Source organism: Theobroma cacao, chromosome 1, assembly GCF_053813885.1.
Source record: "Theobroma cacao isolate CCN51 chromosome 1, ASM5381388v1, whole genome shotgun sequence".
Lineage (NCBI taxonomy): Eukaryota > Viridiplantae > Streptophyta > Magnoliopsida > Malvales > Malvaceae > Theobroma > Theobroma cacao.
Genome location: NC_142639.1, coordinates 178509 through 424227, shown reverse-complemented (window position 1 = coordinate 424227; position 245719 = coordinate 178509). Strand labels below are relative to the sequence as shown.

General features: G+C 37.3%; 42 protein-coding genes and 3 pseudogenes across 70 annotated transcripts; 21 read left to right on the top strand and 24 right to left on the bottom strand.

Moving 5' to 3' along the window:
- Positions 1–3284: 3284 nt before the first annotated feature.
- Positions 3285–4602, bottom strand: LOC18610673 (endochitinase B-like). Its single transcript, XM_007046486.3, has 3 exons — positions 4154–4602; positions 3916–4066; positions 3285–3833 (listed from the first exon to the last, which is right to left on the bottom strand). Exons 1-3 carry the CDS (start codon positions 4566–4568, stop codon positions 3464–3466), a joined length of 936 nt encoding a protein of 311 aa, XP_007046548.2. The 5' UTR covers positions 4569–4602; the 3' UTR covers positions 3285–3463.
- Positions 4603–5577: 975 nt separating this feature from the next.
- LOC18610672 (protein NOI4 pseudogene) lies at positions 5578–6069 on the bottom strand (annotated as a pseudogene).
- A 7324-nt stretch (positions 6070–13393) lies between these two features.
- LOC18610671 (butanoate--CoA ligase AAE1-like) lies at positions 13394–17306 on the top strand. Its single transcript, XM_007046484.3, has 2 exons — positions 13394–13848; positions 15632–17306. Exons 1-2 carry the CDS (start codon positions 13654–13656, stop codon positions 17096–17098), a joined length of 1662 nt encoding a protein of 553 aa, XP_007046546.3. The 5' UTR covers positions 13394–13653; the 3' UTR covers positions 17099–17306.
- Positions 17307–21034: 3728 nt separating this feature from the next.
- On the bottom strand, positions 21035–22879 carry LOC148764403 (uncharacterized; annotated as a pseudogene).
- Positions 22880–23140: 261 nt separating this feature from the next.
- Positions 23141–24601, bottom strand: LOC148764402 (uncharacterized; annotated as a pseudogene).
- Positions 24602–29977: 5376 nt separating this feature from the next.
- LOC18610670 (protein DETOXIFICATION 45, chloroplastic-like) lies at positions 29978–36249 on the top strand. 5 transcript variants are annotated; one of them, XR_001929182.2, is made up of 16 exons: positions 29978–30851; positions 31421–31743; positions 31954–32099; positions 32209–32244; positions 32515–32655; positions 32762–32895; positions 33033–33168; positions 33395–33491; positions 33585–33685; positions 34109–34272; positions 34655–34726; positions 34861–34977; positions 35081–35176; positions 35256–35377; positions 35492–35679; positions 35767–36249. XR_001929182.2 is itself a non-coding variant. In XM_018126619.2 (16 exons), the coding sequence occupies exons 2-15, from the start codon at positions 31475–31477 to the stop codon at positions 35673–35675; spliced, it is 1680 nt and encodes a 559-aa protein (XP_017982108.2). In that variant the 5' UTR covers positions 29978–30851; positions 31421–31474; the 3' UTR covers positions 35676–35679; positions 35767–36249. The 5 variants fall into 5 exon arrangements, 2 of the variants coding, with proteins under 2 accessions (XP_017982108.2, XP_007046545.3); XR_001929183.2 differs by having other exon boundaries at positions 35256–35442; positions 35627–35679; XM_018126619.2 differs by having other exon boundaries at positions 35627–35679.
- A 215-nt stretch (positions 36250–36464) lies between these two features.
- On the top strand, positions 36465–39051 carry LOC18610668 (protein STRICTOSIDINE SYNTHASE-LIKE 5-like). The gene is made up of 4 exons (XM_018126632.2): positions 36465–37222; positions 37820–38127; positions 38208–38340; positions 38509–39051. The coding sequence occupies exons 1-4, from the start codon at positions 36782–36784 to the stop codon at positions 38785–38787; spliced, it is 1161 nt and encodes a 386-aa protein (XP_017982121.2). The 5' UTR covers positions 36465–36781; the 3' UTR covers positions 38788–39051.
- Positions 39052–40705: 1654 nt separating this feature from the next.
- LOC18610667 (protein STRICTOSIDINE SYNTHASE-LIKE 5-like) lies at positions 40706–42896 on the top strand. Its single transcript, XM_007046480.3, is given in 5 exon segments — positions 40706–41609; positions 41692–41907; positions 41909–42000; positions 42100–42232; positions 42443–42896. Coding segments are annotated over 5 exon segments (1062 nt in total). The 5' UTR covers positions 40706–41267; the 3' UTR covers positions 42722–42896.
- On the bottom strand, positions 42860–45510 carry LOC18610666 (isovalerate--CoA ligase AAE2). Its single transcript, XM_018124803.2, has 2 exons — positions 45026–45510; positions 42860–44368 (listed from the first exon to the last, which is right to left on the bottom strand). The coding sequence occupies exons 1-2, from the start codon at positions 45350–45352 to the stop codon at positions 42929–42931; spliced, it is 1767 nt and encodes a 588-aa protein (XP_017980292.2). The 5' UTR covers positions 45353–45510; the 3' UTR covers positions 42860–42928.
- An 807-nt stretch (positions 45511–46317) lies between these two features.
- On the top strand, positions 46318–48854 carry LOC18610665 (uncharacterized). The gene is made up of 3 exons (XM_007046478.3): positions 46318–46571; positions 46659–47880; positions 48498–48854. Exons 2-3 carry the CDS (start codon positions 47519–47521, stop codon positions 48730–48732), a joined length of 597 nt encoding a protein of 198 aa, XP_007046540.2. The 5' UTR covers positions 46318–46571; positions 46659–47518; the 3' UTR covers positions 48733–48854.
- A 138-nt stretch (positions 48855–48992) lies between these two features.
- Positions 48993–51832, bottom strand: LOC18610664 (isocitrate dehydrogenase [NAD] regulatory subunit 1, mitochondrial). Its single transcript, XM_007046476.3, has 4 exons — positions 51148–51832; positions 50803–51042; positions 50273–50351; positions 48993–49590 (listed from the first exon to the last, which is right to left on the bottom strand). Exons 1-4 carry the CDS (start codon positions 51655–51657, stop codon positions 49316–49318), a joined length of 1104 nt encoding a protein of 367 aa, XP_007046538.1. The 5' UTR covers positions 51658–51832; the 3' UTR covers positions 48993–49315.
- A 1442-nt stretch (positions 51833–53274) lies between these two features.
- On the top strand, positions 53275–58207 carry LOC18610663 (serine acetyltransferase 2). Its single transcript, XM_007046473.3, has 10 exons — positions 53275–53841; positions 54480–54677; positions 54790–54849; positions 55144–55239; positions 55323–55347; positions 55620–55714; positions 56370–56536; positions 56636–56709; positions 57367–57426; positions 57614–58207. Exons 1-10 carry the CDS (start codon positions 53605–53607, stop codon positions 57649–57651), a joined length of 1050 nt encoding a protein of 349 aa, XP_007046535.3. The 5' UTR covers positions 53275–53604; the 3' UTR covers positions 57652–58207.
- A 205-nt stretch (positions 58208–58412) lies between these two features.
- ATGRIP (Golgi-localized GRIP domain-containing protein) lies at positions 58413–65320 on the top strand. Its single transcript, XM_007046468.3, has 22 exons — positions 58413–58667; positions 59014–59503; positions 59748–59863; positions 60345–60514; positions 60681–60774; positions 61196–61282; positions 61409–61489; positions 61668–61793; positions 61918–62026; positions 62114–62193; positions 62388–62516; positions 62611–62711; positions 62933–63066; positions 63185–63282; positions 63370–63489; positions 63603–63630; positions 63767–63825; positions 63991–64062; positions 64133–64180; positions 64521–64626; positions 64739–64797; positions 64981–65320. Exons 2-22 carry the CDS (start codon positions 59047–59049, stop codon positions 65089–65091), a joined length of 2385 nt encoding a protein of 794 aa, XP_007046530.3. The 5' UTR covers positions 58413–58667; positions 59014–59046; the 3' UTR covers positions 65092–65320.
- Positions 65321–65485: 165 nt separating this feature from the next.
- On the bottom strand, positions 65486–67351 carry LOC18610661 (phosphoserine aminotransferase 2, chloroplastic). The gene has a single exon (XM_007046467.3). It carries the CDS (start codon positions 67069–67071, stop codon positions 65782–65784), a length of 1290 nt encoding a protein of 429 aa, XP_007046529.3. The 5' UTR covers positions 67072–67351; the 3' UTR covers positions 65486–65781.
- A 526-nt stretch (positions 67352–67877) lies between these two features.
- Positions 67878–71079, bottom strand: LOC18610660 (G2/mitotic-specific cyclin-2-like). 4 transcript variants are annotated; one of them, XM_007046464.3, is made up of 11 exons: positions 70856–71079; positions 70606–70741; positions 70456–70512; positions 69966–70011; positions 69708–69860; positions 69486–69611; positions 69216–69305; positions 68856–69077; positions 68672–68770; positions 68394–68575; positions 67878–68302 (listed from the first exon to the last, which is right to left on the bottom strand). In XM_007046464.3, exons 1-11 carry the CDS (start codon positions 70914–70916, stop codon positions 68158–68160), a joined length of 1317 nt encoding a protein of 438 aa, XP_007046526.3. In that variant the 5' UTR covers positions 70917–71079; the 3' UTR covers positions 67878–68157. The 4 variants fall into 4 exon arrangements, with proteins under 4 accessions (XP_007046526.3, XP_017969571.2, XP_017969588.2 ...); XM_018114082.2 differs by having other exon boundaries at positions 68394–68572; XM_018114099.2 differs by having other exon boundaries at positions 68394–68572; positions 70606–70738; positions 70856–71053.
- An 889-nt stretch (positions 71080–71968) lies between these two features.
- LOC18610659 (uncharacterized) lies at positions 71969–77118 on the bottom strand. The gene is made up of 14 exons (XM_007046462.3): positions 76972–77118; positions 76787–76874; positions 76585–76689; positions 76293–76390; positions 76094–76177; positions 75838–75974; positions 75597–75669; positions 75456–75501; positions 75237–75346; positions 74798–74905; positions 74656–74706; positions 73975–74036; positions 73274–73586; positions 71969–73043 (listed from the first exon to the last, which is right to left on the bottom strand). The coding sequence occupies exons 1-14, from the start codon at positions 77035–77037 to the stop codon at positions 72240–72242; spliced, it is 2145 nt and encodes a 714-aa protein (XP_007046524.3). The 5' UTR covers positions 77038–77118; the 3' UTR covers positions 71969–72239.
- A 1143-nt stretch (positions 77119–78261) lies between these two features.
- On the top strand, positions 78262–82633 carry LOC18610658 (ubiquitin domain-containing protein DSK2b-like). Its single transcript, XM_007046460.3, has 8 exons — positions 78262–78707; positions 79164–79949; positions 80141–80352; positions 80432–80545; positions 80821–80879; positions 81439–81467; positions 82056–82145; positions 82225–82633. Exons 1-8 carry the CDS (start codon positions 78467–78469, stop codon positions 82371–82373), a joined length of 1680 nt encoding a protein of 559 aa, XP_007046522.3. The 5' UTR covers positions 78262–78466; the 3' UTR covers positions 82374–82633.
- Positions 82634–91812: 9179 nt separating this feature from the next.
- On the top strand, positions 91813–95380 carry LOC18610656 (catalase isozyme 2). Its single transcript, XM_007046458.3, has 8 exons — positions 91813–91959; positions 92406–92502; positions 92983–93260; positions 93350–94126; positions 94382–94471; positions 94700–94767; positions 94868–94961; positions 95087–95380. Exons 1-8 carry the CDS (start codon positions 91945–91947, stop codon positions 95144–95146), a joined length of 1479 nt encoding a protein of 492 aa, XP_007046520.1. The 5' UTR covers positions 91813–91944; the 3' UTR covers positions 95147–95380.
- A 761-nt stretch (positions 95381–96141) lies between these two features.
- ATSAC1B (Phosphoinositide phosphatase family protein) lies at positions 96142–104404 on the top strand. 2 transcript variants are annotated; one of them, XM_018122474.2, is made up of 22 exons: positions 96142–96409; positions 96507–96580; positions 96731–96896; positions 97010–97093; positions 97452–97579; positions 97665–97756; positions 98219–98276; positions 98501–98557; positions 98668–98701; positions 98834–98914; positions 99442–99548; positions 100181–100267; positions 100359–100436; positions 100686–100756; positions 100848–100946; positions 101123–101222; positions 101755–101863; positions 101991–102063; positions 102291–102384; positions 102862–102954; positions 103820–103886; positions 103969–104404. In XM_018122474.2, exons 3-22 carry the CDS (start codon positions 96749–96751, stop codon positions 104097–104099), a joined length of 1791 nt encoding a protein of 596 aa, XP_017977963.2. In that variant the 5' UTR covers positions 96142–96409; positions 96507–96580; positions 96731–96748; the 3' UTR covers positions 104100–104404. The 2 variants fall into 2 exon arrangements, with proteins under 2 accessions (XP_017977963.2, XP_017977956.2); XM_018122467.2 differs by lacking the exon at positions 96507–96580.
- Positions 104405–104535: 131 nt separating this feature from the next.
- On the bottom strand, positions 104536–105515 carry LOC108662375 (dirigent protein 19-like). The gene has a single exon (XM_018122497.2). The coding sequence runs from the start codon at positions 105220–105222 to the stop codon at positions 104635–104637; it is 588 nt and encodes a 195-aa protein (XP_017977986.2). The 5' UTR covers positions 105223–105515; the 3' UTR covers positions 104536–104634.
- Positions 105516–105661: 146 nt separating this feature from the next.
- LOC18610654 (dehydrodolichyl diphosphate synthase 6) lies at positions 105662–108223 on the bottom strand. Of its 2 annotated transcripts, none has more exons than XM_018122480.2 (2): positions 107763–108223; positions 105662–107120 (listed from the first exon to the last, which is right to left on the bottom strand). In XM_018122480.2, the coding sequence occupies exon 2, from the start codon at positions 107099–107101 to the stop codon at positions 105986–105988; it is 1116 nt and encodes a 371-aa protein (XP_017977969.2). In that variant the 5' UTR covers positions 107102–107120; positions 107763–108223; the 3' UTR covers positions 105662–105985. The 2 variants fall into 2 exon arrangements, with proteins under 2 accessions (XP_017977969.2, XP_007046514.3); XM_007046452.3 differs by having other exon boundaries at positions 107845–108223.
- A 152-nt stretch (positions 108224–108375) lies between these two features.
- CST (Protein kinase superfamily protein) lies at positions 108376–111366 on the bottom strand. Its single transcript, XM_018122479.2, has 6 exons — positions 111074–111366; positions 110539–110882; positions 109937–110072; positions 109703–109842; positions 109251–109374; positions 108376–109126 (listed from the first exon to the last, which is right to left on the bottom strand). The coding sequence occupies exons 1-6, from the start codon at positions 111150–111152 to the stop codon at positions 108696–108698; spliced, it is 1254 nt and encodes a 417-aa protein (XP_017977968.2). The 5' UTR covers positions 111153–111366; the 3' UTR covers positions 108376–108695.
- A 1717-nt stretch (positions 111367–113083) lies between these two features.
- Positions 113084–116814, bottom strand: RKD5 (RWP-RK domain-containing protein). Its single transcript, XM_018122484.2, has 5 exons — positions 116056–116814; positions 115681–115930; positions 114437–114684; positions 113730–113947; positions 113084–113527 (listed from the first exon to the last, which is right to left on the bottom strand). The coding sequence occupies exons 1-5, from the start codon at positions 116144–116146 to the stop codon at positions 113288–113290; spliced, it is 1047 nt and encodes a 348-aa protein (XP_017977973.2). The 5' UTR covers positions 116147–116814; the 3' UTR covers positions 113084–113287.
- A 130-nt stretch (positions 116815–116944) lies between these two features.
- Positions 116945–121401, bottom strand: REP (Rab escort protein). The gene is made up of 9 exons (XM_018122478.2): positions 120347–121401; positions 120114–120236; positions 119878–119977; positions 119222–119260; positions 118869–119115; positions 118710–118785; positions 118091–118349; positions 117734–117814; positions 116945–117465 (listed from the first exon to the last, which is right to left on the bottom strand). The coding sequence occupies exons 1-9, from the start codon at positions 121021–121023 to the stop codon at positions 117370–117372; spliced, it is 1698 nt and encodes a 565-aa protein (XP_017977967.2). The 5' UTR covers positions 121024–121401; the 3' UTR covers positions 116945–117369.
- A 448-nt stretch (positions 121402–121849) lies between these two features.
- LOC18610651 (tail-anchored protein insertion receptor WRB-like protein) lies at positions 121850–124725 on the bottom strand. 2 transcript variants are annotated; one of them, XM_007046448.3, is made up of 8 exons: positions 124485–124722; positions 123875–123999; positions 123687–123766; positions 123531–123601; positions 122912–122982; positions 122740–122821; positions 122373–122422; positions 121850–122080 (listed from the first exon to the last, which is right to left on the bottom strand). In XM_007046448.3, exons 2-8 carry the CDS (start codon positions 123983–123985, stop codon positions 122012–122014), a joined length of 534 nt encoding a protein of 177 aa, XP_007046510.3. In that variant the 5' UTR covers positions 123986–123999; positions 124485–124722; the 3' UTR covers positions 121850–122011. The 2 variants fall into 2 exon arrangements, with proteins under 2 accessions (XP_007046510.3, XP_017970279.2); XM_018114790.2 differs by lacking the exon at positions 122912–122982 and having other exon boundaries at positions 124485–124725.
- Positions 124726–127669: 2944 nt separating this feature from the next.
- On the top strand, positions 127670–129229 carry HMGB5 (high mobility group B5). Its single transcript, XM_007046447.3, has 8 exons — positions 127670–127826; positions 127917–127971; positions 128108–128206; positions 128305–128362; positions 128469–128513; positions 128613–128693; positions 128793–128882; positions 128990–129229. Exons 2-8 carry the CDS (start codon positions 127925–127927, stop codon positions 129005–129007), a joined length of 438 nt encoding a protein of 145 aa, XP_007046509.1. The 5' UTR covers positions 127670–127826; positions 127917–127924; the 3' UTR covers positions 129008–129229.
- A 1288-nt stretch (positions 129230–130517) lies between these two features.
- Positions 130518–132797, top strand: LOC18610649 (uncharacterized). The gene is made up of 6 exons (XM_018125210.2): positions 130518–130686; positions 130775–130953; positions 131046–131130; positions 131358–131514; positions 131755–131854; positions 132713–132797. The coding sequence occupies exons 1-6, from the start codon at positions 130645–130647 to the stop codon at positions 132780–132782; spliced, it is 633 nt and encodes a 210-aa protein (XP_017980699.1). The 5' UTR covers positions 130518–130644; the 3' UTR covers positions 132783–132797.
- Positions 132282–141041, bottom strand: DAW1 (Transducin/WD40 repeat-like superfamily protein). 4 transcript variants are annotated; one of them, XM_007046441.3, is made up of 24 exons: positions 140849–141041; positions 138852–138982; positions 138576–138660; positions 138375–138428; positions 138101–138192; positions 137887–137990; positions 137352–137424; positions 136801–137191; positions 136298–136618; positions 135997–136200; positions 135722–135817; positions 135570–135633; positions 135175–135302; positions 134807–135053; positions 134518–134672; positions 134290–134414; positions 133979–134102; positions 133798–133856; positions 133614–133710; positions 133333–133519; positions 133091–133189; positions 132887–133005; positions 132736–132795; positions 132282–132613 (listed from the first exon to the last, which is right to left on the bottom strand). In XM_007046441.3, exons 1-24 carry the CDS (start codon positions 140885–140887, stop codon positions 132509–132511), a joined length of 3159 nt encoding a protein of 1052 aa, XP_007046503.3. In that variant the 5' UTR covers positions 140888–141041; the 3' UTR covers positions 132282–132508. The 4 variants fall into 4 exon arrangements, with proteins under 4 accessions (XP_007046503.3, XP_017980665.2, XP_017980672.2 ...); XM_018125176.2 differs by lacking the exon at positions 140849–141041 and adding an exon at positions 139122–139253; XM_018125183.2 differs by lacking the exon at positions 140849–141041 and adding an exon at positions 139122–139253 and having other exon boundaries at positions 134807–134945.
- A 2954-nt stretch (positions 141042–143995) lies between these two features.
- Positions 143996–150559, top strand: TRM26 (RB1-inducible coiled-coil protein). 2 transcript variants are annotated; one of them, XM_018125192.2, is made up of 6 exons: positions 143996–144237; positions 145736–145926; positions 146456–146532; positions 146955–148661; positions 148764–148932; positions 149556–150559. In XM_018125192.2, the coding sequence occupies exons 2-6, from the start codon at positions 145845–145847 to the stop codon at positions 150185–150187; spliced, it is 2667 nt and encodes an 888-aa protein (XP_017980681.2). In that variant the 5' UTR covers positions 143996–144237; positions 145736–145844; the 3' UTR covers positions 150188–150559. The 2 variants fall into 2 exon arrangements, with proteins under 2 accessions (XP_017980681.2, XP_007046501.3); XM_007046439.3 differs by lacking the exon at positions 146456–146532 and having other exon boundaries at positions 143998–144237.
- Positions 150560–154667: 4108 nt separating this feature from the next.
- Positions 154668–157593, top strand: WOX13 (WUSCHEL related homeobox 13). Its single transcript, XM_018125979.2, has 3 exons — positions 154668–155109; positions 156351–156803; positions 157216–157593. The coding sequence occupies exons 1-3, from the start codon at positions 154884–154886 to the stop codon at positions 157299–157301; spliced, it is 765 nt and encodes a 254-aa protein (XP_017981468.1). The 5' UTR covers positions 154668–154883; the 3' UTR covers positions 157302–157593.
- Positions 157594–158185: 592 nt separating this feature from the next.
- Positions 158186–160429, top strand: LOC18610644 (phosphatidylinositolglycan-like protein). Of its 2 annotated transcripts, XM_007046434.3 has the most exons (6): positions 158186–158373; positions 158456–158632; positions 158861–158945; positions 159095–159149; positions 159625–159763; positions 160016–160429. In XM_007046434.3, the coding sequence occupies exons 2-6, from the start codon at positions 158462–158464 to the stop codon at positions 160115–160117; spliced, it is 552 nt and encodes a 183-aa protein (XP_007046496.3). In that variant the 5' UTR covers positions 158186–158373; positions 158456–158461; the 3' UTR covers positions 160118–160429. The 2 variants fall into 2 exon arrangements, with proteins under 2 accessions (XP_007046496.3, XP_017981474.2); XM_018125985.2 differs by having other exon boundaries at positions 158187–158632.
- Positions 160430–160527: 98 nt separating this feature from the next.
- On the bottom strand, positions 160528–169148 carry MLH3 (MUTL protein homolog 3). Of its 7 annotated transcripts, none has more exons than XM_007046429.3 (25): positions 168660–169144; positions 168510–168561; positions 168370–168417; positions 168109–168263; positions 167954–168011; positions 167393–167450; positions 167147–167239; positions 166896–167061; positions 166789–166804; positions 166477–166697; positions 165859–165928; positions 165704–165766; positions 164132–165553; positions 163977–164055; positions 163764–163873; positions 163451–163524; positions 163147–163344; positions 162566–162610; positions 162439–162492; positions 162236–162342; positions 161938–161986; positions 161781–161840; positions 161592–161664; positions 161167–161252; positions 160528–161025 (listed from the first exon to the last, which is right to left on the bottom strand). In XM_007046429.3, the coding sequence occupies exons 1-25, from the start codon at positions 168783–168785 to the stop codon at positions 160852–160854; spliced, it is 3657 nt and encodes a 1218-aa protein (XP_007046491.3). In that variant the 5' UTR covers positions 168786–169144; the 3' UTR covers positions 160528–160851. The 7 variants fall into 7 exon arrangements, 5 of the variants coding, with proteins under 5 accessions (XP_007046491.3, XP_088659717.1, XP_017981463.2 ...); XM_018125974.2 differs by having other exon boundaries at positions 160884–161025; positions 161156–161252; positions 161592–161651; positions 168660–169148; XM_018125967.2 differs by having other exon boundaries at positions 160884–161025; positions 161156–161252; positions 168660–169147.
- Positions 169149–169671: 523 nt separating this feature from the next.
- LOC18610642 (PHD finger-like protein) lies at positions 169672–172093 on the top strand. The gene is made up of 2 exons (XM_007046427.3): positions 169672–169908; positions 170490–172093. The coding sequence occupies exon 2, from the start codon at positions 170576–170578 to the stop codon at positions 171725–171727; it is 1152 nt and encodes a 383-aa protein (XP_007046489.3). The 5' UTR covers positions 169672–169908; positions 170490–170575; the 3' UTR covers positions 171728–172093.
- Positions 172094–174534: 2441 nt separating this feature from the next.
- LOC18610640 (uncharacterized) lies at positions 174535–178066 on the bottom strand. The gene is made up of 4 exons (XM_007046424.3): positions 177500–178066; positions 175858–176649; positions 175219–175266; positions 174535–175135 (listed from the first exon to the last, which is right to left on the bottom strand). Exons 1-4 carry the CDS (start codon positions 177680–177682, stop codon positions 174836–174838), a joined length of 1323 nt encoding a protein of 440 aa, XP_007046486.3. The 5' UTR covers positions 177683–178066; the 3' UTR covers positions 174535–174835.
- Positions 178067–180228: 2162 nt separating this feature from the next.
- LOC18610639 (Calcium-binding EF hand family protein) lies at positions 180229–189005 on the top strand. The gene is made up of 13 exons (XM_018125230.2): positions 180229–180556; positions 181343–182519; positions 183960–184178; positions 184272–184498; positions 184906–184980; positions 185246–185317; positions 185409–185507; positions 185647–185718; positions 185810–185924; positions 186286–186354; positions 186545–186935; positions 187104–187224; positions 187745–189005. Exons 1-13 carry the CDS (start codon positions 180407–180409, stop codon positions 188579–188581), a joined length of 3624 nt encoding a protein of 1207 aa, XP_017980719.2. The 5' UTR covers positions 180229–180406; the 3' UTR covers positions 188582–189005.
- Positions 189006–190241: 1236 nt separating this feature from the next.
- LOC18610637 (Transmembrane amino acid transporter family protein) lies at positions 190242–192147 on the bottom strand. The gene has a single exon (XM_007046420.3). The coding sequence runs from the start codon at positions 191758–191760 to the stop codon at positions 190486–190488; it is 1275 nt and encodes a 424-aa protein (XP_007046482.3). The 5' UTR covers positions 191761–192147; the 3' UTR covers positions 190242–190485.
- A 772-nt stretch (positions 192148–192919) lies between these two features.
- On the bottom strand, positions 192920–195192 carry LOC18610636 (Pentatricopeptide repeat (PPR) superfamily protein). Its single transcript, XM_018114114.2, has one exon. It carries the CDS (start codon positions 195021–195023, stop codon positions 193143–193145), a length of 1881 nt encoding a protein of 626 aa, XP_017969603.2. The 5' UTR covers positions 195024–195192; the 3' UTR covers positions 192920–193142.
- A 321-nt stretch (positions 195193–195513) lies between these two features.
- On the bottom strand, positions 195514–196896 carry MRPL11 (mitochondrial ribosomal protein L11). Its single transcript, XM_007046418.3, has one exon. The coding sequence runs from the start codon at positions 196179–196181 to the stop codon at positions 195714–195716; it is 468 nt and encodes a 155-aa protein (XP_007046480.1). The 5' UTR covers positions 196182–196896; the 3' UTR covers positions 195514–195713.
- Positions 196897–196938: 42 nt separating this feature from the next.
- On the bottom strand, positions 196939–199128 carry LOC18610634 (putative protein phosphatase 2C 47). Its single transcript, XM_018114112.2, has 5 exons — positions 199100–199128; positions 198471–198950; positions 198187–198375; positions 197688–197893; positions 196939–197542 (listed from the first exon to the last, which is right to left on the bottom strand). Exons 2-5 carry the CDS (start codon positions 198660–198662, stop codon positions 196987–196989), a joined length of 1143 nt encoding a protein of 380 aa, XP_017969601.1. The 5' UTR covers positions 198663–198950; positions 199100–199128; the 3' UTR covers positions 196939–196986.
- Positions 199129–201894: 2766 nt separating this feature from the next.
- Positions 201895–207443, top strand: LOC18610633 (glutamate receptor 3.6-like). 4 transcript variants are annotated; one of them, XM_088806050.1, is made up of 8 exons: positions 201895–202215; positions 203616–203904; positions 203991–205348; positions 205441–205718; positions 205948–205979; positions 206090–206496; positions 206743–206880; positions 206971–207443. In XM_088806050.1, the coding sequence occupies exons 2-8, from the start codon at positions 203640–203642 to the stop codon at positions 207199–207201; spliced, it is 2709 nt and encodes a 902-aa protein (XP_088662176.1). In that variant the 5' UTR covers positions 201895–202215; positions 203616–203639; the 3' UTR covers positions 207202–207443. The 4 variants fall into 4 exon arrangements, with proteins under 4 accessions (XP_088662176.1, XP_088662175.1, XP_017984123.2 ...); XM_088806049.1 differs by having other exon boundaries at positions 201897–202215; positions 204018–205348; positions 206743–207443; XM_018128634.2 differs by having other exon boundaries at positions 201899–202215; positions 206743–207443.
- Positions 207444–208755: 1312 nt separating this feature from the next.
- LOC18610632 (glutamate receptor 3.6-like) lies at positions 208756–213246 on the top strand. 2 transcript variants are annotated; one of them, XM_018126361.2, is made up of 7 exons: positions 208756–209105; positions 209558–209850; positions 209977–211313; positions 211401–211678; positions 211903–211934; positions 212048–212454; positions 212563–213246. In XM_018126361.2, exons 2-7 carry the CDS (start codon positions 209568–209570, stop codon positions 213043–213045), a joined length of 2820 nt encoding a protein of 939 aa, XP_017981850.2. In that variant the 5' UTR covers positions 208756–209105; positions 209558–209567; the 3' UTR covers positions 213046–213246. The 2 variants fall into 2 exon arrangements, with proteins under 2 accessions (XP_017981850.2, XP_017981856.2); XM_018126367.2 differs by lacking the exon at positions 208756–209105 and adding an exon at positions 209300–209443.
- An 82-nt stretch (positions 213247–213328) lies between these two features.
- IRE1A (Endoribonuclease/protein kinase IRE1-like protein) lies at positions 213329–218422 on the bottom strand. 2 transcript variants are annotated; one of them, XM_018126369.2, is made up of 7 exons: positions 218066–218422; positions 217594–217828; positions 215876–217395; positions 215511–215683; positions 214936–215182; positions 214476–214779; positions 213329–213802 (listed from the first exon to the last, which is right to left on the bottom strand). In XM_018126369.2, the coding sequence occupies exons 1-7, from the start codon at positions 218212–218214 to the stop codon at positions 213656–213658; spliced, it is 2775 nt and encodes a 924-aa protein (XP_017981858.2). In that variant the 5' UTR covers positions 218215–218422; the 3' UTR covers positions 213329–213655. The 2 variants fall into 2 exon arrangements, with proteins under 2 accessions (XP_017981858.2, XP_088660806.1); XM_088804680.1 differs by having other exon boundaries at positions 217594–217847; positions 218066–218206.
- Positions 218423–222021: 3599 nt separating this feature from the next.
- On the top strand, positions 222022–231065 carry EMB2763 (ribonuclease II family protein). The gene is made up of 24 exons (XM_007046408.3): positions 222022–222414; positions 222503–222634; positions 222755–222912; positions 223067–223122; positions 223220–223342; positions 223487–223623; positions 223739–223979; positions 224228–224384; positions 224881–225121; positions 225196–225352; positions 225432–225500; positions 225914–226039; positions 226179–226231; positions 226323–226429; positions 227388–227442; positions 227553–227652; positions 228232–228343; positions 228842–228962; positions 229172–229231; positions 229325–229430; positions 229631–229726; positions 229910–229991; positions 230101–230166; positions 230710–231065. The coding sequence occupies exons 1-24, from the start codon at positions 222361–222363 to the stop codon at positions 230906–230908; spliced, it is 2808 nt and encodes a 935-aa protein (XP_007046470.3). The 5' UTR covers positions 222022–222360; the 3' UTR covers positions 230909–231065.
- Positions 231066–231785: 720 nt separating this feature from the next.
- Positions 231786–235417, top strand: LOC18610629 (uncharacterized). 2 transcript variants are annotated; one of them, XM_007046406.3, is made up of 4 exons: positions 231787–232447; positions 232749–232863; positions 232972–233829; positions 234955–235417. In XM_007046406.3, the coding sequence occupies exons 1-4, from the start codon at positions 232044–232046 to the stop codon at positions 235249–235251; spliced, it is 1674 nt and encodes a 557-aa protein (XP_007046468.3). In that variant the 5' UTR covers positions 231787–232043; the 3' UTR covers positions 235252–235417. The 2 variants fall into 2 exon arrangements, with proteins under 2 accessions (XP_007046467.3, XP_007046468.3); XM_007046405.3 differs by having other exon boundaries at positions 231786–232447; positions 232749–233829.
- A 2627-nt stretch (positions 235418–238044) lies between these two features.
- On the bottom strand, positions 238045–241349 carry LOC18610628 (Auxin efflux carrier family protein). 2 transcript variants are annotated; one of them, XM_007046404.3, is made up of 10 exons: positions 240739–241349; positions 240518–240597; positions 240091–240215; positions 239867–239988; positions 239519–239737; positions 239272–239391; positions 239087–239187; positions 238893–238945; positions 238627–238812; positions 238045–238539 (listed from the first exon to the last, which is right to left on the bottom strand). In XM_007046404.3, exons 1-10 carry the CDS (start codon positions 240871–240873, stop codon positions 238415–238417), a joined length of 1266 nt encoding a protein of 421 aa, XP_007046466.3. In that variant the 5' UTR covers positions 240874–241349; the 3' UTR covers positions 238045–238414. The 2 variants fall into 2 exon arrangements, with proteins under 2 accessions (XP_007046466.3, XP_017979229.2); XM_018123740.2 differs by having other exon boundaries at positions 239272–239388.
- Between the last annotated feature and the right edge of the window lie 4370 nt (positions 241350–245719).

Below are 245719 nucleotides of genomic sequence, written 5' to 3'. Positions count from 1 at the left end.
TTTGTCCAGGCATGAAGGAAACAGAATGCCGAAGGGCCTCGTTGAGGCGTCATTGAACAATTAACAAGAAGCGGGCAGTGGTAGAACCCATCTCGAATGAGATGTTGAACTTTAGTGGAGGAGAAAAGCTCTGCCCATTCCCGATTGTACAACACCTTATCCAATCTTTGTAGCATACGGTTGTTTGTCCAAGTAAAACTGTTACCTTTGAAACTAGCATCCAACAACCCACAATCCAACAAAGTGTTAGCAAAATCCTGCATGGAACTATGATGTGGGGCAGCACCACATAGACTTTCATCTCTACTCAAGATGGAATTAAATCTCCATTTGCTAACTATGGGCCCTGCATGTCTAAAGACAAAGATCTAAGGCAAGTCCATAGGTCTTTTTGTTCTAGTCTAGTGCACTTTGCATATACAATGGTGACAAAGAGCAAGTTAGAAAACCAAGGCAAATTAATTTTTACAAGCAGGCATTGAACATGGTCTACCAGAACTTTGCAATATACTTTATAGGAATGAAAAAGCCATATCTTTTGAGAGCAGTTACTGACTACTCTTTCAAAGGCAAGCTTTTTTCTAAAAAACTCCATTCTGTCCTCTTTAACCATAGGTTCTAAAATAGCCAGCACCTTAATATTATGCATCTGTTTCAATCTTTTTAATCTACGTTGTACTACCTTACCAGCTACGCCCCTAACATTCCAAATAAGTGAGCTAATCATGGATATGTTTAGACAGATAGACTTACAGAGGTGAAATCTTTTGAGAATCCATCTTTTTCCTCTACGACATCTTCTTCATCAGAGGCAGTATTTGAAGCTGAAAAATGAGAAATATAACTCCTTATCCAAGAAACTTTAGGATGTACCTTCAAGCTATGATCACCAGATGTTGCATGGGAGAAATCAAACAATTGTTTACTAGTGGCCATTGTATTTTTCTGATCTGCCGAGTTCCCTACCTCTACTTCAACTGCTTTTTACACCATTAGATCAACGGATGCTCTTGTTGGGTTATTGTCTTTAAACTGGATGTTAACTTCATTACCATCAACTGGTTCCATTTGTATCCTTTGGTTGTTTTGATCGCTGCTTTCAACTTCTACGTCAACAGTAACGACTTCCTGAGCCCTAATCTCGTCATTATCATCATTACGTGGAGTCATTACATGCTATCGGTTCTCACCACCCTTGACAATCGATTCCTTCACTTGTTCACCATGCTTTTGTGGTTTTTTTTTTCTTTTGTTTCCTGACCATAACGTTTTGGGCATTTTCGATCGCCCATTGACTATAGTCATGGTCCCCCATATTTTGGATACTACTAGGACTTTCAATACCCGCCTTCGAACTATATCTTTCCTTTGTGTTTATTGAAGCCAATTGTTTACTAGGTGTTGTCGATGGTTGTCCCATCTGTACCATTGCTTCGTTAACCTTTAATGCTAGACAAACACTGCTAGAATTGTCATTACCATTCGAATCGTTGTGCTGGCCATTAAGCGGTTGAAAAATTTTTTTGGTTAATACCAAGTCATTGTTCACCCTCTCTATTTGCCTTTGTTTGACAATTTGCATATTTCCTTCTTCCTCCATTGATTTGATCGCTGCAAAAGTATTAGAACCTCACCTGCATGTTTCTTGATTCCTTAGGAGTGATTTTCGCCCTTTTGGATTTCTTCATTCCACTTTTACTCGGTTGCCTCACCACCTGCCATTCTTTCCCCTGTTTTGGTGGTTCCTCTAGAACAACTGATTTCCATTCGTCTCTTTTGCTCATCGGTTCCTTGTTGCTTGGGTTTTGATCATTCAATGCTGCAGTCAATTCTCGAATCTGAACCCTAGTGCCCTTATCAGCCAGCTTGGACTATCTCGATGGTGGTGCATTGTTTTTTCCCGATTTTACCTGTTTATTCCCCATTACCAAACAAATTGATTCACTGTGACCTACATGGCAACAGTGACTACAATAATCGGGGCATCCTCGAAAACTCCACACGTTGTGAATATCTTCTTATCACAGCACCAGTTTCTCTAATCTGGACAACAATCCACACTTGATCTACCAGTGGTCGTCTGCAATTGTATTCTACGCACACACGAGTCACGCTCGATGAAGAGCCATTGACCGTGGCCTCATCCATAAATAGTGGCCTACCAACAAACAATAATAATGTTGATTTCTCATGCAAATGAGCCTTTAAGTTTGGAAACGAAATCCAAACGGGGACTACAGAGGACTCTTTCTCGGCTTCAAATTTCAGGGACCATTTAAAAACCATCATTTTTTGATTCGCAATAAACCAGTTTTGCCTGACCCAAATCCGATTAAAATCTTGCTCATTGAACATGTTAATTAAAACATGCTTTTAGTCTAACCACTTAATCTCATATGCACCTGAAAGTCCAATCCCTTTAAACGACATACGGATATCTTGTAACTTTGGCATCCGAGTGAATTTCCCAACAAGAGAATGTTGAAACGGCTTGGCTAAACTCTGGATCTCATCTTCAAAAAAGGTTGCGGAAAGCCAATCTTTATATATCATGGTATCGATTTAGGGAATCATGCACGGGGGTTTTCCTCCTGTAGTGATGGTTAAAAAAGATTTCTTTTGAAATCGTGGAGAGGTTGGCGGATGGTTGGCCTACATGGCTTGCCAGAAGCCATGTGATAGTGGCGGCTGAATGGTTTTTTCTGCAGTAAAGTTTGGGGATGATGCCGGGAGCCTTGGGGTAAATGAGGTTACCGGCGGGGGTTGGTTTGGTGGGTCCTACGGTCGGCCAGCCACCATGCAGTGATGGGTGGGGAGTGGGGGAAAGGCATTAAAGTTGAGAGCGTTATCCATTCTTCTTCTTCTTTTTCAAAAAACCCAATTATCTTCATCCAATGATCTTTCAATTAGTAGTTGTTTCATAACATCAGGGACAAGTTGGAAGCAATAACCATACAAAATAAGAAACCTTCAATTGTGAAGTTGAAACAGAGAATATGGAAATTTACAAGAATTCAAACTCCAGGGTTCAGGAAAACATTTTTCCAATGATAATTTTGTTCACCAAAAAGGTTGGCAACTGTAGCAGGCTGACTAATTATAGACATACCAATTATCTATGCATACATACATAAAAATTTATAAATATATTTGTCAGACACTCCACATATATTTTTCCTTTTTATTGGACTATAAATTTTTCACTAAATATGTGTAATTAAAGACTCCTGTTTTTCAAATAAGGGATTATGTATCAATAATTGAATCAAGTATTTAAGTACACATTTTGAAAAATATGAAAATTTTTTATTGGAGAAGAAATTAATCTCCTACAAAATATGTAAAATTACAGGCCAAAAGAAAGAAATTACATTGATTTCCCACTAAATTGGTTATCAATTTTTTTATTTTCTTCAGCTAAATAAAGACTGGTACATTATTCTCTTGGAGCGTCCGGGTCGATTTAGCCAAAAGGCCTTTGGTTATAGCAATCCAAGTTGTTTCCGTAGCTTACACCCAATAAGTCACAGTACCTCCTGTAGAAACCAATCCTACTAGCCACCCTATTATCAGGACCACGACCGCACTCCAGGCCACCGTTGATTATGTTTGTGATGACACCATAGCCAGGGAGCCGGTTTGCTGCCGTGTCCGCAGCAGACGGTGTCCATTGCCCGATTATTACTCTATGGCTTGATGGCTTGTTTCCCTGCGGGGTCATCCAGAACCATATGGCTGTCTTGAAGGATATGATTGCATCCGTGGCTACAAGGTCAGGATTGTTTATGAGGTCTTCTCTAACGGCGTTTCCAGCTGGCCCATAGTTGTAGTTGCTGAGGAAAGTCATGAAGTTTGGGTCAACAACAGTGATTCATTTGGACAAATCATATTCCGATTAACGACAGAGGAACTTACTGAGTCAGTTGGATGGGTCCTCGGCCAAAATATTGTCTACCAGGGGCACATGGCCAGGCGCCGGGAGTACAATAAGGTCCAGGGGGGGACTGTTCCCTTATAAAGCAATATCCCCATGCATACGGGCCATCTGGTGCAGTTGGCCATCCACCTGTACTCGAAATAATTACTCTATTTCAGTTAATTTAATATAATAATCCTCACAGCAATAAATCTTTAGCAAAGAGCTGTTGCTAACCTGTTGTTTCATGAGAGGTTTGACCGAAGAAAGCCGCGAGTTCCCTCTTTCGGGTAGTAAGGTCACCGGTTGTGCCAAATCCACCAAAAGATCGAGCAGCAGTAATGAAAGAATCGTAAGTATAGAACCCATTACTGGGGCATCTTCCATCATTTCGATATTTAAGCATTTGATCAAAGAGAGATCGAGTGATTATGCTGCTAACATCATTGCCACCACTAGGGGTTGGGCCACCACACTGGCTCTGGCAGCCAGTTCCACAGTACTCAGGCGTGTTGCCACACCACCCAAACTGGCTGCAGCACAGCCCATTCGCACATAGAGCACCTCCTGCTTGGCTTCCGCACTGTTGTGCAGAAACCCCTAGCAAGAAAATTGCTAGAGTACTCACCGTCAGAAGAGCATACAACTTCATTTTCTGTATCTCAAGTCTTGGCAGTGTGGGTTCTGGACTGAAAATGGAGCCTTTTATAGATTACTGTCCTCGGTTTTCCTTTGACTATTCTATTCAAAAAGGGCTGCTAACGCTTACATAGTAGAACCCTTATCCTAATAATTGTTGTCTAATTCCACGTCTCATCTCTCACTTTCAAGTGTCACGTGTTTATTGTTTTTATTATTAATTAATACATGTTCATGCTCGGTGCTGGAAAGATTTCAAGAGCTTGGATCTTTCTGGGTTGCGAAGCTGTTTGTTGCCTTGTTTTATGGTAGGAAGTTCCGTTAGAATTCGTTTTCTTCCAGTTACATTGGATCTTGGCCTCCATCTCCACTAAAATTTTCGCCTTATGCATGGAAAAGGGTCACCGAAATCAGGTGAAAAAGTGCTTTTTTTTTAAAAGATATCCTAACAAAATTAATAACAAACAAACAAGCAAACAAAAATCTTTGCTATGATCTTATGCATAAATTAATTTGGTTAATCTCGCATCCAAATTAATCAAAAAATTAATATGCTTAGGTTAAGAAGAACCTAACTTATCCTTTTTTTGAAAAGCAAGAACCTAACTTATCTTAAAAGTTGGTTTTAGCTATCATCTAGTTCAGATATTGTTTTAGATTAAAAATTGTTAATCAAGTTGGCATCCATTTTAGAGAAGTAAACGTTATTTCAATCGATTAAGATATTATTAATATAGAAGAAAATTCAACAAAATAATTGCAAGTAAATAGTAGTACATATAGTGACTCTTTTGTAATCTATTCCAAAAAACGAGAAACAAGTTGGGAAGTTGAAATCAGAATTGTGCAGTAGGTTGATCGATTGAGCCTAACCCCCAGCAGGACCAGGAATTTGCCTAACTCAAATTTAATTCCCTTGTAACGATTGTCAAAAGTAAAGGAGAAAATTGCAACGGCAGCATTTCACCTCTGGCGGAGATTGTTCTGTAATCTAAGCATGTTCGTATCTGTTTTCACATTCCTTCTTTGTTCTTTCCATAATCTTTAGATTTCATTTCTGAAGAATTCTGGGTTTTTCATGAGCTTAGGAGTTGATCGTCTCTCCGCTCTCTAAAAAGAAAACACTTCAAAATTTTTATATATATAGAATTAATACACTTGCCGTAAACAGAGACAGAGAGGAAAAAAAAGTCATGCAGAAATGCAACAAAGCCATTTCCTCTTATCACTTTGCTTGTCAGAATCCTTGTACCGCTTCTTGGAGGGTGTATTCCCAGACGCCTTGGCAGCCTTCTTGTCATTACTAGCCTTTGCGAAAATCACCGTAAATCCTTCAGCTGTAGCAGGATCGTTCACATCCCATTCCCCGAATCTTGGTAGAGGCCTCTCCCTATCATCTGATGCCATGATTAAACAGTACGAATTGATCTCAAGATGATCAGACGAACTTATTAACTAGTTCGATGTAGGCAAAATTGACAAGTTTTTTGTTATTGAATTAAGGGAATTAATCCTTTATAAAGGTAGGGATGGAAATCAAGACTCTGGGTTTCTGTTTTTCCTATGCACCGTACTCGTAACCAACACGGAGCTTACACCATACATTAACATGAAGCCGCGTGAAACGATTTCTTTTGTTATGTAAATCCTGGCGGATTATGCGGATAACAAAGGAATTAAATGTTTCTAGCTCTAATTTTGGGTTTTTTTTTTTTAATTTTTCCCTGATGAATGGGAAGTTTTCTAGTTTAATTCGTTAGAAATTGTTATTAATTACTGTTATTTCTTCCAGAACATAACCCAAACTCGACATGTTAAATTATTTAAAAATAAGAAAAAAAATGAAAACTTTGTTATCATGTTAACTTTGGACGACCAAAAAAAAAAAAAAAAGAAGGAAAAATTAGCATGTTACTAGCATTATGCTCTCCATGTTAGATAGATGTCCTATTGTTTGTTGCTTGCTGATGATGTTATTACATTATTTTTTGTCCTTAATTACCTTATTTTAATCTTGATTAGAACCAACACTGACCACAATCAGTATATATGTAAGTATTTATACAAAAAGATAAAATTTGGAGATTTTTTTTTAGCCCTTATAAATAACGTATTTTTGTACATAACCGTCGAGATAATTTTAACTGTTTTTAGTCATCAGAAAAGATTTTGAGACAAAAATATCCTTAATGAGCCGTCTTCGTTAACATGCACTCTCAAACAAGCGAAAAATTGAAGAAAAAAATAAATATGCAAAGATTGGTTGTGCAAAATACCTAATTTTTTTTTCGAAGATTGTGTAAAACAAAATAATGTTGCATGAGATGGGTTTTCAGATATTTGGGACATGACATTCAGATAATAGGAGAAGAGAGATATTAAATCGAACGAGGAACTGATGGTCATGAATGGAAAGCTTGGCTAATGATGTGAAACCAGAAATTCTTGATACGGTGGTGAATTGAAAGGAGAAAGATGTGAATCCAAAGCAGGAAATGGTCCTGCTATAGCAGGCCATATGTTAGATGGCTGTTGCAAGGTAGGGTTTAGAGTTTGTGAAACGTCATGTTGGGAATGTGTGACACGGCACCGCTCAAAGTTGGTGAGACATCGTGGAGGGAATCTGTGAGACACCAGAATTAAGAGTTGGTGATACGCCATGGTGGGAATCTGTGACACGGCAACGTTCAGAGTTGGTGAGACGCCATGGAGGGAATCTGTGACACGCCAGATTAAGAGTTGGTGACACGACATGGAGGGAATCTGTGACACGCCAACGTTCAGAGTTGGTGAGACGTCATGGATGGAATCTGTGAAACGCTAGAGTTAAGAGTTGGTGACACACCATGGAGGGAATCTATGACACGCTAGCGTTCAGAGTTGGTGAGACACCATGGAGGGAATCTGTGACACATTAGAGTTTAGAGTTGGTGACACACCATGGAGGGAAGCTGTGACACGCCAGAGTTCATAGTTGGTGACACGCCATGGTCATGTTTAGAGTGTGTGACATGGCATTACTTGAAAAGCTGACACGCCATGGTCATGGTTTAGAGTGTGTGACACGACAGTACTTGAGCAGCTGACACGTCATGGTTTGAAATAGAGAGAGGAAAAAAATGGGCAGTTAACGTGGTAATCGTTTGGATTTCCATTGAATTAATTTCCCTTTTCAGAATAAACAAGAATATTAGAAGGCCATTTTTCATTTTAAACAGTTATTATTCAGAATTCGTAATGTCTGTGTGATTCATTTCTCATTCCCGTTGGTATCGGAGTGTTCAAGAAGGCTCTTTGCAAGCGGAACGAAACCACAACACCAGCAAAAATGTCGGCCATGAATGAAGAGGTCAGTGAGTCTCAAATTCGCAGCATTATTCTGTTCGTTAATTTTTTGATTTTTTTCTGGGTTTGTTTTATATGTTCGGATTTTTTGTTTTGTTTTGCAAATGTTTAGACTAAGTTTTCTTGCTGGTTTGATGGTTGTTGTGGTTAAGCCATAGTGGTTTTAAGGGTTTTAGGTGTTTACCGTGTGACGCCATTGTTATTATAGTTAGTTATTGACGTGTGACAGCATTTTACTTGATATACATAGCGTGTGACAGCATTTTACTTGATATGCATGGCGTGTCATAACGATTAACTTGTTATGCATGGCGTGTCATAACGATTAACTTGTTATGCATGGCGTGTCATACTATTTTGATTGCAATGCATGGCGTGTCACAACATTTATTCCTTATTTATGTCTTCAGTGTACCTTATTGCACATGACTGCTTAACTCACTAGTGTATGTGTGCCATGTTTTGCAGATCCAGCGCAAACAGTATGAGGATCTTGACAATTTACTGATCGTGCCGAGGGAGAAGTGGGCGTTCAACGCCGCAATTAACACCCATTGTAAGTGGTCGCAGCTGCATTACATTACAAAGACTCTTCAACAGAAGGGGGAGTACGATCTAGTTAAGCGTACCTGCTTTGGAATGCTCATGGACGTCTATCCACAGAGGTACTTTTGCATTAGTCTCTTGTACAGCATCATGATTCGTCGGATCACTGAGAGCTAGTCAATGGACCATGAGCTATGGTTTGCCATTGGCAAGAGCAAGGCGCGACTATCAAAGCATGAGTTCTACCTCATCATCGAGCTGAAGTTTGGTCTAATGCACGATGTGTTCAGACGACCGTACGAGGTTCCTGCGGAGGGAATTCATGCAAGATACTGGAACAGGCAGGATAGCGTTAAGCTGCAGGCTTTGCTTGATACTTTCCGCGGGGGCAACTTCCAACGACCAGGAGACGTTACCAAGATGGCACTCGTCTTGATCGTGAATAACATTTTATTTGGTCAAGACTACCGTAGACGGGTGACGCCTTAGTTGCTGTCATTGGTGGAGGACATCGACGCTTGGAATGTCTTCTCATGGGGGCACTATGTTTGGAAGCTGACCTTGGACTACCTTTTGAAGGGGTCTGAAGTGCCTGACTCAAGAGTGACAAAGGAAATTCGATTACGCTACAACATTTATGAATTCGCATGGGTGATATAGGTACTATCACGTAACATTTTTCAGTTTCCTTTTGAACAAAAAATTTATGAATGCACTCGTTTATGATTTACAGTCTGATAATGGTTACATTTGACATGCAGGTCTAGGCAATGGAGGCAATTCCGGCCCTTCAAAAAATAATTACCCCCTCTAGTCCGAAGGACAACGTCCACCCAAGAATGTGCAGATAGGATTGCAATCAGAAGCCAAAAGACTTCTACAAGGCAATTCAAAAGTTAGAGTCATCTAACCATGTGAGTGAACAGCTGCTAATTTTTACGTTATATTTGTATAATAATTTTTCCTATTCGATAATGACAACATTTTATTTGTTTATTTACAGTTGTGGGCACTGGAGATGTTGGAATCCACCGCGGATGAGGCCTTTTATGAGTATTTTGTGGACCTTGATGTCCCGTTATCGAAGGGCCACGAGTACGTGCCAATAGGGCACATGGAGGATCAGTCGAATTGGGGCTTAGGTGCGAGGCAAAAAAAGAGAAGCTTAAAGGAAAAAAGAGTCTCTGGTGGCACGAAACAGATGCGTACCATCGCTGCTTTAGTTGATGAGTTGATGGACGAAAGGGACAACCATGGTCAAGGCAGTGAACAGCTGGTAAGGACAAATGTAACGGTTTTGTGTTCTTCAATTCCATTTGTGATTATCGAATAACATTTCTGTGTTTGCAGTTGGACCATGGGCAGGCAGCTCCAGAACCACCCACTGGTCCTCCTCAAAAGCAGAGTGGAAACAACCCATCGGTAAGATCGGTTCTAACGGTTTATGTTATACATTCCCGCATATGTTTATCGAGTGACACAGTAATTTCTGTAATTGCAGTTTATAGAAGCGACGACAGGTTCTCAAGCACCGATCGATCCGGCTAAACCGCAGACAACTAACAAGTTGGCGGTAAGGATATTAAAGTTGTAACGGTTAATGTTCAACAATTTCGTACATGATTATTGAATAACACAGTTATATATGTAATTACAATTTGCGAAAGCGACGACAGGTCCTCAAGCACCAATCGATCCGACTCCACCGTAGACTGCTAACGAGCCGCCAGTTAGGATATTAAAGTTGTAATGGTTAATGTTCAACAATTTCATATATGATTATTGAATAACACAGTTATATATGTTATTGTAGTTGACCCAGTCAAGAACAGTCAATGATGGAGTAGTCACAACTCGCTAGCTTCGACGAATCATGCGCAAGCATGAAAAAGAGATGTTAGAGCTAAAGGCTTCAATTCAGTCATTGAGTGTAGCAATGCAGACACTTGAGGACCGTATCGTTGGTCGGATTCTTGACGGCCTTAAATCATAAGTACGTTATTCTATCTTCACTTGTATTTTGATGGTTTACTTTTAGCAACTGTTTATACTGTATTTTCTTGCTGGTTTGATGGTTTTTAGGGTTAAGTGGTAGTGGTTTAACTAGTTTTTGGTAATTAACGGGTTAAGACATTTGTATTATAGTTAGTTATTGCCGTGTCAACCTTAGCGTGTCACAATATTTCACTTGTTATTCATGGCATGTCACAACGTTTGATTTGATATGCATAGCGTGTCACAACATTTTGCTTGTTATCCTTGGCGTGTCACCAAGTTTATCTTATTATGCATGGCGTGTCACAACATTTTACTTGTTTTGTATGGCGTGTCACAACATTTTGCTCGTTATCCTTGACGTGTCACCGAGTTTATCTTGTTATGCATGGCATGTCACGACATTTTACTTGTTTTGCATGGCGTGTGACAACATTTTACTTGGTATGCACTGCGTGTCAGAACATTTTACTGTTTATGATTTGTGGTATTTTATGAGCTAACTAACGGTTTTTCCAATTTTGTAAGGCGATCCATCTCACGGTGCTGGTCTAGAGCACGATGATGCTGATGATGGACAACATCATGAACCTGGTGTTGACATTGACGATGACGTTCTTGGTGCTGACGGAGAGCACGTAACTCATGTCGATGACGTCGTCGAAGAAGCTGTGGCAGTGGATGTCACTATTCAGTCAGATGATGTTGAAGGAGAGCATCTTCCTCCGACTGATGCATTTGTCGACCCAGCAGCAGGAGCTATCATTCTTTATCATGGGAGCACTCTTGATGCAATTGAGATACGGTCGTCGTCACCAAAGTCATCTACTGTCCATCATGGTGCAGCAAAAATTTCAGACCCAGCTGAGTGAGCACGGTTGAAAATGGCGAGCAAATACATGGCAAGCCCATTCGTCGACCCCTTAGTGACCCATGAAGATGTGAGAGATAAAATCGTAGAAGACTATGAAGTTTTCAAGAAAGAGGAGTCCACGAGGTAAGCTCGTAAATAAAATTACAAATATTGTTTTTTAATGAAACAATTATCCTCCAAGACTTATGAAATTCATTATGTTACATATGCAGGCATAACGTCGGCGTCTTAGGGGATCAAGGGGCTGACTTTTTCATAACCTTAGAGGATCCCAATAAGGAAATGACAAGTGAACATATCGACGCATGCCTCAGCCTACTCTACAAGCGAATGACAAGGCCGAAGTCGAAGTTGTACACTACCCGTGCATGCATGGTTGACATGATATTCTTCGTAAGTTTATTTGAAAATTGTTCAATTCTATAAATACTAAGTTTTTGATTGCATGAAGTGTAAGCTAATGTTTACATGTTTCACAGGACACCATCCGTATGCTACACATCGAATTTCCAACAAAAGATGCCCGGGCCACAATACAAATTCCAGATGAGTTGCGGGGCTATGTGGAGGGTGAAAGGCCAATGTACTCTAAAAAATGGAACTCAATCGTCCTTGATAATTGGCAGTGATAACTCTCCGGGTGTATTGATCAATGCATGCAACTCAATCTCGTCAATTTCTGAGTTTACCCCAACAACATCTTCAACCAGTTTCATCAAGCCCACGAACGACAAATCACTCCTAACCCCCCGCATTCGTGACTCACCACCCTTGTAAATGCCATCCACCCACTAACCATCGTGTCTTATCACAAGTCACACAATTGGAACCCCACTGAAATTTTGAAAAAAAAATATTGTCAATCATTTTACACAATACATGCCGTGATCAAAAATTTATCAATCGTGTTGTTACACACTATGCATATAACGTAAAATGTTGTAACACGCCATGCATATCAAGTCAAATGTCGTGGCACGCCATGCATCAGTATTGTTACACGCCATGCATCACTGTTGTGACACGTCATGCATCACTGTCGTGACACGCCAATCATTGTAATTATTGACTGGTTACACCAACAATCATGACATGCTAAAAACTCAAAAAACCAGTTAACCCATGACACTTCAGGAACAGTCGTGACATGCCAAAAACCCATAAATTCAGTTAACCCACCACACCCCAAGAACAACCGTGACACGCTAACAACCCAAAAAACTAGTTAACTCATAACTCGCCAGGAACAGCCGTGACACACTAACATAACTATAACTCATGTTATATATGCATGGTGTGTAACAACTTTGGGCAATGTTTCTAATCCATCTTATCATTTACACCAAATGTTTCAGAAATTTAAGTGTGTTGCAGAAATAAACCCAATAACAGGTACCTTGATGTCATCTCTGCTATAGGGTGAGTTAATCTATGACAATGTGGCCAGATGCCGAGAGATAGACCATAGCCTGATGACGATGGTGCTCAATAGAGAGTTGACAAAGCTCATACAGTTCAAAGATCTGAGAGAGCTGATAACGATGGTGCTCAACAGAGACTTGCCAGAGTTAAGACAGAGAAAGATGACCGAGCCTAAACAGTTGCGCGCATTTTTTTTTATTTTTTTATTTTCTCTCTAGCGGGAGGCATATAGCTCAAACAGCTGAGTATTTATTTGAAACGATGTTTTTAAGGGCATTTTGGTCTACTTATGTTTATTTTTGGCTAGAAACAGATAACTTTATATGGGTGATTATTTTTGAAATCATCTTATTACGAGGTCCTTTTCTCACAATTTCCTCATAAAATTTCATACCAAAATTTGGATAAACTTACACAATAAAACATGTTCAAGATGTGGTGACTTATGAAAATGAAAATTGATTAATCTAAAAAGGAAAACCATGTTGAAGTGAAAATATATAAAAAGCAATATGACAATATATCTTCCCTTTAATGCACAAATTCATCTTCCCTTTCTTGGCATATCGATTTCCTTAATTAAGAAAGTTAAGATGAGAAGAAATTTGTATTTACTCTGACACAAATGAATTTTCTCTCAATAAAGACTTTCTGCAGTGATAGTCTTTGATCAAACAATTATGCAATCAAAGTGCTGTGTGGTGGGAGATGACAGATGAATTAATTCTAGCCCATTTGCGGGGGGAAAAGAAAGAGATTAACCCATTGACGACGTGCCGCCCTTATCGCACGATAGTTTGCTACATTTTATATACGTTTTAATGGTCTGAGTCAGACATAAGCATCAAATCCCACTCTCCGGCCCTCACCTATCTAACATCCCGTTGAAGACCCGAGTTAGACATAATTAACCCCCATGGAGGATCTTCTGCTTCATTGCTCTGCGCCCCGATCGCCTGTGACCTTCCTGGAGCGAGCTGCCGATGTTTATGGAGATCAGGTTTCCATCGTTTATGGTACCCTTTGCTTCTCCTGGAGAGAAACTCATCAAAGATGTCTCAGACTTGCTTCGGCTTTGGCTCAGCTGGAGAATATTTCTCGGGGTGATACTGTAAGTTTGCCTTTCTTCTTTGATTCTTTTAGCACTATTTCAATGCATCGAATCACAGATAGTTTCCTTTGAAAAAAAGTAGCTTAATTTATTATCGAATCATTTCTGATTCTGATGACTTGTATTAATTTGCATGGAAACTTAGCAATGTCAATATGTCATAGAGAAAGGAGCCTGTAAATTTAAAAGAACTTAGTTTGAAGAAGAAGGGAAGGAAACAGGAATTTTATTTTTTACCTACAAAAGAAAAAAAGAGAGAATTAAAAGAATTGGTAAATGCTTCGAATTAAATCGACTCTAATTACCCTAAAAAAAGGATTGAAAAACGTAATTATTCAGTTTCTAATCTTTGGTTTTCTTAATTAGCTAGAATTTGCGATGATGGAAATGAAAAATGTATTCTGGAAGGTCCATGGCTCGTAATTATTACAAAATTCATAGGCTTAGGTTAGGAATCCCCGTATGATTAAAATATTTTTATCTTTTTAATTATTAAAAATAAATAGAAGCATTTATGTGTTTACTATAAAAGAACACCAAGCGTCAAAGTCAACAAGCCCAAGCTACGATAGATTCATGCATGAAGGTGATGCACGAGATAAACGACAATCTTATCAAATTTATTTTGTTCTTTGTCCTGGCTTTAATTATCTAGAAGCTAGATTTTTTAAAAAATTTTAAAAATCATTTTACATGTATTAAAATTTTAAGACAGTGAAATTTTTATTATATTTATATACTTAAAAAAAATTATCATTTTAATACTTCTACTAAAATTATAAATCAGTCGAAATGAATCACAAATAATCAATAAATAAATGTAACGTGGTCCCGTAAGCCTAGTTAGTCTTTTTTTTATGTAATTATTTTTTCAGTCAATCAGGATGCAAAGTCAAGTTGCAACATGTACAGTGCAAGTCTTTTCTCGAATAGGAATTTTAATGAAAGCCTTCCCCAGTATAAACTCTAAAGTCAACTTAAATTAGGTTAAAACAATCAAACTTAGGTTCATTCATTGAATAAAAAAAAAGATTTGCTAAGACTATCATGAATAGCGATGGATCCACATAATTTACTTATATCTGATTGTGCAATCAATGGGTTTCATGTGATTTTTTTGAAAACGAACCTGAGATTAGTGAGATATTTTATTCTGATCAATTGCTTATTGGATGGAACAAATCACCCCAAATTAAATACTACTTGGGTGCAATTTTTTTTTTTTGCTCTCTATGTTTTTTAATTAGGGCCGGCATGCTTTCACATATAGCTTTGTGTTTAGGAGGGAGGTGGCTCGATATGGTTAATTTAATCCGGCTGAGCATTGACTATACGTTAGTGAAAATGATTTGGGAAAGATTAAAAATGAAAATTTGTCACAATCGTCTCTTGTTTCCAGGAAGATTCGTGTCTGCAATCTGTAAATTAAGAAAGAAAAAACAAATAGTCTGTCATGACAAAACAAATGGCTGCTCATCAGCTTAAGGGAAAACCTAAAAATGGTGCTGAGTGTGGTTACATCTAATATACTAGTAATTAATTTGCTAAATATTCTTAATTACAAGTAGTTCCTCGACGAGAAAGTCGAGTCAGTAAAAAACCAAAATACAAGATCTTCTCCAATCACGTCGCATACAAATATACATGTTGCTCTAATTAGCTCGGAGCCTTGTTTTCGAAACATTGAATTTTGTTATGTGATAGCACCGAATTGTCTCTAAGTATTGCATTTGTCAATGAACAAACATAGTTGACATCTCCATTGTTACTATCAAATGAGTAGGTTGCAGCTTTGGCGCCAAATATTCCAGCATTATATGAGCTGCATTTTGCTGTTCCAATGGCTGGTGCAGTTCTCTCTGCACTTAACGTTAGGTTGGATGCAGCTACTTTAGCAGTAATACTGGAAAACCTGGAGGCCAAATTTATTTTTGTTGACTATCAATTTGTTCACGTTGTTCACAAAGCACTTGAAACACTATCACAAAAGAAGGGCAAGCAACCTCTCCTCGTGTTAATCCAAGAATATGACCAGGAAGCAGCTCCAGTGGCAGATGAGTTCTGCCCTGTTGGTATCAAGTATAATGATCTTCTTGGAATGGGAAGGACAGATTTTGAAATAGTGAAACCAAAGGATGAAGGTGATCCAATTTCAGTTAATTTTACCTCGGGCTCAACGGGAGAACCAAAAGGAGTATTATACAGCCATAGAGCTGCCTATCTCAATTCATTAGCATCAATTCTTCGGTATGACATGGGGGTTGCCCCAGTGTTTTTATGGACAGTGGACATGTTCCGGTGCAACGGATGGTGTTGCACTTGGGCCATGGCTGCTCTCGGTGGCACCAGCATCTGCTTAAGAAATGTCTCAGCAAAAGTCATATTCGATTCCATTCTTCTTCACAGTGTAACTCACTTGTGCGGTGCACCTGCCGTTTTGAAAATGATCGCGGACGCACCATCCCGCGAGCAAAGGCCGCTTCCTTGTAAGGTTCATGTCATTATCGCCGGTGTATTGCCAATGACCCAAGCGCTCAAGGTTGAAGGATTAGGATTTTCTGTTAGCTATGCGTATGGAATGACGGAGGTCCTCGGCCCGGCGATCGTCAGGCCATGGAGAGCTGAACCGGATTCTTGTCTCTCCAATGAACATAGAAAGGATAAGTTCCACGAAGCACTTCGCAGACTTCTGATTGAAGAGATTGATGTGAAAGATCCGGACACGATGAAGAGCGTGCCACGCAATGGAAAAACAATTGGGGAGGTAATGTTCAGAGGCAACACGTTGATGTCGGGGTACCTTAAAAATCCTAAAGCAACTCAAGAAGCATTTAAGGAAGGATGGTACAGGACCAGGGACCTCGGGCTTATCCATCCGAATGGTGTCATACAACTTAAGGACCGCGCAATGGATATTATAGTTTCAGGGGGAGAGATTGTAAGCACGTTGGAGGTGGAGGCAGTGCTGTTAAGCCACCCAAAGCTCCTGGAGGCTGCAGTGGTTGGAAAGCATGATGATTGTTTGAAAGAGAAGCCCTGTGCTTTTGTGAGATTGAAGGAAGGGTACGGTGCAAGTTGTGAAGAGATTGTCAAATTTTGCGAGGAACAACTGCCAAATTCCATGGTTCCTCGAACTATAGTTTTTGGGGAATTACCAGTCAATTCGACTGGCAAGGTGCAAAAATTTACTCTTAGGGAGAAGGCTAATACCATCCACAGTGTCATGAGCCAACCTTGTATAGAGCCATGAAAAGATAGAATTCTCTAGGAGTTTAAGTCTTTTGTGCTTTTAAAGGAGATGTTCCCCTTTTCAAACATTGTAATGACACTTGATGACATTTGTAGAAATTATTGTTAAGTCTTAAGAGGAATACCTTTTAGGAATGAGATGTCCTCATTTTAAGCATTGTAATGGTTATTGGTAAAATACTTATAAAATCTCGTAAACTCTTTATAAAGGGTGAGCAGTCGACAGATTGTTGAGTTGCCTCACTGATAAAGGTATATTTATAACGAATCATCTAATGTTGTCCTTATGGCTCGACGATGATGTGTCTTAGCTTTTTTGTATTTATTTTCATATTAATAAAATATTTTCCTTTATTTGGTCTCAGTGGTTGCGTATATGACATTTGATATGTTCTATGATTTTGATGTGCATTGTCTTAGTTTGATTTGTTGTTATTGTTGATGTTTAATCAGATATAAACAAGTTATTAGCTGGCTTGTGTGGAAGCATTCACTCAAACACCGCATGGATTATCGCATACTTTAACAAAGGAGCATAGTTCATGACACATAACATTAGTTTAACAATGGGTGCCAGAGATCGTCGAAGGCTTTTAATTTGTTAATTAATATAAACAAGCTCTTAATTAAACAAACAATTATCTTCTCAATTCACCTGCATGTGTCTTTGTTATATCACTGAAGTTATTGCTAGCAATCAGATAATAGTAGCAGTCGTTCAAAGACTTGCTGCTTTCCCTTTTTTATTTCTTTATCTCTTTGAAGTCTTCTTTTGGATATCAATTAAGAAGATCAAATGACTTAAAAACCTGATTAATATATATACATATATATATATATATATATATATATATATATATATATTTGAAGTTAAAATTTATTCACTTCAGAGGAAACCAATGGTTCGCCTCTGGAAGGAGTACAAAACAGTTCAGATTGGTCACTCCCAAAAAAAAAGAGTGACTAGTCTGAATCGTTCTCAAAAGCTTTGAGCACTACAAGAAATTTGGCTATTTTCAACGAAAATTTTCGTTGGAAATAAGCCATTTTTTGTTGGAAATGTTTATTTTCAACGAAAAAATCCATTGAAAATTTCGTCGGTACAAGCCTTGTGGGTAATACTTTTCGTTGAAAATCCGTTGGAAATTTCCAATAGAAATTTCGTTGGAAATCCGTTGAAAATTTGAATTTCTGCCCCTTTTTTTTAGAAATCCGTTGGAAAAAAATTCCGTTGGAAAGTATATTTCCAACGGAAAATCTGTTGGAAATTTCCAACAGAATTTCTGTTGAAAATTCTATTTCCAACTGAAAATTCGATTGGCATTTCCAACGAAAATTTCTGTAGGAAAAATATTACCGACGGAATTTCCGTTGGTAATATTTTGACCTATTATTTTTATAATAAATTTTCAGAAAAAATTACCATTTTTGTTTTCGATACTAAATTTAATTCCGCATTCAACTGTAAAATATATAAAAGAAACACACATTACAAAATTGAGATTCAAGTCCTAACATTTAATTAGAAATTATCCTTAACACACAATATATAATATAGTTTGATACATATGAATATTAAACATAACATCCTTAAAAAGTATCCAAGTGTTTGCTTTGAAAATTATACATCATGTGAGGGAATTTTTTTTCTTACTTGTCAAGTCTTGAAGGTCCCGCATCGCCAAGGGTTGAACGCACATTACTCATGAACATGGTTTCCATACATGCCATAAATTGACTCATGCCTTCCGCCATCACATTTCTCATTTCTTCACGTATTTCTTCACGTATCTTATTCAAGTTTTGTGCAAGATTTTCCACTTTTTCTTCCAATGCATTCACGAGACAGTTAAAGTTTGAGTTGATAGGGCCATACACAGACTCAGATGTTGCTACATTGGATTGTGTTTCAGTTAGTAAAGCTGTCGCAGGGACACGAGTGCCAAACCCATACACGTGAGTGCGTGTAGTCTCCTTCCCTCCAATTGTTTCAGTCCAAGCCTGTGGATCGAATTCCGGCTGAGAAGATGATTCATCGCCATACTTCTGCGATAGTACAGAATTATACATTTCCTATATAAAAACCATCATTAATGATTAATATTGAAGTAGAACATCAACTTAGAAGAAATAGTCAAAATTAATGAATTTTTACTTACACTCGTAGACTTGGACTTGTTATCAATAAAATCACCATGACCCTCTGAGCGCTTGTGAGTATGATTGAAAACTTCCAAGAAGGTAACATCTTGTTTTAGCTCAATTGCCTGAATTTATTAACAATTATATTTAGTCAATCATAATCGATATATATATATATATATAACATGTATAGCAAAACCAAAATCCAACTACGGTTGAACAATTTAAATGAAATTCATGGGAAAACATACATATTAATTCTGAGTAACATTAATTCATACCATCCTTTTTGCATGAACCACAAATAGAACTGAACCGTCAGTGTGCTTTGGAATGCTTCATTCTTTTGGGGTTAAACGATTTTGCCTTACTTTTCGCGATTTGTTTTGCCACTCTTCTGTACCCCATACTGTATCGATCAGGGTGTCCCATATTTCATTTGTGATCCATTCCCTTGACATGCCTCTGCATTTCTGTAATGTTATTAGTTTTGGCTTCAGTCATTGCTTTATGCCTTTCTTCTGAAAGCATGTCTATTAATCGATTGGAACAAATTTTTTCCTATATGCGTCGAGCTAAAACATCTTTATTTGCAGACCAAACACATTTTTCCTACAACATAATGTAATACAATAATTTAACAAAGTTATACAAATTAATGGAAAAGAAAATGCTTAATAAATATATAACAAACATAATACCTGAAATTTTCTAAACATTAACTCTTTGATATCATTATGGATTTTCCTCCAAGTGATTTTTGATGATCCTTGTTATTGTAGATGTGACCCCTCTCTCAAAAAAAGTGCTTGTAAAATATTTCAAATAATTGTATATATTAAAATTAAAAAAATTAAAAATTGAGTTGAAAAATATAACAAGTTTAACAAGATAACATACTTATCCCCAATAGGAGTTATATGCAGTCTGTCCGATGGATCTACAAGAGTCTATAGTCCTACACTGGGTCCCCTACCTATTGATCTTGACGATTCCTCATTTGCATTTCCACCTAAATCAATAGATGGGGATCTTGTAATATCATGTGTAGATATCTCATTTTCTACTTGCTTTGCAAATGCATCGTACAAAGACTGTGTCTCAAATGGTGCATCATTATTCTCCTGCTGTACCTGTTGTGGAATGGATATATCATCACACGCTTGGGAACTTGTAGGCACAACCATACTCCTCGATGCATATGAAGACCTAGGTTTCGATTTTAATTGCTTCCCTTTAACCATCGTTCCTGCAATATTGTATTGTTAAAATCCCATTAGTAATTATTATTAATATGATTATTATTATAACAGAATAAAAAACTTAAATTCACAGCAATGACACGTATAATTCTTAATTAATAGAAGCAAAGCAGCAATTATATATTAACTAATTTCAACATTTAAATCTTGATTTTAACTCAAACGTTCTAATTTTACATCATGTCAAAATACTTTAATATTATAAAATTTAAGTTCAACAATACCGTAAAAAGAAAATATTAAACCAATATCGTACGTGCCTACAGTCATTATTCATTTCCTTAATAATCAAACTCATGTTTTGCATTATTATCACTATCATCATTATAAGTTTCACAATCGTAGTGCTCCACATGATCGTCATCTTCATCTTCATCTTCATATTCATCTTCATCTTCATCTTCATATTCATCTTCATCATCATCTTCATTATCTTCTCCTTCCATGTCATCTTCTTCATCTTCATCTTTATCGATATCATCTTCTTCATCCTCAATCGATAGATTAACCTCTTCATAATCACTACTCGCTAACTATGTTAAATCAACTTCCTCTATTTGAGTACTAGTAATTGAATTGGACACATCTTCTTGGTATACTGCTTCATTCAAATCACTTTCATTTTCTCTATCACCACTAATAGGAATTTGAAATCTACTCCTAGCTTTTGTTTTAAATACTGCCCACCAATCACGTCGATCTCTTCTTCTTGATGGATAACTACTATAATAAACTTGGTGAGCTTGAGCAGTTAAAACAAATGGTTCATTACTGGCCAGTATTGAGTTGTAATTGACATCAACAAGACCATGCAATCGATCCACCTTTATTCCTTTTTCAGTATCAAACTAATGACACTTGAATAGAACAACTCTATTCCCTATACCAAAATACTCCAACTCGATTATATCCACTAAGATGGCATAAAAGTCACACTCATGATCATTGCAAACCTCATTATTCATTATCTTACGATTTTGGCCGTAATCTAAGGTGTGAAACTTGAAACCATTTACAAAATATCTACTGTAACACCTTATCATACATCTAGGACCATAAGAGATTTCAATTATACGTTGGTCTATTTCCTCATTATGCTTTGCAACCTACAAACATGAGATACAAGAGAATAAAATAATAAATTACATAATAAAAAATAAAATGATTAATTAAAAGTTCACTTCTATGTTAAGGAAACTTACATAATTTTTAAACTATTTTACGAATCTCGCGTCACGTACTTTCTCCAATTCCTCTTCCGAAATTTCCACAACATCTCCTTTCACAATTTCATCAAATATCCTATCATAATATCCACGACTACGTGATTAACTTCAATCTTATTATAGGGTATTAACAAGTTAAAAAAGTAATGGTACTTACTTTATATATGAGAGCATCTCTTCATAATTCATTAAAACATATAACTCAGTAGCATAAAACTCATCCTCATCTAAAAATCGAGATTTATCACATGAACCAAAAGCTCACCCCGGGTGAGTGAAAATTGAAAGACGACCCATAGAGTCCACCTCTCCCCCATCATCATTACGTGACACTCTATTTACTCTTGTTCGCACAGCATGTTCAAAATACCATGAGCAGAATAAGAAAACTTCCTCGATAATATAAGCCTCACATATAGATCTTTCAACAGAGGCACGATTTTTTACTTCTTCAACTGTTGCAAAAACCTAACAACCACAATATTCATCAATCTTATGATGTACTTTAAACTCTTCAAAATAAATATATGAAAACAAATAACAATTATTTTACCTCTCAAATGGATACATCCATCGATACTGGATGGGTCCACCAACCTTGGCCTCGTAAGGTAAATGAATCGGCAAATGCTCCATAGAGTCAAAGAAACCTGGAGGAAATATCTTCTCTAATTTGCATATAGTTTCACATATTTTTCCTTGCAACGTTTCCATATGATCAATAAGTATTTCAGTTACGCACAAATCCCTAAAAAATTGAGATATCTCAGTAATTGCATCCCAAATTGTTTGAGGCAGCATATCACGAAATATAATTGGGAGCAATCGTTGCATAAAAACATGACAATCATGACTTTTCATCCCATAAAATTTTTCAATAATCTCATTAACACATCAAGAAATGTTTGACACAAAACCATATGGTAATCTCAATTGTTTAACCCAAGCACAGACATTTCTTATTTCCTCCTTATTTAATGTGTACGCAGCCTTAGGCTTGTACAGTTTTTCATTATTTTCCACCAATTCCAATTCTGGCCACTTGCAATACACTTTCAAATCTTGTCGTGCCTTTATGTTGTCCTTTGTCCTTCCTTTAACATCCATCACTGTGTTAAGTATATTCTCAAAAAAATTACGTTCAATATGCATAACATCTAAATTATGACGAATAAGAAGCGTATGCCAATAAGGTAGAGACTAAAATATACTCTTCTTCACCCAATTATGATAAACACCATAGCTTGAACTCTTTCGCTCACCACATTTTGTTCCGAATGGGAGATGAGGAAGCGAATTCAAACGTGTCAATATTTCTTCGCCTGATAATCGAGGAAATGGTAAGTCATGTTCAACTCTTTTTTTAATAAATTTGTCTCTCTGCCTCGTAAAAGGATGATTAGTTGGCAAAAATTACCGATGGCAATCAAAGAAATAAGGTTTCCTACCATGTTCCAATATGAAAGATTTAGAATGTTCCATGCAATATGGACATGATAATCGTCCATGTGTACTCCACCCTGACAACATACCATAAGCAAAAAAATCATTAATTGTCCACAATAATGCTACTTTCATATGAAAATTTTGTTTTTTATATGCATCATAGGTCACAACACCTTCTCTCCACAATAAAGTCAACTCATCTATCAAAGGCCTCAAGAAAATATCTATATTTTGACTTGGACTTTTCTTACTCGGAATAACCATGTTAAGAAATATATATTGTTGTTTCATACACATCCAAAGAGGTAAATTATACACACAAAGCATTACTGGCCAAACAGAATAAGGCTTGACAGTCGATCCAAAAGGGTTGAAACCGTCAGCACATACCTCGAGTCTTACATTTTGAGGTTCCATTGCAAAGAATTCATGTGTGCGGTTGAAGTGTTGCCAAGCCTCACCATCAACAGGGTGTCTAAGGAGTCCATCATCACTGTGGTGTTGTGCATACCACGTCATATGTTTAACAGTTTTACATGACATATAAAGCCTTTAAAGCCTCGGTATAAGTGGCAAGTAACGCAAAATCTTGTAAGGAATTTTCTTATGCCTTCTCACACTTGAATTCCTCTATTTATACCGAGGATGTCCACATACCTGACAATGCTCAAATGTAGCAAATCGCTCATAAAATAACATGCAATTGTTATTGCAAGCATCAATTTTGATATATCCCAAACCAAGCTTTGCTACCTTCTTCTTCATCTTATAAAAATTGATAGGTAAATTCTCATCAGATGGCAACATATTCTTTATTATCTCCAACAGTCGATCAAAACATGATTCACTCAAATTGTACTCCGCCTTAACACTTAAAAGTTGCGACACATTTGAAAGTGTTGTGTGCTTTGTGCAACCTACCCACAAAGGTTCCTCTGCATTGCTTAACAAAGAGTAAAAAGAAGATGCATTTGGATTGGGATCTTCTTCTACAAAGCTCGACTCATTTTCAGAACCATGGTTGAAAGCAACTTCGAGACGCATAGCATCCCTAACCATTCTAGTATATGGATTTTCTATTTCATCTTCATATGTAAGTTCTCGAAAAGTAGCATCTCCCTCAAATCTAAAGCATGGTTCAACTCTAGATCTATTTCTTGATGATTGTCCAACATGATTTTCCCCATGTAAACTCCAAATTGTGTAAGCCCCAGTAAAACCACGGTTTAGGATGTGTTCTGTGACTTTATCTTTATCTAAGAACTTGTTGTTACTACATCGTGTGCAAAGGCATCTAATTTTATTCTTCCACATAAATGTAGTCTTCGAACATGCGAAATTAATAAATTCAGTAACTCCGTTTACAAATTCAGCTATAATGAATCCATTCTGTAATCGACGGTACATCCAAGAGCGATCTCCTGACATTTATTATTATCCTAAGTATCATAGAATATCATTATTAAGACTAATTTGTATTGATGGAAACAAAACAATTTGTTAAACCCTACATTCCAATATGTATTATATTTATATATATATATATATATATATATATATATATATATATATATGTATATATTCAAAATTACATTATAAGATGCAAAGTAGCCCTTATAGTATAAATTATTGCATACATGAATTATAAAAAAACCTAGAAAAATTATTTATATTTATTAGGATAGTATCAGATTGAACAGCATGAGTATTGTGGACGGGTCAAAATATATGTACTATTATCCGTTGAAAAGGCTAGTATCATTATTTACAAAATTGAAGTTTAACAGGGGTGGTCAGTTCTCAAATACCAACATTTAATTGCTTTTGTGTTTATCTTACTCACCTGCAAAATTAGACCAAAACCCGAACTCGTTTTGAAGCAGATTGAACACTGGTTTGATGCTTTCAGAGCCGACTTTAGCCTTTGACTGAATTTAAAGTAATGAAACGTTTAGGCTTGTAACCGTAAATCAAATAATTAAAACACAATAACATCATTGAAAATACCTAGGGTGCATTAATTGATAAACAAATCTTGATAAACATCAAATAAACAAGATATACAAAATTAACCCCTAGGGCTAAGAATGTCGACGGCTAATGTACCTTATAATTTCTCTAAACCCGAACTCTAACCCTGTAAAAAATTAACTACCCTAACCCTATTAACTACCCGAATAATTTTAAAATTAATACCCCAACTTTAACCCTATTACATTTTTACTACCCTATAATTATCCTAACCCGTTTAAAAATCTGATTATATTAAAAAATTATTAAAATCTTCTTCATACAATTTCTCAGTGTATACCCGAATCCATATACATATACAATAATATTTCTCTACGTATTTCATAAAATTAACTACACATTAAATTTTCTTCCACAAAAATATTAAAATTTAAATTTAAATAATAAAAAATAAATATCTTAAACATAAAATTAAATAACTAAAAACAAATATATGGGGAACCAGACAACAGAATTATCACCAAAAATCAAGTCTAAAAGTACTAATTGCAATCTAGGGTAATGAAAAACTCTCTCATAAACTAATGACAACATCGACATTGGCATGTTCCATTAATTCTTAGGGTATCATTTTTCAGTAACATACAATACTAATATCATTAAGATATTAACAGACAACAATAGCAACACATTAACTCCAAAAAATTGTCTGAAACAATCAATAAACTAGCATCATTTTGCAATAGCAGACAGCCCTAATTGAAGCATCAAATCTTGTTTGCATAACAATTATTAAGAATGAACCTAGTTTAACAAAATCCTATACCAAAATCTCAGCTGGGGAATAACAATGGTGTGGGGCTTGAGGCGACACAGAGGCAGCCGAGCGTGGAGTGGTAGGCTTGTAGCTAGGGAAGAACAAGGGCGTGGAGCTTGGGGAGACACCCACGCACCCGGCAGACCCTGGCTGTGGCTGGGCTGTTGGAGAGAAAAGGCTGATCAACGGATGAAGGACCCAAGCTTGGCGTGGTAGGCCCGCAGCTAGCTGTAGACACCATATTTTTTGTGTTAAAAAAATTAATAATAATAATACTTAACTAATAAAAAATTTTAAAAAAAAAGTACTAGTTGGGCGTGGACTTTTTTTTTTTTTAGTTTAAAGTTCCAACGAATTTTCAACGGAATTTTCCGTTGGAAATCCGTTGGAAATATTAAACAGTAATATGTGTGTGTTGTACAAGTCAAATTTCCAACGAAAAATTCCGTTGGAAAATTTTCAGTATAAATCCATTAAAAATTCGTCGGAACAAGCATTTAAAAATTTTAATTAAACTCCGTTGGAAATCCGTTGCAAATTCATTGGAAATTTTCCAACGAAAATTTCCAATAGAATATTTTCCGTTGGAAATACAATGAATTTTTGTAGTAGAGCAAAAAAGGGAAAACATCCCTGGGCATTTTATGTTTTGCCCAAAGCAATCAACAACAAAAGCCTTTATGCACATTTTCAGTAGATTTACACCATTATACAGGAAATGCACAAGACCTATAACCAACACATCAAGTGCTTGATCATAGGAATCAAAGCATCTTCTATACACACAAAAGATACTACACAAAGACAGACCCCAAACATCCAACCTTCATTCATCTGCCTAAGCTCATCATTATGTAAATCATCTTGATCCCCAAGAACCCGTCATAAGAGACACAAAACAAAATCATCTTCGCCCATGGATGTGGCAAAAAACATAAACATCTCTTCTATTCAGCATCTGAAAGCAATCACATGGGGACCAACACTTTACACGCAGGTGAATCACATACCAGAGTTAATCTAGCACAGTCATAAGATCTTGAGCACATTAAACCTTTACTTTGGCAAGCCTATCAGCCAGCTAATTATTCTCTCTAAAAGTGTGCTTGACCTCCCAACGTATAACATCTCACTTCAATATCTCAATATGCAATAGCCATTTCTTTAGTCTCCATGGTCCTTCCGATGGCTGATGAACCCACTTGATCGCATTCCTTGAGTTACTCTCAATGAGCAAAAAATGGGTGGACACCCATTTTGAAACAATAAATAAAATAAAAGCCTCCCTTATTGCTCTTGTTTCAACCAGATTTGCATCTCTCACCCCAATTGACTTCGAGAATAAGATCTTTACGTGCCCTTTGTCATCTCTTAGGGCTCCCTTTATCGCCGCCTCACCTGGATAGCCTTGGACTACTTCATCAACATTGAGTTTCATCGTCCCCCCACTGGTTTGATCCAACCTTCCACCTCTCTATTCTTCCTGCTCTACCTCGTATCTGCACCCAGTGAGGGATTTCGGTATGTATCAAGGACCACCCCATAGTATTTTGGCCATTTAGCATTTGCCCAAACAAATATATAAGATCACTCGTACTAACGTTTTATTTTATTTAAATAGGTCGTAAATTGTATCCATTTTTTCACATATCAATAAAAAACAATTATGATATAATGATATTATTAAAATATACATCTTCAACTGTATTTATCATGAAACTTGTCTAACTTGTTTTCCAATTTTAATTATAGTATATATATGTTAGTATTACTATTTATTATGAGTAACATTTGTTTTTGAAATATTATGAGCAAGATCTTTTCCTCAATGAGCATACCCCACTAAACAAATTGTGTAGATTCATTAATTATTTTGAGGTTGATTCACTGAATGTATACTTTAATATAAATATCTTCTTCCTTGATATTATAATAAAAACAATTTTCCATATATGAGTCAACTATATTAATAGGATTAGTTGGTAGAACAATAGGTCAGGTAAAGACAATATTGATTGCAAATGAAGTGATTGAGCTAAATACTAAAAAGAAACCTCTTAATTTAGTTGATTTTTGTTAACTTTGTTCTAATTTGTTACATATGAATCATAAAAAAAAAAAAAATTGTTAGTATAAATTAACATATGGAAAACTATATCTTAGGCAAGCAGAGGTCAATGAAATTACATGTAGGGTCCAAGTATGGACTAGGATGCTAACTTGGGCAAGGGCAAATAGCAACATCACGTTTCTCTTGACTCGATCCCTTCCAAAGCCTTCCTTTTTTTGAAGGGGGTGGACTTTAGCTCGAAACAACTATGCTACACTTGGTGTGGTTATGAGTTGGAGACATCTTCAACAGTGAGGGAAGTCATGGTCTTCACCTTGTACTTTATCATCCTTTTTACAATCTTGGGCTGATTGTGCTTTGTGTTTTGGCAAACGACACACACAAGCGGTGGATGATAGTTTGTGGTGCCATGTTTTGGTTTTTGTGGTTGACTCGTAATGAGTCGGTTTTTAACAGCATAGTATGGGATGGGTTTGAAATATTTTTTCTTATTAAAATGAATTATATGCTTTGGGTGCGCACATATGAAGGCATTGATGCAGTTGATGATATCGGCTGATGGTCAGAACCCCGAAATACATCTATTAGACGATCCCTCATTCACTCACAACTAGGGGTCTCTTGGATACCCTTATCTAAAGGTGAGTTTAAATTCAATGTAGCTGGCTCAGCAAGGGGTAAACCGAGCCCCAGCAAGATGTGGTGGAATCCTACACAACTTTGATGATGTGGTGGGTGTTTTCTTTGGCCCACTTAGCATCCAAGACTCTAACTTTGCAAAGCTTATGGCCATTCTTCATGCACTGCGTCTTTTCTCCGGCACCTGTTTTGCAAGTTCTAAGTTAATTATTGAGTCTAACTCCAAGAATTCTTTATCGTAGGTGAACAACATTGATACAAGGCCTTGGGACAAGTGGTATATATTTAATGAAATCAATGCACTTGTCCTTTCACTAGGCATGGTATCTTTTTTCCATACATTACGAGAAAGTAATTATTTTGCAGATTCCCTAATAAAGTTTGGAGTTGACAGAAATACGATGTTCTCAACATAGTGGTAACTTTTGATGCTTTAATCAAGGGCGACTCAATAAGTTCAAAGACCTAAAACAAAATATTCAATGAGGCATTCTTTTATTGAAATTAAAAAATTATTAAATTTTTATTCTTCTAACTTTTTGAGATGTGAAATTTTTATATTTTTTAAATGGCTAATAAAAAATCAACAATAAGAATTTTTAATTTAAATAAATCAACTATAACATAAAATAAAAGTAATATAATAATATAATATAAATTCTAAATTAAAGTAAAAAAATCTGTAAATATTATAACAATAGTATCTAATTGTTGAATGCTTATTGCAAACCATAAATGAGACTCACGATTTTATGAAGATAATAATATAACAGACTTCTTGTGCATGCTTTGGAGAAAAATTGAAGTTAAAAAAAGAATGAAGAAAGAGCAAATGAGAAAAGAAGAATTCAAAAGTAGATATTATACATTGAGTAAAAATAATTAGTTTTATATATAGAAAAAAAATAGTTATTAGAAATCATTAAATATGTTAATTGAAAATAAGAGAAATAAGTGAGAAAAAAATAATTGTTAAAGATTATTAAATACATATAACCGTTAGTTGATTAAAAATAATATAACATTTTATAAATTAAAAAGTGATAGAAAATTAAAATTTATTAAATATATAATTAAAAAAATAAAAAAATAATTTTATTAATTATTTTTTATATATTTTTAATATAATAAATTATATTATAAAATTATATATATTTTCAAAATGGAGGCCTAAAGCCTTCACTTGCTTGGTGGCTTCACCCAAGGGCCGGCCCTGGCTTTAGTTGGGCTGAGCTGCTGCCTTTTGTCTTATGTTAATATTTTGATTTATTTATGACTTTTGCATTGTGTTACGGTACTAAGCACCAATGGAGGAATCTTTTGTTTAATGGCACTGACGACCACTAGGCTTGCACCTTGATTACATATCCTTATCTTGATATGGGATGATCTTTACACTGTAGTTTCAGTGATTTTAATACAAATTTCTTTTGACTGAGAAAAAAAAGAAGATAGCACGTCACCTATGAAAACAGAGAAGAAAACAACAAATCATCAATCTCTGTAGGACCCTGTATGGAGAAAGTATGGAGATTTCAAGGGCGATAAGTTAAAGGCAAAACAATCTGAAAGGATGCCAGCCTTCGTATGAGTTTCTGAAACTGTGGGTCTTTCCATTGAGAGCAGGGCTCCAGTCTTCCTCAGGCTTCAGGTTGTTGGATTCTATTCGTTAATTTCCTGAAAGCATCTCTCTTGCCAGGGCTTTAAATTTCTTGCATAATTAACATTATGTTCTTATTCATCCTCACAATTTACATAAATAAAATTAAGTTCATTTCAATCGGCTGCATGGATTATGACCTGGTCCAAAGCACCAGCATTGCGACAAAGTGGTAATTCGAGTTGGAATATTCGTCACAGAAATCTTTGGAAGTTTCCATGTCTTTTTTTTTTCTTTGGACAAATGGGTGGTTAGACAGAGGCGGTGAAACTCAGCATCCATGTGATCCCGTGTACTTCGTTGACACTGAATAACATCACATGAGATGTTTGTGTTCAAATTTTAGATATTAGAAAGACAGATCAATCAAGTCGAACAAAGCTAATTATTGCCGTCAGAATCTCCACCAGCCGTTGCATGTCGTGCAGCAGACTGCAGATTCTTTGCTCCTCTTAGTGAGCCTACTAAGCTATAGCTACCCAATTCTGTTTCTGCCTTTCATCTCCTCAGGCACCCTCAGGTAAGCATTGCGTCCTGCTGCCTTGTTGAATTCTCAGCAAATTGTCTCTTTGTTTGCTTAGAAAACGGAGGATAGCAAAGTGGGAAAAACAAACAGAAAACGATGCTTTCTTGTTGCATTATTTCCAGTGCCTTGGGTCTTGTCAAATATGCCTAATCTAAATTTTTACTCAAGCCAGAAATTGGAACTCTTCTTGTTACTGGGTTTTTGTCATCAAATTATGATATATCTGCTTGCCAGGAAACAGGATGGAGTACATATCTGCTATATAGCTTTCAAGTTTTAATGAAATTTCTGCTAAATTAAGTTACAATTTTTTATAGCTGATTCAGTTGAGCTATTTTTTAGCATTTTGCAAACCGTTGCAATTACAATTAATCCTTTGGCTAGTGTTATCTCCTCTCTTTAGAGAGTTTTATCTGCAATGAAAGCAAGTGTTGACAAATTTGAAATGCATTGGTCATAATGATGCTACTAAGAAACCAACTTTACCTTGGATGAAGCAGAATGTTATCTGAATTATGGTGGGAATCTTGAATTACTGTTTGTCATTATAATCAATATCACAGATTGCTTGGGATCTTACACCGAAATTCATTCTAAAAGAGTCATTCACCATCAACATGACAATTAGTCAGTTCAAGGGTAGACTCCCCTGTAGAATTACTGAAAGAAACTTTGGAAGAGGGGAAAGTAAAAATGCTATGAAAGCACGCTGGAGTTGTTCTTTTCTGCTAACATATAGGAGGAGGAGACTGAGCTTCAACAATGCTATCAAGTGTTGTGGCTCAACAGGTGATCAGCATACTTCAGATCATATTAGCTTGAGTTCCTCTAGTATTCGCAAGAGATCAGATTCCAATGATGCAAGTGTGGTAACTGATGGAATCCTGTAAGATAAACTACTCTTCTTGTCAATTCACCTTCCTTTTCTTCCATTGTACACTTTCCATTTGTATAATATATCAAGAAGATAAGTTTGGTAGGGCAACTTATTTGTAGGTGATTCAACTTAATTAATGCAACTATTTCAATTTTGGTTCTGTTTCTTAAAGGACAAAATTTTGCATTTCATTTATTGAAAATCTGATTCATGTCTCAGAGACTCAACCAGGACACCCTTGACCAGTCAATCAAGCCTTCAAAGTGTCCAAACCGAACTTATAATGCTTGCATTACCAGCCATTGTAGGACAAGCTATTGAGCCTTTAGCGCAACTAATGGAAACAGCTTTCATTGGAAGATTGGGTATGATATATCCTTAACTTTTGTTTCTTTTTCATCCTCCAAAATTTTACCATGCCTTATTATGGTTTGCTGAAATTTGTTGTGGTGTATCTCACTCACATTTATGCAGAGCTTCTGGAGGATCTGCATCCTTATCTGTTTAACTGTTAGTATGATCCTGCTATTCTTTGCTTACGTTGTTGACTGTAAACACCGGTTTTGAGTTCAGAACAGCTTATTTACTGTGAGAAAATGAGCTTTTTTTAGGTGATGCTTGCTGTCCGGTCAACAAGAATTTAGGATACTTTATTCCCTTTGTTTATTTCCCGTTTCCTTCTGTCAATGTTTATTTCCTTGTAATACAAATTTAATATTGCATATACTGTCTTCTTGTTCTAACATTCCATAAAGTCTTATGATTCTGATTAATGCAAAGGTGCTTACCAGTTAGCATCAGCGGCTGTTTCCATAACAATATTCAACATCATCTCAAAGGTTTTCAATATTCCTCTTCTTAGTGTTGCAACATCATTTGTGGCTGAAGACATCTCAAAAACCAGGAAGGAATTTGCTTCAGGTGAAACTATACTGATATTGAGAAAAAAAAGCATGTTCCTATCAAACTCAATCAAAACATACTGATCATTTTGCATGTAATCATCCTTTTGGCCATGAACTTTCAGATGAATCAGCCGAAAGACAGTTTCTTCCCTCTGTGTCTACGGCTTTACTTTTGGCGTTAGCCATAGGTATTTTTGAGGCTTCAGCTATGTACATGGGATCTGCAGTGTTCGTTAATATAATGGGCCTATCATCAGTAAGCTATACTAATTAGTTATGGCATACCTAATAGATTGGACAGGCTTCATTAGTAATCTTAAATTTTATTTTACTTCATTTTCTATGTGCATCATTTTCCATTTAAGAAAGCATTCAAACCCAATTTCTGGACAGGCTTCACCCATGTACATTCCGGCACAAAAATTCTTGTCAGTTAGGGCAATTGGAGCACCTGCAGTTGTGGTTTCTCTGGCAATTCAGGGCATCTTCCGTGGTTTTAAGGATACCAAAACTCCAGTTTTATGTCTAGGCAAGCTTTCAATCTACCTTCTGCAAATGTCTTGGAGATAAGAATATTATTCAGGTTTCTTATCACTACGACAGCATGTTCATGTCATCATTAGGAAATACTAAAACAACAAATAATTAGAAAGAGGTGGCTATTCCATCTTCACTAGTCTATACTTCAGTTACTAACCAACCCTGATCCACTCAAAAGAAGAAAATAATTATGCATCTTGATGATTAATTTGCAGGACTTGGAAATTTGTCAGCTATTTTCTTATTTCCCATACTCATGTATTCTTATGGGCTTGGTGTAACTGGTGCTGCCATTTCTACTGTTTTGTCTCAGTATGTCTTTTTCTTCCCTGTTTGCATTTTCCCTTCTATGGCTTCGATGCTTCCCACATGAACAAATAATCACAATCTTCTTCAAATTTTCAGATATATTGTTGCTATTTTGATGATTTGGCATCTTAATAAGAGGACTGTTTTATTGCTTCCTGGCATCAAGAATTTGCAATTTGGTGGTTACCTAAAATCTGGTGAGTGTTTCTCCTATCTAGTCTAGAGAACACTTTAATGTTGATTCCCATGATCAACAATCTGCTGGATCGTGTTTTACAATTCCTGCCATGTTCCAGTCAATTTTAATCTGTCATACACAGATACAAGCTTTAAAAACCACTTTCCACAATGAGCTCACATCCGTGGATTTTTTAATAAACGCAGGAAGTTGGGTACATAAAACAGCTATATAAACCAAGCCCTGCTACTGTTTACTTTTTATATTTTTTTTTCCTGTTAAAATCTAAAATCAAACAGCTACCCATCATGTTTTCTCTGGGTGTGGATACTTTCTGACATTGGCAAGATGAATGTCAAAGCTCAACAAACAAAAGACGCTTTGCCACTTTTGAACAATTTTTTTGTGTTACTATGTTTTAATATGAATACTCTACTTTTAGGTGGTTTTCTTCTGGGAAGAACTCTTGTTTCTGTCATGACTATAACTTTAAGCACATCAATGGCTGCTCGTCTAGGACCATTAGCCTTGGCAGCCCATCAAATATGTTTGCAAGTGTGGTTATCTGTTTCTTTGCTTTTTGATGCACAAGCCGCTTCCGGTCAGGTGATAAAAAATTTGAAATCTTGCTACCTTTCTTTCTCTATTTAATTTGTTATTACTATTATGATTATCATTATGCATGGCCAAGCACCTATAACATTCATATCTGCAGAAAATAACGTTTTCTGAATTATGCAATGTTATTTTTCTGGTAATATCATTGGTGTTTTATGCACAGCATTTTTCAAGGAATGGATCAATGTTCTAACAAATTATATGGTTTGCCTGACATTAGGATTTATGTTATTTGGGGATTAAACCAGGAGTCTTCTTAGTTTTATCATTTGACTTTTCTTTCCTAGTAGTTTTTGTTTATATCTTCTTCTGTTGTGATGCAAGTACATAATCTAACACTATGTGGTTTACTTTGATTCTTCTTTCATAGGCTCTTATTGCAAGTTCTTTAGCTAAAGGGGACTATGCCAGAGTGAAAGAGATTACTTATTGTACCTTGAAGGTGACAAACATTTAATGATCTTACAATATCTTTAATTAGTTAATGATCATTCAGACTTAAAAGTAATTTCTGTTTTCCCGTTGTCTCTGTGGGCTTGATTTTGTCTCCTTAATCTGTCACATATGTTCCTTCAGACAGGACTGTTTACTGGTATTTCCCTAGCAGTCATACTTGGAGCTTCTTTCGGGTCGCTAGCCACATTGTTCACCAGGGACAAAGAAGTTCTCAGAATTATTAGATCTGTGCTGTTGGTATTTCTCTAGAATTGCTTAGGTTGCTTTTGCTCTTATACATTCCTGCTTCTGTTGGGCCCATCATGCTTGTCTTACTGGCATCCATCTGAATTTTCTGCAGTTGGTCAGTTCTAGTCTACCTATAACTGCTCTGGCTTATACTTTTGATGGCCTGCATTACGGTATATCAGACTTCTCATACGCTGCCTTCTCTATGGTAAGCTGACTTCTATGATCTCTTACATTTTTTTGGCATTTTCTTTGGCCACTCATATGATCTATAACAAAATGTGCAGATGGTAGTCGGTGCAGTTTCTTCTGCATTTTTGCTCTTTGCTTCTTCTGTCATGGGTCTTTCAGGGGTTTGGACAGGTTTGGCTCTTTTCATGGGCTTGCGCACAGGAGCTGGATTGCTCAGGTAAATTTTGACTGGAACTGAGTTGATGTTTGAAAAAGACATGCAAATTTATCCAGGTAATACAGGTAAGTATAACTTTTATAAGAATCTGATCAAATTGTTGTGAATCACCAGGGATGAAAAATGATACTGACTTTGTTGCAAAAACTCCAAAAGAATAACGTTGCTTCTGAGATGAACACGTTGATGGACTCTCTGCATGCATGCCAATCTTTTGATAAACACCACTTGCATTTTGTTCTTTTCCAGGATATCATCAAAGAATGGTCCATGGTTTTTCTTGCAGGAAAGACATTAAAAAGGTAAATGTAAATGGATGTATCATATCAATTTCTGAGTCAAGTACTTTTCCCGAATTTCAAATATGTGCAAAACTTTTGTTTTGTCAGGGATGTCGGCTTGAAGTGTCAAAAACTTGACATTGAAGAAACTGCAGATGCTCCCTCTAAGAGATGTATTTCAAGCTGGAAAACTACTTTGATTGTGGAGAACTGAAGCTGAGAACCTCCTCGTTGATTCCATCTGCTGAAGGAAATTACAGCAAATGAATGTTACTATCTAAAAAAAAAGAGAAAAGAAGGCTTCTGTTACATATTGTGAGTTGGGCCACGGCGTGCCATGGATTTAAGGATTAGAGTTTTTGATTGCTAGAATAAGATCAGAAACATGATACAAAATTATGAAAAAGACATCCAAGTGGGTAGCTAGGGAGTTTATCCGAACCCGCTTGAACTGGACATGACGCAAAACTCCTCCCACAGAACTCTAGGCTCGAGGAGATTCTGAAGTCGGCTTTCTTTTTTTTTTTAATTCTATTTGTCAGGATAAAAATATAATAAATATTTTTCAATTATAGTTTGATGTTAACAATCCATTTCTATGTACTTTACAATCTTTTCCAAAAATGGACTAGAATTTACTACGGATAATTCCCCCAATCCACATGCGATTCCTTCAAAACTTCAGCCTACATCTTTCTTGGCCTAGTCGATTGAAAAACAAATTAACGTGTTGTTGCGGAAAATGACCCTGTGCAGAAGCGGTATATTGATAAAAGTAAAACCCTCTCATCTAGAAATCTTTCTAAGGAAGGACAAAAAACATCGACGTCTGCAACTTGATTAGCTAGTTACTGATGCGTGGGAAGAAAAATACTGATCCTAATCTCGACAGCCAACCAGCAACAATTCCAGATTGCCAACGCCATCGACAATCCCTATCCAAACCCACACTGCTCAGCACGAAAAAAGTATCTGCAACTTTCTCGAGTGTTTTGTCTTCTTTATTTGGAGTTTGTTCCTGTCGGGGTCCTGAGCAACCGGCCCCTGACGAAAGCTTCGAAAAGATCAGAGTTAACAAACCCATATTTTGCTTAGTCATAGTAACACTTTTCATACAATATTAATGCCTGATACAAATTACTCTGCTTCCTTAGCCGAAGTCCCCGAGGGTCCAAAGCGGTCATGGCCCTTGGCTCTTTTCTTAACCGCAATGCTTGCTGTAGTTGCAGCTATAGTTGTCTACCACCTTGACTCGTTCGACGTGGCTACTATGCCCCTCCACGAGCTGAGTCCGCCCCCCGAGCCGGCCTTGCTGCGTAATGGTCGGTTGCTGCAAGGGGCGGAGTTATTGGGGGTGGGGAAGTTTCAGGGACCGGAAGATATTGCCTATGACTCCAGGTCGGAGATCATCTACACGGGCTCTGGAGATGGATGGATCAAGCGAGTCTGGCTGAACGAGTCCGCCAGTGACACGGTGGTCAAGAACTGGGTCAGGACCGGTGGCAGACCCCTTGGAATCGCTCTGGGACGCAACAATGAAGTCATCGTCGCCGATGCTTATAAGGTTTGACAGTCATAGACGATGGAAATCAAATTTCAAAAGCAGAAACAATTTCCATATTTCCATGTTGTTTTGAAGATCTACTTACAAGTTGCAATTACTTTTCTTTCTGCATAAACAATCAAGCACTCTTCAAGATGAATTTTAATAGTAACTGGTACTGTGTATATTGTTTTACAGAAATTTTTAATGTTTAAAGTTATCTTTTTAATGCATAGGATTAATAAACGAATCTCGCAATATCATCATATATGCATCACATGTTCATTGGAATTTGATGTGACTTATCTTTCTATTAATAAACTCTTTCAATTAATCTTAAAAAAAAAATGAACTCTTTCAATTTGCTTAGCTGTAACCATTTAAATAATTTGTCGTATTATATTGACCATAAAACGGGGATTTATCTTGTCCACATTTAGGGAATTGACACAGATTGAATACTACTAGTAATAAATTTCAGAACAATTATTGTTCGTTGGAAAGATAAAAAAAAGGTTAGCAAGAGTCACAAACATGAATTAATTCTGGTATACCAATGCTCCTCCTCCCGTTTATTGGAGTTGTGAGTTCAAATTATTCTTGGAGTTATACATACAGGGGCTGTTGAATATAAGTAAAGATGGTGCGATGGAACTGCTAGCGGATGAAGCCGAGGAACTGAAGTTCAAGATTACGGATGGTGTAGATGTAGCAGAGGATGGCATGATCTATTTCACAGACGCTTCCCACAAGTATAGCCTGCACGAATTCGCCCGGGACATTTTGGAGGGCAGGCCCTATGGTCGACTTCTAAGCTTTGATCCTGCTTCCAGACGAACCAAAGTGCTGCTCAGGGACCTCTACTTTCCTAATGGAATTGCGGTGTCATCTGATCAAGATTCTGTAGTCTTCTGTGAAACCTCGATGTATGGCTATCGCTCTAAGTATTTATCCCCAAAAAATTGTTCTCAGCATTCAAACCTTAATGATTCAGCTCTTTTTGCAGGAGGAGGTGCAGAAAGTATTACATCCAGGGCAAGAAAAAGGGACGTGTGGAAAAATTTATTGATAATTTACCGGGGATGCCTGATAACGTTAGATATGATGGAGAAGGCCATTACTGGATTGCATTGGTCACGGTAACGCTGCTTTTTTCTCTATGGTCATCTCATTTCATCACCCTTTTTTTTTCTTTATTAGCAAAAGTTTAAGATTACTCTATGTTTAAATTACCAACCTGAATCATAGCACATGGTTTAGAATGAAATAATTGCACCCTGATTGGCTCGCTCGTGCATTGGTGTCAGGAAAATACAATTCTCTGGGATTTAGCATTCAGATATCCTTTGGTCCGGAAGGCAGCGTTAATCATGGAGAGGTTGGTTGGGCGAGTTAGTACGGGGAAAAATGGTGGGGCGTTGGCCGTTGATTTGGAAGGAAAACCAGTTGCTCATTATCAAGATGTTGAATTAAACATGGTTTCAACTGGGATTAAGATAAAAAATCATCTCTACTGTGGTTCCTTCGTCAGACCCTACATCATCCGCCTCGATCTGGACCAACACCCGGCGCAAGCCAAGTCCTGACCATGAAGCAACAAGGGTCGTTCTAATTGTACTTTTCCTGCAGCAAAATGCAACTAGATACAGTGTAAGGGCCCCGAGGGGTGTTCTCTTTTTCTGTCTCAAGTCTCTTTCACTAGGGCTGAGTCTCTGTTCTGTATAATAAATGCATCACGTGACTGCAATAATCCAAAACCTGCAACGTGAGTGAAAGAATCAGGGTTCAGAGAGGAATTGTATGGAAACTTTCCAAGAATATCAAGTTGCAATTGTTAAACTTTTTTATTATGTCAGCTTCTATTAATCGATAATTTTATTTTTACAAAATAAATTGATAATTTAATCTTATTATAAGATAAATTATGAAAGTTTAATTAATATTAAAGTGATCAATTAATGATAGATTTTGCACGTATAATTGAATTAGTGTGATTTGGTAGTTGTGTAGGTTTTGACCTAGCATACTTTTACTGAGGAGATTTATATTAGGGTTTTGATTATTATATATATATATGGTTAGATCCTTCTCTCCTTCTAACCTAACGGTATATGCACATTGAGAATCATCACATCAATAAAATTTTTATCTTTTTGCTACGAGCAATGACTATCTCTGTAAATCAAATAGGTATGTAATAAATAATTCATTCTTTTGATGTTTTAATATTCACAAATAGATCTAGGGATTGGACTTACAGCAATGACATTTGTAGCTCCAGAAACAGTGGTTGAAGGCCCTGGCTTTTGACTGTCATCATGCATTGCACCAATCATAGGAAAACTCGATGATTTTAATTATTTTTCCTTTGTTATTTATTTTTGTTTTTTATCCAAAATAAAAATAAAAATCATATATTTAATCAATGTTGGTCAAAGGACAAAAATCGAAATACTTGAACACAATAACAACAGTTATATGCAGCATTAGCGCAAAGCAAAATCGTATATAATAGTCAAATTTTCAATTTTTAATTTCTTTTGCATTTACATCATAAAAAAAAAAAATACTCTTTCATGATTTGGCTTTCAGAAACAAAAAATTAAGCAATAAAAATATTGTTTAATTTCTCTCACTTTTTATCCCATGTATATGCTCAATCTAATCATGGTCTAATTAACATGGAAATCTTAGTTATGAACCTGTAAACTAACTTATTATAGACATATAAATTTAATTTTTAAAATTTATTTTTTTATAAATTAAAATATTATTAAGAACAAATCATTCTAATGATGCACATCCCTAACATATCATTCACTAATAACCTCTTTGCCCCAATTGAAAGACTTTTATAAATTAAACTATCCTCCTCTAAAGTAAACCTTTTATTTGGTATGCAGTCCTCTACCGTATTACCTTTTTCATAAATAATTTTTAAAATTTATTAAATAACAACATGTCACGTCAAAAAATAGAAGTTAGGATAATGTGTACGAAGAGCCAAATAAACATCAACATTACTTGTCAGAAATTGTTTACGTGCCTCATCGAATATCACCAAGGGGATGGCCAAATTAATCTGGCCAAATTAATCTGGCCTTAATAAAACAACGATTCCAAAGGGTGACAGCCGCCATAGGCAGCAACTTCTTTAGGAAACAGGGAAATGATTTGGTCACGAATGGTGGCTATCCAACCATTTCTTTGCTACGTCGATCACTCAGCTTCACCCATATATACTTCACATTTGGTACCAAACCCCGCAAAACTCTATCTTGTTCCGGCCAATGGTATCCATTCACTTCTCAACTTGATAAAGATTACTAGTTTTAAGCCACAAAACTCAACATTGAATTCAAACCAATGATGCCAGAGCTGTTTCTAATCAAACTTTCATCGGTTGCCGATTACGATTGATTGAATGTAGTTTGGACATTAGTTATAGTAAATAAACATTTTTGTTTAATCTTTCAACTGTACAGACCTCAAGGCAACCAAATGACTTGAATAATCAAAATCAAAATCATTGGTGGTCACTGTTGAGATAGAAACTAGCTAGAGTGTTGTTTTTGTTTAACTAAGAATGGGACAAGTGTCCATTTTGCTTCGTTGTACTGATTTAATAGCCTAGATTGCTTGCTGCTGATACCTGTCCTTTGAACGTGTAAGCATTGTATGCTTACCTTAATATTATGTTAAGCACTTGGTGATCTTGTACAAGTGTTAATCCTGCATTTTATGTATATATGAATGTATCTTTCCTCAGTTAATGGATGATCGATATTAACCAAGTTCCTCTGTTTTTTCCATTGTCTTTTACTTTTCTTCTCTGCATATATGATACTTCAGTTGTGAATTAACAAATAACAGTCACCACGTGCGTAGAGGGTAGGAAACCCAATGTTTCCAATCTTTTGACCCTTCCGAGTTCTGATGTTTCCAAAGGATAAGAAGAATCTGTCAAGAAACCTGCAACGCTGCGATGCCTGACTCAACCTCTGAATGAATTTCTGCTCCTCATCCAAGAAAGCGGCTATGGCCCTTCACTCTTGTTTTGTCAACGATGGTTCCTGTACTTGCAGCTGTGCTTGCCTACCAGCTTGACTCATTCGATCCAGCTCCTATACCCATCCACGAATTGGCTCAGGCCCCCATCGCTGCCTCATTGCGCAACGATGGCATGCTACAAGGAGCAGAGTTCGTGGGTGCAGGGAAGTTGCAGGGACCAGAGGATATCGCATATGATTCCAAGTCAAGGCTCATCTACACGGGTTGCTTAGATGGGTGGATCAAGCGAGTCAGGTTGAACGATTCGACCGTGGAAACTTTGGTCAACACCTACGGCAGACCGCTAGGAGTCGCTCTTGGACACAATGATGAAATAATCGTAGCTGATGCTTTGAAGGTAAGTTACCTTTCCTAAGACAGCACGTGACCTGGGAGCAATCAAAATCAAATTTTGAAAAAGATATTGATAATGTTGACAGGGACTGCTGAATATAAGCAGAGATGGTGAGGTGGAGCTGCTAACAGATGAGGCTGATGGCCTGAAATTCAAAATTACAGACGGTGTAGATATAGCAGATAATGGTATGATATATTTTACAGACGCTTCATACAAATATGACTCGAATGATCACTTACTGGACATGCTGGAGGGTAAGCCTCATGGTCGATTTATGAGCTTCGATCCAGTTACCAGAAAAAACCAGAGTGTTGGTCAGCAATCTTTACTTTGCTAATGGAGTTGCAGTATCACCACGTCAAGATTCTGTAATCTTCTGTGAAACAACAATGTATGTTGCATTGGTGGCTAATCTTGTAATCTTTATTACCAACGGTTCCTGCTGCCATTCTGATGATTTAATTGCCCGAAATTGACAACTTAATTGCAGGAGAAGGTGTAGAAAGTATTACATACAGGGCAACCAACAGGGACAGCTGGAGAAATTTGTTGATCAATTACCAGGCTTCCCTGATAATATCAGATATGATGGAGATGGCCACTATTGGATTGGATTGCCCTTGGTAATACTAATTCTTTTTAATTTTGGATGAAATTTGTGAAATTTGGGTGGTGCTATAATTTCTTGTGTAAGAACAACAATGAAAGATACTTAGCAGCAGTTTGAGTCTTGAATTGGTTGAGCCATTATTTACTACCATATTGCATACGAACTACTATTTTTTTTCTTAATAATTACTGATAATTTAAACATTGTTGTACATATTGGCCAGGAGACTTCGGCTACTCTTGATTTAGCATTCAGGTATCCTTTCATCCGAAAGGTTATGGCGATCATGGAGAAGTACATTGGACCTCTATCTATGGGGAAAAATGCAGGTGTCTTTGTAGTTGATTTGGAAGGAAAACCAGTTGCTCACTACCATGATCACAAATTATCTATGGTTACAAGCGGAATGAAGATAGAAAATCGTCTATACTGTGGCTCTGTCATCTATCCTTACATTGTCAGTCTCAATCTGGATCAACATCCTGCTCGAGCCACTGTGTGAGCAAGTAATTCTGCAAAGTAGTATGCTCTGCTGCAAATTTGCAAATGGCAGGGATAAATCGTGGCTTGTGCTGTCAGTATATGGCTTTGTTTAGCTATCTGTGAATGGTAAATACATTACAGTTAACGAGCCAGAGAATTACAATGAGCAACTTTGAGAAATTTTTTTTTTGCCAGTTTTGGAGGAAACTGTACATTATCATTTTGCTCAAAACAGGCTGCCCAGGGCCTTTGCTTTTTCTCTCAATATAAACTTCTGTATCTTTCCAGTTGAAGTTCTTGGCAATTCCGCAAAGATCACTGTTCTGGGAGCCATATAATGTGGCAAGTGATCTCGGCAAAACCTGATTAGTTCTTGAGCATTGACAGCAAATCCCTCTTTTAACTTCACAAATGCACAAGGTGTCTGCCCCCAATGATTATCTGGCCGCGCAACAACTGCAGCCTCAAGAACTGCTGGATGACCATACAAAACTGTTTCAACCTCCACCGTGCTTATATTCTCTCCCCCTGAAATTATGATGTCCTTCAGCCGGTCCTTTACTTCTATATAACCATCTGGATGCTTCACAGCAAGATCCCCACTCCGAAACCATCCACCACTAAATGCCTTCTCTGTTGCTTGCAAGTCTTTAAGGTATCCACTCATTACAGTGTTTCCTCTGAACATAATCTCACCCATGGTTTTACCATCAGCTGGTACACTTTCCATGGTGACAGGATCTCTTATATCAACCTCCTCCAAACCAAGATGTTGCATTCCTTGCCGGGCTTTCAACTTTGATTGCTCATCAGGAAGCAAGGAATCCCACTCAGGTTTCCATGCGCAGTATGTACCTGGACCATAAGTTTCTGTGAGGCCATACAAGTGATTTACACTAAAACCCAACTCTTCCATCTTAAATAGGATCTGTGGAGGTGGTGGTGAGCCACCTGTCATTATTTCAACCTTGTGGGAAAGTGGCTTTTGATCACTGACACGTGAATTCACAATCATGTTGAGGACTGTAGGAGCTCCTCCCATGTGTGTCACGTTGTGCAGGACTATATTTTCAAATATCTCCTTTGGGGAAACGCTCCTCAGGCATATGTTTGTGCCACCCTGCGCTGCAACCCCCCAAGTGAGGCACCAGCCATTGCAGTGAAACATAGGCACAGTCCATAGATAAACAGGCATTGAGTGCATTCCATGTAGGAAAACAGTTGCAAGGGAGTTGAGATAGGCTCCCCTGTGACTGTAAACAACTCCTTTGGGCCTAGATGTTGTACCAGAGGTATAATTCACAGTAATGGGATCCCATTCACTTTTCGGTCTTCTAATCTCAAATCCAATATGCCCAGTCTCTAAAAAACTTTCATACTCATAAGCACCTGGCTCAAAGCTGGTTGGAGATGAATCATCCCATTTCCAAATCAAGATCAAGATAGGTGGTTTTGTGTTTGTTTTAGCAAGAAGATCAAGTGCTTCACGAGCAATGTCAAGTAACTTGTAGTCCACAAATACGATCTTAGCTTCTGAATGTGTCAGTAGAACTGATACCATGGCTGAGTCAAGGCGTGCATTAAGTGTACAAAGGACTGCTCCAGCCATTGGAACAGCAAAATGCAGCTCATACATTGCTGGGATATTGGGAGCCAGGGTCGCAACCTGCTTAAACAATTTAGAGCTGAAAATGAAGATCCCAATTGATTATGTAGTTCAAAAAGGCACCTCCATGAGGCATTATATATTCTTAAACAACATATATAAAAGTTTGCTTTCCAACTTCCTTCCCCACATCCCCAACTTTCTTTCCCAACCATACGTCAATTAATGAAATTTTTTGTTTGATCAATCAAATTCTCATTAGCACAGACAGCATCAATGTGACAGAATACCTAACTTAAAAAAAAAGAAGAAGAAAGAACCAAAAGAACAATGATTAAGTTGTAAAATGAACCAAAACACTTGTTTTTTCTTTTGAAAAAGCTAAGGTTAATCATCTTAGTGAGCCGAAAATGTATATTAGCCAGCTTGGTTCTGCATGTTGATACTGTATAAATTATGTATGGAATTACATAGAATTGAAAATCTTTTCAATATATACCAATTGATTATCATACTCTTCAATAAATCAGCCAGTACCCAACTTTGAATTACGATCCAAAAGCACTGAAACTCGACCAGGATCTAAAAAATAATACAAAAATAAATTATGGGAGCAATTGCAGATTGGTGGTCGACAGATTTGGAGCTGTAGGGAAGATAAAGAGGAACCAAAAACAAAAAGAAAGAAAGAAAGATGTTAGATAAAGAGCAACGCACCACATCACCACGGGAAATCCCCAGCTGGGACAGAGCAGAAGCGAGCTTGAGACAACGTTCATGAGTTTGACTCCAGGTGTACTTATAAGAACCATAAACAACCGATGTTGTGTCCCTGTAAACCTTGGCTGCTCTCTCCAAGAAGCTTATGGGAGACAGAGGCACGCAATTGGCGGGGCAACGGACAAGACCCTCCATTAATTTCCATGAGTCGGGTTCAGAATCCCCTTCAAAGCGAGAGAAGTGGCGATAACTTTGAGCAGAGGAGGGGAGGCGGTTGACACCGGGGAGCAATCGGGACCATGAAGATCTTAAGAAGCGGTTCATGGTCGTCGGGTCGGGAAGAGAAGAGCCAGCTGACAGACTCGAGAGTGAAGTTACCAGGTGAAACTGAACTCAAAACCGATTCGCCTTGTCTTTATGTTGCAGAGAGATACTCGGACAGGCTGTGAGACGTGGGAGTCGTTCACGTGTGGTCCAAAAGAACAAGGTTCAATCTTTTTCACATTAATTAAACTGTGTAAATGAATGCAATTACCCAATGCCATAGTAATTAAAGCTTACAAAATTATTCTTCCATGATTGCAAGTCCGGGTATTGGTGTGGTTTTCCTTCTCTTCTCCGAAATGTTGGCCGCTTCAACGTTGCAAAGTCAATTTATTTGAAAAAAATTGTGAGAAATAATTTTTATTATAATTTTAATTATTCTTAGTTAATTTTTAACATATGATAACAATACTTTCTAAATAATTTTAATTTTTTTTATTTTTAAAAATTTTAAAATTAAACCTCGATTTTTCATTTTTATAAAATATTATTTATTTAAAAATACGAGCCAGTTTACGATATGAACCTATAAACATATGAATTGATTTTATTAAAAATAATTTTATTGAAAATTAATTTTTTTTAATTAAAAATAATTAAAATTATAAAAAATATTATATTTATAAATATTTTATGCATAAAAAGTGTTTTTTTAAAAAAAAACTTATTTATTTGTCTACTTTCAGGTTTTTAAGTCTGTCTTTTTAAGAAAGCCATTTCACATCAAATCCAATTAATCTAAGGAAAAAAAAAACAAATGTTCAACTGTTTCTTTGAACGTTTCCGAAGTTACGTCAAGTCCAAGCAACCAATCCAAAAATCTCAAGTCTTTTGACTCTCCATCCAAAGATCGGTTCATCTTTATCCTTTCCTAATGAAATTTTCGCACACAAAAATCATTTAAAGATGTATAGATCGCTACATCCGAGATCAAGCTAATAATTTGATAAAAATTAAGCTTTTCTGTGTAAAACATATCAAGTTTGCTTAAGTTTATCGCCAAGGAACTATAGGGAGAGATGATTGAACACTAGATCGGATCAATATGTGTTTGCTTATGGAACAGTATGCCTGAAGAGCTAGCTGAGGCATGACCAGGATCGATCAACCAGCTGAAAATTGTATATGCTGCAGAAGAAACTAACCTGTCCCTTCCACTGGCTCCTGCTTACTAGCATGAGTGTTCAACCTACTACTGCAACTTATGATCATGACTCAGGTTTTTGAGTTCTGAAACTTCTGATTCAGTTTGGGTTTGGACTGCAAAATGCAATTGTTTTTTTCTTTTTTATCGATTCATTAACAGGAACTGGGTCCTTGGCCCATTAGAAACCGAAAAAAAGAGAGAAGAATCTGGACAAGTCCACGACCCGAAAAACAAGTCAGTCAAAAACGAAGTCCATCTCAATACGGGGAGCCCAAATACGTCGACGTGTTGTATCCGATTCCGCTATCGCCTCCGGGACAAGATCCCAGATACAGCAGAGAATTTTCCGGGAAAGTTGAATGTTGTCAAATCCAACTTTGTCATGGAACAAACGCGAAAATGCTTACGTGTCTAGGATCTCTACCGTTTAAACGCTCATGTTTTGCCATCAACCCTTGGCGGTAGACCTTCTTGACATGCTCCCTCACCACACCATCTCACTACTTGATTACTCCTAATAGTTCTTGTTTTCTTTCTATATGAAAATGGTGGAGAGTAGAGAGGGGAAATCTTGTTATTTCCTCTGAGAGAAACGCTGATGGCGGTTGGCAGGAGAGAAAAAGCGAAAATTTTTGACTAGATAAAGACGAAGGAGAAAAACATTCATTCAAGTATTGTCCTCCCGAAAGGCAAACTTTTTATGTTGATGACCACGACATTTTGCGTCTCGTGGTGGGTCACTCTCTCTCACACTAACCTCTGTCTCTGCTCCTTCTCTCTCTCTCTCTCTCTCTCTCTCTCTCTCTGATATTATTAATCCCATTGTCCTTTTTCTCTCTTTTCTTACCTTACTTTGGAGCTCTTGTTGGTTCCTTTCTTTCGCATCCACTCACATTTACAAACCCTAAAGATTCCCACACAGTCTCAGCAAATCTAATCGTAATCTAGTCCTTCCTTAAAACCCCAAAAAGGGTAAACACAAAGAGAACCGCTTTTCACTTTTAGTGCTCTTTTCTTTAATGGCAAAAGGGTCGTTTAAAACACTAGGAGGGATAGAGGATGAGTCCGGAACAGAGCAAGAGTCAGAGGCTGAGAGTGAAGATGAGGAAAAGCAAGAGCAAGGAGAGGAGAGGAGGGTTATGATAAGGGTGGTGCCTCGGGAGAGGTTTGAGAGGAGGAGTTTGATACAGTCGCACTCTGCAAGCTGCCGCCGTGGTGATGGTGGTGGTAGTCTTTTGTGTTGTCAAGCTGATGAATGTGATACGGATTTGAGAGATGCAAAGCAATATCATCGGCGCCACAAAGTCTGCGAGCGACACGCGAAGGCTGCTTTTGTTTCGGTTAAGGGCATTCGGCAGAGGTTCTGCCAGCAGTGTAGCAGGTTACTCCTTGCTCATTTTTTTGCTGATTACTTTAATGGTCATTTACATTTTTCTCATTTGGAGTTTTCCAGAGCTTGATGTCCATGTGAAAGTGTTTCATCTGTTTTATTTGTAACTTTGGGTAGTTTGTTCATACTTTTATACATTAGATAGGAACCTGCAGGTCTAGTTTTCACCATTTGATAAAGAGACATCAATGGTGGAAATCATTTCTGCTGAGGTGATTGCTTTGTTATATCAAACAATCCGACCTCCTTATATTGTTGTTGAAGATTGAAACTGAGAGTTTTATTGGAGAATCGATGCCAATGTCTTGAATATCTATAGTGTGAAGAAAGATTATCGTCAACGATCAATTGCGGCGTATAGATGTAAACCCCTGCGTAGGAAGATCAAGCCCAAAGACAATTGTGAGTTGTCTGTCACTATTGCTGTGTGTAAGCTGATAAGTCAATCTCAGAGACAAATATTTGTAGTTCAGGTTTCTACTGATTGGGAGCTTGATTCAGCATAACCTGAGGGACATTTCAATGAGAAGGAACAGTAGCTTGTAGTATCAAAAGCAATCTAGTGTGTTATCTGTACAATTTGGTGATTTTTGGACTGTAAAATGCAGGTTTCATGAAATTTCAGAGTTCGATGGTACCAAAAGAAGTTGTCGGGATCGGTTGGCTGGGCATAATGAGCGTCGGAGAAAGGTCCAGTCAGACCAGCAAGCCGAGGATGTTGAAAGATCACCAGCCTCCGAGATGAATACTAGCATGGTGAAAATGCAAGCTGCAAGGCATCCAAAGCCTGGGGAACTGACACTCCAAGGTTGCACCGATCCTAAACGTTTTCGAATTAGATAACTGCAAAATTTTATCAATCTAGATCACTTGTTTAGTACTAGAATCAGTTAGCATAATATATTATCCTAATTATATAAATTTATCCAAAAATTGTTTATATATTATCATTGTTTTCTTCTTTTTAGCCATGTGGATGCCCAGTGAGCTTCGTTATGAGAGTATTTATTTAGTTTTTGCCATAGCCGATAGGTGCCTGCCAAGTCCACGTGAATAATTGAACAGCCAAGGGTTTTCATATAGTTTAATAAAAAGAGGCTTAATTTGAACATGACAAAAGTACAAGGATTTATTTGCCCAATCATAAAATCAAAGATGGTTTCTTCTGGCTTTTAGCCTAGACTTACATTTCTCCTGTCAAAACAGAGATACCATGTTAGCATTGTGACAGGAGTTTGATCGCATAACAAAGTTTATCTCAGAAACCAATTCCACCTTTCATTTGGGATTGCGATTATTTAGACATAATTTCAATTGTGAATGTGAATGAAATCAACCGTAATTGATCCAAGCTCAAAATGTGGAATTTGGGTGGGAAGTTCCCAATATAGATGACAAAGTACTGACTACTCAACTATCTTCTCTCTCAGTCTAGTGCGTCTATGACTGCATCAACAACCTCTTGACTGGTACTGGTTCCTCCAAGATCCTTCGTTCGGTACTTGCCCTCTGATATAACCCGTTTCACAGCAGTTTCCAACCGATCGGCAAAAGAGGGGAACTGCAGATGTCTCAACATCATTGCAGATGAGAGAAGCAGGGCCACTGGGTTTGCCTTCTTCTGTTCAACCAGTTTCTCATTGCCCACATTTCCTGCAGAGGCTCCTTGCTCAAAAACAGCATGGTCAGCCCCGACATTGCCTGCAAAAACAGCACGCCCCACGTTGGGATGAGATTTTAGTCATACATATATAATTTATTGAGAGTCCAACACTACAACTGGAGGCACCTCAGTCTTTTCTGCCGATATCTTATTATAACCTAACCCTTGAAAAAGGGAATAAAGGGGAGGAGATGAATACTCACTAGGTTTTCAATATAATCTCAAATCTTCAATGTCAAACTATTCGAGGAAACAAGAGTACTAGAACAGAAAGCAGGCTAAAGGCTTTAAATTCCTCTCATGGGCAATACATAAATCTTCATTATATGGTTTACAGTGAGCATAATAAAAATTCAAACTTTAGTCCTACAGCTAATATACAAGCACTTGCTATTGAGTCTAGATGCACGTGCATACACAGTCTCATCACTTTCATTGAAAGGACAAACAAAAGAATCAATCGATAGGCATGAACAGAGAACCATTGATTTTCCTTTGTTTTTTGACAGGTGAGAACTATTGATATTAATGAGTTAATTGGCACCGATTTCTTTTTTTGGCCTCTATCACCAAGGTGCTGAGGCTGTCTTGTCATATATGCATCAATGGTTCAACAATACGGATGTAACCCATTCTACAACTAGTTAGGGTGCCAAACATTTAAGAAACAGAAGAAAACATTAGAAAAGAACATCAGTTGATGTGTGTTAGTGGATGTACCTCCAGGCATAACTCCAGTGCCCCCAGCAATACCAGCAGCTGTATTTGCAACTAAATTTCCATAAAGATTGGGTGTCACCTGAGAAAAAAAAAAAAAAAACCAATCAGCATCAGTTAGAGTATCATTAATTAAATAACGGGGAAGAAAAATGACGGCGAAGACAGAAAAAGGAAAAGTTAACATGTACAACAATATGTAGAACTTCATACTCAAGTTGAAGGGCTCGAAGATAGAGAAAGAAAAAGAGTCTCTTAAAACATACTACTTTCATTGACATTAGCAGGATTATGTACTTTCCAAGAGAGTGACGCAATTTATATGGCTTTCTTGATAGTGTCTAATTCCATCATTGTCAACACATCATATCAAGTGTCTAATTCCGTCATTGTCAACACAATTTATTCTAGGTTGTTTGTCCTGAACACAAAATTAACAATCAAATTTCTAATTTTGAAACCATTGCATACTAAATTCTCCAATCAACATAACATAGCAAACATCAACAGCAGAGAGAAGGATATGATAATACCATGACATCAAACTGCTCAGGCTTCGAAACAAGCTGCATACAGCAATTGTCCACGATTATTTCATTGTACTTAATCCCCGGATACTTGGTAGCAACCTCTCGGCATGATTCCAAGAACAAGCCATCAGCAAGCTTCATAATGTTGGCCTTATGCACAGCAGTCACTTTCTTTCTATTATTTAAATAAGCATATTCGAATGCATATTTTGCAATTCGTTCCGAACAGAACTTTGTTATCACCTAGCAATTGAGTAGTATGAGACACGAAAAATGAAATAAAATAAAATAATCCTACACTCAATTCAAATTTAAACATAAAGGTAAAGCGTAAATTAAACGGAGTACCTTAAGGCTCTCAACGACTCCAGGGACGACCTCGTGCTCGAGGCCAGAGTATTCGCCTTCCGTGTTCTCTCTAATCACCACAATATCGACATTCTCGTGCCTCGTAGGCAAGCCTGGCAAATTGAAGCAATTGACGAGCGAAGCGTACAAATCGAGCTCTCTTCTCAGCTGGACGTTAAGCGAGCTGACACCACCTCCCATCGGCGTCGCTAATCCTCCTTTCAGACAAACTTTGTTCTTCTTGATCGACTCGATCACTTCTTGAGGCACGCGATTCATGTCGCCGTGAACATCGTATCGCTCGAAATACACCGGCGCGTGCATCGCCTCCATCACTTGCTCCACGGCGCCCGTCACCAGAGGGCCGATCCCGTCGCCCGGGATCAAGGTAACCCCTCGCGGTGCGCCGTCGCCCGGTCGTGGCATGTAGGTGACGGATCGGCTCGGTGTGAGGTTAGAGCATCGAGAGCTCAAGAGCTGTTTGAGGATCGTACCGGATCTTCGGGCCATGGGGCTCTGAGATAGAGTCGGTCGGGTTTAGGCTTCCAGAGAGCGTGTACAGAAAAAGGGAATTTTGGTTTTTTGTTTTTGTTTGGGCCTTCAAGTGAAGCAAGAAGCCATGGAAGGAGCCGAGAATGGGAGGCACAGAGGGAGGGAGTCAATAGAATAACAAAATCAATTAATTAAAAATAAATATAATTTGAAGAAAGAAAAGGAAAATAATGCTAGGTGGCATTGCTGAGGAAGAATAAAGATCATGTGCAGACAAGACTATGCTCCCACTGCCCTTTCCCAGTTGTATCCAATAGGGACGCAGAGAAGAGTCAAGTCGCAATGGCAAGGCGCCGCGTGTGAAATTGTTATTGTCTCTTACTTGTCAAAAGCTCAAATTAATTTGATTATTTGATTATTTTATAATTTAGTTGGTTTCAATTATGAATTTTTTATTAAATTAATCAATTTGTACATAATCATTTATAAATTATAATATATAATAATATAGATATAATATAACATTATGTCTATATAACATTACAAACATATTTATTATTATAACACATCTAATGAATGTTATAAAAATTGATTAATTTGATTATTACCGGATTAAGCAATTAAAATCTTATATCCATTTTTTTGATTAACTTTTACAGTTTATTCGCTTAAAATAAATTTTTAATTAAATTAATGGAATTAACTATTATGTATTCTAATTTTATGAGTAAATATATTATGAGATGAATTTTTTAATGTATAAATTAAAAATAAAAATTTTATATTGAAACCAATTAACAATAAGTAGATGAATGTTTTTATCATTAAAATCCCATAGTATTCTATTTTACATTATAAGCAAGGAACAAACATCAATATACCTTTTTGTCAAATTATTTTGGCATTAATTCATTGGAAGGAACAATGAATATATTAATCCCATACTACTCTCATTTGGTTTTAAACTAGTACTATAAGACAAAATTCCTTTTACCATACTAGTATACTTAACATGCAGAGGCACAGCAAATCTTGCCAGAAAAAAAAATGGAGAATGGTGGGTGCCTCGGGGACAAACAAACACAAGCATGAGTCAGACTCAGGTGTAGAGGGAATCCCTCTGGCTAAGCCTATTTTGTGTGATTTTTTATAATTAAAATGCAGATGCATTGATCTCTGGGTGCAATCATCATTGTCAGCTGCAAAAACTCTGTTCATAAAGTAACGCAGAATGTCTCTGGTCGTTTACATGGCCACATACAAAATCTCCTTGATGCAACATGTGGACAAATGGAAATGCCTCCATCTCCATCCCAATGATTTTGCCACTTGTTTTCCATTGGGATTGGACTGCTCTGCCCCTCATTGCTGTCGTTTCTATCGACTTTGCAGCGGTAATCCCGGGCAGTCTGCTTCCAATACTTCCTCTTATTCCTTAAATTGCAAGAACAGAAATTAGTTTAGATGGAAGTAAAATCAAGCTTCCATCCTGTAGATAAGCCCATAGGTAAGACAGTTTTTTTTTTTTGCATGCATATATATTTCTTGATGGCATTTTTTTATGTGTATTGAGTGAGAAGAAGTGTTTTTTTCCCATAAAAATTCAAGCAGGAAAAAGCCAAAAAAATAAATAAATAAGAAGTAACTCAACCCACCATGGTGAAAACAGAGACATGTGAACCATTCGTTCATAAAAAATAAGGCCAAACCCTCCAAAAGGGTGAGAGAGACAACCCGTTGTGCAGCAATCTGCGTTACCCCAAACTGCCTCCAGAAGGAACACGAAACAAAAGTCAATTAACGGAGAAACGAGAACAACGAGGTCACTTCCACTAGACCACTTGTCTCTCTCTCTCTCGAGTGTTTTTCTCTTAGAGATTCCGCTCTTTTTTTCTCATTCATGAATATTGCTGTTCCATTGCAAACGATCCCTATCTTTTCTTCTTTCTTTCTGTCTTTATTTGCATGGCCTATGCCAGTGATAAGCTGCGCTGGGAGTCGATTCCCGAGATGCTCTCAAGTGGGCTATCTCTCAAAGAAAGAGAAGATGGAGAGGAAGCTAAAGTCAAGTATGTGGAGTTCCCGTTCGAGAAGGTGTTTCCAGTGTATGCAATGGGCTTTTCCAAGCCTGACACTGACTCTGTTGCCAATTCGGGTCATGACCAGATTTGGGATGCTGTGCGAGAAGAGGCCAAGTTGGAGGTACCCATTTTCATAGTTGCTTGCCCTTCTTCTTTTTTTTTTTATTTAAAAAAAGAAGAAACTTTTTTTGGGTGCTGCTTGAATGTCTGTTTGATCTGTGACTGATGCGATTTTGATAATTGGAGATTTTGCTTTGTGTTGCTTGTGACTTGTTTTATGAAGGGATGTGGAATTTATAGTCGGAAGTTGATAGTTTCTGGGTTTTTGTGGTGTAAGGCTGTATATTGGTCTCATAATTATTTGATTCTCTGCGGAGATATTTTATTATCGGCTGAGTTTGTTGGTAATTACATGGTCTTGACTCTTAACATGGCTTCAGTTTTTCTATTATCACATGCATGTTAAATTGAAATATTGGCTGTTTATTCATCACTCGTCAGAAAGTGGAAGTAATATATATATCAATGGCTTAAAAGGAAGGAGAAATTAGTGTGTTTGATGATCAATTCTTAATGTGGTTCTCTAAATTGTTCTGGCCTTTTTTTCTATTTCTTTTTTTTGGAAAAGCATTTTTTCTATTTCTTATAATAGGAGGTTGTTTATGAAGCTGTCTTGCATGATTGTCACAATGGTTTTAATAGTTTTCTTTGCTTCTTGGTGTTGTGTGAGATAAATTGATAGAATACTACTTGCTGCAGGCAGAAAAGGAGCCTATTCTAAGTAGCTTCTTGTATGCAAGTATCTTGGCGCATGATTGTTTAGAACAAGCATTGGGTTTTGTTCTTGCCAATCGTCTACGAAATCCAACACTCTTGGCAACTCAACTGATGGATATATTTTCTGATGTTATGATGCATGATAAAGGTATTCAACGATCAATACGCCTGGATGTGCAGGTAAATTTGTTGGTTTTTAAAAGATAATGCAGAAGTGATTTCTGTTTTGTAGAAGTCTTTGCTTGAACAATCATTTTATCTGTGCTTATGTTTGGTAATATTTCTTTTGCAGGCATTCATAGACAGAGATCCTGCCTGTTTGTCATATAGTTCAGCTTTGTTATATCTTAAGGTACTATATATTTTTTTGAGCTACTTGCTAATATTATGCACTATGTCATGGCTTTTAGGCAGATCAGTTACTTTGCTGCCCTTGTTTTTTAACCTTGGTTGGTGTATTCCTAATGGTGAAAAGGTTGTTTATTAATTATGACTTCCAGATAGAAAGAGAAGAAATTTTAAGAGATTAGGAATACAAAGGCTATCAACTACTGTTGCACATTCTATTTTATCACTCACAGTCCTTCGTTTTTAGGAACACAATTCTCTGTGATCATATCCAATATGTTACATGTTCCTTTTTCAGGGATACCATTCTCTGCAATCATATCGAGTAGCACATGCTTTATGGAAGCAAGGGCGAAAAGTGTTAGCACTGGCATTGCAAAGCAGGATTAGTGAGGTAGAGTTTTGCTTCTGGTTCCTTGATTAGGTTCATGCCTTTTTGGTTTGTCATTTCAACACATCTTTTGCATACTTTTTCAGGTTTTTGGAGTTGACATACATCCAGGTATATTTGTTTAATACTTTAAATTTATCATGTCTTTCATGCTGTTCGCAATATATAATCTCTGGTTATGAAGTTTTAGCGGGAATTATATGACATCTTCTGAGTCTGTGGTTTTATTGTGTGAAGCAGATTATAAGATCTCTCTTTCTTTTTGAGGGTTTACATAGTGATTGTTCCTATCCAGTTTGGTGTCCATGAGGATAATAAAGGTTTTCTAGTTCCCATGTAAGAATATATCTGAACTTCATTTCTTATGTCATGATTTGATGCAGCTGCAAAGATTGGCGATGGCATATTATTGGATCATGGGACCGGTGTTGTTATTGGTGAAACAGCAGTTGTAGGAAACCGTGTCTCATTGATGCATGTAAGCCACTTTTTTGTCATTCTTTTATGATTATCTCATGAAAAGATATGTTTAAATATGTCTGAAACTACCTAGTTGTTTAAAACATCTGATTTTTGTTTTTTTTTATTTCTTTATCACACTCCATCGACTTCTTGTTAATGATTTGAAAGATAAAGAAGAAAACAGAATTTAAAGTAACTCTTTGGAATTTTAGAAAAAATCCTGGTTGATTTTAAAGCATGTGGCTGAAAGCCAAACTGTTCAATACGTCAGAAGAGTTGGGTTTAGAGATTAATTCTGGTTAAACTTTAGTTGATGTTGCTATTATGAATACCATTTCTTCTGACTCTTCTGCCATTCATCAACTTCTTATCCATTTGTCTATTCACAAGAGGTCTTATGATACCTTTCCTTTCCCATATCTACATATCTGGAGCAGTAGCTCAAGTGTCCATGTTGTGTGAATGTTCAGAAATATAGATTCTTTTCATTTCTGTATAAAGATAGAGTTTGCCCTTTTGATTCCCTTATTATAAGATTATTCTTTATGCTTCCCGAATCACTTGAAATCTCAACTCTCAATGTGTTTTAGTCTCCTAGTTCAAAAGAACTGCCTGCACCAGTTGTATGGAAGAACCTGCTGATCAGTTACATATATAATGCTCTTTTTCAGGGTGTGACCTTGGGAGGGACAGGGAAAGAGATTGGTGATCGCCATCCAAAAGTTGGTGATGGTGCACTACTTGGTGCCTGTGTGACTATACTTGGGAATATAAATATAGGTGAAGGTGCAATGATTGCTGCTGGTTCCCTTGTATTAAAACATGTTCCTCCACACAGGTAGATTTGTACTTTCCTAAATATTAATGGTTGCACTTATTTTGAAATTTATTGACTGTATCATATATGTTTGATGTACCTTCTTGGGGTGTTTTCAAGTATGGTGGCAGGTACACCAGCGCAGGTAATTGGATCCATAGATGAGCAAGATCCATCTCTGACAATGAATCATGGTAGGTCTTGTGCATTAGTATTGAACATTATAAAAGAATATTTTACCCCTGCAACACAATATTGGACTCATTTAGAAAGGAACTTGCACTAGTTTTTTGCATTTGAATAGTAAATTTGGAAATGTTTTCTCTCCCAACTGGTTCAGCTATAACTTTAATCATCATCATGACTGGGTCATATCTTTTGGAATCTTTGTTAAATGGAAATTAGTTCCATTAGAATATGTACAAATGATTTATGAAAACTACCTTATCTTCAATTGATAATAATCTGCTTGACTAATGACTTGATTAAATATATTTAATTGTCTGTGTTGTGGTATTTGGAACTCATGGCTGGAATCTTGTTAGAACTTTAATGGTATAACTGGGTTACTGCCCAAGGTACATAAATTTAGGTCATAAAAAGAAAATTTCCTGATGATTTTTTATGATTGCTGCAAATGTTCTGCTGTCATTACTTAATCTCTCCACCAATGCTCTCATGATGTCAATTTATGAACTCTATTTGCTGTACTTTCACTATTTTGGTACAAGAGGAATGCAATATGGTTCAAACTTTGCTTCTTGAACCAAAGCCCCATCCTCCCTCGCTTTAGTTTCATTACCGGTTACATCTCTGTCCTGACTGCAATGCTTGTTATGATGAACATGCAGATGCTACCAAAGAATTTTTCAAACATGTAGCCGTTAATTTTAGAGAGGGAAGATCCAACAGTAAGTATTTTTTATGTCCCTTTCATCTTTTTGAGAAAATATTACCACGTTGTTTCAGCAATTATGGTTTCTGTGCTGTTGTTTCTCCAATGTTTTTGATCGGTGGAACTATCATTTTGGCTTCTCTTTCTTATGGATGCTGGAATTTGCTTCCCAAAGCTCTAAATCAGTTTACATTACTTTTCAGAGCCATTGGATAAGGGAAACAAGGATGGTGGTACTTGAGGGTGCAGTTGATTGTTCCTGTCATTAGGGGAGAATGGTTGTAGTTTGTACTGTATGCAGACATGTTACGCATTAGGCAATAAGAACAGAATCTTTGTAATAGCCATGAGTCATTCGAGATCAATTGTCCCCTGAAATCATGCCCCAGTCGTTCATGATCTCAGACAGGAAAATTTGATTGAAATCAACGAAGGACTTCCTTTCTGTGCCTTGCGGCTGTGATGCAAGAGCTAAACTAGATTTGGAGTGCAGCAAATTGAAGTGGGTGTTCTTCAAGGCAATCCAAGCTTGATGGTTCTTCTGCCTCTGTGGTGCTGGGTGGACTAACTGCCATGTTAGGCTGTAACCATGGCTCAAGGCCAACAATTTTGAGAGATGTCTTGGCTCTAATCACTAACTAGAGTAGTTAGGGTCATGAAAAACTTCTTTCGTTGCTCTTGAAAGAAGGAAAATGACAAATGCAATTGGAAGTATGAAACCTTTTTCTGTTTCGATTCTAATAGTTGAGATATGTAATCTGTTTTCTTGTTTTCCTGTTGAACGTTGTATCTCAATAGCTAGATGGAGTAATCTTACCTTCCAAATCTCATTAATTTTGCCAAATAAAGGTATACTTGATGAGTCTGAGTCTCCCTTCAGTAAAATAAACTCGGAAAAGGGCAAAACGGGCAAAACGGGCAAAAAAGGGTTAATAATGATAATTACTGAAACACCCTTTTAGTCGAATCGTGGAATTCATGTGCTCGAGGACGTCTTCCGCTGTTGCAAAACTTACGTAAGGGGACAAAAGAGCAGTATAACGAATAAGCAGGTGCAGGGCGGCAATAGAAAACGGCGACGTTTCCTGTTCTGCCCTTTGCCTTGAGATCCCATCTCTTCCCAATTTCCTTTCCTCAACGATCTCGCCCTCTAAAATTGAAAAGTTCCAATCTTTGCACCTTTCTTCCTACGGATTAATTTTTATGTAATTCTGAAAGTTTCAGTCTTTTCACGAATCGATCTATCTCCCGGCGAAGGTACATGATTCTCTAAGTCTTTGCTTCAATCTTCATTCCGTAATTGTTCTTGAATTCGGATCTAATGCATGTTGTTTTTTTGGAATTTTGCGACGAAAAATGTGATTTCCTGGCTTCAGTGTCCACAATTCAATTACAAGTTTTAAACTAATTGATGTTGTCGTTAGCGTTTCTGGTTTCTTCTTTGATGATTTGCGAAACCCTTAAGGGAAGAATGTAGATTCTGGAGAGACCAAAACTAAGTTTCTCATCTTTTATTTTGAATCAAAGAGCTACATTCAGCTTCTCATAGCTCGTATCAATAACATATGCTACTAAATGCTAATCTTTGATTTACAATCTTCAGATTGCATCTGAGTGGTGCTGTTAGAGTGTTATAATGTCTGGGGAGGGCGGTGAGGTTACTCAAGTGCCTGAAACTCAGGTAGATGATTCTTTGAAGCCTGAGAAAGTATTGTCTGAAACAAATGGAGATCTTTCCAAGGAAAATGGTGTGATTGATGGCAATGTGAGTTCGGATGACACTCATGATCAGCTTTTACAAACAGTTACTGAACTCCAATTTGAGAACGAATTCCTGAAGTCTCAGCTAAAGAGCTTGAAAAATTTTCAATCAGAACATGATGGTCCTTCCCAACAAACTGAAGCAAGCAGTGAGGAAACTTCGGTATCAGCAGATGTGAAAGAGCTACATGAAAGGATAGAATCTTTGAGCAGAGAACTTAATGAAGAAAAACAAACACGAGTTGCAGCAGAGCAGGCTTTGAAGCATCTTCGAGAAGTCTACTCAGAAGCAGATGCCAAAGCTCAAGAACTCTCTGGCAAGCTTGCTGAAGGTCAAATAAGTCCATGCTTAAAACTTTCTTCTTTTCTTTAATTTTTAAATGGAGATAGGATATTATAGGAAATTGCTCTGGAAATTTGGCCCTCTGCAAACTCATTTTTCTGGCTTGACAGCTTGATTGCTTTAAAATCATCTTAAATAACAAGAGAAGGAAAACTCTGTTTTTAGTGTAATACGTGTCTTAGTTCTGCAAACTCTGTTTTGACTCTGAGTATATACCATTTGTCATGGTGTAGCTCAACAAAAGTTGGATCAAGAAATAAAAGAGCGAGAGGAGAAGTACAGTGAACTTGACTCAAAATTTAACCGGCTTCACAAGCGTGCAAAACAGCGGATTCAAGAGGTTCAGAAGGTGAATCTTGTCCCTTCATTCTTTTCACCTAAGCTTGATGCTTTATAATACTATTTGCACGTTTCCTTTATTGTACCCTGATCAGGATAGATTTGAAGATTATTTTTTTTTTATGGTTGAAGTGAATATTTATGTCAGTCATATGGCTTTCTCAACTTCGTTTATTGACTCCCCTCTATTTTTATGATGGGAGCAGTCAGCTCTGAACTGTGAAGTATATTTTGTTTTGTTCAAGTATGAGAAGTTTCTTCCTATATTGCGTATTTCTGGGTAATGTTTTCCAATAAAAGTCAATAGGGTCAATTTAGTGAACAGATAACTAGGGCAAAAGCATATCTATCACTCTTGAATACTCACAAATATTCAGTTTCACTGCATCGCTTTTCCTCATGTTAATATAATTGTATATCAAGAAAAATAACAGGCTTCATATTTGCATGGGAACTAAGTTAAATTGTTGCTTGGAGATTGTTATTTTTAGGAAAAAGATGATCTTGAGGCCAGGCTTCGTGAAGTTAATGAAACAGCTGAGCGAGCATTATCCCAACAGTCAGGAACGCAGCAAGAGCTCGAGCGCACACGACAACAAGCAAATGAAGCATTGAAAGCAATGGATGCAGAGAGACAGCAATTGAGAAGTGCAAACAATAAGTAAATCATTGTTGAACTGCTTAACTAACAATGAAGTTGAACCAAAAAAATGCACTTATCCTTCATTATGAATCTCAATATCTCTACATTGACTGATAAGGCTGAATAAGAGTTTTGTTCCTTATTTGTCACTTCTTTTCGTAATTGTGATGCCATTAATCTCCAGACTCCGAGATAATATTGAGGAATTGCGCCGTTCAATGCAACCTAAAGAAGATGCACTTGAGGCATTGCAGCAGTCACTTTTGGAGAAAGAACAGGTACTGTAGACTTATATGTATGCTCAATGAGGCTGATTTTCTCTTTATGATGTATGTTTAATATGTTTGGTTCTGACCAAGACTTCACCTTTAAGAGAATTTGTATATGTTTGTGTGCTTTTCAGCAAACTATTAAACCTCTAGTTCCCTTTTGTGTTCGTCTTCTCATGAATGTTCCAAGCATATCATAGGTCTATAAAAGCTTAAATGATTTCTCCTTACATCTCAAAACTTATTGTATCATCGATTTGATGATCAAGTACTCAGTTCTTGGTGCCTTCAAGTGTGAACCTCTGATAATGAAACTGAGTTATAATAACAACACTTTTTATGAATACATTTTATGTTTTGCTGCTTGTTTCCCAGTGTATTTTACTACTGAAATTCTTGACAGAATCTATTTTATACTCTTACATCTTAGATGTTGGAAGATTTGCAAGGGTTACTAGAAGCTGCAGATGAAAGAAAGCAAGCTTCACTGGCTGAGCTAGCTGCTAAACAGCAGAAGGTAAATTGGAGTTCGGATGTACAATGTGCTAATTGTGGTTAAAAGGCTAAGGGTTTTCTTTTCTTTCTGGTATACCTTGCAAGAATGGTGATTTAGTTTTCGTGATGCCTCTTTTTTCTCCATCAGAATATGGAGAGCTTGGAAGCACAACTTGCTGATGCTTTATCGGATAGAACCAAAGCCACTGAAACAATTTCCTCCCTCCAGGTGAGATTTATTATCACTGTTAAGATGAAAGACAAGGCAACTTTACACTGGACAGAGATTGAATACCTTTTTCAAGTCCTTCACTTAAACTTTTAACTGTGTGTGGGTTACAGAGGGGGGGTTCTGGGGTTTGTTTTTCTCACTGTGCACCAAGCGTTATGGAAAGATACTTTTGTAGGTGCTACTGGCAGAAAAAGAGTCTAAGATTGCTGAGATGGATGCGGCATCAACTGGTGAAGCTGCACGATTAAGAGCTGCTGTGGAATCTATTAAAGGAGAGCTTGCACACCTGAAACATGAGCATGTATGAATAAACTTTTGGAATGAGTAAATGCCGTTAATGAGAACAATATTGTCATTATTCATAAATATTACAGGTTATAATGTTTTTTCTTGTTATCATGAAACAAACATTCTGACATGTTCAGGAGAAGGAAAAGGAAAGCTGGGAAGCTGCCTCTAAGGCGTTCAAAACAAAACTGGAAATTGCTGAGAGTAACTGCATTCGTGCTGAAATAGAAGCTGCTAAAATGAGAAGTATAAACCATTCCAGAGACAACCTTCGTAACTTTAAATTTGTTACTATGCGCAAGAAAATAAAAATTTATTTTTCTTCTTGGATAGGTCAGCTGGAATTAGAGGCATCTGTGCAAACCCAGATGCTAAGTACCAGAGAAGCTGAGCTAGCAGCTGCAAAAGAAGAGGTATTAAATTATACATGCAAATGCAACTCGCTTATTCAATTAGTTTTTTCCTTCAATTTATATGTTACTTCTGCTGGACCTGATACAAATGTTAACATTGTTTAAGATGTAAATTTATTACTTTAGCTGAATACATATGCAGATACATAAATATATAGCAGACCTTGATAATTTCTTCTGGTTTTTGGTTGCAGATTAGCCGCCTTGAAAGGGAATTTTCCTCTTACAAAATTCGTGCTCATGCACTTCTCCAGAAAAAGGATGCAGAGCTTGCAGCAGCCAAAGATTCTGAACAAATAAAAGAACTTGAAGAAGCACTAAAAGTATAATTTGTAGTTTAAGATAATGGTAACTGTGTATTGACAGTTTTTCCTTGTTTGAAGATAAAAGAAAACCATTTATTTTTGGTTGCTGCAGGAGACAGAAAGGGAAGTATCATTCATATCTGCAGAAAGGGATGAGGCCCGTCAAGATCTTCAGAATGTTTTATCTAATCATGACAAAGAACTTGCCGAAAGGTAGCATTATAAGTTAACATCTATGATGAGATTGCAATATGTTTTGAAGTTATGTTCTCAAGGACATTATGCATAAAAAATTTAAAAAAAAAAAGGAAAGAATTCTAAAAGTATAGTATTGTTGGATGCTACATTAATTTTGGGCTACAAAACCTGGATGCGACATTAATTTTTTATGTTTTGAATTCTACACTGAAGTTTCGCTCTGCTTTTTATACTAGAGATGCAGCACTTGACAATGCCAAACAGCAGATCAAGAGTTTAGAGGTGAATCTTGATTCTGCTAAGGCTCGCCACCAATCGGAGAAAGTTGCATGGGAAATAGACCTTAAAAATTTGGAAGAAACTTGGCGAAGTAGTGTCCCCACACTTTGCTAATTTCTGTCATTTTCTTCCTTTCTTTTCCTTTCTCCAAGACTATGTTTCTAGATTGAACTTTGAATAAAGTTATATTTATAAATTTGATTTTACAGTCAGATGCGAAGCACTTACTGCTGAAAATGAAGCATCTTCTAGTGAAGATATACAAAAAGAATTAGAGGAGACAAAACAACGGTGTAAGCGGTTGAAGGTACCTAGAATTTGCTTTCCCCTTGGGCTCAGATGATCCCTAATAACTTTTACTTTCTGCTTTTATTGATTGGTTCTTTTCTTGCAGGATGAGCATGCATCATTCCGTGATCTTGCTGATAGAATGATCGAGGAGAAGGATAAAGAAATTTCTAGGCTTTTGGATGACAACAAGAATCTTCAACGATCTTTAGAATCAAGACCCCTGGTATATTTCCGTTTCTCTTGTATAGTTGTAGACCTTGACCTCAAACTTAAACACCCCTGATAGGTGTTTTACATTTTGCTAATTTTGGGCTGTTAATGTGGTAAAATTTTCAGGCTGACCACGCTGGGAATTACAACACAGGTATGATGAATGTTTCTGGCACCAGTTACAAATATTTATTCTACTTTTAGATAGAAAAGTTTCTTGTGGATTTAACCTATTCTTGTAGTCGAGCTGTCTGTCTAATGCTTTTTTTCTTTCAAACTGGTCTTATCAGCCACACAAAAACAAGATGCTCCAAATTTAAGCACCTCTGCAGCAGAACAGCAGATTCTGGTAGCTTCACATTTCCTTTTCTTTTTCCCTTAGGGGTGGGGGTGTCTTTGTGACTTTGGAATTTATGTTTTTGACAAATATCTTTTCCATTGCTTTGAACATAAATAGAAGCATGTGTCATAAATTATCAAAATGAGTTTGCATTAACTTGCCTTTCAAATTTAGCTTTTGGCAAGGCAGCAGGCTCAGAGGGAGGAAGAGCTGGCACAATCGCAGCGACACATTTTAGCCCTTCAGGTTAGTAAAATTCATTCTATACTAATTACTTTTCAGCCAGTTTGCTTTCTTGATGGTTGATTCAATGCAGGAAGAAATTGAGGAGCTTGAACGTGAAAATCGCCTCCACAGTCAACAGGTATGAAGAAGTCTAGGCTTACATTGCTTTGTTATGTGTTGTACCTCTGATCAGTCCTCATAGTGGAGACTATTGGTGTGGGAAATTCTCTTATAGTAAGGTCCCCGTGAGGCTGAAAGTGTGCTTATATGGGATGAGATGGGCATTCTTGCATCACATCAAACTTATAATTTCTTCATTTGGAAATTATTTTGTTTTTTCAACCAAGAAAATACCATACTTTTACAATCTGCTTTATTCAGTGAAAAGAGAACTTTTATTTGGGTGGGTGGCTATATTGGATAGGTTGTACCATGATTCAGTGTTAATTCATATGCATTTTCATGCATCACAAATGTAGGAAGCTATGCTGAAGGAGGAACTTCGCAACATGGAAAGATCAAAAAGGAGAGAAGGTGTTGATATGACATATCTGAAGAATGTTATCCTGAAGCTTCTTGAAACAGGTACCTAACTTTCACAATCACACTAGCAGAAGTTGTGTTAATTTCACCTGCTTAATACCCTTCAAGAATCAGCGCTTATAATGTTTTGGAACCTTGCTAATTCCTTGAATAGGTGAAGTGGAAGCTCTACTACCAGTTGTGGGAATGCTTCTTCAATTCAGTCCAGAAGAGGTGATTCTCTCTTTCGCTGCTTGATACTTAATGTTGTGGGTTATGCTTATGATATTAGGCAAATGTGTAAATACGAGGAAGAATATATGTGTGCATTATTTAGATGAAAGAATGTGTGTGCAAATACGTGGAACTTGTAAACGTACTGAAGAATCCATGGCTGTTTCCTATATGCAAACACAGATGCAGAAGTGTCAACAAGCCTACCGAACCTCTATAGATGTTCCGGCAAGCCCAGCAAATGAAGCTTCAGGATCAACCCTTTCTCTTTTCTCAAGATTTTCGTTTTCGTAATATAGAATTTCTTCGGCTGGATGACAAAATCTTGGATATCTGCTTTCCAGCCGCAGCCACAGTAGCCGTAAGCCATGGCCACAGTGAGAAAATATTGTATTTTCTTTTCTTGTAACATTGAAGTCATTAATTTACATAATGATTCATCAGTTGTAAAGAACACTCACGTCACCAAGGAGAATATTGGTATACAAACATCAAATGTCAAAGCAAACTTCTTTCGGCTCCATTTTTTTCTTCTCAATTCAATGTGGAAGAAGCTATAAAATAAAGAATTATATATATATATATAGCATTGATAATTCATTTCTTTCCCCCTGTTTTCATTTCCATCTGGTTGCTCAAATAGAGTAGTATAATCGGAATCGGAAACAAACAAAGCCAAAAACCGAAATTGGCAGAATTCAAGCAACTTCTTATTAAGATTATTTAACATTGCGCAACCAAGAATTTTAATAAAATCAGACCAATAAAAAAAAAAGCATGTAATTCTATTACAAAAATCCTGCTAAGCTTATCCTTGTTGGAACTTTCAGCATTTCTCGAAGAATAGCTTGCAATTTTATCAGAGTACTTAAAAACCTACCCAGCATAAAATCTAAGCAAAACATACAAAGAGAACACAAACTTGAGACAAGAAAGCAACCGCCATTATGTGATAATACTACTAAAAAGGGAAAAGGGCATGAATCAAGCATGCCTTGCCTGGAAATCCTTCATGAAAGCAACCAACCTCTCCACTCCAGCCATCGGCATAGCATTGTAAATAGATGCTCGCATGCCTCCCACCGACCTATGTCCCTTGAGCTGCACCATCTTCTCCTTGGCAGCTTCCTTCAAAAACTCAGCCTCCAACTCTGACTTCTCCAATGTGAACGGCACATTCATCAGCGACCTCACTGATTTCTCAACAGGACACCTGTAGAATCCCTTGCTTTCATCAATGGCATTGTACAATATAGCGGCTTTCTTTTGATTCTTCTTCTCTACCTCCTCCAGCCCTCCCTGCTTCAAAAGATCTTCAAACACCAACCCACACATGTAAATCCCAAAACAAGGAGGTGTATTGTACAAGGAGTTGTTCTCAGCGTGGATCTTGTAATCAAGCATCACGGGGGTAACCCCTTGTGCATTTCCTAGGAGATCCTTCCTGACGATCACGATGCAAACCCCAGACGGCCCCACATTCTTCTGGGCACCAGCATAAATCAGACCAAACTTGGTTACATCAACTGGCTTGGAACAAAAATTGGAAGACATATCAGCTACAAGCACCCCATTTGGATCGCTGGGCATTGGATAATCCTTGAACTCAACCCCATAAATAGTCTCATTAGCGCATATATGCAAATACTTGGCATTTGGGCTTTGCTCTAGACCATCAAATGAGGGGACCCTGACGTAATTCTCCGCTTTGCCAGACCAAATGACCTTCGGCTTGCAATACTTCTGGGCTTCCTTGAAAGCCTTATCTCCCCACGACCCCGTAACCAGATAATCGACACTGTCATCGGGCTGACAGAGATTCAAAGGGAGGGCAGCGAACTGGGTGGTGGCCCCACCTTGGAGGAACAAAACGGCGTAGTTCTCGGGGATGTTGAGAAGAGCACGGAGATCGGCCTCGGCTTTTTCGATAATAGAACGGAACTCTTTGCCACGGTGGCTCATTTCCATGACACTCATGCCGGATCCGTGCCAGTTGTAAAGCTCGGATTGGGCCTTGAGGAGGACGTTCTCGGGCAAGGTGGCGGGTCCGGCGGCGAAGTTAAAGATCCGATCTTGAGATTGGGTTTGGACGGAGGGACGATCTTGGATTGGGATAGTCGCTGAACATGAGATTGAGAGGCGTTTGGCAGGCCTCTGATTGGTGAGAGTGAAGGTGGCCGAGTTGGGTTTGAGAAAGGCATGATTGTGAGTGGTCTTCTGGAGGAGAAGAGAATGAGGCGTGGTTGAGGCTGCTGCTGCTGCTGCTGCTGCCATGGCGGTAGGTTTCAGGGAGGGAGAGAATCAGAGAGAAAGCAAAAATCTTTTCGGGGGGGGTTTGGTGGAAAGATCTGAACTCAAGTGGGAGTCTATAAAGAAAGACTTTTGACACTTCTACTGGTTTCCAAGGAACTGGTGCGGCTGTTGCTTATTGGGTTGGTGAGAAGTGAACAAACGCAGCGGCGTCGTTTTGGAGTGACTTGAACAACTCCAAAACCAAACCAAGACTAATCTTTTAAGGAGAACAAATTCAGAAGAGGAAAAAATAATCTAATGCTTTGTTGTTTGCCTAAGGTGATTTTCATTTTTCTTTGTATGTTCAACAGGAAAGGCACATAGCATACAAATAGCAATAGTCCATACCCCAGGATCAAGTGGATTTTTGACTTTCTCTGTCTCAGTCTGAGTGAATCATAACTGTGGTTCGAGAATTCAGTGATCTTTAATCAGATGGGTTTCAGGGTATCTGTGTGTATGTTCAGCCAAAGCCAACCATTGTCTTAGTAAATAAGTAGCAAAAGACAAAAGAAATGAGTTAGGTAATGTACCACCCATGGTTCTGCAATTCATTTTTAAATGTTCCCAACTATTTTCTCTTGAGGAATGAAAATGGGGTTCTGCCAGATTAATAGTATTTAATATTTTTGTTTGGTAAGCATCATAGGTCATAGGGTATGGAGGTACATTTCATTTGAATTTGGCACTTATAAATTTCACACACCTAACACAGACAGCAGCAAAGTTTAAAATTTAAGTATGATGTCACATTAAAGCAAAAGTTACTATCAAAAGCAGAAGAAACATACAGGGAAAAGAATATTGTTGTCATCATTGTCAAATTATTGTGTCAAGGAAATACAGAAGATTGTAGTGAGAAATGGTGTTCAATTTTGAACATACACAGAAATCAACCATGGATGTAAAAAAGACATTTTTGTTTAACAACCCAGGCTGCTGCAGGCTTAAAAATTTTCAAAAATTTCTAACTCCTAAGCGCAACCCAAAGTTGCTTTCATTATTCTTTGTCCTGCTCTCTTCATTAAATCAGGTATAGTCAGTAGCTGCTATACATTCCCCTCTCTACTACGGTAAGGTCTCTACTAAAAATTTTGCAGGTTCACATTTTGCTGTGTAGTCAAACTTGGATGTACAGTACTTTCTATGTACCCCTGTTAGTTTCCCTGTTGCTGCCTTCTGATGGAAACCAACCATCAGTCTTGAACATTCTCTGCAAGAAAGAATAAATGAAAAATCATTAATAACATTCCTATACCCTGTATGTTTGTTGAGAAGAAAGTAAAAGGAAGTGAAAAACTCACAACAGCTGATCTTCTGAGTAGCTGCTATGCCACTCGCATGTCTTACTCCATTGCTTGAACCCGTAAAGACTGCATTGAGCAGTGTAGATTGCAGCAGCGGCTAGCAGTGATGGTTGGAACTTAAGCATCTCATACTCCACTAGGGCAAGCTCAATCAAGAAGAAGGACAGAAGCTCAAACTGCTTTAAATTCAATTAAAATTTTAGTTTATGTTGGGCAATAATATGATCAAGAGCTGCACTTAATTAGTTGCTACGTGGAAAAAACTTTAAACTGACCTTCTTGTCGGACTGAGCAGCCTTGAGGAACCTCCTCATGAAAACATATGGTGTTGGAAATGACATGTTAAACTGCATTGTGTTAAGCATCAATCTCTCCTGCACCATTTGGAAAGGGGAATGTTAGCTTTCCTTTGCTTCGCAGTTCAACATGATTGGCAGAAAGGGATAACAATTTAACTACCATTTCGAGAACTTCTTTCCTAGAGTAAGCTTTATCTGATATAAGGATTAGATCTCCAACAACAGGAACAGAAACCTCCTCGTATTTGCATGCTAAGAGCATAGCAACCAGTCCTACCAACTGAAGCTTCTTTCTTACCACTGTTTGCTGGGACAAAAATCTGTCTATGAGATTAACAGTAAGAAACAATGTCTCGCCCATGAGGTCAAATTTATCGTGCACCTGTTTGATTTGCACAAACCAATAGGACCCTTAGCGTTGATGCATTTTGAACAGCATTCATTTGTATCACTAAAGTTTGAACCAGAACCCAATTATTTACCATTTAAGGCATTGGTTCAGTAGGGAACATTTGTATACCTCAATAAGCCAGTCGATCAGAATAGCCCTCATTTTCTCATTAATGTCAGACTGCTGCGCCATGTAGTTTGGTGAAACACAGCTAAACGTCTGTATAGAATGAGCTGGTTTTAGTCATTTTTCCAGCTGCTTAAATATGGTTAACTAAATCTTGGGCATATCTAAAATTTTGCTTAACTAGGAAACAGAAAAAATTTGCAAGGAAACCTAATATCTTAAGCATATCAAATTTCCATATTAAGTATATACATACAAGAAAGTTTGGTTTACCTCCATCTTTCTATAGTAGGCATACATATCTTCAACATAGTCGACAACCGCCAATGGATTCTTTGCATCAGAGCCATCAATTTCAACAACTGGCTCTTCAACTATATCCTCCATTTCAATTTCCTCCTACCCAATTTCACCAAACCCAATTTAATGGAATTGCCGACAAAGAATACATTCCAAGAGTTCAAAAAAAGGGATAGAAACGATGTTAGTAGATACCATCTCTTGAGGTTCACTGAGCCTAGTTTCTGTTTCTTCTAGGAACATGGGTACTGGGTGGTCTACAGATGCCTTGTGCTCCTCCACATCTATGAATATGCAATCTCCAAACTCATTTGAGCTTGGAACTGATGGTTTCAGCTTCTTAGTTTCCTGTTGAAGGGACGATTGCCATCAGAAACAATGTTCTTGTCCTGGATTAATAAGATTATAACACTGTTAACTTAATCCCTAAAGAAAGATGGAGTTGCGTTGTACCTCGGGGCAATGCCGTTGACTACTAAAAATTTGGGCAGCAAACTTCCTGAATTTTAACATATAAAATTTAAAATAACTCTCAGAATGCATTTACCATTAAAGAAATGAAAATTAGTAAAACTAGAAGTCTTGAATCTGTAATGTTTTGTGCTTTGTTCTTTTTTTTTTTTTATAATTGAGGAAGAGGGATTTGAACTCTACTTTTAAGGCAGGCATCATATATCAATCAATGAATAAAATGTTCGATAAGTGTTTTGTGCTGTGTTGATTTGTATAAGATGTAAAACAGTCACTTCCAGCTTTGTTACTCAGTTGACTGGAAGGTTTTGTCTTCTGTCTCAGACAATTGTCTGAGATCCAAGATCCAGAATTTGAACTTTCTTTTCTTTTTGTACCTTTACTCATTAGCCAAGCAACTGAAAAGCAAAAGTGAAACATGAAAATAAAAAAAAAAAAAAGAAAAAGGAAGGGTGGGGTGTCAAACTCTAACCTGGTAATAGGTCTGTGCACTGGATCAAGCTGGTTGTTTTCAAAATTTTCATTTCGTCTGTGCAAGAAAACATCCTTAAGTGATTTTCAAGAAAAAAGAAAGCAAGGAAGCAAAGAATTCAAGACACGGTAGGAGTATTGAGAGATATACTCTGACAAGCCTCTCTTATTAACAACACAAGGATATGCTTTAGCTCCTACTAAATTCTGATTAATGACACTCAAAGCTCTTCTGTTGTGCCTAGTCTCCTGCCCAAACTTTCTGCTACCCATAACTGCACCTCCTTCTTTATTTAAAAGAAAGAAAAAAAAAAAAAACCCAATGTTAGATTCTGGGGATTAACACCCATCTTCAATCTTGAACTGAAAAGAGAACTCAAACCAAAGTGATACGTATATACCTTGAAAATTTGTGGGTTTTACAAAATTAGTTTGGTTGTTCTCATCAGATATATGATCCATATTCGTTGAGTATCTGAAGGAACAAACTACCACCCCAAAAGAAGAGGAAGAAGGAAATAAAACAAGCCCAAGGTAGCCTTTAAATCACTAAAAGAAAGAGCATTTAAAGAAGTAAAGGCCCCCCAGAATGCAGAAATCTACAAATAGAGATACAGAATGAGCTTGTCCGAAAGGGAGTGAGAGAGAGAAACAAAAAAGGGAAGGGGGGGGGGAGTATTTTCAAAAGCAACGGCTAGCTCGTGAAAAGTGACCGTTGGATCATGGGGAGAGGGATACGAGTTTCCTTGTTTGTCCTAACAACGGTCACCCAGGTTGTCATGTGGCCTGCCGCATCTGATTTCAAAATTACAACTGATTGAGCGCTTGATTTGCTTTGCTTCTCAACAAACACAAATACTACTTTAATCAAATATAAAATACAAAAAGTTCGATCTTTGGGTTTGGTCACGCCGGTAGACTCAGATTAGATCAGAGCGTGGGATGCGCTCTCCCTTCTCCCATTTTGGGCTTTTTTTGGGGATTGGTACGGACTGCTCCAACCCATCATTAACTTATTGCTTACATTGAATAACTTATTAGAATCAGTAATTTCAGGTTTAAGTCATTGCTTTTGGACATTATTTATGATTAAATTGCATGGATAAACAAGTCTTCACGAACTTTTTTACTTATAAATTTTATCAAATTCGTATTAATCTCCGTAAAATTTTAAAACAACAAAAAAAAAACACTTTAAATAGATAAGGATTTATTTTTAAATTGAGAAAAAAAACTCAAACCTTACTTTATAAATATCGAGATTATACACCAATCAATAAGTTAAATGTTCGAATGCATTTGAATAGATAAAATTGATTAAGAAGATACACTCAAAAGAGACAATGGCTCACCATTCACCTGTCAATGTCATTAAGTACTACCATTGTTCACTGAGACCAACAGTTTGGATTGAGCGATTGATCAAAATAGAAGAGGGATTGAATACAAACATCACTCCCTGGCACAGACTAATGATTTAGAGCTACCAAACAATTTATAAGAACAGACCATGGTGAAAAGAACCTTATCTCGACACTCAACTCTTTATTTCCGGAAGAAAAGTGAACCATATATCAATGCTTATAACCATATCAACCCATTCACCTGTCAAAATTTTGTTAAGAAATGACAATAGCATACAATTAATCACGAAAAAGCTACATCTGCCTCTGGGATTTTCATTTTATTATACAACTTTCGTAGGAGAGAGATAATTTACTGGCCAGTTGTTGCCTCTGCCTAAATAGCTGTTCTAAAAAGTGTAGCATGCAAAGAATGAAGTGATCACTTGAAGAGACTCGAAAGTAAAGTTCGACTGCCTTTCCTTTTTACTGCTTTAGGTTCATGTTTCCCAGTTTTTTCCTTCACCTCTTCCTTGCAACCTTCATTCCCGTACAGCTTTTGCCAATTAACTACAGTATCCTGGCTCAAATTATACTTGCCAACTACCTTTCTTTGTTTATTACTTATCTTCATATCCTTCTTAGCTTTCTTTTTACCATCATCCTTATGAGTATCTTCCTTCACCACTGTCCTTTCCTGATTCATTAAATGACTTTTCTCCTCTTCCAAGATGTTTCCTTGCATCAAGCTCGTCTCCTGTTCAGAAAACTTATATGCCTCTACTAACTTCTGGTGCTTCTTAGCCAAGTCCTGCAACTCCTCTTTAGCAAGTTGGTTCTTTATAGCAGCATATAGTTCAGAAATATTGTGGTTACTGTCAACTGATTTTTGCTTCTTTGGCAGCCCTTGCTTGGCTTCAGGATTCAATAATGATGGAACACGTTTTTTATCCTTCTTCAATGGAAGTTGATTATTTGCCAGATTTTTCTCAATCACCTTTGGTTGCAGGTGGTCTTTCTCACCATTGGCTATCTGTGTTCCTTCTCCAAGGCGACCATCCTTCATTGTTTCTAAAATAATTTTGCCAAGCACATATCTTGTCTCACGTGGGTCTCCTTTCCCAAGCAAGTGGTAGTTAATCCCAGGGCTCTCTCTCTGTCTTCCATTTACGAAAGATTCAATATCATCTACCATCAGGTAAAAAATTTTAGCAGCATCTCTTGCAGTTTTCTTCGGTACAAATACCTGGAAAAACACTTAATTTACTTAAAAAGGATACATATACAAACACGTAGGTTTTGCAGAATAATGCAAATTTTTTGGTAACAAACCAAAATAGTCCATTCACAAGCAAATCAAGGCATGATTGAGGGGCATTCTCTGATGGCAGGCTAAATTTACCTCACAAATGGAAAACATGAAATGCATCGCACTGGTAAGAAACACTAAAAATTTCAATGAAATAAGGCACTTACCAAACCAGAGCATGGGGAAAATGAATATCTGGACATTGATTCAAATAGACTGCTTGTCTCGGTTAAGGCACATACAGAATCTTGCACCAGAGATGCAAACTGAGAAACTTCTTTGGCGAGGTCTTCGTCTGATTTAGTCTCAGAAAACCCTGAGATTTCAGGTACAAATTTAACCCCCACTTTAGTATGTTCTCTTGAAAATTCAACACCTTCCTTCCACTTTCCATGATACAGGACAGAAGCAAATGTCCAGACTACAAGTGCATCTTGAGGGTTGTTTACCAATGCCAGGTGAAAAATCAACAATCCAATCCTGTCCTATGCAGAAAAAATGATCAGCATGAACATCCCAAATATTGAAATACATAATAACATTCAAATCCACTGCCTCAATAGCCCATTCACCAATTCCTTGGATTTACATATTAATAATAATTTCCACCCTTTTTTTAATGTGAACCATCATATGCTGTACTAAAATATTTCCACAGACATTTAAGCTCAATCCTCTCAGCAATAATATTGTCGATTCAATCTGCAGACAGGTTGTAAATTTTAACATGTACAAACTTCCTCAAATTCAACAAAATACAAGTCTTAACCGCTCTTTACAATAGCCAAGTTTTTGTTGATAATGACAATAACAAAGTTGAAGTCTTATGATGTTCTATGCTTGAGAAGAAAAAATACAGGTAACTCACCATAGACTGCTATCAGCAGGATGATCACAAGAAACCAACTTATCCAAATTGAAGAATAATTTCTGCCAGAAAGAAAACGACAAAAGTATCAGGAAGTAAAACTGTCAAAGCCAAAATTGTCATGTTTGAAAGAACTTATGCAAGTTCATAGACATGCAAGCCAGTGGAAAGCATCTGACTCCTTTGAAAATTGCCATATTGAATCCTCAGCTTCATTATGGACAGGAATTATCACTTTAAAAAAATTTCCCGAAATTATATCAAATTTTTATGTTAAGCATTCCAAACCAGCTAAGCATATATTTATTATCTAATAATTTAAAATTTTATTTTGCAGATAACAAATAATTCTCAAATTGTTAGCAGAACTCACAAAAGCATTCAGATTTATCATTCTATAAGAAGATAAATCTTATCTTTCTAGACAGGTATCAATATAAACTTACTCAGACTATCCAGACAAATCCACCAACATCTCCAAATAACTTTGAATTCAGAATATTTTTAACATTGAGTATTTATATTGTCCCAAAAATAGGTAGACAGGCTTGATAAAGCATACTTGGATTGCATAGTGACCAAAACCCACATAAATCCCTCCAAGTTACATAAAAGGAGTTTCTTCATCAATAAAGTTATAAATACAAAAACAACTTGCTTTTTATATGAAGCCAAGCTCACCATCAGCATCATGGAATTCTGGGTGGATTTCTGGTGATTAATGTATGCTGCCTGTGAAGAAAACAAATCTCAGATAACCTCTCTGATGAGTAAAAGCAAGAAATTAAATTATGTACAACAAGAAGCTAAAAAATGGGTGAACCTGAAATGGAAGTAAAATATTCAGCAGGTTAAATCTCTGGAGCAAGTAGATGGAAGACTCAGCAGCTCCATAAGACAGCATGTAGTTCAGTTCCAACATTAATCTGAACTGGATAAATGAAGAACGTTATCGTGGTAAGTAGCAAGAAATATATTAATAGCATCACCTTAATTTCACAAAAAAAAAAATGATCCAAAGGCAAAGGGTTGTAAATTAGCCTCCGTGCATAACAACATATGCTATGGAATAAGGAAGAAACCAGTGAAGAGGATAACAACATCTGTCCCATGAATGAGAAAATGTGAATGGTACAAGAAAGGGACAAGAAGACTCACTAAGGAAAAGATGGAGAGAGAGAGAGAGACAGACAGACAGACAGAGAGCTAGTGGAGACGAAAGATTAACAGCAGGATAGTGTCAACTAATATTTCTAAAGTACCTTATCTAAACCCTCAATGGAGGATGAAATATTGTGCATTGCACTCTCAGTATCCTTTGAAAATGACAAGCCTAGACGAGCCGCAATTCTTAAGCCCCGAAGAATTCTTGCTGCATAAGAAAAATTGCTGTAATTTTCAACTAGGGTCCCATAATGGAGCAGTCATTCCATCCAAATGTCTGATAAGAGATTGCAGACAGGAAAGCTAGAATCACCTACCACAGTCCTCTTGAAACGACAGATGAGCAGGGATTATTGTCTGTAGCTGAGTCAACAACACCAAACAGATGAGGAAAAGGGGAGATATTAGTTTAGGTTATGAAACAAATAAATTTGTTATCAGCAAGGCTGGAGAATCACCTTTAACGACTTCAGGTCTGACATTCCACTGTTGTAATCATAAATCTTAAATGTAAAAGGATCAAAAAATAAGCTGCATCCACAATTTCAAATAAAACCCTTATGAATTAGATGGTTTCAAACTCAACCTCGTTTGTAAAGAAATGGTGGAGGCAGGTCCTTCACAAGCTAGCAGTAATATATGGATTATAATGATTTTTCATGAATAAGCATGAATATATATATATATGGAAACTAATACCTGTTGATAGTGAAGTCTCGATTCATGCTATTTCTCCAACGGATTAAGTCTTTTTCATCACATCCATTTGGGATTAAAGATGATAAAGCTTTTGCTTTGTCTTCATCATGTTTTGCCACTGTCTCAAAACTCGATACCTATTAGTACATACAAATTCAAACTTGCATATCAAGAAACTCCACAGACTATCAAGGAAGTTGTAATTCAGAAGAAATATCATGGAAAGTTTCTTATAGTACCAAACCAAGAAACTGACCTCAATTACAAAACCTTTAATATGCACTCTGCATATTGGAAATCTTCGTCCAACAATCTCTGCACGATGAAATTTCTTCTTAATCTGTACCAAGATATTACAAAAGCAACAGAAAAATTTGTATATCAATCCACATTTCCCTAGAAATTAAGGCTAAAGAATGGGGAATGAGAAGAAAACAAAAATATTGAGACCAAACCTGTTTAAGATTAGCAGTGGTAATTACGTCAAAATCTTTAGGTATTCTTTTTAGTAGTAAATCTCTAACACAGCCGCCAACTAAGTAGGCCTCAAAACCTGAAATATGTAAGACAAGAGAACTATTGAGCACAATCAAGTATTGATTTTGATACAAAAATGTGACCAAGTGAGTAAACTAGACGTGCAAAACAAACTAAGTTGAAAGACCCACTTGCGTTTTAAGCTAAGAAACGTACATTAACTAGGCTGAATCTTGTTAGTAAGACAAATGGGCGGTTAAAGATGATCACCTTCTTTGCGGAGAGTGTTCAAAACAATCCAGGAGGGAAGCGAAATCATAGAACCAGTTATTCCCACCTTGCTTGCTTGAATCTTCTTCCATTTTGACGTGTCAACTACAACATTATTAATAAGAACCCAGGGTTAAGTTCTGATATAATGATGGAAGAAAGAAATGCTAAACAGAAACTTAAATTAGACAAAGAGTGGTACTCGGATGAAGAGCAGGATTAGGCGCCGGAGCCATTTCAGAATACAATTCAGCTTGGAAACCTCTTTCACCTAATGTTTGCTTGCACCTCTAAGCCAAAAATAAAAACCAAGTAAGATTCGATTTTGTTGAAAAGATATTCGACGAATTGCCTTAAACAAAGAAACAAACAAGAACATGGGGCAACCTCAAAGCGAGGTAATGATTTGAGACAAGAGGAAAGGAAGGTTTTGCTTCTCAACAAAATCGCCATGGATAGCTGAGAAACATGGCGCGCGGCGTTATGTGCCTGCTCTGCTCCAGCTCCTGCCGGACTCTTTCTTGTTTAAGGAGGGGTTCTCGTAGTAATTTGCGAAAGCCGTATTTCATTTTACATTTTCATTTGATAATGATTGGGCTAAGGCCCATGGCTTCGGATCTGGGAAACTAGTATAAGTGAGCCTGGACTAGCCCAATAGGCCCAACTAATTTAATTGTTGTTGTTAATTTATGAATTTGAATTTTTTCATATACTTTATTAAATAAAAATATTTATTTATTAAGTGATTTTATGAGTATATCAACATAGACCAATATATATATATATATATATATATATATATATATATATATATAATTGATCAATATTTAAATTATAGCTCAATTAGTTGGGCCAAAATTTTAATGAATTGAAATGTGTTGATTAATTGAAGGTTAGGTAATATTTATTTTGAATAAGTTGAATTTATCTTTCTAGCTTAGATTACTTTTGTAGCATTTATTGTTTACCTTATTGCAATTAAATTCGAGTTAGTACTATCATTTTTGAAACTAGAATGATATGACTTTTCGAGCTAACTATGTATTATTTCTAAACTATAAAAATAAGCTAACTTTTAAATAAAATCTCCAATTAACCTCGTAAATAATTTTAATTATTTTCTAATACTTTTCATCGAACGTCTCTTAATACATTCACTTATCACCATTATTTACATATAAATTTCATAATTAATAATTAAAATTTATTAATGCAATCGATTATTATAAAATAAAGAGATGAAATCAACCTCAGATAATTAAATTTCAAAGTCTTGTTCTGATACTTTATAATATATTTGTTTATCATTATTATTTAGGTATAAAATTTATAATTTTTAATGAAATTTTATTAATTCGAAGGATGATAAATAAATATATAGTATTATAAATAAATGGATGAGGGTTAGGAGGAACTAGACCTAAGCATTTCTCTTACAATGTGAGACAAAGAAGCCCAGCTTGTAAAGTTTTGTCTCTAAACTTGTAATTTGTGTTTGGAATTAAGATTACTTAGCAGAATTATTTTTATTAGACTATTATTCAGACAGATACCTCGACCACATCAGCTCACAACTTAATACTTTCCCTGCTTAGGTGGGCAAAGTCACCTCCTCCCCGGGCCCCTCCTTTGTTTTTATTATTTTATTCATTATAAACAAATGCTTGTTCATCTTTCTCTTTCTTTCTCTTTCTTCAGCAAGACAAACACAATCCCTGCTCAATCTCTCCGTTTGATCCACTTTTTTTTTTTTTATTTCCAGATTTGGGTTTTGTTTATAGTAGTTCTTTGATCGATTGAGAATTTTTTTCCCTTTTTTTTTTTTTTTTTTATTAAAGAGTGTCGAAGGGGGCCTCCCAAGTTGGGAGGGGTGAGAAAGACTATGGGAGGAGGTGATAATAGTGCTGCTACGGAAGAGGGGAGTCAAGCCAACGACGGAGATGGAGTCACCGTCAACGTTAGATGCTCAAACGGCTCCAAATTCTCCGTTCAGATCAAGCTGGATTCCACCGTCCAGTCCTTCAAGGCACTTCTGGCCAGCAAGTGCGATATCCCCGCCGATCAGCAGCGTTTGATTTACAAAGGCCGGATCTTAAAGGACGATCAAACTCTTCAAAGCTACGGTACGTCAATCCATCCCTTGTTTTCCTATTTTAACCATTTGTATTCATTCATTTGTTACTTCGTTAGAATTCATTATAGTTTTGTTAATTTCCAACTTTCATTTGGGAGCTAAAAACTTTACCTGCTTTTAGGATTATTGATGTATTGGATGCATAAGTGGATAAAGTTACTGAATTCATTGTTGATCCCCCTAATATTTGATAAAGCAAAAGCATTTTAACCCAGTATTCTGAATTGAATGTTTGGAAACTAATTCCCTCGGAAGTTTTGTTATAGTTTATGTGGTTGAATAATCCTTTATTAAGTTAGGTTCACTTTGGTCGGGGGTTGCTTGCCCTTTTATCTCTGCACCAAGGTTTGAGTAGATGGGAGATTGATTGACTGACATCCAATATGTTACTCCCTCTAGTTATGCCTTCATAAAGGTTGATGGTATTTTCAATTTTATAATTTAGGTTTGGAGGCAGATCACACTGTCCATTTGGTTTGTGGTTTTGCACCAACACCAGCACCACCACCAACAACAACAACCAATGCAGCTGGATTGAACGCATCTGGGGCTTCAAACACCACTCAAACAAATGCAAGGACTGTTGGTTCAAATGAAGCTGATGCACTAGGAGGGGCTGGTCTTGGGGCTTCACTTTTTCCTGGTCTTGGTCTTGGTGGCTTAGGTGGCAGTGCTGGTCTCTTCGGAGCTGGGCTTCCAGATTTTGAACAAGTACAACAACAATTGACTCAAAACCCCAACATCATGAGAGAAATAATGAACATGCCTGCTGTTCAGAATTTAATGAATAACCCTGAGATAATGCGAAGCTTGATCATGAACAATCCTCAAATGCGAGACATCATTGACCGAAATCCTGAGCTTGCACACATACTTAATGATCCAAGCACTCTCCGTCAAACACTTGAAGCTGCAAGAAACCCTGAGCTCATGCGTGAAATGATGCGGAATACAGACAGAGCGATGAGCAACATTGAATCATCACCTGAAGGGTTTAACATGCTCCGCCGTATGTATGAAACTGTTCAAGAGCCTTTTCTGAATGCAACCACAATGGCTGGGAATACTGGAAATGATAGCGCAAACCCATTTGCAGCCCTCTTGGGAACTCAAGGAGGAAACCAAGCCAGAGATGGATCAACCAACCAGTCCACACCCACTTCTGGAACTAATGCCAATTCTCCTGCTCCCAATACTAATCCACTACCAAACCCTTGGTCTTCTGCTGCTAGTAAGCTCTTGCTTTCTTGCAACTTCTTGCCTTTCCATTCTTCAGAATGTTCTACTTTTGAAGCAGTTATCTGTGCTATAGTTCTGCTGATTTGCTTTCAGATGATGATTTATGAGTTATAGTTCCCAGTTTGAAAAAATGACTTAGAGAACTATTACCAATAAGCTATTGATTGACTAAAAATCTGGCAGCCGGAGGTGCCCAAACTAATACAACAAGGTCAAATGCTAGTGCGGATGCTAGGCCACAGGCACCTGTTGGGTTAGGTGGTCTTGGTCTCCCAGAGTTCGAAGGCATGTTTGGTGCTATGCAGGATGGTAATATACTGAATCAGTTGATGCAAAATCCAGCTATTTCACAGATGATGCAAAGCCTCTTGTCCAACCCTCAGTACATGAACCAGGTGTTAGTTTATCTTGTATACTCCTTTTATTAGGGCTTCAGGGTAAAGTTTTCTGTTTCCTGACATTGCCACTGTCCAGGTTCTTGGTCTTAATCCTCAACTTCGGAGCAGTCTTGATTCTAATTCTCAACTAAGAGAAATGATGCAAAACCCTGAATTTCTTCGTCAGTTGACTTCTCCTGAGACGATGCAGGTAATTTTATCCAGTCTGCAGTTTATATCCTCTCATTCACATGCATGAAAACATATAGAAGTGTGTTTCTATTTACCAGCAAGTTCTTCTGCATGCAAAAGTAAATTTGAACTATTAAGTTGTTGTTGCATAACCTGATTTGATTTTTCTATTTGACCTTAGTTACCTTTTCACTTGAAATGTTCCTTTTAAGAATGTTGTTAAATTTAGGATATAACGTAAATGTTTGCACTAGGAAGGTTGACATGTCATCGTTCTGGTTTTTTCTCTTGCAGCAACTATTGACTTTGCAGCAGTCTCTTCTTTCACAACTTAGTCGGCCACAATCAACCCAGTGAGTGGAATGATTGTTTTCCTTGTTTCCTTTTGAATTAATTTTTCTGCTGAATAAATCAAAATTTCATATCCTACAATTCTATGTAGTTTGCACCACTCATTTGTTTTTTTGAGAAAACATTGGTATTTTTGTATATAGTTTTATAAACTTTTTGGACCATGCCCAGTTTTTTTTTTCCCAAAAGGTGTGATATTGGCACATTTTATTTTGAAAAGCAATTTTAGATTACTATTTACAAGATGAAATATTCGGAAACCTGATTGTAGACATGATATGAATATCATTTTCTTGTAAGCATTTATGCACTATTTTGAAACTACTAAATAATAAACAAATAAAGTATTTGAGTGCTAGAACGGGAAGAAAGAAAATGCTTGAGAACGAAATGAAATATTTTCAAAGCAATGGGAGTCTTAGTTTAAAAAATTTGCTAACAGATGAGGGATTCTGAAAATGCTGGTATCCTTGCATTAGTAACCAAATTATACCTGGATTTGTGTGAAGCATTGATTTTTGCTAATGGTTTTTTTTCCCTAAATCTGCTCTTCCCTTGCAGGGAACCTGCTCAGACTGGTGGAGGTGCAGGTATAGAATTCATTTTATCTGAAATCATTTTGCATTTTGTCATGAGAACTGTGGTTTCTCTGTCACTCTTACTGGTTTAGGAGTTCTTTGCATATGCAAATCAGGCTTGTTCTGATTAGCAATAGCTAATACTGTATTGTTTATTGAAATCAACACCATCATATAATGAGTGATATGGTTTTGTCTAATCTTTTTTCCATCTATAAGTTTTTAGGCGCTCAATTTTATTTCTTTGTTATTAAAGAGTTTAACTGCGATTTGGTTCATAACTAATAGTGAATTAAGAATTCAAAATGTGGAAGTTGGATGATGTGAGTTTATAATCTTATAAAGATTTTGCAGGGTGATTGTCATCTCATCTCATCTGATGCAGGAGCATCTACGATTCTATTTAATTTTAAATAAAATCGTAAATCAACTATGCTCCTGCATCATCATCCATCATAGTGGATGTCTTCCAGATTTTAGTAGCACCATCTATGCTCACTGTGCTTGTTCCAATTCAACAAAATGGGGGAGAGACAAGAAGTAGTTAAAAATTATTTAGATTACTGGGTACTAATTTTATAATCTTAATTTTTTTTTCAGGAACGCTCAACAACATGGGGTTGGAGGCACTGATGACCATGTTTGGTGGACTTGGGGCTGGCAGCTTGGCTGTTCCTAATAGATCTGATGGTTAGTGTTGTCAGTTTTTTATTTGGCCATTTCACTTTATATGTTGCCCCACTAATTAGCAAATATTCCTTCATATCAGTACCTCCAGAGCAACTATATGCCACCCAGTTGTCACAGCTTCAAGAAATGGGTTTCATCGACACTCAAGAGAATATTCAAGCATTAATTGCCACTGCAGGGAATGTTCATGCTGCAGTGGAGCGGTTATTGGGAAATTCTGCTCAGTAGTCTATTATCAATAGTTATTTATGTCAAAATTTGTCGGTTTAAACATGAGTTGTATTCAAGCCCAATTTCTGGAAGGAATAAGTTTTAGATGACGATAGAAGGGCTTGGAATTAACCGGTGTATTTCTCTTCCTAGAGAGGCCAGTCAGGCGTTTAAGTGCCTTGTACATACTCAGACATTAAGATGGGTCGTATGAATTGGCTGTTAAATTTGTTTAGCACCTAAAATTCATATCAATGGTCCATTTTACCTCGAAAGAAGTAGTTGATGAGTCAATGAGTTGTAGCATATGTTCACTCTGTAAAGTGGAAATTGCCCCAGCATCTGTTCCCTCCGCATGAGCTGTAGCTGATGAGTCAATCTGCAAATATTCATATCAATGAGTTGATGCTTAAAGAGAGGAAGAAAAGCCTCATAAATATTTGCAAATTCCGGGGGAAGAAAGGATGCTGGCTTTTAGTTGAGATCCTTCTGGCAATGAAGTCCTCAAAGACAAACATTAAGCTCCAGGCTTTGGGTTCCTCAATCTCTGCATTGCTCATATAAAAAGTCAACTCATAGGCTATAGCACGCCACCAATAACAAAGATACGCAAGGTATTAGCATTTCATGTTATTAGTAGTAGTACCTCCTTCGGTCTTCTTTTCTTTCTCTCCAAGTTTTACGGAAATGAATATAAAAATATTAATTTTGATTTTTTTTATATTAAATTTTGAAAATGTTTTATAATATAATTGTTTGATACTTTTTAATATTAAAAAGTTAAAAAAAAATCACGACGAATAAATTTATGAAAAAAAACTGAGTGAAGGTCCATAAAAGAAAAGCCCAGAAAAGAAAGGCCCAATAAGCTTTGCATTCTATATATATATATATATATATATATATATATATATATATATATAATGTAAAGGAGAAAACAAGTCGAAATTCGTTTGGGACTAATGCGCCAAGAAAGCCTCAAAATGAACGGTTTGAGTTGAATCATTGAAACACATCCCAATTTGAACTAAAACGGAAGAAGAAGATGACTTACAAGGACACCCCAATGTTGTACAATGATAATATCCAATATACATATTTACCCTATTTTAATAGAATCCTCTTTAATCCGTATATTTATACATATATTAAAAGAAAAAGATCTATTTGTCGTTGACTTAAATAGATTGTGTATTTGATTTGAGGTACAATAATTTTGAAAATTATATATGCTATCTAGTTTTATACTTATTCTTTACTCGAGTTAATTAAATGATTCTATAAAGAGAAAAAAAACGATCCAAACAAAGTTACGTGTATAACGAAATCAAAATCTAGAATAAAAAAAGTGATCGATCATATTGTAAACATTATAGTAATCTATATAATCACTGTCGTCATCTCATATCAAATTTGCATTAAATGATTTAATCCTTTTAACGATCAGATGTTATTAGCTAAGATTGTTTGCAGTTAAGGTTATGATACTAACTTCTTTCCTTCCAGTAAAATCATAGCATCATCACCATTGAGCTTTTCTCTCCTATTGTATGTAAATCTGACATTCTTGATCAAATGCTTAAACAATGGAGTAAATAATATTTTTAATCATGTAAATGGTGAAAACAATATTCAATATACATATTTATCCTATTTTAGTAATCTCGTCCAATGTGTATATTTATACATATTTACAGAAACAAATAGATTTGTTTCTCATTAACTTGAATAGATTAAGTTTTAGCATAATGCTTAGAAAAACTATTGAATTATTCAAGAAAATTCATGATTAGTTATCATTAATCATGTTATATCTACGTAACGTTGATGTAGAAAGTAATAAACACCACATAACTATGTTACTTCCTTACAAAGGAAAGAGTTTGTTATGACTAATAACCTTCTTTTTTTTTTTTTTTCTCAGTCAAATATGTAGCTTGCATTAATGATAAAATCTTTAAACATAACAAATGAAATGAGGTATAGTTTTCAAAAAAAAAAAAAAAGGAATTTCAAAATGACAAAGGTAATCATATATGTCATTATAAGTTGCATAAAATATGAGATGACGATGATAATTATATATGCTACTGTATCATTTATGGTATAATTATACCAAATTAGTATCATAACTTCTAAAAATGTATGTATGTTCGAAGATAGATTAATGTCACTTTGCGTAATCAATCTACATCATATATATATCTAACCTTTTTTTTTTTTTTTGCTAAAAACGGATTCTAATTCTAAATTTTGATTTCTTTATATGCATAACTTTGTTTGTATAAATTTGTTTCTTCTCGAGTAAAAAATTAAGTATAAAAAACTAAAAAACATATATAGTTTTCAAAAATTATAATACATCAAATTATAAACATAATCTATTCAAGTTAATGACAAATAAATCATCTTTTTTCCGTACATATGTTGATGTGTATAAATATACACATTCGACACGATATTACTAAAATAGGGTAAATTGTTTTCGTCATGTACATGATTAAAAGTATTGTTTACTCCCTTGTTTAAGCATGCGATCAAGAATGTCAAATTTACATGCATTAGGAGAGAAAAAGTCAATGGTGATGATGCTATGATTTTACTGAATTTACATTCTTTCAAGGAAAGATTTTGACATCCATAACTTTAACGAATAACAAATAACGATCTTAACGAATAACGATCTTAACTAATAGCTTCTGATCATTAAAAAGATTTTATTATTTATTATAGACTTAATATGACATGATGGCGGTAATCATATATATTACTGTAAGGTTTACAGTACAATTATTATACCAAATTTATATGTTAAGTTTCAAAAGCTTATTTTTGTTTGACGTAAATTAATACTACTTTTTTTAAATAATCTACATCAACTATTTAACTAATTTTTTCTTAAAATGGGTTAAGTAATTAATTGATAAGCTTAGTATTTTGATTAAGTCAACCGTTAGTAATAAAAATTTATTTTACTCAAAATAAAAATATAAAAACTTAATTTAACAGAATAAAAGAATAATGACTTATTAAAATTAAAGCCTAATAAAAATAAGATCCAAGAAGCTTTCAACTATATCTAAAATGTTAAGGAGAAAACAACTCAAAGGCCCAATAAGCTTTCGCTGAGTCTAGCATACTATTGTTTTCTTGCAATTTAATGTACCAACAAGAAGAAATATTATTGCCGTGGTACTTAAATTTTTAAAGAAATTCATATATTTATCTTATTTTAATAATATCCTGTTCAAAATGTACATTTATACGTATACAAAAAGAAAAATATTTTTTTCGTCGTTGACTTGAATAGATTGTGTATTTAATTTGATGTACAATAATTTTTCAAAAGTATATATGTTATCTAGTTTTATACTTAATTATTTGCCCGAGTTAATTATATTGTTCAATGATATTTGTTTAAAGAAAAAAATTTATCAAAACAAAGTTACGTATATAAGGAAATAGAAAAATTATTAGTTAATTATTTAACCCCGTGTTAAGAAAAAAAGTTAGATACATACTTAATGTAGATTAAATAAGAAAAGTAACATTAATTTATCTTTGATCAAGTATAAGTTTCTGAAACTTAAGATACAAATTTTGTACAATAATTATATTGTAAACATTATAGTAATATATATGATTATCATTGTCATCTCATAAATTTCATGGAACTCATTTTGAGTTTATATTAAATGATAAAATCCTTTTGACGATCGAATGTTATTATAATTAACGTTATGATACCAATTTTTTTTTTTGAAAAAAAAATGAATTCAGTAAAATTATGACATGATTATGTTATCATGTCATATTATCATATTAAATCAACATGCTACATCATCATTTATTATAACATCTCAACATACCACGTCATCAATGTTATGCTATATAAAATTATTAATGGTATTTTGATTAAGTCAATAATTAGTCACAATAACTTATTTTACTTAAAATAAAAATACAAGAGTTTATTTAATTCAAAATAAAAGTAAAACTGCTTGATTGAATGAAATTAAAGAATAATAATTTATTTAAAATTTTTTAAATAATTTAAAAACTTTAGATATATATATATATATATATGTATATTATACCTTAAAGAAGTTATCAAAATCAAGTTACGTATATAAGGAAATCAAAATCTAGAAAAAAAGTGATCAATTTATTGTTTGACTTAGTTTATATTAAGAAAAAAAAAAAGATATATGTTCAAGTATAAGTTTTCGAAACTTATGATACAAGTTTAGTATAATAATTATATTGTAAATATTATAATAATATATAATTACCGCCGTCATCTCATATTGAATCTACATTAAATGATAAAATCTTTTTAATGATCAGACGTTATTAGTTGAGGTTATCATACCATAACGTAAATCCGGTAAAATCATGGCATCATCACCATTCCATTTAGCTTTTCTCCCCTAATGCATGCAAATCTCAACATTCTTGTTCACATGCTTTGATTAAGTCAATAATTAGTCATAATAACTTATTTTACTTAAAATAAAAATACAAGAGTTTATTTAATTCAAAATAAAAGTAAAACTGCTTGATTGAACGGAATTAAAGAATAATAATTTATTTAAAATTTTTTAAATAATTTAAAAACTTTATATATATATATATATATATGTATATTATACCTTAAAGAAGTTATCAAAATCAAGTTACGTATATGAGGAAATCAAAATCTAGAAAAAAAAGTGATCAATTTATTGTTTGACTTAGTTTATATTAAGAAAAAAAGAAGATATATGTTCAAGTATAAGTTTTCGAAACTTATGATACAAGTTTAGTATAATAATTATATTGTAAATATTATAATAATATATAATTACCGCCGTCATCGCATATTGAATCTACATTAAATGATAAAATCTTTTTGATGATCAGACGTTATTAGTTAAGATCGTTATTAGTTGAGGTTATCATACCATAACGTAAATCCGGTAAAATCATGGCATCATCACCATTCCATTTAGCTTTTCTCCCCTAATGCATGCAAATCTCAACATTCTTGTTCACATGCTTAAACAAGTGAGCAAATAATATTTTTAGTCATGTACATGACAAAAATAATATCCAATAAACATATATACTCTAGTTTAATGATATCCTATCCAGTGTATACATTTATACATATATACGGAAAGAGAAAGACCTATTTGTTATTAATTTGAATAGATTATATTTTTGATTTGATGTATTATAATTTTTGAAAACCATATATTTTATCTAGTTTTATACTTAATTTTTCACTCGATCTCAATTGTTGTATAGAGAGACGAAAAAAATCCATCAAAAACAAGTTACACATATAAGAAAATAAAAATTTAGAATCACATCTTGTTGTAAGGGAAAAAAGTTAGATATACATCATATAGATTGATTAAGAAAAGTAACATTAATTTATCTCCAAAACATATACAAATTTTCAGAAATTAAGATACAAATTTGATATAATAATTATATTGTAAATGATCTATATAGTAGTATATATAATCACCGTCGAAGTTATCTCATATTTTGAAACTCGAACTTTTCCTAAACTCATTGAATGTACATTAATTAAGTGATAAAATGCTTTTTAGTGGTATGAGGCTGTTAGTCAAGGGTCATGATAACAAAATCCTTGCTTGAAAGGAAGTAAATCCAGTAAAATCATAAACAGCATCATCACTATTGAGCTTTCGTTCTCCCAATGCATTGTACATATGAGCTTTGTAACAAACTTTTCCCTGTGTTCATTGTGAAATCCCCTTGCCTTACTTGGCACCGTGGGCATTAAATGCATGTAAATGCCTCTGGATGATATACATTATGCATGCAGAGTGGCAAGGGAGTTTTTACTTTTTTCCGGATAGACTCTCCATTAAAGCAACTTATATACATGGAAAGGTGAGAAAGGTTTGATATCTGCCTGCTGAATTTTGAAATACCGCATCCTGTCCAAATGCTTCATATTCCCTTGGCCAAGAAAATATATGGCAACAGCTAGCTCATCAGTGTTTTATAATATAAAGAAAATCTGCCAAAAATGCTTAGTGAGCTTAACCTCATCCGGGGCCAACTTGTCATTCCATAGTCATCAAACGCCATATTGTAACGTTTAGTTTTGCGTCTGCAAGAAACGGGAAGAAACTCCACGAGACCTCAGCTTTTGATATGTGAAAAGGGCTACGTGTACGGTTCAAGATGAACAGTCACACCTCTACTCGAGTGTAGAAGAATTAACAGCCAGCGCATTTCCAAACCTTTATATAAATGCACCACAGGGCTTACTCTTCCTACACCCAGTGGTTTGCCAGAAAGAGCGAAACATTTCATTTCTCTTTCAAAGTTAGCATGACCAAACCCACAGGAACCACCCAAGAGGAATTCTCCGCAGAGGAGGAGGAGCAGCAAGAATCGTCTGAGGAGGTAGACAGCCTTCAAGTGGCGCAGGGTGCCCGAGAGAGGAGTGCAGGGCAGATCAATGAGACCTACGTGACTCAATCCGAGAAAGGTGATGACGGAGACAATGTGAAGATTCAGGGTGGTGGTGATCAACACCCAATGGGCCAGAGTGAAACCGAGAGTTGTGATGAGACGGAGGGAAGTAAACGAGACGATGTGAAGGGCCAGGGCGGTGATGATCAGGATCAGGGTGGTGCTGGGGCGAGTAGATTTTTACTTATTGGCCAAAAAAGAGGAAGAGCCGGTGATCCTACTCATGTTGCCTCCAGCAGTGAGTTGAAACCAAGGAAGAAAGGGGAACTGGAACTTCCCGGTTGCCCCCCTATGTGTTACGTATGCCAAAAAACTTTTCCAACGTGGAGGGGAGTGTTTGGACATCTCAGATCCCACAACAGGCAGACCCCTGGGGCATTCCCCCCACCAACATTTACTCCCGTGGGCTCTCCGGAAGGGAAAAATGGTGACAACCCCTTGACGCATGAACTGGCCCCCATGATGTTGAACTTGGCTCGTGAAACCCTGGGAAAGATGCATCAAGATCATCTGTCAAGGAGTGCTACTGTTTCAGCAGGGGGTGCTTCTTCGTCAATGAGAATCTTTGGCATGGATCTCAGTGAGTCTAGAAATAGAACTACTCCTTTCCTGTTTGATCTAAATGAGCCAGCACCAGAGGAAGAGGATGATGCTGATGATGGCAAAAATTAATGCATGATTCCTAGTACATCTCGTGGTGCGTTGCAAAAGAAAATAAAGTAGTGATTGTCTTCACAATCTATACTAAGGATTATGTTATTGTTGCAGGTGATTGTTGTTGTTGTTTTTTACTTTAAACTTTAAGTATTGTGTTAAGATTCCATAAGGTACAAAATCAAGTCCTCCTATCGTGTCTTAAGTATGAACTAATCATATGTATGTTATATAGTTTATCTTATTCTGTGACAATATTGTTCTTCTTTTTCTCCTTGTTAATGCATCTAGGAGAGAATTTTTTCCCGTATGGATCTGGTTATGTCTTTATCGTAGATATTCTCAAAGTCGCTATCCTTGTTCTGGCAATCTCTATGATTGCAGCCATAAGACTGTTGACTACCATGAGTGACTTGAAATGAAATTAATAAGACAGCATCCAAACATCATTTCCAGTGATAACAAACTGGAAAACTAATGTAAATTTACTAAGAAATCAAAGCCGAAGATTTATCCCACAGAATCTATTTCGGAATAAAAATGAAAATTTTGATAACAAATCCGAAAGCCATATATGTATATATGTGTTTGTGTGTTTTGGATTTGTCGTCTAGAAGAGTCTACAAATCACTTTTTGAGGCCCCAAAGATCTGTCGTTTAGGTTGACGAGGGCTTGCTGAAAGTTACATGCTCGATGATTCATTGATTCTATTACCCTTACACTTCTCATTGTTCCACTTTGCATTTAGCTGTAGGCCATATTCATTCAAAAATGAGATAAGAATTTATTAACTTATCCTTCTTGCTCTGTGATTGTATGAGTTTCAAAAGGAAGAATCATTTTGTTTTAACCTGGAAATTTGAGAAGGAAGAGAAGGATCATTATGCTTGCTGCTATGATGATTGCTTTTGAGTTGATGAGCTGATTTAGGTGGAAGTTTGGGAAGGAATGTCAGGCTAAAGCGATCATCTGGGCTGATGAGTGGTAATGCTTCTTGTTTGAACTGGGAGAAATTATGAGTTTACTGGGGTATATGAACTGCTTTGTTGGGACTTATATAGTTTCTAAAGGATTGATGCTGTGAATTTATTCCGGTTACAGAATCATGATTATATTTTAGATGTTATAGGGTTAGGTGATATAACTATGTGTTTAGTATCACGGATCCTACATAAACAAGAGGAGTGTCTTGATTATATAAGTAACAACTGATGTGAGACCCCGTGAGAAATATCAGGGTCCAAGTAGACCTGGTTTGTGTTAGTGATACTGCAGTGGTTTAGGTGCTGTTAGGCGTTACCCTCAGGCTGTTGAAGGGTGCTATGTTCATTATCTACTGTTAAGGAGTAATACTCCTTTAAGTGTAATGCTTATAACTTATTAGTAAAAAGGTTGGCTTATTTATAAAAAAAAAAAAAAAAAAATATATATATATATATATATATATATATAATCAAAAGAATGGCAAAATACATCAGATAAAAAGAGAATTATCATTGCTTTGTTTCAGGCCATGCAACTCAAGTGTTGTGCTGCATGGGCTTCAACTGGTACTTTGGTTGCAAAAGCTTTCGAGTAGTTTTTATTAAAATGGCAGAAGGATATATATATGAAGGAAAAGACAAGAAACCCCACCAAACCAGTGACCAGAGGGCTGCGTTTGAATCAATAATATAATGTTTAAAATGGACCAGCAAAGGCAAGAGGCATTCGAAGGAAGCCTGCGGCTCTACCACAATTATTCCATTCCACCCTTTGGCGAGTGTCCTTGGTCAGCCAGAAATGGGCATGTGCAAAAACGGGGAGGATGGGGTTTTTGCTCACCACTGGATCTATTGGTTCTGCTTCTCCTCAACTTTTTGGTTAAACACCAAAATACTAGTAGTATCCAAATCCAAAACTCACTTTTCAAGGAACCTCAACTCATTTTCTGCCACCGGTGAGCAGAGGGTTTGCAAAGCCACAAAAACAGGATAAGGAGGGGGGTCTTGAAGCTGAATCCCTGACGTCCTCACATTTTGTTTTTCTAACTTATCCTTAATCACATTATTACTTAATTTCCATTGTTTTGTTCTCATCTCAACCCATGCATCCACATGGATTCCAACTATACCAACACATTAAAAATTCATTGCGTGCACATCTGCACATGACTTAATAATCTATTAAAATTCATTTAATTGACTCTGCTGTTCAATTACCATACATTTGTTTAAACTTCACGATTTCTGCTGCAGATTAACTGTATATATCGTAATCAAATTAGCATAAATTTTACCTGGAAAAGAAACTACTGCTTGAATAAGTTATTAGTATAAAACTCCACAATTTCATTTTTGCCAATTAGAGTGGCAAGGGGATATATAAATCAGAACAGAAACATAGAGCTCCCATCACTCTTGGCTCTCCTATCCAGATTACCTTCTCTCTCTTATCATGGACCCTTACAAGGTACCGAGCACCAAGTGTTTATTTTTTTTTTTTAAGCTTCAATTTCTACTCCAGTTTCATTTATTTGGGTTGTTTACATCAACTCAGCCAGAAGCAAAAGTAGTGCTTCTTGATTGCTGGATTTGGTCATCGTTTGTTTTGGTGTGATCTTTTGATTGTTTACTAGTAAACTTTATAAAAGTATGTTAATGGTTGAAACTCTATATTAAATTCAGAAAGATATCTCACTTGCTGTAAGGAATGAATAACTCAGCCGCATGAATTTTGAGTGACTTACATGTATTCTTTCCTCTAGTTCTGGTTTTCAGCTCTTTCAGAGTTTTGGTCGTCCAACTCTTATATTCTCTTCTGATAAAATTAACACCACCATTTATATTGTAGAATCTTCAATTAGTCTGCCTGCATCTGCTTATTTTTCTTCTTATTCGAGCTGTTTTTTAATGCAGTATCGTCCCTCAAGTGCCTTTAATTCTCCATTCTGGACCACCAATTCTGGGGCTCCAGTTTATAACAACAACTCATCACTCAGTGTCGGGGCAAGAGGTAATCATATAATTCTCGGTGTGCCTATATCACGTTCATTCATGGTAGCATTTTCCCAGATGATGGAGTTCCTAATCATCAACTACTAATTCTTTTGGTCAATTTGGATGCCCTTCTCATACTACTTTTAACCTTTGTTAAGGTTTTGATTTGTCAATATTCCCTTTCAAGGTTGATTATTAACATCAATTGATTTGAACCATGTTTCATATGAGTCAATGCTTCTTGAATAGTTGAATACAGTCCCAGATTTCAAAGACCAGACTTTTTTTTGCTTCGTTATTGAGCAAGGGGAAAGCTAAAAGCATCAGAATTTAGTGCATTGAAATCTGAAATTGTTTTGATAAATTTTGACATATGAAATGAATTTGAAGAAGAACACTTTTGACATGGGATTGGAAAGGGCTAGCCCCCGGCCAATTGGCCAACTAAAGAAAAACATGAAATAAAATCAGACAGTGATGAACACTTTTTTGACAGGTCCAATTCTCCTCGAGGATTATCATTTGGTGGAAAAGCTTGCTAACTTCGATAGAGAACGCATTCCAGAACGTGTTGTTCATGCTAGAGGAGCTAGTGCCAAAGGGTTCTTTGAGGTCACTCATGATATATCTCATCTCACCTGTGCTGATTTCCTTCGGGCACCTGGAGTTCAGACCCCTGTCATTGTTAGATTTTCCACTGTTATTCATGAACGTGGTAGTCCTGAAACTTTGAGAGACCCTCGGGGTTTTGCTGTGAAATTTTACACTCGAGAGGTAACAACATTTGCTTGAACATCTAAAATTCCCTAGCTTTCAGGTGGTAATTTCACTGTTTGCTCTTTTTGATTCCTTGCTCGAACCAGGGTAACTTCGATCTAGTGGGGAACAATTTCCCTGTCTTTTTCATCCGTGACGGAATGAAGTTCCCTGATATGGTCCATGCACTCAAACCGAACCCAAAGTCCCACATTCAGGAAAACTGGAGGATTCTGGACTTCTTTTCGCACCACCCAGAAAGCTTGCACATGTTCACCTTCCTCTTTGATGATGTGGGTGTTCCACAGGATTACAGGCACATGGATGGCTCTGGTGTTCACACCTACACTCTAATCAATAAGGCTGGGAAGGCACAGTACGTGAAATTCCACTGGAGACCAACTTGTGGGGTGAAATGTCTGTTGGACGATGAGGCCATAAGAGTTGGTGGATCCAATCACAGTCATGCCACACAAGATCTCTATGACTCAATTGCAGCTGGAAACTACCCTGAGTGGAAGCTCTTCATTCAGACAATGGATCCTGCTCACGAGGACAGGTTTGATTTTGACCCACTTGATGTAACCAAGACCTGGCCAGAGGACATCTTCCCATTGCAGCCAGTGGGTCGCTTGGTGTTAAACAAGAACATTGATAACTTCTTTGCGGAGAACGAGCAGTTAGCCTTCTGCCCTTCCATCATTGTCCCGGGTCTCTATTATTCAGATGATAAGCTGCTCCAAACTAGAATCTTCTCCTATTCCGACACTCAGAGGCACCGTCTTGGACCGAATTATCTGCAGCTTCCAGCAAATGCTCCTAAATGTGCTCATCACAATAATCACCATGAGGGTTTTATGAATTTCATGCATAGGGACGAGGAGGTATCATCTCTCTTTCATTCTCTGATGCACATAGGCATGCATGCAGATGCGCATGCTCCTAGCATATATAGAAATACATGCATACATCTTAACTCTTACGTTAGCCATTAACAAAGGAAAATACGAAAGAAAACTTAGGCAAACATTCTGTCATCTACCCTTAGTTATACAAAGATCTTATTAACTGAATCCCCTGCAATACCCTTGATATTACTGTTGAATTATTGTTTGATCTCTGATGAATGTTTTTTTCAGGTGAACTACTTCCCTTCGAGGTTTGATCCTGTGCGCCATGCTGAGAAGTACCCTATTCCTACTGCCATTTGCAGCGGCAAGAGAGAAAAGGTTTTTCACCCCTTGCATTTTATTTCAACGTTTAATTGTGAAAGCCTGAGTGGAACTTGAATCTGGTGCCAACTTAGACAATGATTTGATTTCTAGTTCCAAGACGTGGTCCCAATGTCTGAAAATCTTGATTTTGAGACAAACTGTTTAATTTGTTTGGCGAATCAGAATGAGAGTGTTTTCTGTCAGTGCCGATATCTGTTTATGACTTCTTAACTACTGTCACAGTGCATTATCGACAAGGAGAACAACTTTCAGCAGCCTGGGGAGAGATACCGCTCCTTTGCACCTGACAGGTATCTTGTCTGTATTTTCTTTTTCTTGTTGGAGGTATAAGATATTGCTTCATTCTTTACACATTTATTTACATAATTCCTTTTTGGTTGTCTGTCTCAGGCAAGAACGCTTTATTTACCGCTGGGTTGATGCCTTGTCTGATCCAAGGGTCACATATGAGATCCGCAGCATTTGGATCTCATACTGGTCTAAGGTAGGATTCTCAATCTTGGAAAGATGACACTTTTCAGCGATTTTTCATTTTTGTCACTCACGTTCTACTTGGTATGATAAGCTTGTGGTTGCCGCTAGTAATGTAATTGTCTCGTGTGGCTACAGGCCGACAAATCTTTGGGTCAGAAGCTTGCATCTCGCCTCAGCGTCAGACCAAGCATTTGATGATGGAGCAGTACCATGGTTTTTAAGATGAAGCCAGGGAAACTGTTTCCTTGTGCCGAGAGGAAGTCGAGAAGCATATGAAAGCAGTGAATTCACAATGGAATAAGCAATTCTATGACAAGAATCTCTGTAATAACTAATACAATGTATTATATGGTTTTGTTGTATGCAAGTTTTACAGGATTCAGATCTTATTGGTCACAGCTAATTTACTGCCAATATTTTGCTCTTTCACTTTTTCTGTATTAGCAGTTAAGCACCACTTGCAAGGCCAGCAGCTGCTACCAAGCATCTCAAAAATAAAAAATTCAGAACCTTTATGTCAAATTTCCCCTTCAATTTTACATAATTCAATTATGAGGATAAAGGTCTCCCTGTTCTTTCCTGATTTATGTTGCAAACCCACATTAAATGTCATGCAAAGATTTTAATTTTTCTTTAGATTCAAAGACATACCCTATCATCTGCTTGCACTGGAGCTTTGCTGTCTGTGGGCCATGGCTCTCGCGTTTAACACCTTTCCTCTTACAGCTAATGATGTGGTTCTGTTCTAATAGTCCCATGGGTTGTCTTTAAGTGTTTATTTTAAAAATTGGAACAGTCTGCTAAAATCTTGCCAGGATTGTCAAAGGTTTCTTCAGACTTGAAGAAGATATAAAACCGTAGCACAACTTTTTTTAAAGTTTTGAACTTTGAAGATGGAATGGTGCCAAGCATGTTAACTTCACTCATTTAGAACCAAAATCCAACAAAATTGCGATTAAAATGGAAAAAAGATGTAGCATTTAGAAACCTAAGACATCAAGCTAGTCGTAAATGCACGAAACAAACTTTGTTTGATGATGGAATGGAAGGATAGAATGTTGGCATTTGACCGTGTCATTGGTGAGTAGTGAACGAAATCCACGTCGGCAGAGTCAGTTGATGTAAACCAGGGACATGGGCAAAGTCGTCCGGCTATCTTTTATTGGCCAAAGACTGTTAAAAAGAGAAAATTCCGCCCAAAATCCTACGTAGAACAGAACAGAACAAGCCACACACAAGCGTTCATTCAAACAACGTTGATCACCCAGGCTTCCGCTTGCCTCTCGTTATCGCTTCTTACTCTTTGCAAGACACGCTACTCTTCAAAAAGGGTGTCTTTCCTTTTAGCTACTTTCGACCCCAAAACAAAGCGGCCACCAATACCTTCTTTCTTGCCTAGTAAACTTGGATCTCACTGTCGACACGTACAAAATTTTGCCTTTTTCCATCTTTTACCAGGTACCCTCTTCATTTTCCTATCTCTTTCCTCTTTTTGGCTGCATACAAACTGCAATTATATTACTAGCGGTTTTTACTTTTCCGTTTTTCCCTTAAGCTTGATCCAACTCCACCTTCATAGATCATAATTGAGTCGAAAGGTTTACTCTTTTTTGCATCGGATTGATTTTTGTGAGTAAATTTTTAATTTGTGCTTACCGGAACTAATTTTCATTAGCTTTCCTCCTTTGGACAGAATCAGAGTTTGATTTGCTTAGTTTGCTGTCTTTGATGACTGAATATGAACGTTAATGGGGCTGTCCTTTTGTTATGATTTTGTAGTGAAATAGAATCCCAATAATGATGGAGAGGGCAGAGTCATGCCAAAAGCTATATACAAGAATGCGGTTATGGGAATTCCCTGATGAGTATGTGATCGAACCCACAGATGGCTCTTCTGCTTCCTCTCTGTCAATTAGTCGTGTTGATGCCTCAATAAAGCTCATTGGTAGGTTGCTTTATCTTGTTACTCATTTGCTATGCTTCTCTATTCAGTATTGGTCTTTAATTGGTAAAATGCTAGATGTTTTACTGGATGTATATGTCTGTTCTGTTCTCCAGATGGTGTTCCAGAATGCAGCTCTGTCCGTGTTCCTAAGATTCAGACGATTTTTGGAGTAGTTGGAATGCTAAAGCTTGTTGCAGGTATGATAGTCTTCTACCCAATTTCTGATTATTTTTTATTATCCTTATTCTGTTGGTTAATTCAGACAAACGAATGTAGCTTCTGTTCATCATGGTACTTCTTGAAGGCAGCATCATAAAATCAAAAAACTTTAACATGGAATGTAATGCTATATGATTGACTAGCTTCATAAATGCCAGCAGAATTGAACAGTAAAACTATCTATAGTGCTTGATTAGATCAGTAGGGCATATGGATTTACAGGATCTATTGAGATGAAAATTGGTTTGCTTTTAATTTCTTATTTTGATTCTTTTCTCAGAATTAGCCATTTGGCTTCTTCAATCATTTTAATGGGTTAAATTTTCATGTGTTCAGGGTCATATTTAATTGTTATAGCAGAGCGTGAATGTGTTGGAACTTACTTGGGGCATCCTATCTTCAAAGTCATATCCTTGAAGGTTCTCCCCTGTGATCATTCTGTTAAAAACTCTCCTGCAGAACAGGTAAATTGGCTGTTTCGTCACTTTTTCTTCTAGCATGCGTGAGTTGATTGATTAACACAAGAAAATTTTATGCCGACTTTGGCAGAAAAAGGTGGAGAATGAATTTTATGGGCTGCTAAAAATTGCAGAGAGGACTTCTGGTCTGTATTTCTCTTATGACACCAATTTAACACTGAGGTGAACTGCTCTCTCAAGTTAGGCCTTGTATTTACGCATACTTAGTACATTATTCTTTTAAAAGAAGAAATACATATGTCAACCAAGAAAGGTTTACATATATATAATAGCCTCTTTTTAATTGACATCTTCTTACAACAAAGCTTTCATCCAAAGCGGTTTACTTAATGTCTCCACGCTACTAAATCAAGCCTTATATATGCACATGCAAATTACAAAGAATAAGTTTGTTATGTGGCTATCCTAGAAGAATATAGTCATCAATATCCTAAATTGCTAATGAAAGACAACAGTATATGATCAATCAACTTGCAAACTTCCAATATTTATCCAATAGGCATAGGCACTTTGGAATTATTAACAATTGTGTAATTTTGTTCATTTTTCAAGTCTTTTTTCTATATTTTCTTTAAATATTATATTTATGGTGAAAGAATTATTTTACAATTTGGTGCACAACAGTGCTCAGCGATTATATGATCTGGGAGATGAATCTAAATTGCTTCCTCTTTGGAGACAGGTAAATTGTTCATGTTTTGAGTCATGAATACATATATTGCTCCCTTGTTTTTCTATGTTATGACATTATTAGAGATGTGCCACTGTCTACAAACAGCTTTTTCTTTTATGGTAATCTTTATGAGGCAGTTTTTAATATTCATCAAAACTTCCATGTAATTCTTTATTGCCACTAAGTAACTAAGTGAAGAGGCCTTTCCTTATGTCATCAAATGATTGCCACAGGCAGAACCCAGATTTCTTTGGAACAATTATATGATGGAAGTACTTATAGACTACAAGGTGAGTCTTATTCCCAATTAGCTATCCAGTTCATGCACCACCTCCATCATTTACATTTCTACTTGGTAACTACTTTTAATTTTATTTTTCTTTGGGTCATGTGGCTGCAGCTTGATCCATATTTGCTTCCAGTTGTGCAAGGGAGTATCCTTTACGAAAATTTTAATTTCAGCATTTTGTGGCTTGAGAAACTCTTTTCCCATTTTTTAACGACTGCTTTATTGGTGTTGGCTTCTTTGTCTTTCTGTTTGAAGCATCTCCTTAACTTCTAATCAGGTTTTCATCACTTCCAAGCAGCCATTGGAAAAGAAATTGTTGATGTTACTCTGATTGCTAGGAGATGTACACGGAGAAATGGTACTCAAAGCTAGAAATGCCTCTTCAATATATTTTTAGCCTGGTTTATCTAGATGCTAACTATTGTTTCTTAAGAAATAAGGTTTTCCACTAAAATTTTTTTAGATTTCGTTTTGGTGGGAGGGACAGGGATTGATTTTTCAATGATGTGTAAAACAATGAAAATCTAGTATTATTACAAATTCTCCTTTCTATTATGCACAAATATAATCTTGTTTGCTGAATGCAAGATTTTCTCCCACTTGAAATGAAATCTTACTTTTCAAGAGAAAAAAATTTATGCACAAATATATAACTTTTGCAAGTTTGGTATCTTGCATGTATTGGTTAAATTTTCATCATTTGTATGAAGCATTATGTGGGCAAAATCATTCCACGCACATTGAGCTTGGAGGGGAAAAGGAAATGGAATTACCAAATAGACAGATAAATAATTTTTGAAAGCCATTGCATCTTAGTAATTCAAATATTTAGGGCCTTATACGGACATGCTAGTCTCATTGATTAGAATTTGCATCCTTTGAAAGGAACCCGAATGTGGAGAAGAGGAGCTGATCCTGATGGGTATGTTGCAAATTTTGTGGAAACAGAGCAAATTGTGCAGATGAATGGGTTTACTTCATCATTTGTTCAGGTAACAGTCACTGTTATTCTATTCTTTTTGTATAAAATGCAAATATATTATGAATTGTGGTCTCGTTTTCAGTCCTTACATTTAATAGAAGTACCAAGCACATATATATGGTCCTTAATGCTAAAGGAAAAGAGTACTAGTAAAAGTTCAGACTTGTTCCATATTCCCAGCCTTATATATTTGGAAGGCACTGTGGGATATTGAATATTATGATTAGTGTAACAGTGATGTAAGATGCTTACTGGATCTTACTTGAGAAATATTAACGCGTACAACACTAACATCCTGATGAAGGGGGATAGGAAAGAGGGGCCACCCAGGGGGGGTGGAGGGGTGTTGAGGTTACTTGAAAGAGGAACAACTGAGAAACATCAGTGACTTGAAAAGTTCAATGCATGAAAGTGGTTTTAAACAATATTATGGTGTGAAGTGAATACGAGTAGTCGAACAAAAGGCAAATGACCTAAAGAAACTGCATTTATGAATTCATGGAAGGCTTAAATAAGGGTGTATGCAAATATTTAGCATCCCTGTTATGAGATCCATATTTTTCATATTTTATGAGTTATTGACCAGATTGTTTTTCGAGCTTAAGTAGTTATTTTTCCTTTTCCTTATTTTGCCTCTTGCAGGTTCGGGGGTCAATACCATTTCTTTGGGAGCAAATTGTTGATTTGACTTATAAGCCTAAGTTTGAGATTGTGAGATCTGAAGAAGCTGTAAGTGTGTTCATCTATAGCCATCATCTCATTGTGTACTTGAATGCTTTCTGCCTTCACTAACTTTGCTGGTATACGACATGTTATGCAGCCCAGAGTAGCTGAGCGGCATTTTCTGGATCTAAGAAAAAAGTATGGATCTGTACTAGCTGTTGATCTTGTCAACAAGGTGAGCATTGGTTAAATATGATGGGCAGTATGCAATTATACTTTCTTATAGTAAGCAATACTCAAGTCCTCTTATGAAATGCATGGAGAGCACCTTTTGATAATATACAGACTTAATCCATGCAAACAATGAGTTGTTTACATATGCACAGAATGTGCATATGGACAGGTATAGGGTTGTGTAATGGATCTGAACAAGCACTTATTATTATTTCAAATGCTCAATCATGTGCACTTTATCTCTCACCAGCATGGAGGTGAGGGCCGCTTAAGTGAAAAGTTTACAAATGCAATGCAGCCCATAGTTGGTGACGGTTTAAGGTGAAGTTTCTGTTTATCTAAATCATTTTTGTTACTTTGTTTTTGGTTTTGAACGCGGTTATGTTTTATGCAAAGAACTGTGATCTTGCAGATATCTGCACTTTGATTTCCATAAGATCTGTGGGCATGTTCATTTTGAGCGCCTTTCCTTCCTCTATGATCAAATTGCAGATTTTCTTGAGAAAAATGGGTATGTTCTAGTAATTGCATTTTTCTGTGATGTACAATTTGATAATTGTTCCTAAAGTACTCTTGATTCCATTGCTTTTGCAAGGACAGGTTTTAAAGAACTGTTCCCTTAGTAGAAGTTTATAAGCAATGAAATATAGCTGCTAATGTTGGCTTCTCTTTGTCTGAAACTGATAGGTACCTCTTGTTGAATGAAAAGGGTGAGAAAATGAAGGAGCAACTTGGAGTTGTAAGAACCAATTGTATTGATTGCTTAGACCGAACAAATGTTACACAGGTAAGTTGACTTACATTGCAACATGCTTCTTGTCTTGGCTTTGTCTATAGTGGCACAATGAGTATGCAGCCGACATTTTTGTTTGGGGTAGCAAACTTGTGGTTGATGTTGCTTACCTGCTGTGACAATTTTAACTCCCCTGTTCTAACCTCAATAGATTACCTTCATTCACTGAAAGCTGTTCTTTCTGTATGGTTGTTACACCTTAGAGTAATACAAGAAATTTCAGAAGAGGTGTATTATGAAAGCTAACTATTGTAGTATACTAGATGAATGAATTTGACCTTGAAAGTTCCTCCACTCGCTAAATCAATGACTTGAAGTTTTGAATTTGATGTGTGAGGACTACATTTTTGCATCCATGTTGCTTATGTCGTTAAAGTTGCAATTTCCTCCCTCTCAGAGACAAAGGCACATACTTCCCTCTCTCAAGGAGAGGTGTGTGCACGCATGCATGTAGTTATCTGTAATTCTTGTTTGCCACACTTTTAGTGCTCTTCACTTCAGTAACCATGCTAACTTATGTCTGCAGAGCATGATAGGTAGGAAAATGTTGGAACTTCAGCTTAGGAGGATTGGTGTTTTTGCTGCTGAAGAAACCATTAGCTCACATGCAAATCTTGATGAAAGCTTTAAAATACGTGAGTATTTCCATTTTGCTTCAGAGGATGTTCATTCGTAACATATTGGTCTTCAGTCTGTTGTATATCAATTTTGATTTCCTAGCATGTTAACTAAAATTACTTTTAAATGTTTGCACATCTTCAGTGTGGGCTAATCATGGTGATGACATAAGCATACAATATTCTGGCACTCATGCACTCAAAGGAGATTTTGTCAGGTACATGTGTATCTTGATTTTACAAATGGAGAGTAAATTTATATATCTGGCTTATGATATTCTTAAGCTATTTTGGTGCATCTTGGTGCAAAAGCGGTGTGCTCAAATTTCTCTGCTACAATGTTCATTGCTATATCCATGATTGCATTAGAATACTGTCATTAATTTTAAATTACAATGGACCTAATTTTCAACTCTACTATGAATTTGTTCTTTTTGGATTGTAGATTTGGCCAGCGAACGGTTCAAGGGATCCTTAAAGATGGATATAATTCCCTTGTACGCTATTATTTGAATAACTTTCGTGATGGAACAAAACAGGTACAAGTACTTTGTTTCTTTTAAGTTATACTTGCAATAATTAGAAAATAGGTTAATATTTCAAACCTTTTGCACTTATTATCACCATTTTATGGTTGTGTGTTGTTTGGTGGGAATGAGGGTAGGTAAATCTAATGTTGTAGTTCTTCCGGTACCCTAATTACAATGTTAAAAGAAAATATCTTTTTTATGCATAAATGCCCATCAGGCAGGAACAATCTTTCACATCAAACTTTTGTTTCAGTAGTCTTACCATTAACATAGTTGTCATATTTCTGAAGAATCATCCATACTTTGACTGGTCAATTATTTATTGACTTGTAATTGAAGCAGTAGCTCTTTGCACACCTGATGTCCTGCCTTTTTTTTCTATAATAACTTTGTTAGACACCATTTATGAAAGGATGACCATCTCTTCTGTAATTGTTTTCAATATAGTTTTTGACATCCTCCATTTTTATGGTCATGTGCATGAAGGATGCGATTGATCTCCTGCAAGGACATTACATTGTCTCTGTCAGCCGGGATATGACACCTCCATCTCAAACAGGAGGCCTGGAGGCTATAGCTGTAAGTATAAATTGAACAATATTTGACTTTTAAGATTTCATGCTTCATCATGATGTTGCTAAAGCTCAATGCTCTACACTATTTCTTTATTTTTGAAGCAATTGCTGTCTTGTTTTCTAAGATTATACAAGCTTTAAAGTCAGGCTAGGTCCCTCAACAGAAAATTACAGTTTATTGTTCATTGATTTATCCTTGTCCAAGACAGTTTATCAACACTTTTGCTGCTGGTTTGAAGCCTGCAGAGAGAAAGAGCATTGCATTTGTACAAAGTGCAAAACCTTTTGTTGGAACTTTATAAATGTATATGTTAACTGAAAAATAACATGCAGCGACAATAAGTTGTTGGGATTACGGCTTGACTAGGCAGGGTTGGGAGCAAAAGGAATTCAGTTTTTAAAACATTTGTCTCGATGATTCACACTGGTACCATATTTCAAAGTGATTTTTGCAAGAATATTGCAGTTGACCTTTGCAATCCCAGTAGAATAGTAGCACTTTCTAGCCTTTTATTAATCTACACTTAATAAGGTGAATGTATTACTCTTATGTTACCTTCCTGGCTAAAATATTAAATAAGCTCTTGAGCTTTTCCACTTTACCTAAATTAGCCCCTATTTTTTAATTGTACCTAGATAAGCTCATATTCTATGATTTGTACCTAGATAGTCCCTTATATTGACAGAAAGATGAGATGTTTATCATGTGACCTTAATGGCTATTAGGCCCATGACATCTTTTGCAGACGTGGACACTGATGTGGCTTTTCTCACATAACGAGATTGGTTGGTCTTGATTAATGGCTATTAGGCCCATGACATCTTTTTAGCTGTTTTAGACCTTAAGCTCATATTTTCTCTTTATGCAGTCCTTTCCACTAGCTTTATGTTTGGTCTCGATAGGGTTGTTGTTCACAGCCATGTCACTGAGGCAAGGTGAGTTCACTTCTGCTTATGTTATCATCAAGTATAGGCACAAAACAGTCCTTGACATAAGCTTTATCTTCGTTCTCTGCAGCTCGATACGATCTTCGAAACTTAATTTTTTCAGTTTTTTGGGCAAGCATCAGTGTTGCCATTGCGGCTTTTGTGAGGGCTAACGGCAGGATTTTCTGCAATCGGCCTCGTTTGCACAAACCCCGGTGTTGATATTGCATTTTCGAGTGTGCTGGCAAATACAAACTTGTTCAACAGTTTTCCATGTTGCTGAGTCATACTTATTCTTTCGCACCAGTTTTTGAAGTTCATTTAGATTTACATTCATCTATTTCTCTCATCAACATAAACTACAGTATTCTTTCTTTTCTTTTCCCATTGTTTTTTTATAAATGTTATTGCACCTTGTGCCTTGTTTAATGCTGGAAGTGTACTATAGCAGTGGTTGCAACTAGAATCTCCTTCACCTTACCTACCATTGGTAACTTATGTTCAATTTAAATTATGATTTTAGAGTATGACTTCTTCTTCTTTTTTTATGTATTGACTGTAACCTGCGAATCTACCAGTGGTATTATTGGTTGATTGTATCTGCTCATTCAGGAGCCTGACAGCGACGACGAAGACAACAACAAAAGGGAGAGTAATGTTGAGCTAAAAGGAAGAGCAATTGCTTTAGCCAAGAAAAGAAAGTTTGAGAACCCAGAGCATGAGCTACAGGTATACAATTACTTAGCAAGCCCGTCGATCAAGAAGTTTTAGCTGCAAATGGAGGCCAGTAGAGGTGAAACTCGATTTTGTAGGTAACTGTAAGGCCCTTGAGGTTCACTGGAGATGATCTCACGTAGCCTTGCACAAACAGGAAGTCACCCGTACCTCCCACAACCGGATGATCGGAGGGCTTAACATTATGTGTACCTCCCACGATGGAAATGGATCCCATGTGCTGCTTCAAACGCAGGGTGATCTTGGCAACTGATATGCTCCGCAGCCCATCAAAACCAGAGGTGATGGAACTTCCTTCCGCAATGCCTACAACTTTCGAAGATCGGTTTGCTGTAACAGTCATGGGATCTTGGAAAACAAATATGGTCCCAAAAGGTGTGGTGGTTTCACTGATCCCTGGTCCTGCCACACCATTGACTACTATGTAACCTGTTTTATTTATGGTCTCATGTTGAAAGAGAGCAAAGTGAAGTGACTTGATTCCATAATGATGGCGGGGGTCAGTGGAGATGGCCATGAACGGGAAAGCAAAGAATAGAACAGCAAGCGCATAGCTGTGCAGAGTAGGACCCATGGCAGCGTAAGAAGACAGGAACATGTGAAAGTTCATCGAAAAACATCAACTTTTATAGACCTTACAAAGACTGTTCACAGCTGGGGCCATGCAGCTTGGGTCTTTTGACTTGTAGTCCCCATACAGTTAGTCACAATATGAAAGCCCTTTTCACATTAACCAAAAGTTTTAGTCTTAGCCACAGCTGTCCAGGAGGCAAGTAGATACTGATGGAGACAGGTGCAAAGAAGTCTTTAGCTTTCTATTGGGTGCAGGGGTCATGCAGACGCCTTGTTTGAAAAGGAGAATTTAGGTGAACCCTCATTTCAAGCCATAGCCGATGATTGTTCATTGGTGGATGACAAAGCACATCGGCGCAGTCAAAAGCGACCCGATACCTCTTTCAATTCATCTGGACAATTGGGTGGAGAACCAACAGAGTACATCATTCTTAAAAACAATTAAAGTGAACAAATAAAGCGAAATGTGCAGTAAATAACCAAAGATCATGCTCCTGGCATTGGCAAATTCCATTTCTTTATCTGCAAACCAGAAGACACAACTGGTATGTGCTTAATCAAATGCATAAATTCATAGTCACTTCTTATTTCTTATCATAAGATCCATTGTACATAAGGTTACTTACAGTAAATAACCAAAGATCATGCTATTCGATATTCCATCCAAAATTTGAATGCCAAGGCACGGCAATATAAATTATAAGAAGGCCAAAGTAAGCACAGAAGAGCAAGTGGTATCATGGTCCAGGGAGCAGTGCAGTGCACTAGAACAAGACGATCTTCTTTTAGTGTTGTACGGGCTATAACTGTTTCTTCTTTTTCTCCAAATAAGAATGGGTTCGTTGGAAGCTTAATATCGCCCACACCAACTGCCACAAACCTATCTCTGGCCACAACACAGCGGGAGAATACAATGGGCAGTGACTGGTTTGCCAAAGTAGAAAATTACTCAGGCGGGTCTCACCAGAGCTTCGAATTAGTATGTCAGGATCAGGTGCTACCGCCATATACATGTGCTTCTCAACATCTACCAGCTTTATTGCAGGATGCTCCTCTCGCATATTCTCACAACCTTCAACCTCCACAGCAGAAAATTCGCCTGCTTTGGTTGCCTTGGTTGTTAGAACTTCATCCCACTTAGACTCAAAAGATTCATGGGCATGATATGTAGTGACACCATTTTCTGTCTGAAATCCTCCAATCACCCCATTGCAACCTCTGCTGGCCTTTAAAACGATAGATTCATCAGACCTATCATTACACAAATTTTGAACATCATGCACACCATTAATCTTCTCACACTCTTTTTCTATTACGCTATTGTAAGCTTCGTCTGAGTTCCACAGTCGAATTTTACCACTTTTATCTTTACAGGATTCATCGACAGCATGCACAATTTCATCGGATGAAGTATAGGCCACACACACTAAAAGCACAGCCTTATCATTGTTAGCAGTGACCTGCATCACGTTTTCAGCTGCAGCCCTGACAGGCTCACTCAAGAGTTGCAAATTACCTATAAAATACACCCTGATGCCATACTGATTCACAATGCTTTCTTCCATAAGCAAACCCTCAATCTTCTCTAGCATTAGATCCATTAAGCTTCGAACCTCATCCGGCTGCCTCTTAAAATTTTCAATGCTGAAGGCATAGACAGTAACATACTTGATTCCTAATTCATAGCAGTAATGAAGCAAAGACATTAGAGCTTGATAGCCAGCCTTGTGGCCATCCCCTTCGTCCAGATTGTTCTTCTTTGCATACCTTCGGTTTCCATCCATGATAAAGGCGAGGTGAGCAGGCAAGGGACCCACAGATAGAACTCGAAATAAACATCTCCTCAGGAAACTAGCTATGCCGCCAAAGAGCTTATTCACACCATTGCCACCATATTTTCCCACTTTATTTCCCATTTGGCAATTGCGTATTCACCTGCTCAACAGAGAAGATAAATCATTACTTATAAAGAAGCAAAATTTCAATTGAGTATGCATTGTTAATGCCAAAAGGAAAAAGAAAACAGGAAATTGGTCAAAGCAAATGCTTCGAGTTCCAAGAACAGAGAAGAGGGTAAGACTAGGAGTGGCGTGGCAGCACAAGAAGGGAAACACAGAGAAATTCAGCAAAAATGGTTAGTTGCAGCATTTCTACAAACAGCTACGGAGCATATTATGGAGCCACAATTGGAATATAGTCTAGAGTTTGTTCCTTTACTCGGCAACCACAAAGTGTTAGAATCAAATGAGACCAAAGGATCTGCAGCCAAATCAACCGTCAAATAAAGAAAGCGAAAGAAGAGGAAAATTTAAATTCTTGCAGATGCGAGAACAAAAAATAGAGCATTTAGATGGAAATGATTAAGAATTCTTTCAAAAAGAAAATTCGACATTCAGATGGATATATAAAGCATGATTACGATCGGAGCAACAATTGAATGCTGGAAAACAACGAAAATCTGAATTGATTGCTCGAAATCAAGAAGCAGAGGATCGAAAACATAAAAGAGAATCCACAGACATTACAAGACTAATGATAACCAGTCTATAAACAGATACAAGAAAGAGCCAAACAAACCTCAGTTTCTTACAAGAACGACTGAAGCGAGACCAAGAAGAAGAAGCAAGAAAAGAAACGCTAACTAAAAGTCTACACTCACCAGGAAACAAAACAAATTAGATACCCTCGGAGACGACAAGAGACGGATGTAGAACGTGACCAATCAAATCAACGGGAAAAGACTACACAAATCATTAAGAACAGCCAACAAAACAAACCACACAATTTTGTCGATTGTAATCTCTCTCAACTGCTAGTGCCACCGATTGCTTGTTTTGCCTCGATCACCGAGGCGGGAAAGTACGGAAAAATAGTCAAAACACCATCCAAATTGGGTTTGGGCCTTCTCCATATATGTTTAAACAATCATTTTTGTTGTTTGTAGAAATTAATAATTTTCAAGTTAAATTTTTATGTATATTATTTAACATCACGCTTTAGGGTAACATGTAAACTTATTATTTAATAATTGTTTTTTAACGTATATCTGACTATATACGTTATCTTTGTTGGAAATGAAAATAGAGTAGAACTCCTGATTCTCTTCATCCTTGTTATCATTGATCTTATCTGTTCTTTCAGTTGCAGAAAGAGGGAAACAAGAACACCCAATGCAGCAAGTGAAACCAGATACAACAAGGCAACTCAACACTCTTCTTCACTCTATTTCAACATTTACATTACAAAAATACTCCTCTCTAGACCACATATATATATATATATATATATATGGTGATGATCATCTTTAATTTAATGACCAAATTGAAGACTCTGATTACAAAAATTTGTGAAAGATGTGGATCTTAAAAAGAATCATGATCATTTGATCATATTAAAAAAAAAATCACCAATATATCAAAAAAAAAGAAGAGACACACAACGCATGCTGTTGAGCCCAAGTTTTATTACTTGAAGCTTGCCCCCGGAGGTTGATTAGCTTGGACTTGGAGCTCATGTTGAAGCGCCACGTCGCCTTGACTGAAGCGGGGAACGATGAGGAGTAGAATGTTGGCCATGCCGAGGAGTTGTAGAATGATTAGAGCCGGATTTAGAGGAGTCCTTTGATTTTTCCTTGTTAAGTGATTCGATCCGTTCCAATGCTTCCCCAACTTCTTTCATGGAGGGACGGTTCTTGGGGTCGTGCTCCAGACATTTCAGGGTGAGCTCGGCTGATAGTATGGCAGCCTTGGACGAATACTGGCCCTCAATCCGCACATCCATTATGGTTTTCACCTTTTTTTTCAGAGACAAAGTTGGTCTGAGCCAATCCACCAAATTCTGCTGCCCGCTAAGTCGCTTTGTGTCCAATGCTCGCAAGCCTGTCATCAGCTCAAGCAACACCACTCCGAACCCATACACATCGCTCTTCACGTACAAATGGCCTGTTGGGTACACAATGCCGGCTATAATGTTAGCATCAGCAAATTGCTGAAGGAATCAGGAAAACATTCCAAAAGCAAAGTTGTTTCGTATAGAAAAGTAAGCAGTGGTTGAACAAATTATCACCTGTGGCGATGTATTCAGGCGCAGCATAACCATATGTTCCCATCACCCTGGTCGTTACGTGTGATTCTCCACCGGCAGGCCCCAATTTGGCCAAGCCAAAATCTGATATTTTTGCATTGTAATTCTGCCGAAGAAAACAACAACCGAAATGGTCACATCAGTTGCTGTCGGACTATACTTTATAATTGCACAGTAAAGCCCTGCGGATGACTAAACGTGGAAAGCCAACCCTTGACATATGGCAAGACAGGCACACCTGCCTTCAATCTATCGGGTGGTCAATGGTCATTGAATTTCAATTGAGATCAGTCCACTTGAAAATGACATCTTAAACCAGTCTTCAAGGTAGTGGCTCCATTAATTTCATTTTGCAAAATGCCTTCCAAGATTAATCAAAATTTTCTTAACAAAATAAAAAGGTTTGGAGGGAAAAAGTAATTAAGGAGACTAACCCCATCAAGCAGTATATTGGAGGCCTTGAAATCTCTATAAATAACCTTCTCTGAAGTATGTAAAAAAGCTAGGCCTCGAGCTGCTCCAATGGCAATTTTAAGCCTCAATTCCCAAGATAATGGTTCAATTGCTGGATTTCCTGCGTAACCAAATAATCAAAGCAATCAAAACATGGTCTATCCATGGACGTGAAATTTCTTTCTTTTTTGTCTTGTTTATTTTCAATTTCTTACGTCTAAACAGATGGTTTTCCAAGCTTCCTTTCTGCAAGAACTCGTACACGAGGAGCAGCTCTTTATCTTCCCAGCAGTATCCCAACAGCTTAACCAAATTCGGATGATATAACCTTCCCAGAAAGTTCACTTCTGACTGCAGAGAAAGGGGGGACAAATGACAAAGAATCAAACTGCCTGGCACTGACAGAGAGACGTCTAGAATAAAATACTGACAATTCAATATTGTTAAAATCAAGACAGTTTCCTAACTACAGCTAGCAATGTCTGTTTTTTATTGCTGAATGCGATGGCATTGAATATTTATTGATCCTTATAACTGTGAAGGTGCCATCAGAAATAAAATAGTCATGCAATATGGAACCCACATTCTGCACATACTCCCCATAAACAGTTGGAAAATGATTAAAGGCTTAAAGTTTTTCTTTCTTTCTTTTTTTTTTTTTCCTTTTTATGGATAAGGATTAAAGGGTTAATAAAGCTAACAGCATCTTGCCCTTTTTCTTTTTTCCCTTTATTTTTGGATGGATCCGCCTGTCGTCTACTGAATAACCAGTGTTAATCAACAGAAACAAAGATAAAATGAATAGTAACAGCAATACCTGCCATTCTTCAAAACCTTGCATACTTTCATGGTTCAGTTTCTTTATGGCGACAATCATTCCTGAGCCGACTTTGGAGGGTGTTAAAGTTTTCTCATCCACCCATCCCTTGTAAACTCTCCCAAAGCCCCCTTCACCCAACAGGGTATCACCTTTGAAGTTCTTGGTTGCAGTCTTGAGCTCTGCAAAGGTGAAGACTTTCAAATTTGGTGTTTCCAGGATCCGCCCATCAGGGCTTTCCTCCTCCACAATTTCACTCACTGTCTCCGAAAATTGACTCCTGCAAGCGCTAGCACTGCTGGTTGCTGAGAACTCTATGTTGTTGCTGCAGCTGTTTGATGTACCTATAGCAGATTAAAAAACGGTTAACTAAAGTAACAGCCTTTTCTATGATTACTCTTTTCTCTCCATGATCCAGGGCGATAACAAGAAAAAAAGAAACTACTTGTAAACCAAATTAATTAACAACCTCAAATATTATTGAAGGGAAAACTTTTGAAATTAGAGAAGAGTACTGTATGGCAATTAGAATTACCTGGGGTAGTAGGAATGTTGGTGGAGCTGTAGCAGTGACTAGTATCTCGATCAGAAGAAGATCCCCAGCAATTACCCATATCAACAACGACTCTATCTCTCTTACCAAGCCTGCCTGGAGAGCAAGAACAGCATTCTTTGCAGTAGAACTAGTTAAAGTTGCAACAAGGGAGGGCAAGATATATAAATAAAGAAAGATAGTGGAAAAAGGGTGGGGTTCCAAGCTTTTCTTGTTTCTATGCTTTTTGAGCGGCCCCCTTTTTTTCCTGGCTGTTGCAAGGAACCAACTTTCCTGCTTCGTTCTCTTGCTTGTGCAAATATATGTATATAGAAAAAGTGGGTCAGTGACTTTATGTGAGCTTAAATATTTAAGTGCCGCCATCGTCCCTGTTACTATAGCTCGTTTGACGGGGTTGACCAAACTGCAAGTGCAAGCGATGCGCAGGTCAACAAGGCCGCGTGAGTTGGAACAGTGACAGACCACAGGAGACAGCTGTGTGTGTGAACAAATTTTAAACTGACTTAGACATGTTTTGAAATTCAATGTACTTTGATCCTTAGACTTGACTTTTTAATCAGAAACCACTACACCTGCACTTCATTCTTTAATCTGTCCAGACAGTGGAGAAGAGTCTGAGCCATTTTTGCTTCACCATAAGTAGACTCTCTTTCTCAATTGCAGAAAACAAACATGTCTTCCATCAATTTTTATTTTATATATTCTGTTGGGTTGAAAAGTTTTAAAAACATGAATTCTCCTATTGACTATTGTTTATTTTAGGTGAAATAATAATTCATATTGTCTTTTAGGGGCATAAATTATCCGTACCTAACTGAATTGGGCAATGAACAGTGCCATCCAATTAAATTGACAGATTTGTTTGTCAACGGCGTTCATTTTTGGGCTACAATGTTGAACCATCATCATCTCATCATCAATGAATGATTCAAATTAGTTACTCATCTATGTCCAATCCAAATATGCCAATACTTTTGGGAGGCAGAAACAGGAAAGCAGACAGTGGAGAGAATGACTACGAAATGATTAATTGGTTGAGAAATGTGATGGCAGTGTTGGGATTAATGGGGTGCGTGTAGCCAAAGTGGAAACGTGGGGAGCACTTTTAACAATGACCCAACCTCCCTTGGACACCCCAAAACCCAAAGAATGATGGTATCCTCCCTTCACACCACCTCGGAACTTCTTCTTCTTCTTCTCCTCCCCAAGTCCCAACCCCAAAACCCTTGAATTCTTTCATGGCTTCTAATTTCTTTGTCGACTCTGTCATTGTTCTCCGACATCTACGGTTTCATCATTGCGTGGCAACTAATTACCTTTTCCAATATTGATCTTGAAGAAAACGGGACACAAAAGGAATTTGGAGCAAGTAAATCTTCCACACCAGCGAACAGAATTTTCCAACTTCAATTAATGAATGACTTCTGCTCTCTCATTGGTCATTTCCTTCCTCTTTTCCCTTGTCCTTTCTCTTCCCAGACCAGGCCCACCTAGAGTCACGGGGTAGCGTATCTGTATGTATATTATCTCTCAATAATTTTAACTCAAACCATTCCATGAAACCCATGTTGGCATTATAATATACTCGAGGAGACACGGAAGAGAAAAAGTTGAGGGATTATTTAATTGGAGTAATGTCCAATTGAATCGTCATCGCCATCGTCATGAACAAACAGAACAGTTGACCTCGTATCCTATGTCGGTACGCCCATTTCCTAGTCGTCATTTCAACAACGGATTCGATTATACAGAAATGTGACATAGTGCTAAAATTCAATAAAAGTGATTCTTCTTTTTCACTTTCAAGGAAGAAACTAGCCCACAAAGTCAATGGATCACAATGGGATCAAACAGACACTAGGCTTCTTTCCTTACAGAGCCGCAAAATATATTTGTCAAACCCCCAGATGTAAGGTTCTTTCCTCGTATATATAGCACCAAAGGTAATTATTCAAGCCAACATGATACCCAGGCACCAATAACCACCAGCAATGGATGAAGGTAAAGTGACTAATTAAGGGGAGCAGTACCTAAGACACATCACTGAACCTTGATGTAACAGCAACTTTATAATGAATTTACTCCTAGTGCTAGTGCATTACAACAACATCGGGCAAAAGTGCACATATGGAAGTGTTGATCTTACTGCAGTCTTTAAGTTAAAAGGTCTGGGTCAAGTAAGCAATATATATAGTCCTATGTATTACCATCTAATTCCGTCACTGGATTGTGCAAAACTGATAGGCACTGGTTTTTAAGAGCTTTAGCTTTGTGTCTTCGCTTGAAAATATCCTGCCTGAACCGCTTCGTCTCACTCTTTAATTCAATAAAAGGTTCTCTTTCTATACTTTCCTTCTCAGTCTCTAACATCATTCGCCTCTTTGCTACAGCAAAGGCTGCAGCCTCATCCTCTTGCTGCCGCTGCTCTGCCTCTTCCTGCATAGTTTTTGTTTTCAGTTGGCTCAAAAAGAAAAAAAAAAAAAAAAAGCAGACATCCATATAACTGAGTATAATTTTCTGTAAGCAAGTAAGTATATAAATGTACATGGATAACAGCAGATTGGTTGCATGCTAGCACCATATGCGATATGCGGTGTGTATGGAGACAATTTGACAGCAAAAGGGAAAGAGAAAGGACCTGGAGATCACGAATTAGACCATCAAGGGATTTGATCTTCCTGTGAGGCCAGCGAGGAATACCAAATTCTCTGCACTTTCTTTTCAGAACAGTGAGTCCAACATTCAAATTTCTAGAAGCTTCCACTATCGGAAGATCAAAGTATTTTGCAAGATCTTCAAGAGCAATTCTGGCTATGTCCTTAGAGTCTGCTCTCTTTTTCTTTTTCACTGCAACACCTGCAGTTTTTTCCCAGTTTCTAAGACATTATGTTTAATAGACGCAGACAGATTTAAATCTGAAAGAGGAATGCATGCAAAAACAAATCCTTAGAATAATCTGTATCTTGAAAACCTAATAGATTAGCTATGTTCTATAGCATCAAATAATCTCCCATGTATTTTTCTATACAGCTAGTAAATTGCTTTTAACAGAACAAATAATATCATTATTCATCAACAGGAACAGCCTCAACTAATGAATCCATCTGAGAATGACAAGTAATTGGAAAAGAAAGATGTAAGGAATAAATGACATTTTGTTCAAGCGTTCTAGGCATATAAACAATAAACTGCATGATTGTAGGTTAACATTGGTCCAATTTACAGTCTACAGACGTTCGATTCATGCAATTATGAAGATTTATAAACACAAAGTAAATCCATCTTTACAGAATATGGACTTCTTATTCATGTACAATTACCAAAAAGAGGAAACTCTAAAAGGACCTGTTGCACTTTGTTCAGTGTGTTGAGATTTCAGTAATTCAGATGTAGCAATTGAATTAGGGAGGCAGTTAAGATCTTGATCAAGTACAAGCAGACTTCTTTTTAACTGGCAGTAATTATCTCCATCCCTTGTGCACGTTTCCTTAGATGACTTCCTGGATGGTCCTCTATCTTCTGTGCCACAACACCTCTGGAAAATCACTTGAAGATCATTGGCAAGTGTTGGGATAGACTTCAGCTTGGGATTTCTGCATGATGACAAAATGAAAGTCAAGCTAGGAATGTCAAACCTCATCGTATAGACTTGGAAAAACATGGTAGAAGTTAAGAAATCTGCACTTCCTACTAAAGCATGGCTCAGATTAGAGAGGAGACTGGGTCATTTCACCTTAAAAGTCTTTGATAATGAAAAGCCAGGTTGGAGAAAGGCCAACTTAGAAAAATCAAAGTATCAAACATGGGCCAATCATACTCTTGGTAATGAAGTCTTTACCTTGATACATGCTCTACCTGGTTTTGCTCAGCGCATTTAGTAAGTTGGTATTTTATCCCGCAGAAGTTTCTTGATATGTTCACATAAATGCCACTCAAAACACAATCACTACTTTAAAAGAATTTGTAAGCAAAAGAAGAAAAAGTATCCATATGGAATTCATGATATGATTAGACATCAATACGACAAAGCAATGCTACTAACATGACAGGGAAATGATAAGAAACGAACACCACATTCCAATCAATTAAAGACCCTCTAATTGGCTAATTCTTTGTTGAGACGCATCAACTAATGCAAAATAATGGCTCTCAAGAGACAGTTGCCAATCAATGCAGATTTTATTATTGGGGACCAGGCTACTGTTGACTTACTTTGATTCCCTGTTTAGTAGGTTACAAGCACAAGTGAAACATCATAGTGATATGACTCAACAATGATGTAAAAGTTGTTGTGATCTGGATGCATAAGATGTGCTTCTGAGCTCGGGTACCTGCTTCTTCTGATCTTTTCTAGCCTCTTAATCCCAATGTTCAATGAATATTTCTATTTTGAAACACCAAATAATCAAATTAAAATGCAAAAAACTTTCTTTTGCATTGAATTGATCACATAAAAGAAAACCAGACTTTGCATGCGCATGTCACAGATTAATCATCCTGGCATAAAAGTAAAATTGACCCCATTTCATTGAATCAATCAATCAATCTAGTAAAGGAGCACCTCAAAAGAGTATCTGAAAATGGGGTACCTGGAAATTGAGAGTAAAGAAGGAATGAAGAAGAAACGAGGTAGACGATGGGCATGAAATGCAAAAACGCAGAGCCACAAACCGGTAACTCTGCCTTCAAAAAGCTCCTGAGGTCGAAACCCCTGCAATCGAAGAAATGGGGATGTTGCCATTTCCACATAGGGACCATCTTTTCTGAACACAAACTCTCTCTCAACCTCATTTTCCTCCCCATTCTCCAATCGGTATACATGCAAGCTTCTGATCAACTCTGCAAAAGAACACCAACAGAAGCCAAGCAAAGGAAACAAGACTTTAACTAAGGCCAGAAAAGAAACACTACCAAAAGTACAATTTTTTTTTTTTTTTGTGATAAGGCAGAAGGGAATTAAGTACCTTTGTTGTTAGTATTTTCAAAGACTAGGAGAGTTGTCAGGGAAGGGGTCTTGAGACAACTCCATGAAGAAGAAGAAGAAGAAGAGATCATCAATCTAACGTAGGATAAAGTACCAGAAATTGAAAAGGACAGCAAGACAGAATTTGAAGGTCTACCGTTCAAGAAGGACAAGTTTGCATGATTCTACTGCCGGGCTCCAGCCATGGACCATGGTTTTCATTTTTTTTCTTATTCTTTTTCCCCACTTTTAAATTGTTTTCTCATTTGCTTATGTAAAAAAATTTAAAAAACAACAAAGAAAAGAAAAGAAAAAGAAAATCGTTTTTGGGTCTGTTCTTTAACTGTTCCCAGGATATTCTGTTGGACTGCTGCCCAATAATCAATATCCCAAAATGCTACACCAATGAACTCTTCTCGTGTACCATTTTTTCTTCTCAAAGCATAGATAGCAAAACAAACTTACTAGGACGCCTTGTAAACAATGTAATCACTCTAGCTTTGTTTGAAATGTTAAGAAATGAGAACCAACGTTGGATTTGGAACAAAGAAACCCAAGTCTCCAGTTTCTGTCGTATGTAAAGCGTCTAGATACATGCATAAAGTCACTCCTTACTCTTTGGTTTTCTCGTCAACAGTGAAGCTTTCTTTGTTTATGATGTTTTCCCCCCACAATTTGTTAATTTTGTTTTTGAGGGAGGGAGGGCCCAGGGGTGCTTACGTCAGTAAGAAGGCAGCAAACCAACTTTGCTCACCAACTACCTTGGGACCTTGGCCGCATGTCTGCAAAGTGGCATGGCAAGTTAGGAATTGGACTGCGTTTCAGTAACTTTCCAATTACAAAAATCCCTAATCTGAACAGAAAAAGTAAATGAAAACGAGATAGGTAGATGACTGGATAAAAGATTTGACCAGAATGCGTAGGGAAACAACAAATGCAACGACCAAATACTCTTCCGTCTTCATAACTGCTACTGCAACACTTTTTCCTACTTTGGGAACAGATTAAAATGTATTTTCTTTTAACTGTTACATCACAACTATCTAAGTAGCAAGAGATAGTAGAATACAACACAAGTTTATACAAGGGAAATCAAGACTAGAGTTGTTTGTGATTATCTGCAAAGACGGTCGAATTCTTAGCTTTCCTCACCATGGTGTGTGTAATTGTATGTAATGTCAAATCCCTTTACTTCTTTCTTCATCATTAGATCATAAGATAGCAGCATTCTCCAATCAATTGAGCATAATGTTGCAAAAAGAATCCCGATTGTTTGATGCTCCATCAAGGAAAGAATATTGCATCCACTGAATCTCTATGTCTCCAGAGCAACGCCACCATCATCCTCAGAGAATTCTGAGGTGGATGTCTCCGGAAAGAATTCTTCGTCAGGGTAAATCTCCTGAAATAACTGTCAAATTCCACAACCAACACTACATTCTAGTCAGCAATCAGAAATCGTAATATTCTGTAATTTCAGCACACTTTTATGTTCACTTAGCTTTGAATGAAATGGAAAATTCATCCCAAAGAACAAAGAAGTAGAATAGAATTCAAACAAAGAAACCCAAGAACAAGCAAATTGCAAGTTGTAACAGATCAATGATAGGATCAGTTAAACGCGCTCATGCACAGTAGACTCGAATTTTAAATTTCATGAATATTAGCAAATGCTGTACCTTAACAGTTGCATCTAGAAGATCATTATAGTTCAATTTTCCATCTGGCATGGGACCTGAACAGATAAAATCAACTTGACCCTGAAAACAAAATATAAATATATTAAAAGGGCATTACAGTCGCCATATATTCACATTAATGCTGCATATTAACAAATGTCCATTGCCTAGTATTAAGAGGGCAGAATGTGTCATCCCTCCAAATGCTTGTCCTAAGTTCTAAAAATTCTTGAAAGAGTGATAATTATTCGAAAAAAAAGGAAAGCAGCAAGATAAAATGATGGCTCATAGTCACAATACCAAAATATTAGTAACCAAGAAGATCTACACAGGAAAAAGCCACCATAGGCAACATACCAAAGTGAGCTTCTGAATATACAATGCACTCCAAAGTAAAGTAGGTTTTCCTTCTCCAAGGTCATTTTGAACGGTGAAACTACTTTCTGCAGTCTCATTTAGAGCTGCACCACCACTTTCAGCACTCTCACTTTGAACTGCAGCATTACTCTCAGAATTTGTAGAAACAGGAAGGGTAACAAGAGTATTCATGACTGCATGAAGTAACTTCTTTCCTTGATCATCATCAGTACATAATGCCGAGATATATATCACAAACCTGAATAGAACAGGTGGAAATATTTAAATCCTTGCACTAAACATATAAACTTGAATACTCCATTCTAGTAATGCATAAAATTATGAAAAACATTAACAAAGGAAAAATAATAATAATGGTAAATTTCACTATTCACCTGAGTATCATAATCAATGAAAACATAAAATTGGGCTTTTCATGCCCTAAGGTCGATATACCTAAATGCTAAGTAGCCAGTCAGAGAATTGATCAGAAATGATATACTCAAAGGTAACAACCATGAGGAAAGCAATTCAACGAGGAAACAAAAAGATAACTGATAAAATCCATCAATGTCAAACAGATAGAACTTATCCGCTTCAGAAACTAAAGCAAACTTACATGTCTGGCGGACAAACAGCTAAATTGCTACCCATCTGGAGGAGTCTGATTGATGTAACCTGCTCGGGAAACAATGCTAGGAGAAAACAGAAACAAAAAATTAGGACTTTTCTATTTAGCTTTTTGCCTACAACAAATGCAAAAAGAAATTGATCTTACATCTAGGAGGATATACAACCAAAAAGTTTGATACGTCTGGCTTCAAAGAAGTCTTTGTGATGCATATTCCCCTTGCTACCTTCCCTCTATCATCCCTAAGACTGAAAAGAGGAAGCTTTTCTTGCAGTGGATGTGGTGAGGGTGAGCCCAATGGCAAAGGTACCGTAAAGGATGGATCAAGGATTAGTTTCTTGCTGAATATATCTTGACCTGAAGCTAATCTAACACCCTTATAACACCCACTATCCTGTAAAATTTTCAAATGAAAAATATGAAGTTCATTTACCCTAATGATTCCTGATAGTCAGCTCAGTATTATTTAAAATAATTTAATCAGGGGTATGCTTCCATACCTTGTCTACCAGCAATGAAGTAACTGGCATACGCAATACCTGTGTCATGTTCATTCAGACACAGATTAGTATCTTAATTCTACACCTAAAACATGAAAATTTCACGTAAAATCAAGTTGATGTGGTTGCACTGATGGATGCTATGAGCCACTCTATTGCTACAAGGTGAAGGGCATGCTCAGAGAAATGAAATGCATTCAAACAACTAAAAGATGCAAGGATATTGCTGAAGAGAACCAACATGGATAAACTCGTTTTACATATTCCAATTAGGACATAGGAGGTGGATATTTTGATGGGTTACTGTGCTGATGTTACTGGCAAGTGAAGGCACCATTCTGAACTCAGACATTTATTACTACTTTTTTCTGGAGTTTTTCCACAAAATTTTAATTAATTTGCTTGCTTGTGGCTTCCATTGACAGAAGGTAGTAGACAACCAAGCTTTTAAACATCAAGTAACTCAATCCAATCACACCAAATTAAAATCAATAAGTAAGAAATACCATATCAAGGAAAAATAAATGTAAAGTTTAAAAACAAAATCAGGTTAACATGAAGACAATGAACAAGTTACACCTACAATGGCAGGAAATGCATCAACAACTGCATTCAATGTAATCAATGAAAAGAATTATCTCCTCATTAGAACTTACATAAAGGCAGCCTTTGACAGCAGCACGACGGCAAAAGGCTTGGGATAGTTCCCCTTGCCCATAGACAGGATATATCAAAGCCCCAAGTGCGTTTGAAAACCTAGAGATAAAAATAATTGTCCTTAACACAAATATAGATGCATTGTGCTACAATAAGTTTCTATTCAACATGGCATTGAAAATTTTCAAACTTTAGTTGAAGGCTCGAAGCAAAAGCAGAAAGAATAAAGATTAACCTGCCAACGGATGCATTATATAGAGCTAATTGATCGATTCCATCTTTTGTCTTGAGCAAATCTTGACAAACTCCGACATCTTCTTGATCATAATCCGCCATTGCTATTGCATACAGTATAAACCTGCAAAGTCCAGCAAAAAAAAAAAAAATCCCTGCAGTTGAGCATTAGGCCAATGATTAAAGCAACGAGGAGACATTGCAAAATAAAAGGAAAAGTTGTGACTAACAGACGATTTAATCTTGGGCGGCAATCCCATTTTATTCAAGAAGTCAACAAACGGACTCTCCAAATCCTCCTCCGAAATCTTGAGGCCCTCTTCGCCAGCCAAATGTCCCTGCACCAGCTTGAAGAACCTCATCAACTGATTCTTCTCCATGAGTCCAAGGCTCTTGTCTTTAAATATGGCGGCTCTCGAGTCTGGCACACTCCAGAGGTTCCCCTTGTCGTCCCCTACGAAACTGGCGTCAATACTCTTGAACTCCATGTACTGGCTGGCTCCAGATTTTAGCATCAGATCGATGGATTTGTCGGCACAAAAGAGAACCCTTGGTCCAGCCACATCGATATTGAACCTTCTCGAGTGTTGATCGAGGAGTTGAGGGGAAAAATTGGAGATGTCGAGGGAGGAGTAGAGAGGACGAATGGCGAAATCCAAGGCGGTGAAATCGTGATGGCCGTTGGATGAGGGTGAGGGTGACGTTGAGTGGAAGGAGAGGAAGGAAGATAGATCGGTAAGAGGGATTGAGGAGAAGTGGGAGCCATAGAAAGGATTAGGATCGAGGTGGAGGACGGATTTTGAGGCAGTGGAGGCGGCGGCGGCTACGATGGATTCGGGTAGGCCAGTACCTATAACGATGAGGTCGAAGGTGATTGGATCTATGGGAGGGTAGGGTGGGAGGTCGTTCATGGTTGGTTAGTGGAGGGAAGCAAAGCTTGCAAAGTGGCTAGCCAAAGCAGAGAAAAATCCTCTTTCAAATCTCAAAAAAGGCGCGCCGTTTAGCGCCAACTTACAACCCAAACACTGAAACTAGTATAAATTCAGTTACTACTACTAAAACCAAAATATCCCAAAATTCAACAAGAATGAATTATCAAAATAATCAGTAACAAGATGGGAGACGGGACAGTGATTTGGTTTTGGAGCTCAGATGATGCGAGAGAAAGGGACAAGATGGGTATAGAAAAAATTCCCCAAGAGGGAGTTAAAACTACAAAAATGCTGCTAACAGTTAATCTCCGGCGCCGGTGAGAAGAAGAAGAAGAAGAAGAAGAAATCAAATGAACCTTGAACAGAGAAAGAAATCTGGATTCTGGAAATGCACGTTGGGCCTTTTCAAATTTTACTCGAACCAAAGGCCCACCCCTCGTCAATAGGCCTTTAACCATTTTGGGCCCTCCTCTGTTCTGCTCCTTAACTTTAAAATCAGTTTTTTTTTTTCGAATTTCCCTTTTTTCTATAAATATTAAAAAAAAAATTCATGCTCTCTTTTAGTTCTAACTCAAGTGACATTTTCTCCTTTGAATAGACAAAGTTATGTATCAATAACTAATTCAAATTTTCGGATGCATCTTCTTTTTCCCTTAAACAAATAGACCATAGTAGTAGTATTAACTAATTCAAAGCTTAATACTCCTACCAATCAATTTTAATTTTAAGAATTTAAATGCCATATATATATAATTGAAATTTAAAGAAAAAAAAAAAGGCAAAAAGTAAAAGAGGGGAAGCAAAAAGCACATCAAATTTCTCGCTTTTCATTCTTGATAAATAAAATGAATGAATTTTACAAGAGATGTCAGTTCACAACTTCAAAATTAAAAGTACATCCTGAATAGGCATTCATGAATCCAAAGTCGGAGAGCACCCAAAAGCATGTCCTTATAAGCCCTTTGTTCTACTTGATGATTCGGCAAACAAACTTGCTAACCCTGGTACACAAAATCAACCAGGGTATGATCCCAACCTGCAATTTAGAAGATTAATCACATAACCAATCGAAACTCATCGAATCCATCTTGCCGTAATTGTATCCTTTTATTCCGTGTAAGGAACAGGCAAGTTTGATCAAGGTAAATATATTTGTGCTCAATAGTACTACACCTCCATGTCGGTTGTAGATAGACCATGTTAATCAAAACAATCGGGATAAGAAAAAGAAAACCAGAGAGGGAATCCAAATCCTATTCTATCATAGAAGGAAGATATTAAAATTATGATTAGAGGTGCTACAAACGAAAGATTCAAAGATTTTTTACCATGACATTGTTGTTTAAAGAACCCCCAGTCTTCCAGGATAACATCTTCCCTGCAAAAAGGTGGTCATAAGCAATCAATAAACAACCTTTTTTCTCAGATATTCTACAGTTCATATTTTGTCCTCCAATTGCTTCTTGTCAACTCTTTCTGTTCTTGTCTAACTTATATCTTTTCTGGCCCCAGGGACATACTTTTACACAATTTGGGGGGTATGTTGTTAAGAATATACCAAATTTGATGGGCAGTATGATGGAGTGCCAGCCCAAGCATGTTTACCAAAATTGTAGTTACACAGCCAAAGTGGAAAAAAGAGATAAAAGCTTAACAGTTAACACAACAATAGCCACAATCATTATAATGCATTACCAAAGGGTTGCACAAGTTGCTGAGACACGGAAGCAACAGGAGACCTCCAAAACCAGAAGATTAGCACAAGATAAATTAGGACCTGCATGACCAGACAACCAATCTCTTAGGACATTAACGAAGGAAAGAAACATTATAAACTTCTAAACAGTTTCATTACACACAGAAGCACCTTTAAAATGAACAAAACTTTCAGATACCAATCATAAGACAGTTTCACCTCCTTGCTGCGTTGTGCCTGATCTGGACATCAAGTGTTGCTTCTATCAGTACAGGCTATATATATGTTACAACTTAAGGGGAAAAAAGCTTAAGAAAAGGAGAAGAAAAGAAAAGAAGAACTAAACTATAGCAAACAAGACATGGCTGTTTACAAGACAAAGCTCTCTTTCTTGAAGAAGAAGAGAAAAACATATGAACCACAAAAGAAGAACATGAAAAAATACTAATACTAAAGGTTAAAGTAATTGAAACCAGATCTTTCCTGACTTAAAATAGAAGTATGTAGCAAATGAAATCAAAGACCTCATTCATCCCTGAGGATTAAATGTACTTGTTAAATTTACCAGTAAATTCACGGTAGGGTTCCCCCAACACACTTTAACAATATAATAATCCAGAAAATTAGAACACTTAACTTTTTTCCACAGTCCTAATCAATCTCCATATCAATCAATCATTTAATTGGCACAAAAAATAGATTGAAATCCAAAACACCACAAGAAGATTGTTCAAAGAATCAAATTCTTATAAGTTTATGCAATGTAAAAAAAATAGGAAAGTAGCCTCACAATTTGCCAGTTCCTTCTCCTTGGCAGCAGCTGACCTCCTAAGCTTAGCTGCTTGTGCAAATGTAGAAGGCCTATGAAGTGAAATTAATGTTGTTTATCATGCAATTGTGATTGCAAAGCTGATTAATGTAATTAAATGCTATTTAAATCACTTACTGCGACAAGGAGGCAGCCTCTTTCAAAAGCTGCTTAATCTCTCCACGAAGCTGGATTTCCTTGTCAGTCTTGGATGCTCCCTAACCATGAAATAAGAAAATCTAATTAACACTTTGAAAAATTGCAACAGAATCTACAATCTTCAAATAAAGCAACTTGATGTGACAATATCAAGCGGAATTAGGTACCTTCTTTAAATCTTGGAGCCATTTGGTGGCAAATTGGAAGACGACGATAATGAAGAAGATGAGAGGAGCTGCCAGGGATCTTCTTTGTTCTAGTGTCTCTCCTTCGCCCATATTTCTCTTAGGCTCTGTTTGGTTCATGGAAAATTTGAAGAAAAGGAAAATAAGTTGCCTCATCTTGTTTAGAGGAAATAGATATTGCAAAACCTATTACTAGGACTAGGAGATAGACCTATAAGATTATATCACCTAAATTCAAAAACCAGACATCAGTTCCACCAGAGCACAGCAAAGACCATGGCTATGGAATTAGGGAATCAGTCAAAAATGAAAATATTGGAATTTAAAGACAACTAACATGAAAATTAGCCATGGACGAACATCGCTGCGGAATCGGGAATCAACCAAAAACAATGAAACTTATTGAAATTAAAAAAACCAACACACGTATAAGTTTACCATTTTTCAAGGCAAATTTTTGAAATCATCTCATTCCCCTTCAAAACCAAGCCGCTCAAAATTAATATTATTAGGAGGCTCTTTTCATTCGCGTTCAAAATCAGAGTGCTCAAATTATCGGTAACTCAACAAAAAAATAAAACAGATGCCTCACCGTCAAAGAAAGCAAAGAGAGCGCTGAAGAGCCAGATATCGTGAACGAAGTACAAAGAGGCGGCAGCGGCGGCGTCGAGTCCGAGTGCCGAGTTAGGAGCAGGGATATGGAAGACGACGATGAAAAGAGAGAGGGAAGTGGATCTTGTCACCAAAATTCAGAGAGCCTGAAGCCTTTTTCTTCCCTTATTTTTTCTCACTTTTTTGTTTTACGGTATATTTCTTCGTTTAATGGAAAAACCGAAAAATAGTTATTCGAGATTTTAAAATTTTTTCAACTCTATTTATGTAGAGTATATACTATATATTATATAACCCTATAACCGAAAATAAAATCCAAGGATTGATTTCTTATTCTCCTTTATTACTTTTTTGTGAATCAAGGGACTTAACTTTTTTTGTTTTTCCTTTTTTTATATATTATTCTGTCCCTAAATCGAGCTCTGTATCAACTGAATTAAGTTCAGATTCGGGTTCATGGGTTGATATGCTGTGAGGTGAGACCTAAGGGTGAATATTAATCGATGCAAACAAAATAATTAATTGACACGCATTAAATTCAATTAATTTGGATTTAATTTTTTTATTTCAATATTAATCGATTGAAATGAATCATTTATTTGACTATTTAAATTAATATTTAGTATTTAAATTTTATAACCACACTAATTAAAAAAATATCATTAATAATACTTTTAAAAATATATATATTATACAAATATTATTAACATTTTTAAAACATTAATATTAGAACCAATTGATCAATATAAGTTAGTTTCGATTATTTACGAATTTTGAAGTTAATTTTGATTATTTATGAATTTTTATTATAATTCAATTAATTTTATTTAGGTTTTAAAATTTTTAATTATTTCAATATTTAAATTTTAAAATTAAACCGATCGAGATGATCGAATGTTCATTTATCCAACTTATATATTCTCTGAGTGCCTCGATCAAAATTTTTAATTTTTTTAATATGAATTATATAAAGTATTCTTTTATCTTACTCCAATTTACGAACAGTTAGCTTATATATGCACTGTAATTTACTTAATAACTATAAGAAGACAACCAATCTTTAGTGAAGTAATGAAGGAATGCCCAAAGATAATTATAAAAACATTTGGTTGGTTTCGAAACTGCAAGCAAATTGATGGTCTTTGGTTAGCTATAAATCACAAATTTTCTTCATATGACTTAATAACTCATACTATAACTTGAATTCTAAAGTCAAACAACTTGAACTTTGTTTCGATTTACAGGTGAACAATCATTGGCCAACTTACTTTATTTCTCACATTTGCTAATTGCCCTTTGATTTAAACATAATTAAAAAAACTTTTTTCCACATTATTGCAAAGTAAAAGGAAATAGTTAAAATTAAGCTAAATTTGTAAATAAGTTCCAAACTATACAAAAAAAAAATTAATTTAATTTATATCTTTTTATTGTGTTCAAATAAATTGTTGATTTTTGATTTTGAATCAAATAAGTTTATTATAGTAACCGTTGATTAACGAAAGTTAATTAGTGCCACATTATTTTCCACAAGTGTCATATTGATAACGTTAATATCACATGGTAGATATCGTGATATAAAAATTTGTTGATTATGAATTGAACTTTTCTTTTATACTTAACCCAATGTCTAAAAATTACTGATTAAGGATTTGAAACAAAAAATAAAAAAAAAAAACTTAGTAATTCAAACATTTTTTAACTTATTACCATATTTTTAATTAAAGTCATTATTCCTAATAAAAAATACCTTCATTTTCTTCAACATTCTTTAAAGCCCAACGTATTTTATAATCAAAATATTCTCTCTCTGTTTGCAAATTATTATTCCTTTTCTAAAATTCCTTTTATGGGTAGTTTTAAATTTTCAAAAATTGTACAATACGTTGTGAGAGAATCTATTATTATTAGGCAAGATAAGAGTATTGAATTTTCCTTACAGATTATAAGGAAAAAAAGAACATCGACTTTCCTTACAGATTTTAAATAAGAGAAAAGAATAATTTGACTTTATTTTACAAATTATATGGAAGAGAAAAATATTAGATTTCCTTTACAAATCTTAAAGAATAAAAGAGAAAGATTTGACTTTCTTTTTATTGTGAAAAAACATTAGGTATCTTTGTTAGTTTTAATATTATAAACTTGTATCTCCTACTTTTTACTCATCTTCTTCTCAAAATTGTTTCCAATTTTTAGTCAAGGAACAATGGCTTCCATCAAACTAAAGAAGTTGGATTAGGTTTTTTTTTTTTTTGTTAGAAATGATAGTTTTAATGAAAAAGATGGTAATCAATTTGAAACAATTAGTTTTTTTTTTTATTTTGTTGTTTCAAATCCTTAACTAATAATTTTTGAATATTTGAAAAGAAAAAAAACTCAATTGTGAGTCAGTAATTTTTGATGTCACGTCATTTGTTATGTAGCATTGATGTTATTAAAATGACATACAACATGTCACGTGGTAAAAAATGTGATATTAAAAATTATAAATATACTGTTGATTAATGAGAATTAATTAATAATTAGTGATAATGATTTGTTTAATTTAAAATAAAAATTCAAGAACTTATTTTAATGCGATAAAAAGATAAAAGTTAAATTACCTTTATTGATGTAGTTCAGAGATTTATTTAAGTATTTAATTTTAAAATTACACTTTAAGTTTATATTAGTCTTAATAAAAAAATATAAGTAACTTTTGGTATTTTAGCATATCATTTTTTTAAAGATATGTGATTATTGTACAATAAATTTATGAAGAATATAATGGACATGTGAGATTCAAAATCTCATGTTAAGAAATATAAAGATTCGAGTGGTTTTTAAAATATAATAATGAAAATGTTCATTGAATTAAAATAAATTTGATAACATTTCATATATATATAAAGATATTAATTAAAATTTTGAAAAAAATAACATTATACGGTTTAATTTACAAAGAATTTATTTGTTTTTTGACTTTTGTTTTTTCGAAACGGAAAGTGATATTGAGAAAAAAATGCAGTCTCAAGTCTCGGCGGAAGCTGAACAGCAAATAGTGTCAAAACACTCAGATCGATGACGTGGCAATGAAGATTTCCCACTTTGAAATCCCGCCCAAAGGCGGACTTCAATTCTTTTCGCGATTCGATTTTTAATTTCTGACTTTTTTTTTTCCTTTGTCCCCAAAAAACCCCTCCTTAATCCTTATCTAGCTCTTTTAGCCAAAGCCCACCCTGCCACAGTTGAAACCACACCCAACTAAAAAACTAAAAGGCATTCTCCTCTATTTCTTTTCGCTTCCTTATCTCCTAAAGCAATAGCCCTAGTACTTGAGGTAACTCGCGGCGCCGACTTAGTACGAGCCAACCTGGTTTAGGCCGATTCCGAGCGTTTCTCATTCGTTTTTTTGCCGTTCTTCTTGCAGGATTCACCATGAAAGGTGGTAAAACCAAGGCCGATGCGATGCAAACTGATGACAAGTGAGTTTGTTCGCTGTTCTATTCGATTGTGTGGTCATTGTGCGTCAATAATTATTGTTTATATAACAACATTAAATAATATGAGATCTGCTGAGTTCATCTTTGACTTGATGCTCGTTTCCTGATTTGGCGATAGGCTGAAGAGGAAAGCTGCACGCGCTACAAAGCGAGCGAAGAAGGCAGCGAAGGATCCAAACAAGCCAAAGAGGCCTCCTAGTGCTTTCTTCGTTTTCATGTATGATATCTTTAATTTCTTGTCGAAAACTTTTATGGATTTATTTTCACTGCGACTCAGATTCTTATTCGTTATTGTGGATGAATGATCATATGAAGGGAGGAGTTCAGGAAGCAGTACAAAGAGGAGCATCCTGATAACAAATCCGTCTCCGCTGTGAGTCCTTATTACCAGTAACAATCGATAAAGTTTCTTCTAGTTTATTTTATTGCTTGTATTTGAACTTCCGAAGTCCCTTTTCCTTATTAAATTTGATATTCAGGTTGGCAAAGCTGGTGGAGCAAAATGGAAAAGCATGACCGAAGATGTGAGTATTTTACCGTGTAATATATTTTACCTGTTTGTTTGGTTGACTTTTACTGGCCACAAGATCTTTGACTTTTTACAATCATCATTGGTATTTCAGGAGAAAGCTCCTTATGTTCAGAAGGCAGAGAAGCGAAAGAGTGAATACAATAAGAGCATGCAGGCATATAATCTGAAACTGGTACAGCACTATTTCTCTCTTTTCCACAATTATAGTAGTTTTTTATTTTTCATGATTATTAATTTTGATTAACATGTGTCTCTGGTTTCGTACGTCTAGGCCGGTGGAGCAAACGCCGGAAACGATGATGAATCTGATAAGTCAAAGTCTGAAGTCAACGATGAGGATGAAGACGAGGGGAGTGGAGAGGTTAGTTGAAAGTCAACTCTAAATCTGGATCTGAAAAAAAAAATTCAGTAGTTTACTGATTTCGAGATTGGATTATAATTTTCTTTCTTTGTTTTGCCTTCTTGTAGGAAGAAGATGATGAGTAGATGAACTTGATGCGGGGATGCACAAACTAGTTTAGAATTTGGTTAGATTCAGGAATTCTTTCCTCCCTAGAGATGAATAGTTGACATTAATCTCCAAATATTTTAGATTACATAAGAGATATAAATGGATTAGTTGCAGCTTTTTCTTGTTAGAGCTTATCTGGATATTGTTGTTGAATTTTCTTAGAAATCAGTGATTAAGTATAAGCTTATCTTGCGTAATTTGCTTAGAAATCAATGATTAAGTTTGAGCTTGTCGCCTTGATTTGTTTTTAACTGCGGGTTGGATTTTTTTTGAGGTTGGGTAGATCATCACGCTACGATAATTCGTGTTTACGTAGCATATGGAAAGGTTGCTTTCCCGGTTTCCTTTTTTTTTTTTTTTTCATATAAAGGACAAAGTTACCAGGGATTAATGTGCTGTTGACAAAACGGTTTCTCTTTTTTCTTTTTTCTTCTTGGCCTTTTACAGTTTCTGAAACTTTTCCTTCCTCTATTCCTTATTTCGTGGCGACCTTTATCCGTATTCAGTAGATTGTGAATGTTTGTTGAACTTCCTTTGGTGGTAGGGGGAAGCGGAGTTTGGTTTGTCAATTAAAAAAGAGAGATAATTTGTTTGTTCACCACTTGTCAGTGTCTTTTAGCCGTAATCTTTTGGTTTGATCTTTTGTGCTGGCATCGCCTAGAAAATTCGTAGGAAAAAATAATTTGACTTTAAGGAGAAGTGAAACTAGGCTTGTAAAATTAGTTGTTGATTCCTTGTCTCCTTTGCGTTGGGAGTAAAGGTGAGGAGCCCGCTCAAGGATGGCAAAAGCTCTAGATGCAATGGAAGGAATCACAATTAAGCTTTAGCAAAACCTCTCAATTCCGCTAGTTTGAAATCAGATAGATGCTCTTCCACTTGGCTTTGGACTTGACTCAAACAGTGCAGCTTCAGTTTTATCGTTTAACCTATGATTGCTGCACAAATTGTTTTCCTGTTTCTATAAATGTGTTTCGTTCCCAGGCACAAACAAATTGTGGTTGCATTTGGGCTGTTATTGTTAACCATGTTTTTCTAATAGAGTTTTTTTTCAAAACATATTCAAAAGTTTCGAGAATAATAAGGTGGTGTATATTCAAGCAAGTGATTTGGCTTTCATCCTAGTTTTTGAGCGTACTATTTAGACAAAATACCAATAGTTTTGTATTTCCATTTGAATGGAGGATGTAAAAAACAACTTTCAGCAAAATTAAACATGCCATGAATCAGTTGCTATTTGTAATGGAAGTTGGGCAAATGGTTGAATTAAAAGAAATGCGAAGAACTAGCCAAAAAGTCCAAGAGCCTGAGGAATGTATTTGATTTAATAAGCGAAAGGCATGGGGAGATGAAAAAAGTTTAGAATGTAAGAATCAATTTAAACTCAAAACCAAAATTAGACACAAAAAGAACCAGGAACAGTGCTGAAGCAGGCAAACAGCAGTTGTGGCCTGTGGGCATTTGACAACTGGGCCGTGGCCCTAAATTGAGCAAAGTCCATGACTGCAAGGAGAAACTATGCTCTGCATTATATGCCAATGGCAAACGGGAATGCGGTAGACTACCCTGTCTGCCGCTCAGGCGCTCACAGTTCCGTCGAGAGAGGGAGAGTACGATGGCTGGTGTCGGAAAATGCTTCCTCCTTACTGGCCCTCCTGTAAGTATTGCTATTACTTTATATTAATTAAGAATGACTTTCCTTTTGCATTTTGCAATCTTTAGAAATTGGATTATTAAACATGCAGGGTGTGGGTAAAACCAATCTGATTATGAGAATATACGAGAGTCTCAAGTACTCTAACCCCAACCTCAAGCTCCAGGGGTTCTACACCCAAGAGATTAGACAAGGAGGTGAGAGGGTTGGGTTTGAAGTTTTCACGTTGGATGGTCGCAGAGGGCAGCTCGCCTGCACCGTGATTCCCAGGTTTTTTTTGCCTCTGTTGTTTATTCCTAACGTTTCTGCTTCTTAATTTAGTCCCTTTTTCGTCAATTAAGTCCTGCTTATGTACATGACAGTCCCGAAGCTCATCAGTGGCCTCGTGTTGGGAAATACAAGGTGGATGTAGCATCATTTGAATCAGTGGCATTACCTGAATTGAAGGTTGGCTGCTTTCATATAAACTACATTATTACTTGTGGACCTGCCTATTCAATGCTTTGAGGGCTATATACTCCTTTCTTCCCCAAGAAATTTTATCGGCTTTCTTAAACTAAGTTAGTACTATTCTTGTTGAACAGTCTAATCCATTGGGTTAGGAACTTGGCAGTAACTGTTTGAGTTATGCATGCTCATTTATCAAAGGCTGAATATCTGAATTTTGTTATCAGATCAGAGAAGATACCGATCTCTTCATCATTGATGAAGTTGGTAAAATGGAGTTGTACAGTTCATACTTCTTTCCAGCCATTCTAAAGATTCTTCAATCCAATATTCCTCTTCTCGCTACTGTACCAATACCAAATTTTGGCAAAGATATACCTGCAGGTAAATTTCTGAATGCATTCATAGGCATTTGTTAGGAGAATGTATTGATTTGCGTCCACCTTTGAAGCCTCTACTGACTTGAGATGATGTTAATTTGATTTGAAACCATGAAAGAGTAGGATTATATTGCAGGCTTCAAAATAGGATTATTATTGTTTAAAGTCTCTACTAGATTTTGCTGCAGGAGCCCTTTTGCTTTTCTAGCTAGATTTGTAAGGCTATGATGTTGAATTTGTGCAGTTGCAAGGTTGAAGAATCATCCAGGTGCAACCATTTTCACATTAGACCAATACAACAGGGATGCTATGCACGAGCAGATCTATTCCCAGTTGGTAGATATACTACCTAAACCAAAGCTACAGGACTAGGTTAATGATAAAAGTTACCTGATGTATCCGGTTCCTCTGTGAGTAATGAAAAATGTGTCATGTATTGAATTCCTGCTCTTTTTATCTTTTTGCATGTGCTGTATACGCCTCTTCGCAAGATCTTCATGTGGAAATCTTACATTTAAGATCTTTTCTTTCTTAAACTTGTGCAATGAATTTCATCAGCGCTATATTTCATGTTTTTCTATGGGCTCTGTTATGGAACATATAGTATCCTTATTTTGATCTTGCATTTGTTTTGAGGTAATAGGTGTCTTCTGGCTTGTTTTTTCGGGCACAGGAGACCATCTGACCATGCTGGAATGTTTGGCAACCAGCTAGCTGTTAGCCAACAAGTTTGATACTGATAAGGTAGCCTGAGAAAGGGCTATAATGCTCTTTTCAACTAGAATTTTGGATATTGACATTTGCTTTAGTTACCGTCTAACCCATGGACTGGTGAATGGAAACAGAGTAAAACTACATTCCAGTCAAAGAATACCTTACAAAAAAAGAATATAAACTTGTTTTCACTGCTGTACATGGAGATCAACATACAAGCAAAAGAATAAGGAAAAAAAGGGGGTGTAAGGTATTTCACAACAAAAACAGTGTATGACATTGGCTTATGAGATTCGTTTCTCTTGTTCTGTAGTGCGCAGCAGTTCTCTTGCCATGGAAGAGAATGATTTAGCAGTATCTTGCATCTCTGTAGTCTTCAAGCTGATTCCCTGCCCAATTCAACATCAAGTTTGTCAATGAACATGAAATTGTAATTCCGAAAAACCTTGGACAAAACCAAACTTTGGGGCTTTTGTCATACACTTTAATGAGTCTTCCAAAAAACCAGTACCTGCAATTTTTTCAAATTCTCTTGAAGCTTGCTTTCTGCCATTTTAGCTGCACTTGATTCCTGCAGCCGAGGGAAGAAGGCACGGTCAAGGAATGTGGCCACCAACAAATCAAACACATTCACGATGCTTGCATTGAGCAAAAATACTTACACCATGCAATGAAAACCCGTATCTTTTCTTGATTTGATCAACAGCACTGGACTTCTCATCTTGCTGCTCTTCTTTGGTGATAGTTTTCTCATTTTTCACCTTCATCTGCTTCAGTTTACCTGAAAATAGCCAATCAATTTATGGTAAGCGATTACACTGACATGGGTCTGTAGATATTTGTACACGGATTAAAAGGACATTGACCTGCTGTAAAAGCCTGGAATTTAAGTTTATGCTTATTGAGAGCTGCTAAGATATTCTGCTCTTTTGGTTTCTCTCCAGGATCATCGAGATCAATATCATCTTCAGAGAAAACAAAAAAGAATTGATTAAGCTGATGCATGAAGTTGACAATCACCATACGCATTGCGAAGTCCTCGTGAGCATCAGCGTGTGGAATGACCCACCTTATGCATGCAATATAATGATTCCTGCAACATACTTACCTAAGTCTAAATCGACTTCATCCTCATCCGTTGCCTGGTTATCTCTATTCTCAACCTCGCATGGAAAATTAGCAGTTGAAAAGATGGTGGAAAGTTGTTCAATACTTTCTCTGGTATCTTCTGTCTCCACTTCATGGACATGCTTTTTACTACCTTTCATTTCTTTGAGAACAGACCCGAAAATTCCCTGACATGCCATATAAGTAACATTTCAGGATAAACCATCACTTTCAGAAGGTTTAATCTTGTATCAGAGCCCAAGCAATCAATCTGTTATCTACCTTTTTCTTCTCCTTCTGAACTGCGGTTCCAGAGGCAAGCACTTCCTGTGAAAGCATTAGATCTTTCCTGTATATGCGGCTGACAGAGTCCAAAATCCTAGAAAAGAATTCATGCAGAAACAGTCAAAATGTTTGTGAGTAATAAATATAATCAGACAGACTACTTTCTAGAACGTGCAGATACCTAAAACTTTCCTTCTGGAGCAAAACTGAGATGATAAGGAATTCTTGATCCCCATTCACCTGTGAAAAGAGGAGTAAAAGAGTAAACTAACACTATCTCCTTAAAACAATATACGAAGTAGTAGATTTATTACTTTACAAAAAAAAAAAAAAAGGTAGTAGATTTATTAATTATGATGTACCATAACAAGATCTCCACAGTTTGAAGAGCACATGGAGCTATCGGATAATGAATTTGGCTTCGGTGTAGAATATCTGAAGCCTCTGATTGAAGTTTCCTTCAACAAGGATAACTCTGGCAAGGACCTAAGATTACACACACACACACACACGAGGTTTAGTTAATAAGCATGAGATCACTCGCAGACATTAATATGCCCTTTACAAATTACAGATGTATCAATTCAGAATCAAACCATTGGGATGATTACGGCCTGTTTTTTCTTTTGGTATCAACCCATTCATGAAACACATAATAATTATCGACCATCACCTTATCTCAACTTTTCCATTAGCGAAGAGGAGCAAAAGGCCAACATCAGAGGCAGTATAAAATGTTGACGCCCAGCAGCAAGAAGTGGAATTGAACTTCCTCTTGTAGTGCACCTTTTTGACTCCCTGAGTGAAAAAGAAAGGTGAAGTGATCCCTTTTTTTATCTGGAGGGGTGGCCTGCGAATGGCCACCAATGACTAATACCTACAAAAATAATGTGCTGATTACCTGAATGGCATGAATCAAGGAATAGACATATGCAGCCTTCTCAGAACATATCAGTATGTAAGATTGCTTTGGTATGCCTTCCTCAATAGGACTCCCTCTGTTCATGTCTGCACCAATTGATATATTTGCTCCCCTAGCTGATGTATCCTGCCAATCTGAAAAATGTAGATAAGGATTACTTTTTCCCTGAATTCTACAATGCTGACAAAATAAATGTTACTTACAAGTTTGTACTTTGGGTTATCAGGTTTATATGTTCAATAAATTGATTTTGGACAGTAGCACATACCCAAAATCTGCATAAATAGAGCTCTTGAGGGTTTCTTTGGACGAACCATGCTAGTACTCAACATGTTTCCAGTATCAGTATCGAAGGCCAGAACTGATGAATCCTTTGTTGCAACCACCAAAACATTCTTTTCAAAATTCTGCATAGTACAGGTTTTAAACTGCATTGAGATGATACCAAGACAGATGTCACTTGCAATATGACTTTGGAATATGATACTGGGACCATCCATGTCAAATACTGAAACCTGTTATAAAAGTTGAAAGTTATTACACTAACATGCCCTTGTTACTTCCGCCAATATCAGCCAAAAATCCAACAATTTTAAAAGAACTTGTGAATTTCATGTGCAAGGAAAATAAGCTTACATCTCCTTGGTCAGACCCAATGGCAAGATGTCTTGTGCTGTGGCTTATGTTTAGAGAAAGTACAGAACCACTAACATTAAGAACCTTAACGCTGTGGATAATTTGATTGTTCCCTTTCTTTGTGCTTCCTGGACCAAAAAATATTAAACAAAAAGTGAAAAAGAGAAGGAAAATATCAGGGTGGTCATTTCCAGGTTATATTTCCTATAAATGGCCAAACTACCTTTCATGCTTACAGGTGTTTCAACATTTAAGAAAACAAGGCCATTGCAAAAGATTATTTTGTAGCTCAAACAAGTGAGTAAAAGAGCAGGAAGATGAACTATTATACATAACGCAACAACTCCTAAACCCAACTTAAAAATCTTCTAGTATAATGATATGCTTAACTATACCTTGGAAAGAGATGAAACTGTTTTCTGCTGCATACGGCTCTGGCTTAAGCTTAAAGATGCGAACCTGCAGTACTTGTATCGGAAGAAACAGTAGTTAGATAACAAAAGGAAAATTATTTCATTCAACAAAACCAATCCCAAGTAGATTTTACCGTTCCACTTTGATCGCCAGAAATTAGAATCCGTGAGTTTCCATCAAAATACAGTGCAGTCAGTGCTATACCACTCAAAGAAAAATCATCCTCACTCTGCATTAAGAAAAAAGGTACAATAAGAATAATATGCAAAAGCACCATTCCACCAATTTGCAATAATCTAGAAAACCAATATTTTGAACTAAAATCATCCTTCTCCAACACTCTTGTTGCTTGCTTTCTTACAAACCTAAATCAACAAGGAAACTAAAAGCTTCTTAAAAATATATTACCTGTTGCTTTAATGATAGAATTGGTATAGGAAAGGGGCATGATAAATCCCAAAAATTGATGGCTCCATCACTGTGTCCGGTTATGTACAGGTTCTTGACCTTTCCGAATCCACTAAATTGGTATGAGTTTGAGTGACCTCCGTCTTTTGACTTTGTCTCCAAGGGAACAAGTGATGGAAAATCCTTGGAAAGCAGAATGTAATCCTGCAAGACCAGAGAACATGCATCACCAGCAGCAACAAAATGTAAGACAAGTTACTTTTCAGCAAAGACAGAAAATATAATATTCCAATTAACTTACCTCATCTGAACTTAACGCGTAAGGGTTGTCAGCGATGAGTTTTGCTACTGTGATGTTTGAATCTGCAAATGGCATCTTCAACATTACCTCCTTGGGGAGGGAGGGTGGGGACCTTGATTGGCATTGCAGAAGATACTTTTCAATTGAGCAATCATCATACATATATATGTTTCCTGATTTGCCAACCAGAAGGAGAAAATCTTGTTTTAGTTTACTTTGCTCAGTAGTGCTTGAAGTGATCACCATGTCCACACAAGGCTCAGACAAATGAAGCCCAAGCTTAATTGTTCGGGATTCAGTATGCTCGTTCAATAAGACTACCTGCCTCATCACAACCTTACTAGTCAAAAATTACATCCAATAATGTGAATAAGGTTTTACAAGTTAAAATGCCTGGATAGTTGTCTTTTGTCCTTCCTAATTGAGCTAAAAAGTTTAAAGCATAATATTAAAAGATATAAGCTACATAGGCATCCATGGAGAACAACACAACGTCTAAATACCTGCAAAAGGCTTGTGGAGGCTACATCAGAGGCACCCATGACATATAGTCGAGTGGCTTTCCCATCAGCATAAGCCCATTTTAAAGACGCTATCGGAATCTTTTCTGATCTAAATCCAAGAACGAGTTTACATGTGGGAGCATTTTGAATGCTAATTTCGGATGCTGGTTCATTTTTTAGCTTTGAGGTAGGAACGCTCCATATGAGAATTTCTCCATTGTTGTAACCAACAGCAACCTTACTACCAAAAGGGCATACCCAGCATGCAGAAGTCACATGTTTTGCTTCATTATGTACTGATTGGAACATACTTCCACCTGCAACCAAAATAGCTTTGCTTTCTCGAATTTCCCACAAAGTGATGAAGCCGTCTTTAAATATTATAAGAATTCTGCATTCAATTGAGTACCACATAAGAAAATAATCACCACTAGGATATCATATTACACTTCGAATGAAAGGGAAAGAAAAGAAGTATGGAAACACAAAAGTGTTTAGAGGGGAGAAATCCAAACTATAAGGGTCAAAAAATTAACAGAATGTAAGACTACCTTTTGCTTTCAGCTGTTGGTTGAGGCATTATGGAGATAACAGCTCTATCACTTGCAACTTCTGTTGGATTTCCTAAACAAGATGGTTAAGCAATTTAGTTATAGCAGTAATGGTAGACATGTGATTATGAAGAAAACTGCAAGAATTCTCAAAATAGATGCAAGGGATGGTCAATAGCAACAGAATGAAAACATATAATAAGTATGTCCTCTAATCAGAGAGGGCCAAAATTCAGATGGTGGAGCTTTATTTTTCCAAATAAATAGTTAACTTTGAAGTTTGGCTTAGTAGGTAGCTGAAAAACCAGCCATTAGCAAATTTCAGAGCATCAACTAGCATGCTTTATTTCCTTTCAGAGTGTTCTTGACCAGGGAAAGGATAAAGATTATCACCCATGACTTCTAGAGAGCAGACAAGAACATCTTAAAGGTAATGCTTGAACCTTGCCAATTTTATTTGTTAAAAGATTTATGCAGCACCAATATACTAAACTGCACACATCAATACTTAAGCTGATTCCCTAGTACTCCTTACCATGAGAAGCTGAGAAAGGTATAGCATATTTCATTTGAACAACATGGCATAATTCTTGGTCAATTTTCAGAACCTTAATGTTGCCAACAGAATCTCCAACATACCTTCAAATTCAGCAATTACATCCATAAATAAACTTCACATAATGTTGCATTTGCATATCTTGAAAGTTGAACCAACCCGGAATAGAGCTAAGAACCTTAGATACACTTACATGTAGGGACCACTTTGCATAACTGTGAAAGAAGTAATTTCTTCTTTAAAGACATGAACATGAGATAAGAGCTTCTTGTCCAAGTCCCAAACCTACGTTAAAAATTTCCATGAAAAATGAATTCCCGTGGGGTAAAGAAAGGAAAAGAAGAAGAAGCAAACATATTTATAAGGGGAATAAAGGTGAAGAAGAAAACATAGTCAATACTACTTCTGATGTACTACTCCAATATCTAATCAGACAGACTCAGTAATTAACCAAGCGAGTAACTTGCCTCAATATGGTTCTTATAATTTACATTTACAAGAATACCTTGGTTCTGCATGACCTGAAGAGAAATCATGATATATATTAAATTTAGACAACTTTATAGGATGAAAATAAGTTTTACTAGGCTACAAGAAATACTGATGTTGCATTATGCATGATAATTTGGTATAAATATGCAGAGCCACAATTGAAGGTAACAAAAGACCTCCATAAACTTGCTTGGCACCATGTCATCAGATTCAAGTAAAGCTTGAGAGTTATCTCTTCCAAAGAGCTTAATTCTGCCATCCCTGAAGAAAGAAAATTGATTTAAAATACAAAATAACAAAAAGCTTGTAGGATATCACCATACATTCAGATGTCAGATGTTTCTGTTCTTTACTCTATCAAACGGGAAATCCATGCAATAACATTCTGTAAATCCTATATAGAAGCAAGCAATTCAATGCTGCCATTCAAGGGATAGAAAAAGGGAGCTTACATAGTAGATATTGCAAGTATCTTTTGAATGGAATCATAAGCAAGCATGCAACAACCCAATGGGATCCCATAATGAAATACCATATGAGGATCAACATCACTAGCTTTCAAACCATCAGAATTTCCTCCAGGCTGCAATAGAAACGTTCATGGTGTCAAAAGCTTGTTATAACCAGATGCATGTTCTTGCTAGTTCTAACAATGTATACCTAGAAAGTTACTATTGAAAAAGTTAGTATCATATTCTAATCAATATTTACGATGGCTTTACCTTATTCCTGGTATAATGCTCTATCATTGACAATAAATTCATGTTAATAAAGAAGCCAAATTAGGGGGTGATAGAAACTCCTCTGCTGTTACAAAATAAGATAATGTAGTAGCCCATGCCTGTATTGCTGGAATATTTAAGACTTATCTTCATCAAGCTTTAACGGCATAAAGGTCACAAGAGAGTAGGCAGAGTTCAACGCAGGGATGAAATATCTGCCACTAATCTCATCCAATTTATTATAAAAAGGAGAAAAAAAAGGTTGTTGTTTGCAAGTGGGTCCCTAGGAGACAAAACACGGTTTATGGACATTAAAATGCATGGGGTCCCACCCATGCTCATCCAATCTTACTTGCAATAAAAATACCACCGCCCATCACATGGACTGGTTTGACTGCTGATTTTTTCCTTTAACTTCCACGCACCAAATCAAAAGATAAACATGGCCAGCAGCTGAAGACACAGAGATCCTCAGCACCAAGCGTTTTGCAGTGTTGATTCCTTAAAGTAAAACCTTGGTTTTAGGACAAGGTTTCTTTTCAACACCCACGTGGCAGGAACTCTTTCTTTAACCGTTAAAATTGTATAACCGTTACGAGAAATTTTGTAAACGGTTGGTTGGATGTCGATTTGACGTGGAGATCTAAGACTGTAAGTAAACTTTATTAAGTCTTAACAGGGGAGGGTAGATAAAAAAAAGGGAATCCGAAGTCTTAGCTGTTTCAACTTTCAACTAGTATTTCTATCAGGTGGATTGGATTCGGAAATCAATTTCATTTGCTATTGAGATTGGGTGGTGAATGATGCACAACATTTATCGTGGATTCATCAGCATTGAACCCAGAGAAGGGGGGGGGGGGGGGGGGGGGGTGGGTGTTAAAGCAGTCTCAGACGCAACTGCTTGAAGCTGGCAAACTTGAGCTGATCTATCACCAGTACTAGTATGGATGCGAACCCCAATTGAAAACGCAAAGCATCTAGTTCTAGACTTGAAGGTAGTTAATTTGCTACTGTTTTAACTTTCAAAATCAAAACTCAGAATCTTCATCTTAAGATAAAGATATGAGTTTGACAGTCCAAAACCTCTGCCATAACTTCTCCATGTAAGCTTTCTCAAGTCTCATCGAGCGAGGATGCTTGAATTCATTGTCTGAATTTGCAGATCATTAACTATTCTTTCACGGCCGATTCAGCAACAAAAACATCACTGTAATACTACAAAGTTTCTTTCTTAAAACTGAAACTCGAAGATTTGGTAATAACATCCATAAACAGGTAGTTTGTCTGTCTAGAAAAACCCGAGTTATGATCTCTTTCACAAAAAAAAAAAAAGTTAAGAAAGAAACATTGAAATCCAGACTGAAATGCCACTACTACCCAGTAGTATAAGAAAATGAATCAAAATCTGACAATAAAAGTATTGTTTATAACCATAGAATCCCCTGAAGTAAATACAAAAAAAATAAACAATCCAAAGACAAGACCACTTTTTGATATAGCATAAAATAATGTGAGCCCAAATCTTCAAATCTACAATGAAAACCCAGCACGATGTTGGGAAAAAGTAAACATTCCGGGGAACAGTGATAAGCATTTTGAAAACGGAAGCAAAGGGTTGCAGAGATGAGAAACAAAGAAATCCAAGTGCAAGAAATCAAGAAAACATGAGCAGATGGATATGGAAGAAGGAAGAGAGAAGAGAGAGGGTATGTAAGAAATTGAGTTACCTTCTTGGAAGCCTTCTCTACCAGCTTCTTGACGAACATGGATTATCAAATCTTTCCTGATCCTACTCCGCTGCTGACTCCAACCTGCCTCGAGATAACCGACCAAAGAGAGAGAGAGAGAGAGAGAGACAACACTTCTCTTTGTTAATATTAACGTTAAAGTGAGAGTGTGGGTGTGTGCAAGAGACGGTTGATTACAGTTTCTTCAGAGCAACCATAAGCGGTTTGTTTCTTTTATAACGTAGCGTAGTGATTCACAAGGAAATATAAAACAAAACTAAGGTTTAGATCACTGAGATGTACACGTGGAGGTTGATTAGCTTATTCCTTTTTTGCTGATAACGACGTTGTCTTGACTATTTGACTTTGGGAATGATACTGAGTCACCCCTTTGCGAAAGCGACAAACAGGGGAAAGCTGACGATGGGCCTCCTCTGCCCACTTAAACTACTACACGTGGAATGACAACAATGTCAACATGGGTCCCTGTTCCTCGGGTCTTCCCTCGTTCAGGGGATGTTGGTTACGTGGCATTACCGAAAGTAGCTTACTTGTTTTGCTTTTGCATTAGTATTGCTGTTAATTTCACTTTTGTTCCTCCATCAATGGATATTTAATTCTTCATTGATTTTGCGTTGTCCAAAAGATATGCGTGTCATGTTCATTCACCAAAATAAAGCAAGTGAAGATATGCAAATCTCTTTCAAGGATCCAAATTCTTAGCACAAAATGTAAATAACCAAAAATTTTCTAGCTGTCGAAAATCCTCTCTGTCTCGGTTTATAATTACAAGGTTTTTGGTTTGTTTGTTTGTTTGTTTGTTTATGATGAAAGCAGAGAGTTGAAAGGTGAAAGAGACCCAATAATCTGGGAAAGTTGCAAATCAGGAAAGTAGATCAAAGAATGTTTGCAAATCCGCACAAACTTAAAACGAAATTCTTGCCCGATTTGTCACCCTCTGTTAATGGCTGTAGAATTATTATTATTATTTGATTTATTTCCTGCTACTGGTTTTTGTTTCTATCGTGCAGGCCTCATACTTGATTATCTGATTTAGTCTGCCCGAAGAAGCATGGCCCAATCTAGGTAAGTAGCAGGGTAGCCATCAGCCCTAGGCTCCCTCCTCGGGCCGAGTGAAAGGAAGAAGCAGCAAGTGTAAAGCCCAAGTCCAAGGTCTTCGGCGCCTGCAGGTGAGAGGTGGTCCACCTAAATCAATCACAGGCTTGAAGCTTCTCAACAGCAGAGACAGCCGCCCCAAACAAAGAATAGACTTAACCTTTTTTTCCCAACGAAAAACACTTGTCCTCCTGCCATAGCAGCCACGTCGTCCATCAACAGTGTTGCCCAAGTTGCTCACATCAAAGCTATCGTACAGAGACACGTTCATCTTTTTAGACCATGATGGCATAGGGGGCTTTCAGTCACATGACAGACGCTCTCTGCATCATTAGAAAAGGAGGAGTTGCTTTTTCACAACAAAAAGCAGAAAATGCCCCACGAACCACTTCATCATCTTCCTGAGTTGTAAGCCTTGTGCTTTTTCCCCTTTTGTGGGGAGCCAAGCCACCTCACACAAACTCACACTACATGCTTCCATCTTTAATTCAAAGGCCCTTATTAAATTTAACAGTGTTGATTCAGAAATCTGGTTTTTTTTGGTCATCAGGTTGACTAATCATGAAAGAAAATGTGATGAGAACCTTTTATATATGTAAAAATGCAAGTACAACGTATTTGTCAAGGAGGGAGACCGGAGAGGACTGTCATGATCATGGGAAATAAAGCTATGGCTAAGGCTTGTATCATTTAGGTAGCCGAAAGGCAGATTTCTTTATGATACTGATTGATATATGTAGAATTTAGGCATTAAGTACTATCATTATTAGAGTAAGCGTAAGGGCAGCTGAGGAGAAAGATGATTTTGCCAATCAATTGTACGTACAGTGTGTTCCAGGCCTACATTGGAGATTTCAATGTGCTTGAAATACTGCCATGAGCCACTTTGGACTACCCCAGCACCAGCTGTTGTGTCAAGATTCTTCTGAGTTATTGAGTGAATGAAGAACATTCATTCAAGGCAGGCGGCAGCTAATCATGGCATGGTTAGTTTAGTACCCATTTCAATTCCCAAAGCAAAGTTTATTGGGTTGGGAAAATGGCTGAAGAGTGGAAGAGCAGACAGACACAAAGGGTCAAAGTCTGAAACAGAGGGAGCCCCAGTAGCTTGTGATATATTTCTCTCTCAGGACACATGGATATTTCTCTCTCAGGATACATGGATATAGAATAAAAAAAGAACACTGACACATTCCCTCAGAGCTTTGGTCGCACAAAGGCAGCAATTATCAAACAAATAAAAATCTGCAGCCCCTTTTAATATGGCGCCAATTGGAGAAGTTGTGGGCATACCACAAGCACCTGCCCGTGAGCTGTTCTTTACATGGGACTCCAACTTTTTTTCATTTAATACTATTATCAATTATTTATATTATTATACCAGATCCTTTTCTGCTTCAAATTTATTATAAGAGAATTCTCACATTCTGTTAAACCCACAGATCTTTTTTCTTTCTTAAATTTATTCTTTTGGATGAATAATGAAAACTTTACCTCATAAGTAAATTTTAATTATAATTCGAGTACTAAATATTGTAATTAACTCGTGAGGTATTTAACACATGGGGAACACATTTCAGAACCAACAAAAATCATATTATGTAGGAAGAATTTTTTTTTTCCAATGACAACAATGGATTAATAATTGGATTGATGTGTTGTTTGTCTCATCCTATGGGCATCTATGCTTGTCTCGTCACCAGTACAAGCAAAGACTTGTAATGACCATATGAAACCTTGGTCTTCCTTGCAAATGAAGGCTTGTTTAATCAGGAAAGACTTTGCATTTAATTCATTAGAAGGGAATTTCTACGGAAAAATGTGAAAAGTAAATAATTATTACACTCCGCATCTGTTTGAAGAAAGGGGAAAGAATTATGGAATGAAGGAGTAATGGAATTAAGGAACCTTCCTTTATCCAGCAGCGGAACTCCCTACTATTATTTTTTATTTTAGTTTTATGTTTTGCGGGTCGTAAAAGAACTTGCCTACTTAAAAAGCACAACTTTTCCTGTATCATCACCATAATTATTGATTATTATTTAATAATTAATTAATTATTAAGTCCCTCCGCCTCTGCATCATGCAAATCTTAGCTTTGAATTCCCACTTTTATTCAACTGCCTGTCTTGCTTTCCTGTTCATTTTCCATCATTCCCATGTTCAACCGACACCATTTTCCGTGGTGTGTCTCTTCGTTTTCCTCCACCTCCTCCTTTGCAATGTCTCAATGTCTTTTGCTGGCTCTTTCGTTTCTCTCTGAAAAATAAAGGGTACGTTTTTTTTTTTCTTTTTGGAATTCTGCTTGGTGTTTGCTTGCTTCAGATGCTTCTCTCGACCGATGGGGGAAGAAAAAAACACACAAAACACAGAATAAAAATGAAAGCTTTGAATGGTTTTGGGCTACATGGGAAATGAATTGAAAACCAAGTTCCGCCTTTTAGCTTTCTGGGGTCCGAAACAATGAGAAACACATGAGATTTAAGGTCTTTAGCTTGTTCTGTTCTGCGGTATTTTCTTGATGTTAACTATTCCTTTTACAGAGCATTGTCTGTAAAATGATCAACTTGTCCTGTTCTCAAACTTTTTTTTTCAAATCTCTTTTAAACTTAGGCGGAGCTGTTGCTTAGATCATCTTAAATATATATGTTAGACTAAGGTTTCTTACAAGATGGATGTTGATTGGCTTGAAAACTCGGAATTTCATTTAAACGTAGAAAATTCGAGAAAATTTGAATGTGTGTGTCTGTGCTCGGCAGTCAGCTCAACTTCAGATGAGTTGTACTTCTTCCTCTATCCTCTTTTCTTTGATTGCTAAATTGTTAGCTCTTAAATTCCTTTATATCATTAATGTTGGTTAGAAAGAAATTCTTCCGTTATCTTCTTCTTTTCGTCCCTAATTCTTTGATACACTTCCCTGCATAGACTGGAGAGTTGCCTATAATTTGATGCCTGCATAATTGTTTCTAACTCATTCACTCTCACTTTCACCCCCCCTCCCTTTCTATTTTGCATGTCTGTGAAATTATGGTAATCAATAAATTCGATGAGATGATTTTCAAGGGTATAAAATTGGCTTTTAGATTATGTTTTCAGCTTGAGGAATGCTTTTTACAGAGTCAAGGAAGCTCAATACTTGTACTTGTCTAGGACTTCAGGTAAGGTTTTAGGGAGCACATCAAAAGCGATCTGCCAGATAGAGCAATCGTTGTTCTTGAATGGTTGAATGTGCACATTTGCTTGGCTGCTTGCAAAGCTTGATAAGATTGGAAACAATATAGCAACCTTGAAATGCAACTTGGGAGCCAAAAATTCTCCTAGTTTGCACTCTTTTCATCTTGAACCCGCTAATATTGGTTGTTTTTTGTTCAATTCTACTATTCAGATAGATGCTGATCGCCACAATAACTATTTAATGGATGAGGTTAACCAGTGCTGATTGCCTCTTCTCTTACCAGATACAGCTTAATTTGCTTGCCAGGCTTATGTCATTTGTTCTGCAAAATTGTTGTCTAAAATACATTTATATAAAGGTATTCAGGTATTAAAGTCTTATGACAATGTGTTGATTCGACTAGACTAAGTTCTGTGAATCCTCTCCATACCCATAATAATAAAAAAAAAAAGATGGCCATGCTGTGGCCTGGAGTCAGTTCTTTTCATAGTTGATATGCTTTATTTTCAGTAAGAATTCTTCCATATCTGATGAGGTAAGATAACCAATGTCTTGATTGGTGTTTCTTGACCCTGAGTTAATTTATGGCTTTACAGGACATTAGCCAATTGTGTGATTTTCTTCAATGGAGGAGAAGACTGATTTTTGGAGTGATAGCAAGTAGATGCCATATTTAGAAAATGATTTGGTAGATCCACTGGCTGCATGGGAGGCATATTTCACCTTTTTGACTTCAATCAAGGCAGCATGGCCAGAAAAATACTTGCACACAAGAGACATGTCGGTGGTGAGTGTTAATATTCTGTTTTATGCATTGGGAAAGTCTCTTTGGTAGAACTCTTTAGGTTCAGAAGTTTGTTAGGCCTATTTCCTTATTAAAGATGCACTCCAATCTGTCAGTTATACCTCCATTCTAAATTTAGAAACTTCTTAGTCAAGGTTTAACTTTACAACATGTTGACTGATTCTCAAAGTAATAATATTGTAAGTCAAAAATAATGCTGATTTCTTGTCACTTGAGTAGACAGTTCCAGATGTTGCTAGTTCCAATTCAAGGTCAACTCAAGTTAGTAGTGTAAGAAGAAACTCATGTGATTTTTATCGGGCAATGTTTGTCTTCATGGTTGAGCTACTCTACTATTTCTTACACTATTGCTAGGGCATTTGGAAGATTATCATCTTTATAATTGTTAAGAGGATATGGAACAAGAATGTCATTCCTCTTGAAAGGGGAATGGCATGGTAAGTTTTATTTCTTACTAGTTTTAAATCAAACCATGCAAAACAGTAACACTGTTGATTTGCCTCTCTGTAAGGCCTGGAAGCTCCTCGAAATAGCTTGGAGCTGCAACTTGAAACTTCTCAGAGCTCCTGTGCTGTAGGAGATCTGCCGGTAATTTTTCCATCAGATTCCTTCTTATAGTTATAGAGTATTAAGGCTTTTTCTTCTCTCTCTCTCTCTCTCTCTCTCTCTCTTTGGAACATTTGTGACTATGTTCTTTGGTGTTGCATGAGTGTGGTCTTAATGATACTGTCTAACTTGGTTGTCTTGAGAATGGACTGTCAAGGAGTTCATCTTTAAGTGGTGATGGATGATTGGCTATATGTACGTTTTAGTTTGAGACTTTGGTGTTTTGTTCAGTATCTTCTATAAAAGCTGTCATTCTTCATTAATGTCCCTTCTTGATTGGTCCAGACTAATTCTACAGTGAAATTTTAACTCTAACCAAATTTAATGAAATAAATTATCATGCAAATATTTCTTACTCATCTTTCCCTCTCTCTTTACTAAATGCATTTCATATGAATTGTCAGTACTCTAATCATGTGGAAGAAGACTGGGCAGCAAAGAACTGTTATCAAAGAGAGGCTTCGATGAAGAAATTGATTAGTGAGGAGATGTCCAAACAATCTAACACCAGACATAATGCCCCAAGTATTGTTGCCCGATTGATGGGGATGGATGCATTGCCATTAGATACAAAATCTGTAGTGCAACCAGTGGAGAAAAAGAATGATAACCAGCAGGTCAAGTTCTCTAAAAGGGAAAAATATGTAAAGGGCTCGGCTGCTCATTTGTCTTCTAACTCAACTTACTCAAAGCAAATGGATCTTGACTCAATTTACAGTAGTAGAGACAGGGATGCTGAGAGATGGAGCACCAGCCAGAAGTTTGGGAAGCCTAGGTCTCGTGAACATCCTCAGGAGGAAGAATTGCAAAAGTTTAAGAAAGAATTTGAGGCATGGCAAGCAGCTAGGCTTAGGGAATGTTCAAAGGTTGTTGATGTTGGAAGCATCTCCACGCAGCAACTTGCTCAAGAGAAACTGAATAAAGAAAAGATGGCACTTTATGCAGATTCTGAAAGAGTAATGCATAAGAAACCTTTAGAATCCAAGAGAATTACGGTAAACGAAAATTTGCATGAAATTGGTTTGCATCATCACAGACGTAATTCAGAACTTTTTACAGCTGAGCAAAAAGAATCAAGAAGAGGAAGCATGAATAAAGATTTCCATCTACCTTCCATGATAGGTTATAATCAGAAAGTAGATGCTGCTCCCACAAGAATAGTGATCTTGAAGCCTGGTCCTGATAGGATTTGTGACCATGAAGAATCATGGACCAGTTCCTCTGGCACTTTCGAAGAGAGAGCCAGTATAGAAGATTTTCTCGAGGAAGTAAGAGAAAGACTAAAATTGGAATTGCAAGGTAAAACTCTTAAAAAGAGTTCTGTGGTCAGAGGAAGTGGAATTGAGACCCCTTTCAGTGAAAAGCCATCTGATCCGAGACAAATTGCTAAACATATAGCACAAAAGGTCAGAGAAAATGTTAGTAGGGACCTTGGAATGAATTTAGTTCGATCAGAATCAACCAGATCTTATAGAAGTGAAATTCAGTTCAATGGACCAGGCTCCCCTGAGTTCATCAACAAAGATGCAAGAAGATTCTTGTCAGAGAGACTAAGGAATGTTCTAAAGCAAGAAACACAGTTGGATGTACCAATAGTTTCCAGTGGCAGCTCTAGATCATCTGTGTTTGATAATGGAAGGGACAGGCTAAAACGACTACGAGATAGGTCAAAGTCTGAAATCGAGCAGAGCTACTGGGAAATTGTTAAAGATGAACAAGCAATGCAAGCCAGATCTTTCAGGCAGGGAGATGATGTTGGGCTGCTAAACAGGGAACTGTCGCCTAGAAATCTCGTTAGGTCTTTGTCAGCCCCAGTATCAGGGACATCATTTGGGAAGCTGCTTTTAGAGGATCGGCATATTTTGACTGGTGCACAGATCAGGAGGAAGCATGAAGGCATTGAAAATGTGTCAGTAGACATTAGAAAAAGGAAGAAAGAAAAGTTCAATTTGAAAGAGAAAGTTTCCAATATCAAGTATGGTTTGACGCTTAGACGGAGGCTATTTGGCAAGAAGATTCAATCAATGGTGGAATCACTCGGTGCTGAAAATGATCCTGAAAAAGATATTTTGAGTGGACCGACAGTTGTTATGAACCTTGGCGAGAGGCATGTAAGGACATTTATCCAGTGTCTTGTTTAAAAACTAAGAGCTCGATTAGATACACTTTCTATTTCTGATTGTTTTGTAATCAATATATCTTTGTGGTCTTAGGAGAATTCTACTGAGGTACCTCCCAGCCCGGCATCTGTTTGCAGTAGCAATCATGAAGAATTTTGGAGGCAAGTGGATTATCTCAGCCCGATGTCAACACCGGATGTAACTTTGAGAGAAGACAATGCTGTACCACAGGTCTTCAAAGAGATCAGTTCTAATTTGAGTGGTATGGAATTTCCTCTTTCATACATAATGCATGTAAGCCTGGTAATTGTAAATTCTGTTCTGTGGGGAATTGGCAAAAAAGTATGTTCTCTGTTCCTTGATCGCATGACAACATTACTCATGATGAATATGACATATACTACAACATAGAGTATTTTCAGGTTTCTTTATCGGCCTTCCTTTTATGCCTCAACTATCATTTTGTTAGTTTCAAGGGTCAATAGCATGTTGGTCTCATTTCCTTTGTACTATTGTCAAAATTTTCTATTACTTTGTATTTAGTTTTAACTTGGTTGAATAAGAACCATCTTAACAAATTCCTGATCTGTTTCAGTCTTTTTTCACATGAAAAGTGAGACAGTTTAAAATGTAATTAGCTGTATAGCAGCTCTTTTACCTGTATTCAACATGACTATTTTGATGATACGTAAAGTGATATTATCTTTGTGTCTATTAATATTATGGTATCAAGTAATGGATAGCTATAGGCACCATAGTCTTGTCCAGATCTGCACCCGATCAATCCAGTCCAATGTCCACATAAACAACAACTATTTATTGATACTATTGCAACCTAATTTTTGAATTTTCTTTATGATAATTCTTTTATTTGTTGATCATCAGAGCTGAGGAGGCAACTGAATGAACTTGAGTCTGATGGGGCAGATGACATATCAATTGAACAGGAGCCTATTGAATCTGAAATGGGGGATCTAGAGGACCATGCAGAAGGTTATGTAAGAGATCTGCTCGTTGCTTCTGGTTTGTATGATGGATCATGTGACAAATCCTTATCTAGGTGGGACCCATTAGCAAAACCTATCAGCAACTGTGTCTTTGAGCAAGTGGAAGAATCTTATAGCAAATTGGCCAAGGAGAACGATAGCACTAGAAATGACCAGAATGAGAACGTAGATCACAAACTGTTACTTGATTTGTTAAATGAAGCGCTTTCAATCATACTTGGTCCACCGGTGACCATGTCTAGGTTCAGAAGAAAGCTTCTTGGTTCCTCCATATTGCGACCTCCACGGGGAAGGAAGTTACTGAATTCTGTGTGGGAGATTATCCATATGAATTTAGATCCTCCAAATGATAGACGCTATTACTCGCTCGACGACATGGTGGGCCAGGATCTAGGATCCACTCCTTGGTCTGGCTTGATGGATGATGAAACTAGTGTATTAGGGAGAGAGGTTGAATGTCACATTATTGGAGATATGGTTCAGGAAATTGTGAAGGACATGCATTCATGATGGTGCACGCATTAATGAGGTTGTAGCATTCTGGTGTTATTCTTACGGTTTGCAGGTTAGCTGTAGGCAGGGAGACAGAGTGAAGACGGCTGTTAGAAGTGGCATATGCATGGAGGTGAGGTTAAACCATGAGGTGGGGTTGGCGTGCTTACTTGAATATTGATGGGAGAATGCCTGTCCATGTACATATTATTTGCCAAGTTTGTGACATAGAGGTTAAATTTGATCAGGTTTATACATACTGTACATGATGGCTTGTATTACTAGAAAAATTTCTGTATAAATATTTATTATTCATCCAGCAATTTGTTGGAGACAGCTTTTCCTGATCCTATTGTCTAACGGTAATAATAAGTGTATCTTTTTGTCTAATACCTGACCACTTGGGTCCAAGTGAGTTATTTCCTGATGCAATGGTTTGGCATCAAAACTGATCTGATTTCTTTTCTCCTCCGTTATTTCATCGTGCTCTTATGTTGATGAACTAGGTGATGGCTGTGAATCTAATGAACCCTTTGTTGGGAAGGTGGCCGTGCAGAAATCCCTCCTCCAGCTTGTTGAATTTGATTGGTGAGTCCCACGCTGCCAGCACACCCAATTAATTAATATATACTTTGCAACCCAACATAACATGTATAGATGAGGTTGTGGCAAAATCTCACCAATGATCTTACCTTCCCTTTCAAGTCATCATAGCTCTCTGTTTTGAATTTTTCCGAAATGGGAGAGTCCCCTTGTGCACGTACACGCCATAAGAGCTGAAGAAGTGCCTCAACGAACATTTGGTCATCTCTTTCTTCTCCACTTGTCCTGAACAGTCGACCGAAAACCATTCCAAACATTTTGAGAGAACCTTTCCAACAGACTGATATAACAAATGAAAATTTAAACATTCTTGAGCATAAGACGTGTGAGAAATCCTTTCAAACAGACCCATACAAATGATTTAGATTCAGTGACTTTTGAAGAATTTGCATCGCCACCACGATTAGGAATGCCGACATTGATATTCAAATGGGTCAAGTTGTAAAGTACGTATAGCAAGATAATGAGCCGAGAAATTTTGTGCAAATGAGATGGCTTGCTTCGAGTGTTCCATCTGATAGTCCAAGATATAGGACACCACAAATTAATTCCTGCCAATAATTTAAGCCCACTGAAGATAGATCATAAGGCACAGGTTCAACTCGCAGAAAAAGTGAACAAGACTCGGAAGGAAATAGATAGATAAATGCCAGCAGTGTGGAAATAGAAAGATGGTAATTTCTCTTCTTTTGCTTCAAGGACCGACCGGACAGCCAGAAAAAAAGAGTTGAGCAGACTGGAATTAGATGCACTCATATCATAGTTTACTGTCTTGACTTCAACCAACCTCCTGGAATTTTATTAAGATCAAACTAGTCTGCTGGAATTTTTTTTAAGCTAAAATTGTTGATGTATGCATTTTATAAATTTTCACATAATGATATCATCTCATTAGTAAACAAAATTTTTTAATAAAATAGATATTTGTTTTTTGAATTTTTTTCTTTGTATATTTGTTAAATATTACTGATAGTTGTATAAATAATATAAACCGCGTCAGTTTGACACTACAAATTCTTTCCAATAACTTAAGTCTGCGGTGAGTAGGCTGAACCTGTTCGTGCCAAGTTTCCCAAACATTGACGTGAGCATTAGCAAGTGAAGGTGGATTGCAAGGCCCAAAGTTCAAATAGCTAACAACTCCAGCACTTAAAAGGATTGAAGATTTGGACTGGAGAGAGAAGCGACAAACTTGTGCAAACTGTTGATGAGCTAGCTAGCTGACGGCTGTGTATGGTACGGGGCTAGTTACTCTTTGTGGTTGTGGGTGCTCTACAACTACAAGGGCTGGGTAACCCTGTTTGACATTTCTTTGATTGGGCTGGCTTAACGGGCAGTCAAAGATCCGAGGCCAACTAAGAAAAGTAAGATTCAGCAAACCATGATTTCAAGGCTTGAAACAAGGGGGGAAACAGTAAGATATGCTCCTTTTTTACGACAAATCTGCTACTAAAAGTAGGTAAAAGCGCAAAGAGAAACGACTAAAAAATAAAAACAATTCAAAGGAAGATCTCCCACTAGATTAGAATCTTTCCACAAAGAATTAATAGTAGGACAATATAGAGAGGCCCCCACTTATTTCTGAGTCCTTTGAAAACTTGACGTTTGATCAAATTCATCTCCAAATTTTGATCTTCGGGGGGGGCTTCATAATCTTTGTTAGGTACACCGAATTGTCCTGTCCCTAGTGAGAATCCAAGAAAAACCAAAAGCAAGAAAGATGTAAGAATCCAAGACAACCTGTTATCACTGTCATTCAAAAGGTGTCTTGCCAAGTATATCCAATCAAACCAAGTGAAAGGGTGATTTTGGAGACTGCAGCCTTCTACCACGACCTTTCGTTTTTTTCCTTGTAAAACAAACCAACCCCACATCCACAGTGCCTGACAGCTTTGGAAACTAAAACAGTGCAAGCCAAACCATTTCCTCTTCTACAGCAACTGGGACAATTGTAAACTGTTTGATTCCACTGGAGATATCATTCCCTTATGTAGGTCAGTTAGTAGTTAAGCACCAACCAAGGCCATGGTCGGTGATATTACAGTTTGCCTCTCAATCATGATGTTTGCACCTGAACTTTGACTCTCCATTGGCGAACTATTTATCAAGAAATAATGTGAAATTAGAGGAGGTTCCCGGTTCTTAAATTGCCAAAAAGTCTCTTTAGAAATGTATGAACATAGACGCAAGATGTCGGACTTTGAAATTATTGTATATATTCTGCCTCACATCTAGACTTCGACCGACTGAAATAGTGGAGATGCACATGCCATTCCTGTTAATGCTCCAAACCAGAATTCCAAGTTATAACAAATCTACCGCCAGGTATATTATAATAATAACAAATGGATTAGTTTGGGAGACAAAGAAACCAACATGAAGCAACAGTATGAGATAACGATGATTAGTTTAAGTAAATCATTGTTCACTTGATCATAGATTTCCTGGAAAAGACAAAAGACAAAAGCCAAATATAAGGACATGCAACGCTTCGGGCCAGATACACTTAATATAGTTCGTTTTGAAGGTCCAAGATTGGGGATTCGGGCGACGCACACATGACAGTCTTGGTTGAAGGATCACATGGATGTAGAATCAGGGCATGTTCTTCTAGCAAATATGAAAATATGATAACAGTCAGAGAAAACGACATTCCCATTTCTCACGCTTCAGCATCCAACTTTTCTTGCTTCTTGTTGGGTTAAGACTTTTAAGACCGTAGACCCATCTCCCTCACAAGCAGAAACTGCCCCCATGTGGCTTTCTGCCCCAAATGAGACAAGGAAAGAAAGCAAAAATAGAAAAAAAAAAAAAAACTTGTCCTATGCCACAAATTTAGCTGTCGGAGAGGATAATAACAAAGCTAAAAGCAGTTTCAGTAGAGTACCATAAGAGCACCAAACACTTGAAACTCGACTCAGGTGACAGACAGTTTGTAAATTTTTTATTGCAGTTACTAGTTGGAAAATGGCAATGCAAAAATGCAATGGATGAATGAAACATGGGTGCAGTGGGTGGCCATGGTAGTGAAAAAAAGAGAGAGGTTAGAAAGTTCGTACTGGTTGTACAGTATTTTGGGTCTGACAGAAATGCACTTGTGTCAGGTAAAAGAAGCACGATGGTCCAAAAGGAGCAGAGCCTCTGACTGATATGAGAATGTTAGCAGTTAACACTGTTTGCTGGCAGCCATAGATAGCTAAGGTGTCAGAACTCAGAACTCTCACTCTGATGTTAAATAAGTACAGTATATATCAATATTTAGTACTATTTTTTTTATATAGATATAGTTGAAACAAGAAATACAAATTTATTTACATTAAAATCTTTTGTTTTCATTGTGCGAGTGGATTAACAAAGGGATAATTTTCTGATATTTTTCTCTGGTGATTCTGATCGATTTGATCATTTGTGTGGGGACCGCTCAAATCTGCAATACCATTGTCTCCAGCTACATTCCCATAAAGGGACCAAATGATTAATTAAAAGGACAAACTTTGAAATGAAATTTCGATTATACACCTATGAATCAATTTGGGTTCACAGTAAAGTATACAAAGAGAATCATTTGGGATTCATTTTTTATATGAAATTAAAAAGAAAGATAATTTTGGAAATGATCATGGAAATAAATGATATGTATTCATTAATTAATTAATTAATTAATTATGTAGCATATTGTACTGGGATATGGTAAAAAGGTAATATTAGCAATAAAAATGGTTTGAAGATTTTAATAATAAACCCTTTTTCCAATCCCAAAAGAAAAGGGGAAAAAAGAGGAAAACATTCATTCTGTCATCAAATTTAAAGGCGCACGAGGAGCATGGTGTTGCTAACGTACGCTTTGGAGCGCACTAAGCACCAGCAACAGCACCATTAATAGTGGCAGTAGCAGTTTGTTCCACGCCTACACCGTTGCTGTCTGCTTGTCCATTTCTTACTACTTTTCAAAGTTTTCTCCTTTCTTTTTTCTCTCTTCTTTTCGCTTCTTTTGCTTTGGTAAGTGGTGAGCGGTGTGAGAGCAAAGCACAGCAAGCACTGACTTTCCTTTCTTCAGGACAAGACTGAGAAGAGAAATTAAGATTAAGAGGTATGGTATGAGTGGAAAAGCATGATGGAATGGGAGAATCAAGAACAGCAGCAGCAACATCATCAAGAGAATCAAAACCAGAGAGAAAGTGTTAATGTGAATGTGAATAATGGAGGAGTAATGTATGTCAAAGTGATGACAGATGAGCAGCTGGAGACTCTCAGGAAGCAAATTGCTGTTTATGCCTCCATTTGTGAGCAGCTTGTTGAGATGCATAAGAACCTCACTGCCCAGCAAGATCTTGCAGGTCTCGCTCTTTCTCTCTTCTCCATTCTGTGCATATGCATATGAATATGAATATACATCATGCTCAACTTTTCAGGGTCCGATATGATTCTTACAGGCTCGTTTCCTACTGATGTCTCTTGTGTGGAGGCATTTAAAGTTTGCTCATTTATGGCTTCAGCCATGGCCTTTTCTGTTCCTTTTTTGTCATTATCTAAACGGGATATTGCTTGATTTTCAAGGTCTTTTCTCTTTCCCCTTTCTGGGTCTTGGTTTTGTGGTTTGCAATTATGCAAGGCTACTTAGTTTTGCCCTTGATTACATATGTTTACCAGTTTCTGTGTATCTACCATGCCTGTTCTGCTCCTTGGATCTACCCTTTTTGGGAGTTGCCCCCTGTCAAGTGTCATGGAATGGCAGGAGGCATGTGTGAATTTTCTTCTGTTTGAGCTTTTGGTTTCTTCATTTTCAGGGCCAATCTTTTCCTTGTTTAATCGTAGACCTTCTCTGCACAAATTAACACTGCTTCCTTTATTAAATGATCTGCTCATGGGGGTCAATTTCGTGTACTGATTTGGGTGGTTGATTCGGATCATTCAAGTTTTTTCTATCTTGTAATTGCTTAATCTTTAATTCCTCTCTTTTATTGCTGAATAAGTTAAATAAGCGACTAACTGACCATTGATGCTTATCTAATCCAATTACCAACAATATATCCAAATCCCTACTTTTCTTTCTTTGTGAGAAATCTACCTAACTTTAGGAGCCACTGTATGAGAATACAGACAAAATCTAAACAATGATTTGTCAAGAGTATCGGTGGGAGCCATTAATGCAAATAACTATCAGCTCTTTCTGCTCATGTTATTGTTCTGAATTATCTTGCGGCATGGAATTTCACTGGTGAGCCCTTTTACTAACAAATAATGGCATCATACAAGTCTTGTTGTCCTGTTTTTTTGGTATATTGTGGCATTGAAGTGATGAAATCGAATATCGTGATTTCTGTTGCTGTCGATGTTGTTGAATCTGTTTAGCTTTAGTAATAATAAAGCAGGAAAACATTGAAACTTGATGGCTTTTGGATTACTGAAAACCGGTAGTGTAGTTTAAGCTGTCTCAGATGCTTGAAATTGTCAATTGTGACTGAATATTTGATTCCCAACTAGAACCTATCTTGGTAGTTACTGATTGGCAATTTCTCAGAATGTTAAGACTCCATATTGGCTATTGAAAATCTCAAAAATATCATCTCTCATGCAGGTGGCAGGCTGGGAAATCTCTATTGTGACCCTTTAATGACATCTGCTGGGCACAAAATTACTGCTAGACAGCGGTGGACTCCGACACCTGTGCAGCTTCAAATTCTCGAACGAATCTTTGATCAGGGGACTGGAACTCCAAGCAAGCAAAAGATCAAAGAGATAACCTCAGAACTGAGCCAGCATGGCCAAATATCTGAAACAAATGTCTATAACTGGTTTCAAAATAGACGGGCTAGATCTAAAAGGAAGCAACTTGTTTCATCCTCCAACAATGCTGAATCAGAAGTGGAGACAGAAGTTGAGTCACCTAATGAAAAGAAGACAAAGCCAGAGAATCTTCTCTCCCAACAGAACCCTGCACCAAGGGCTGAAGATCTGTGCTTCCAGAACCCAGAGATAACCTCTGAACTGCATTTCTTGGGTGTACTGTCCAATCCAAATACATACAATGGTTAGCATTTGGAATTCTCCTTATCTTGCTATATAAATTAAAACTTTTTGATGCTGGTAGAAGGATCCTCAGATGCCTGATTCTGACATACTGATAAGTGACGGAAGAATGTCTCATTCACCAGTATTCTTTGAAACCTAGTCTTTTTATCCTTCTAAATTTCCATTTTCCACTAGCACTGATGGTTTAGGATCAGGAGCATTTTCTCTTCAGGTAGGCCTATTATAAGACTTAATTCGACAAATCTAAATGATACTACAGTCGCTATACCTTTGGCTTCATTGAATGCCTTCCACCTATAGTTAAAATTATTCCTCTAGGAGTAAGATATGTTTTATTAGTGCTAGATAGTAATGGTACTGCAGATTCCAAATAGCAGTGAACTTATCTCATCCCCATTTGATTGATGCAGGAGATGACCATCTGTCTGGAAAAATGGGAATGCCTGGGAGCTACAACATTTATGACCAGGCAGACGATTACAGCATGGCAGGGTGAGAGTCACCTGTGTCCACCTCTGCCAGTTTGTCAATAGTTTTGCTGGAAGCACATGGCAGTCCAAGACTCTGGTTGTTGGACTTGGATGAGACAAAAGACTTCGGCCTAATCATGGAACCATAGCACGCCTGACATAGTAAATGCTAATACTCCTAGTTTGAACATAAAATGAGCTGGTTAAGTTGGAAATGGACTTGCTAGTATGAATTCTGAATTTTAGTCTGCCTTTGTGCTTTGACTTTTCTTTATGGCTATTTTGTTAATAGAAAGAACTCCACGCATATTTTGGAAAGTTGTTCAAGAAATTATGGTCATGCTTGATTTTGTTAGACCAGATGATTCTTTAATTGGGTATTTGTCTCCAATGGCCAAAGAATGCAGAAAGCATTCCAACCACAAGCTTGTAACAAATGCTGTAAGTTTTGGGTTCAAACTAGGAGCAAATCTCAAAGGATAAAAACCAAAGATTCAAGGTCATGCAACGCCAGAAAAAAAATCATTGATAAGCATGAAAGTATGCAAACCAATATCCAGGTAAGCATCAAGTGGCAAGCATGACCTGACAAAGCAGAAGCAGAGTTAAAGCTTTTGAACCAACCACCACAGCCAAGTTGCTGGGGCCTGGGGGAATTGATGCTTTGATTTGTGAATGATTACTGGGGAGACCATTCCTAATGATTGTGCTTAATTTCTAAAGGTGAAATCAAATTTAGCTCTAATCATAAAAAGCAAAAATTACTAATCATATTATTAGCACTTAAATATCTCTAACCTCCACCTGGCCTTGACCCAAAAGGCTTTTTTTTTTTTTTAATCTTTTTTGATGAAATGAAACAGCATAAAGTTGAAAAAAGTTTCATTATTTTCTCTGGGTTTTTCTTTTTTAGAACAAAAAAACAAAGAAAGGACTTAAGTGATGGTGATTTGGCTATTACAGTTGTTTTAAGTTAAAATGATGCAGTAAAATATTTTACAAGCAGGAAAAGGAAAACAAAAAGATCCCTTCTTTCTTTAACCACCGCTCAACGGATTGCCTCGTCCTGCCGCCACCCATCGCCGCCGCGGGCTCATAGTTGACATCACCCTCCCTTTTTCCAGTATGAAGAATTGATGTAGCTCTTTTTTTCGAAGTTTGAATTTTTTTTTTTTTACAGAAAAAGATGGGAAAGATCTCAGTAGCTGATTCTCGATATAGTTACACAAACGAGGGTGAGTGGCCTTCTGGGTCAGTCGATATTCATCGTGTCGTTGTTCGAAAGAGTTTTCTGAGAAAGGCTTTCTTTGTGGCCAGTGTTCTTCTACCAGTTGCCTGCTATTTCTTCTTTTTCAAGGTACTCAAAGCTCGTCTCTTTCTTCTTTCTGAAATTAAATTAGTTTCATGTTCATATGATTAGGAATCAATTGGCTGTCTTTTCTTTCATACTATGACTTATTGGGAAGTAAGGATGATTAATCATATGAATTTCGGGTACCTAGAAATTTTCTGTTTGTAGTGTTAAAATGGGATTTTCTGTTTGATGAGCAGCATTCCCTCATACAATGACTGTATGAAATAACAGGAAAATTCTTCCACCCTTCTTTCGTGGAGCTTTTTGCTGAGTGGACTTCTTGCCATATTATTGCTTTGGAAGCCTGTTGACAAAGGTGAGAGCCTTTCGAGCTGGTCATCTTAGTCATCTGATGTGCTGTTGTCTCAATTTCAAACAAGTACAAGAGATTGATACTTCATCATTAGGATTATCAATTAGATTCTTTGTATCTTTTTGCTGAAGTTTTGTGTTTTAAGCTTTCAGAGTCTGTCATCATAATGCCAGCCTTTGGAGTTCAGCTTGAAACTCACTATTCAAGGTAACTTCTAAAAGTTCTAATTCACCAGAATGAACGTATTTAGATTCTTGTTTTATGGTATACTGTCAATATAGGAAAATTGATGACCAAAGACTTTTCCTGACTTGATTTCTTAATGGGCACATAAGACTGTAATGTAAGAAGGGAAACATTTGCTGTTTCTCTGTTTCACAAATTGGTGTCCTTGGTTGTTGTTCAGTATTAGGCTTCAGTAGTTCTTTGATCCAACTTCTGCATTTGACATTGTTCTCTCCTGGACTTTGCAGTGTTTCTTAGGATAGCTTTTATTTCAATAGACTTGGTCATTCTCCTCTCTTACTTTGAAGAGAAGCTAGCTATTGGCAAGAACCTTGACTAATATTCATGAATAAAACCTTAAGATATATTTAGTCACAGACTTTTACAAAAAATAGTAGTGGTAATAGCATTATTACCAATGTTGATTTTTCATCTTCTTTTGTTTACTTTCTTGTAGTGGAAGAGTCATCCGCAGATTTATTCCTGCTGGTGAGATTTTGAAACCTGTATTGGTAGAATGTGTTACCCCAGTAACTTGTTACTGGAGCCTCTCTTTGCTTTTACGTGGTAAGGAAGAGCTGGTGTTGGTATTCAAGGTAAACAGCCAAACTTGTTCATTTTGATCTCTTTTACTTCCTTCAAAAAATTTGGGGGGCATACTGCTTACGTGCTAAACGGGGTGGTCTATCACTTATTGGCAAGATATCAAGTAAATGGGAGAATTGATTGGGGAGTGTGTATGTATTTGCATGTGTTGTCGTATACTTGGTATAGTTATTTTGGTAACTATACTAATAGTCTTTTTTTTGGGTGTTAATTGAGTTGTGAAACTTGATTTCTTTGTGAAGGAGCTACACCCTCCAATGAAGATGTTGCTTCCCGTATGGAAGGCCTTGTGTGCTAGCATTGAGAACAAAGAAAGTCGAGTCACATGTAGTGAAGGTGGTTGATGTCATGGCCCTGACGACAATGTTATGGAGACAGTGAAAATGCATTCTCGTCAAAATTGAAGGAACAAATCCATACCAGTAGAGATTATCACCAAGTTTTCTGTCTGTCTATCTCAAATTGAATTTGTGCGCAAGGAAAGAGCCAATGAATGCAGCAAAGATAAGAAACGCTTATACCTGCTGTAGGATCAGACTTAATGGCTCTTAGTATACTACATTTGGACCTCAGTGTATGTACTCCAATAAAACTGACCACAGTTAACAGTATTTTCGTTTTTAAGCTACTGATAATAACATTCGGCCATTGATTTTTCTTACGGTGGCGAGAGAGAGAGAGAGAGAGAAAAAGAGGACGCCAGCAATTAAGCCCTTCGACATTAGAACACTCACGGAAAATTGCCTCAAGAAAATTAGCAATATAAAATGTTGGTTGTATTATTATTGTTATTTGCAAATTCCTGTAAAGACAGACAGAATCAGTGAATGTGTCGTATAAGCCCCCTATCAAGTGGGATGATCCACCACCAATTATCAGTTACTTTAGAATACATCAGAGAAAAAAAGAAATGAAGAATGGTCACACAAGGAATTTGTCAATTATCCAAGGATAATGCTTCTGTCATCGACGCTAGCTTCTCGCAGGCTTGAAATCAGGGAGGCATACTAAAAACACTCGCTGTGATGTGGGTTGCCACATCAACTCAGTTTAAAAAGTGAGTTTGGTTTGTCATCAGCTAACCTCCAGCTGCACTTAAGCGCAAGCTGGCTCGTTCAAGGCTGACTCTGTGTCGACATAGCCCGTGCCACAATTCCCTTGGACCACCATCCTTCATTTGCATTTTAGCTATCTGCCTATGCAATGCCTCCAACTTCACAACCGGGACAGTGGTTGGTCGCCCATGAGCACACTGCATAGCAAAGTTTTCAAAGTTATTCGGCAAGGCAGCAGGAGGATCTCTCTCTCTCATATGTGCAAATGCATGCACACCTACACAAAATATCAGCAGTCAAATCTGCAAAACACATTTCTATATTTACATTTAACTCACTTGGAAGCACAGGGACGTCTGCTTCAGCTCTTCAACAATTAAGGAACATTCTGAAGGTAGCAAGGAGTCTCCGAACATAATTGCACCTTAACAATGAAAGCGTGACATGAAGATGCTCAAGTTAGACAACTTGTGATGAAGCACAAGATATTATCCACACACAAGTTCTAATGCTAAACTATTTTAATGAACACTATGCAAGTAGATATAGAGATGGAACTTAAAAATGGATTTAAGACCGAAAAGACTTCTTTGATACCTCCACAGCTACACTACAGAAGTCTTCACTTGACCTAACATTGGTGCATGTGGAAGTGTTTGCTCAGACAATTATTGCACAAATCACTGTAACTATGTATCCCACATGGATAAGATTCAAATGTGATTCACAAATTTGCCACTAGGATGTGCGATTAGTCATATACCTCTGCATGCTTTAGAATTAAGAATTCGAATAATCGATGGAGGCATTGTTGATGATCCATCTGTATCAGCAAGCTATGTATTGTAAATACAAACTAGAGTTAGAAATTAAATACCTTTACCCCCCAGAAAAAGGGAAGGTAGAAGAAGTAGGATGGTCAAGTTGTACTAAGTAATGAACAATGTACTACCTGTTGTAGAAATTCCAGGAGATCAACATGAGATAAATTGACACCTAAAATGCAAGGTACCTGCATGTTATCCAAATAAAATTTTATTGACATCAAAGTCGGGATGGGGGGTTAGTTTGCCACCATGTGTTTAAATAGAAATGTAATGGAGCTTAACTGCAAGAAGTTTGACAACAGCCGGCTTACGACGAATAAGGTTCAAATTCCTGCTTAGCAATCAAATTATGAAGCAATCAGAAAATTTAATAAGAATATTAGCAATGAATATCAGAAGAAAACAGACAAACATTAGGGAATAATATGCGCATATTGAAACTCCCGCCAAACATCTTTACAGCATATAGACATGCATCTTTGAAAAAAATGTTTTTGCCACCAAATCCACATCTAGGATTCATTTACCACACAGAGAACTATATGAGCATAATATTCCAAGAAAGAGGAAAAGAAATTACTTCTTGAAGGGCTTTGAATCTTGGGTGTGAATGTCACAGATCCAACCCCAATTTCTTATTTGTTCAGAATAATTGTGCAGTAACTGATAGCCAATCTCTGGCAGGATCTGTTGTTCGACAACTAATAAGTTAACCCCAGAATCACAAAAAACAAAAAACATTGCAAAGGTCCCCAAGTAAAGCTTCACATAGCACAAGCATACCAGCTCTTGCTCTGTATCCAAATAGGTGACTGTCTTCCCTTTCCCAGATAAAACCTGGGTTTCAACTTGTCAAATTAGTAATGACAAGCACTACTTCCACAAAATTTGAACTTGAGAATATTTTTACCTTTTGTCGAAGTTCTTCTAGTTGAATTCTTTCATCTGCCGCATGCTGCAGAAGAGAACAATAATAGGAGTTAGTCATACTGCCCGAATTTCAACAGCATTTTTGTGGGCCTGCAATCTAATGTTGCTATATGAATGTCCAAATCAGTGTACAACATATTCTGCATTTTTTCTATAGGCAACAAATCCATGAATTACCACATGTATGCATTAGGGGTATCTCTCACATATTTATGATGATGGTTGCAACTAATGCCTTCTCATCAAGTATTCATCTACAGTTGCCATGATTAACCTGTGTCTCTTTCTAAGGTCAGTAATATTCAAATGACCTTCATCATGACTAATTGACCTCTCTTTCTTTCTACTTAGTCAGATGCCCATTAAGGAACCTCTATTTCTTTTGAGATCACCATCTAATAAATGGTAAATCCAAGATACGATATTTGTCAATTTGTTGTTATACACAAACTTAAGATACCATTTTTCAGCTAGAAACCTATGCTGCAATATTTAAAGCAGAAAATGCATGCCCAAGGCAACATTTATGTTCAAGGAATATAAAATATGCAGGTATAGGACCTGATCAATAATAGCAAGTGTTCCGCCAGCTACAATTGGGATGAATTTCTTATCCACCTGTTGCAGAACCTTGGCATCTCTGAGACAATTCTTATTGATAGATTCAGGAACCAATGATTTAGTGGCAACAAAGGGCAATCCGGACGCAATGTCAAGTACATTATATTCATTGTCAATATCACATAATTTGCTGTTGCTCTGCATTAATTTAACAGTAAATATTATTGACCACTAGTGAATATATCTAGAGCTGAAAACTCATGAGCGGCAAAAATAATTGATTAAAATTGTAAAAATACCCAACTGTATTCTGTGCAAAACCACTCCGCCATTTGGTTCCAGAATTTGCTGGATCCTGATTTCCCTTTGAGATAAATACTGAAGTACGTAAAAATAAAAAAAAGTAAGGGCCGTTCTATTGAGCAGTACTTAAAGTTTTTCCTTGTTTGGAAAAAAAAAAAGAAAAAGAATTCTGCATTCCATGTCTATCAAATCTATTAAGATGTTGTTAAACTCTCATCCTCTTCAAGTTCACACACTACAGAATCAATATCAATTGTGTCATAAGAACTTAAACTCAAATGAAAGTATGACTTCTACCAAAAGAACAGAATTACCTTGCACCGGAGCTGATTCAGGACCCTCTAGGCAATGAGGTTGTTCAATGTCTTCACATTTTCGAACTACAGTGCTGAACACCATGTTTGGCTTGTTATTCATATTTGATCTGCAGCAAGCCAAAATAAGAATATTGATTCAACCAATAAAAAAAGTGAGAAAAATTAAGTTTCAGTAACATTTTCTGTAAGGAGATACAAAATTTGCAGTACCTATTCTTTCCAAAACTTGGTTCAAAATGTAGATTGTCCACACCAGAAGATTGTTGGGGAGGCTTCTTCTCACCAATCTCTGCAAAATTCAGACATTAATTATACTACATTATCAGGCCAGTCCTTTGAACTGAAATGTACATCATGAAAAACACCTGGAGAAGTGAATGGACCACGGACTTCACTAAAAGTGGGTTCCCCTGATGCCAAACAATGATGTAAGGAGATAAACCTCCTCTTGTAGCTGCAAAATGGAGGAGCTGACTGGCTTCTTCTTGCTCTTTCTTTAGGAATAGGATTTTGTTCAACATCTTGATATTGAAACCAATCGATTTGTCTTTTATATTCATTAATACTTGAGTCTGTACACAACCAGTCTCTCTCTTCAATTGCTACATTGGAATCTTCTGGAGAAAATGTATGATTTAGATTGTATTGTTGAAGGAATCCATGAAAATCTCTACTAGATTTGGCATAGTCAATTTCTAGTCCAGTGTTTGGACAATCATAGATGCATTTTTCTTGGCTGGAGCTCCTTGAGATTAGGTCAAAGCTAAATTGGTAGTCCTCATCTTCACCAGCAGAGAAATGCCCAAAGTTGGTCCTTTCTTCAGATCTGAAGCACCCTTCAATTGCATTTTTATAACTGAACTGCTCAAAGGGATTAGAGGTTCCTGAACACCATTCAGAACTTAAGGACTGATGACCAGAGCCAGTTTTTTCTATTGGTGTGACTGAATCAGATGGAAGGCCATTCTCTTCAATAGAGACATCTCCACATGACAGGAACGATTTGGCAGAAGCCCTTGTTAGAACATCCAAATCTCTAGCAATCCCACCTTTACTTACAAGTTTGGGATAAATTTGACCGCATGGTCCTCCATCCTGCCACATGGTCTGATCACTGGAATCAGTTTTCAGCATATTGAACCTTTCATTTGAGCAAACCTGCTTCGCTTTGGTCTTAAAGCTATCCATTGGTGGTTCAATTCCTTTCTCACTTTCAACCAACTCCCTGTCAAGTGGCAAGGTTCTTTGGGAGGAGCAACTTTGCAGAAAAGGCTTGCTGATATTCTTTCTGAACTGTGAGTCATTGTAATGTTCATGATAATCAAAAGGAAATATGTTCCTATCTGTTCCATTGGTCACATCACTCTCAACCACATCGGATGCATTACCTAACTTTGAACATATACCATTGTTGTTCACATGACAGTTTGATCTTCCTGAAGCAGTGAATCTATTTTCCAAGAAGTAATCCTCAACTAAAGAATTGTTATTAGTTGTCAAAAGACAACAATCACTCCTTTCAAATACTGAGGATGTGCCTTTGACAAGGGAATCATCCCAACTTTGAAAAGAATAGTCAGTCCAATGAACAAATTTCATATTGTTTTGTTGATCTCTAAATTGTGCATTATTCACATGGCACTCCTCAAATGGAATATCTTCATGGTCTGTAAGAAACAAATGATCTGTTGTTAGCTTCTCTAATGAAGAAGAAGGCCGATATTTTTGAGTCCAACGTTTCCTTGTTGCAAATTCTGAGTCCACAGATGGTCCTTCATCAAAAAAATCTACAGAAGAAAAAGTAAAATCATAAATGAAGTATAACAGAGAGATAGCATGCAAAAGACAATAACTTCATGCAAGAGCATAATTGGATATGTTCAGCCACATCAATGTCTCAAAAGAAGATGTTTGGAAAATAAAATACTGAAGGACACCTTCTTCCACATGTAAGATATTGTCATCTTCCTTCAAAGTTTCAGGTTGTCCTAATCCATTGGCTGCATGATTAAAGGATTTGATAAGAAACAGATTAAGAATTGATAAAAGGTCATACAACGATAATAAGCAGTTTTTGTGGCCGAGAGTGTACCACGACAAATATTTTTCCTCCAGAGGTGTTGAATTGTCTTCTCAATTAAGGTAAGTATAGATGCCCAATCCTGGCAGACAGCAACAAACAAAAGAAGAGTGAGATAATTTGTTGCCGAATTAACAACTTTCCAAAGTTCCTAATAGTCCAATATGTCATGTTACCATAAAAAGGCTAAAATAACATCATCACTGTATTAAATATGTGGAAAGTACGGGATTAAATAAATGAGCTTTTAAAGGCAACTAAACAATTAATAATACTCAATCCTATGAAAAGAGCAAAATACTATTCCACATAATGAAATCATATAGTATGCCCAAAGAAAAAAGGTTAAGTATGTCTAATTTAAGTGCAGAGTCCCTTTCCATACACCCTGTAATCTATTACAGAAAGCAGTAAGAGAATTCTGTCCATATTTTAACACATCAGAAACATGCAATCACTAGTTTGTTCTGAAGTCATGAAAGGGTTTAAAGTAGCTTTCAAATGGTTTGAAAAAACATAATTTTGATTGGATGCAATACAAGGTTCCTCCCTTAAAACAAAATGCTTTTAGTATTAAGTCACACAGACAATGCAAACTAAATTACAGTTCATAATTAGACTGAATATTACCTTGAATTCAACATATGTCTTTGATGGTTCTAAGGTTAAATCATAGAAAGAAGGAGGGCAACTAATATTCAGTATGTAGGACGGAAATACTTGAGGTCTACTCCTCTTTCCTTTCTTGGTCCAGTTGTTAGCCTTCTTTGAATCTAAAGACTCAAAACTAGTGGCCAAGTTGTTCAGCAACTTATGAATGGGACCCTTGCAGACAAACCTTGAATTGATATCTGACATTGTGAAGGTCCAAAACCACATTCATGATATGCAATATCTATATATTGACTAACCCACCATTGGCATCAGATATTCAATGGATACAAACAAATTGAAAGGCCTGCCAGAAAAGAACAGAATATTAAAAGAATGGATCTATAAGAATAAAATTATGAAGATACTTCTTTAGTCAATCAAAATAATTATTCTACCTTAACAGCAAAATTGTCACAGGAGCCAGTTATGTAGCCAGAAAGCTTGAGGGAACCATCATCAGCATTCAGCTTCTGCAGAGAGGTACAGTCCTCAATCCCAAAACCACTCATTAAAAGTGACAAAGGAGAAGAGGAAGGATGCGTACTGAGAAGCTCATCCTCACTTAATTCAACAAATAAATAAAGTTAAAAATAGAAAAAGAATAGAAGTGATGGAGCTCCAACTGAGAAATTTGACAAGAAGATACCTTTCAATATCAATCACATTGAAGTAAACCATTGGGTGCACAAGGGCCATTCTGAATACGCACTTTTTAACTGAGTGCAACACCTTCTTAGGGCTTCAAATTCAGCAGTACAAGTCACAGGCACACCAATTCAGAGCAGAGCACATGCGTATAATAATCATTTAACAAGGAGCAACCAAGAACTATCTTCACAAACTATAATATAATTATAAGGGAAACCAGGAACTGGAGATTGAAAAGACAAACCAGGATTGCATATGCTTCTTCCGAACAGGTTGGTTGTAAAATAAATCACGCACGACAACTGCATGGAATCAAGACATTAGTCAATGAAGAAAAGAAAAATAGAAAGAATAGAAGCGAGTCTTCTTCATTTTGTTGGGGGGAGGGAGGATAAAAGGGGAAAATCCTATTCATGCTGTCGTAAATAATATGTAAATAATTTGTTAGTTAGGTAAGTTGTAAATAATTCATGCTGTTGTATGAGGTTGATCACACCTACTTTAAGGAGCTTTACCGTTCTCGATTCTACCAATATTCTAATAGGTGAGATTTTAAGTGCTTTTGCACCCATCAGAGTCATCTCCTAATACTTAGGATTACCTAACTGATCGTTTATTTGTTTTATAACTTCAAAGCTAGAACCATTTCTGCTCTCTTAGGGCTAAAATCAAAAGCTGAGAAAGTAAGGCAAACACATCTCTCTGGTGCACAGAAGATTTCAACATTAAAAGGCATGAATATGTCTTCGAGCAAAGCAACAATCCTTATGTGCTAACAAAAGCAGACACCAGAAGAGGGTCTTACCTGTTGTACCTGCATCTTTCCTATCATCATCAATTCCAAGATACAAACACTTGGATCCCTGCAAAGACAAGAACCAAGGAAAAGAAAATTGCAATCCAAATTGAAATGAATAGCAAAAAAAATGCATTTTCTCACAAACTAGTCACTGTAAATACCTTAATGACCTTGCGGTACCCATTTGGCTTTCCGTAAGCTTTTGTTATTATTTCCACCAAGGCTACATCAGATATAGAAGCCAGTGCTTCTCCCCGAAAGCCAAAGCTCCTGCTGGCAGCATCCAAATCACCCAGATGGTAAAGCTTTGATGTTACTGCCAATGCATAATAATTGTGAGTTTGTGAGAGAGCAAATTCACATCCATCTGGGAAAATACAGGAAATAAAAAGCAAAATAGAAAAGTGTATTACACAACTGACCATATCTTTCTCCCAGTGACACCAATCCATCACGAGATATACCAGATCCTGAAAGCATATAAGAAAGGCAAATTAAGCATGAAAAGTGGATGTGGTACTCTGTTCAAACTTTCAAAAAGGAAAGGCATAAAAGTGGTTACCATCATCCACCACTTTGACATAGCTGCTCCCGACACTTACAAAGACTGACACCTGAAACAATTAAAGAAACCGCCACTCTTAACATACATCCCTCGTTCAAGTGCAAATCTCGCGCATTGTTTATCAGTTATTTTCGGAAAATTAATGACCTTTGAAGCAGAAGCATCGAGGCTGTTGAAAATGAGCTCCTCCACAACCCTAGTGAAGTCAAACAATATAATGGCAGAACGCACCGAACTACGAACAGCCTCCGGCAAGGGCTTAATGCTCCCCATACTGTACGCTATCAAATCAATCCTAAAAATTTCTATTTTTTTCCCCAAAACCTTTCCGCATTGAATTCAAAAAAGAAGAGCGCCTCACGAATCCTAAAAGAAAAAAAAGCAATAGCTTGCTCGAGGAATTGCCAATCAAGGTCCTATTAAAGAAAGGAAAAAAAAAACCTGTTCCGTTTGATTGCCGAGAAAAAAAAAACACTCTGGAGAAATGTAGTTAGGGTTTAAGGATTCGCGGCCGTCGGCCGGAGCGTGGGCTATCGTGCGCGGGAAGAGTGAAGTCGTTAAAATTGTTTAAGCACAAAGCCACCAGGGTGACGTGGCAATATTCGGTAAGCGGGTGGCAGGCAATGATTCGGACCACTAGTGCGGAGAGTGTTCAGTTTGGTTGTGGCGGACACGTGTAAAAAGCATTTATACATCATAAATATAAAAATATACTGCAGTTGGGATTCCTTTTTCGGGGCTAGCTGCTTTCCCTATTTACGAAATTACCCGGGGAAAAAATAAGAAGTATTTCCTTAACACCGTGACTAGGAGTAGGCGATTTTTCTCTTTGAAAGAAGTGGAATGATGTGATGAATAAACAATCTGAAATTCCTGCGGGAAAAACAGAGTATGAGTTTTGGAAAAGCCACTTACAATGGAGGAAGAGGATGGTGAGAAGAAGTAGTTATTTGAATGTTTCCAGTGATGCGCAATTGGCAATATCGTAATTAGAGAAGAAAAGCAAGGACAGCAGTAAGAAAACAGAATTGGCCTGTGCCATTGGTAAGGAAAGATAAAAGGAAAAGAAAGAAATTTAGGGAATGGGGCAGTGAAACTAGTGGAAGAACCAATGGAAAATTCTCTCTGACATTATTAATAGTAAGTAGTAGTAGTAGTAGTAAATAGCAGTAGAATATATTAACACAAAACAACATCTTCGGTTTTTTCCTCCCGTACCCTGGATTTCTTCCCCACCCCTCTCTCTCTCTCTCTCTCTCTCTCTCTCACCTCCAAATCAAAACTAACACAAATATATAGAAAAATAAAAAGAAAGAACCCTAATTTCCTTCTTCTCAACTCTCTCTTTCTCTCTCTCTGGGACACCAACCAACCAACCCCCCGGATAAATGATCAGGTATTGAATCAAAATTCAACCTTTTTAACTCAACTCTGTTTTCGTTTGCATAACGCAATTTGGTTGAAATCAGGCTTCTGCTTTGCATTTCCGCTTGACGTTACGTTAGCCTTGATATAATTCTCTCCTTTCCCTTTATGAGTCTACGCGAGATTTTCCATTGTTTTGATCGCTTTCATCTTGAAACTTGGTTGCTTTCGTTTTGTTTGGATGGTACCGTCTGTTCCAACAAAATCTTCAGCTTGGGTATTTTATTTTCATTGCTTAATCATCATTTGTTCACTTTCTATTGTTATTCATTGGTTTTACGGAGGTTCTGATTTTACAGAATCTGTAGGGTTTTCAAATTTTCATTCTTTATGCCATTGGCAACTAATGAAACATATTTCAATTCCGATTTATCTTTTAAAATAGGTTGAATTTCCTGCTACTTCTTAAATCTATACGCTTTTCTGAATTTGCTGTGTTTTCTGACTAGTTTTTTTATTATTATGATTCTTATCATTTTGCCAGAGAATTCAGATTCTTTTCTGGGTTTTGTTTGCCATTTAACACTGAGCCTATGGTTATTGATGTCTTAGAGTGGTAGCGATTGGAGCGGTTGGATTATCCATGTAGAGAATTACCTATCGTTTGGTGTTTAAGATCTTAATTAATTGGAAGAGGAATGATGGAGGCTAACATTTGTGATATCAATCACTTGGATGCCGATGTCCTTCTGCCTCCTCGGAAGCGCCTGCTTGCTGGATTCAAAAAACAGGCTTCAAATGCCAATGGTTCTTCAGATCAGCCTACAGTTGCTTCTTCTTCTTCATCTCTTCCTTCACCGTCACCCTCACCTTCACCCTCACCTTCACCTTCTACTTCTTCAAGCGATGTTAATACCCATCTTAATAATTTATTGAGTTCTCATATCAATAACCCAAATCTTTCTCCGGAGGAGATTTTGGCGGCCTCAAGAGTAGCAGCAATTGCTGCTGCTAAGGCCGCAGAGGCTGCTAGAGCTGCTGCAGAGGAGAAGGCTGCAATTGCAGCTAAAGCTGTCGCTGCAGCTAAGAGTGCTTTGGACTTGGTAGCAACTTTTTCTGAAGAAACAGTTAGTAAGGACAGATACCTGAAAAAGAATAAGCTCAAGAAGCATGTTCCAGTTCAACTCTTATACAAAAAACACCAACCAATCGAGAATAATAGGACAGATGAAGAGTTAGCCCATAGACTGCACCGAGCAATCAACAGTTCTCCAAGAATCTCGAAGAATTCACCAACTTCTGAATGGAAAGGTCATAAACATAAAAGGCCCAAGAGCTTGCCAACTCTTGAGAAAACTAAGATTTACAATGGGGGTATAGTATTGGGAGGAAGCCAGTCTTCTACATGCAATGGAGATACTGTAGCAGGCGAAATTGATTCTGAGGACTCCATTCAGGAGTCAGTTAAAGCAGAAGCAAAGGGAACCAAATATGAAAAGTCTGGGCAATCGGAGTTGGATAATGGTGAAGCAGAATCAAATCAGTCAAAGGAAAAGGCTTGTGAAGATGTGTATTCCCCTGGTAAAAGGAGGGGCAGAGTTAAGCTAAAGAAGTTGCCCTTAAGCATTTGTTCCTTTAGGGATCGAGTGAATCCCAAGGAAGAGACGATTACTAAGAGCTCTCCATTGACGGAAAAGAACATGGGTAATCCGAGTGCTGCTGTTAAGCCATTGTTTTCTCTGGAGCCCTCCACTGATGGTGTTATTTCTATTGAAGGCACACCTATTTGGAAATGCCAGGATTACAAGGCCCCTGCATGTATCAAACAAAACAAAGTCATGCAATCATAATGTTCAAATTGCAGGTGGTTTCAATGATAGAAGTTAATCTGAGGTAGGTTTCTTGATTCTCTTTTTATAGGAATGACTTTACTTCATTTATCTTTTTGCTCATCTCTGGTTTTGTAACGAAGTTGAATTGACAGAATGTATATTTGAATGTTCAATTGCTTGCCTCTACACTTTACTAATAGTGCTTGCTGCATAAAATGAAGTTCAGATAAAGAGGAATGCAATAAATTTAGATGGTTCCTTTTTAATTTTTTGCTTATTGATCCTGCTTTCTGGGATGATGCTAGATGTATCAAAACTTTAATGCCGTGGGTATTGTTCTTAGCAGCTGATTCATTATAGTTCTCCGTTATCTATTTCCTTTTATGGTTGTTCTCATTTATTTTAAATTATCGCTGTATGAAATTCCTTATTGTTGGTTATTAGATGCACTAGTGATGGATACAGAAACAATTTTCATAATCTAATGAGTTTAATGAAGGATATCTTTGAAGCGGATGTTGCTCAAAAATAGAGACACCATAGCAATCGATCATCTAGAAATGGTGTCTCTTTCACCTTTTTTTTTTTTTTTATGAAAATCAGTAGTCTCTTTCACCTATAATGATAGTTCTTCAACAACGGACTTGCCCTTTTTTTCACTATCTTGCTTTAATTTAATGAATTGAGAAATCTTTGTCTTGGGTTCATCTTGGACATGCTGACCGTTGCTGAACTGTAGCAATGTGATGCTTCTTTTCTGTGATTGGTTTTGGTCAGGGATAGAAGTGCTTGTCAGTTAATGGCATGCCCGCGACTCTGCTTCAGGCCATGCCTTGATTGTGAAAAGTTTAAAGTTTTAACAAAATTGCAGAAGTATATATGCTCAAAAGTTTTCTCTATAGGTAGAGATAGAGAAGAAGTCCTTTAATTATATGTGTAGGTCTCTTAATAGTTGAATGCAATACATGAACTCAATGATTTAAGCGAGTTTGCACTGGAGAAGACTCTGGCTCCGTCTTGAGACTCTTCCATCCCGAGACTGAGAATAGCAGACGCACGTTGTTATCAAACTTAAGCGGCAACATTTTCTTGACTTTACATGTCATCTGTGCTCATGCTTCCAGCCGGAGCAAGTGGGTTGATCTGCAGTGCCACCTTTGCTTTGCATTTTATTTTCTCCGGACTATTTTCATATATTGTACTTGGTGAATCTAGTCTAGTCTAGTCTAGTAATTAATTTAAACACAGCTGTATCGGGATCTCCGAGTTTTTGCACGGACATTCAAAAGTAGATGTCAAAAAGTCAAATGGCAGAAAACACACAGAGTATGCGTGTCCGAGATTCGTTACTGATAAATTTATGAGTTAGAACTTAATCGGACTAAACCCAAAGTTTGACAACTATCATTCACATGTTATGATTTAAGAACCACCTGTGATCATGTGCAGCGCAAGGAAACGTTTGACATTGTGGTTGAGAACAGGGTGCAAGAAACTCGATTGCCCTGTTCTTGATTCTTAAGGGTAAATCTGGAAACCCGAAAAAGCAAAAAAGAGTTGTGTGTGAATCTTAATCTCAATCCAATCTGACAGGATTTGGGAAAGATGTTGATTTGAACTGGAGCTGCCTGCGTTTTATCACAAATTGTTAGAGCAGAAGGGCGTGTTACGTTTCTTGGTTATCCGTCAATTGTTGATGTTTTATGACTGGGTCCAGTCCCACCTATCAGCTGACCAAATCCAATGCGTAAGGAAGACAATCGCCCAAGCCAAGCAAAATGAAACCTTGTGTTTAAAAAGAAGCGAGAGCATAAAGTTCTAAACCAAAGGCAGTCTCAGGGTCAGGGTTTACTCATGACATGCATTACTCTTTTCCCCTGCAGTATATGCTTTCTTCTCCCTCGGCTCCTAGTCCTAGGCATTCAGGCCCAACCCACAGAGTAGCGGCGCAGAAGAATATGATGACCTGAAATGAGTTCCAAAACGTTATTCCAACGAGTAACGGGAACTCGAACTCCATTCGCTACACTGTTTTTTCTTCCGAAAAAACGACCCAAAATCACCTCACTAGGCCCACCAGGGGTAGTTCCTCGCAGCCGCACCAGCCGTCCTATTAAAGGTTAGTGGGAGACCCCCAAGTCCAATCCAGTCCGTATATAAATAAATAGCATTTAGTATTTGGACCTTGCAATTTGCTATCAAATAGGAACGCCCGTGACAACTAAACAGATGGAAGAGCACCAATGGACCTACTTTGCTACTTGTAATTGTAAATGTAACGCGTCACTTCAAATATTTAAAAATAAATAAATAAAATGTTTCACATACGATAATTAAAAATTTTTAACAAGTTTATAAACATAAATATTACACATTTTAACAAATTAATTTTTTTAAAAAAAATTATAATTTTATAATTAAATCATATTAAAACGGGCACTTTCAAAGGGAAGGTACTTAGGTGGGTAAGGTAGCCGAAAGCAACAAAAATAATGTCACATTAAGTATTTCAAAACAAATAAATATAATGTTTCAATCTCATATTAAGTAAGATGTTATTACATTCTGAGAGAGGATAATTGTCCTCTACCACTGTGCATGACAACAAAACTGCAAAAAAGACGTTGAGACGCCCTAAGAAGTCACGAGCTCAACAGGCGAGTTGAGTTTTTAAGTAGGTACCAACCCTTTTCTACTTTCTACTACAAAGCATTCACCCAAGTTGATCTTCAAGGTCTTTTTACATGACTAGATGACACACAGAAAGGAAGGATTCAAGGCTTTCAGCAGAATAGCAGGATCTTCACCATTTCTTGATTATGGTGTTGCTGTTAATCATGATTTGTAAGCATTGATTAAAAGTGAGCATAAAACACATTATGTAACACAAGTACGACCGGTTTCTGTTATCGCAGTTAAAACTCCCTCGCCCACGCCATTCCCTCACAAATAGTTATTACTTTACATTTAGTTAATCATTAATCAAAAAATAAATCTTATTAGAAATGTCACAAACCAAGAGAAAAAAAAAATAGAACACAATCAATACACGTACAGGTGGAGGGAGGGTCATGAAAATGATGTGGCGGGGCCGACATCGTTAATCCCTTTCTTCATTTGACCACCTTAAATCTGAAGGTTGCGCATTCCAACATCCACGTTAGATCGACCTTGCATCTCATTCTGACCTGAGCTTCTGAGATTAAGCCATGGGTGTTGCAGACACTGCTGGGCCGTTGGTCGCTTCTCTGGTGAAAAATCGAGAAGAGGACAAAGAAACTCTGCAAACTCACGAGCATCACTCTCAGAGAATTCGTATTTCTCCACCAGCAATCGATCAAGTGGCCAGAACTTCAGCCTCCGAATCCTCTTCAGATCCCCATGCCTGTCAAAATAATCCTTTGATCGAGCTCCTCCAATGGCAATCTTCTCGCACAAGCATAAATGGGAAATTTGTATAAGAATAATTTTATGAATAGGAGAGGACATCAATACAGAAATAACTTTACCTTTCGAGGCATCTTTCCAAGAAGTTCCATCACGAGAGCAAGGTGATCCTGGAAACATTCCAATGAAAAACGTTATTCCTTTTCTCTTTTGATTTAACATGTCGTTGTCATTAGAAAAACAATCCATAAACATGACTAATCAAAACAGATAGTTGGCATATTCATAATAAATGCTAATCAAAGACAATAATTGAATCTCCCTAAGGCGCGCCTTTCTCAGAAGCAAAACACACTCCACAGTTCGATTTGCCTTATATAAACACAACAGGATTCATATGATGCAGGCCTGTGTTCTACTCAGGACATCTCCTTTTTCTTATTGTTTTTTTTCGTATGACAACCAGGAGAAAAGAAAAGAAATGAGACCATAATAACAGGATCAGAGGGGAAGGAGGACATACTCTACGGTCATTGCATAACACACGTATAATGCCTAGATAAAATAGGTGAAGAACAAATATGATCCAGACCAGGCATCATCTCAGTAAAATATAACATGTCAAGAATGCCTTGGTTTCATCATTAATTTTTCTCTATTCCTATTTCCCAACAAATACCATGCAAAAATAGGGCAATGATAAGGCAGTCAGCCTGAGCTGTAATGACATTCCAAAAGCATGATGCATAGAACAGTCCTACCTCATCATCACTAAATCCTTGTCCACTTTTAGGGGCAAACATCATGTCACCAGTAGCAAGCTCAAAAGCTGTGCAAGCAAATGACCACATATCAACAGAACAGTAGTACCCTGAACGAAGTATGACCTCAGGAGCCCTGTACTGTCTCGTTTGAATTTCTTCTGCAAATGGTTTGTCAGCCCAACATGCATTTCCAAAGTCCACAACCTTGCACCTCACGTCAATCCCATCTAGACATCTCGCAGATTCTGGGGCTTCTCCTCCTCCTCCCATTGAAGCTCTTCTCACAGATATATTAGCAACTGCTCTTCTTGCCCTCCTTTTCAATTTCTTCTCAATGATGTTCATGGTAGATCCACCATTTAGGGTGCCCCCCTCAGGCCTTTCAAGAGTTGGGGTAAGACCAGATCTAATTGGATCCTTGGTAGGATCAATGGTGGAAAAGAGAAGAATATTTTCAGGTTTTAGGTCAGTGTGGATTATACCAAGTTCCCTATGCAAGTAGTCCAGACCCATCAAAATGCATTTGCAGATCTCCCTAACTTTATTCAATTCAATCCCTTTGTAACGGTTAAACCTGATTAATCGAAGTAAACTATCACCAAGAAATTCAAGGACCATGCAAAGATGTTGCCCATTTGGGCCAGTGTGCTTGAAGTGGTCAATCAGGCGCACTATACACTTGGAATTGGAGGGGTCACCATCAGCAATAGATGAAAGGACTTCAATCTCATGAAGGGCAGCTTGAGCAAATTGCTGTGCGCTTTTCTGAATCTTTAGAGCAACATATTTCTGATTTCAAAACAAAAAAAAACACAGGTCAGATAATACAATCATGCTAATCCAGAAAATTGGATTCAGGGTTGATGAAGAGAATGAAGAGAATACAAGCATTACTACTTTTTTGAGAGATTTTGAAATTGCAAATATAGCAAAATTCTGAAGTTGGTAAACAGAAGACTTTTATCATAAATAGAGGGATGCCCTTTCAAATGTTGTTGTTCCATGGTTATGCAACAAATATATCCTCAATCATGAGGATCCTTTATCAGGGAAGTAAAAATCCAATAATATTAAGTGGAGAGGATTACAAGAGAAAAAGGTTTTGCCCCAGTGTAAATAAAGCACTATTCAGATCAGGTTTTTTGTTTTATTGTAAGGTTTATTCCTTCACCCTGATTATAAATTCATATGATATTGTAGGATAGTGAAATATTCAGGCGTTGAGCGCTGATCCCAGAAAAGAGGAAGAAGAAGTGAAACGGATGATACTGTCATATTACTGCCACAATGATTTTCTTTTTGTTAAAAAAAATCTTCCTTAAAAAAGAAAGAGCTGAAAATAGAGAAAACGGGAATAGTTTCCGGAAAAGGGAATATAACGGTTTAACCGGAAGAATCCATGGGGAAGTATTAAAAAAAAAAACCGATAGCTACATCAATTTAAGACAAGAAAGAATGTGTAATTGAATTAAAAAGCGAAGATCTCAAGCAATTTAAGCATCAGAATCAACAAAATTCTACAAAATGAATGAAAATAATAAACAGATCATAACACCGCGCGAAGCACGAATTGGAGTCAGAGATATGGTCGTAAAAAGGTAGAGAAATTACAGATATGAAATGGAAAGAAGGGACTCACAGAGGCTTGAGTATCGTAAGCGAGCCACACAGTGGAGAACTGACCCCATCCGAGCTTCCTCTGGGCGATGTAACGACCACCGGCGAACGGATCGCCGATCCTCACGGCATGATATCCTCCTTTCCTGTAAGAGTCGATTCCCTCATCATCTTCCTCCGAGCCTGACGAAGACGAACACGACATCTCTACCCTCCGATTTGATCACACTTTTCGTCCTTGCTCAGTTTCTTATAATTGGATTTGATTTCGCAGATGTTCCGGTATGAATCAGGGAGACTGTTTTCGTTTTGTATTGTTCTCTGGGAGGTATACCTCTCCTCCGTTTTAGGGAAAAGAAAATACGAATTAAAAAGAAGGAAAATATAAAAAAAAAAAAAAAGAAAAAAGAAAAAGAAGGAAGTTTCTAAGTTTCTTTTTCTTTTAGGCTTTCCTTGGTGTTGTTTTGAGTGCTTTATATTTTTGGGGAGGTTTGGAAGGGGAAAGGCGTAGGGGGGAGGGGAGAGAGAAAAGAGCGTGCGCTGATTTGTGTGGCTTTGAATATCACAATGCAACAAGTGCCTCGCCACCTTTCTCTCTTTGTGGGCTTTAACTTTCAAAATTGCCCTTTTTAAAGGTACTTACCGGGACATCAGGAAATCGCGGTTTTACCCACCCTCCCTATCTTTTCTTTGCTTTCCTACTACTAACCTTACTACTGTTCACTATCATTTAAATAACAACAACATATTTCTGTATAAGAATATTAATATCTTATCCAAAATACATAATTGGTCATTTGACATATAGATTGGGGAGGTTGGGCAATTTGCATTTGGGTTTACGGTAGGTGGACTGCGCTCTTCAATTTCTCTATTTCTTGGACGACTTGTTTCATCTGCCACCCCACCTTTTTGCTTTGTCCAAATCTTCTTTTTTAATTCTGTTTTTTTTTTCTTTTTGTCTTTTGGATCTCTAACAATAATTTCTACTTCCCCTTTCTACTAAACTTTATAACCAAAAAAAAAACAAAGGTGAACCTCTCAGCTATATTGCAATAAAACAACCTTAATTTGAACTCATGCATGATTTACTATATAATTACATTAAAATTAATATATTAAGACACGAAGAAACAACTTTAATGTGACGACTACATCTAAGCCTCATTGATCCTATAAGTTTTAAGTTTAAACCACATAGTTTTTAAAAGTTTAAATTATTAATGATTGATTTTAATTTTTATATAAGTTTTAAGATATAATTTCTAAAAATAATCAATTCTTAAAAAAAGTAAATAAAATTTTATTTTTTTATTAGTCTAATTAAGTTTTTATATTTTAATTTTTTGATCATATAAGTTTTTATAATTAATAATTAATTAATTATTATTAATCAAAATATCATTTGTTATCATTGATGTTGATATGTTATAATAAATGATGATGTGGCATAATCATATAACCGCATGATACTTTTTACTATTCACATCAACGTATAAGTATAAAATTACAAGTAGTGTTTTGATTAATGATAATTAGTCAATTATAAATCTTAAAATCTTATTTGATTTAAAATAAAAATATAAAGATTTTGATTGATTGTGATGAAAATAATAATAAAAATATTTATAATTTTTTAAAAATAATTTAAGAATATTTTAAAATATTATACCAAAATTTAACCATTCACATTCATAAATCATAAAATAAAATAAAGAACTTTGTTTTCAAGAAAAGAACCTCAGCAAAATTACCAACTTGGGCTTGTAGAGGGGAGGAGAAAAAACTTGAAGAAAATAATTAAAAAAGGTTGCGTTGTTACTTGTGTTATTATTAGCATTGACCTTTTTCTTCCAATGATTATATTAGCGGAAAAATGAGATTTTGCTTTTAGATAATAAAAGGCACATTATTTCTTACGTCTGTGTAACCCAGGGCCAACATATATTTTTGCGATGAATTGATAATCATACCCAGTTTTGAATTCATTGCTTTAATTATCGAAAAAAAAATTATGAAGGATTTAGCTTCCATGGATCTTGGCTTGCAAAACAATTTCATGGTAGAATGAAAATAAACTACTTGCACCCAATTGAGAATACACATAGGAATGTAGCAATAGCACACCGTTTGTATTGCCATTAAAGTTGGTAACACTTAGTTTTTTTTTTTATCAAATTTGCAGAGACATTAGAAATTATACTTGGTATCACCACCAACTCCCCATCTTGAACCCTAAAAGGGTTAGTATAACTTACAAGTCAATTAATCCTAAAACAAAACAAAAGAAAAAAGGTGATTTTTGGTCCATCATAACAAAGGTTTATCTTCCAAACCTATTGAAAATCAATTGCATGAGTTCACTTCATCATTTCATATCAATCAAATATTCAAATTTATGATTTAAAATATGGAGCTAATCTTACCTTGAACATCTCTTGCATCTTTTATGATAATAATTCAATTCAAATACTCTCATATGGTTAAATAGGGATTAAACTGCGGTTGTATTTATTTTTTTTTATAAATTAGCATAAAGCGAAATATCGTATTATCGTAATTGTGCAAATTGTAATGACGCTCTGGCTCTGGCGCTCGGCTAATGGGATGGCTAATTGGCTAGTCCAACAAAAGTACTCGAGCAGTCACTCAGTCGCGGTTGAGACAAAAACGACGTCGCTTGGAACTTAAACCAATTAATAGCAGCCGCGTGTTAAAACATGGGGTCGATTTCCAGCATGAGCCTTTAATCTATTTTCCGGTGCACAAGAAAGCAGGCCTGTCTCCTTGTGGTTGGCATCGGCCTTTCAAAGTTCAAGTGTGGATCATCGATGGATCCATTTCCCATCTGATTTAATTTCGTGTTATCGTGTGTTTGAATTGAAATTCCAGCTTGTTAAAGATTGGGGACTGACTGGCAATTGAAAGAATGGCGGCGCAAAACCAGATTCCTAACAACGGCGATCTGTTCGATGCTTATTTTAGGAAAGCAGATTTGGACGGCGACGGCCAGATCAGTGGCGCCGAGGCTGTTGCCTTTTTTCAGGGCTCCAATTTGCCCAAAAACGTTCTCGCTCAGGTCATTTCCCTGTTTCTTTTTATATTTCTCCAATAAATGTCAACTTACCTCTCTTCTTTGGGGTCTTTAGAGGCTTAGATCAGATTCGAGTCTTTCATTCCGCCACTTTTCGTCTCTTCTTCTGTAACTAGGTTTAGCTGCTATTAATTTTTGAAATTTTGGAGCTCTACATCAGATTTCGCTCTAATCAATCGATTAACTGCTTTATGGAATGTTTTTGGACTTCTTTTGTTTCTTCCCGATTTAGTTGTTATTCCATTCGCTGCTTCTGGATACTGGCCGATATCTGCTCATTGAGACAAAAGGAAAACGAAGAACACAGAATTGACATATGGATTGTACTAAGCTTACCAATCCAATCTGATTTGAATTCAAAACCGTTAGTTATTTTGTCTTTCTTTTAAACTGTCGGTCGTTAAAATATTTTCCAGATGGTGCAAGAGAAACTGCTATTTCATAATTAGTCCAACTATTGCAGTAAAAGCTTCTTTAGTTTGTGGTCATATTGGGGATGATGCACTGCTGACATGCCTTTATCAATGTTCTTCAACTTAAGCATCATTTATGTTCAAATCTCGTATTAGAATATTTAATTTCTGTTCAGCGGTGTTATGCTTGGAAAAAACTGGTACATCAATACTTCTGAGTGTTCAGTTGATTGTTTCATATCACTTCTGTTTTTAGAGAATTCTTGTATTTGTTTGGTTTTGGAAGCTCTTAGTATGTGCAAATGTAATATTTGTTACACTGAGTTGGATTTTTTGTTTATGCTTCTTTTCTATGCAGGTCTGGATGCATGCTGACCAGAAGAAACTAGGTTATCTTGGTAGACAAGAATTTTATAATGCCCTTAAACTTGTAACTGTGGCACAAAGTAAGCGAGAATTGACCCCAGATATGGTAAAGGCTGCACTGTATGGCCCTGCTTCTGCTAGGATTCCTGCTCCCCAGATAAACCTTGCAGCTACACCTACACCACAGTCGAGGGTAGCAACACCTACTCCGCAGTCCAGCGGCACCCCATCAGTATCATCCCAAAATTTTGGCCTTAGAGGTACACCTGGTCCTGGCAATGTGGGTGTAAATCAGCAGCATTTCCAATCACAGCAAAACCAGGTTATGAGGCCACCCCAAGCTATGCCTTCCAGCAGTTCCTCACAAGCACAACAAGTTATTGCAGGACAAGGAATGCCAAGGGGAGGAAACATGGTGGCTCCTTCTCTTCCAACGTCAAGTTCCTCAACTAATTGGCAGAGTGGAAGCTCGGGTGGCCTCACAACCAGTGGTAATAACCAAGTTCATGACCGAGGTGTTGGTCCTTCTACAAGCCAAGATGGATTTGGACTGACAGCATCAGGTTTGACACCTTTCACGCAACCAAGACCACAAGCAACCCCTGGGCAGATGCCTGCTCCAAAACCACAAGATTCGTCCATGCGATCCAGCCAGTTAGCAGCAAAGGATCCCAAAGCATTGGTGGTTTCAGGAAATGGGTTTGCCTCCGACTCCCTTTTTGGAGATGTCTTCTCTGCAACTCCAACGCAATCAAAGCAAACTTCTTTGGCAACTACATCATCTGCAACTAGCTCAACTGTCTCAACAGCCTCTATTCCAGCCTCTGGGCCCCATCCTTCTGTAAAGCCAAGCCCAGCTCAGTCTCTGCAGAGTACACTTTCTCAACAACCTGTGGGTGGTCAGTATCAGCCAAGTCATCCAACAGGGAAACAGAATCAGCAGGTTGCAGTTCAAAGCAATGCTGCTTCTGGTTCAACTGGGTTTCCTGCTAGAGCAGGGAACTTGGCTTCTGGTCAATCAACTCAGTCTCTGCCCCCATGGCCAAAGATGACTCAGTCTGATGTTCAGAGGTTTACGAAAGTATTTGTACAAGTTGACACTGATAGAGATGGAAAAATTACTGGTGAACAGGCCCGCAATCTGTTCTTAAGTTGGAGGCTCCCAAGAGGTAGGCTATGAGTGGTTGTCAACTTTTAGTTTATCTACTACTAGCTCAAATTCTGTTGGTTAAATATTTTTGTTTTTGAAATCTTATGGTGATAGTGCAATAGATCATGTGCCTCTGCATGTATTTAACTTGTGGATCACTGAGCTTGTATTTGTTTTTTAGTTACTTTTTGAACAGCTATTCATCTCTTATAAACTACATGTACTTATAAAGGTGAGATTCTATTTTATTATTTTAACTGATCAATTGATATAACTTTTTTTTCTAAGTACTATCAATATTAGTATCTCTATTCTCAGGTACTTATTCTCTGGGTTTATGGAGAGTGAATGTCTCTTTGTGAAATCTTGAAACACATTTTTAGCTTCTTGAGAATTTTATGGCTGGTATTAAGTGCAGAAATGAACTAAAATCCTTGTTGAAACCGTTAAGAAACAGGGTAAAAAATGAAAATAAAAAAATTCATCAAGATACTAAGATCAAGGGAAAACAAGAGTTTATGTTGAAGTAATGGGGCCCAAGCCAATAGGACTTAGAGAAGCAAAGCTTATGCAGTTTTTCTTCCTTTGTTTCTTTTTGAAATTTCTAAAATGAAGAATTAAAAATTGCCTTGCATGAGTTCCTAGACGCATGATAGACAGGTAGGCTGGTTGTGAAATGAAAAATTCTACTACTGATGGATGAAATGTTAATTCATATCATTATACTTTATTGCAATTAATTTTAAAGGGCCAGAATATTGTATTCATCTAGTATACAAGTGCTACACTAGCTTATATGCAATTTTAAGGAAGAGGAAAAATGAGGAAAAGTTAAAAAGAAGGCCAATGTCATAAGACATTTGGTTAAACAAAATCGAAATTTAAGATTTCTTTTCTGCTCAAAGACCTTTGCTCTCTCTTTCACTTCCAATAGTAGGTTATGGATTTGTTATTCCTTTCTCTGAGTTCTGTTTTCTTGTTGTTTCTTCTTCTAATTTCTCCTCTCTCTCATTCTAAAGATAACCTAACTCTTTGGTTTACATCAATCAATTTTGATTGTTAGAAATGTTATTGGTTTAAGGTGTTGTTTGATAAATCATTGGAAATGTCAATCTTCAATAATTTAACTTATTTTCAATGCATTGGGTTACTCATTTAATAAAATATTTTCAATGAAAAAATGTTAAAAATGTTACATAGTTGAAACCTACTTAGTGCATTTGGTCAATGTTGTTTAATTTCTTTTTATTTCTTTTTTGTTTATCATTTTACTATATTAACCTTTTATTCTTTCCTTTTCACTTTAATTTTTTCCTTCTTAACTCTTATTAGATGTGAGCTCTTTTTAAAATCTTAGAACCCTTTACATTGATATACATTTTTGTCTTTCTTTTAGAAGGCATTTGCTATGCCACCTTATGATTAAGGGTCATTTTGATATTACTTGTTGGTGTTTCAGAGGTCTTAAAGCAGGTGTGGGACCTATCTGATCAGGATAATGACAGCATGCTTTCTTTGAGAGAGTTCTGTACTGCCCTTTATTTGATGGAACGCTACAGGGAAGGCCGCCCTCTTCCTTCAATGCTCCCAAGTACTATCATATCTGATGAAACTCTTGTGTCCACCTCAGGTCATCCTGCAGCTCCTTATGGAAATGCAGCTTGGGGACCTGGTCATGGTATCATTTCCGTATTTGTCATATTATGCAGTATTTTGCTCTTCCATGCTTTTCTTTGCGGATTATCTCCCTTTAACAAAAAATCTCCAATAGGTTCCCAACAACCACAAGTTTTTACTGCTTCCCGGCCACCTTTACCTTCTGCTAGGGGAAGACCACCAAGGCCAGTCTCTGTTTCACCAACTGATGCACAGGTGCAGCCCACTCAGCAAAAGTCCAAGGTTCCTGTGTTGGAAAAGAACTTTGTAGATCAACTTAGCCAAGAGGAGCAAGATTCTCTTAATTCTAAGTTCAAAGAGGCAACAGAAGCAAATAAAAAGGCACTTCCTTCTTTTTCTCTGTGACTTGCTGTGTTCTAGTATCATGCATTAAACGTGGAATTTATTCTAATTCCTCCCCCCTGCCTTCCCCCACCCTTTCCCACTTTTGATTTGTTTTGTACTAAATCCATATCTTTTAGTTGCCATGACATTTCTTTAACTTTTATTCTTCTTTTTCCCTAATCAATGTTGTAATTGACAAGATTCTTGTGTTTAGGGCCATAACGTATGTCTGGATAGTGCATCTTCATTTTAACTGTTTTTGAGAGACAGTTCTATGCAATTGCTTGTGAGATGTGACTTAATTTAAACTGTAGTATTTTGTTTCCTTCTGAGGCTTTATTTTCTCTGAAGTGCCTAGCATGTCTTCTCTGGAAATTTATATTACTCTGGCCTCGATTTTGAAGGTTGAAGAACTGGAAAAGGAGATACATGATTCAAAAGCGAAGACAGAATTCTTTCGTGCTAAGATGCAGGAACTTGTGAGTATGCTTCTTTTGTCTTTATGAATAGAAAACTGAGTGCAAAGCCCTTCATCATTCCTACTATATTTGATCCGTATGGGATTACTCAAACCCTAATGTAAAGTATGCTAGTATTGCTGAAGACATGAATGCCATACAAGGAATTTTCTTCGAACTGTGTTCTTGTTAAAATACATATGTTCCCTCTAGGGGTCTTTGATGTTGGATCTCCAGACCATTAATTCTTTACCCTTTTGTTTCATTTGTTGTCACTTGGCTATAGATTTTATATAAAAGCAGATGTGACAATCGACTTAATGAGATCACTGAAAGAGTGTCTGCTGACAAACAAGAGGTACCTTGTTTCTTTTTCCTTTGTCTAGAATTCAATTCAATTTTCCATGTGAATGTCTGTTGTTGCACAGCTGAATTATTTCGTGTCTCAGGTTGACATTTTGGCAAGGAAGTATGAAGAGAAATACAGGCAGACTGGAGATGTGGCCTCTAGATTAACCATTGAGGAGTCCACGTTTCGTGATATTCAGGTATTTAGGAATTTTCTATGTTTTAGAGTGATAGCGTATGGGTGATTTGGCTTCATAGGTATGCTTGAATTTCCTTTAATTTTTTATGTGCTTTATTTTCATTAGAAGCTTTTGTGAGACTTACTCGAATCACTTGCAGGAAAGAAAAATGGAATTGTATCAGGCAATTGTCAGAATAGAACAAGGAGACAATAAGGATGGTGCTGTCCAGGTATAATCTGATTATAGTTTACTAGATTTAGTTTAGTCATGGAGACTGTGAAACTTGTCTGTAATAGCATAGTTTCTGTTGGCTTGTGCAGGATCGTGTTAATCATATTCAATCAGGTCTTGAGGAATTAGTAAAATCTGTTAATGAACGTTGCAAGCAATATGGATTACGTTGTAAACCGACTTCACTGGTTGAGCTTCCATTTGGTACCATCTCCACTTAGTAACCTTTCATAATATGTATTACATGTCTGTAAGTATGGGCTTATTTGGTTGACTAATTTACTTCTTTCTGCGCATTCTGTGATCTTTCCTGCCAAGAGATTTCCTATTCAGAAATAACTTCTGCAAAAGCTATTTTTACAGTTATCTGTTTAAGCAACTGCTTTTAACCTCCTCTGGGAAGTGTTCCGTGATACAACTATAATCATGCCACACTTTTTATTTGCCTTCTCACATTATTCTGCATTGAGCTGAAAATGCTTGGATGGGTCTCTGATTTTCGTTTTTAATCTAGTAAATTTAAGGTATCTAGATGGCTTTAATTGGTTTTGTTTTTTTATTTAAGGCTGGCAACCTGGAATCCAAGAAGGTGCAGCTGATTGGGATGAAGATCGGGACAAGTTTGAAGACGAAGGTATGTGCCTGTAGGGCATTTGTATTGTTTGTTGTTCAATCTAGAATGTTTGGTGGACCACATTCAATGATGGACTTTGCATGCCCTTAACATAATGTTACTCATAATGCATAGGATTCGATGGTGCTATCTTCTCAATAAAGTGGAATCTGTATGCAATTCTAAATGAACCATAACTTTATCCTTTCAGGATTCACATTTGTAAAAGAGCTCACTCTTGATGTACAAAATGTCATAGCCCCTCCAAAACCAAAAACTTCGTCAGTTCAAAAAGAAACACCTTCTGCAACTGCTGATGATGCTAAGACAGATAAGGTTCCCAGCACAAGTGAGCGGATCCCTGAGAAAGATGTGGCAAATGACCAAAGTGAGGATGGCCTGGCAAAAAGTCCCTCTGAAAGTCCAGCTGTAAGTAGTACAGCAGATAAGCCATCTCAAGAATTCCAGGATTCCCATGACACAAAGAGTAGTGTTGCTAATGGTTCTCCACATGCTCAGAAGACAAGTGATCCTTTTGATTCTCCCCATGCCAAGAAAACAAGTGATGCTGATGGCTCACCTCTTGCTAAAGAATCCAGAAGGTGTGTTGTTTAGTTTGCAATTTTATGTAGTTCTCAGCTACTCTTCCTCCCTCTATTTTCTGCAAGCAGTGAACCTCCACATGGTAGTGCAGTAGGGATTTATTTTTCTCTTTAAGTTTTTGATGTTTAGGTAAGGTGCCTTGACAAATAGGTGATTTATTTGTACAGTGATCAAGGTGGTGCTGAATCTATATTTTCTGAAGACAAAGGTTTTGATGAACCTAGCTGGGGCAAATTTGATACTCATGATACAGATTCAGTTTGGGGCTTTGACAGTGAAAGTGGCAAGGTACGTGAATTATTTATCTGCTAGCATACAGATTAGATTGCAGGTGATTTTCTTTTTGTAAGTCAAATCAAGAGATTGAAACATATTTTCTCTATTTGAAGCTTGGGTTTTCTTAGTTTTTCTTTCTTTCTTTTATCTTTTTTTTTTTTTGTTTCTGTTTCTACTGTCAAATAAAAATTATTATATTTTCATTTATGATTGAAAATTTTTTGCTTTGTCTTTGGCCAAGATTTAGTGAGTAGTGTCCAAAAGTTTTTAGTATAAGATCTCAAAGGACCATTTACCGTCAAATTAGTTTATTGAAGTAAACTTTATATTGTTTTTATATCTTTCCTTGGATGTCAAAGTTTTATTCTTTTTCTTGAATTTTGATGACTTTTGGAGTGAATATCAATCTTTTTCCAAACGAATGTTGTTTGTTTCTTGAAAAGATCTGTTAGAATTGTTTTTTTTTTTTTGAAATTTCTGTTAGAATTGTTTTGAGAATCACAAATTGGTCTAAAGAACACTTTCGATGCAGGAGATGGAACATGAGAGGCATGATGATAACTCTCTATTTGGTCTTAGTGACTTCAATATAAAGCCCATAAGAACACAGTCGTCCCACACAGATAACATGTTCCCAGGGAAAGGCCCGTTTACTTTTGCAGATTCTGTTCCAAGCACCCCTGCCTACACAGATAACATGTTCCATGGGAAGAGCTCATCTATTTTTGCGGATTCTGTTCCGAGCACCCCTGCTTACACAGATAATATGTTCAAGGGGAAAAGCTCGTCTATTTTTGCAGATTCTGTTCCAAGCACTCCTGCTTATGCAGATAACATGTTCAAGGGGAAGAGTTCATCCATATTTGCGGATTCTGTTCCAAGCACTCCTGCCTATTCAGATAACATGTTCAAGGGGCAAAGCTCGTCTATATTTGCTGATTCTGTTCCAAGCACCCCTGCTTATAATTATGGGAGCTCCCAACGGAGGTTTAGTGAAGGATCGGAAGGGCACTCATTTGACAGCTTCTCTAATTCATTCAACATGCAAGATAGTGGATTCTTTCAATCCCCATCTCTCGATAGGTTTGATTCTGTTCGTAGCTCAAGAGATTTGGATCAGGGTTATGGGTTCCCCCCATTGAGGTTTGATTCTTTTAATGGGCATGATGGACATGACAGTGGGACACTCCAATCTCCGCGGCATTCCCTAGCGAGGTTTGATTCCATGCGAAGCACTACAGGGTTTGATCATAGTCATGAGTTCCCATCATTTGATGATAGTGATCCATTTGGGTCGACTGGGCCATTTAGGACATCACTGGAGAGTCAGACCCCGAGGAGAGACTCTGATAACTGGAGTGCTTTTTAGTTAAAGGAAGATAAAAGAAAAAAAAAATATAAATGCAATTAAATCGGCGGTTTCTTTTTCATGTTAAGCCCTTGTAGGTCAAGATTTTCCTCTGATGCGTGGCGGCCTGATTCTTTCATTAGCAGTATATAGTAACGGATAAGGAGTGATTGTGCCCTGTAATTTTTGCCTGTGTGATTTTGCCAATGTCTTTTTCTTTCACTTTTCATAACTTTATACCGTAGTTTGTTTCTTCCCCTTTTACCTTTGTATTTTTTGCTTTCTTTTTTTGTGTTATTATTATTATTATTATTTTCCCGTTTTGGACAGTCTGAACGCACGTAATATTCTTGTTTACAAATAGCTAGTAAAAATCATTGTATTTTGATATGGAACGTAAAATTTGTATAAACTCTTTTCTCATGCTGACGCAGATGTTGATGCAGTTGTTCTTGTTTTTGTTTTTTATTTTTATAAATGCTGAATGTTTCTCATGCAGTGGATGATTTTGTGCGAGTGGCTGGCCACTGGGATTTATCAAATTTTCACTTGTTCTTATATATGTATGATCAGGTTTGAGTAACGGATGTATTTTAAGAGTGATACTGTAAACCTATCCAAACTTGAGACCAATATTTAAAGTTTTATCTAAATCTGCCTCATATCTGACTATAGAATACTCGAATCTTATGTTATTGGATTGGGTACTTGCGGATATTTGTATAAAGTCAACCTGATTACATCCCTTTGTATTCTTATGTTGGGACATGGCAATTGTAAGTTTCAAGCATAGGCGGAGGAAGGGGCTAGTGGAGGTGCTATTTAATCCAAGTAAGGTTCCATGCATAGGAATAGGAGGCCGCGGTTTTATTGACGTCATCCTGCTCCAAACCGGTCGTGGTATGGGGATATGTAACAAGTCAATCAGAACAATCTGAAATGTTATACTAAATTAAAATGGCTGTGAAAGAAGTGGAAGTGCTGTTTCTTCTACCACAGTTGACGAACAACTGCACACTGAAGATCAGGCTTTGGATGCAAAAATTTGTGTCAAGAAAAGCCAGATTCCGGGGACTCCCAACCAGAATCAGTTCATTCTACCCTTGCTCTCACTCCTCTTTGTACACCATCAAATGAAACAAAAGCAGGAAATACAAAACCGATAAGAGCCGCCTGTTTACATTGTAGTAGGCTTGCCTACTTCTTTCGATGAATACAAATCTGATTTGTCCAAAACAGATAAAGGGTTACTTAACCTTGGTTTATGCTATCAAAAACGTCAGTGGTTGGTAGATAGTTGACCTGAAACAGATTTGTCTACCAAATGCCGAGGTCTACCTCAGCAGGTTGCTTGTTTCTTCTTCTTTTCCTTTAGTTCTGATATCGCAAAGCTTTAAGAATGTAGCGTTTATCCAAGCAACGGCAGCGCATGGGTATGACGTCAGTTTTCCTGTGTGGACCATAGCCATAGCCATAACCATAGGGTCATAAAGAATTTTGTGCCAACCGCAGAGAAGTACCACGTGGCTTCCGCTTAATCTTATTATCAATTTGCAGATATTTCTGTAACCCTCAGGGAGATTTCCTGCAAGTTTTGCTCCTACCCAACATGAGCCTTATTTGGCTTTCTGTTCCTGCTATCTGCCTGCATATCTATGAATGCATGCTCATTAATTAAGCATTTAGTCCAACAGCTGAACGAGATGATTTTATGAAAACAATAAATCAACAGCTCAGCGATTGAACAACCCTGGCAACCTGAACGTGATGATTTTGTCATTACAACTTAGATGCAGTGCTAAATAGAGTGCACAATCAAATCCAAGAATTCAGCTGTAATATATTATACATGGTGAACGTTTATCTCATATTTAACTGAGATATCCTACTGATAGAGGTTGTTTGTTGGTAAGGCCAACACAAAATCAGGCCTTGGAGGCAAAAATCTCCATCAGAGAAGACCAGGTTCCAGAGATTCCCATTATCAGACCTAAAACCACAATAACCGCATCCAAAATCAATCCATTCCACGCTAACTCGTTCTTGAATACCATCAAGTGAAAGGAAGCAGGCAACACAAATCCCAGAGCACAGCACACGCTACTGCCCACAAGTGACAAGAAATCTGCAAAATTCGGGACTGTCAGAGCCACCAAGCTCACTCCAAGAACCACTACCCACCTCAGCCACAAGCAGTACCTGGAATCACAGATTCGCCTCTCCACCACCTCGTAAACCGGGTTCATCATCAATGGGAACGTAAAAAACAGGTTGATACACAGACCCAGTTGCACCACAGTGCTTACTACCCCGGGTCCCAGGTTGGTAGTGATTATATCTTTGGTTTCTTCACCAAAAGCCAAGTATCCCAAAATTCCAAATGCTCCATACAGCGAAGAGATGAATGCCATGCAAAAGGCCAACACTTTCCCAAATTTTTCTTTGTATTTTGCCTCTAATTCCAGTGGCAATATCATTCCTACTCCTTCAAAAGAAAAAACAGCCACACCAAGGCCATAAAAGAAAACAGAGAATCCACCAAAAGCCTTCAATGCCGGCCTATTCTTCAAGAAAAACAACACATCCTCAACCATTACCACTCCGACCGCTCCAAGATCTACCACATCAGCAAAGATACTCAAAGGAGCCAAATGGGTCAACGTTGCAATTGAATTCAACCCTAACTGGAATGGAAAACAAGCCCACAGAAATAGAATCTTTGGACTGAGGCCAAGAATTTTGGTATGATTATCAGCAATACAAACATAGGCTAAAGTGTTGGCAATAAAAATGAGGTAACTAACGCAGAAGCCAGCTTGGGCAAGCACAATCATGACATCAACCGCAAAGCGACCGATGGGGCCACAAACCTCGAAGCCAAGATCACCAAAGGAGTTGATCTTCGAGAAGCCATGGCGGGACTCCAGCTTGCGGCGGGTAAAAACCAAAAGCATCATGCAGTAATAGGTCAGGATGGCGACGGAGAAGAGCATGAGGGATCCCATGAGCCAGCCTGTTTTCTTGAAGGTATAAGGAAGGCCAAGGACGCCTGTTCCAACTATAGCTATGAAGATATTGGCAAAGGTCTTTGACTGGGAGGAGAGCTGGCGTGGATGGCCCAACAACGGGGTGTCTTCTCTTGGTAGGGGTGGTACTTGTAGCACATGCGAAGATGAGCTTGCTTCCTTATCGAACCGCATATCTGGATTAAACCCTGATGTCCAATCGAGAATGGTAATGGTTAGATTTTGAGGCAAAATTGCAGTACAAGATTGGATATGGAGAGTTGTTGCAGAGGCGCTTTTTGTTTTCTCACACAGAAGAGAGATTTGATTTCTATGAGGAAATGGGGGTGTTTGTTTACTTCCAGCTTAGATAGAGACTGCCGGCTGTCGGTCCTAATGGATCGATTAAGATTGTAATTCTCTATACTGCAAGGTGCTGGATTTTGGGAGCTCTAATTGGGAACCAGTGCCATCGTTCTTCAATCTTCACCAAACAACTAACAATTTGAATGGGGAGAGAGAGTAATTCACCTGTTTTATTAACTTTGAAAAGCAAAAGGACGTACCTAAAAGGCAAGATCATCTTCGGTGGGGTGGGGAGGGGAGGTTAAGATTTTTTTTCAGTCTTCTTTTGTCGTTTTCGATTGCCAGCTTTTTAAAGTAAATTACAAAGCCAATTAAAATGCACGTGGGAGGTTGTGGTGTTCGCTGTAATCCAAGACATGACAGGACCGCGGATAAGCTAAGCCACCTCTCTTGAATCTTGAAGTTGAACTGTTGAAGGTGTTTAGTGACAAGTTGAACACGGAGCTGTTGGTCAAAAAATGCAATTGTCCGTTTGCCCATAATCTTACTTTGTATTTTGTTCGGAAGATGCCCTGTCCTCTTCAAGGGCCACTTGAGTGAGACAGACTTCTGTCTTTGCATATCAATCATAACTCATTGCCACACCATACATCATCGATTCTGCGCGTCTGCATAACTACTACCCAATCCCATGATTTTTTTTTGCTCTTTTTCTGGAGCTTTCTCCTGACAAGTTTCACAATAAATCTTTAAAATATTTTGCTTCCTACTTCTCAGTTGGCTCTTTTTCCCCCGTTTTTTTGTGGCCCGTGACTGTGTCAGGCAATTTACTTGCATGGACCACGCCATGAATGGATGATCAATGATCGAGAACCCACATGGGAGAATACACAATTATAGAGTTCAAATTCATAGGCTCAGCATAACACCCTTTCAATCCGTCTGAATTCTGAATTTTTGAAATTTTGTGCTACAGCTAGAATATATATAGTTGTACATAATTAAGTTGCAATTGTTTTCGAATTTAAATGACAATCGACTCGAAAACTTCTCCGGGAATGCTAGAACTATGACTTTTATTGAAAAAAGAATCCTGACGTTACATCCTTTTCTTATTTTCCTTTTTTCTTTTCCAGCCATTCTGATTCTAGTTCTACCATCCATAAGCATGAACATTTTGGCTCCTCGCTTCAAGAATCTCTTCGATAAGAGCAAGTGGTGATGTATCCCAAAGATCATTCTGAATGAGATGAGTCATTCACGCCAATGTTTCAGGTCTCAATAATCCTCTGTAATAGGTTATTTACATGCAACGCCTTCTTGCTCTTCAACCATTCTCTTTCTTGACTAAGGAACACAAGTACTGAATTCCAGGTCAAATCATCAGGTATTATACTCTTTTGCAACATTTGTAGCAAAAGCATTACAGCCTTTTGAATATCCCCCTTCATACAAAGAGCATTGATCAATGGACTGTAACTTCCTCGATCAGGAATGCAACCTCTTCCAACCATGTCCTCCATTAGCTTTAAAGCACTACCAAATTTACCTTGAGTGCAAAACCCACTAATTACAGCATTGAATGTTGATGCTACTGGAAAATAATCACAGCCAACCATTTCATTCATCAGTTCGACTGCGTTTCGCACACACCCTTTTAGGCAAAATCCACAAATTAAGCAATCGTAAACAAGTACACTTGGAATCCCTCCTTCCCCAGCCATCTGATCGTAAACTCTCTTTGCATCCTCAATGCTGCCCTCCTCGCAAAACCCCAATATCGTCAAGCTCCTATCCACAGCTTTAGGAAATAAATTTTGCATTTTGGAAAGGAACTCCAATGCTTCCTCCAAACGATTCTCCTTGTACAAACCATACAACACACTATTATAAGGTCTAATATGCCCCCTTGAACCCCCCTTACTCTCCTCCATCAGCTCTAAAATCTTAAAGCCATCTTCCATCCTCCCTCCTGAACAGAGTCCTTTAATCAATGCATCATATGTAACAAAGTTCCAACTGATCCCAACTGTCTTCATTTCATTGAACATATCCAGAGCTGAATCCAGCATGCCAGACTCACAGAAACCAGAGATCAGTATGTTATATGAGTCAGCATTTGGGAGGCAGCCCTTACGCTCCATCTCCTTTAAAAGGCGCTGCCCGAGTTTCACCTTTGCTATTCTACAATAACCATTTATCAAAGTATTATGAGCTAGCACATCAACTACACCTCCCTTGCTCTCAACTCTCTCTAAAATCTCAAGGGCTTCCGCTACACGACCCGCATTGCAGAGAATCTTCAGCACTTTAGTCAGGGTGATGACATCCGGTACAAATCCCATGGTGAAGCTCCTCTCCACCAACACAAGGGCTTGAACTAAATTTTCTTCTTTACAATAAGCAGATATCAAGACATTAAAGGTAACATCATTGGGGTCCTGCATCTCATTCATCAAGCTTCTTGCTCTCCCAACTTTGCCATTTCTACATAGAGCATGAATCAAAGTGTTATACATCACAGTGTTTGGCTTTACAGGGCTGGACTTGATGAGTTGCAAAAGCTTAAATGCATCGGCAATTCTATTAGTCAAGCAAAGACCTTTCATCAATATCCCAAAAGTGTAATCATCACCTTGAACACCAGTTGACATCATCTTCTTCCTATAAAAGTTCCTAGCCAAATCGATATCTTCCTTAACAAGAACGTCCAGTATTGAATTGAAAATCTTCAAAGAAGGGGTGTTGTGAAATTTAGAAGCCAAATCAAGAACCTTGATGACATCCCGGACCATCCGGGCTCGTCCCAGGCCTCGAACAAGGGCGACAAGAATATCTTCATCTGGGGGCACGCCTAATGAGGTGGGCATTTCGTCGAGCAGTTCGTTGACAGTGTTGAAACAGCGAAAAGCACAGAGCTTGTGGATCAAAGCACGGTAGGTGGATTGAGAATGAGTGAAATTTGGGAGCTTTGAAGCCCAATGGAAGGTTTGCAGAGCTGCCTCTGCTGATTTCTGGTCTAGTATCAGATGGGCAATATGCTCATGACTTGGGACGCCCAGGGAAGACGAAGATGATTTTAGATAACGATGGGTTTCTGTCGTTGACAAAGCTGAAAGCCTCCAACCCCGAAGGTGTGGGAGCTTCGGCATGGGACTCACTTTAGCTCCGAGTTGGCGTGCGAGAAAAGGTCTTCTCTTTAAGCAAATGAATGTTCCAGTTAGAAATAATCGTTTTATTTTCCTTATAGATTTAAGCCTTTAGATAATAGACTTTGAGATGCGAAGGACAATTTCTTTCACTGGGACAAAAACAAAACATTAGTACAATCGATGCATGTTAAGGATTGGTTTTAACTTATCATAAAAGGGAAGGGTAAAGTTAAATAGCTAGGGGAGTAGAGGCTGTACAAAATTTTCTACTTCCTAGGAGGATGCCAAGCCAGGCAACAAGAGAAGCCTTTCTCTTTCATCTTATAGTGCAATTCCGTATTATCTCAAGATCCAAAGTCATCGTGTTCCTGGCTTAAGCTTCCATTTCAGTTGCCTTGGCTGAAAATGCGGACATTCATTCAAAATGAAATGACAGTAGTATTATTAGATTTGAACAGTGCTTGATCAACTCGTATTGAATTGTTAGTAATTGAAACAGCTGCAAAGAGAAGTGAAGCATTGAATTGAAATAATCTTTGAAAGTTCCAGAAATCATCCAACAAATACATGTCAAAGGTCTCAAAGACAATGAAACAACTTCCCACACAGACAATGTTTCGAACACGGTGGAGAACAAATGCAGTAACAAGAGTTTGAAGAAGACCATTACATGTTCGTGAAATGAACAAACTAATCCAACTCATTGACCACCTTAATCCCCATTGTATTAGCCGTCCCAATAATGGACTTACAAATACTCTCAAGGGACATGTATTGACAATAAGGATCCGATTGCTTAATCTTGGCAATCTCGTAAATATGTCTGACGGACAACGTAGTGGCGATCACGTGACCTGGGCGGCTGCTACCGGACTCGATGCCCGCTGCCTTCTTCAGGTACCATGTCACGGAGGGAGACTTCACGATGAACTCGAAGGTGTTGTCTTTGAAGGCGGTTATGGTGACGGCCATAGGAGTGTCGGGCTTGTACTTTTGGGTTCGGGCGTTGAAGTCCTTGCAGAAGGCCATCAGATTCAGCCGGTACTGCCCCAGGGCAGGACCCACTGGTGGCGCGGGTCGTGCTCCTCCCGCTGGCACCGTCAGCCTGATGGTGGCTGCCACTGGCCGCCGGGTTAGGATCTCCTTCAGGGTTGACATGCCTCCGTTTGTTTCTGTGGGTTTTTGGCGTGCGTGAGAAATAATGAGCAGGGTCTTGTTGCTTGTGCTTGCTACTTAACAGCAGCTTGGGCTCAATGAATTGGGTTTGCTGCCCGATATGGCCCATGTTGGATGCCATGCCAGACAGAATTAGCTTTCAAGATAGCTGAACTTGTGGGTCAAAAGACAACAAAATTTTGATATGGAGAAACAGGGCTTTAAACAGTAGTTGTAGTATTAGTCACCGTTCTAATACAACAAGCGTGAAATTGAATCCTACTTTCACTGTGTTTTGGTTGGTTCAAGAATAGCAGATTGTTTGATAGAGTATGAAGTGTTTAGATAGATTTATCCTCTCTCTCTCTCTCTCTCAGCACCCTGTAAAATTTCACTACAGGCTCTTTACGTGTCTAATAGTAGTAAAGTTTTGCGAAGAAAAACACAATATTCCTGTAGTCCCTCAAACTTGCTGATTCTTTGAGCTTTGCCACTGAAATCCTGAAACCAATATCAAACTTGCAGAGGTTGACACGACCAAAACTCAGGCAACTTATTAGCAGTTTAGGACTACAGCACAAAAATTACTGACTGAAAATCCAAAATATGAAGTGCATCAGATATCCAGGATTCTTGGTGGAAGAAAGAAATCATCAACTCTGCAGCTGAGGGATCAGTTGTTCGGAAAAATCGCCCCACCAATGGGATAATCTCCTTTCTTTTTTTCTTTTTTTTTTTGGGGGGGGGGGGGGGGGGGGGGTGGGTGGGTATAAACTCCATTTTTGTACAAGCTGTGGATAATTCCTGCTCATATGTTGTTCAAAACACCCTTAAGGAGATCCAGCCCTTCCGCTGATATACTCCTTCTCTTATACGATCTAGGAATTTCAATCCGTGGAGGTGGCTCTGGAGAGAAACAGACCACGACCACAGTTAGATTATCACAGGTGTTGCGTTGTAGTGCCTCCTTGACAAGTGCTCTTGAGCTCCTTTCAGGATCATTATGCTGCATCAGCTCCTTCCGCACCATTGTAACAGCACATTGGCTACTCATCACATCCCAAAGGCCATCGCAGCCCATTATCAAGAACTCATCTTCTTCAGTCAGGAAAATCTCTTCCAACTCCGGCTCGCAGCTTAAGGGGCTTTTTGAGCCTTTAGAGCCCTTAATATGCCAGTCTCCAAGGGCACGTGCTACAGAAAGCTGGCCATTGAGATAGCCATCATATATGACACCACCTAGTTTCTCAATTCTTAATCTTTCAGAGGTGCAATTGGGTTTGTGGTCTTTAGACAGCTCAATTGCTCTTCCTCGTTTACCTAACACTGCTCGAGAATCCCCAACGTTAGCAATGAGCATGGTCCTGGCGGAAACAAGCACAGTTAAATCATTTCACGATAATAATAATAGACAAAAGGAAACCATACTGTGTCATATCAGTGTCGAACAGCAGAATGCATGAAGATCTAGTTTAAAATAAGAGGTAGATTTTAGCATTAGCTTCTTACTTTCCCAATATGAGAGCAGTCAAAGCAGTGGTGCCAGAGGAGCTATCGAGAGATTTAGCATCTGCAAATGCATGATCAGCCTTCATAAATGCACTCTTAACTGCCTTCTTCGTGCCAGTTGCAAAATTGGAGTCTTCAACAATAAACTTGAGAATGTTCTTTCTGGTAAAGGATGCTGCATCAAGACCACCATGTCCATCAAATACCTGTAGAAAAAATCCAACTTGAGTGCATTGCAGCAATGAACCATTGTTTATAGGTTAAAAAAAATGATCTACAGCTGGATGAAACCTGATATATGCAAATGGTTTATGAAACAGTCAGACTAAGGTGACTAATACATCGGCATAATTCATTTGGCAATCACAATTGCAGCATGAATAGATTGCATCTATTGTACACCAGGAATGCTACTCATGAAAATGTTCCACACAAGAGGAAATTACAAAAACAGTCACTTAATGAATTGAAGTATTCTAACCTAACAAAAGTTACACACCCCATAAAATGCTCCTGGGGAAGGGAAGTTTGCAGCTGAACCAAGATATTGAAAGAGATTATCAACACATATAAACTCATCCTCCATATACTGTTTTGGTCCTTTCTCGGAACAGCTTCCTGAACGAACTACAGGTAAAAAGCCAGAATTCTCACTTGATGGTGGTGACTTCACGGGCACATCTGGTTCCTACACCAAATAGAAGAGACAACTATTTTACATGAATGTTTTAAAGCTTTCTCTGCATCACCTCAAACAAGAAAGAAAAGGTAGATAAGACTAACCCGTTCAGGTAACCAAGCAGAGCTGGTGCAATGGCGCATAGCAGAGAGGTTTCTCGGAGGTTTGGCAGCGTTGATTTGGTTCATATTCTCCAATGACCCTTCATTTCCATCCTCCATTGAATTGAAACTTCCCTGGAATCTTCCACCTTCTAGTCTTGTTGAATGTGGAGATACATCTGTCGCTGGAGCCATTGATCCTCCTCCACAATCCACAAAAAAGGAACAAAAACAAAACGCTAATCCATGTTTTCAATGACAAAAAGCACCAGATTAGGTAATAGACAACCCATATTTAGCGTGAACCAACTGCCGAAACGGTGAAGCTCTAGATCCAAGATTCAATTGATGTTCATTTTATCACAGAAATCAGCAAGATGTATGGTATCAATAGCAGCCTGTTTTTTTGCAAGCTGGAAAATTTATTGGATTGTATGGGGAACCAAAGACAGCCACCATTGCCAAGTTGGATGCACTCTGTCTCTGCTCGATTATGAAGAAAGTATGAGATGAAAAGATCCAACAAAATTAAAAAAGCTTAGAATGTATAACAGAAATAATAGTATTAGTAGTAAAAAAAGAATAAGAATGGTAAAACCAAAGCATGGTAGTAGGAAAGGGAAAGGGAGGACCGTTTAGAGAGAGAGAGAGAGAGAGAGAGAGAGAGAGAGAGAGGAAACCCAAGTCTGTTAAATAGGTTATGGGCTTCCAGGTTTCCCGCTCTATATTGTAGCGCTTGAAAGAGGGTTGGCTATTTTACACGTGTCTCATTTGCGTATCGTTGACCGCTTGCCAATTCCTATCCCTTGGATTTGTTTCATAGAATTTCCAACATCAACCATCTCTTCTCATCTCTTATTTTACACTTCCTGCGTCCACCCTGATGAGTGATGAGTGATCCATGTTCATTGTTCAGTATCAAACCAAGAAGCTGCAGAGTTAACGTATCTGTCTTATATTGCTAATTCTATCTGTTAGAGTCGGATGTCGTTAATGTTTGTGTGGGTGTGGAGAAAACTAATTAGCCAATGACAGTAATGAATGCTGATTGAATGAACAACAAAACAATGGTAAGTCAAGTGTGTGATCTGTGCTTGATGAGATATAGATTTCCCCAGCGTCCGGAAATAATCTTGGAGACATAGAGTGACAACATGAGATTGCCAACTCACTAGCCACTGCCCACTGATGTAGGTACAGCCCATTACCAACCATTCAAACAAACCATATGTAAAGACAATCGCCTAAAGATTAGAAATCAGCCGTTGTTTTACAGGGTAGAGAGGTGGCCTATTGAACGTCAGGGATGACACTTCAAGTAGGAGAAGTGAGGTGGGGGCAGGGGTGAGTAAATGATGAGCGAGATTTTTGGTGGTCCTCATTGCGATGGTTTGGGTGCATCTCTGTGTGGCTGGTATTAATCTCTGCATGTTGTGGTGTTGGCATTTGCTTGCAGTTGGTCCCCAGGATTGTTCCTGTTTGCATGACATTTTTTTTTACTGATTGCTGTTCACATTATTGACTGGTAGGCGGACAGCTTGTTTGTTTTCTTTTGGAGAAAGTGTGTACTGACAGATGATTCTGATGCTCCATTGGTCTCCGAGGTTGGGAGAGTCGTTAAAAGGGGTTGCCTGATGCTGATTTGCTCTGGTTGAAAGGGTTGAGATTAAAGAGAAGCTTTAAGTTGGTGGGCATTGTGAGCTTATTGTATAGGTTGAACCTACTTTTATGTTTATTTTGATGGAGTTCCTGGAAATGGGGGTGTGAATACAGGGAAATCTACGGTAGTGGACTCAGTTTTGCCCAATTATGTAATTTTGAGGGTTATGCCACCACTTGGGACTGCGCATAGGTCTTGAACTTGCAGTTCTTTTCTGTACTTTGGTTTGGAGTTAACCATTGGTTACTTCCTCTAATGAATCATTTTAACCTTCAATATATATATATATTGCTGTTAGCAGTAACAGAGTCTTGTGTATTTCCAGCTATTCCGTGTCCACAGTGATGCAGTGCCGTATGCTAATCAAAACTTAAGTCGTTTGAGTTCAATTCTGACTTCAGACATCAGAAGATAAACTACAGAGGTTTCTCAGGCTTCTGCAGAGGTAATTACAGCAGCAAAACAGTTCTGACTCGTGACACTATGTGGAAAATGATAAACATGGTAATTGAAGGTACGAGCATACAGCAGATGTACCGGAGCCGCTGCAAATTTTTTTTTCTGAGTCATATGAAATATGTATTAAAATTACTGAAATTACAGTGTAGTACAAGCCTAGGGGCACCCAGTACCATTAAACAAAAGATTCACCTGTTCGTGCTTAGTATAGTAAGACAATGCAAAAGTCATAAGTAAATCAAAATATTAACATAAGACTAAAGGCAACATCTCAACCCAATAAAAGCTTCAAAAGTTACCATCATGTTAAGAACATCGTGTATTTGTCGACTCCAAATTTTGTTAGGAAATTTACAAAATAATTATTTTCTCGTAATGTATGGAAAAAAGACACCATATCTAGCGAAAGAACAAATACATCAATTTCTTTAAATAAATATCACTTGTCCCAAGACCTCGTGTCTTTGATCACCCACGATAGAGCATTCTTGGAATTAGATTCAATAATAAATTTAGAACTTGCAAAGGAGGAGTGGGAGAAAAGGCACAGTGTATGAAGAAGGCCATAAGCTCTGTAAAGTTGGAGTCTTGGATGCCAAGTGGGCCAAAGAGAACACCCACCACATAACCATCAGAGTTGCGTATGACTCCACCACATCCTACTAGGTTCGTTTTACCCCTTGCTAAGTCATCTACATTGAATTTAAACTTATCTTCAGATAGAGGTATCCAAGAGATCCTTAGTCGTGAGTGAAGAGGGACCATCTAATAGATGTGCTTCAAGGTTCAGACCACTAGTCGATATCATCAACCACATCAATGCCCTCACATGCGCGCACCCAGAGCAGAAATCATATCTTAATAAGACAGAATATTTTAGACCCATCCCATACTTCTGCTGTTAAAATCGACTCACCACGAACCAATTACAGAGACCACAATGTGACACCACAAACTATCATCCGTCGCTTATGTGTGTCCTTTGCCAAAACACAACCAGCCCAAGACTGTAAAAAGGCTGATGAAGTGCGAAGAGAAGACTATGACATCCCCCAGCATTGAAGAAGAAGGCCCATACTGTCCAAATAAAATGGCACGTGAGAAGGATGCGTGAAAAACGCTGCAAATTATTGACTTGGATTATTTTATGAATTATTCGATTTGATGCTTCAGGTGTCCCACATTAACAAGAATGGTTGGCAAAAAGTTATGGCTGATATAATGGGCAAATAAGGATCCATCAAACACTTAAAAGCATGATTTACTTGTTGCCAAATGCCAATGGCATAAAAACAAAAATATGAATGAATACGTGTAGGTTGTATAGGTATCCCAATTAAGTCATTTGACGTTTACTATTTCCTCCAATTCCAGTGTCTGAAAACATGTACTTGGTTTGTATTTGCACTTTGAAGAGCATGATGCTTGCTTAGCCATTAGCCAATACTTCTCCCTATATCCTATTATTATACCTGGCTTTAACCACCAATTTCCGCACAGTAGTTGTTTTTCCATGTGTTTTTTCTTGCCTCCACGCCTTCCTCTGGTCATTGAGCACAACAAATCTGGTACTTGCTGTTTCTTATGATTTCCTTCGGCCTACATAACGTGACCGTTCAGAAAATAATGGTAGGTTGTTTCTTTCTATAAAAGAACTTTTATTTAGTGTATTGTAGAAGTTGTTAGACGGATCAAGTGAATATATATTTAACGAAAAATTCTGGGAATTTCTTCACGTAATTGAAGAAAATATGTACTGCTGTATTTTCTTTTCTTTTTTTTTGGAAAGTTAAATATGGAATGATTTCATATCAAAAGGGATGATCCCATTTACACAAAGGGAGAGGGAACCTGGCAAAGAATCACCCAGGATCCGACTCTATGGCTGGCTTACAAAAAATTGGCCAGCAACGACCTAATCTGTACAATGAAATTGACAAGCAAAAATACACGGCAAGAGACCACAACCAGTCCTGGAACAAAAAGAAGGCAAGGGATAAGTAAGAAAAGGAAACATAATCATTGCGGATGTTTCTTCCTCTTGCAAATCAGTCTTGAGTCCTTCCCTATGGTGGTCCATGCCTTTCCGTGAAGAAGGACGTCCAACGTTAATTCTCAACCGCCGACTGCTGTATTCTTTTTAACATGCTAATTTGCATCAGTCAGGAATACTGCCTGCTTTGTTTAATGGTACTGAGTACTACTAGGCTTGTACCTTGATTGTAGGTCCTGACTTTGATCCCCATATATAGGCTGATCTTTACACTGTAGTTTCAGTGACTTTCATACAAATTTTTTTTAGACTGAGAACAAAAAAGATAGTGCCTGCTAAAATGAGTTTGATCAAGTACTTTCCAGTTACAATCTCCTCTTTTCCATCTTTCAAGAGTGTTTAACATTTCTTCCCATTTCCATCTTTCAACAGTGTCTGCACATGACAATTCAAGATTCAACTGATATATGATTTAATGTTCTTATTTTTAAGAAAATCTTTCTATCTCTCCAGCCTTTCTTTCTTTCCTTATTCTTTATGAAGTGATTATTGAAAGTTAATCTCTGGTTCAATACTCTGCTGGGAGTGAAGATATCAAATTTGGATTGAAGAAGAAGGCCTTATCTGCTACTTACATAGTTATTTAGCCTTTTGGTTATTTCAATTTTTTCTACTATTTAGCTTTTCAGTCGAGCAACATGTTAGCTTTGCACAATTGCAGAGGACAGCTGACAATCTTAATGGTGCTGCACCTTTTGTTAAGCTGTTTTTTTTTTTTTTTTTTAATATTTTATTTATTACTTTTGTATTATAAATTGATATGGGACTTCACTGGTCAATACAAGCTAGCCTTCTTCATTTTCTTTGCCAAGGTCTCTTTTACTGATTTGAAATGAGCCTTCTTGCTTGACCAAGATCTGACCTACAAGACTTTCTTTATACTTTTCATTAATCTTTTAAGTTATTTGCCGGTATGCCCTTATATATCCTTCTTTTCTTCCATTTTTATGACTAGACTGGTTTTCAACCTTGACAGTCTTGAGTGATTAGGCAGATCGCTATGAACAAAGTTGGGATTCTGGTTTTTGTGCTTTTCAGCAGTGAGTTTTTTCCATTCGGCAACAGTGTGAATGTTACCACCAGACCCGATGTTGTGAACATTGGAGCTCTCTTTTCCTTCAACTCTACTGTTGGTAAAGTTGCAAGAGTTGCCATAGAAGCTGCTTTGGAAGATGTGAATTCTGAACCAGGTGTCCTCAATGGAACTAAACTGAAGCTCACAATGCAGGACACAAACTACAGCGGGTTTCTGGGCATCGTTGAAGGTAAATTGCCTCCTTGGGATGACCTTTTTTAAATTTTTGTGGAGGTAATAAATCTTCTTATTAATTAATTTTGATACTTATTACAGCATTAAAGTTAATGCAAAATGAAACAGTGGCGATAATTGGCCCACAGCTTTCGGTGACGGCTCATCTTGTTTCTCACATCGCAAATGAGCTCCATGTCCCTCTACTATCATGCGCAGCAGCAGACCCCGCCCTGTCTTCACTTCAATACCGGTTCTTTGTCAGGACAACGCAGAGTGATCTCTTTCAAATGGCTGCAATAGCAGATATCATAGAGTACTATGAATGGAGAAATGTCATAGCTGTCTTTGTTGATGACGACCACGGGAGAAACGGAATCTCTGTACTCGGAGATAAACTGGAAGAGAGCCGTGCTAAGATCTCATACAAAGCACCCATGAGGCCTGGTGCGACTCGGAATGAAATCACCAACTTACTAGTTAAAGTGGATTTAATGGACTCTAGGATTTTTGTTCTTCACACTTACCCTGATTGGGGACTGGAAGTGCTTGATGTGGCAGAGAATCTTGGTATGCTGGGATCAGGCTATGTGTGGATAGTTACTGATTGGCTTTCCACAGTCCTGGATACCTACTCTCCTGTTTCTTCAAATGTTATAGCTAACGTTCAAGGAGTCGTTACATTGCGCATGCACACCCCGGATTCAAAACAGAAAACAAATCTTGTCACTGGTTGGAGCAACTTGACTAGTAGAAAGGCAAGCAATAGCCCTTTTGGGTTGAGCACTTACGGTCTTTATGCCTATGACACCGTTTGGCTGTTGGCTCATGCAATAGATAAGTTCTTCAGTCAAGGAGGAAATATCTCGTTTTCAAAGGATTCTAGGTTGGCCCAACTAGGACTAGGAGGAGGAAAATTGCCCTTTGATGCCTTGAGCATCTTTAATGGAGGTGAGCTGTTGCTCAAGAGCATTTCAGAGGTTAACATGACAGGGGTGACAGGCCCGATCAAGTTTACTTCAGATGGTTACCTCAATCATCCTGCATATCAAGTAATCAATGTTGTGGGAAACGGGTATAGGAGGATCGGATATTGGTCCAATTATTCAGGTTTATCTATTGTGCCTCCAGAAATACTTTACAGGAAGCCACCTAATCGTTCCAGCTCGACACAACAACTACATGACGTAATCTGGCCTGGCCAAACAACACAGAAGCCACGCGGATGGGTTTTCCCGAACAATGGAAGGGAATTGAGAATTGGAGTTCCTAACCGAGTGGTTTATCGTGAGTTTGTCTCATTAGTACAAGGTCCAGACACGTTTGGTGGCTACTGCATTGATGTGTTCACCGCAGCTTTGAACTTTTTGCCATATGCTCTTCCATATAAGTTGATTCCATTTGGAGATGGTCATAACAACCCCAAAGTCAGTGACCTAATCAGCCAGGTTTCAGCTGGTGTAAGTGATGAACGCAAAACTATTTGAAGCAATGCTAGAAGTTGTTTGCTGTCCCCCTGATTCAGTTTGTTGGTTGTCTTTGTTCTGTACAGGTCTATGATGCTGCAGTGGGCGACTTTGCCATCACTACAAATCGAACTAGGATGGTAGATTTTACACAGCCATACATTGAATCTGGCTTAGTCGTTGTGGCACCAGTCAGGAAGCGAAACCCAAATGAATGGGCCTTTCTGAGACCTTTCACTCCAATGATGTGGTGCGTTACAGGAATCTTTTTCCTTGTTGTGGGAGTGGTTGTTTGGATTTTGGAACATAGAATAAATGATGATTTCCGGGGTCCTCCCAAGAGACAGATCGTTACCATCCTGTGGTGAGTGCCTCAATTCACGATACTAATCATTTTATGAGAATATTTCTCACTCTTAAGATCAGTTATTTAAATGGAGTTATCTTCCTAGGAATGCTTGCGAATCTTTGCCCTTAATGCATTAAAAGGGTGGCAAAAAAACCAAAAAAAAAAAGACTTAGGTGGGTCTGTTAGAATTCTGATCTCTGTCTAAATTTACAGATTGCTAATATTTGCTACTTCTATTCTGCAGGTTTAGCTTTTCCACTTTGTTCTTTTCCCATAGTAAGTGAAACGACTGTAGTTTAGTTATCTCTCCTCACTTGAACCGGAGCACAAACTTAAGCAGCGTCCATATGGAACTCAAACATGTTTTTCTGGTTTGATTCATGCAGGGGAAAGAACTCTCAGCACTTTAGGCCGTGTAGTGCTATTCATCTGGCTGTTCATAGTTTTAATACTGACCTCGAGTTACACTGCTAGTCTGACCTCAATCCTTACAGTAGAACAGCTTTCCTCACCTGTTAAAGGAATTGACAGCTTAATATCAACTGGCGATCCAATTGGCTATCAACGTGGTTCATTTGCTGAAAATTATCTCTCAGAGGAATTAAGCATACCGAAATCTAGACTTGTTCCTCTTAACTCAGCAGACGATTATGCCAAAGCCCTGAAAGATGGCCCCAAGAAGGGTGGTGTTGCAGCAGTGATTGATGAGCATGCCTACATGGAACTTTTTCTCTCAACCCAATGTGAATTCAGCATTGTAGGTAGCGAGTTCAGCAAAATGGGTTGGGGATTTGTAAGTTTTTATTCCATAATTTAAGTCCTTCCTAATTTAACAGGAAATATTTGCCCTTTTATTGCAAGCATCAGAGCATCTGAAGACAGTAAACATGCATACTAAAGATAATACTATAGAAGTAGCTGTGCCTAAGATTAATGCGTTAAATCTCCACTCTCTGTACTCACTATCTGTTTACATCCTTATTAGTTATTCCAAAAGTTGCCTCATAGTTATACAAAGTTGTTTGTCGTTTGTCATCAGGCCTTTCCAAGGGACTCGCAACTAGCAGTTGACATGTCAACCGCTATTCTCAAGCTATCAGAGAATGGAGATCTCCAGCGGATTCATAACAAATGGCTTAAAGGCATTGCTTGCAGATCACAAGGAACAAAGGAAGAGGTAGACCGCCTTCAACTAAACAGCTTTTGGGGCCTCTTTGTTTTGTGTGGTTTTGCTTGCTTGCTTGCTCTCTTAGTATATCTCGTACAGATAGTGGTCCAGTTTGCCAGACACTACCCTGACTCAGAGGAACTTGCATCTTCATCAAGTGGAAGCTCACGCCCTGCACGTATTCAGACATTTCTTTCCTTCGTTGGTGAAAAGGAAGAGGTAGTAGTAAGCCGGTCTAAGAGGAGGCAAATGGAGAGGGCCTCAAAAAGACACAGAAGTGATGATGGATCTTTAAGCAACTTAAACACAAGTGTTAGGAACGAAGTATAATACTGTATGTACAAGGTTCTCTAGAGACCTTTAGTGACAAAGTTTGGGTATAAAAAAAAGTTGGTCTTTTGCGGCTGCCACTGCAGGATCACTGAAATTCGTTTTCAGCCATCTGCGTGTACATTTGTTGTCAAATTTCATGAAAACCTATTAAGGTGGGTGTAGACTCTATTTAATTGAGATTAAGGTATGTAAATGGTTTAGTAGACGGTCAAAAAAAGATGGCTAATGGCATTTGCAAATTTGTTTACTAGTTTAATTAGCATTTATATTGACTTCATCAATTATTCAAAACAGCAACAGAGAGTAATCATGAAAGGAAAGAAAGCAAAGCATTGGAACCAAGCTAGGTACAAGTAATTTGCACGCCCCCTCCCCTAAACTACTGTGGGAAAGGGAATTAAGTTTCCAGCGCTGCCTCCAGAGCTATTAAAACTCATCTACTATGTGCTCTTTTTGAGATCCTTTAACATGGCTTTTTCTTATGACATTTAATTTTTCATGTGGGATGTTTTCGAGGTGCAAAAAACTGATTGATTAATTTGTCTAAAAAGTCCAAATGTAAAAATTTTTAACACAAGCATTTAGATAAATTCACTCCTCATTAGACAGTGAAAACTGACAAGAATGGAAGACAAAAGTAAACTGTGGACCAACCATTTGGGCTCCACCACACCAATTAAAAACTGCTGTATTTGAACAAGTTACTTGGAAGAGCCAAATGAGCCCTTGTCCGTAATCATCATATTTTTATGTGCCCAACATCTGCATGATTGGTTTATTTACTTGGGGCATGTCTAGAATTAGGTAAGTCGAGCCATCAGGAAAGATTCATAGCCCCTACCAACGTTGTCACTGTAACACATTGTAAACGTTGAGAGAGAGTATTGTTGGCCCGTTTCCGATGAAAACTTCGAACTAGTACAATTTCGTAAGAAAAGTGGTTAAAGTTCTTCAATGTGAGTTGACCACGGTACCAGATATAGCCTGAAGCCCTTAAAGGCAACATATATAGGCTCCAGCAAGCACTGTCACAATGACCTCTCTCGTTAGGGTCTACCGCAGCAATGAAGCACGCAAAACGCACGGATGATGTAAGAAATGCACAAGGTCAACGAGCAGAATGAGCAAAAGCCTGGTAGTGCGGCAGAGGAAGAACAAGCACTTACAATTGGTGGTCCTCGGGCATTAACAGAAGGGATGGTGTCTGGGATTAAAATATCATGTCCTGTTTTCACTTTTCAGCGCTGAGATGGGTTTGGAATTCGATCCAAGTTGTAGTCTGGACCTCTGGACTCTGGCGTGAGTTTGATTTCCATTTGCTAAGATGTTTAGATGGGGCCGCTCTGGTTTTGTGAATTAGTGCATCTTATATTCATAGTGAGTAACACAGGACCACCACTAGGGGGCCACTCATTTGTCTTTTCAACCTCAGAATGCCTTCTGTTCTGCTCGACGTTGTCATTCTACGTTCCACGTCACGATCTCTCTCTCAGCGCTCTGTTTCCTTCTCATTAATTTTCATCCTCAGACGTTAAATTCATGTACCAATACGCGACAATGGTCACAGATTATCCTCTTAACTTCTCCACCGTTCATGAAAGCTTAATAGTGGCTCCAATCTCAAAGTGAAACTGAGTCAGTTTTGCACATGTTAAACGATGTGTATTACTACTACTTGTTATTATGAACTTCTTGTTGGAGTCTTCCATTTACAGTTTCAGGCTCGGTTACATTAACTCAGACAACTAGTTACTTGAAGCTTCATTAAATTTCCTTTTTTTCCTCCAACCTCACGAGTCAGGAGGCCCCCTTTAGGGTGCTCAGTCAATCCTCCTCTTTGGGTTAAAACTCGAGATTCATGGCTGCTGACGAGTCTACTTTGCCACACCTATTCTGTTATTGTGAGTTATGTTCTTCCTTCAGTGGTTTCTTGTCAATCATTTCCTCGTAACTTAATCAGCCCTCTTTGATTCAAAAGTCGTCTCCTTGCATTTGCTTTTCATCTTTTACTATGGTCTCTTTACTGAGTTTGCTGTCATGTAAATTCACCTCTTTTTCTTGCTACAGCTACTACCATTTGATTTGATGGCTAGCACTGGCAAAGCCAGTTTTTATTGGCGTCTGTAGTTAGTTAGTACAATATTTTCTTTCGATGTTTTAAGTTTTCCCTTTTTCTCTTCTTGGGTCTTTCTGGGTTTTGCGGATTAACAGACACTCGATATTCTGCTTACTATCTTGTGTTAGTTTTTGTTTCTCTTGAATACTATATTCGGATCTGCTGAGTTCTATTGTGTGATTACCTTCTCGTGGAAACAAATTTTCACTTAACCTTACTTTATTTTTCGTTTATCAGAGCAACTCTAATGAAGCAGCAATTCACCATGAATATAGCATGGCTTCTGGCGTCAATGATCTTGTACAATGGTTTTCCTATAATTGGAGTGAGCACAAATGTTTCCACAAGACCAGAAGTTGTTAATATTGGTGCTATTTTTTCATTCCAATCTGTCATTGGAAAAGCTGCAAAAGTTGCAGTAGAAGCTGCCATTGAAGATATTAATTCCAACCCAGATATTCTTCGGGGAACTAAATTAAACTTACAACTGAAGGACTCCAATTACAGTGGATTTCTGGCAATGGTGGAAGGTACATCTTCTTTATTGTACTGCTCCATTTTTTATTTAGTATGTTCATTCACAAACTCATCATTTCCTCTGGATGGAAAGACACGAAATTTTCTCTTTTTTTGGTTTCATCATGATTGAATTGTAGCTTTACTGTTCATGGAGAGAGACACCGTGGCCATAATTGGTCCCCAGTCTTCTGTGACGGCTCATGTGATTTCCCATATTGCGAATGCTCTGCGAGTCCCTCTATTGTCATTCTCGTCCACAGATCCAACGCTGTCTCCAATTCAGTTCCCATTCTTTGTCAGAACTGCTCAGAATGATCTATATCAGATGGCTGCCATCGCTGAAATCATAGACCATTTCGAATGGAGAGAGGCCATAGCAATCTACGAGGATGATGATCATGGAAGAAATGGGATTGCTGCACTGGGGGATAAGCTGGCCGAAAGACGATGCAGGATCTCCTACAAAGCTCGTTTAAGCCCGGATCCAAAACAGGATGAAATAGCTGACGTTTTGGTTAAGGTGGCTTTAAGGGAGTCTAGGATTCTCGTTGTTCACGTTCCTGGTAGCTGGGGTCTAAAACTGTTCAGTGTGGCTCAGTATCTCGGGATGCTGGGAACTGGCTATGTCTGGATTGCTACTACTTGGCTATCTACAGTCTTAGATGCTAATTCTCCCCTCTCTCAAGATGCTATGGATGACATTCAAGGAGTTGTTACATTGCGGATGTACACACCAGATTCAGAACTCAAGAGGAGATTTGTTTCTAGGTGGAGTAACTTAACCAGTGGAAACCCTGTTGGGCTGAACGCTTACAGTCTATATGCATACGACACTGTGTGGTTGCTAGCTCATGCAATCAATGAATTCTTCAATCAAGGGGGAAACATTTCGTTTTTAAATAATTCTAGGTCACCGGAGCTACGTGGCGGAAACTTACACCTGGATGCTTTGGGCGTCTTCCAAGGAGGGAACTTGTTACTTGACAACATTCTAAAAACCGATATGAAGGGTGTAACAGGCACTGTGAGGTTTACTTCAGATAGGAATCTCATTCATCCTGCTTATGAAGTCATCAACGTGATTGGTAATGGGCATAGAAGAATCGGCTACTGGTCTAATCATTCTGGCTTGTCCATCGTGCCTCCGGAAACCCTTTGGGCAAAGCCACCTAACGGCTCTAGACCAAGTAAAACATTACATGGTGTTGTTTGGCCTGGACAAACGACTCAAAAACCCCGTGGATGGGTGTTTCCAAATAGTGGAAGACGCTTGAATGTGGGAGTCCCCCATCGTGTTAGTTACCGTGAATTCGTCTCAGTAAGAGGCCCTGACGCAATTACTGGGTACTGCGTTGATGTATTCACTGCTGCTCTGAATTTGTTGCCCTATGCTGTCCCATATAAATTAATTCCCTTCGGGGACGGTCGTACCAGTCCTAGTGGCACTGAGCTTGTGAGCTTGATCACAGCAGGTGTAAGTGTCATGAGCGATTTCTTTTAAGGCCTTTAGAGAGCTTACTGCTTTTTTTCTGATTATCAATTGTTCTTCTTATCAATTTAGGTATTTGATGCGGCAATAGGTGACATTGCAATCATCACTAACAGAACAAATATGGCAGATTTCACACAGCCATATATCGAGTCTGGATTAGTTGTAGTGGCCCCGGTTAGGAGGAAGAATTCTGATGCTTTGTCCTTTCTGAGGCCATTCACACGAAGGATGTGGGCAGTGACAGCCATCTTTTTCCTGGTGGTGGGAACAGTAGTTTGGTTTTTGGAGCACCGGATGAATGATGAATTCAGAGGACCCCCAAGGAGACAAGTAGTCACTATTTTATGGTGAGTGGTATCTGGCTTGCATGTAAGATTCTAGCTTTAGTTTGCTGTATAATTTGATTAAGTGGGGGAAATTAGTTATTCCCAAAAAGTTCAACAAGTATACCTAAGTGTCTCTTTCGTGGTTTTCCCTTGTTCCAAGTCCCTTATCTTGTGTCAACTACGAGGGGGATTGCTTCTTCTTCTGAGTTATCTGATAACCTTGTATTTGTAACTCCTTTGTGCAGGTTTAGTTTTTCAACTTGGTTCTTCGCCCATAGTAAGTGATACTATATATGTGACTAGATCACTTTTCTATAGCAGCCATGTGCATAAAAGCCTGCTTCTTTAATCTTACAAAATTTGCTGCTGCTGCTGCTGCTTTTTCTACAGGAGAGACTACTGTCAGTGCACTGGGTCGCATAATTCTTGTTATCTGGCTATTCGTTGTTCTTATAATCAACTCTAGCTACACTGCAAGCCTTACCTCAATCCTTACAGTGCAGCAACTTACTTCTCCCATTAAAGGCATTGAAACTTTAGTATTAAGCAAAGATCCTATTGGGTACCAGCAGGGTTCGTTTGCCCGAAATTATTTAATTGATGAACTAAAAATTGATGAATCAAGACTGGTTCCTCTTAATTCGCCTGAAGAATCTGCTAAAGCTTTGGAAGATGGCCCCCACAAGGGTGGTGTTGCTGCAATGGTGGATGACCGTGCTTACATCGAGCTATTTCTCTCGACCAGATGCGAATTCAGTATCGTGGGTCAAGAGTTCACCAAAAACGGATGGGGTTTTGTAAGTCAGCTTTTTCTTTTGGTGCTTGTAATGTTTTATACCTTTGCTCATTGCTATATCCCCGTAATCAGAGCTTACAGAAAAATGGTATTCTTGTTCATCCCACAGGCCTTTCCTCGGGACTCTCCTCTAGCAATGGACATGTCAACTGCCATTCTGAGACTCTCAGAGAATGGAGATCTTCAAAGGATCCATGACAAATGGCTCTTAAGACGTGCATGCAGTTATCAAGGTGCAAAGATGGAAGTGGACGAGCTTCAGCTTAAAAGCTTTTGGGGCCTGTTTCTCATATGTGGATTAGCTTGCTTTATTGCTCTCTTGATATATTTCTTGAAGATGGTGCGCCAGTTCAGCCGCCACAACTCCGAGGAACTGGAGCTTTCTGGCCGATCTGCACGCGTTCAGACGTTTCTATCCTTCGTTGATGAAAAGGAGGAGGAGGTTAAAAGTAGGTCCAAGAGAAGGCAGATGGAGAGAGCCTCTATCAGAAGCGAAGATGGATCAATTAGCAGCTCCAACGCCAACTCCATCAACAGAAACACTAGCGAATTTCCTTCAAACAAAAGCCCTGGAACTAGTACTGAAGTCTAGTTCCACAGTATATGATATACATGGATTATCCCGGGACTTTGCCATTGTCATGATACACTGGATATCAGAATCTGCTCTCCAAAAGCTTGGGTAATTGTAATATTATTGCATGGTCATCTGCAGGCAGGTCTCACTCTGCCTGGTCTTTAACAAAATAACCTCCTTCATATCACTTTGTGAAAGAAAGGTATGTTAGCAGCCTGATCTTCAGTATTTTTTTTTTATATAATTGGAAGAAAGGAGATTCAGACTCTATTCTTTAAAAAGTAAATTATATATCAACTAATGAGTCAAATACTCGGATGCAAATAATAAAAATCGATCTTCAATATTGTATTTGTACAGGCTTAGTTACATTTTCCTTTTCTTTCTTCTATCATTGTTTTGACTTCAAGAATTCACCCCAATAAGTCTCACATGGCAATGGCAAATTTTACACATTTTCCATATAAAAGGAATAACAAATATATACATTATTACATCACAGCCAATAAACATTTACAAACTATACACTACCTGCGAGGGCCGGTGAATAAGACATCAGAAGCATTGCCACAGTCTTATTCAGCTATCTACACCAACACCTTTGAGACATTAATCTTCTTAGATTTTAAACAGCATTGCTTTTAAAGTACTTCTGAAAGGATTCCTCTTCCCTGCAGTGTCTGTAAACAACTTTGTATACTTCAATAAAGAGTCTCGGGAATCGAGTAGCAAAATAACCATCAAAGCCTTCTGGAACCGGCCCTACTAGTTTCTGCAACAGTAGCCCAAAAAAAATTGTCAGCCATAAATAACAAACGTTTAGGGCACTAAATACATGTTTTTTGAGGTTCATGTTTGCATCTCAAAAATCACGACAACCAGAAGCGGAGGAGGGGGGCTAGTACGGCCCCCACCTCTCCTTTAAAAATTTTAAAATTTTATAATTTTTTTTTTAAATTTTATAATTTTGTCACTATAAATATGGAACTTTTAATATTACTGTTTTATAAACATTGTTTTTACCCCTCAAACATGAAATTCTGATTCCGCCACTTACCACAGCATGCCAGATTGTTAGTCCACTCCCTCCTCTCTTTCTCCGCCATCCTCCCCTCCCCCCTTTCTTCTCCAACATAAATCATTATGATTATTGGCATATTGTAATAGTGTATTACTCAACAAAAACACAGGTTCAGATAAGATTTTCAAAGGGATAAAAAAAAAAAAAAAAACAAGAGAACAAATACCTTGAAAGACTGGGTTCAAGTTGATGGCAGATCTTAAAGAATCAGGTTTGATTTTCATATTATACTTAATAAATGGATGAGGTCTAAAGCCCGACTCAACTCATTACCATGCTACATCAAGGACACCTTTCATCTATTCATTGCAAACTTGACCAACAAGCTTAGTTTAATGAAGAACTTCTAGGTTTAGATTCAAACCTGAATTTCTTTGGGAAGCTCTCTATAGTGATTCAACTTGTTTCGCATGACTCGCAACAGATCTCGAACACTATCAAACTTATATCGGCGGTAATAGCCAATGTTAGCAATGAATGCAGGTTCCATTTTCTCAGTCCATTTTCCACATAGAGCCACCGTTGCAATGCTCTCCAATGCTTTCAAGATGTCAGAATCAGCCTCCCTATCTTCTAATTCAACCCTGTCACTAGTGTCCCGAAGAAATGAGAGTCTCATCTCAGAACTCCAGAATAGAGGATGACGCAACACCTCCAATGCACTTGGCCTGAAAGCAAGTGAGAAATATCTTATGAACATAAAAGGAAAATATATATTGTGAACCAGATGATTAAAGAAGAGTTTACTGCACAGCAAGTATCAAGTTAATCGCACTTAAAGAAAGCTTGCCAAAATTGACAGTGAAATAAAACAAGCATCATACCTCAATTCAGGCTCAGGCTTCAATAAACAAGAAATCAGATCCACAGCTTCAGGGATCTGCTCCACTAGAAAGAGGTTCACTTGGTTGTTGACAACATTGATATCACGTTCAAGATGATTGCCAAATGGATGCCTACCCCGAGTGATGCAGAAAAAAAGGACACAACCCAAACTAAATAAATCAATTGCACGTGTTTGGCGTCCGTGAAGAAGTTGCTCAGGTGCTTGCCAACCTGAACTACCACAAGCTGCAACTAAGTTTGCAATATCAGACACTAGCACCAATAACCAGTTAAAGGTTCGATGGTCAAATTGTTAAAATAGGCATCAAAATAAAAGGTCATAAGCTGCATCTTCTTGGGTTGCAAGTTCCAATACAAAATTTGGAAGAACTTAACTTTTTACCCTAAGGCCTTGATAGAATATATGAGTACATCAACCAACTAGGCTGCTAAAGCCCAAGTTTAAGTAAATAGAACAACTCATTGCATGCGAGTAGCATTAGCCAGCATAAATTTCCAGTAGTATGGATAAATAATGAGACTGACAGATAATGTAAACAGTGAAGATACTTGCCAGTAGCATAGTGACCCAAGGATGACCTATCCTCAAGAAGGCGCTTGCTAATGCCCATATCAGAAAGCTTTGCACACACTGTTTTTTCCTTAATTATTAGCACATTTTGAGGCTTTAAGTCTCGATGAATAATTCCCAAATCATGCAAATGAGCAAGACCAGAAACCACATCCCTGTGTAACAGATGCAATGTAGAGGATGAAGCAGATGCTAAACTAATTCAAATCTGGAATCAAGTGAGACCTATTGACTTCAATTGAAAGTTAACAAGATAGAAGATTAGGATAAAGTAGTTCCCTGTATCTTATCAATCCAAGAGTAAATGAACCTCATCAGTTTAACAGAAAATAAAAGTTCAAACTAACCTCATCAGTTTTAGTAAAAGAGGAGATGGATGGCCATTTGGTTTCCACAAATTAACATCCGTCATGATACCTTTCACTGAATCCAAGCGAATTTTATGCTCAATCATAGCACTTGTAGCTTGATCCTCGCTCAATACTGGGTTTTGAGATGTATCTGAGTACATTTGAACCAAATCACCCAGACTGCAAGTGCAACGCTCCAGAGCAAGATACACAAAATCTTGATCATACTCCACACCATACCATCTAACAATATTTGGATGCCGGTCAGATGCAATGAGATTTTGAATTTCTTTGAAAGCGACATCATGATGAGCTTGGACAAGGCGTTTCACAGCAACTGCTCGACCTTCATACAATCCCTCCAGGACAATTGTGCCGTTGCTTCCCTTTGCAATTTCTGTGCTAAATAAAACTAGCTTGCCGATTCTACGTCCATCAGTGCCACCATCAACAAATTTATTAAGGTCCAGCAACATTTTGTTGTCACCATAAATGGGTGAAAATCCATCCTCACTTTCAGATGATGTGTGCTTATCCTTTTTCTCAACAGGTCCATTACTCTTTCCTAATCTTCGGGACTTCTTCCTCTTGGACGGCCTAACATTTAAATTAGTGCCAGGCTGGTCCTTTAATGCAGTAAGCTCTTTAGCCACAAGAATATGGCGATAGGTGACAAAGCCCACTAAAATTATGAAAAATAAAATAAAGGGCAACACTACTAAATATTTGGAAAAATTTCTTTGGCCATCAGTTATTCTAGAATCATGCACATCAGCTATTCTAGAATCATTGTTCTCCAAGGGAGGCAGAAGGACAGTTGTTTTATTGTCACTTTTGTCAGAAAGGTTTGATAAATTATCAACTTTGGGTTGCAACTGAAGCTTTGCCTCTGGAGCAGCCGCTAGATGCATCTTCCTATTATGATGGTCATCTGATGACCAACCAAGGTTGGCCTGCAAAGTAGGCACATGTGAAGCAGGCAATGGGAGCATTGGATCATGATGATGAGAAGTAGTTATATTTTCTGATGTATCCTGCTCCCGAATAACAACACCTTTTGATTGACATGGAAATGGCAAATCAAAATCACTGCCAATTTCAGGAAGCTCATAGCTTGAATTCAGTGCAGATGTTATGAAAGGAACATCAACATCCTGGCAAAGTAAAGCAGCCCCAATTTCAGCGACCATCAGACTCCATGCAATCTTGTCGGAGTTAGGATGGAAAGACTGCAGTGTGTAATCAGTCCTTGTGATGTGAAATCGCTGCTGAGCAGGGTTAGCAGCAGCAGACTTCAACAGCTCCTTATTGCCATTATCATTATCATATAAAGAAGTCTCCTTTTTGTCACTCTCCAACATGGATGGAGAATCAGGTGACCTATAAACATGCAGTAGTCTTCCGGACATAGCATCAACCACATACACAGTTGTCCTCTTAGAGCCAAGCGTGATTGCTCCATCCTCGGATACATGGGGCATGTGCTTGACAAATTCTTCAACAGTGACAGAAAGTTTCTGCAAGGCCAACAATAAGATAAAGATTAAGATAGATGTGGGCAATGGCAAAAGAGATGGTACCAACAGTTTTCAAGCACACAAAACCTCGTGCAATGATAGGGTAAATTGAGAAAAACAAGGATATTTGAGAGGCAAAATCTACAGGTACATCACAAAAAAACCGAAGCAGAAAACCCAGAGTGCATTTGCACATACCATTTTATTAGAGTGGGTGGCGTGCGCGTAGAGCTCCCAGTCGTCTCCACAATCAATAAAGAAAGCAGCGGTTGGTTGGGAGGCATTTTCATTGCCATTATCAGAGGGGGGTGGAGCCTGATAGGAAGAGTAAATAGGAGATTCTGAGGCAAACGACCAGATTACTCTCTTTGACTTTTTAGTCCTTAAAACAATGGTACCATCCGCCCTAGCAGCTAATTCTGTTTCGTGTTCACTGTTCAACGTAGGAAGTGCTGAGCAGTAGCAGGAATATTTAAAAATGGCGAAATCAAAACTAAACAATGTGAAATTCTACAACCGCTGTCCAAAAGCTCAATTTATTAAGTAATATTATAAGTAAGCAGTAAAGCATTTGAACAATGAGAGATAACCTTTTAATCTGTGACGATTGCCTGATTGGAATAACAAACAAATTACTCTCAATAAAAAAAAAAAGAAAAGAAAAACTCACGGGAGATATAAGAGCGATCTTCCTCCGACTCTCGGAGTCGGCGAAGTTGAGAGCAGGATTGCGCTGTTCTCGGCGGCCGACATGTAGTTTGCGGTGAAGGTGGAGAAAGCAGAGGCTAGGAGTAACAGGAAACACAAAAGAAGCCTCATTCGGGAGATTGATTTGATATCAAATGAGATGGAAAACAGGCACAAATAATGTGGAAAGCTATGTTTTGAATTTTGGTGGAGTTTGGTTACTTAAAGGCCAAGAAAATTTTTTTGCAGCGTAGGAAGATTCCAACCTTGATCGGGGCCTGTAATCTTAGGATCCCCGACTCGGGTGGGTTTTGGGTTTTATTTGTCTGCATCCAACGCCAACGGCTTTGCTTGCTTGCTTTTGATTACTACCTTACCACTACATTTTTCACAAATAGCGGGAGCCGCCCCCGCCATTATTCGAACCTTACAATTAAGCTTTTTTTTTTTTTTTCCATCGATTATTTGATACTTTTATCTTTCTCAATCAAACTAATTGTTTATTCTAAACAAAGCAAACTACGATGACTATTTGGACATTATATGAATTGATGAATTTAACTTGTTTACTACCATTATCATGTTTCCCACTCAGGTTTCAATTAATTTGAATAATCAATGAATGGAATCGAATTTAAATATTCTTAATAATGACTTGATTCAATTAGAAAAACAATTATAGATATGTATTATTAAAACTTAACATATTTGTGCGAGATGTTTTGTCAATTATTGAAAAAATAAAATAATGTTAAAAAGAGTCTCTATTCTAAACTCATCTTATTCCTAATCCATCTCTCACAATTAGTTAAATTCAATCAAAATTTAAGGAAAGAAGTTTAAAACAAATTCAATTACAAATGGTACCCTAGATTATACGAGTATATATTAGTATCATAGATTATACAAATCAAACTAGCCACACGATGTGAAAAGAAATTAACTACGTTTGGCAAAAAGTCACGTTTACTTTAAACTACTTATTGACCCTGTAAGAGTTATTAATTGATATATAGTTTGAATTTTTTTTTAAATTATTTTGAATAGTTCAATGATTTGATAATATATTTTATTATGAAGTAGCCATGAAACAAGTTAGATACAAGTTTACTATAATAATGTCATATATAGTATCATTGTATGTCATGCTGCCAATTAATATTTTATATAGCTACAAAGATAATTCACTACAAAATGTATAAAAAGTTGTTTTATATTCAATAATGAACATTGTTTTGCATTAAAATATTTTTCAGAAAATGTTTTCAAGATTTATTCGTGTTTAGAAGATGAAAAATTAATTTTAAATGGAAAACATTTTATGAGTCAACAGGGTTAATTACGAAAAATATCTTACGCCTTTGAAGGGCGTAAGACATTTTTCAATAAACAACAAAAACACTTTTATATTAAGTTTATGAGTATAAATTTGATGAATATTAATATTTAAATTATACAACACTATTAAAATTAAAAAATATTTTTTTAATGAAACCATTCAATACAATTAAATTTTTTATTTATAAACAAAATAAATCTTTCTAATAATTATAATAAAAAATAATTCAAGAATCATCATTTTATGAATACACATTTATAATAGGTTTAAACTTTACTAATAATTATAATAAAAAATATTTTAATGATCATCATTTAATGAATACATATTTATAAGTATAGGTTTTGAATATTTTACACGATTGATGAATATTTATATTTTTATAGTTATGATAAAAAAGTGCTAAGATGGAAAATTTTTGAAAATTATAGTTTGTTTTCATTACTTATATATGGTTTAATGCTTTGGGAAATATCATTATTGATTTTGTCCATTTTCATTTTCATTCTTAAATTTGATCTCAAATTAATGAAAATAAAAAATTAATATTATTTTGTAATCAACTCTTATTTATTATTTTAATACCTAAATAACTTCACCACGATGAAAAATATTTTTCATAAAATAATCTAAACATTAGAAAATATTTTCAATAGTTTATTCAAACAACAGAAAATATTAATTTTTGTTGTATAATATTTTACAGGAAAAAAATTTTCTTCAAGCAAATCATTTTCCGTTTACCAAATGAGCCTTTAAAATGAAGAAATAATACCCAGATACAACTTTTGAGTCATTGAGGCAACCAGATTACCGTCTGACCAGTCAATGTTACATTCCTCTCTTCCACTTTATGCAATTGCTAATTCTGAGTTGAAAATTTGTCTTCAGCCGTACAAGTCGGGCTATCTGACCCTTCACACGCCTAATAGCATTAAAATGATCTCTATGTCCCTAACTACTCGGGATTCGGAATCAATACCTTTAGCCTTAACCATTTTCACCTGCGATTCCATTTGGCATGAATTGCTTGCATTAATATATAAATTGAAAAAGAAAAACGTATAGTCAACTGAAAATTAAGAAGACAAGGATCAAAAATACATTGCAAAGGAGTTAGATTTTGAATGAATGTTAAGTAAAAATTCATTGGGAGAGATAGAGAAAGTAAAGTTGCGACTTGTAAAATTGATAAAATACTCTTACTTGTTTGAGTTTTAATCGAAATTATATGAAGCTCTATTAATTTTCGTAATAAATAATATCTTAAAAAATAATTTTTATTGGACACATAAATTCAACTAGTAGTCAATTATTAATATTTTTATCAACTTGTTAACATAGTTAATATAAAAAGATAATTTTATCTTTAATTAATTTTTATAATTATTATTATATGATTTTATTAATTTTTTATTAGTTAAAAAAACTCTCCATTGGGAGCACTGTTTTTTTTTATATTTTTTAAAAATCTAATAAATTTTTTAAAATTAATAAAAATGTTTTTAATATTTTTATTAATGATGTTTATAATATTAAAACAGAATGTCTATTTTAAAAATTAATAAATATTTGAATAATTTTAATCAAAATTTAAAAAGATAAAAGTATTTTACTTTTTAAAATTGACAAGTTGATTTGCAATTTCTCAAATTTCATATATTGACTTATAAAGTTATCTGTCTTATGCTTGATTTTCTTTTTGAACAGAAAAGAAGATGGATGAGTCACCCAGAAAAGATTGTATGCCCATGTTCCCTAGACGATGAGCTTGGATGCAGTGCGTTCGGCAAGGGTGGTGAGCAAGACTCGTCGAAGGCAGGGGAGTCCAGGAAGAAAGAAGAAAAAGAAGTAAAAGTCGAAAATATCCCTTAAACGTGATAAAACACTATAGACCGGTACAGGTGTTGGATATAGAAATCAATATAGTTTAGATCTTTTGTATTTATCATATTTTTAATTTAATCCTGACACTCATCGAATGTTACATATGAGCATTTTGACGCAAGCAACCTTTATATGATTCATGTTTTTTAGTGTTAGTTTAAGAAAGGAAAAAGTTCAAATTGTTGGCCTAATGTAACCAACATAAACGTAAAAAGGAAGAAAAATTAATTACTGCTTTGCAATTGTGGTAGTGGAGAACTACGAGTGCGTCATTTCGAGACTTCATGGTAATAAAATTCTAATTTTAATCTAGTATTATCTAACTTTCATAAAATCACTAGAATACTGCCTGGCTTCGGGTAAAATTATTTTTTTTCAAATACTTATGGAAAAATTAATGTTAAATAAAAATTTTTGCAAGTAATGATAATAGTAAGAAATAATAATTTAAAATAAAAATTTAAAAATAATTATTTTAAAGTATTGATAGTTTTTTTAAAAAATTTTCTCAACAAATTTTAAAATACAAATTAATTCATCAAAATGTTATATTTGATTTTTTATTATTTTGTAATGATTATAATTTTGATCATTATTTTGTTTTTAAATTTCTTGAATTTTGAACTTAAATCAATTAAGTCAAGAGAAAAAACACATTTAATTACAACCTAGCCTAATAAGCAGGCCATTCCTTCTTCTTCCTGTTTTGTTTTTTTTTGACTACCCAAACACAGCGTTTCAGTAAGAACATACTCTTCGCATAGGGACACCTTTCTCTTCGTTCTCTCCCTAAACTAACCTCTCCCACGTCTCTCTTCCTTTCACTTAATATGTTTTTTTCTTCTCCTTCAAGCAGAAGGTTAACTGAAGGGATGCGTCGTGGTTTAGGTTTTAAAAGCTTCAAGTAGAAGGCCGTCGATTTTAACAAGTCTCGTTGATTCTTTGCCGCCTCCGCTACACAACTTGAAAAAGACTAAATTTAAAGCTCAAATAAGGAAAAGAAAAAGGAAAGAAAGAAAAAGAGACGAGAGATTTTGTTGGAGGCAAAGAAGATGTTGCAGAGCAACACTTTCAGCAGGAAGACGAAGGGGGGCAGAATAAAGAAGGTACTGCTACTCTGTAATTATTTGATGAAAGGTAATTAAAAGTTAAAACCCTAGCTAAGGCCTTTGATTTGTTTATGGCATGATTCAGGAAGTAAGAGAAATATATCTGAGAGACGACATTTACTGTGGAGCTACTGCTTGCAAAACATGTGACACTTCGCGTGCTCGTTTGGATGCTTCTGCCATTCTCATTTTCGATACTAATGTCCTTCTTCATCAGGTTCTTTTTTTTTTTTTTTTTCTTTCTTTCTCTTTTTGCTTGAATATAGTGATTCCTTCCATCATCTGCCGTTCTGTTTCTGGTCAAAATGAAAGTGCTGCGTGTTTTTTGTGTAACAAGATCGACTTGCTTGAGAATCCCGCAATCGACAACGTGGTACTGCTATCGGTGGTGCTGGATGAGGTTAAGAACAAGAACATGGCCGTTCACAACAGAATTAGAGCTCTCTCCACCAATCCTCTCCGCAAATTCTATGTTTTCAGCAACCAGTTCCATAAGTCAGTTTTCTCATTCTCTTCATTCATTAATTACCTATACAATACAGCTAGCTATACTAGATTTCACTCATACCAGGTTCACTACCACTGGTAAAATGTTTGTATTTTTCAAGGTCATATTTCTACATCTTTCCTTCTTTCCTTTTGTTGACAGAGACACATTTGTAAAGCGCATGGATGGTGAAACTCCAAACGATTACAATGATAGAGGTTAGTTTTGCTCTTTAATCTTTCATCTCATCATTTGCTTATTCTTTCTGCTTGCTTCGGAATTTCAACTTGTTTGCGATGGTGAATTGTGCTTCAGCAATTCGGGTGGCTAGTCGATGGTATCAAACTCATCTTGGTCCTGCAACCCCAGTTTTACTTATAACCAATGACAGAGAAAATAAGAGGAGGGCTGTTGAAGAGGGCATTTCCACTGATACAAGTATGCACACTTCGCTTGGCCACCTCAGTCAACTTGATATTTCAGATATCGAGTTGCTGTTACTGATCTTTTATCATCTCTATATGCAAATTATTGGAACTATTCATGCATGAAGCTTACTGTTGAATGGTCAAATTGTTTCAGTTCAGTCCTATGTAAAGTCATTGGGTCAACCGGAGTTGCTTGACCTGCTTGTCCATCCTGCATCCGAATCCGAAGATGTTGCCATGGAACAAGTTGAAGATTTGAGACCTTCCAAGAGACAAGTTGTGTATCAAGAGGTATTCTGCTAATGTTGCTTGCCATTATAAATTGTAAACTGTGAATTTGGTTGTCTTCCAATGAAACAAATTGGTTCTCTAAGGTTTATTCTTTTCTTTTCTTTTCTTTGTTCAGCATAAGCCCATGTCTGAGATTACTTTGGGTTTGCATCGTGGAATATACCATCAAGGAAAGCTTCGTGTTAATCGTTACAATCCATTTGAAGCATATGTTGGAAGTGAGAGCATAGGTGATGAAATAATTATACATGGACGTCAAAACATGAATAGATCTTTTGATGGTGATATAGTAGCTGTCGAACTTCTGCCTCAAGATGAATGGCGCGAGGAGAAGAACTTATCCATTGCAGATGAAGGTATTATAGTTTTTATGTTTCCTAGGTTCATTGGAAAAATTCAATGCTTTTTCATGCAGATAAATGATTCTGTAAGAAGTGTGATGATTCAGTAAAAAACCAATAAACGGATACCAACATACCAACATGCCTAAGGGGACAAAGTACTTTTGCCAATAGTTACGTTTTGCAGACTGAATACCAACATACCGCTGTCACTTTCACATGCATGTGTCAAGTGTCTTATAATGTTCTCTGTTCCCCTGCAGAGGATGAGGAAGAAGATGATGTTCATTTGGCTCCAAGCAGTGCTGATGATGCTCCCAGAACTACAAATCTGGTATCAGGTTCTGCCACTGAAACGAACCCCACTCCATGTCGTCCATCTGGCCGTGTTGTTGGTATTATAAAGCGAAACTGGCATTCGTAAGTTAACTTTCCGCCATCATAAACATAATGTTTTTATATCTGTTGTTTCACTGGTGCATGCCATAACTGTCCCCTCAACCAGGTGAGAGCCCTGTTATGAACTAAATATGCTTGACTATGACTTCTTTTCTATCTTTTATTCCAGCCTGTTCAAGTTTTATTTATGTGTGTGTCTCATGGCATGACTGTTAGCATTCAGGCTATTATCTACTTGTATGATTTTGATTTGTAGAGATTATTGGGATGTACAATAAGCTGATCTTGTAAAAGAACATGGCAGTCACCTTTATGGTACTTACCGAATCCATTTCAAATAGCAGTATTGGATAATAGATTTGAGATCAATTCTTCATATATCCAATTGTGTGAAATCATGCGTTAATACTCTATTCGAATCAAACATACTCAAAATGCCTTTTACTTCATTTTGCCCTGCTTATTGGTGTTGACTATTTATTGCTACTTTGATCATAGTCTTACTGATCACTTGCAGTTATTGTGGGTCTTTGGAGCCAATGCGTATGCCTGCTGGTACCGGAAGCTTTACATCTGCCTTATTTGTCTCCAAAGATCGTAGAATTCCTAAGATTCGGATTCAAACCCGACAGCTTGAGAATCTTTTGGATAAGAGGATAATTGTGGCAGTTGATTCTTGGGACCGTCAATCTCGATATCCTTCTGGTCATTATGTACGAGTCATAGGAGAAATAGGTGATAGAGATACCGAAAGTGAGGTATGTGATTCTCTCTCTCTCTCTCTCCACCCTTGTGATGGTAATTAGTGAGATTGATAACACTTGTGGTGCAGGTGGTGTTGATAGAGAATGATATAAACTCGAGGCCCTTCTCTGCCCAAGTTTTAGCTTGCTTGCCACCATTACCATGGTCTGTGTCTAGTGAAGATGTGACAAATTCTATCAGGCTGGATTTGCGATCTTTGCAGGTCTTTAGTGTGGATCCCCCTGGTGTGTATTCTTAATGGACTGTAGTGAATTATGCATTTTGCAAATGACATACAGATAATCATGCTTCTTGCTTGTGCAGGTTGCAAGGACATTGATGATGCACTACACTGTACAGCACTTTCAAATGGAAACTACGAAGTTGGAGTTCGTATCCTAAGTACTTTGACTATTTAAGCTTTATGAAGTCAGACTTGCACGTTATGTGAAGGAACAAATATCAGAGTTAACATGGATATGCCACACTTACTCATTAACCCTTTTCCTTTCTTCCAGAGGTTCATGCCTGCTGCTCTCAATATTTGGTTCCTAGTTATGTAAGAAAAATGATGTGCTTTTTGTGACACCATCATATGATACTTTTTTGAAATTTCCTCTCTACAGCCCTTTTCCACCTCTATGATGCATCTCCTTCCATTATCTGTTAAACTCATAATCTTTTTGCTTATGAAGTGAGAGGATCAGAAAGTTGATACCCTCAATTTTATGTTCCTAATATTAGGGAGTTTGTGTTAAGAATTTCTTGATGTGGTTGAATGTTCTTCTTTAATAATATTTGATCAGATATTGCTGATGTAACAAATTTTGTTCATCCTGGCTCCCCGCTGGATGATGAAGCTTCCCAGAGGGGCACATCTGTCTACCTTGTTGAGCGCCGAATTGACATGCTTCCCAAGCCTCTGACAGAAGGTAATTTTTGTCTGTTTCCCCCCTTCCAATTATTTTTTAGAGTTGCATATGTTAACTCATAAAAAGGTTTTGTTGGATTCTATACTTGATTTTTCAATTCTTTTTCTTATACTAAACTACTAATGATCGTTATTTGCAGATATATGTTCACTTAGAGCTGATGTCGAAAGGCTAGCTTTCTCAGTTATTTGGGTATGTGCTGGTAAATTTACTTGCATGATGATAAGGCTATGTTTCTTTATTCTGTTCCAATAAATAAAACATACTTTTACATCAATTCCAGGAAATGACGTCTGAAGCAGAGATTATCTCAACAAGATTTACAAAAAGTGTTATCAAATCATGTGCTGCATTGTCTTATGTTGAAGCCCAGGCTAGGATGGATGATAGGTGCTGTCATGTAGCACTTTTGAATAATTGTCAAAAGACTAGCTCATTTTTACTACTTGCCTCCCTTATCTGATTTATGGAATGCTATGTTTCTTTTTCTTGTTTGGTTGTTGTGATTGTGTTTTTGCCATAATACCAGCATGGTAACATACAATTATTGAGAAGAGATTGAGTTGGAGTTGTGTTACTAATTTGGAATAATATCATTACTTGGATTGATTGAAGATGCACTTGTAGGCTATGTGGTTATAATTCTGACTTTGAAAAATTTTGTACTATGGAGTCATGGCTTGTTATCTTTATTTTTGTTCTGAACATTGATTGCATTCTAGGGAATTCCCTCAAGAGATCTAGTTGCATCATTACGTTAGCATCTAATTCCCTATAAAAAATTGACCCGTTATTTAGCTCAAATTTCTTCTCCAATTAAGCAATTGCTGTCAGTAATAGTGTGAAGCAGCAAAATTAACCAGTGGAGAGAAAAAAGGATCATTCCAGCTAGGATGTTAAGTTCGGGATTCTAAAAGAGCTTCGAATTTACTTGTTTGCCAAAGGGCTATAAAAATTTGAGTAAGAATAGGGAGCATGTCAGTTTTTAGGGTTTTGGAAATGTTAAAAGTTGATAGCCGTCTTAGTTTGTCAGCTGTCATTTGCTATTACTATTTGTTTCTATGGTTGTTTAGGTAAAAGTATCATCTATTATCGTCCTAGTTTGTTTATGCTCTTGCTGTGTCCGATGTTCAGGGCATAAGAACTTTTGGCATTTCTTCTTGCTCAGTTGGTCAAAAATAAAATGTGAATACAATCTGTGAAAATTTCTTTTAAGCGGATCATGGATTTCATTTCTATTTATTACTTAATTATATAACTATTACCTTATTTATGACGGTGGATCTGGTTTCTTAGGACCTAGTGGAATGAAATGTCTAGCATTCTAATTGCTTTTGTGCTTTTGCAGTCGATTGATGGACCCATTAACTACAGATTTGAGAAATATGAATGCTTTGGCTAAGGTATCTTATTAAAGAGTCTGTTTCTGCTCTCAATAGTAATGTACTGGGATTAATTGGCCTTTTCAGTTTATATTCCCCTGACAAGTCTATTCTCATCTATGAAACTGCAGATAATGAGGCAGAGGCGTATCGATAGAGGAGCCTTAACTCTGGCTTCTGCTGAAGTCAAATTTCAAATTGACACTGAGACTCATGATCCACTTGATATTGGTCTGTTGTCCTAATGCCATTATTTTATCCTAATCTGGAATATAAATCAAGATATTAAACTTTAATTCGAAAATTTTTTTCTGTGGGTCTGTCTATGAGTAAATGATTTCAATTATTAATATGCTTTCCAGCAGGCCTCTGTACTGCACTCCATCAGCATGAAATGACCTTTTTTCTGTCTGGCAGCAAGCATGAGTAATTGCTGTGAGACAATGAAAGTATATCATGATGCTAATTATTGGTCTTGACCCATTTTTTCTAGATGATGATATATTCCTTACAAAAATTTCTTTATGTCTTGAGTATTTTAGAAACTCATTTGTGTTAATTTTTTTATTTAATTAAAAATTGTCACTCTCATTTTCTTCTATTATTTTTACTGTTTTTTTCCTTTTATTTTTGTTCTACACTTTTGGCCTTTTGTTCCCTTGTCCAACAGTGGAGGATAGTTATTAATAATTATGATTAAGAAAAATGCTAATAAATTGGAATGATTTCAAGATTTCAAAATCCAGAGAGAATATGTGTTTAAGATTTGCATTTCTTTCAGTTTTTCTGATGTCTGAGTTATTCATGCAGGCATGTATCAGATTCGAGAAGCAAACCAAATGGTTGAGGAATTTATGCTCGCTGCCAACGTTTCAGTTGCCAAAAAAATATATGATTGTTTTCCTTTGTGTTCACTTCTAAGGTAAACTTGTCATTTACGTGTCACTAATGCCATGTCAATTTGCTTATGGGACTTGCATCTGTTCTGGACCTTTTCTTTTCTGTACTGTTTAATGTTGGTCAGTGGTTTATGATTATACCCCCTTCGAAAATGATTATATTTTCCATAAATCCCAGCAGGGTTCTGACCCGGTTGATGATCCTGTGTAAATTTAAAGCACTGGAATTATTTGTAATAGGATTAATAAGATTGTGTGTTAGTATATAAAGTATGAAACACCTGGTCAGAGATGGTGTTAAACCATAGAATTAGCATATATGGCTGATAATTGTGAATAGAGTCTGCCAGTGATCTCTCCAACAATCTGTAGTATTTTTGAAAGTCTTAAATGCTGCAATTTAGTTTACCATCCACTACAGGTATCCTGACCTTTTATGGACAAAAGTCCGTAAGAGTTGTGGGTATTGCTGTTGTTCGACACCTAGTCTTACTTCTCTGAACATTTGTTTCTGGGTGCAGGCGTCATCCAACTCCTACCAGAGAGATGCTTGAACCTTTGTTGTGTACTGCTGCTGCTGTTGGACTTGACTTGGATGTTTCATCATCAAAGGCATTGGCTGACTCACTTGACCGTGCTGTGGTAAGTTTCCTTTTCATTATATGTTTGTCTGTCAGCACAGCTGATATACAACCTCAGATGGTTCCATTTCATGGAGATTGCTTTGTCCAACTTCTAGCTTGTCAGGCTTCTGAATTTTGTTTTATGCTTTGTTACTTGGGTCATGTATTTGTTTGGCCTCTCTTTCTCTCTATAGATGGTTTTTTACTTCTGGGAAGAATGTCTTGCAGGGTGATGATCCATACTTTAATAAGCTGATTCGGATACTGGCAACTAGGTGTATGACACAGGTAGAGTTAGCAAGGATAATTATGCGAGTCTCCAGATAATTTTGGGTGAGGCATATTTTAACTTGTAATAATTTGCCTTGGATTACAAATCAGGCGGTTTACTTCTGTAGTGGGGATCTCAGCCCTCCAGAATATCATCATTATGGGCTTGCTGCGCCTATGTACACTCATTTCACTTCTCCTATTAGGAGATATGCTGGTTAGTGAATAGAAACTTGTCTGTTGCTTTTCCTTTATTTGCTAATTTCTTGGTTGCAAGAGGAGACTATAAATCGAGTATGCAATTTTCCCCTCTTTGCAGATGTGATTTTACTTGTTTATTGCTTTTCCTTTATTTGCTAATTTCTTGGTTGTAAGAGGAGGCTATAAATTGAGTATGCAACTTTCCCCTCTTTGCAGATGTGATTGTGCACAGGTTGCTTGCTGCATCTCTGATGATCGAGAAGCTTCCATCAGTATTCCAAGACAGAACCCAACTCGCTAGTATTGCTGATAGTAAGTTTTGTGCTGTCATAATGTTTCTAGGCTACATGGATTCGCAAACATTCTTTACATGATTTGTGTACCCATGATAGCCATTCATGGCTGCCAGTGTGTCTACCTATTCATTTTCACATGGTTGAAAATCATCTTCACCTTTTGGACAACAAAAATAAAATATGTACTCTCACTTTTCAGATCTGAATTATCGTCATAGGAATGCCCAAATGGCAAGCAGGGCTTCAGTGGAGCTCCATACGCTCATCTACTTCAGAAAACGGTATGTGCTTTAGTCTCTCCCCCTCAGTCAAACACGCCTGTGTGCACCATAATGCACATGCACCAAAACTAATGGAAGTTGTTATTTGTTTTTATTTTTTCTGCTGCAGTCCTACTGACACAGAGGCCAGAATAGTGAAGATAAGATCGAACGGGTTTATTGTGTTTGTGCCCAAGTATGAGCCTAGATCTTATTTATTTGTGTTCCCTCTCTCTCTGCGGAAAGAAAAGATTTTTAATGTTTCTATGTATTGTTTTTTTTTAATTGAGAGAAGGAGATTCGAACCTTGTTATTTAGACAGGGGGACTAGAGGTGGAAGGAGGGGGGGCTAGTAGGGACCTTCGCCCCTCAAAATTTCAAAATTTATATTTTCTTTCTTTGTTTTATTTTAAAAGTTTATAATTTTGCCCCCTCAAATGTTAAATTCTTCAATTTCGCCCCTTCAAATCTAAAATCTTGGCTCCACCATTGAGAGGGATCGTATACTAACCAATGAGCGAAATGTTCAAATGCATGTTTTTGTGTATGGTTGATACTTAATTGTTTTACATCTAGTCGGTTAGTGCTAAACCCCTCCCAATTTAAAGAGAGAAGAAAAATGTTTTGGTTTTGATTTTGCTTAAAAAGGTAACACTAAGAGTGGTTAGCGAATGTTTTGCACTTGTGTTTAGTTTGTGAACTGTGTTAAGTGCATAAATTAACATTAGTGTGTTGACAGATACGGCATAGAAGGACCTGTGTACTTGACAACAAGAGGAGAGAAGGGAGGCGGGGAGTGGTTTGTGGATGAGCAGCAGCAGAGGATTGTAAAGATGGACAATAGCCTTATTTACAGTGTTCTGCAAACAGTGAGGATCCACATGGAGGTTGTGGAGCCCCAACCAAACCGGCCAAAACTCCAGCTTACTCTTATCTAGAAGAACATGCACGAGATGGGATGACCAAGACGTAGCTGTTGACAAACATGGAACCTTGATTTGCTTAGACAAGTGTAATTTTATATGGATAATATTGTTTGATTCTTGGTTCTTGTGGTAATATGCAAATTCCTTCCGGCCTTTAGGTGATAGATAACATTTTGTATGTGTCGTGTGGTGTCGAGTCTGGGGCTCGAGCTGGATCTAGTTTGATTCTCAGTCGTACGATTTTGCAGGTGGGCTCAAGACGTCTGTCAGTAAAGACTAAAGAGCCGGGTCCAGACAGCAAATGAGTCTTCTTGGTCTTGGATCAACAACAAATTTTGTTCCGTATGACAGACATGAAATGGAGGGGCAATGACTGACTGGTTATATTAGGGGTGAGAAAATTGCATGGGATCGGGGGCAAGGAGTGAGTCATGATTTTATCCATCAAACTGAAAAGCCTGGATTCTTTTCTTTATGGCACATGTGGGACCAGACCGCAAAGGTGGAAAGAAATATCCAAAAGTAATTCACCTATATCAACGGCTCAAAAACACATCCCCGTTTTCAAATGATTTCGCCGATGTGGGTCAGGCAGTGGTGTACCATAAGAGAACCCCGTCCCTCCGTCCTTTCCCCATAATTACCATCATGCCATCATGGCCGGCACCAATGAAAATGTAGCCTTGTAGTTGTTGCCTGGTTGATGGTTCCGAGATGAGTTTTGCATATATCCGGATGATGATCATCATAACTAGTAGGAGTGATTATGATTGCGCATGCCATGATGGTCCATCGTCGCGGAGCCAAGAGCGGAAGAGGCATACTTTCCCCTCCTCTATCAAACACTTTCTGCTCCTTTTAAGTTAGTAGCGTAGTTAGTTCCAGTATTTATTTATTATTTATTATTACTCTGAGAGGAGCGAAAACAAACCCACCACCACCTCCTTCCCAATTACCTCCTGTGTCAGAAATCCAACACAGACAATTAATAAATATACACTAAAACAAGACGACGACCGCAAGTCAGAAATCTCGACCAGACCACCCTCTCCCCTTTGTTACAGAACAAAGAAAAATAGACCTCCAGCTTGACCCATTTGCCATCTACATTACCATCGCCATTAGCCAGGCAGTCCGGTCTACTCCCATGGCTGCAGCCCTCGAGTGCTGGTCCAGCCGAGCAACCACCGACGATGACATGGTGGAGCAGGTCCTGATGCGGACCAACGACAGATCCGAGGAGAGCTCTTCCTCCTCTGCTTCAGCCAAAGCCGAAGCGCCATCCGCCATGCACAAACGATTTCAGAGGCTCAGCAGGAACGTCTCCGAAGCCATCGCCTCCCTCAAGAACTCGCTTAACCTCGACTCCTCCCAACGTGATCAGCACTTGCCCCCTCCTGTTTCTGTCCATTCTGCCTCCAAGGTCGAGACTTGCCGAAAAGTGGTCTGGGGTACAGTTGTACGGAACTTGACACAGCTTTATCCTGGAAGTCAGTTGCCTGAGAAGCTTGTCTCCAATATTAGGAAGCATTATGATTCCTTGCCTCTCAGGTCGCCTTGCCTTGCCTTGTTTGTTCCTGCTTCATACTCAGTTTGGGCTTCTCTTTTCTTACTCTGAGAAATGCAAGAACGCAACACAAATTTGAAAATAGTTTCCTCAGCGTTAACTAAACTCAACTCTGAAGCATGGTTTTGTTTTTTCTTGCATCTATAAACAGTGATCCTTTGGTTTTCTCATTATTATTATTTAAAACGTTTAAAGTGGTATTGCGTTACATTTTGCTAAAATTTTCCTATTTTTTCTTCCTCAATTTTGCATTTTTGTCATTCTTTTGGGGTATTATTTTGGCAGTTATGCGCAGGCGGGCTTTGATATGAAAGAAGTGTTTCTACATATAAAATTGATAGAGCAGGCATCAGGGGATGATCACCCCGCTATATTCATTCAACAAGTGTCTGAGGATGAGGTACAAGGTTCTGTTTTTAAGCTCACATTTGCTTGTAACTCTTCCTTTTCTTGGTCTGCCATGTCTGGTGCTCTTGATACCGCTTCCATTTGTTGCAAGAAGATACAGATATTTGAGAAGAAAGGCTTTACTCTTGGAATCATTCTGTTCTTGGTTCAACCGGCCCAAGACAAGTTATTTAAATCCCACATCGAGAATGCCCTCAAATCTGCTATCAAGAAACCCAAAATGACCACTGTGAAGCTACCATTTGGGCTTTGCGGGTGTCAGGAGGAGAATACTAAAGGGAGAGACTTTGGGGAAATTGAAGAAGACGCAATTGAGCAGACTCATAGAAATGGGATTGAAAATTCAAATACAAAGATTCAGCTTCAAATGCCTCTGCCCACTTCATCGTTTGTTGTATTGGTTGATGAATGGCAAACCATCCAATCAGGTGGGGACGAGATTGGAAAATGGCTCTTAAACTCTGACAATCTTGAGTTTGTCGATCAGATTGGACCCAACTCGTTTAAAGGTGTTTACAAGGGTAAACGGGTTGGAATTGAAAAGCTCAAAGGATGTGACAAGGGGAATTCTTATGAGTTTGAACTTCGAAAAGATCTCTTAGAGCTGATGACTTGTGGGCATAGGAACATTTTGCAATTTTATGGTGTTTGTGTTGATGAAAATAATGGGTTGTGTGTCGTGACCAAGTTGATGGAAGGTGGATCAGTCCATGATTTGATGCTAAAGAACAAGAAGCTTCAGATTAAGGAGATAATAAGAATTGCTGCTGATGTAGCTGAAGGGGTCAAGTTTATGAATGATCATGGTGTTGCATACAGAGACCTCAACACACAGAGGATTCTGCTAGATAAACATAGTAATGCTTGCTTGGGGGACATGGGTATAGTCACAGCTTGCAAGAATGTTGGCGAGGCAATGGAGTATGAAACTGATGGTTACCGTTGGCTAGCTCCTGAGGTTTGTATCATCTTAATTACTGTTTTCTGAATTCTGTTAGCATGGTTCATCAGCATTGGTCATAACCTTATTCCATCCCCACTTCCTAGAGCACAAACTCTATCCTCCTGCATTGGTCATAACCATCATGCCTGGTCTACTTCACCAAGCACTGTCCAGCTATAATAAATCAAATTCACCTAAATAAACCATCTCAACAGTTGATTTATCACTTTGGGCAATCGACATTGGTTTTTGTTGTGTTTATGTAATGTTCTTCAGGTTCAATGTATGTGGGTACAACTCTTAGGATCAATCTAATCTTGCTAAAAGAGACTTTATGTCACTTGTCCAACATCATTGTTTGGGCATGCGTAACATGTCTTAATGATTGTTTTTTCTTTACACTTCAATATGGTTTACCTTTATTTATGTACTCGTACGTTCTCAATTAAACAAATCATCAACACTGTTGAAGCCACTTTTACCAATTGTCTAATTGTGGAGCCCTCATACTGGAACTTTTTAATGTTAGGAATTTAGTCTTTTTCCATACCTAATCTCGGAGGCCACTGTGTGACTGCTACTTTTCCAGAAGTCTTCGCCTAATTGATGTTAATATTATGATTATCTTTAAAGCAAAACTAGAGGAAATAACTTATGACATATTCCATATATTTCAGTGAGCATATTGTGATGCCATTTTTTATTACTCATGTGTTTTTTGTTTTGGCACATGTAGTACTCATGAGCAGAGGGGGGGGGGGGGGGGGGGGGGGGGGGTTGTTCTGTTGGTGAAAATTTATTTACACTTTAACTGAATGTTTCTCTTTCTACCTGCAAGTTAGGTCTGTTTAACTTTTTCAAATGCTGCTTGTTACTTATGCTTATATGGATTCCAATAATTAATTTGTTCAGTGTTTAAAAATGTTGATATTTTGGAGTAAAAGATCACAATAATGATTTTTTTTGAAAGGCATAAGAAGTTTTATTAAGGAGAAGTGCAAACTTCAGTGAAATGATACTCCAACATAATAATACTTTATATGTTCATTATCATTGTTTCTTTTCATATTCCAATTCTATACAACTTGCATTGCAGAGGCTGATCATTTTTTGGCCCTTCCTTGTATTTTTTGAATGCAGATCATTGCTGGGGACCCAGAGAATGTTACTGAGACATGGATGAGCAATTCCTATAGTTTTGGGATGGTGATTTGGGAGATGGTGACTGGTGAGGCAGCCTATTCTGCATGTTCACCGGTGCAAGCAGCAGTAGGAATAGCTGCTTGTGGCCTAAGGCCTGATATCCCGAAGGACTGCCCACAAATCCTCAAATCTCTGATGACCAAGTGCTGGAATAATTGCCCGTCAAAGCGACCTCAATTCTCTGAAATTTTATCACTGTTGCTGCGGCCCAATAACAATAGCAAACACTTATAGGTAAAATACACTTCAAAATAATTCATGAAATGTAATCCATTCATGCTGAAAGTGTGTTAAAGAAGGCTTCTTCTGGTGTCTTGCTACCATGCATGAATGTAGATTTGGAAGTTCCTACAGCAGAAAAGAAGACATAAGTATAACTATATGTCTTTTCTTTTGCCAACCTAAGCATATCTTTTTTCTTTCACCATTTCAAATCAATCTTTTTAATTTGGCAGCCAAAGAAGAAAATTAAATAAAAAAATGTTTCATTACTGATTTTGTGGAATGTCTTGCCATCATATGCATGTTACGTAAGAGCATTTATGATGGACTTGTGAGTGGTGCGATTATTTAAATGACTAGGCATTTTATGTTGGTTGCAAAAGGCTAGGATTAATTGTTTGAAAAAGGGGAAAAGCAGAAGGAAAGGAGATTTTCTCAGGCCTTATGTGCCCTCCTGTTTATTGTGGAACAGGGAATAATTGCATCTTAAGTTTTATTTTGTCTCTGTGGTTGCTGGTTGAGGGACCCAAAAGTGGTCTTCTTGTCTTTTTGTCTCAGAAAAGGTGAGAATCATCAAATACCCCAGTGTTTCCACCTATGGGAAAGTTAGTGTTATGGAATTCCACGTGGAAGTTGGCTTTAAATTCCTACATGTGCCAATGATTTGAGATGATAGTTAATGAATGAAAAAAAAAAAAAAAAACCCCTACTCATGGGATTTGTATAGCAAACCTAGTCCAGCATTGAACAATTTATCAGATGAGCATTTTTGGTCATCTCAAGTGCTGGTTGCTATTGGTGGAATTCACTGTGATGGACGGTGAAGATCCTGCTATATACATCTCTTCAAATACTCTGCTAAATTTGAGTTCATAAACTGGATTGGAAAGATTGATTTGATGTGCTTGTCTAGTTTGACTATTATCACATTAATAAAGCATGACTGCCTTTTCTTTACTTCTTCCCTTGTCTACCAAGTGAAGAATGGATGTATTTGTTTTTCATTGTCTTTAGTTTAGTTAATTTTTATATTTATTGTAAGCCTTATCATTGTCCACATGATCGTGGACAATTTGAAGTTCTGAGGAAAGATCCCAAGTGAGCAATCTTCTTAAAATCAGTTTATGCCAAAAAAAGAAATTATAATAATTAAACAAGAGAGAAAACCTTATGCTAGAAGCTTGCATGGTGGGGATGTTTTAATTTATGGGTTCGGGTTGAGGAATTACAAGGCAGGCAGTCAGTCAGGTATGAGCGCCCTGCATTTTAATCTGGTTTTTAAACCTTCACCCAGCAGTGTAACACTTCCTGATTCTTTGCTTCAACTGCACAAAAAGCAGCACAACTCAAATTGAACAACATGAAAACAATTCAAGCCAAAAAAGAAAAATAGATTGTTGGAGGCTGGAGGCAGAAATCAATTGAGAAGATGTTACAGAGCAACATTTTCAGCCGGAAGACCAAGGCCAGCAAAGTAAAGAAGGTATCTTCTGACTTCTGAATTGAAACCCTAGCGGCATTTACTGTAGAGCTACAGCTTACCAAATCTGTGATACTTTGCATGCTTGTTTCCACCATTTTCATTGTCGATACTTATGTTGTTCTTCATCAGGTTGTTTTTATAAACTAGTGATTCCATGCATTTCATTATCTGGACACTGGGATCGTAATGCTAATTTAAAATTGTGGCTGTGAGATCAACTTTCTCAAAAATCCCAGTCAACAATGTGTTACTGCTATCCCTCGTTCTGGATAAGGTTAAGAACAAAAACATGACCATGTGCAATAGAATTAGAGCTCTATCCAGCACTGCCCTCTGCAAATTCTATGCTTCTCGTAGTTAGTTCCATGAGTTATCTTGTTGCTAACTATACTAAGTTTGACTCATACAACTAATAAAATGTTCCTAGTATTTTTATGGGATGTTTTCACTGTTAACAGAGACATTTGTCAAGCACATGGATGGTGAAAGTTATATGATTTCAGTAATAGAGGTCTGCTCTTTAATCTTCATTTCATAGTTTTTGCTTTCAGTGCTTTGTCATATGCCGTTTGTTCTTTTGGAGATCTCCATCTTGGCAGCCAACTATCAGCTTCATTTGGGTGGCTAGTTGATAGTATCATACTCATCTTGGCCCTGCCACACAAATTGAGTGACAGAAAACTAGGGCAATGCTAGTAAACAGGGCATTTCTGCTGAGACAAGTAAACAGGGCACACTATACTTGCTTAGGCACCCAAATCAAGTTAATATTCGAACATTGAGTTACTACTTACTACTAGGACTGATTTCTTGTAATTCTTTTATGCATATTGTTGGATTATTTATGCATGAAGCTTACTGTTGAATCGTCAACTTGTTTCAGTTTAGTCCTATGTTTTCCACTTCCATTAAAGCATGGAAGTTGTTAACTGCGTTCATGCATAAAAAACTGACAATAGTCTATTTAGAGATGTGGTATAGAAGGAGAGAAATGAGGTGGGAAGGTTTTTTGTGGATGAGCAGCAGTATAAGATTGTAAAGATGGACATAGCCTTTTCAATACTGTTCCGCAAACAGTGAGGGTTGGCTTGGAGGTTGTGGATCAAAAACTCTTCTTAATTAGAGAAGTTGAAACTGCTATGTGGACCCTTCATTGGCTTAGAAGGTTGTTCATATAATTGTTATTTTAAATCAATATCGTTTGAGTTGTTGTAAGTTCTGGGTGCTGATGCTCTATTTTATTCTCGAGAGTGTCAGGATATGGTATCCGACATTCAGACTGCTACATAAAGTTGCATTTCATTCAAGTTTCAACCAAAAGCTAAAAGAGAAAGAATCCAACTATATGATGATATTGAAATGAATATCACGAGCTAATACAATTTTACATACAAAATACCTTGTGCCCCCAGACACAGAAAGGACAGCACAAGGCTTTTCTTCTGCTTGAGATGTGTACTCTCGGTCTTGTTTTTCGGTTTTTCAACTCACTACGCCTATGTACGTATATGTCCACGCTATGGAAGCCCTTTGACGTCCGCTGTTATCCACACAAGTTGACATGACTAAAACAAAAAGAAATGACGGGTAGCATATATAGTAATAGTGTTTGTATCTAAAACAAACGAGAGAAAAGAATCTGATTGGAGATGGCTCTTTCTTTTGGGCTTTCCTAGGTTGGGTTGGGGGCTTTCAGGTCAAGATCCACATGAACACTGTTGACCAGGTGGTGAGTGCTAGGGCGGCAGCCAAGTACGTCCACAGGAAGAGGACCGAGCACTCCTCTTGACCCACATCAAAAAGCTGGGTCATGGTACCTGCAATTACACAATTAGCAATCATTTACGTAAGACTGTACCTAGAGGGCACAACACTGGTGGGTAATCTATGAACCCTTTACTCACCAATATTCATGGCAGGTGGCACAGTAAACTGAATCATCAGTACGTAGTGGAACAAAGGGTCCGGTGGCAGGAAGCCAAGGTTCCCGGCTGCTTTAACAATCCAAATGCCAACAGCTGGGAGAATAACGTATCGAACACAGACCACTCCCACGATAATCAAAGGTTTAATTGCCGATGAACGTAAACCTATTCATTTATATTCCTAAGTAAGAATGTGTTTCCTGTACCAAACAGCATTAATTAGGAAATTTTACGGTCAGCTCTACCTTGAATCAAGTTGGCTCCTAGTATGAGGGTGATACAAGGAATCGTTCCATCCCTGCACAGTGCTTTCACTCCGTTAGCACTTGTTACGATAGCTTATCCGAACAAAATAATACAAGAAGGAGCCTTCCATTTCATTATATTATTCAATCAAAACGAAATATTTATGAACAGAGTAAGGGAGAAGAGCTCGTACCCTAGCAGTTTAATGGAGTCTTGGATTACCCGTAGTGGAGCCCCCTCACCAATTATAAGGTTTCTCAGCCACGTGGTCGCCCCAAAGATGAAACCCAAAATCTGATCATGGTCGAGCATCATTTATTTAATTCTTATTTGTGTCGTTGAAAAATGAACATGTACAAGTCCAACTTAGAAACTTACTGCACCAAGCGTTGGAGGTGCCATGAGCTCTTCCAAAATCTGATGAAGAAACCTGACCACTTTAATCCAGAACGATGCCTGCCCTTTTTCATTGGGCCCAGTTTCTTGGGATACATTCTGCTGTTACAGTCATTTTAAAGGCCAAGAGTGTTACTGAATAGTACTTGTGTTTAATTTATATATTACTCCTAGTATACCAGATGCCTCTGGCTTATACCAGAAACTCTTTTGTGCAAAGGCTACCTACCAATTGCTTCTCTGGATCTGCAACGGACTTTGTTGCCGCTGTTATAGCAACTTGCTCTTGATGACCTTTTCCTTTCAGAAGGTGACTTTCGGCTGTGGCATCTAAGTTCTTGTTGGGTTCTTTTGAAGCCAAGTCCTCAGCCGCTTCAAGTGCTTTGAATTTTACAGCTGAAGTTTTTACCATTTGGTAAGTGATAGTCCAGACGTAGAAACCACCAAGCTGCATTAATTATTAGCCAAAGCATACATGATTGATCAGACCTTCTACTCAGAAAAGCAGGGCTTACTAGCTTCCTAGATTCTGCAGCCAAAAGCTTGTGGGTAAAAGGCCTTGAAATAATCACATTACCGCCATGGAGAAAGATGCGTATGAAAGTCCCACTGAGCTGCAAACATTACGATTCCCAAACGGGCTTCCATCCTCATTGCAGACTGCAGGGACGACTATAAGGAGAAGATTTCCCAAGTTCCCTAATTCAACATGCATTTAAATACAAATTAGTCAACTACTTGAATGTGTAAAAATGGGTATGTATGGAAAAAGCTTGAACCCTTGAAAGCTGTCAGCTTTACCAGATGAACATGTAGCAATGATAAGACCCTCCAGATGAGGCTTTGGTCTCAGTATCTTAACCACAATCCATCCAACAATTCCTCCCACTAGAAAGGTAATCCCAATATTTACAGGCATAAACCACCTGTGAATTGATGATCAAACACATTAAAACCACGCCACCTGTATGTTTGTATGTTTGTATTTCCTCAGTTATAATTTTTGAACCGGAAAAAAAATTTAGTCTTCCTCTCTAGATTTTCTTAGAGACAAAAAAAAGAGATGTTTACAATGCCGAAACAGAGTTATTTTGTCCCCTCATATGAATACCTAAGTAGTCCTGCTGCTTAAACTTTTTTTTTTTTTTCATACGATAATTAAAGAGAAAAACATATAGTGTATAGGAAAAAAAAAGGAACAAAAACAAGAAACAGTAAAGTATCCTACCATGAAATAATGTCTTGGAGCGTGACAGTCTTGGCAAGACTTGCAAACATGAGCGAGGGGGTAAACACCACGAACACAAGCTGCGTTTTACAGAGCAAAATAAATATAAGACGGAAAAACCCAGAAGTGAGGAACATGATCATGCACCAAAGTCAATTTCACCAACATAAAGAAAAGGGCTTGTGCATGCATGCAAACAATTAATTAAATAGTAGCAGTACCTTATTCAAGGATCTCCGGGTGTCTGCTGAAAGAAGTTTGCAGTGATCAGTTGCCATGAAAGCTCCCAACACGCTTATTATCAGTACTTGCAAAATTGGCATGGAAGCCACCTCGAACAGTGTCCAGAAACCCATCTTATAATTATTCTAATTCACCTTCAATTATTCTTTGATGTATAAATCAGACAGAAAATATATTTGGTGCAGCTATCCTTGTTTCAATTTCTCCTGTTTGTTGAAGAGTATGTTTGTGTAGCAGCTATTGGAATGTGCAAAAATATCTGACGCTAAAAGAACAGGAGGAAAATCCTGCGAAGGAGCAGAGGCGAGGGGAGTGCATGATCACAAAATGGAGACGTCAAAACAAAATCAAAAGAAAAGTTTGCATGACTTGTATCCAAACTCGGGCGAAGCTAAAAGCAAGCATTGGTAAAAGACATGTGATGAATCAATGTGTCCATGAGTACTGGAGGAGGAAGGAACGGTGAAGGTACCCCAACTTGTCACGACTTTGAATATATATATGTTGGTACTTTGGTACTTATGGAAACGGTGGCTGGCGGGTGGTGATGCTTTGTATTATTTTATTGCTAACCTCACCAATACCTGGACCGGAGTCAGACACTTCTGATCATCATATCTATCATCTAAGTATATGTATATATATACGTTACGTACCCTTCAATGAGTGGCGGCTCTTTTTCTTTTAGAACGTGATGCACGTTAGGCCCCCTATGATCATCAATGGTACAAAGGACACGCCAAGGAGACAAGTTCAATTGTGGGAGTTGTTTTCCTAATTGCTAATTGAAATTAAAGAGTAATCATGCAGAAAGTTACCTTGAAAAGTAGTTTAAAAGTGTTGGGTGACAAATTAAGATGCTGCGCCTACTTTTGGGAGAAACATGAACAAAAGTATCAGGTCCCGACACACCAAGGCGACGCGGGGGCCTTCCTACTCTACTGAAGCCCCGATTGGGCACTAGATCCTCGAGGATGCAGTGAATTTTGGGAGGCAAATTATAAACCCGGTGTGTCAAATGGCACCTTAGTAAATCCATTTGAGGTGATGGTAGCCAGCCTCTGAATTTGGATAGCGTTTTGTAAATGCCAAATGCCAATGGAAAATTATTGTAATTAATTAATTATTTATTCGAGGCCTTGTTTGGTAGTGACTTGTGGTCCAGCTGGTACCACCACCGGGGGTAATAATCCCAATCCAAATCACACTTTAGCTTTCAGGCCTGATCATGACTTCATTCCCAATTTATCTACAGCACTGACTACTTCTCATACTTGGTAAGGCCAGAAGGGGTATAATAATCAGATGGTTTTGCTGTGAATATACATCACCGTTTTAAGCATCTGAAATGAGGCCATCCCCATGACGAAACAACAATAATATTGCTATTGCTATTGCCATTGGGTTCCACTTCCGCCACTGTGGAAATGAGTCATGTGTCATGTGTATGCATGTTACTCCATCTAACATTAATAAACAATAATATAATGTGAAGAGGACAAAGTCCTATTATCCCAACTACAGCCGCTCGCTACCATCACTTGATAATTTAAAATCAAATTCAAACATTAATTACCATATTGGACGTAGTCATATTTTAATTTGCTACTACCTGTGTCCTCAAATTAAAAATATATCGACCAAAATTCTTGTGTGTAAGGACGAGATATCTGAGTTTGTCTAAGAAATCCAAAAATATGATTAATTTATGATCGACAGCTAAATTAGATCTATAAGCACATACAAATTACTAATGGACATGGATATATAGTAAGTATATACATGCGTTTAGAATTTGTTTATTTGGTAGATCCTATTTATAAAAAGAAGCACAAAAGTAGTAATATTGGTATGTAATTTTATACGCACTATTTCATAATGACAAAATAAAATTTTGGCCTGAAAACAACTAGAAAAATAAGGATGGATGGATGGATTGGCTGAGCATGAAATAGTATGTGAAAATGGAAGGGAAGGGAAAAGTTTGAAAACGTTACGTAAACATAAAGAATCAAAGATATGGATGTGGAAGGTTTGAGAAAAGCACAACAAGGCAAGAAGGGATTTCATCAGGGAGAATATATATATATATATATATATGTAACAATCAAGAAAGAACAAGTCGAACCCCAATTGGGAGATGAGTGGAGACCTTGGATTTAATTATTGTGGCTTAATTCTCAAGTGGAAAAGTGATCTTAATTACATGGACACGCATCATTCAATTTCATCATCTAAACAGAACAATCCACACGAAACAAAACTCTCATACTGCAGATGTAATAAAATGGATGAAAATATCTATATATTCAATATTGATCAATGTAATATTAGGCTGGTGCAGCCAGCGTGCCTCAAAGAGAAAGATGACGAACCTGAAAATTAATTAATGCCGAGCTGGGTTGAGTGCAGAGACCATCGGAGTGAGCGAGAAATAATTACTACGTTTGAATCTGATCAATGTGAATTATATATGTGGACGTCCGGATCGGATTTGCCTAAAGTGATTCTGGCATCTGTGTTTATGGTTTAGAGAATATATGATAAAAGATTAAGAAGAGTTTATAGGATTCGGCTGTCACGCTTATGAATCTATATATAGGCAGCAATAGAGGCAAATGCAAAAAACACCTTCCCCGTAACAATTGACATTAACAGGACACATGTTGTGTTAATTCTTTAACGGAAGCTGAGTCATATATGCACATGCGCGTACACTTGTGGCAACATCCATCATAATTTTATGATTTTTAAAACTTAATTTTCTGCTAGTCTAGGCTGTATATGTGTATAATGTATTCAATTATGGGATTAACTAGTTGTGATTCGGAAAGGGACAAGTCTTGTGTAGCCTTCAAGTGCAATTAATGCGATGGTAGCAGCCCTAGTCCTCATTTCTTTATTGATGCTAACATCTGCCTAGCTAGCTAGCTACCTAGCTACTTGTATCTGTGGGTTCAAATGAAATCAGTTTTGCTTGCCCTGGCAATTTCAAGAAATGATCCTTAAAAATCACCAACAGAAGAATGAAGAATTGTAGGATCTATTGGGCAAGCAAGTCAAAAATTGGAAAATACAGCTACAGGGGTCGTATATATAAAGTTGTCTATTCCATGTTGCAGGTCCCACCAGCTGGGATTACATCTTAGATGTACAATTAATTTGGTGGTGACGAAAGGCCTTACGCAACAAGGCCATGAAATTAAAGGAGTAGGGGACAAAGTCACAAACCAAATGAAATTTAACGTAATTAGCTAGGTTTCATTCATCAACTCAGACCTGCTGCTTGCTTTCATTTTCAGCTTTAGACTTGGTTGCATGTGTCCTGTGTCAATTAAAGAGGTGTATACATTATTAATATTCTCTGTTCCATTTGGCCTAAAAAGATAAAATTTTTATAGCACACACACATAGATAATATTAATTTGACAAATATATATATATATATATATGCATGTCTTTTAATGGAGCAGTCATGTTATGTATGTTGAAAAACCTGGAGAATAGAGAATCACAAGGCTTAATTTGTCGTTTTTCCATCCATAAGTTAAGTTGTGGCTTGTGAAATGATTCCACCTTTGCTTTTTTGTTTTTGGTGTGGACAGATGATTACGAGGGAGTAGGGACGTCCTAAGAAACGAGGATTGGATAATTTGACAGATTATTGGACCACGCCTCTTATCATACTTCCACAATACTTGCTTAGCAATATATAATTGTAACTCTTCCCTTGGAAAAATCAACCTTGTAAGATTCAAAACATTTCATAAGTAGCAATAATGGAATTGCATGCCTTTTGGTTTACCAAGAGTAATAAAATGGGTCAATGAGTAAAAAGTTTGTTTTTGTCACTTAATTTGTTGATATATACATATATATATATATATAGAGTTAATAAAATATATTTCGACAATTAATTAGTGTTGTAAGTAAGTAGCCAAAAATTATACATATAATAATTTGGTCACTGCTTTTGATTGGAATGACATGTAAATAAAGCATTAATTTATTGCGGTGGGCAGGCAGTAAGGATAAATCTGGAATGCGCATGCACATGCACTTGATAGCCGTAGGGGTTATTGATTTGGTATTCTATTCTATGTTGGGGGCTTAATTTGTCTTGTTGTTTCGGTTCGATGTTTATGGATCCACTTGTAGTAATTCTTTCATCTTTCTCTTCCCAATTGACGAATTTTCCATGTTCAAAATCGACGGCTAAATTTATAATGTTTAATGTGTGTAGACCATCCTCGTCAGTTCCGCCGCCATTGATCTACGTTTCAAAACACAAAGATTCGTTGCTAATTAATTAAATAAATGTTAAAACTATTAATCCCATTTCAATGGAATTATTATTATTATTATCTCTCCATTTTTTCAATGGGATGCCCCATTTTAATTATTATTATGTTTACCGAATAAAGGAGACAACAAGTTTGTGGGGTCCCACCTCTAATAACATAATCAAAAAGTATAACAAATGGTCCCACTTAGCTTTTGTCTCAAGGGTTAACTGACGCCGTGATTAACCCCAGGATATAATTATTGATTGTCCTCTGCTCCATCAATCGGCTATACTTTTCTGAAAGCAAAAAAAATATTATTTGTTTTTGAATATTTTCATCTCATTCCTTGTATTTATTCAATAACTACATGAAAGTTGCTTACTTGTTGACTGGAATATGTAAGTTCATGGCAACTCGGCATTTGTGCTTGGTGAAAGACCTGCATCAAGCTTCTGGCTCTACCCCTTTCATACCTGCTTGCCATGACTTTCTTACAGACCAAAGTAACCATGTTGTGATGTTACTGCAACGCCTCCTGGTCCGAATTGCAATCTGCAGTGGAGGACGTACGGTACGACCCATACACTTTGTTAGGATTTCAGTATTGAAATCAGGTAGCTTCCATACTCTCTTCGCTCATCCACAGATGCCCATCTCCTCAATGGCATTGGCT

What these genes read in the sequence shown, in the direction of transcription:
- LOC18610673 (XM_007046486.3), bottom strand. Translation starts at nt 4,568, where the DNA reads ATGAAGTTGTATGCTCTTCTGACGGTGAGTACTCTAGCAATTTTCTTG. An exon ending in AACCTCTCATGAAACAACAG is followed by an intron (nt 4,067 to 4,153) that starts GTTAGCAACAGC and finishes TTTCGAGTACAG; the next exon opens with GTGGATGGCCAACTGCACCA. An exon ending in GGACCCATCCAACTGACTCA is followed by an intron (nt 3,834 to 3,915) that starts GTAAGTTCCTCT and finishes GACTTTCCTCAG; the next exon opens with CAACTACAACTATGGGCCAG.
- LOC18610671 (XM_007046484.3), top strand. Translation starts at nt 13,654, where the DNA reads ATGGAGGATCTTCTGCTTCATTGCTCTGCGCCCCGATCGCCTGTGACC. An exon ending in ATATTTCTCGGGGTGATACT is followed by an intron (nt 13,849 to 15,631) that starts GTAAGTTTGCCT and finishes TCAAATGAGTAG; the next exon opens with GTTGCAGCTTTGGCGCCAAA.
- LOC18610670 (XM_018126619.2), top strand. Translation starts at nt 31,475, where the DNA reads ATGACAATTAGTCAGTTCAAGGGTAGACTCCCCTGTAGAATTACTGAA. An exon ending in GTGGTAACTGATGGAATCCT is followed by an intron (nt 31,744 to 31,953) that starts GTAAGATAAACT and finishes TTCATGTCTCAG; the next exon opens with AGACTCAACCAGGACACCCT. An exon ending in ATTTCTACTGTTTTGTCTCA is followed by an intron (nt 33,492 to 33,584) that starts GTATGTCTTTTT and finishes TCAAATTTTCAG; the next exon opens with ATATATTGTTGCTATTTTGA.
- LOC18610668 (XM_018126632.2), top strand. Translation starts at nt 36,782, where the DNA reads ATGCCTGATACAAATTACTCTGCTTCCTTAGCCGAAGTCCCCGAGGGT. An exon ending in TCGTCGCCGATGCTTATAAG is followed by an intron (nt 37,223 to 37,819) that starts GTTTGACAGTCA and finishes TTATACATACAG; the next exon opens with GGGCTGTTGAATATAAGTAA. An exon ending in ACTGGATTGCATTGGTCACG is followed by an intron (nt 38,341 to 38,508) that starts GTAACGCTGCTT and finishes CATTGGTGTCAG; the next exon opens with GAAAATACAATTCTCTGGGA.
- LOC18610666 (XM_018124803.2), bottom strand. Translation starts at nt 45,352, where the DNA reads ATGAACCGCTTCTTAAGATCTTCATGGTCCCGATTGCTCCCCGGTGTC. An exon ending in GGATTTCCCGTGGTGATGTG is followed by an intron (nt 44,369 to 45,025) that starts GTGCGTTGCTCT and finishes TTGTTTAAGCAG; the next exon opens with GTTGCGACCCTGGCTCCCAA.
- LOC18610665 (XM_007046478.3), top strand. Translation starts at nt 47,519, where the DNA reads ATGGCAAAAGGGTCGTTTAAAACACTAGGAGGGATAGAGGATGAGTCC. An exon ending in TTCTGCCAGCAGTGTAGCAG is followed by an intron (nt 47,881 to 48,497) that starts GTTACTCCTTGC and finishes TGTAAAATGCAG; the next exon opens with GTTTCATGAAATTTCAGAGT.
- LOC18610664 (XM_007046476.3), bottom strand. Translation starts at nt 51,657, where the DNA reads ATGGCCCGAAGATCCGGTACGATCCTCAAACAGCTCTTGAGCTCTCGA. An exon ending in CTGAGCAGTTTGATGTCATG is followed by an intron (nt 50,352 to 50,802) that starts GTATTATCATAT and finishes TTTTTTTCTCAG; the next exon opens with GTGACACCCAATCTTTATGG. An exon ending in CACTGGAGTTATGCCTGGAG is followed by an intron (nt 49,591 to 50,272) that starts GTACATCCACTA and finishes CTGTTTTTGCAG; the next exon opens with GCAATGTCGGGGCTGACCAT.
- LOC18610663 (XM_007046473.3), top strand. Translation starts at nt 53,605, where the DNA reads ATGGCCTATGCCAGTGATAAGCTGCGCTGGGAGTCGATTCCCGAGATG. An exon ending in CAATACGCCTGGATGTGCAG is followed by an intron (nt 54,678 to 54,789) that starts GTAAATTTGTTG and finishes TTTCTTTTGCAG; the next exon opens with GCATTCATAGACAGAGATCC. An exon ending in ACCGTGTCTCATTGATGCAT is followed by an intron (nt 55,715 to 56,369) that starts GTAAGCCACTTT and finishes GCTCTTTTTCAG; the next exon opens with GGTGTGACCTTGGGAGGGAC.
- ATGRIP (XM_007046468.3), top strand. Translation starts at nt 59,047, where the DNA reads ATGTCTGGGGAGGGCGGTGAGGTTACTCAAGTGCCTGAAACTCAGGTA. An exon ending in AACTTGAAGAAGCACTAAAA is followed by an intron (nt 62,517 to 62,610) that starts GTATAATTTGTA and finishes TGGTTGCTGCAG; the next exon opens with GAGACAGAAAGGGAAGTATC. An exon ending in ATCGCCTCCACAGTCAACAG is followed by an intron (nt 64,181 to 64,520) that starts GTATGAAGAAGT and finishes TCACAAATGTAG; the next exon opens with GAAGCTATGCTGAAGGAGGA.
- LOC18610661 (XM_007046467.3), bottom strand. Translation starts at nt 67,071, where the DNA reads ATGGCAGCAGCAGCAGCAGCAGCAGCCTCAACCACGCCTCATTCTCTT.
- LOC18610660 (XM_007046464.3), bottom strand. Translation starts at nt 70,916, where the DNA reads ATGGATCATATATCTGATGAGAACAACCAAACTAATTTTGTAAAACCC. An exon ending in AAAACCCACAAATTTTCAAG is followed by an intron (nt 70,742 to 70,855) that starts GTATATACGTAT and finishes TTTTAAATAAAG; the next exon opens with AAGGAGGTGCAGTTATGGGT. An exon ending in TCAGTGAACCTCAAGAGATG is followed by an intron (nt 69,612 to 69,707) that starts GTATCTACTAAC and finishes GAAATTGGGTAG; the next exon opens with GAGGAAATTGAAATGGAGGA.
- LOC18610659 (XM_007046462.3), bottom strand. Translation starts at nt 77,037, where the DNA reads ATGGCGATTTTGTTGAGAAGCAAAACCTTCCTTTCCTCTTGTCTCAAA. An exon ending in CGAGACTTCACTATCAACAG is followed by an intron (nt 75,670 to 75,837) that starts GTATTAGTTTCC and finishes TTGTGGATGCAG; the next exon opens with CTTATTTTTTGATCCTTTTA. An exon ending in CCATTGAGGGTTTAGATAAG is followed by an intron (nt 74,906 to 75,236) that starts GTACTTTAGAAA and finishes TCATTTATCCAG; the next exon opens with TTCAGATTAATGTTGGAACT.
- LOC18610658 (XM_007046460.3), top strand. Translation starts at nt 78,467, where the DNA reads ATGGGAGGAGGTGATAATAGTGCTGCTACGGAAGAGGGGAGTCAAGCC. An exon ending in CTTCTCCTGAGACGATGCAG is followed by an intron (nt 80,546 to 80,820) that starts GTAATTTTATCC and finishes TTTCTCTTGCAG; the next exon opens with CAACTATTGACTTTGCAGCA. An exon ending in TGTTCCTAATAGATCTGATG is followed by an intron (nt 82,146 to 82,224) that starts GTTAGTGTTGTC and finishes CCTTCATATCAG; the next exon opens with TACCTCCAGAGCAACTATAT.
- LOC18610656 (XM_007046458.3), top strand. An exon ending in GCAGCGGCAAGAGAGAAAAG is followed by an intron (nt 94,472 to 94,699) that starts GTTTTTCACCCC and finishes CTACTGTCACAG; the next exon opens with TGCATTATCGACAAGGAGAA. An exon ending in CGCTCCTTTGCACCTGACAG is followed by an intron (nt 94,768 to 94,867) that starts GTATCTTGTCTG and finishes TGTCTGTCTCAG; the next exon opens with GCAAGAACGCTTTATTTACC.
- ATSAC1B (XM_018122467.2), top strand. Translation starts at nt 96,749, where the DNA reads ATGATGGAGAGGGCAGAGTCATGCCAAAAGCTATATACAAGAATGCGG. An exon ending in AATGCTAAAGCTTGTTGCAG is followed by an intron (nt 97,094 to 97,451) that starts GTATGATAGTCT and finishes TCATGTGTTCAG; the next exon opens with GGTCATATTTAATTGTTATA. An exon ending in AGCCATGTCACTGAGGCAAG is followed by an intron (nt 103,887 to 103,968) that starts GTGAGTTCACTT and finishes CGTTCTCTGCAG; the next exon opens with CTCGATACGATCTTCGAAAC.
- LOC108662375 (XM_018122497.2), bottom strand. Translation starts at nt 105,222, where the DNA reads ATGAACTTTCACATGTTCCTGTCTTCTTACGCTGCCATGGGTCCTACT.
- LOC18610654 (XM_018122480.2), bottom strand. Translation starts at nt 107,101, where the DNA reads ATGGGAAATAAAGTGGGAAAATATGGTGGCAATGGTGTGAATAAGCTC.
- CST (XM_018122479.2), bottom strand. Translation starts at nt 111,152, where the DNA reads ATGGGTAATTGCTGGGGATCTTCTTCTGATCGAGATACTAGTCACTGC. An exon ending in CAACATTCCTACTACCCCAG is followed by an intron (nt 110,883 to 111,073) that starts GTAATTCTAATT and finishes AATCTGCTATAG; the next exon opens with GTACATCAAACAGCTGCAGC. An exon ending in AAGGTTTTGAAGAATGGCAG is followed by an intron (nt 110,073 to 110,538) that starts GTATTGCTGTTA and finishes CTTTCTCTGCAG; the next exon opens with TCAGAAGTGAACTTTCTGGG.
- RKD5 (XM_018122484.2), bottom strand. Translation starts at nt 116,146, where the DNA reads ATGATCTCTTCTTCTTCTTCTTCTTCATGGAGTTGTCTCAAGACCCCT. An exon ending in TGAAAATACTAACAACAAAG is followed by an intron (nt 115,931 to 116,055) that starts GTACTTAATTCC and finishes GTTCTTTTGCAG; the next exon opens with AGTTGATCAGAAGCTTGCAT. An exon ending in GTCTAATTCGTGATCTCCAG is followed by an intron (nt 113,528 to 113,729) that starts GTCCTTTCTCTT and finishes AAAACTATGCAG; the next exon opens with GAAGAGGCAGAGCAGCGGCA.
- REP (XM_018122478.2), bottom strand. Translation starts at nt 121,023, where the DNA reads ATGAACGACCTCCCACCCTACCCTCCCATAGATCCAATCACCTTCGAC. An exon ending in TTGCCGCCCAAGATTAAATC is followed by an intron (nt 120,237 to 120,346) that starts GTCTGTTAGTCA and finishes TGGACTTTGCAG; the next exon opens with GTTTATACTGTATGCAATAG. An exon ending in TATAATGCATCCGTTGGCAG is followed by an intron (nt 119,978 to 120,113) that starts GTTAATCTTTAT and finishes TTTTATCTCTAG; the next exon opens with GTTTTCAAACGCACTTGGGG.
- LOC18610651 (XM_007046448.3), bottom strand. Translation starts at nt 123,985, where the DNA reads ATGGGCGAAGGAGAGACACTAGAACAAAGAAGATCCCTGGCAGCTCCT. An exon ending in GGAGAAGGAACTGGCAAATT is followed by an intron (nt 122,983 to 123,530) that starts GTGAGGCTACTT and finishes CTTGATGTCCAG; the next exon opens with ATCAGGCACAACGCAGCAAG. An exon ending in GCAACTTGTGCAACCCTTTG is followed by an intron (nt 122,423 to 122,739) that starts GTAATGCATTAT and finishes ACCTTTTTGCAG; the next exon opens with GGAAGATGTTATCCTGGAAG.
- HMGB5 (XM_007046447.3), top strand. Translation starts at nt 127,925, where the DNA reads ATGAAAGGTGGTAAAACCAAGGCCGATGCGATGCAAACTGATGACAA. An exon ending in AGTGCTTTCTTCGTTTTCAT is followed by an intron (nt 128,207 to 128,304) that starts GTATGATATCTT and finishes GATCATATGAAG; the next exon opens with GGAGGAGTTCAGGAAGCAGT. An exon ending in AGGCATATAATCTGAAACTG is followed by an intron (nt 128,694 to 128,792) that starts GTACAGCACTAT and finishes TCGTACGTCTAG; the next exon opens with GCCGGTGGAGCAAACGCCGG.
- LOC18610649 (XM_018125210.2), top strand. Translation starts at nt 130,645, where the DNA reads ATGGCTGGTGTCGGAAAATGCTTCCTCCTTACTGGCCCTCCT. An exon ending in GCCTGCACCGTGATTCCCAG is followed by an intron (nt 130,954 to 131,045) that starts GTTTTTTTTGCC and finishes TGTACATGACAG; the next exon opens with TCCCGAAGCTCATCAGTGGC. An exon ending in TGGCAAAGATATACCTGCAG is followed by an intron (nt 131,515 to 131,754) that starts GTAAATTTCTGA and finishes GAATTTGTGCAG; the next exon opens with TTGCAAGGTTGAAGAATCAT.
- DAW1 (XM_018125176.2), bottom strand. Translation starts at nt 139,163, where the DNA reads ATGAATTTATTGTCAATGATAGAGCATTATACCAGGAATAAG. An exon ending in ATACTTGCAATATCTACTAT is followed by an intron (nt 138,661 to 138,851) that starts GTAAGCTCCCTT and finishes TTCTTTCTTCAG; the next exon opens with GGATGGCAGAATTAAGCTCT. An exon ending in TGAAGTCGATTTAGACTTAG is followed by an intron (nt 133,190 to 133,332) that starts GTAAGTATGTTG and finishes TTTTCTCTGAAG; the next exon opens with ATGATATTGATCTCGATGAT.
- TRM26 (XM_018125192.2), top strand. Translation starts at nt 145,845, where the DNA reads ATGGGAGGCATATTTCACCTTTTTGACTTCAATCAAGGCAGCATGGCC. An exon ending in ACACAAGAGACATGTCGGTG is followed by an intron (nt 145,927 to 146,455) that starts GTGAGTGTTAAT and finishes CCTCTCTGTAAG; the next exon opens with GCCTGGAAGCTCCTCGAAAT. An exon ending in GATCAGTTCTAATTTGAGTG is followed by an intron (nt 148,933 to 149,555) that starts GTATGGAATTTC and finishes GTTGATCATCAG; the next exon opens with AGCTGAGGAGGCAACTGAAT.
- WOX13 (XM_018125979.2), top strand. Translation starts at nt 154,884, where the DNA reads ATGATGGAATGGGAGAATCAAGAACAGCAGCAGCAACATCATCAAGAG. An exon ending in TGCCCAGCAAGATCTTGCAG is followed by an intron (nt 155,110 to 156,350) that starts GTCTCGCTCTTT and finishes TCTCTCATGCAG; the next exon opens with GTGGCAGGCTGGGAAATCTC. An exon ending in CAATCCAAATACATACAATG is followed by an intron (nt 156,804 to 157,215) that starts GTTAGCATTTGG and finishes TGATTGATGCAG; the next exon opens with GAGATGACCATCTGTCTGGA.
- LOC18610644 (XM_007046434.3), top strand. Translation starts at nt 158,462, where the DNA reads ATGGGAAAGATCTCAGTAGCTGATTCTCGATATAGTTACACAAACGAG. An exon ending in GCTATTTCTTCTTTTTCAAG is followed by an intron (nt 158,633 to 158,860) that starts GTACTCAAAGCT and finishes ATGAAATAACAG; the next exon opens with GAAAATTCTTCCACCCTTCT. An exon ending in TTGGAAGCCTGTTGACAAAG is followed by an intron (nt 158,946 to 159,094) that starts GTGAGAGCCTTT and finishes TTAAGCTTTCAG; the next exon opens with AGTCTGTCATCATAATGCCA.
- MLH3 (XM_088803591.1), bottom strand. Translation starts at nt 168,785, where the DNA reads ATGGGGAGCATTAAGCCCTTGCCGGAGGCTGTTCGTAGTTCGGTGCGT. An exon ending in AATGTGATTGATATTGAAAG is followed by an intron (nt 167,062 to 167,146) that starts GTATCTTCTTGT and finishes TGTTGAATTAAG; the next exon opens with TGAGGATGAGCTTCTCAGTA. An exon ending in CCAAGTTTTGGAAAGAATAG is followed by an intron (nt 163,874 to 163,976) that starts GTACTGCAAATT and finishes GGCTTGCTGCAG; the next exon opens with ATCAAATATGAATAACAAGC.
- LOC18610642 (XM_007046427.3), top strand. Translation starts at nt 170,576, where the DNA reads ATGATGGAGGCTAACATTTGTGATATCAATCACTTGGATGCCGATGTC.
- LOC18610640 (XM_007046424.3), bottom strand. Translation starts at nt 177,682, where the DNA reads ATGTCGTGTTCGTCTTCGTCAGGCTCGGAGGAAGATGATGAGGGAATC. An exon ending in AAGGATTTAGTGATGATGAG is followed by an intron (nt 175,267 to 175,857) that starts GTAGGACTGTTC and finishes GAATGTTTCCAG; the next exon opens with GATCACCTTGCTCTCGTGAT. An exon ending in TTGGAAAGATGCCTCGAAAG is followed by an intron (nt 175,136 to 175,218) that starts GTAAAGTTATTT and finishes TTGTGCGAGAAG; the next exon opens with ATTGCCATTGGAGGAGCTCG.
- LOC18610639 (XM_018125230.2), top strand. Translation starts at nt 180,407, where the DNA reads ATGGCGGCGCAAAACCAGATTCCTAACAACGGCGATCTGTTCGATGCT. An exon ending in CAACAGAAGCAAATAAAAAG is followed by an intron (nt 184,499 to 184,905) that starts GCACTTCCTTCT and finishes TCGATTTTGAAG; the next exon opens with GTTGAAGAACTGGAAAAGGA. An exon ending in CCACGTTTCGTGATATTCAG is followed by an intron (nt 185,508 to 185,646) that starts GTATTTAGGAAT and finishes AATCACTTGCAG; the next exon opens with GAAAGAAAAATGGAATTGTA.
- LOC18610637 (XM_007046420.3), bottom strand. Translation starts at nt 191,760, where the DNA reads ATGCGGTTCGATAAGGAAGCAAGCTCATCTTCGCATGTGCTACAAGTA.
- LOC18610636 (XM_018114114.2), bottom strand. Translation starts at nt 195,023, where the DNA reads ATGCCGAAGCTCCCACACCTTCGGGGTTGGAGGCTTTCAGCTTTGTCA.
- MRPL11 (XM_007046418.3), bottom strand. Translation starts at nt 196,181, where the DNA reads ATGTCAACCCTGAAGGAGATCCTAACCCGGCGGCCAGTGGCAGCCACC.
- LOC18610634 (XM_018114112.2), bottom strand. Translation starts at nt 198,662, where the DNA reads ATGGCTCCAGCGACAGATGTATCTCCACATTCAACAAGACTAGAAGGT. An exon ending in CTGCTTGGTTACCTGAACGG is followed by an intron (nt 198,376 to 198,470) that starts GTTAGTCTTATC and finishes TATTTGGTGTAG; the next exon opens with GAACCAGATGTGCCCGTGAA. An exon ending in CCCCAGGAGCATTTTATGGG is followed by an intron (nt 197,894 to 198,186) that starts GTGTGTAACTTT and finishes TTTTTTCTACAG; the next exon opens with GTATTTGATGGACATGGTGG.
- LOC18610633 (XM_018128634.2), top strand. Translation starts at nt 203,640, where the DNA reads ATGAACAAAGTTGGGATTCTGGTTTTTGTGCTTTTCAGCAGTGAGTTT. An exon ending in TCAGCCAGGTTTCAGCTGGT is followed by an intron (nt 205,349 to 205,440) that starts GTAAGTGATGAA and finishes TGTTCTGTACAG; the next exon opens with GTCTATGATGCTGCAGTGGG. An exon ending in CACTTTGTTCTTTTCCCATA is followed by an intron (nt 205,980 to 206,089) that starts GTAAGTGAAACG and finishes TGATTCATGCAG; the next exon opens with GGGAAAGAACTCTCAGCACT.
- LOC18610632 (XM_018126361.2), top strand. Translation starts at nt 209,568, where the DNA reads ATGAAGCAGCAATTCACCATGAATATAGCATGGCTTCTGGCGTCAATG. An exon ending in AACTTGGTTCTTCGCCCATA is followed by an intron (nt 211,935 to 212,047) that starts GTAAGTGATACT and finishes CTTTTTCTACAG; the next exon opens with GAGAGACTACTGTCAGTGCA. An exon ending in CCAAAAACGGATGGGGTTTT is followed by an intron (nt 212,455 to 212,562) that starts GTAAGTCAGCTT and finishes TTCATCCCACAG; the next exon opens with GCCTTTCCTCGGGACTCTCC.
- IRE1A (XM_018126369.2), bottom strand. Translation starts at nt 218,214, where the DNA reads ATGAGGCTTCTTTTGTGTTTCCTGTTACTCCTAGCCTCTGCTTTCTCC. An exon ending in AGATCGCTCTTATATCTCCC is followed by an intron (nt 217,829 to 218,065) that starts GTGAGTTTTTCT and finishes TACGTTGAACAG; the next exon opens with TGAACACGAAACAGAATTAG. An exon ending in CTTGGGTCACTATGCTACTG is followed by an intron (nt 215,183 to 215,510) that starts GCAAGTATCTTC and finishes ACTTAGTTGCAG; the next exon opens with CTTGTGGTAGTTCAGGTTGG.
- EMB2763 (XM_007046408.3), top strand. Translation starts at nt 222,361, where the DNA reads ATGTTGCAGAGCAACACTTTCAGCAGGAAGACGAAGGGGGGCAGAATA. An exon ending in ACTCACTTGACCGTGCTGTG is followed by an intron (nt 228,963 to 229,171) that starts GTAAGTTTCCTT and finishes AATGTCTTGCAG; the next exon opens with GGTGATGATCCATACTTTAA. An exon ending in CAACTAGGTGTATGACACAG is followed by an intron (nt 229,232 to 229,324) that starts GTAGAGTTAGCA and finishes ATTACAAATCAG; the next exon opens with GCGGTTTACTTCTGTAGTGG.
- LOC18610629 (XM_007046405.3), top strand. Translation starts at nt 232,044, where the DNA reads ATGGCTGCAGCCCTCGAGTGCTGGTCCAGCCGAGCAACCACCGACGAT. An exon ending in TATGATTCCTTGCCTCTCAG is followed by an intron (nt 232,448 to 232,748) that starts GTCGCCTTGCCT and finishes TTATTTTGGCAG; the next exon opens with TTATGCGCAGGCGGGCTTTG. An exon ending in ACCGTTGGCTAGCTCCTGAG is followed by an intron (nt 233,830 to 234,954) that starts GTTTGTATCATC and finishes TTTTGAATGCAG; the next exon opens with ATCATTGCTGGGGACCCAGA.
- LOC18610628 (XM_007046404.3), bottom strand. Translation starts at nt 240,873, where the DNA reads ATGGGTTTCTGGACACTGTTCGAGGTGGCTTCCATGCCAATTTTGCAA. An exon ending in ACGCATCTTTCTCCATGGCG is followed by an intron (nt 239,738 to 239,866) that starts GTAATGTGATTA and finishes TAATTAATGCAG; the next exon opens with CTTGGTGGTTTCTACGTCTG. An exon ending in CACCTCCAACGCTTGGTGCA is followed by an intron (nt 239,188 to 239,271) that starts GTAAGTTTCTAA and finishes GACCATGATCAG; the next exon opens with ATTTTGGGTTTCATCTTTGG.